Source organism: Ursus arctos, unplaced genomic scaffold, assembly GCF_023065955.2.
Source record: "Ursus arctos isolate Adak ecotype North America unplaced genomic scaffold, UrsArc2.0 scaffold_10, whole genome shotgun sequence".
NCBI classification, from domain to species: Eukaryota; Metazoa; Chordata; class Mammalia; order Carnivora; family Ursidae; genus Ursus; species Ursus arctos.
Window position 1 is genome coordinate 76,327,081 of NW_026622764.1, and position 208,809 is coordinate 76,535,889.

Here is a 208,809-nt window from a genome sequence, read left to right on the forward strand (position 1 = left end):
CCACTCAGAAATTCCATACAGTACTAATAGCAGCATTCTGTCTCACCTCCTGTTGACTTCTTTCCAGGTAAATTATTTTTAACATCTAGCATGACAGTGAGCAGAGGTAAGTCACTGATGATTCCTGGAGTTGAAGAATGAAAAAACTGAAGTGAAGACCGCTTAAATAGAGATGTGCTAAATATTCTTATTTCCACAATAGTTAGCGATTTTAAGTTTTGGTGGTGTTCACTTCAGTTTACTTTGCCAGGTGAGTCTTCAAATATTCCTGTTAGTAAGCCTGAGATCTTAGGCTGCAATACTCATTTGTACACCTGCTTATAACTGCATTGCCCTAGATGGTCCTTTCTGAGGACTGACCTGGTAAAGCCGTTTGAACTGGTACAGTACAGGGGAGAGGCAGAGAGACCTAGATTCAATTCCTAACTAAGCTATTTAGGGTTCATGTTAATTTCCATCTATATCATGGGACCATAAATGTTAATTCTTCCCAAAGGAAGAATTTTAAACATGGTAATGGATATAATCATGGTTGTTCAATAGATTCTACTATATTTAAATAAAGATTATTTCTAAGAACACATTTTGATCAATAAACATGTCCTAATACAAAGTCTAATACCTGATAGTCATTAATTACTTTTAAATACTGTGATAACCTTCACATCATTAAAATGTGACCTACTAGCCCTAGCCACAACCACCATGTTAGTATTGGGATAGAGTTCACCATATTATTTACTGTTTCTTCTTTTCTATATGAGAAAATTGATCAATTTAAGTTGGTGGTTTCAATTTCTGTTGAATATTCAGCTCCTATTCCTACAACAATCCTAAAGTGATTCCTAAAGAAAGTTTCCCGAATCACTAATTCTATATAACTTAGCTGTTACAAATATATTGGAGAAATAAAACAAGTGGGGGTTTTGGTTGATTTTTTGTTTTTACCATGTGAAAGTTAAAGCTTTACTACACTAACACATTTTGGAAGCTCTACAATATCTTAATGGGATTTCCATCAGCTTTTTAAATGGTTTCTTCTCAAAGCATCTTACGTGACTAGAATTCTAGGGAACATCCTTTACAACATACTTAGGTTGAATAATCTGGTGATACAGTACTTGACAAATGGAAGAAAAAGAAAACACCAGAATCTGTGTTCTTGTAATTATAGGTAATTACTAGTTACTTTTTAGGGAAAACCAGGTGTAAGTTCATCTTAAGAGACCTTTTCAAAGTAGTCTTAATTCCTTTTATGCACCATCTCTCTCTCTCTCTCTCTCTCTCTTTTTTTAAGATTGTATTTATTTGACAGAGACAGCGAGAGAGGGAACACAAGGGGAGTGTGAGAGGGAGAAGCAGGCTTCCTGCGGAGCAGGGACCCTGCCCGATGCGGGGCTCAATCCCAGAACCCTGGGATCATGACCCGAGCTGAAGGCAGACGCTTAACAGCTGAGCCACCCAGGCATCCCTTATGCACCATTTCTGAAAAGTAACAAGATGAACAAAAATAATTTCTGAATACACAAAGGTGTAATTTGAATTGAAATTGATTTGAAAGCATCTTTCAACTCTAGTTTAATTTGACAAATAATCTTCAATAATAAATTGCCTTCGATGTTTTACATTTCTTTATGATTTTCAAAAACTATTGAATTACAGTGCAAACGTTTCACCAGGAAAATTCTAATCTTCATGTAGTAATGAGACATGCTGTCTGGGCAGTCAGCACTCGGTGGAAGTACGATTACATGACTTTACTGACATCTAGGTCACTTTATAAAATTAACGTAGTCATACACATTACATGAAAGTAACTTGTGTCTCACATGTTAGGAAAGCAATTGAAACTTTGAAAGCTTAAAAAGATGTTTCAAACCAAAAATAATTTGCTTTAGCATAAACGTTTCTGTTAATTTATACGCCAAGGTAGTCTCGTATGTACGGAACACTACCTCTGTAAAAATGTACTGCCATAAAAGTTGGTTGTTTCTTGGTTCATGTTATTGATTTCTTTTAGTTTTACATATTTTCTTTCCAGCCCTTTTGCTGAACATCTGATTTTGAAATACTGTTTAATAGATTTGTCATCAGTTCAAAGCATTCGAAGTAAATAAAGCATGGGTTGTTGTAGACATGCAAGCAGTAGTTAAAACAAATTATGGTACTCACAAAGTTGTAAACCTCTTTTATGAGCTATTGAATCGCATCGTTTTGCAGCTGAGGAATTCATTTATATCCTCATCCCAAAAAGGATTTAAAGCTATTCAGAATGTATAAAATTTAGCAAGATCATAAAATTGATAAAGGAAATAAGAACATAACATAGATTGATTGCCTTGGGGAATGGAAAGGTATCTCAATTATGACCTGGTAATAGTGAAGGTGGAAGGAAACCCTTTCTTACGGTAAGTGCCCGTTATGTGTTAGGTACTGTGTGCTAGATGTCATCTATTGAACGCATTCAACACTCAAGGCTCTGAAAGACTCCTGGCAAGTCAGCTGACCAAAAACTATCCTCGTTTTCATGGAGAATGTTGTTGCCTCATAATTACATTGTTTGCCAAATTAGTAGTTGGTCTTATTTCAGCATGAAGATAGCTGTCTACGTCATCCGTTCACCAATCAGATCTTGCACTCGTTTATATCTCTTGCATTCTTTGCAGCTAACCCCCAAATGAAGAATGCATATGGCTAGACTTCTTTAACCACATCAAGTTTGGGTAGGTAGGCAAATCATACCGAGGAGGAAATCTAGCCAAAGTGCAGGGTTTGAGTTTTTCTAATTCCGTCAATATTACAAAGCCTCAATTTAATGCCTTAATTCCTCTATTTAAAAAAAAATTTTTTTTAATTCCTCTATTTAAGACTGGGTAAACTAGACAGAGGTTTGAGTTTAATGTTTGTGAAACGTACATCCAGTTTCAAGTGCAAAATAAGCTACTTGGAATACGTTTAATTTGAAGGGAATCTAAAACCTTAAATTTTGTCTATTGCCACCATGCTTGGAGGTAATTTATAAGAAAGAGAAACGAGAGGAGACGGTTCCCATCAAGAGTCAGCACTTGCGGACGCTTGGAGCGAGGCTTGAATGGCTCCAGGAAACTACATTACCGGGCCATCCGGAAGCGCCCTCGGGCGGGAGGGTGTGCGGCTGCGCGAACGCGGCGCGGGCTGGCCCCGCCCACTGTCCTACCTTGGGGTGACTGCGCACGCGTGGCTTGTGAGTAGACGATCCCGGGTGTCAAGGTGGGGTTGTTTCCGCGCTGCTCAGCGGCTGCTGAATCGGTTGCGGTTCTTTTTCTGTTTGTCACCGTTTCTCCAGTGCAGTAAAGGAGGAGTGGTTTCAATTAGTGGTGTCTGGGGATGGCAGGAGAGCTGCAGCCGAACCGAGAGGGGAACCCGGTTGCTGTTGTGTGAGACCCGGCCTCGTGTGTCGCGGCTCGGGTCAGCCCGGCGGGGGCTTAGGCAGTCCAGGTGCGGGGAAGAGTTAACTCCCAAGCCAGGACCGCAGGAGACCGCCTCTCCGATCAGAAACAGGACCGGGCCTAAATTTGCCCCGGAAGTTCTAGCCTCCACACCTGGGGCCGTAGGAGGCAGGTCCTCAGCTGGGCGCGGTGTGTAAAGTGAAGTAGACCAGGCCCCAGCTCCCCAGGGGCAGGCGAGGAGACGGGAAACTTGGAGGTGCGGAAGGGCTGTAGCGTCTTAATAGTACAGGAATCATAGTAAGGAACCTGGCTGGGGTGGGGGACTCTTTCCGGGGGAAAGGGGGGGGATGTGTAAGACCAGAAGGCTATCTTGATAAGGGTTGCGGTTACGTGGAGGTGTACAAAGTAGTTCACCGTATTGTACGTTCATGATCTGTATTAAACCGTAGGTAAATTTTACCTCACTTTTTTAAAGTTAATTTTTTAAAATAACAGGATAAATAGAATTCTAGAAAATGAGAGGGAAGAAAGCATTTTAGGTAGGGGTAACTACATATGCAAAAATGAAAATGGAAGATTATGGCCCTTTTTTGACAGTAAATGGGAATAATGGTAGAGTCGTAGGGCAGTATGCAAAACTAGGGAACATGTAGGCCGTTCTTACCCATTTGCAGAGGGAGCCTCACAAACTACCTCAGGTTTCCCTTCCCTTCCTCCACACCCCCCGCCCATTTACTCAGGAGTCTGGGATGAGTCAGTCCTAGGTTAATGCTCTTTCCACTGAATCATGCTGCGACCAAAATAACTTGCAGAAGGCAATATGATACTGTGTGAATTTATACAGTGGGGGAGGGAGTGGCTTGCTTTAGTAAATTTGATATATGGAAATTGAAGAATTTTATACATTGAAATGTGATTGGATTTACACATTACTTTTTAGGATTACATTAGTTACATTGAGTTAAGTACTATTTAAAGAAATAGAAAGTAACCACAGTCCATTAGGAGCCTGCTAATCCCTACTGATGCTGCACATTAATGTGTCCATCCTTTGCTCATGCTGTTCCTTCTGTAATCCTCACTCTTCATCTTTTCTTCTCCCTCAAGGCCAAGTTAAAATGCCACCTGCTGTTTCACTTCTATTCTCTGCCCACACATGCTCTTCATTCTGATCCTGTTGCACTAAATGGTGGTGAATGGTGCTTTTCTAATAAAGGGCTCACCACATTATCACAATCATTTGTCTTATTTCTCACCCGTGGCACTGTAGACATGGGGCCTGATAGTTCCTTGTTATGGAGGATTGTCTTGTAAATATATGGTATTTGCCAGCATTCCTGGTCTCTACCCACTAGATACCAGTAGCAGAACCTCCCCAGTTCTGACAACCAAAAATATCTCCAGACATTGCCAAATGTTCCCTTCTGGGGTGGGCGGGCAGGGTGGGGGTACAAAATCTATGAGAACCACTGATCTCATGTGTGAGCCATATAAGGCTCAGCATCAGTTTATTTTATTTATTTATTTTTTAAATATTTATTTATTTGACAGAGACAGTCAGTGAGAGAGGGAACACAAGCAGGGGGAGTGGGAGAGGAAGAAGCAGGCTCCCAGCAGAGGAGCCTGATGTGGGGGTCAATCCCAGATCGCCGGGATCACGCCCTGAGCCGAAGGCAGGAGCTTAGTGACTGTGCCACCCAGGCGCCCCCAGCAACAGTTTAATAATAATATGACATAGCACTTCCCAACTCTTTTGGACTTGAAAATCTCTTTCACATCAATTTCATAAACCCACTTAGAAAATTTTTAAACAATGCTCAAGATGTGATGAAGTAGTGACTTAAGTAAAAAGTTAATATATTGAAACTAAAGTTCATTTCGTTTAGTCTGTAGCAATGTTTATTATATAAGCAGATTTAAGTTTTTCCCACTTAACAAGTGATACAGTCTTGAACTCACTTTAATAAGGTAGGAAACAGTCTATGATTGCGAAAATTGCAGCCCCCTCCACTCTCCACGTGTTCCTCCATTGATCTTACCATCATCCAACACATTTTATTTCCATTGCTTATAGTCTGTGCCTCACTAGAATATATATAAGCTCTAAGAGGACTGGGACTTTGATTTCCATCACCAAGAACAGTGCTTAGTACAAGGCAGTACCTCAATAAATGATTACCAAATGAATGGATCTGCTCTGCTTTAAGATGAAATTTTATTTTGGGACAAAATTCATGCTAAAATATATATATTGAAGTGTAATTGCCTTTTACAGCCGTGAAAGTAGACAACTTTCTTAAACTGCTTTTTGGAATTCTTTAATTTATATTTAACATCAATTGGTTGCTTTTTATGGTTTTCAGATTTTATTTCAAGCTGTAGTTTGAAAGCCCTTCTCCACATTTGGAGCTGTCGAAAGTGCTTGGTACTAACAAGAATTCAAATTTTCCTGTGTATCAGAGATATATGTGTGTACGTGTGCCTATACGAATGTACTTGGACGTGCACACCCACGCATATGTACACACACACATTAACACACACATACTTTTCTTTGTCCTTTACCTCTCCTAGACAGTATTGTGGTGTAGCTTTGATCAAGAACTGGTTGTACACTTCAACTCTGCCAGCAGACGTTGGATTCTAATAGTTGCCTGATTCTTTTCCTGAATGAAAGGAACTCCTAATCCTGAAACACCAAACCAAAATGAGACCTTTTAGTAGGTTGCAGATCAGTTTGCCATATTTTCTTAGTCTTTCTCAGTTCAGCATGCACAACATGCTAATCTTTGGAACTTCCACCTGGAAATTCTCTAGCCGGATAGCTCCTGGTATGCTTGCCTAAAAATTTATTCTTTGTGCTTTCTGCATTAAACTAAAGTTGCTCATTTAAAGCCTTCATACCATTGCTCAGTGGGACTGCTGCAGACACCTCTGTGTTAATTTATTTTTATTCTAAATTATAACCTCAAAGGCAAATAATTCATCCTGCTTTTGATTCTTCCACAACTATAGAAGGTAACACATTCTCAAGTTAAATATAAACAAAACTATAAAACAATGAAATTCAAATTAGCAGTTTATTGTGAACATTGTTTTATTGCTGAATTAGGCAGTTCTTTTGAGATTATTCCTAATTTACTTGAAACTGTAATGCATCAGTTCTTTTACCAACCACTTGATGCAAAGGCTGTTTCCTCTACCTTCAATGCTCTTTTTCCTTTCTTTGACTATGGGAGATCCTAGCTTAAATAGCACTTCCTGGAAGCCTCTAATAACCAGAGCAGGACAACAATCTAATCTAATTACCTTAACAGTCCATTGATATCCACTCTAATAACATTTTCCCCAAATATTTTTATTGTGGTAATATACATGTAACATAAAATTTACCATCTTAACCATGTTTAAGTGTATAGTTCAGTAGTGTTAATACATTCACACTGTTGAGCGACAATCGCCACCATCCATTTCCAGAACTCTTCATCTTGTAAAACTGAAACTATCTACACATTAAACAACTTCCTATTCCTCTCATCCCCTAGCAACCACCATTCCACTTTCTGTCTTTATGAATTTGACGACTTTAGGCACCTTGTATTAGTGGAATCATAGAGTATTTGTCTTTTTGTGACTGACTTTTTTCACTTAGTATAATGTCCTCAAGGTTCATCCATATCGTAGCATGTGTCAGAACTTCCTTCCTTTTTAAGGCTGAATAATATTCCTTTGTATGTATATCCGTTCATCTGTTGATATAGACATTTGGGTATCGGTCTCTTAAATCATGTAGAAAATAAAAAGTAGAGTTACAGATTGACATTACAATAATACTAGCTTTTATGATTGCCCATATATTTACCTTTCTGAGATCTTTATTTCTACATATGGCTTTGAGTCACTGTCTAGTGTACTTTCATTTTAACTACAGGGCTCGCTTTACCAGTTTTTGCAGGGCAGGTCTAGTGGTAATGAACTCCCTCAGCTTTTGTTTATCTGTGAATGTCTTAATTTCTCCCTCACTTTTGAAAGACATTTTCACCAGATAAGGGGTCGTTGGTTGATTTTTTTCTTTTCAGCACTTTGTATCGTTCCACTCCTTTCTAGCCTCCAAAGTTTCTGATGAGAAATCTACTGATGATCTTTTTAGTGATCCCTCGTATGTGACAAGTACCCTCTCTTGGTGCTTTCAAGATTCTGTTTTTGGCTTTTGATAGTTTCATTATAATACGTGGGAGTTTTGAGTTTATTCTACTAAAGAGGTCATTAAGCTTCTTGGTTGTTTATAGTTCTTTCACCTAATTTGGGAAGTGTACAGCCATTTTTTCTTCAAATAATTGCTTTGTCCCTTTCTCTTCTCTTTATGAGACTCCTACAGTATGTATTTTGGTCTATTTGAGAGTATGCCCTTAGGTTCTGTTACTTTTCTTCCTCAAACTCAGTAATTCTAATTACCGTATCTTCAAGTTTGCTGATTCTTCTGCCTACTGTAATCTGCTTTTTAATTCCTCTGGTGATTTTTCATTTCAGTAATTGTAATTCTTAGCTCTGAATTCCCTTTTGGTTTCTTTTTACATTTTCTGTCTCTATTGATATTTCCATTTTGTTCATACATCATTTTCTTAATTTTTCCCACATCTTCCTTTAGTTCTTTTAGCATGTTTTATTTTTTTTATTTTTATTTTTTAAAGATTTTTTATTTATTTATTTGACAGAGATAGAGACAGCCAGTGAGAGAGAGGGAACACAGGCAGGGGGAGTGGGAGAGGAAGAAGCAGGCTCCCAGCAGAGGAGCCTGATGTGGGGCTCGATCCCATAACGCCGGGATCACGCCCTGAGCCGAAGGCAGACGCTTAACCGCTGTGTCACCCAGGCGCCCCTTTTAGCATGTTTTAAAGTCTTTGTCTAGTAGGTCCACCCTCCGATCTTTCTCAGGGATGGTTTCTGTTGATTTACTTTTTTTCTTTGAATGGGCTATACTTTACAGTTTCTTTGTATGCCTCGTGATTCTGTTGTTGTTGTTGTTGTTGTTGTAGAAAACGATATTTCAATCTAATAATGTGGTACTCTGGAAATCAGATTCTCCCCTTCCCAAGGATTTGCTAATTTTTATTATTGTTCTGTTTATTATTTTTGGGTTTTGGTGTTGTAGGGCTTTCTGTGCTGCATATCAGCCTAAGGTGTAAACTTAAGGTCTTCTCAGGTTTTTTTCTGAGCCTCCACCTCTTCCTGGGAAGACAGTAAGTGACTCTCTAAATTCCCCAGTATATTCAGTTGCTTTTTATAATGATCTAGTCCTTAAATGTTTGGCTCCCAAAAGGAGAAAAAGAGAAAAATGAAGCAAAGAAAGGACTGCTGGCCCTTTAAATCCTCTCAGAGTTTCTTCAGCTGGAGGTGGAAGTAATGACAACATTGGGAGCCTTGCCATAAGGGCTGCCTAGCTCTGTATCTGTGCCTCCACAAGCAGCAGCAGTTAGTGATCAGAACACAGATGCCCAATATTTGAAGGACAGAGCCCTTATTCTCTACCTTGTTTCCCACAAATTGCATACAGACTGCTCCTGGGACTTTTGAAATTGTGTGTTCTTAGGTTTTCTATTTGTTTATTTGGCATCAGCTAATTACAGGGCCAAACTAGTGGCCAGAGTTGTTTACATCTGCCCTGCAAACCAGCTTTCATGGGCACATCAAGGTCATATCGCAAACCTCCCAACCACAAACTGTAGAATGTGTGTTTTTACTTTGTGCCCAAACAGGGGACATCCCCAGCTAATTACCTCCCAACCGTCTTAGCAGTAGAGACAAGAGTTCCAGGTCTCTCTCTGCTTCCTTAACCCTGCATGTGACAAGTTTTGTGTGGCCCTTCATGGCACACTGTGCCATTCATTTCTAGGGGAACTGTGAATCATAAACACTTCTTCTAACAGCATTGATCTCTCCATGTCCTCACTCAGTCACCTCGATATGTTAAGACCAAACACAAAACAGAATCATGTGCACAGCTTCCTGACACAGGAGTAAGGAGTGGGGGATGAGCTAAGTGCCAAAACTGACTGAAATTAACTGTAACTTAGCCTTCCTTTGGAAGTTGCAAGCCTTTGAATAAACTCTAGAGTTGTAAAATAGTTACATCAGACAGACTGTGCCAGTACAGCTGTCTAGGTATGGAGACAGTCTTCCCAGAATCCTCTAATAACCTTTATACACAGCTTATTTCACTGTTCGTTCCCATGGATACCACTTAGACGTTGTCAACTCCCAGACAGTGTCACCTCTCTCTGACCACTTTATGTTGAGGCTATAAAACCTGGATTATAAAATCATCAGTGGATCTGCTGCATGGATGATTCACTGTGTTGCCTGCAGTTGTTACAGTGATAACTATTTTTCATCAAATCTGAGGTGCATGGGTTATAAGAATACCATCACTTTAAGAAAACATGCCCACAAGTAAACTTAACATTTTAAAATCACATCCTGATTCTAAGTTTTATAATGAGAAAAAAAAATAGGTGAAGGATACTTGGACCTCTGTGTATTAGTTTTGCAACTTCCTGTGAATCTGTAAACATTTCAAAATATAAAGTTTAGAAATGAGAATTGGGTCAGAAAGTAGGAATATTCTTATATCCAGAATATCTGATTCTTTCCAAAAGGAGATTATACCAAATTAAATTATTACCCAACTTAGAGTACCGATACCCTACATTCTCATCAGTATCTCCGTTCTTTCGATTTACTTGCTTTATCTGTCCACTCTTATTTTGTCTATTTGTTTCTCACACTGAGGATATAGAAGCTAATCAAAATATTGATAAATGGGTTAGTGCTGTAATTTGTTTATATAAACAAAGCTTTAGTCAGAAAAAAAATGTAAAACTGTACACAGATGTTCATAATTCATAATAGCCCAAAACTGGAGGCAGTCTTAATGTCCTTCAATGAGTGAATGTTTAAATAAATTTTAGAACCAGTATGTCAATTCTATTTTAAACTCACACTTGCACGAAGGTGTACACACACGCACACACACACACAAACACACACACACACATACCATGCTTGGATATATTGAATGTATGAATCAATTTGGGGAGAAATGACACTTTAAGAATACTAATTCTTCTAGTTCACAAGCATGGTATGTCTCTCCTTTTACTTAGGTCTTCTCTGATTTCTTTCAGCAATGCTTTGGAATTTTCACTGTCGAGGTCTTACAGTCTTTACGTTAAATATACTCATAAGTATTTTTTATGCTATTTTATGGGAAATTGTTTTTAAGTTTAATTTCCATTTATTTGCTGCTAGAATACAGAAATGCAATTTATTTTTCTGTATTGATCTTGTATTCTGAGACTTCGATAAACTCACTTGTTCTAGTAACTTTTGTTGTTGAAGTTGGTTATACTTCTATAAAATTTTCTAAAAATAAGCTTTATCTTAGGATAGTTTGAGGTTTACAGAAAAATTGTGAAGATCGTGCAGTGAGTTCCTATATACCTATACCCAGTTTCCCCTATTATTAACATCTTCTATTAATAGAGTACATTTGTCATAATCACTGAACAATATTGCTACCTTATTTTTAACCAAAGCCCATACTTTATTCTGATGTCCTTAGGTAATACTTAGGCTCCTCTTGGCAGTGACTGTTTATTGTGTTTTTCTTGTTCATGACAACCTGGCAGTTTTGACAAGTACTGCTCAGGTATTTTGTAGAATGTCTCTTAATTGGGGTTTGTCTGATTTTCGGTCATGCTTACACTGGGATTGTGTTTTTCGGGAGGAAGACCATGGAGGTAAAGTGCTGTTTTTATCACAAGGCATCAGGGCTGCATGCCATTGACGGTGAATCATCACCCTTGATGTTGACCTTGGTCACCTGGATGAGAGAACAGCGTTTCCTTAGGACTGTCTCTGTGAATAATCATGTCTACCCATAGGGACACTTCTTCCTTTCAGATCTTCATGCTTGCTTGTTTTTTGTTTTGTTTGTTTGCCTTCTTAAATTAACTGGAAAGGCCAGGATAATGTTAAATGAAAGTGGGTGACAGTGAATATCCTTCCCTCATTCTTGAGCGTAGAGAGAAAGCATTCAGTGTTTCAAGTAATTCAAGTGAGAAGTCTATGTGTTTTGTTGGTGCTCTTTTACAGAAGTTCCCTCTCATACCGTCTGCTCAGTTTTTACCATGAAGGGTGTCGAAGTTTGTCAGACGCGTTTGTAGCATCCATGCAAATGACCATATGGCTTTTCTCTTTTCAACCGTTACACCAGGGGTCAGTAAACTTCTGTAAGAGACCAGGTAGTAAATATTTTAGGCTTATCATAAAAACAACTGTAAGCCATATGTAAACAAAAGGGTGTGGCTGTTTTCCCAATAATTTGGTTTGCAAAAACAAGCCACAGGCCTCGTTTGGCCTGCAGGCCCTAGTTTCCTGTGGCTAAGATTGTTTGCTTGATCAGACTTGAGTAACGCTCCTGAACCCTCAAGGCCCATCTGTGCCCTTCTTTGTAAAATCTAGTTTTAGCAAAAAGCTTGCTAAATCAGTTTCACCAGAAACCACCACCCCTCTCCACCTCTGCTATCTGATCACCCTCAGTATCTGATCAGGAATTGAGCCTGGTTGTAACACTGACGCATTTTCATGTTAGATTTAATCTGGCTTCATTAAACAAGTTGGGAAGTATTCCTTTCTGCTCTGTTTTCTGTATGATAAAATTATCAACATTTCTTCTTTAAATGTTTGATAGAACTCATCAGTGAATTTGCTCAGCCTCAAGTCTTCTCTTTGGGAGGGTTTGGTAACAAAATTAGTCTATCTTTGATAAATATAGGTCTATGTGCTTCCTTAAACAAATCGTTTAACTTGTTTTTGAACTTTATATAAATCTGTCATCGTGTTTATACCTTGTGTTTTGGTCCTTCTCTTCCTAGAGGGGAAACTGCTTGTTCGTAGAGGGCTTATTTATATTTCGAGATTAATTTGTGCGATAGATGTTTTATCAACAAGCTTTTACAGGTGAGTCTTTGATGAGGAAAGGAAAGAAGGAATCAACAAGCTATTCGTACTTCATGAAAATAGATTGGTTTGTCAGTAGTTGGTACATACAAGGTTTTTGGTTTCGGTTTTGTTTTGATTTTTGGTTTTAGTTTTTGTTTTTTGGTAGTTTTCTGGATTATAGGTAGAATGCATAGCTCTTTGATTTTAAAAGGAGAACAAATGCAGCATCTAGCAGGCATTTCTCATTAAAAAAAAAAAAAATTAGAGCAGGAGCGGAAGGGGCAGAGGGAGAAAGAATCTCCAGCAGACTCTGTGCTGAGCATGGAGCCTGACAAGGGGCTGGATTCCGGGACCCGGAGATCATGACCTGAGCCGAAACCAGAAGTCAGACATTTAACTGACTGCACCACCCAGGCGCCCTGGCATTTCTCATTTTAAATGGCTGCTCAGCATCTTTTGAACCCTTTTCCTAGGCCTGGGGAATTTGCCATGTTTGAATGCCGTTTTACCAGCTGCCCTTGGCGGTGTAGGCGGGAGGCCAAGATTGTCAATCACACACACCCCCGCAGGCCTTGGAGGAGGAGGGAGCAACGTGACGAAGCTATTGAATAATCTTCGCTGGTTTTCAACAGATCACGTGCTGTACATTTTAGACATATTTCAAAAAGCAAATAGGGTGCTGTTTTTATGCTCTTAGATAACTTTTGACCTAAAAATATGTTTGGTACCTTGTAGTAAGGAATTTGACCTCAAAGAGAGGTTTGGCCTTCTCCGTGACTGTTGGGAGGTAACCTATAAACACTTAAACTTTCCCAAGTTGTGGGAAGGTCTTTGTTATTTTTGGAGGGCCGTCAGGCCGTATCAGCCCTACCTCCTGGTTGGAGACTGACTTCAGCCAGGTGGGCCATCATTCAGTCACTCATGCCAACGTAGTGAAGCCTAATCATGACACTGAAACTCTGTAGAGCTTCCCTGGTTGGTAGGACTGCATGCATATTGTCACATCTGTGTCAGGAGGGTGATGCATCCTGAGGGCGATGGGAGCTTCCTGTTTGGAACTCTTCTGGACTCTGACCTGTGCATCTCTTCCTTTGGCTGGCTCTGATTTGTATCCTTTCCCTGTGTTAAATGCAGCTGGGGTACGTTGCTGTCAGTAAGTTCTGTGAATCTTTCTAGCAAATTACTGAACATGAGGGTGATTTGGGGAACCCCCGGAACTTGGAGTGGTCGGGAGTCTTGGGCAGACTTTGTTGTCTGGACCAGGGCTGTGCCTTAACCTCTCAGTCTGGCTAACTCCGGTGGTACCACAAGAAGTGATTGGCCTGGCCGTCAGTTCCTGCAAAACACCTTCCTCTTCTCCCTCCCTGTGTTTTACTTCTTCCCCCCTTATCCTTGTCATTTCTTTAAATTTCCATACCTCTTTCTCTTCCCCTCCTTTATCTGTTCTTCACTTACCCTATCAATAACACCCCTGAACCTTAGATCACCTGAACAGTGACATTCAAACTTGGAATGATCTGTGCTGCAGGGTATCTACTGTGAAATGTCTGCGTATGGCTTTTGGGGTACCAGAAGAATGCAAAATGTCTTTAGGTATTTATGGTAAAAAAAAAATCATTCGGCCAGGAGTCTTAAAAATGCGAGCATATCATTTGTAAAAACTGAATACATGTAAAGGAAAAGCCTGCATTTGCTGAGCTGTAGTTCAACAGGAGACCTCTGTAGATGTTTGATCTCAGAAATTGAGATACGGGTTTCCCTTATAAAACTCACTTCCAGTTTGGATCCTATGTGAGATAAAAAATTTCCAAATTGTTGTTCGATGGGAAAGGGAAAAATACCCCCACAGCACCTTTGCTTATTTATTTGCAGGTTATAGACGATTTGTGAAATGAGTGACTCTGATGATGACGAGATCCCCCGGCTATCTTCCCACACCTTAGCAGCCCTCCAGGAATTTTATGCTGAGCAGAAGCAACAAAGCGACCCAGGTGGGGATGATAAATACAACATTGGAATAATAGAAGAGAACTGGGTAAGTAAATGCATTCCACATCTCTCAGGAGTTACGGCACTGATTGCATACCTCTCTATATCTGTCCGTACCTGTCCACACCTGTCTGACCTGCCCTGTATGTCTGCATCCCCCTTCACGTCCATGTCTGTCTCACCTGCCCCTCAGGAGCTGATAGCCTTTCTGGGGAGCTAAGACAGAAAGCAGCCCATGATCATTTAAGACAGTATAAAAGCAGATTTTCCTGGTTCTGACCATCAGGCTAGTTGGTGGTCAGACAAGGGGACTTTTCAGATAAGGGGACAGCATGTTCACTTATGACCAACACAAACTTGTGCTTCCTTCTTGTATACACACGGTTTCTGTTGATTTTTATGGAGCCCAGCATCCTTGTGGAAGGGGTAAAATATATCATTGCAGTAAATGGGGTAATTGAACTTAACACATGCAATGAAAAAAGATGAGAGGCAGTTCTAAAGAAGATACTAATGATTTCTGGTGCATAGAATGTATTTTAATTCCTATTTTTATGGTCTAAGTAAAAATAGGAATTAAAAGAGAAAAAAAATGAGTTGAGGGAAACCAACCTAAGCTGGAACCTAGAAATTTAAATTTTCGAAGAAGATAGTTGAGAAATAGATGAAGATTGAGTTTTCTGTCTGTGCCTACCCCTCAATAATGGACTTGTCTCTCTGTCACTTTGGAACTAGAAGGAAGATTTTGTGTGTCTTTTTTTTTTTTTTTTTAATAGCCTTTTACATTTTGTGTCGAGTTTGGATCGTAAGTTGTGTAAAATTCTCCTGTTTACCATCTGTTTGAAACTGACTGATAGAAAATATTTCTTTACATTTACACTAAATTTTCCACCTATGCAAAAGCCTCTTTCTCACAATTTCCATTCTTTATGTGTCTTTGTCTTCTGGTTTGATGCTTCTACATGTAGTAAATGTCAGAGACTTGAAGTACCTCATTATTCTTTTTCATTTCCCCCCTGCTTAATGTTTGAAGCACTGTGTGTTTTTTTCTGATTCTAAAAGTAATCCATGGTTGTTGTAGAAATGTATAAAAATATGAATACAAAAATAAGTTATTCCTAATTCCACTACTTAGAGTTAAGTATTTTTATAATTTTCACACTTTCTTTGGTTTGGTTTGTTTATCGGATTGAGAAAATTTCCTAGGAACCAAAAAAGAGAGCGAGAATGATACAAGTATTGGAAAGAAAACATTATAAAACTGGAGGATAAATCCAGGAGGCTCAATATTTAACTAATTGGAGATAGAAATATAGAACAGAAAACAAAGGGGGGAGGAAATCTTCAAAGATTAATATTAGAAAATTTTCCAGAGCTGCACATCCTTACTAAGACACATGGTTAGAAGACTGTGAAAATTCTGTATGCAGGTGACAGGATCTTAGAACCTTCCAGAGGAAAAGCAGGCCACCTACAAAGTCTCAGGATGAGTCACACTGCACTTCTTGATAGCTTTGTTAGAAACTAGAAAAAAGTAGAGCTTTTTTTTTTCAGTATTTGGAGTAAAATTTTGTTCAGCCTAGAATTCTGTACTCAGCTGAGCTATCAATCAAATGTGAAGATAAAATAAAAAACATTTTAGAAATGGCAAGTCTCATGGCATTGGCCTCCCATGCACTGCTTCTCCAAGGCTGCCAGAGGGTGTTGGGAGAATTAGAGTTTGGCTCAAAGAAACAAGCAAATGATAAACATATTAAGTCTAGGAAAAAGAAAAGGTAACATACTAGAAGGAAATGGAAGCATAATGTATTACTTGGCCCCACAGTGAACACTGACAATGATTTTAACCAAAACAGGTTACAATTATATGGGGAGGGGACGGGATAGGAGAGGGTGTGCATGACAGAGTGAAATCCTCATCTGTCATAACGTAAAGTGGATTAATCAAGAGCTAGTATTTAGGGGCACTTCGCTGGCTCCGTGGGAAAAGGATGGGACTCCTGGTCATGGGGTTGTGAGTTCGAGCCCCACATGGAGTGCAGAGATTACTTAAAAATAATAAACCTTTTTTTTTAAGGGAGCATTTAAAGCATAATATTTGGAAATATGGGAACAAATGATAGAAGAGCCAAGAGTTCAAAGATGCTTCTGAGGAGTGGGGCTCAATGGCAGGGAGATGTGGGGCAGGGACTGTTGTTCTTCTTCGTAAGCCTAGTGGTGTTTTTGTGCTCAGCGGAGAGTCTGCTTCTCCCTCTGCCCCTCCCCCCATCTGTGATCTCTCACGTGCGTACGTTCTCTCTCCCTGTCTCAAATCTTTAAAAAAAAAAAAATGTTGAAAGCAGACATTCTTGACTTCTTTCTTATCTTATGGGGGAAAAATAAATCTTTCATTTTTTAAGGCTGTTGGTTTTTTTCTAGATGCCCTTTATCAGTTTATAAAAGTTCCCTCCTATTCCTAATTTTCTAAGAGTTTTTTTTTTTAAGATTTTGTTTATTTATTTGATAGAGTGAACGAGAGAGAGCACAAGCCAGGGGGGGAGGCAGAGGGAGAAGCAGACTCCCTGGGAGCAGGGAGCCCGATGCGGAACTTGATCCCAGGACCCCAGGATCATGACCTGAGCCGAAGGCAGACACTTCACCGACTGAGCCACCCAGGCGCCCCATGAGTTTTTTTTAACCATGAAGCAGTGTTGAATTTTGTCAAATGCTTTTCTTTTTGCATTTATTGAAATGAGCATATGTTTTGGAGACATTTTTAAAGCTGGATTTGAGAGCCATCAGCATACACTGGCGGCACACCCTTCTACTCCCATCACTTGCGCCCCAGCCCTCCCCATTGCGGAGGGAGGCCTGTTGGAGAAATGGGCCTATTCCATTGCAGAAGAATCTACTTTTTCCATTAAAATTTTATCTCCTTCATTTATAAATTAAGTGGGTAATTAGGGATCACTAGAAAGTTAAAATAAAGTCATTAATCAGCATGAAGAGAAAGACCAAGATGACAAACAACTTACCCCGTGAGGAAAACCCAGTAACTTAGGAAACACTCACAGGGTAAAGACGGGGGCGGCAGTGGGCGGGGGGTCACAGAGGTTTTGCTGCCCTCATCCTTGGGGTGTTGGTTAACACTTCTTCTATCTTCCACATTTGATTCCGCTAACTGGTAGTTGAATCCAGAAGCTTAATCAGATTCAGGTTCTGTTTATTTGGGCAAGAGCTACACAAAGGTGGGAGGGAGTGTGTTCTTCCGTCGGCAGAAACACTGACTGGTTGTCTCCTCTTGTGATGTCAGCAACCCCTGATGCTCAGTGCCTAGATTCTAGTGATTAATTAGGGCCTTCTGTTAATTTAAAATAATTTCAAAAAATAATTAATTTTGAAAAGAAAAAGAAAAAAAAACTTGAAAAATATGTGCACCGATATGGTTGATATAAATTGAAAGGACAACAGTTATGGTGGTGCTAAAATGATCGACTCGTTGCTCTGTTCCAGCAATTGAGCCAGTTCTGGTACAGTCAGGAAACCGCTTTGCAACTTGCGAAGGAAGCCATTGCGGCTGCTGGAGAACGAGGCAGGTGAGATCCAGAGTTGGCCTCTCTTTTGTCTTCGGATCTGAAGTAAAATTTGAAATGTCCTTCCTAGTTGAGCAATGGTTTGTAAGAAGTCTGAACCCTATTCTGCAAAATCCCTGGTTTGCAGAACATGATGAGTTAAGAACTGCTTCAGGAGGGACACACAGAAATCCATCCGAAGGGTGTCCTACCTCTGTTCTTTATTTCAGCGTTTTCTAACCTGTTTCTTACCTTTATACCTCTAAAGTTTGCTTTAAAAGGAAAAAGTCTTAATCTTTGACTTTTGAAGTTTTAAGAATACAGGTTTTTGGGGCGCCTGGCTGCCTCAGTTGGTGGAGCACGTGACTCTTGATCTCAGGGTTGTGAGTTTGAGCCCCACATTGGGAGTAGAAATTACTTTTTAAAAAATTAAAAAGAAAAAGAATATAGGTTTTCTGGTTTTTTTTTTTAAGATTTTATTTATTAATTTGACAGAGAGAAACAGCCAGTGAGAGAGGGTACACAAGCAGGGGGAGTGGGAGAGGAAGAAGCAGGCTCCCAGTGGAGAAGCCTGATGTGGGGCTCGATGCCATAATGCCGGGATCACGCCCTGAGCCGAAGGCAGACGCTTAACCGCTGTGCCACCCAGGCGCCCCAAGGTTTTCTGTTTGTTACTTCAGTTTTTATTTTCATTGGAATTTTGTATGCATATAAAGTCAAATGGTGCCACAAGGCTTGTTCAAAAAAAAAAATCAATTGTTTGTTGCCCCCTTGTAGGCTTCACTCCCCTTTTCTGCTCCCTTTCAGTGGATACTTTTGGTATTTACAACCGTATTTCTAAATGCATGTTTATATTGGCACTTCCTGATCTATCGCTTGTAGACATTATTTCTTGACTTCTTACTATGGATTGTGAGGATTTAGCTCCGCACATGTGCATGCTTCTGTCTACACTCCTGATAGACTTCTGTCCTAATTTTGGTTAGGACAGGGTTTATATTATGCCAGCACAAATGTTCCTTACAGCGGAGCCTATGCTCTTCCTTTTCTATATGAGTTTTCATTTTCCTGAAGACAGTAGTTCTTATATTTTATGTGTGTCTATGTTCATATCATGAATTAACTCTCAAGGTCTCCTCCAGTTATATGAACCTACTGTTGGTTAATTCAGAAATGTTTCAGCTCCATGAGAAAAGTTACTCCTGAGGCTTTACAAGCTTCTCTTATCCACACTGGTGGATTTCTAGCTCTGCTACCAGCTTTACCTTGGTGTCGCCCTTCACCATCACACTGTGGAGCCCTTTTACCTCTCTTTTGTTCTGGATTCCCGTTTCCTGTACCCCAGCTCTTTTTTTTTTTTTTTTAAAGATTTTATTTATTTGAGAAAGAGAGAGAATGAGAGAGCATGAGAGGGGGGAGGGTCAGAGGGAGAAGCAGACGCCCACTGAGTAGGGAACCTGATGCGGGACTGATCATGACCTGAGCTGAAGGCAGTCGCTTAACCAACTGAGCCACCCAGGCGCCCCTCCTGTACCCCAGTTCTCAGTTTACAGTCTTGTTTTGGTTGGTACGTCCTTCAATAGCTTCCGCAGAAAAGGGAACCTTTTTTTTTTTTTTAATTTAAAGATTTTTATTTATTTATTCAACAGAGATAGAGACAGCCAGCGAGAGAGGGAACACAAGCAGGGGGAGTGGGAGAGGAAGAAGCAGGCTCACAGCGGGGGAGCCTGACGTGGGGCTCGATCCCATAACGCCGGGATCACGCCCTGAGCTGAAGGCAGACGCTCAACCACTGTGCCACCCAGGCGCCCCTAGAAAAGGGAACCTTTTATACCTTTCATATCTGCAAACACTTTTATTCTATCCTTCCTCTTGACTGCAGTCGTGCTGTGGGTATCTCTTCTAGGTTTTGAGGGCATTGCCTCACTGCCTCCAGTTTTCCATAGGTGCTGTGAGAAACCCAACGCCATTTTGATTTCTTGTAGGAAACTGTGTTTTCCCGCCCCTGCCCCCTGCAAGCTTCAGGTTTTCTCTTAATGCCAGTCCTCGGGGTGTCTTGCTGTGGCACTTTCATCTTCTGTACCGGGTAGAGAACCCTTTCATGCTCTTAACTCAGGCCCTTCAGTCTGGGGAAAGGTTTCTGCCACAGTTGTGGAGGCTCGGGAGAGGGAAGAGAATCCTGGGAACAAGTTTCTTCTTTATTAAATAGACCTTTCAGTGAATCCTCCTGTTTTTAGCCGCACCTTCACCCCCACTTCTTGAGTCACCTGGTTGTGCAGATACGTGAGCCTTTGGGGGAGCTTTTGGGGTCCTCTGATGTAAACGAGGCTGCTTCTCAGCTCACCTGGCTGCCAGGTGAGGAGTTGGTTTCCTGGGTCTGCTGAGCCAAATACCACCCATCCATTTGCTTTTCTACTTCTTAAGGGGATTTTTGGTTGGTTGGTTGGTTGGTTTTTGTAGTTTTGGGTCTCCTCTCGACTTCTCTTTGCTCTCGGCAGTTTATGCTTAAGCAACAAAACGAAACTGTGCTTATGTTTTATTTAATAGGCTTTCATGAGGGAGCAGATGTCAATGAGTGTGTTACATCTGCTATCTTTAACTGGAAGTCCTAAGTTTTTCATTTTGCTGCTCTTTTTCTTTTAAACTATATATAGATGTTTATTAGGTTTTTCTTAATGACAGTGTTTTTACACATACTTTCTTTTTTTCCATTAATATAGGGGCTTTGGAGGAAGTTTTTTATTTTTTTCTGAAAGGCATCTTCACTATCTTTGGGAGCTGTTGTCATAATATGCCAAATGAATAACAGTAGCATTTATCGAGCCCTTACTGTGTGCCCTGTCTGCTGTACACATGCTTTACAGGGGTCATCCCATTTGGTGCTCCATTATACTCTCCATGGGAAAGGGAGACTCCGAGGCCCCCCAGATGATGTCTCCTGCAGAAGGTCACCCACCGGTGAGTGGCAGAGCTGGGTCTGCTGCAGGATAAATGACACCATCTCCCCCAAGTTTACCGCCATTCCGCTCTCAGTCCCTCTTGCACTTCAGACCACTTTCCTTCTGCCCCTAAGTACAGCTTTGGAATTTCATGGTGGAGATCTGCTGGTGACAAACTCTCAGATTTTGTCTGAAACTACCTGTATCTCACCCTCTTTCTCAGGTGATACTTGCATTGTGCATCTAAGCCGGGGTTGCTGCTTGTTGTCTTTGAGCACAATGCGAACATCATTCCATCCTCTGCCTCTCTGCCCCCTGGAGCTCTGGCAGCAGCCTGGACTGGGGCTCTGGTGGCCCTTGTCTCTCAGGCTGGAACCTGTGTGTTTCTCACAGAAGCGTGTGTGACATCGCCAGGGTGTATCACATGCTTCAAGTGCACTCGGGCCAAGAAGCCTGTTTAGCTGGGCCTGGGAACCCAGCTGGTACGTGGAACACGGTCTCTGTTCAGAAATGCATCTCACAGTTTTAAGGCTCTGTCTAATTTTTAAAAGGAGTACTTTTTTGAATGATGATATAAATGATGAAAATCTAAAAGTTACAAAGAGGATTGAGGAAAAAGTCAATCTCCAGAGCCCCGGTTCCCCTCCATGAGGCAGTTGTCTCTGGCTCTGTGGATCTACCAGAGACCACTGGTGCATCTGTAAGCATATATTCTTACACCCATGCAAGCTTGATCTCTGTTGTTCAACACAGTAGTGGGGGTGGGGGGATGGGGTCACTGGGTGATGGACATTAAGGAGGGCACGTGATGTAATGAGCAGTGGGCGTTACATGCAACTGATGAATCACTAAATTCTGCCTCTGAAACTAATAATAATAATAATAAAAAAGCATGGTTTACACTTATTCCTTGAGTATCTTACAGAGTAATGACTACGTAGCATTCCATTTTAATAGATGTACCACAGTCAACTTAGTAATTCATATTTAGGTTACTTCTAGCTTTTTTAGTAGTTGGTTTTAAAGTTAAATGTTGGAGCACTACCCATTCGTAAACTAGGGACTGCTTATAATGAAACAGATTCTTTGATTTCCTTATACAGAAAAGCAGAAATTCAAAGTAGCTGGTCTGCACTGAGGTCAAATTTTAGGGTATCTTGACAGAAAACAAGTTATTGAGGCAATCATTTGGGGTTTTTCTTTCTAAATTATGAATATTACAAAGTAACTTCAAAATATTTAATTTGAGACTAAAAGTATTGGAAATAAATGTTAAAACGAGGACCAACGTGAAAATAATAAGCAAATTGAAGCCTTGGGCTATCTAACTTTTTTCCTAATGTGTTCCTAATGTTTTACATTTTTTGCTATAAAAAAGCACAGTTATTCTTTCTTATGAGTTGCAGGATTTTTAAACACCAGATTCCTTAAAAGTGAGGCAGTATAGTTTTCTCATGAGATCTACTGCCTTTACATTAGCTTGCACTCTGATTAAAATCTGAATGCAAGGACCTGTATTTTCTTGGAGAAGTAGTTGTTACTGAACACCCTAAGCTATCCATTAAAGATCTTTCATGAGTTTGTTCCTTTTGTTTTCTAGAATAGCCTGTGTGAGTGCCCCCAGTGTTTACCAGAAACTGAGAACTCTACACAGAGAAGACTTTTCGGTATACATCTTTGAATATGACAAAAGATTTGCCATATACGGAGAGGAGTTTATCTTCTATGATTACAATAATCCATTGGATTTACCTGAAAAAATTGCCGCACATAGTTTTGACATTGTAATAGCAGACCCCCCCTACCTTTCCAAGGAGTGTCTCGGAAAAATGTCGGAAACCATCAAGTATCTGACTCAGGGCAAGATTCTGCTGTGCACAGGTGGGTGCTGGGTTGTGCGTCTCGGGAACGTTGATGACGGGGTCTTCTAGCCTTAGGTTTCAGGAGTTGGAAGAGATCTCAGAACTCAAAGCCTGAATCCACCTACTGTGTGACCCTACACAAGTCGCATAACCTCTCTGTGCCCGGGTTTTCTTATCTGCAGATTGGGACTGGTAATACTACTGCCTTTCAGCATTACTGGAGTTAAGGGATATGATACACGTAAGGTGGGGTCTGGCCCTTGGTGAGTGTGCTGTGTTATTTTTACTCCTTCTCATCAGGAGTAGTAGCAGTATTTGATCCAGCCTCTACACTTGATGAGAGAGAAACGTGGACTCGATAACGTTGAAATGAATTGCCTAGGGTTACAGAGCTAGACACTGGATTAGATTTATTTTATCAGCGGAAGAGTTTTACTGGTGAGAGTGATGTACCTTCTGAAGGTGGATTTATAGAGGCTTGGTGGAGAACTGGCACATTAACTCCTGGCCAGCTCCGTTGGGGGGCTGCTGTTCAGGCCCTGGGTGCTGCCGAGGCCCCTACCCCTCAGGCTGGGCTGAGCAGGGAGCCGGAGCTGCAGGGAGTCTGTTCTCCATTGTGTAGAATTGTCAAGAAGGTGGCTCTGGTTCTCCCAGGTCATGTTTACTTAAGGCTTATTAAGCCAATAGTTGTTTGCTAGCCGTTTGTGCCGGCCGAGAGGCTGGCGCTCTGATCTCATGGAGCATACCTTTCAGTTTTAGGGGCTAGGTTAAAAACAGTAACAGACCCGACAGAAGAGATGAATGACCAATTCTGGTAAGTGTAGTGAAAGAATCAGAGAAGGGCGGAGTGGGCACTGAGATTGATGCGTGCTCTTAAGATGGGGCTGGGAGGGCTCCCGGAGGAGCAGCATTCTAGTGGAGACCTCAAGGGGTGGCCCCCCTGGGGTGGGGGGCAGGGAAGAGGTTGTAATTCCAGGAACCAGTGTCTGAGAGCCCCCTGGAGTTTTCCTCCTCTCCCTGGTCCTTGGAGGGATGAGGGGAGCGCAGCCCAGGGCTGCACAGGTACAGGGAGCATCACTGAAGCCAGGGGAGGGACGAGAGGGCTCCTACATTGATGGCCCGATTTGGGACTGTCCTTTAAAGGAGGCAGCCTCCAGCTGATGGGATCCAGTTTGCCTAAAGAAGTGTGCTTTCACTTGGTGCTGAAAGGGATTTAGGGTGGAAGTGAAAGCAGCCCCCCCCCCAGGGTGTGTCCAGCAGAGACCTGGTCCGCACAAGGTGTGGCAGTAGAAAGGAGGGCGGGGAAGTAAAGATACACTTCCAGATCAAGGTAGAAGAGCTTGCTATGCTCAGAATGTGGAGGAAAGGGATGAATCCGGGCGAGTCCTGGGTCTTCAGCCTCAACTGGCTGGAGAAGCGCTTCCTGCAATGGGATGTCCGGGAGAGGTGTTCCCCCGCCCCCAGAAGTGTGTCCGCAGCGCTGGCCATGTGCCAGGCAGTGGGTGAGACACGCGGAACACTCAGCCAAAACTTGTGCGAATGTATTCCCACGAGTTTGCAAGATCAGGTATTACTGAGAAAGGGGGGTGTTCTGACTCAAATTTGGAAAATACTAGCTCTTAGTAATTATTTTTACTTTCCTTATGTTACTTTGTGGAATATAACTTTATTTCTAAACTTGTCTAAGTGTCTCAGTTTTGCAGAGGTAGGAAAACCATTTATTAAATGAAAGAGTAGGTAATTTGCAAATGTGTTGAAGAAAGTAAAAAGGGATATAAAGAATTGACCTTCCCCCGTATTTGTTGAAGGATATCGTCAACTTATTACTGCATGTATTCTAGTCTAGAATCCCTCCACTGCTGGCAATGGCTGTGTGGTTGGGATTTCAGGCTTTGGGTTCACTGGGTTTGTTCCTTCAGGTGCCGTCATGGAAGAAGAGGCAGCAAAACTTCTTGGCGTGAAGATGTGCAAGTTTATTCCAAAACATACCCGAACCTTGGGAAACGAGTTTCGCTGTTACGTGAATTATGATTCTGGGCTAGACCGTGAAATCTAAATGCAGATAGTAATATAATATGGTAAAGGGTCTTGTGTGACATTTCTCTTATTATTTCCTTGGTGGATTGAAATTTATAACCTCCTCCCCTCCCCTGCAAAGTGGGGCTATCCCTGGCCTAATTTTCAAAATGAGGAATACAACATCTCATTATGAGTTCCTTATTGCAGGCACCTCTCTCGGATGCTCTTGCCAACTTGAATGCATGGAATTATGGTGGGAAGAAATCTTAGAACCTACCTAAAATCTGCTCTCCTCACCTGTACTTCGGTAAGAAACCGAAGTACGAACAGCTTAGTAGCTTGGCCAAGACCTGAATTAGGACCTGGGCCTCTGCCTCAGGCCATCCGCCCCCTTAAAACGGGCCTATTCTGACTCTACCCAACGGACCACTGATTCTTCACAGCAGCTTTCCCGGGGTGTCGCAGGACTTGTGCAGGGGCCTGCCATCTGCTCCAGCCCCTCAAGGAGACACAACTGGCCTCCATAAGAGAAGTTGATAATCCTTGGAACCTTGAAAGCGTCCTGGATCTTTCCTCTTCGCGCCGGTTCTTCGAGGGATGACAGGACGTAGCCCAGGTGCGCTCTGTGAGCTCAGGCCTCTGTATCCTCAGCTAAAGCCACAGCTAATGCTCCAAGCCCCCTGAGAAACTGACAGTGCCATCCGCAAACCAAACACTACAGCAAAAAGGAGATGAGAAGCATGCTGACTGCTCTATTTCAAAAATTATTCATCCTTCATCCACACCACAGATACCTGCAACTTGGATGGATTTCAAGGGCCTTGTGCTCAGTGAAAAAAACCAATCCCCAAAGGTTACATACTGTGTTTCATTTATGTAACCTTCTCGAATAGAGAGCAGATTGGTGGTTGGCAGAGGTCAAGATCGGGCTGGGGGAGGAGGATAGGTGGGACGAGTAAAGGGAGATCTTAGGGAAAATGGAACTCTTCTGCACCTGATCGTGCAGCGGGTACACACAGCTCCACGGATGGCGTGACACAGAACACGCATCGCGCTCGCACACAACGCTGGTGAACTCTGAGTGAGGTCTGGGCGGTGCGCAGTGTCCAGTTCCTGATGGGGAATCTGTGCTCGGTGAAGATGTTCTCATTGTGGGCAACTGGGTGAGAGATACACAAGACCTCTCTGTAGAATCTTTGCAATTTCCTGTGAATCTGGAATCATTTCAAAATAAAAACTTTAAAAAGAGGGAGTTAGGAATAACACTTCCCCACCTCAGATGACTTCCTTTGCTAACAAAACATGAAGTGCCAAGCAGAGCTTTATTTTCTCTCTGATGTGCTGCCAGCAGGTTTCCACAGAAGCGCTCTGGCTGCCCGGGTGCTAGCGGGCAGCAGTGGGCCTGCCGTGGACATGGAGGGGGAGCAGGATACTCGTGTCTGCTCTTGAAAATCACAGTCTGTGGGGTGGTTACTGCGGCGAAAACCCAGCCTGTCCTGGGGAGCCTCGTGCCCAAGCGCCAGTGCTCAGGAAATTGGGGGGCGGGGGAGCTTGCTCCTGTCTGTTCTTTCTTAGCTCTCGATGGTCCTACTTTGGGATAATTTTTAATTTACTTTAAAAATCACTAGGTACTTTTATGAGACATTTATATTTTTATCAGTATATCAGCACCTGGCACATATGACGTATTCAATAAATGTTTGTTCTTTAAAAAATACCCCTACCTTATTATTTCCTCGTGAGTCAGTTCACTAAAAATCACCTAGGCCAGTAACAAATTTTAGTAACAAATCATGTATGGAAATGTCAATGTAACTTAGGAACTGTGGGCAAGTCGCAGCCTAGAAATACAGAATGGTAGTCACCCTAGAAGTCTAGCGTTTACATGAGGAAGAGAAACCTTATTTCTTCGTGCAAGGTGGGGGAGGGAAGGCTCGGAGCTTGACTCATTAAACATTTAATTACATTGTTGTATAATAAGCAGCCCACATGTGTTTTATTGCTTTGGACCCCTTGTGATTTTAGCAAACCTGTGTTCACATGGGATCCGCTCCTGGATCTCATAAAAGGTCTGCCGCTCCGCCTCTGCGACCCTCAGGAACAGGAGTTGGCTGCCTGACAACACGCCGGGCTGCCGAGCGGACGGGGCGGGGGGTGGGGGGTGTGCACTGCACGGCACGCGTGGCACAAGCTTTCTGACTTCTTAGGAGGCAGCCTCACCTCTTACACCCAACCAAAGCACTTAAAACTCAGAAGAATATTGTAAGAGACACCTTTTTAAAGTCCTTGCTAATTCAAAGATTTGCGCTGAGACACAAAATAACCATAGCATGAGTGGAAAGAGAAAGGATAATAATTTCTGTGTTGCTGATAATTCAGAAGTCCATGCAATGACTTAGCGGGGTCGTTCGGGGGTGATGGGGAACCCCGACAGCTGGAACAAATGCCAGAGTCACTTGGAAAGCCCATTTCCCATGGGAACGACATGCTCTTCCCTTCCATTCCTCTCTCAAATGACCCTCTTCTCCCATTGCCTTGCTGAAAGACCTGCAGCAAACCGAGAAGTTTGGGTAACGTCGACCCCTGAGTGTGGAACTGTTGGCATTTGTGATGGGCTTTGACTGCTATTCCCAAATGATTTTGTTTTTATCAAACAAGCATACAGTGGAAATATTGTCAGTTAGCTGGAAAAAAGCTTCAGTAACCAGCAAGGTACGTCCATCCCCAGGGTTGCTCCGTAGCTCTCCCGAGAGGATTACTTGAAGGAAACATCAGCACCATGGCACTGGGGCAGGAGAAAGGAAGCCGTGAAATCCCCACTGGCGAAGTGTGCTGCTCTGGGAAGCCGGGTCGGAAGTGGCCAGGTCAGCGCTCACTTCACTGAGGAGGGGCTGCTCCTCAGCTTGGGCTGGCAGGATGTTCCCCCGATGGTTGAGGAGCACAATAATCACCTCTCTCTGCTCCAAAAAACCCCTGTAGTTTTAATGAGGGAACAAAACTCTGTCCCCAAAACTCTTATTATTCCCTGAAACAGTCTCTCCCCAGACTGCATCACCACCCTCTCCCTCCAGCATGTACCTTTTTTTTCATGTTTTTAATTCCTGTTAGTTAACATTCACTCCAACATATCCTATCTGGTCGCTGCTGCCTAGTGATAGATTTTTTAAACTTTTATACAAAAAGTCATCTTAATGATCTAGCCTCGCTAAAGCAATAAACCTAATATGAAGAAAGAATAGCTTGATACTTATTTTCAATGTAGCTCACAAATCATTGGGGCCAATATGTTCTCAGGCCTCCTGTGTGCAGGCGCTGTGCTTTGCAGGTGGTGCTCAGTCCTCACAGTGACGGGGGGACGGGCACCATCCGTTTACAAGGGCCAGAAGTGTGGCTCAGATTCTCGGGCAGCACTTCCCGTGAGGAGCGGCCCGCCATCGCTTCATTGTGCTCTCACAGCCAGGGCAGGGTCGACTCTCGGCTGAGACGGAGACTGCGCCTGCCTCACAGGTGGCTCCCAGGGGCTCGGTGCCTGGAACAGGGCAAGTGCTCAATAAATATTAAGTGGATGAATATTCCATTCAGAGAAAACACACAAAGAAAGGTTGCCTTTCTGGTTCCATAGAATGGAAAGCTAAATTTCTTCTGCGGGAAATGTGTTACCTTTTCACAAGCTAATTAGTTAAACTAATAAAAATAAAACCATGATATTTTCCCCAAGTGTCCACTCTCCTTAAGTCTATTCTCCTCTGATGTTTGCACTATTAATATCTGAGGAGTAGCTGGAAAATGTTACCCTGCAGTGGCGATGACTGGGACGATTACCCAAGCCACTGGTTTGAAAAGCAGTTTTTCTTTTTAATTTATGGATTTGATGTTATCTTCGAGCTAGCGATGAAAGACTGCTCTGGACAGGAATGTATTCCAGGTATGCTACCACTCGTGATACCTTTTTTCCTACACACACCACTCCCCCAGAGGTTGAATGCCGAAGTAAAATTTCCCAGATTGATTTTACAGAACCATCCACAGCTAGCACTTTCAATTTTGAATGTTTGAATATTTGGAAAACTGGATTTTGCTCGGCAATGTATTTTTCACGTACAACTTCTGTCAGTACAAGTGGAAAGTTCTCTCAGTGAACCTTCCATCTAGGTCAAACTAAGGCTGATACTTGGTAACTAGGGAGCTAAAGCTCTGTTACTGACAACTGAAGTTTGAGGGTGAAATACATATAAATAAGGGACACTTCTTGGCTTGGTTGGGGTGTCACACAGGAGAAGAGAGACTGACTTTGCAGGAGTTGACCTTTCAAAGACCAAATCAGATCTCAGTTTAAACTTCAACCATAAAATTAAGATAAAGTGAAGACGAAAATAGTTCCCTCTAAAAATGAGTTGAGCCCATCAAAGCCAAGTCCAGAGAGAAGTGCACACAGCCAACATGCCCTTCACCTACAACTGCTTTAATGATTTTAAAAAGAACTTCGCACTTTTACAAATAATTGTGTTCAAGGACAAACTTTCAGCCTACAGAAGAGAGTACGGTTTTAGCTCACATTGCAGGATGTAGAAAAAGAGGCCCCGATACTGATCTCTGGAGAGTGTAAGCTGGCCTGCTTCTCCTCATATTCGGCTGGTTCCTGAAGCCCTTGAAACTAAGCTAAGACTTGGATTCTTCTGAGAATTGGCAAAGAAAGATAGCACATTCCACCTCTCACCTTATCCCACCACCTCTTATTTGGCCCCACTTACTTTCAAAAGTGAAAAAAGCGTTTAATTGTATACATCTGTGGCCATTTATATCCTCATGAACAAACCATGTTTGAGGTTTCTGGAATCCCTGGCCCGTGTGGGGTGAGCTAGGCCTCCTGTGCTTCCCTTGTATTCACGTAGCAGCCTATGAAGATCTTCACTGGAGGTCACATTCAGCCCTGTCCATTTTGTTATGGTCAGCAACTGGGGACAGGCTGAATTCAGGGACTTGGGCCCCAGTGCCAGCTAAAAAGTTTGAGGATTCCAATTGTGCTTCTAAAAAGTCTTGCCAGAGGAAGTAAAAACAGAACGGTTATAAAATACTTATATGTCAAGTAAAAAAATTTTAATATACTCAAAATTCCTAATATAAAAATAGTTTCTGCCTCATTGAAAACATTGAACAAAAAAGTAGGTATTCTTTTTTAAAAATAACATTTCTTTTAGAAGCACCTATCTACTACCTATCTTGGGGAGGATCGCCCCTCTTCTCAGAGCGTCCTAACAGCACGCGGCACTGCGGCTGGGCGGTGGGGGAAGGGTCTGAGCCCGGAGGACCACGGAGGGAGGATCACGGAGGGAGGATCACGGAGGGAGGATCACGGAGGGAGGACCACGGAGGGAGGACCACGGAGGGAGGACCACGGAGGGAGGATCACGGAGCCACTTCTCCGCGTGCCAGGCTCCAGCCACCCTCGGTGGGCCCTGGCCCTACACTCCCTGCCCGCTGCCATGTACCCGGGCAACCTCCCGGCAGCCTTCACCGACCCTGCGCTTTTGCCTAAAAGAAAACCAGGGGATGGTGCTGTGTGTGAGTAAGCCGCCAACCAGGCTCGGTCGGAAGAGCTCTCCAGCTCAGCTGTTTCATGTACTCGTTCGCGTCTTCGTTTTCGCTCCCGGGACGCGGCTGAACCAGCCGAGCGCTCCAGGGACAGGGGCCTCGGACAGCCGCAGGGCTCAGGGCCGGCCCGGCTTGTCGCCGGGGCTGAGCAGGAGCTTGGCGCCCGGCTTGTCCATGCTGGAGTTGGGGCTGTCCGCCTCCTTCTCGGGCTCGGGGACGCAGGTGCAGCCCACCGGCACGGTGACGTACTCCTCCACGTACACCGAGCGGCCGCCCGCGCAGGCCGACGTCCGCCGCAGGATGACGGTGGGCATGTACACCGGGGCGCTCCGGAAACGCAGATCCTCCTCCCCGAACAGCCCGGTCAGGCAGCCTCTGCACAGGCAGTAGGCCTCGGGCAGGTACTTCGGGTACCTGGCGGGGTCGTAGGAAATTCTGCAGGGAAGAGAGCAGGCTTTAGTTCATGCGTTGGGGCAACAGGAACACATCGCGTGCCGAGTGACGGCAGCTTCTGTCATCAGAAAGTGTTGAGATCACTGATTAATGGAGCAGAAGAAAGGTGGGGCCCAGACAATTCTTCGCACGGTTAGCTTCCGTGCAAGATCCTAACTTAAACAGGGGCACCATGTGGCTTTGCTGTATGTTAAATGAGGACAGTTTATAGCTCTTGTTAGGCCATTCCCTAAAAATGCTTTCTGTGCTAATATACATAGAAAAGTAAAATGTATCTGTTCACGTTCATGACTGAAATTCATTGGCAAAGTGAAGAGATGTACAATGAAGTATGTTCAGACCCTCCAGTTACACCCTGGCAGAGGCGGTAGGAGACACGTGGGAGGTGGAACGGCGGGTCAGCGAGCCGCATGCGCACTGACGGGTGACCACACGCACCCACCAGAATATGAGACGCCGTCTCTGCTTCCGGCCACAACTCCAGCCCTGAGCCCCAGAGCCGTGGTTCCTAAGGCCCCAGATCTGCCTCCCCTCCAGACACTGGCCTCTGCAGCCCCAGATGGGGGCACATTCACCAGGGCGCTGCCCACACCAGTCCCCAGGAAGGGGCCACCTCCGCAAGAAGCTAGCTGGCCCAGGTGCCAGACGGTGCAGACGCCGGCCACCTGGCCTCTGACACAGCTATCAGCAAAGGCAGCTGCAAGACATCTGTCCAGAAGGTCACAAGGTGGGCCCTGTGTCTGTCAGGGCCTGCGTGCCTTCCGGGAAGGGGCCAAAGCCATGCTGGGGAGGGCAGGTTGGCCAGCCTGGGACATTTGAGAAGTGAATGCTGGTTTAAATGTGGTCATATCCATTCTCCTCCAAGACTCTCTATTTTCTAGTCAGATGCCAAGAACCAATGTCGACACCTACAAAACAGCTTGCTGCCACAATGCCAGGGGAGTCTAGGGCTTGGCTGGCCGGATGCCTCCCTGGGAGGAAAAAAAAAAAAAGCAACACCTTCAGACAGGACTCTGCCCTCTGCCACTATCCCCTGCAACCAGCCAAGAGGTCAAAGCTGTGTGTGGTCACTAATGGAGACCCAGGGCTCCTCCGTAATGTCCCCCTTAAACAAGAAGGGACTGTCCCCATTTCTCATGGGATTGCCATGACCCCAAATTCTCATTGCCATGAGTCTCCCCACTTAAAACACGTGCAATCCTCTTACAAATGTTTCTCTTTCTTCTGGAGCTGAGTCTTAGGGACCCTAAACTCTTGGAGTCAGAACTCAGGACTTCTAACCTCTCGAGCAACACACACACACTTATGGACCCACAATGTGCCAAGCCCAGGAGGGCCTCCAAAAGTGCTATGCCAATGGAAGCCTATGATATAAATTTTTAAAAATGATGTATGCCTAGAGGTTTTTACAGCCAAAAACTTGAGATGTGTATGATCTCTCATCCAGGTTTCTGGACAGCAGAGTGTGGCTCCACAGAGAGGGACAGTGGTCCAGGCTGGCCTTCACCCTCCATGGCTTGCGCAAGTTTTATGTCCTTCAGGAGGAAACCCCTCTCGACTAGTTCTTTCATATGTCCTCATCGCTAACATCTAAAATTCATCCACAAAGTTAAGAAATTTCCAGTTAAGAAGTATGTTTGGACCATCCAGTTAAAGAAGGGGGATTAGGGGGCTTGGAAAAAGTAAGTAGAGACCAGTGGGGTGTCCAAAAGAGCTGAGGATTTCTTGCAGAAAGGAGTTAACAGCTGATGGATGGGCAGTGCTGACTGGGGCCAACTGTGGGCATATCGGGTGGGGAGGCAGAAATGGACTTGAAGCATGGGAGGGACAGGGTTGTTACACTGTTTGGCCAAGAGGTTTCTCTGTTGAGGAGTTCATGTCAAGAGGCAAGTGTTAACTCTTAGTGGCAGGATGAGGGGGGGTGGCTCCAGATGTGTAAGGAGAGTACAAGGGTTTCTTTTTCTGTTTGGATCCAACATCTTTAGACATTGTGGACTGAAGCCTGATTGGGTGGGGAAGAGTCTAGAAATGGTTATCTTCAAGCAGCAACAAATGTACTCACTGCCAACTACATGCCATTTACACAGGACGAAAGAACTCAGGGAGCCATGCCTCCCAGAGCACAGAGCTGGGGTGCCCGCCCGGGCACAGCAGTGAGGGGACTGGGTAACACCTGCCACACACAGACAGAAAGGAGGCCAGTGAGGCCAGGAGTCAGCAGTTAAACTAGAGGACCCAGCCCAATCTGCCACTTGAGCTTTCTAAAGCCAAGAGGGATGTTTGCAAGTCCTTCGCCACTGTTTGATTGTGGGGGATGAGGTCAGAGGAAAAGTCAGCAGTGACTCCATGGCTTCCCGTCGGGGTGACCAGAAGAATGGGAGTAGCAATGGTGGTGGTGGGGAGCAAGGAGGCCTCAGGCCTGGGGTCCTACTGGTGGTTGAGTGCTCAGGCACAGACACCTTCACCTCCCTTCTTGCTGTTGTACGACAAGGGCAGAGTCAAGGGTGAAGGCTAATAAATGTTATGTGCAAACAGGAACAGGGCGGGGTGGGGACTGTCTACACAATGTAAGTCATCTCTGAAGCCAAAACATTGAAATTTATACTGATTTTGTCTGTTCATCCTTCCCTCCAACATGAGCACAAAAATAGTAGTTGAAAATATTTTTTAAGCTTCTCATCACTACTTTTTCCTCAGTTCTGCCGTCAGGAGCTTTCGGAACATAATGAGCTCTATTCTTGCAAGGACTGATAAAGCTGTCCACCCTTACCATTCCAACTTTTTCAACCTCCTCTGTAAAGCCTTGTTCCTACCCCCCATCTGGGGTATGTGGAGGCATAGTTGTGGGGGGACAAGTCAGGACAAATCCAAGCTCCTTTGCTTTGCCTTCAAAGGCCTCCACAGCGTGGTCCCTACTACATACCTTTCCAGCTTTCCCTCATGGTCTCCTCGCACATCCTAGCCTCAGGTCATCCCAACGTGGAATGTCCCTTGCACGTGCTGCAGCTAAGCTTTTGCTCAAGATGCCCTCTCCCCAAAACCAATATCAAATCTTGCCATATTTTAAGGTCCAATTCAAATCATTAAGAGTTTTCAAATTTCCTTAGCCAAATTCATCCTCTTTATCCCCCATATTCTCATAACACTTGGTGCCTGTGAGATAGGGCTACCCTTTTTCGATGTTTTCCCCTGGGAGGGAAGATTCAGGGCTGTATTTTTACTCATCCTTGTGCCCTAACATGAGAATAAGAGTTTGGTAGATGGTGAGCTGGTAATGGTGAGTCTGGACTCCACAGCTCCCTGTCCTTCATACCCTTAAGTCCATATAAAGCCCTAACTTAAAGTTTGAAGGAAAAGGAATTTATACTATTCCCAGTCACCTTCAATATTTATTCAGCAACATCTGAGTGCCAGTGACGTTTCAGGCAATGAGGATAGAGATAAAACACAGATCTACTATCCAAGGACTCACCATCTGGGGGATAAATGTACAGAGAGTTCATCCAGCCCTGGCAACTGGGAAGACTTCTGGCAAAGGTGGTTCCTGGGTGGATTCATCCAGATAAGGAAGGGAGAAAGGGCAGTTAGGACAGAGGGCAGGGCCGAGAGTCCAGGGACCATGTCAGTGTTAGGAACTGTGGCACAGGAGGGGAACTACAAGATGATGCTGGGGTCATCTGTGGAAGTTGGGTCGTAAGGGGCCTCAAATTCAACATGAGGAATTTGGATTTGACCCTGACGGCAATGGGGAGGACGTTAAAAATGGAAGTGACCCAATCAGATGGAATTTTAGACAGATCTTCCAGACTACAGAGTAGAAGATGGTCTGGAGCCCAAGAGACAGGTACTGGCTGAAGGTGGAGATTTTAAAAATTATTAGCATATCGATGGTGATTAAATAAGATCACTCAGGAAAGTGTATGGAGAAACACAAAATGAAAGACAGGGAAAACCAACTTTTCTTTTCTTTTTTTTTTTTTTTTAAAGATTTATTTATTTTAGAGAGAGCAAGGGGAGAGGCAGAGGGAGAGGGGGAGAGAGAGAATCTCATGCACACTCCCCACTGAGTGTGGAATCTGATGTGGGGTTTCATCCCACAACCCCGAGATCATGACCCAGGCTGAACTCAAAAGTTGGACACTTAACCATGCTTCCGGGAAAACCAACTTTTAAGAGAGAATATGTCTCATTGTGGAGACTGACAGAATCAGCAGTGGCACTCCCCGAGGCCAGGAAGGCAGACGCTTAAGAGCGGCTGGCCAAAAACTGGAACTGATTGGGCCAGTTTCCTGGAAATGCAGTGACAGAGGAACCCGTTAAATGGCACTATGAGGATATGACCAACAGCATACAGAATGCTGGAAGTTCAGCACGTGTTTGTTCCAAGGTGGAAAGGGAGGGAGGGAACCCAAAACAGCACTGAGTAGAGTGACACAAGTACTGGGCACATGTGGCATCGCTGACCTGCTTTACACCCACTGTCTCTGTGCAGTTGTGAATTTAGCAACTTTTTACTTGCATGTGTCTCCATTTGGATGAAAACTTATGGTTGCTTAAAAAAACATATCAAGCCCAAACTGAGGGATATTCCACAAAACAACTGACTGGTACTCTTCAAAAGTGTCACAGTCACAAAAAACAAAGAACTGAGAAACTGTTGCAGACTGAAGGCAGCTAACGGGCCTGACCACCAGAGGCCCCGTGTGAGCCCGGGGGAGGTCCTAGGACAGACAAGGGGCGTTAGTGGGCCTGCTCTGAGTAAGGTCTCCGGATTCTAGGGTTATTAGCAACAAACATTTCCTGATCTTGATAATTCTGCTGAGTTATGATGCTGCCATTTGGGGAATCTGGGTAAAGGGTACATGGGAATTCTTTGTACTAATTTCACAAAGGTTTTTGTTAGTTTGAAACTACTTCAAAATGTAGACTTAAATAATGTAACAGAAAAAATAGAGAAAAAAATTGCAAAGTTTTTTTTTTAAAGATTTTATTTATTTATTTGACAGAGAGAGAGACAGAGAGAGAGGGAACACAGGCAAGGGGAGTGGGAGAGGAAGAAGCAGGCTTCCCGCTGAGCAAGGAGCCCGATGCGGGGCTTGATCCCAGGACCCTGGGACGCTTAATGACTAAGCCACCCAGATGCCCCAAAATTTCAAAGTTTTAAAAAACCACTTATGAGATAATCAGGGAAATTTGGGAACCTGACTGAATATTTGAAGATATTAGGGAAGTATTAACTTCCAGGTGTATTAATGGTATTGCATCGTTTTATTTAACAGAGTCCTTCTCTTTTAGAGATACACACCAAATACATGAGTGTACATAGACTCACATATACACACAGACACACACGGACAGTGCTGAATGTTTGTGAAGTTACAAAGTGCCCTGGGAATCTGCCAACTGGAAGGTTAGTAGCGATCATTAATTCAGCAGAAATTTTAAGCTCCCAAGGCTGGCACCGGGCAAGGGTACGGCCCCTCCACGAACACTCAAGCCAGCCCATCAGGTCAAAGCAAAGCAAGGAGCCCAGACCACTGCAAACACGCTGGAGGCTACGGCCCCAGGGAAGTCTGAGGTGGGTTTAGAAAAGGAGGAGGGCTGAGCCGGAGGAAGGAGGGGGTGCTGAGCAACCCACACCCAGGCAGGAAAGCAGGAGACCATGTGGGTAGGAAACTACCAGCAGGTCACGGCAGCTGGAATGACCTGTGCACATGCCTATGTGTGCAGGGGGCAGAGATTTAGTAAGACATGTGGGAGGTGGACAGGAGCCTTGAAGACTGGAGGATTTTACCTTGCAGATCATGGGAAGCCACGTGAGGACTGTTAAGCATGTAGAGACATGATCAGTGGATGTTTAGAAACCATTCTGGTAGTGACATAGACCCAATTACAGGACAAAATTGGGTTTGGGGCAGGAAGGTCAGGCACAGCCTCTTCTGACTCAGTTTCCTCCTCTGTAATGCTAGTGTGACCTAGGGGCATTAAAGATCCCTTTCCATTCCAAGTAACTGGGATTTATCTTTTCTATGCACCACGGTCGCAGGTAGCAATCCGTGCAACAACCCCCATTCCATCTGTTAATGAGGCAGAACGGACAGTCACTTGGATGCTGTGATGGTCAGAAGGCTCATCATCTGACTAAAAATAGCTGCCCCATCCCCACCCCCATCAGCCGGCCCCCCAGGACCAAACTTTCCACGGTCACAGTGACACTTCTGGGCTGAGGTATTAGGACAAAGAGATACCTGCCTCCCCCCACCTCTGCCCGTATGTGGCACATAATAAGAAGGCACATGCATTGGTGGTTTTCACATTCTGGTTTTATGACCAGGAAGTTTCTCTTAAAATACAAACGTGCTACCAAGGGGAGGGGGGTAGACACAATGCATATCACACCCCTGACACCCAGTATGGTGGGTACTGATGCCAGCAAGTACCATGGAAGACAGAAAGCACAAGACAGACACATTCTGAAGGACACTAGTTGGGGGGAGGTGGAGAAGAGATCAGGAGGAAAGGTCTGGAAGCCTCAGGACAGCCAGGGGACAGAGACAAAGCTAAAGCCTGTCTCCCCAAACTCCTGCCTTAAGAGTCTGCGGAAATTATCAGGCTGGAGTGCTTTCTGGTTAAAGAAAGCTACCACAAAAATAAGACATCAAGAAACCCCAACAGGGATCCTTTTCTCTTACCAAACATGGAAATGCAATCGAGTAAGAATCCTGCACGTCTGTCTTGCTCCTTGTGAGCAATAATTCTTTTGTCTACATTTTCTGCATGCTGCTCTGTGGAAGCTTGGCACTGGAACATACTTGAAACAAATCAAGTTTTCCCCTCTGATGGGATCCAAAAGTGTCCCTGGGGCCACGTGTGAAGCTTGGCTTGAGTGAGTGACAGCTGGCCCAGCTTAATCCAAGAACAAAGGACAAGTCCTCCAGGGATGATTAGAGGTGATGGAAACTGAGCTTGAAGAGGAATGTGAGTGACAGCGGAGACAGAAAAGAGCACTGCCCCTGGGACCCTGAAGTTGGTAGGAAACAATTCGAAGCGGTTCCCCAAGGACTGCCACCTGGAGAACAATGAGTACATTCCAGCAGACAGAACCGCGGCCACCCGATGTGCTCTCGAGCTGATGCCCAAGTATAGCTGTGGTATTTACTGGCACAAGCTCATCGGCATGGCTCACCTTCCCGCTTTGCAAAACATAAAATTATTTTGATCTCAAGACAACAGAGGCTAAGTATGATTGTTTCACAGCCACTCCAAGACCCCAAACCAATGGAACAAAGTTAGGGAAAATGCCTTCTCCAGTTCAGACTGGAGACCCATAAGGACTGAAATGGTCTAAGTGGAAACAAAATTGCCTTAGTAGTCCTGGTTTGCCAGATCTTAAGGACAATGAGTTCAACTCATTGTCAATTACTTTTTTTTAAAAAGTCAGGATGAAAAGAAAAAGGTGGGGGGTGGCAGGATGGAGTCAATAAGAGTCTTGAACCTAAAATTTCAGTCCTATTTGGTTACCAACAAATGACATTGGGCAAATCATTGCCTCTGTCTGGTTCTTTGCGACGGAGGGGATGGGTGAGTGACCAGGCTACTTCCTCCAGCTTCTTGATGGCAGGACTGTTAATGTGATATTTTTTATCAATGTTTTCTGCTTAGAAAGGACAGCTGTAATGCATTGAGTTTCTGAGATTCTCTAAATTAAGCTATAAAGTGCAGTTCTAAGCAAAATCCCAGTAGAGTTTTTGTAGAACTTGGCAAGCTGATCCTAAAATTTGTAGAAAGAGAAAAAGTCCAAGTATACTCAAGACAGTTTTGAAAAGGAAGGAGGGGGACTCACTTTACCAGAACAAGACCTTCTGAAACCATGGTAATACACAGACATCTAGCAGCCCTCTGGGAAAACTGAGGAGAACCAGTTTCACCTTCCCCAGAGCTAGTCCTGTGCAGAATACCCGTCTTTCTGCCCAGGAGGTGGGCAATAAAAAGAAGGCATAAACAAGACTTCCCAGCTGTGGCTGTCAGACCACCTGTGTAAAAGCCATGTGGGAGTGCGTTAGAAACACAGCTTCTCACACTTGACCCCCTGAATCAGGAGCTCCGCATGCCAACAAGCTGCCCACGTTGCTGTCTTCCTCACTTGAAGTGGGGAACCACTGGCCATCAGCAGAAGCCCATTCCACAGCACAGTCAACAGTATCTACAAAGGTAAGTAGTCATATATTGACTGCGGTTAACAGCAAACAACTGGATGACTGCATTTTCCCAAATACACCCAAATTTCATGACCCTACCAGTGTAGGACCCCCTACGCTGAGAAATCTAACTAATGCATAAGGTCACTGTTAACCAAGCAAGCAACTGGCATTGTAGTGAGGATGATCTCAATTATACTTCACTGGAGGCCCACAAATGAGCTTTCAAAACTAGTGATCACTATCCCCCCCCCCCCCAGAGATTCAGAATTCATGGTTCTAGCATGGGGCCAGGGTGTTGGGATTTTTTTAAAGCTCCCCAGATAATTCTAACATGCGACCCTGGTAGAGGCCATTGGCCTCCAGATCTAAGAGAGATAATGAATCACTGAGATGGGGTTTGAGTAACCTTCCAACCTCTTTTTCCCTTTGGAACCAGCCCCGCAGCTGGGAGGGGGATGGTTATGAGACTATGGGGGAAGGAATGGTGCATGACAAGGCCCAGAGCTGCTATGGGAGGGCTCTGTTCGCAGGCCAGGGAGTAGCCAGGGTCATGAGGACCACAGTTTCCCTCTGCTGGAAAGCTGTGGCCAGCAGCCCCATCGGCTCCACCCTTTCTCCATTCCCTAAGGCCTAAGAGAGCCAAGATCTTCAATACATGCTGCCAAGGAGCTCTGAAAAATGCTCTTCTGGCCCCTACAAGAAAACATCAGTTGTGCATTTCTCCTGAAAGAGGACATGGAAAAATCAGCCTGGGAGAGCAAAGTCTGACCTGGCATGGATGCCCTGGAGTCAGAGCCCCAGCGGATTTCACCTGGCCCTCTTCAGCGGCCAAGGAGAGCTAGGGGTCAGCCCTACCCCCAAGTGGGGACTGAGGTTGACTTTGGTGTGATCCTGAACTTGGCATCAAGGTCAGCCCTGAAGCTGAGCCAGTGAGGCAGGCTCCAGAACTGACCAGGCTCTCCTGCCAACCGGGCTGGCTCTGGGCTACTGGGAACCTGGAAGGACTCAGCCTGTCTGTCCTCTCCCTTTACTGAGAAGGAAACCAAGACACCGAAGGGTGAGGGGCTTGTCCAAAGTCTTCCAGCTCAACTGGCTTAGTCCCATCCACTGCCCTGCCTGCACAGCCAAGCTGTGAGTCTGCTCTGCAATTTGGGGATATTTAGCAGTTAGTCATATGCCTCCTAAGTGCTAAATCTACAACCAGGAAATCCACTGATACCATGTAAAATCTGTTCATCTGAGAGATCAAGGAAGACTAGAGAGAGACTCATGGCTTGGAAAAGAATTTGGAAGATAACTTGGAAAAAAAAAAAAAAAAAGCTTTCCCAGAGGAAAAGAGAGAATGAGAAATTAGAATGAAGGCCAGAATTTCTCAAAGGGTTTTATTCTTTTGTCATGGCAAATGCCACACATTCAATGCAGCTGGGAAATATCTCTTCAAAGGAAAAACATAGCTCATGCCCATGGGGTGGGGTGGCTTAACTATCTTTCCAGGGGAAGCTGCAGAATTTGGGTTCAAAGTCATCTTTGATGTGCCTGTCCTTGGGGGAGGCCGGTGAAGCGCCTATGTGCAGAAAGGGTGGAGCCCACCTTGGTCTGAAATGAACCAGCTGTTGCCATACATTGGTTATGAGGAATAATTCATACCAAAACATTAGCCTAGACTATTTAATTCTGGAAGAGTCCTTGATAGATTATTTTCTCTTTGACCTCATTAATTTAGTGAGCAGTGCACTCATTACCATCCTTCAAAATCTTCATGTGTCATTTCTGGAAGACAGGCACCATAAGGAATTTCACTTCGTGGTATGTGTGTGTTCCTTCCAGGACTTGGCCCAATTCTTCTGTTGGTATTAAGAGTACAAACATTCTATTCAGGTGAGGAAATCTGGAAGAGGTGACGATGGAATGAAATACTATCATCATCCCTGGTTACTCTAAGAATGCCAAAGTAAAACCCAGGCAGTTGAAGAAAATAACTATCAAAGCAAAACGAACGTATCTATTTTCAGAAAGAGAGACTTTAGCCCCATGACAATGCTCCATGACAATGCTCTTATTTTTACTCTGTGAAACAGTGATAGGTGCAGTAGAGCCCGCTATGCTGAGTAGCTCAGAGAAAAAAAAATCCACGTAGTACTTTGGCCAATTAAAGGTCACTTATCCATAAAAAGATTTTTGGGGTTGGGGCGCCTCAGTGGCTCATTCGGTCAAGCACTTTAAGCATCTGACTTTGGCTCAGGTCATGATCCTGAATCCTGGGATCAATATCCCTTCCCCCCCCCCCCCCCCCCCCCCCCCGCCAGTTGGGCTCATCGGGGAGTCTGCTTCTCCCTCTCCCTCTGCACACCCCCCCCCCAGTGCACTCTCTCTCTCTCTCTCTCTCAAATAAATAAAATCTTTTTTTAAGTGTTTTTTTTTCGGGGGGGGGGGTGTTGCCAGCATTTCTTAAACAAGCTGCTTTGAACCCTGAGTGTCTGCTTTTCTACAACAGTGGGTTTGGTGAGCAGTGCCCCCACCCACCCTGCAAGCTGTAACTGGAGACTTGCAGGCAGGCATTGCTTCTGCTCTGTCCGCCCTCCCTGGTCCCCTTCCCCAACCCTTCTTCTCTTGAACAGAGCAGTACCAAGGTCAGACCACAAAGAAGCTGCTACACCAGATACAGATATTCCTTGAAGGCAGACAGACTTTCCTAGTTTGTTCTTTTTTTTTTTTTTTTTTTTTAAGATTTTTATTTATTCGACAGAGATAGAGACAGGCAATGGGAGAGGGAACACAAGCAGGGGGAGTGGGAGAGGAAGAAGCAGGCTCCCAGTGGAAGAGCCTGATGCGGGGCTCGATTCCATCACGCCGGGATCACGCCCTGAGCCGAAGGCAGACGCCTAACCGCTGTGCCACCCAGGCGCCCCTCCTAGTTTGTTCTTAAGCCATTCGAATAACCTGTGGATTTGAGGCAGGATCCAGGAAAGAGTGAACTTGCTAAAGAGAATTATGAACAGGAAAGGACGCCCCGCAGTTCCAAAGATCACACCGGCCCGGCCTTCCCAGGAAGAAGCCAGGTCCCGGGTGGTGGGGGAGAAGGCAGGTTGGCATGGTGCTGCCCCCTGTCGGTCACAGTGGACGCAGCGACCCCATCGAGGCCCCCACCCTGGGAGGGGGATTAGAGCCCGCGCAACCCCACAAGGCATCGGTGTGGGGACTGCTGTTCTTAGTGCTGGGACACAAACATACAAGCGCAAGCAGGGGAAAGGGAGCATTCGAAAGAAAGATAATATTTTAAAAGGGGGCTAAGTGCAGTGGAGATAACTTCAACATTATACTAACTTCTCTCACTTTCTCTAGTTAATGTTGTACTCCCTTCACAATTTTACAAACGACATGATGAGGGGAAAGTGATGTGAATGGTGCCCTGAGAATGTACGAGGACAGCGGCAGGTTTGTGACCTGAGCACTGCCCTGGCTCAGGCAGCAGCTGGGGAGTGGACGCAGCTGTTTCTGCAGTGGTAAAAGGGAATAGTGATGGACAGTCCCCGGGGGGAAACAGGATGTTTCGGTTAGCTGAACTGAAAGGTTAGAGGAGGGTGAAGCACAAATATCCTTTTTATTTCAACCTTTCCTGATGAAAACTTTTCTAAAGTGCAGTGTTCCTAAATATCTGATGATAGATTTATCGGAACACGTAGGTCGTCCCCATAAATGGGCATCGCTGGTCTGGCCCAGGGGACAGTGGTGACCTTGTCTGGCCCACACATGAGCTGGAAGCTGTTGCTGCTGTTGCGCCCCTCTTCTCAAAAAAAGTCACCTGCTGAAAGTTCTGGTAATAGGGAGTGGTGCCAACTTGGGTTCTGCATGGGAAAATATCAGCCTATCTGATCTGCTGCCTGTGCTGTTGGACCCTCCCCCAGCCGGCCCCTGCTGCCACAGCCCCCAACTGCAAGGCCCCTCTGCCTGCGGGAGGATTTGCCCAGCTGCGGGGTGTGTGTGTGTGTGTGTGTGTGTGTGTGTGTGTGTGTGTGTGTGTGTCTCACCACCTCTTCCAGTTCCCTGCTGGTGGTTGCCTCTATTTTTAAGTCACTCGCCCTCCCCATGCCCTTTCCTCTCTCTTCTCTCTTCTTCCCTGTCCTATTACTTCTTCTTTCCATTTATTCCCTTGCTCTTCTTGCTACCCACGGAGTTGTTTATTGCAAAATAAATTTAGGTGTAGTCTCTTAAATTCACGAGGAGAAGAGTTATATAGAAAAGTAGCAAAGCCTAAAATTAAATTGTTGTGCTTAGTCATATCCTAGAGAAAAGTTATCTTTAGACCATGACCCAAAATTGAAAAATACAAACAATTTAAAAATTAGAGTATTGGTAGTTGTTTATCTTTGAGGTTTCAAAATAAATGAGTGATGTGTACCTTTAAAGCTCAATGAACCTCAGTGTTCTTACAATATAATTCTTACTATGCCAATTCGGCTTTAAAAACTTGAGCAATTACATTGATTTTATTTTTTGGCATTTTTGTTTCTAAAGCTTAAGAGAAACAAACATGATGCCACAAAGTAAACGAGAAAATATTTTTATATTCTGGAAGCTGAATGCTGCTTTTCTACTAGCACATTGGTCAGGAGCATGGGCTAGATGGATTCACATATCTGGGATGAGGTCCTGGCTCTATCATTTAATGCCTGTCCCCTCGGCCCAATCCCTTCATGTCTCCTGGGCTCATCCCTAGCACAGCTCAGCTGTGGGGGCACAAAGGCCCCTGAAAAGTGCAGTGTCTCTGCTGTCAGCCCTACAGCCTGTAAAAACAAACAACTCTCTTCAGACCAATGCTCAGGGAAAATCATGTAGCTACCTGCTGAGTTGTTTCTTCACTCTGCTGTTTCCTATGGTTGCTGAGTTTCCCTTTCTGCTTTCAATTTAAAAGTGAAGATGTTTTTGAAATCAATACCAAGTGCACATGGCAGAAAATTCAAAAGATACGAAGGAGTGAAAAGTAAGTCTCCTTCCTCCTCCATCCCCAGCCTTCCAGTTACCCTCCTGACAGGCACCACAATAACCACGTTCTTAAGATGCCCCGAAGTGTGTGGGGTGGTGTGTGTGTACATTTAAAAATAACATATGCATATGTTATGTAATAGCTTCTCCTTAACACACAAATAACACTACTGCGCCCTGCCTTGTTGCCCTCTATGCTGGTGATGGACTGGTCTTCTTAGGCAGGCTGACAGCTGCCCCATTCCTCTTTCAAACCAGGACCTGGAACTGCTGGGTCAAAGAGCGTGTACATTTAAAATGTGGACAGCTAATATCTGGTTGTGTGGATTCATACCCTCTGCTGCATGAGAATGCCTTTTTCCTCATCCCCTTGCTAATAGAGCCTGGTGGGTGCCCCCAAAATAAAGAAAGGTTTCTCAGCATCATTTTAATATGCATTTCACCTTAGGATGCCTAACGCTAGGCACCTCCTTGCATTTCACATAACTGACTCATTTGACCCTCCTGCCCCAGGAACTACACACAACCTTTGTTTCTCCCTTTATTACATCTTTTTTAAATCGGTTTGTAGGAGCTCTTTAGGAAATGAGCCCTTTGTAACATGGGTTGCAAGTATTTTCTCCCAGTTTGCCCTTGTATTTCTCTAATTTTATTTTACTGTTTATTTTGCCACGAAGAAATGGCATATAATTGTGCAGCTGAATTTATCAGTCCCGTCTGTTATGGCTTTGGGGGTCTGTAGGCTATTATATAGGCCTCTCCACTCCAAGCCTGTAAATATAATTGACTGTATTTTTTATGTGTTTGTGGTTTTATTTTTACATTTCAATCTTTCAGTCATTTGGAATTTATTTGTATATCCAGCTGGTTACTCAGTTGTCCCAACACCATTTATTGAATGGTCCATCTCTCCCTTGAAAGTTTGAAAAGCCACCTTATAATCCAAATTTCTATTTTAAATCCTATCTTATCCACCTAAGTAGTCCTTTCTGTGGCTTTCAGTATTTCTGACTGGCAGTCTGTTTCCCCAACCATCTTCCTTAGGAGTTCTCTCTGTTTTTAGCCTTACATACTACTTCTAATTCCACACTTCAGTTGCACAGGTGAGCACACTCTTCCCCCCAGGCCACACAGGTCCCACGGTGACACCAGTAAGAAACCAGTCCTGTCCTTCTACACACCGCGTTTAGGAGAGGTTTTGAGCTTCTACGTGCAATGCTTTTTCCAGTCTTCCAATGACTCGGGAGACAGTGAGAAGTGGTCAGAGGTCAGGAGAGCAGAGAGGCTGTCTCCTGGTGGGAGAAGGCAGGGCCTGCTTTAGCACCCAGGAATCTGGAGTCCTGGCCCAGTACCCATCCCTAGAAGACCATCCTTCGTTCAGAGAGTGTAAGCCTCCATTTGCTCACAGAGGGAGCAATTTCATCAGTGTTGCTAAATAATAAGAAAAGTAGTGCAGATGAAACCACCATCAGCCCCCTGATACAGAGGGAGCTCCTGCTCCCCGGCTCCATGTAGCCCCAAGGCGCCATGGGCAGACCTGAGCAGCCTAGACCAGGGCTGCTCTATGCTGTGTGGTGTTCTCTTCCATGACCTCCCTTAGCCATTCCCTCCTCCCTGCAGCTCTTGGATCTTTCCTAGGAGACACAGGTAAGGTAGTAGGGGCAACTCAATTTAACTTACTATGAAGAATTCCAGGGCTGACAACTCCTGATCTGTGCTTCAGTCCCAATCTCGCTTCTGAGACCATACTTCCACGTCAAGTTGGACATTTACATCTGTGCTCCTCTTAGGCACATAAAACTCAACAGGTCTAGCACCGAATTTACTTCCCTCCAAAAAACTCTCCTCATTCAGTTTCTCCATTTTGCTTCAATACCATCTACAACCCAAGTCAGAAATGTGGGAGATGCCCAACAGGAGGTCTTAAAAATCACTGCTGTGTGTTACTCTTCTGCCTTTCGGGTCACGGCCTAGCCTGGGAGGCATCTATTTGCCAGGAGAGCTTAGAATTCGTTAAAGAAAAATGCTGACTTGGCAGCTTCTGTCTGGAGAAGCCACGCTGTTGTTTTGAGAGACCTTCCAAGTTTTTTTAATGCTATTTAGCATATCAAAGGTATAATATGAGGTTGGAGGAAAAAATAATATAAAAGCCCACCCTTTTGGACTGTGGGAATGATGGGAAGAAAGAGGAAGAGCAAGAGAATGGAGCCACCAAAATGAATGGCTCAACATGTGTGTCCTGAGGGCATCAGATGAATGAAGAGTCAATGAAGGCAGGAGGGAGTTCTGGGCCTGACTTCCATGGTGGGAGGGAGCTCAGCCACAGTGAACTTGGTCCTCTGCAGAGTAGCCAGGAGGAGGGAGGCCCCCTGACCAGCAGGTGGAGGCTTCGAGAACCCTGGATTGATTTTAGACAAAATCAACACATTTTCTCTGCACATCTTAATAGCAGTGTGGACTAAAGCCTTAAGCCATTACACATTTTACACCCACTCCTTCTCCCTCACTCCCACAATCATCATCCACCAAATCCTGCCACTTCAGCTTCTTTAAGTAATATCTTTCAAACCGGTCCTAGTCTCACTTTTTCCACTGCCACCGCCTGAATTCAGACCCTAACTACCTTTTGCCGGAAGTACTGCACTGCATTTTTCCTTTGTCTCTCTTTGGATAAATCCGTCCTCAGGGATGCCGTCCCAAAACACAAAGCGGTCACATGACTTGCTTCATCAAAAACCATCCTACGGGATACATTTCAAACTTGTAGCACTGCTTTTAAGGCCAAATCTAGTTTCTGCTCCCCTCTGCAGCCTCTTCTCTTGCCACTCCCAGCCACACAGAAGCACACCTGCACTTGCCATTCTTCAGTCTCTTCCCCCTTGTCATAAGCCACTCCTTCCCTCTGAACCATGCTTGTCCTTGCTCTTTCACTGAGGGCTTTTCCATGTCTGTGGCAGTGTGAGGGCTCCCTCCATGTATAGCAAACTGTGAGCCCCTTGAGGATGGTGGTACTCAGCAGTAACAGCAGGGAAGGGGACAGTTATAAATGTGTGTCGGGGATACTCCAGCCACACTATTTCCTACACAAGCCCCAGAACACCCCAGCCTCCCTGCTTTGCATGTTGTTCCTTTCTTCTGAGATGACCTCTTTACCAGGCCAATCTCAGACTTTATGTCCATTCTCCAAAATACATTTCAAATGCCATTTTGATCCCCCTCATCACTTTACACTATCACACACTTAAGCTTTCCTGTCAAATCATGTTCTGCCTTGTATTATGGTTTCTTTCCCAATTATCTCCACTCCTCCCTCAGGCTATAAGCTCAGAGGATGGGCTTCTGAGGGTTCAGTACTCAACAGTGTCTGGACCACCACCACAGGCACTCAAAAAATGTCTGTAGACTGCCACACTAGAACTTCACAGGTCTCCTGTACAAAATTCTATAAAAATTAATGAAGGATCACTCGGCTTGGTCCTCTGTGGAACCCACTGAACTACATACCTGGCACTAGGTACTCAAGAAACATCTGTTCCATATTAAATAGTGAAAGGGTAAATAACGGTAAGTAGGTTTCCCTCGAGGGAGATGATGAGACCTTTGTGGGAATAAATTACTCCCAACCCACTCTCTGCATTAACTTCGCCCCTTCCTACCTGCCCTTCCTCGCCCCATCTGCCCTGCCCCGTCCCTCTCCCCAACCCACCTAGCCTCTCCCGACGGCCCCGCCCCGCCGCACCTGCCCCACCCCACCTGCCCGCGCCGCTCGCGCCCTGCTTGCCACGCCCGGCCCCGCCCTCCTCACCACCCACCTCACTTTCCCCGGCCCCACCCGCCGCACCCCACCTGCCTCGTCCGGCCCCGCCCTGCCCGCCCCACCACGGCCCCGCGGCTCACCTGTAGGCCCACGGCGACACGCTGCGCAGGTTGGTGGGCGGCCGGAAGCGCCGGTCGCCGGGCCTGCCCCCTGCCGGGCAGCTCGCGTTACGCGCCTGCTCGCGCGGCCCCAGCTGCAGCGTGTGGTGGAAGGCGCCGAGCACGCCCGCCGCCAGCCGCCCGTACAGCTGCTCCAGGAGCTCCTCGGGCCGGTCGGCGCAGCCCCGCGGCCGCGCCGGGCGTCTGCTCGCCCTCAGGGCGCCTGCGGCCCGGCCCGGCGCCAACGCCAGCAGGACGCCGACCACCAGCATCCAGACCTGCGAGACAGGCCGCGCTCAACGTCCGCGCGCGGCGGAGGAGCCCGCGCCCGCCCGCGCCCGGCCCGCCGCGGTCTGGGAGCCGGTGGGCGCCCCCCGTCGCTCCGCGGACCGTGAGGCGGGCCCGGAGGATGGGTGCTGACCAGACGGGCCCCCGAGCGCCGCCCCCGCCCGCCCGCCGCCCCCGGGGGCCCCGGGACCCTGCCCTGCGCCGGCCCGCGCGCCCCGTGCCGCCGCCGCCGCCGCCGCCCCGAGCCGGGGGCCGCACGGGGGGCGGCTGCGGGGTGCGCGTGTGCGTATGCCTGCCGGGCTGCTGCGCCCTGGGCTGCGAGTGCCTGTGACGGCCGTCCGCGTCGCTTACCCCCGCACGCGCCATCCCCCTGCGGCGGCGACCTCGACGCTCCGCGCGCCGCGCCCGGCCGGTCAGCGACGGAGCCTGCGGAGCCAGCGCCCGCGCCTGCGACGCCGGAGCCCGCCGCCCTCAGACTCACGCCCCCACACCCTCGTCATCCGCCCGCCTCCCTCCCGCGGGGGCCGCGCGGCCGAGGAGGGGCCGGCGCGGGGTCCCGGCGCGTCAGCTCTGGGTGCCGGTCGTCTTAGAACCGGACTTGGGTCGAGTAAGTTCCTTCGGGCGCTTCCTCCTCTGCGTCGGCGGGCGCGCACGGACGAGCCGGCGGCACGAGGTCGTCGCTCGGGTTCACGGGAACGGGCCGGGGCTGCACCCTGCGCCTCTGGGAGTGGAGCTCGCTTGCCCTCTGACGAAATGCACTCACCAGAGACCCCGGCATCCCACCCGGTTGTCAGGAGAGAGCCGCACCACCCGAGGCTGGCCGGCCGCCCTGATTAGCACCCGGCGAAAGTGGCGGCTGCCGAGGCGCGGAAGAGCGGGCTCCCGACTGCGTGCTGCGCGGCGGACTAGGAGGACGAGCCGAGGTGGCGGGGCCCTGTACTGGCGCTGGCCCGCCTGGCTGAAGAAGGCCTGGAAGGAACTGGCCTGCCGATCTCCAGAGCTCAAAAGTGGGGTCAACTCTGTGAAGTTAGGGGAGACAGATTTTGGCTCAGGGCAAAAAGATTCTTCTAGTAATTAAAGCTCTCCGAGAATAGAACAGGCCATCTGGAAAACGAATGAGCTAAAACCTAGAAGGATTCTGTTCTTTAGGACGACTTCCTTTTCTGAGACTCCATAGTTCAAAGAAATAAAGTTATTAGAGATTTAAAAATCTCTTTTTAATAGGGTGAGAGACGGCCGTTTCTCCTTTACCCTCAACACTCATGAAATGAACCTTCTGTGCCTCTTCTAGCAACTCAAAGTACTAAAATCCCCCAACTTGTATTTTTACGTGTGAGTGGGCATCACTTGGTCTATCACAGTGTTGGAGAATTCCTACTCCATGATATCTGTAAGTGCAAGCAGTCTTGTAAAATAATATTCTGTGAATAAATTAAAAGAAATATATTTAAATGAAGGAACTCTATATTATACTTCAAGAGCACAAAAAAACTTTCTCATTTGTTCTACAAATTAATGCTTCTTAGGTGGCAGGCTAATGAGTATGGCCATTTTACAGCAGTCATTCTTTGAAAATGGTAACAAAAGACTGATAACCAGCTGAAAGTGTAGAAAATAGGTGATTTATGCCCCCTGAATGGTTTGAAGCTTTGGTATTTGACTACCTTGGTTGTCTACAAGGTATCTGTCTACTTGATTAAGCAACATTTCAGTTGTGCTGTGTAGAAAAACAACATTTTACATGCCTTGAACATTGTGTAACTAAAGAACTGCTAAAAATCCCACTGAAATCTCCAGTTTAAGCAATTTACAGCTCTTGGTGAGTAAACATTTGTTTTGAGGTTATAAGACACTTTTTCCCGACTAATAGATAAAATGTTCATGTTCTCTGTTATCTTTCTGGTAAAATGGGAATAAAGATCTGTACTCTAAATACTGCTTATTTTGTATTTGATAAAAAGTGTGGGAGTCCCCTAGGAGAATGAGACTATCATCATAATAGTTTTCCTAGGACGATTCAATATGTCTCATTACAACATCTTTTAATACGTAAGGTGATACAACTTAATTGTGACAGGCTGTTAATTATGTTTTTCAACAAAATACCTGCTACTGTCTGATAACATGGCAGTTTCTCTCTTCTTTGATTATCTTGGAAATAGAAAATATTTACTTCCCAACAGTTTCACCTGAAAATGCTCACCTATTTGATAGAATATAGAATTCATCTTTGTGAGACTAGACAGAGTTGAGAAAATTTCTTAGGAACAGGTACGAAAGGATGGCTGGGAGGCTCAGTCAGTTAAGCGTTTGTCTTTGGCTCAGGCCATGACCGAGGGTCCTAGGATTGAGTCCCACATCAGGCTCCTTGCTCAGCGGGGAGCCTGCCTCTCTCTCTGCCTGCTGCTTCCCCTGCTTTGTGCGCGCGCTCTCTCTCTCATGAATAAATAAATTATTTAAAAACAAAAACAGGTGCAAAATGTTTGATTTTTCATCATCTGAATGTATGTATGCACATAGGAAATAAACATGTTAATAATTAAATCCAAATTTAAGAAAAGTGAGAAAAAGGCAACCAAGTTCCTCATGTTCCCTTAGAAATTAATGCCTCTCTGGTGCTCTTTACTGAAGATGTCACCATTCTTGTAGTCACAAAAGTTTGATCTCAAGTCATCTTCAGTGCCTCCCTCTCAACACCTCGTTCACTCAAACACTCTAGTACCAGACACAACTTATAATAGATCAAGCTGTTGGGAAAAATCTTTTTGGCACCATAACTCCAAAAGCCAACGTGAGGTCGGCCACTTCCATAGTTAGCTTCTTGGGTTACCGATGTACCTATCTATCCAAGCTTCCTTCCCTCCTTTAAAGGACTGTCACATTTTTCCACCAGTAGTTCTCTTTATTGCTACCATCTTCTTGGTTATCACCTGGATCTACCGCCGCTCCTGCTCACCATTCCTGGCGCCTCTAACATCCACACAGATAATTCATTCAATACCCGGGTTTCTAAATGATGACCTTCACTCCAATTGTCTTTCCTCCCATTGTGTCTGAACTATCAAATCATATGGTTGTACTCCAGATAGTATCATTAGCAATAACTTCACCACATGCAAATATATGATTTCAAATACCTACCCCCTGATACAATCACTTTCTATTTTTATCCACTCCTATAATTCTCCGATTTCATCAGGTCTTCTAATCCTACCACTTTTCTACTAAGCATCCCATTCTTGAGTCCTTATTTCCTTCTTTGTCTACTTTAGAGTTCATTGTTCAGCACTGTTACCACACCCTTGCAAACACCCTTAATTTCTTTTTCCTCTTAATAGTTGCCCACAATAATCCCAACTCCATTAAAATCATACAACTGGGTTGACTGGACTCAATTCTAATTTCTGACCACAAATCTCAGATGAGCATTCAACACACACACATCTATTACATTTTCCCAGTTCTATTCCCTTTTACCAAGGTCAATTTACATTTCCTCTCTCTCATATCTCTACTACTCATTTCCCTCCTCACCAAATGTTCCATACGCACAGATGAGAGCTCTGTTTTTTCTACCACTGAGTATACGAACCTACTTGCATTTGCTTTCACATATCCTGCCTTCTTTCCTGATACATTTGATAAACCCTTGACCCCGTCTCCACTCTATCAACCATCTAATTCACTTCCTTTTAAAAAACACTTTATTTATTTATTTGACAGCACAAGCAGGGGGAGAAGCAGGCTCCCTGCTGAGCAGAGAGCCCAATGTGGGGCTCGATCCCAAGATCCTGGAATCATGACCTAATCTGAAGGCAGATGCCTAACCGACTGAGCCACCCAGGTGCCCCTAATTTGCTTCCTTTTATAACAAAATGTTCTGAGCCATCTTCATTCTCTGGCTTCAAAGCCTCTTTTCCTATTTTCTGCTCAACCTACTCCAGTTGGGTATTTATCCCCAACACTTCACTGCAATAACTTTTAACAAGGTTTAAATGATATAATTATTGCCAAAGTCAATTGTTTTTATCTAATTATTAGGTTTTTTGCACCCTTTGACTTTTTTTTTTTTTAAGATTTTTATTTATTTGACAGACAGGCAGTGAGAGAGGGAACACAAGCAGGGGGAGTGGGAGAGGAAGAAGTAGGCTCCCAGCAGAGCAGCCTGATGCGGGGCTCCATCCCAGAACGCCGGGATCACTCCCTGAGCTGAAGGCAGACGCTTAACGACTGAGCCACCCAGGCGCCCCCACCCTTTGACATTCTCGACCACACCCTTAGTCCTTATTCCTTTTGATTAATGTTTGTACAGTGTATCTTTTCCCATATTTTCATTTTTAACCTACCTGTGCCCTTATACATAAAATGTGTCTCTTGGGGTGCCTGGGTGGCTTAGTCAGTTAAACATCTGACTCTTCGTCTCAGCTCAGATCTTGATCTCAGGGTTGGAAGTTCAAGTTCCACACTGGTCTCCACACCCAGCACGGAGGCTACTTAAAAAAAAATGTGTCTCTTCTAGGTAACATATAGTTTGATTTAATTTTTAAGCCAGTCTAATAAACTTTGTCATTTAACTGAAATATTTAATCTTCTTACATTTACTGTACTTAATAATATAACATAATACCTAATATAATTACTATTTAGTAATTATATAATTGTTAATATAATTTGGTTTACTTTTTTATACTTACTAATGTGTAAATACTAATATCATTGGGTTTAAGTCCTATCATCCTGTTACTTGTTTTCTATTTGTCCATCTCTTCTTTTTTCCTTTCCTGAATTTTTTGGATGAATCAAGTACTTCTGTTATATTTTATCCTTCGTTAGCTTAAACTTCTGTTTTGAAATAATTTCAGATTTATAGAAAAGTTGTAAGAATAGAACAAATAACTGTATTCAACCTTCACTCAAATCCATTAATTGTTAACATTTTTCCACATTTATCATTGTAATTTTTTTCTGACATCAGGGCCCTTTGTTGCAAAATACTTTAGTATGTATTTCTAAGGAAGAAGGGCATTCAGTTATGTAACCACAGTGTAATGATCAAAATTAGGAAATTTTACAGTTAATAGTCATATTGTCTAATAGACCTATTTGTATATAACCAGCTGTCCCTACAGTGCCCTTTAGAGCAAATTTCCCCAAGTCCAGGATCTGAATGAGGATCATGTGCTGCATTTCATTGACGTGTCTCTTTGTTTCCTTTAATCTGGAGAAGTTCCTCCGACATTTTTTGTCTTTCATAATCTTAACAGTTTTGGAAAGTTCCAGCCAGTGATTTTGTAGGACGTTCCTCAATTTGGGATTCTTCTCACAAGTAGGAATCAGGTTAGGTGTTTTTGGCAGGAATATCAACTCAGAAATCTCTCAGTGCATCACATCAGAAGGCACATGGTTTTAGTTTGTCCCATTATTGGTCGTGTTAATTTTGGTCACGACTTAAGGTTGGGTCCACCAAATTTATCCCAAATTAGGAATTTCCCTCTTGTAATTAATAAGTAGTTTGTGGGGGAAATACTCTGAGGCTGTGTAAATATGCTATTCTCATCAAACTTTCCTCCACTTGCTTTAGAACAATTGATTCTTGAATCAGTTACTGTTGTGGTGGTTGCAAGATGCTGATGTTCTAAGTCTTTCTATGTTAGTTATTCTATTAGATTTTTAATCCTATATTCTTTTATTTCAGTTGTTACTCTAGAGACTTCAATACGCATCTTTGACATCACAGTCTGCCACTATCTGAACGATACAGTAACCTTAGATCAATTTAATACTTCCTCCTAATCTTTGGGCTAATATTCTTATATATTTTATTTCTATGTATGTTAAAAGCCCACAAATCATTACCATTGTTGTTTTAAGTAGTAACTATTCTTTTATATATCCGCCTACCTCTGGTTCTTTTCACCCTTTCTGTCTTTCATGCTTTCTAGGATGATTTTCTTTTAGTCTGTAGAAATACTTTTAGTATTTTCTATAGAGCTAGTCTATGGTAATTCATTTTCTCAAATTTTGTTTGTCTGAGAAGTCTTTAACCTTGATATAGTGAAAAGATATTTTGAAAGATATATTCACTGGAATAGAATTCTAGGTTGGCAGAGTTTTTTTTTTTTTTTTCTTTCAGCACTTTTAAAGATGTCATTGTCTTCTGGTTCCATAATTTCTATGGAAAAGTCAGTCTTAAGTCATATTTTTGTTGCTCTGAAAGAACTGTGTCCTTTTTATTCTATTTTAAAGCAGTTGTCTTTGTTTTTCAACATTTAAGCCTATCTCTAGGGTGCAGTTTTCTTTGAATCTACTCTCATTGTGTTCACTGAGCTTCCTGCATCTGTGGGTTGATGGCTTTCATCAATTTGGAGCAATTTAGACACTATCTCTTCAAATGTTACTTTTACTCTATTCTCTTTCCTTTCTGAGATTCCTATTTGTTTAAAATTTAGACCATATCCCAAATGTCTCTTATCATCTGCTTTTTTAAAACAATATTTTATTTATTTTTTTGACAGAGAGCACAAGTGAGGAGGACCAGAGGGAGAGGGAGAAGCAGATTCCCCACTGAGCAGGGAGCCTGATGTGGGTCTTGATCCCAGGACCCTGAGATCATAACCTGAGCCAAAGGCAAATGCTTAACCGACTGAACCACCCAGGTGCCCCACTTATCATCTGCTTTATTCTTTTTTAAAAATTTTATTTTATTAACATATAGTATATAATTAGTTTCAGAAGTAGAGTTCAGTGCTTCATCAGTTGCATATAAAGTGCTCATTATATCACATGCCCTCCTTAGTGCCCATCACCCAGTTACCCCCTCCCCCCACCTCCCACCCCTCCAGCAACCCTCATTTTGTTTCTTATAGTTAAGAGTCTCTTATGGTTTCATCTTATTTTATTTCATCTCTCTGATTTTGTCTTATTTTATTTGTCCCTCGCTTCCCCTGTGATCCTGTTTTGTTTCTTAAATTACACATGAGTGAAATCACATGGTATTTGTCTTTCTCTGATTGACTTAGCATGATACCCTCTAGTTCCATCCATGTCATTGCAAATGGTAAGATTTCATTTTTTTAATGGCTAATATATTCCATTTGTATATATACCACATCTTCTTTATCCATCCGTTGATGGACATCTGGGCTCTTTCCATAGTTTGGTTATTATGGACATTGCTGCTATAAACATTGGGGTGTAGGTGCCCCTTTGGATCATTCCATTTGTATCTTTGGGTAAATACCTAGCAGTGCAATTGCTGGGTCATAGGGTAGCTTATTATTATTTTTTTTAAAGATTTATTTATTTATTTATCTATTTATTTCTTTGACAGAGAGAGAACAAGCAGGGGGAGCGGCAGGCAGAAGAAGAGGGAGAAGCAGGCTCTTTGCTGAGCAGAAAGCCTGATGTGGGTCTTGATTCCAGGACCATGGAATCATGACCTGAGCTGAAGGCAGACACTTAACCAACTGAGCCACTCAGGCACCCTGGGTAGCCCTATTTTTAACTTTAACAGAACTTCCATACTGTTTTCCAGAGTGGCTGTACCAGCTTGCATTCCCACCAGCAGTGTAAGAGGGTTCCCCTTTCTCCACATCTCCAACATTTATTGTTTCCTCCTATTATTATTAATAATAAAATTATTATTAATTTTAGTCATTCTGACTGGTGTGAAGTGGTATCTCATTGTGATTTTGATTTGTATTTCACTGATTCTGAGTGATGTTGAGCATTTTTTCATGTGTCTGTTGGCCATTTGTATGTCTCCTTTGGAGAAATGTCTGTTCATGTCTTCTGCCCATTTCTTGACTGGATTATTTGTTTATCTGCTTTATTCTTTCCATTCTTATTTCATTTGTGCTTCAATTTTGATATCTTCTAATGACAGCTTCACTAATCCTGACTTTTGTTGTATCCATCCAAATAAGTTAATTTTAAATATTATATCTTCCAGTTCTAGCTTATTCATTTGATTCTTGTTCATAGATTCCAATATCCTGTTGAAATTCTCTTTTCATCCATTTTGTCCATCTTTCTCTATTTTATATAATATACTAATCATAGTTATTTTAAAGCCTATCTGTTAGATCCATTATCTGGATTATCTAAGGGTCTGCTTCTATTTATGTTTTCTTTTGTTTGTTGGCCATTTTCTTGCTCTTTATTTTTTACTGTATGCCTAATGTTATATATATAAGAACCATAGAAACTACAAATGATATTGTTACCAGAGAAAGTTCTTCTTTCTTCTGCTAGTCAGAGATGATTTGGGACTCATGATGTCAGTCCAATCAGGGATTGAGCTGGGCTGGGACTGGGTTGCAGTTATTGTAAGTCAGTCTACCACTGGTTCGTGTCTGTCCTTCCAGACTTTTGATTGAGAGCCTGGCAGATCTATCTCCTTAGGTGTGAAAGACTGCAAGAGAGTCAAGTCAGCCCCCGGAGGTTTTGAATTTAGATCATTAGCCTCCTACCCCACACAGGTCACAAAATAGCAAATGTCTTGAGGGTAGACAAATTAGACAAATTGTGTATTTGTGGAAAGCCCTTCCCTGTAGCAGGACTTTGTCCCCTAAGGACCATAAGATTGTGGGAGATTTAACTTTAAATCTCCTTCTTAGGCTTTTAAAACTTTAAAAGCCTATAGCCCAGTTCCCCAGTCTTCAGTACCATCATAAAGCTCAGCAAATGCCCATGGTGGAAAACTGGTCAGAAATTTGGGACTTCTTGAAGTTTTTAGTGTGTTATGGCATCACAACCGCGTAACTACCAAAAGTTCTGCTAGTTTCTCTTTTCCCTAGAAGACTCCCTTTTTCTAGCCAACCCCAATTTTTACCCCATGCTCAAAACTGATAAATGTCTCCAGAGAAGAAGACAGCCAGGATCATCAACTCATCTAGAAAGAGCTCTTTCCAGTCTGAAATTTTAGTTTAATCTTATTGCTCCCACAGCTGTCCAGTGACTTTAAACATGATTTTTGCAATGATTTGTTGTCCCCCCCCCTCCAGTTGTTACAGTAGGAGCATTGGCCTAGTATGACCTATTGCGTCTTCCTTAGAACTGGAAGTCCCACTCCTCTCAAATGTGGAACTTCCCACATCATTTACTGCTCCTTTCAGTTTTTGTTTGTTTTTTTCCTGACCTCCTCTTTCCTGACCTCCAGGGCTGGTTGCTTAGACTTCTCTATCCTCACTTTCCGTAAGTGGCCTCATTCAATTGCAGTGGTATTGAATACTATCTCTACACTGAGACTTCCCCACCTTGCAGCTCCAACCCTTACCTCGTCTAATTTCCAAGTTTGTAAATCTAACTGCTTTGTTTATATCTCCAGTTGGATGCTAAAGAGACACCTCGAATTTAGGAAGGTTAAATCATGGCTGATCCCCCCTCAGTCACAATTCCTCATTCTTTCCTCTCTTTTCCTTACAACCCATATCCAATCCATTAGTAAATATTTCTGATGTCTGCCTCCAAAATGGATGCTGAATCGATCAATTCTCATGTCTGTTGCAGAAAACCTGGTCTCCGGGGTGTCTGGCTGGCTCAGTTGGTTAAGCATCTGCATTCGGCTCAGGTCATCATCCCGGAATCCCAGGATAGAGCCCCGCATGGGGCTCCCTGCTCAGCTGGGGAGTCTGCTTTTCCCTCTGCCTTTGCCCCTCCCCCTGCTTGTGTTCTTTCTCTTTCAAATAAAAATCTTAAAAAAATAAAATATAGGGGACGCCTGGGTGGCTCAGTTGGTTAATCATCTGCCTTTGGCTCAGGTCATGATCCTAGGGTCCTGGGATCGAGTCCCACATCAGGCTCCTTGCTCAGCACAGAGCCTGCTTCTCCCTCTGCCTGCCGCCCCCTCTGCTTGTGCTCTCTCTTGCTGGCAAATAAATAAAATCTTTAAAATAAATAAATAAAAGTAAAAAATAAAAAAAAAACCTGGTCTCAGTCAGCTTCATCTCTTGCCCAGGCCTCTAGTAGTTTCAACCCTTTCCTTCACCTCCAATCTGCCCACCCGTCAATTGATCTTCATGGCAACTGGTGTGATTGCTAGTTTCTAAAGTTACATCACTCTCCTTCCTTGCACAAAACCTTCTAAGGGCTTCTCTATTGTTGCTAGAATAAGACCCAAACTCTATTTATAGGTTCTATGTGATTTGGCCCCTGCCTATCTGTTGGACCTTACCTCCTTTCACTCTCCTGCATATCTTGTATACCACAAACCCTGGTGGGCCCCAAGCCCTCTATCACTCTTAACTCAATAACCTCTAACATACACAAATCATTCCGATTTCAGTGTTCTTCATTTCATTGTTCTGGTGTTAATACAAATGTCACCTCCTAGAGAGGTCTTCACTGACTCTTTCATCCAAATGAGACCCTCCCTCCACCACCATCACTCCCACTTACATCACTCCATTTAATTAACTGCACTTAGCAACATCTGAAGTCCTTTAAAAAAATACATATTTATTGTCTGTCTTCCCCACCAGAATTTAAGCTCTTTGAGGACAGGGTCTTGTTCTGTTTTGTCCACTGCCGTATCCACAGAACCTTGCACATGGTAGATATTTAGTGCTCTTGTTGAATGCCTTCCCCATGAGATCATAACCATCTTAGGAGCAGGGACTGTCGTCTAATTTTGGCTTTCCTCTTCCTGCACCTAACAGTAGTGTGCACATTGTGGAGACAATGTTAGTAAAATGGGCGGGCCCACCCGCTCTAGTGAAGTGTTAAAGATAAGCCTCTTCTGATTGTCCCACCATTGCAATTGGACATTACTGATCAGCCAAACACATTGCTAAAGAAAAACTTAGGCAGCCCATACCCCAAGTCAGGAATGGGAAAAGCATTCTTAGAGCTGTCATTGCTCAGTGCTATTGATACATGCCACTGGACCGAAGGTAGAATGGAAATACAGAAAAGAGCAATAGCGTTATGGTTTGGAATTTTCTCTTACTATACTATCCAAAACATGATTGTTTTAATAGTACTGTAATCCCTGTGAGGCAAACAGTTTCTAAAGTCTAAGTAATTAAGCTTAACTACAGATCCAGTGATATGTCCTAGCACCATATTTTACAAGCTGTGAACCATGAAGTCAATGTAGTGTTTTCATTGCTAAAACTTTGTTTTAATGAAATGACAGAAAATATCAGCCTACAGTAGTAGGGTAACTTTTCGTGAGCACGCCTACATACTTACACATATGTGTAGGTACCAGGTGGTGCTACAAAATGTATTTCTTGCCATGGTCAATGTTTTCAAGAGTAAGGAAGTCACTAAAGTAGTAGTTTCGCATATCTTTATTCCATACAGAACAAAACAGACCCATCTCATAGAAGAGAATACACTTATTTAAGGTTTTGACAGTTTACAAAATTAAAATTTGGGTGTTTAATCCAAAGTTTCACATAAGTATTATCTTGTAAGACAATTTCTTTCCTTTAGTAAGTAAAACTTTAGAGTGTATATTATTCAGGAAGCAAATCATCTCCTAATTCTTCGTCAGCAAAATCATCCTCGTCGATTCTTTTTTTGGCTGCAGTTTTTGGTCTTTCTGCTTGAGGGCCAAGTGGATCCACATAGGAGGCATCTAGGTTTTAAAATAGATTGTTATATTAGAATAATAAAGAAAAACAACAAATGTGAAACCAGTTTGTCTCATAAGCTAAAAGGAACAACTGAGCGAACAGAAAAGCTCTCCCAAGTCATTTAAAATTTTGTCTGTATATAAAAAATTCCTAATGCCCAATTATACATTTTTGCCATCTCACCAAATCTTTTCCAGACCTGTTATGCCTGTAGAACTGGGTGGGGAACACCAGCACTTGCCTATTTCTTTGTTACTGCTACTTTCATAAGGTTCATTTGTCCCGGGTAAAGCTCTGAGTTTGGCACTTAGTCGTTCACCTTTACTACTGGCAGTACAGTTCTGGCCACTGTCTGAAAACACAAAGATAAAAAATGCATTTGTTTAACATGTTGAGAAAACATAACACTACATTATGAATCTTAAAGTATACTTATTTGCCAAGAAACAGGTTGTTTCATTTGGAAGCCAACTTCTGAGGGATACAATTCTTGTTTCCTGGAACTTAAAAGAAACCTCTCGTTGGGAATCTATAACATAGATAAAACATCACTTAAAAGTAGTCTTTATATGTAGTCTTTCACGTTTGCTTAGTTACAGGTTTCAATTTTATAGATTCGCTGGTGAGAAGTCGGAGACCATGTTGATGAATAAAACCTAGCAAAGAGCAACCAGAGGAAGGACCAACAGGAAGTCAGAAGATCAGCACGAGCTGTATCATCCACCTCATTATCAAGGCGGGCGAGTGGCCCTAAAATCACATCAAATTAAAAACAACAGAAGAGGGAGGCAAGGACCCAGACCATATAACTACTTTCTTTAAGCATTTGGAAAATGTTCCTGTAGGAGAGGATTAGATCTGCCCTCTATAGAATAGATTTTGGCTCAGTATGAAGAAAAACTTTAAAAGGACTGTAGCATCCAAATATTGACTGGCTGCCACGGGAAATACTGCAATCCATATCACTGAAGATTTTCAGACACTCACATTAGCAGGAAACAGTAGTAGTACTTCTCAACCTTAAATTTCCATTATATTTTTCTAAAGAAACACTCCTCTAGCCCCACAGTTTTTATTTCTTTCCCTTAAAATTCCCACAATGTCATTTTTTCCTATTATGGGAGCTTCACTTTTAATGAGAGCTGTCTATCAACATATACTAATCATTTCTTTTCTGAGTATACTTTATATTTTAGTCTATTGATATTGTCTCTGGGAATAAAACAAAACAGGATGGTCTTTAAAATCCCCACATCTTAATGGTTGCCAACTGAACAAAAATTGTAAGTCTTCTCTGAGCTCTTATAAAAAACATTACCATTTCCCTCCATTGCTATTATTGGAAAATAATATCCTTAGTTTTAGGCACTGAATGGGTCTACAGCATTTTGGTATTTTTTTATTATTTTGCTCCTAAGTTTTTGTTACAATTAGGTCCATCTTTTCCATCTGTAAGTGTAAATGTGTATCTTTCAAAGGGCTTGAGTGAGTTCAGGTCAAAAAGTTTGAAAACCATTGCTCTAGGCAATATTTCCTTTTTCACTTTTCATTTAGATATAGGTTACCTATATGAATAAAACAGAACTCCGACATCTGCCTCAGGCAACCATAGCCCTCCAAAAACCTAACATACTGAAGGATTATACTGCTGTGGAAAGAGCAAAGTTTAAAAAATAAAAACTGACCTTAGAAAAACTGCAAATGTCCAATTGAAAAGCCATGAATATAGTTTTTAAACATTTCCTATTATAAACACTAGTGAGGGTATATTGTGAATATCCTCATTTCATCATTTTCAATCAACTTTCATGGAGTAACAGTGCCATACACGGGCAGGTGTAAATGGGTCAATAAGCATTTGTAAGTCTGGGTGAGTTTTATGCCTAAATAATGAAACAAGTTATTATATTCATATCATTATAGCAACAAACAACAATTACTATTTCCTAGAGAAAAGTTAAAATATCAAGTAGCTTCCAAAAACAAAAATCTGGAGATCAATTTATCTGAATTATCAATCAACACTAAAACTTACAAATGATACTTTTATAAGAGAAAAATCTTAGAATCATAGAATTTAGAGTAATAAGGATTCTTGAAACTTACCTATACCATAAAAAAAAGAACACCCTTATGAAATGGACAGTGTAAATATACAATTCCCAAAGTAAACCATACAATTGGTCAATAAATATATAAAAATATTTAAACTTACTTAGCCTTATATTAAGTGAAAAAAAGCAAGTCAGAACACTACATACTGAGTGATACCATATTTAGAAAGCTTAAAAACAAGCAAAATTAAAAACAGTGTTTGCATACATGGTAAAATTGTATATGAAGAGGCGAGAAACTAAAAAAATACAAACCTGAATATATATAAAACGAAAAAAGAAATCTCACAGTGTTTACCTGTAGGGGAAGGCAGGAGATGGAGTGGGAAAAAACACATAGGTAGGCATAGCAGTAATGTTCTGGTTCTAATGTTTTGTGATGGCTTCATTAATTTTAATTTTATATGCTTTGTAACTTAAGAGTGCTACATTGATTCTTTTGTAGGTATCAAGTTTTACATAATTTAAACCTTCACATAATTCGAAATGTAAGATTCAACACTGCCTATATGGCCAAGAGTTTTAAAACATCAGGTCAGTAAGTGAAATGAACAAACTTTCTGAGATTAATGTGGTAGGATATATCTACACTTAATTTTGTCGTTACCAAGAGAGCAGAATAGGAAGCCCCAGACCTTTTTTTCTCACAAAGACACAAACCTGACAATACACAGTCCGAAAAACTTTTATGAGAACTCTAGAAACCAGTTAGGAAGTTGCAGGACCCCAGATAAACTCAAATCTAAGAACAACTGCATTGAAACAGGTAAGAAAAGCCATTTGATTTCAACTGTGTCAGCCCCTATCACAAGCCAGCATAACTCACAATTGGGAGAGAAAGCCCAACATGCAGATTCTCTCTTGGGAAGAAAAAAGAGTGGAACATACATCCCACATTTCTTGTAAACTGTGAACAGAGATAGAAACTAAAAAAGGACCGAATAGAAATTCTGAGTGCTGGAAGAAATCTCCGCCAACCCAGAATACTATATTTGGCAAAACTGTCCTTCAAAAAGGATGAAGAAGTAGACTTTGCTAGATAAACAAAAGCTGGGAAAGTTTAGCACCAGTAGACCTGCCCTGCATGAATTGCTAAACGGAATCCTTCAGGTTGAAACAAAAGGACACTAGACTGTAAGAGAAAATCATATGAAAATATAAAGCTCTCTGTAAAGGTAAATATAGAGATAAACACAGAATCCAGTAATACTGTCATGGTAATAAATCACTTTTAATTCAGGTATAGAATATAAAAGATAAAAGCATAAAAATAACTATATAAAATTATGTTAATACAAATGATAAAAAGATGTAATTTGTAACATTGATAACATCGTGTTGGGGCAATGTAAAGGAGTAAAGTTTTTGTATGTGATTTATATTGTTATTAGTTTAAAATAGATTGTTTTAACTATAGGATCTTTAATGTAATTCCCATGGTAACCACAAAGAAAATACCTACAGAAGATGCACAGAAGAAAATGAGAAAGGATTCAAAGTATGCCACTACAAAAAAAAAAAAAAAAGAAAAACAAACAAACAAACAAAAAAACTAGTAACACACAAAAGACAGCAAGAGAGGAAGAGGACAAAATAAGGGCATAGAAAAAATTAACATAATAGCAATAGTAAATACTTCCCTAGCTGCAATTTTTAAAAATATGAATGGATGAAACTCCCCAGTAAAAAGACCTAGAGTGGCTGATGGGTTAAAAAAAAAAATCTGGCTATATGCAATCTATAAGAGACTAACTTTAGATATAATGACATACATAGGCTGAAAGTGTAATGATGAAAAAAGATATTCCATGTAAATGGTAACAGGAAGAGAACAGGAATGCCCATACTTATTTCAAACAAAATAGACTTAAGTAAAAAACTGTCACAGAGACAAAGAAGGACATTATATAATGATCAAAGGGCCAACTTACCAGGAAGATATAACAATTATATATGCACCTTAACAGCAGAGCAAACACCCAATATATGAAGCAAATATTGACAGAACTGAAAGAAGAAAAGATAGTAACATAGTAACAGTAAGAGGTTTTAATATCTCACTTTCCATAATAGATCAACCAGCCAGAAAATCAAAAGGAAACAGAGGACTTGAACAACACTATAGATCAATTAGACTGAATGGGTATTTACAGAACACATCACCCAACAACTGCAGAATAAATGCACATGGAACAATTAATTCTCCAGGATAAATCATACATTAGCCATAAAACAAGTTTTAACAAATTTAATAAGATTGAAATCATACCTATCACACTCTTGAACATTCAATGAACCAAAGAAGGAATCATAAGGGAAATTTAAAAGTGTCTTGAAGCAAATGAAAATGAAAACAAAACATACCAGAACTTATTGGATGTGGCAAAGTCAGTGCTAAGAGTAGTTATAAATACATACATTAAAAAAGGAGAAATATCTCAAATTAATAACCTAAATAAATACCTCAAGGAATTAAAAAGAGAAAACAAACTAAACTTGACTTAGCAGAAGGAAGGAAATTTTAAATCTGTGAACAGAAATAAACACAATATAGCAAAGAAAAACATAGAAAAAATAAAACTAGGAGTTCGTTTCTTGAAAAGTTCCAGAAAATTGACAAACCCTTAGTTAGCTAGACTGAGAAAAAGAGAAAAGACAAATAACAAATGAAGAAATGAAGACAAATAATCAAATCAGAAATGAAAGGAGACATTACATCTGATGCCATAGAAATAAAAAGGATCGTAGGAGACTACTATGAACAATTTTATGTGAAAAAAATGGGTAACACAGAAGAAATAAATAAGTTTCTAGAAACATACAATGTACTAAGACTGAATCTTGAAGAAATAAAAAATGTGAATAGATCAATAACAAGGGGAATTAATTAGGAATCAAATACCTCCCAACAAAGAAAAATCTTGGACCAGATGGCTTTACTGGAGAATTCTACCAAATATTTATTAATTTTTTAAAAGATTTTATTTGTTTGTCAGAGAGAGAGAGAGAGAGAGATGGAGTGAGCGAGCACAAGCAGGGGAGCAGCAGGCAGAGGGAGAAGCAGGCTCCCCGCTGGGCAGGGAGCCTGATGCGGGGCTCAATCCCAGGACCCTGGGATCATGATATGAGCTGAAGGCAGATGCTTAACTGACTGAGCTACCCAGGCGTCTCTCTACCAAATATTTAAACAAGAAACAACACCAATACTTCTCAAAATTTCCAAAAAAACTGAAGAGGAGGGAATACTTCCAAACTCATTCTATGAGGAAAGCACTAGACTGATACCAAAATCATACAAAGATACTATAAAGAAAACTACAGATCTATACCCCTGACGACTATTGATGCAAAAATCCTCAGCAAAATGCTAGCAAATTTAACTTAACAACATATTAAAATAATCATACATCATGTAGACCAGGTGAAATTTATTCTTGGAATGCAAGGATGGGTTCAACAAATGAAAACCAATTAGTATAATACACCACATTAATAGAGTGAAGAAGCAAAACCCATATGATCATTTCAATTATGGAGAAAAAGCATTTGACAAAACTCAACATTCTTTCAAGATGAAACACTAAACAAACTAGAATTAAAAGGAAATGATCTCAACATAATAAAGGCCATATATCAAAAGCCCACAATGAACATAATACTAAACGGTGAAAGACTGAAAGCTTTCCCTCCAAGATTAGGAACAAGGCAAGGATGGCCATGCTCACCACTCTTATTCTACCTAGTACTGAAATTTCTAGCCAGGGCAGTTATCAAGAAAAAGGAATAAAAGGTATTCAAATACAAAGGGCAGAAGCTAAATTATGTCTGTTCATAAATGACATGATCTTATTACACATAGAAAACCCTAGATTCCATAAAAAAATCATTAGAAAATCTTCAGAAAAATTGCAGAATCAAAATTAACACAAAAATCAACTGTATTTCTGTACACTAACAATGAACAATCTGAAAAAGAAATTAAGAATTAAGAAAGCAATTCCATTTAGGATATCATCAAAAAGAATAAAATACTTAGGAATATATATAACCAAGGAGGTGAAAGAGATATACACTGAAAACTACAAGACACTGCTGAAAGACATTAGAGAAGAGACAGTACAAAGACAACCTGTGCTCATGGACTGGAAGACTTAATATTATTAAAATATCCATATTACCCAAAGAAATCTATAGATTCAATGCAATTCCTATGAAAATTCCAATGGCATTTTTTGCAGGAATAGAAAAAACATTCTAAAATTTATACGGAATTTCAAAGGACTCTGAATAGTCTAGGCAATGTTAAGAAAGAAAAATAAAGCTGGAGGCCTCACATTTTCTAATTTCAAAACATACTGCAAAGCTCCAGTAATCAAAACAGTATGGCACTGGTATAAAGACAGATATACAGACCAATGGGGCAGAATAAACAGTCACAAAATAAAGCCTGATGTATATGGTCAAATGATCTTCAACAAGAGTGCCATGGCTACACAATGGAGAAAGAATCTTGGACAGTATTGCTAAAAGTGGATATCCACATACAAGATAGTGACTTTGGACCCTTACCTCACCCAATATCAAAACATTAATTCAAAATGAATTAACGATCTAAATGTGAGACCTGAAACTATAAAACTCCTAGAAGAAAACAGGGGAAAAGCTTCATGACATTGGATTTGGCATGATTTCTTGGGTATGACACCAAAAGTACAGGCAACAAAAGGAAGAAAAGACAAATGGGATTACATTAAACTTTAAAAACTATGCAGCAAAACAAACAATCAACAGGGTGACAGACAACCTGAGTAATGAGAAAAAATATTTGCAAACCATATATTTGATGTAGGTTAATATCCACACTATATTAAAAAATTCTACAACTCAACAACTAAAACATGAACAATCCAATTAAAAAATTGGGAGTGGATTTGCATAGACATTTCTCTAAAGATATTCAAATGGCCAAGTATAGGAAAGGATGCTTAACATCATTAAACACCAGGGAAATAAAAATCAAAGCCTTGAGATATCACCTCATACCCATTAGGTGGCCAACATCAAGTAACAGAAAATAACAAGTGTTGGCAAGTATTTGTGGGGAAAGTGGAACCCCTATACACTGTTGGTGGAAATGTAAATGGTGCAGTGCTATGTAAAATAGTATGAAGGTTTCTCAAAATATTAAAAATAGGATTGTCATATGATCCAGCAATTCTGCTTCTGGGTACTATATTCAAAAGGATCTTGGAGAGATATCTGCACACCTCCTGTTCATAGCAGCATTACTTACAATAGCCAAGAGATGGAAGCAATCTAAATGCCCATTAATAGATGAATGGTAAAGAAAATGTGGTATATACATACAATAGAATATTATTCACCCTTAAAAAGGAAGAAAATCTTGTCATATGCTACATCATGGATGAACCTTGAGGACATTATACTAAGTGAAACACAAGCCAGTCACAAAAAACCCCCCAGATACAGCATGATTTCACTTACACGAGATATGTAAAGTAGCCATATTCATAGAGACACAAAGTAGAAAGGTGGATGCCAGGGGCTAGGGGAGGAGGACTGTTGTTCAATGGTTATAGTTTTAGTTTTTCAAGAAACAGTAGAATGGTGGTTGCCAGTGGTGGGGAGAGGGGAGAGGAAAAAGGGCAGTAGTTGTTCACTGGGTATAGAGTTTCAGGTTCACAAGATGAAAAAGTTCTAGAGACCTGTTGCACGCCAATATGCACATAGTTAATACTGGACACTTAAAATGTTAATTAAGATGCTAAGTTTGTTTTGACCATGATTTTTTTTTAAAAAGGCAAAATTTTGCACGTTTTTATTAACAAAATCATAACCATATTTGGTGACAGAGGAAAACGCACATGATATGATGGTAAATAAAGGAAGTGTGGTACAACATTTTGGAGCATTATCATCTGGGTAAGTTTAGATTTTTCCTTTATCTTTGTCTGGAAGTCTACATTTTCTGTAGTAGATAGTATTTTAGGAAACTTTATTATCTTTTTAAAGTTAAGAGAGTACACTGAAGAGAGCAATGTGATGCTTTAATGTCCTAGCAAAGGAATAGCTTCAATCCACGTTTCTCTCACAAAAACCTCCTCTTTACACCGTGAAGCATAAGGGAGATTACCCTAGTCCCTGCCCCAGTTATATGGTGTTACAATGGACATACAAGAAACGGCACATACTTAAAGTGTAGATTGAGGAGTTTCATAAACCATCACTATAATCAGGATTACGAACAAATCACCCTCCAAAGTTTCCTCCTGCCCCTTTGAAATTCCTCATTCCCACCCTCTGCCCCATTCATCCACCTCAATCTTCAAGTAACTACTGATGTTTTCCATCACTGTGTATTAGCATGTGCTCCTTTAAAAAAAAACCTGGCTTCTTTCACTCAGCAGAGATTCAGCTATGTCGTTGCAGGTGTTCTTCCATTTAATTGCTGAGTAGTTGTATGGATATGCCACAATTTATCTATTCTCTTGTTGATGACTTTTGTGTTGTTAAAAACCTGGCTTCTTTCACTCAGCAGAGATTCAGCTATGTCGTTGCAGGTGTTCTTCCATTTAATTGCTGAATAGTTGTATGGAAATGCCACAATTTATCTATTCTCTTGTTGATGACTTTTGTGTTGTTTCCAGTTTGGGGTATTTGAAATTAAGCTGCTATGAATATTTTTGTACAAGTCTTTGTGTGGACACATATTTTCACTTCTCTTGAGTAAATTCCTGGGAGTAGAATAGCTAGGTTGTATAGTAAGTATATATCTAACTTTAAAAGAAACTGTCAAACTACTTTCTAAGATAGTTGTACCACTTTATATTCCCATCAATAGTGAATGAGAGTAACAAGTGCTCCACATCCTCACCATCACTTGGTATGGTCAGTCTTTCTTAGTTGTTCTACTGGGTATCTAATTGTGGCTTTAATTTGCATTTCCCCAATGAATAATAAGCGACCATATTTTCATGTGCTTTTCATTTGTATACCTTTATTTAAATTTTTTGATGACTTATAGTTTAGTTTAAATAAGAAATATGGTGTATTGTTCCAAGAAGGTTGAGGACACATGTTTACCTTTCCTAAATTCCTGTAAATAACAGTAAATCTATATAAAATCTATGGCAGTACAGAGAGTGAGTGTATGTTTCTATACTGTGGGGGTAACGGCAGGGGAGATACCAACATTAACAGGTTTTGGAGAATTACTCCTCCCACCCCAACTTTACTGAGATGTAACTGACATCCAGTGTACAGCGTTGTGTAAGTTTATGGTGTACAATGTGATGATTTGATACAATCTATATTACAATATGATCATTACCATAGTACTAGTTAACACCTCCATCATGTCACATAATTACTTTTTGTGTGATGAGAACATTTAAGTTCTTAGCAACTTTCAAATATATAATACAGTATTGTTAACTATAATCACAATGCTGTACATTGGATCTCCAAAACTCATTTACCTTCTACCTTCACCCCCCGTACCATGGTAACCATGATTCTCCTCTCTGTTCCCTCAAGTTTGGCTTTTATATTTCCATATGTAAGTGATATTAAACAGTATTTGTCTTTTTCTGTCGGACTTATCTCATTTACATAATGTCCTCAAGGTCCATTCATGTTGTTGCAAATGGTGGGATTTCCTTATTTCTCATGGCTGATTAATACTCTATTGCATATATACACCACATCTTCTTTGTATTTTCATCTGTTGGCAGGCACTTGGGCGCCTTGGCTATTGTGAATAATGCTGCGATAAGAGTGCAGATATCTCTTTAATATCCTGTTTTCATTTCCTCTCGATACAATCCCAGAAGTGGGACCGTTAGATCATATGATATTTCTATTTTTAATATTTTGAAGAGTCTCCATTCTGTTTTCCATGGTGGCTGCACCAATTTATATTTCCATCAACAGTGCACGAGGATTTCCTTTTTTCCACATCCATGCCAATACTTGTTACCTCTTGTCATTCAGAGGACAGTCATTCCTACAGGTGTGAGGTGGTAGGTCATTGTGATTTTAATTTGCATTTCCCTGATGATTAGTGATGCTGAACATCTTTTCCTGTGTCTGTTAACCATCTGGATGCATCCTTTGGAAAATGTCTGTTCAGTTGTTCCTCTGCCTATTTGAAAATCTATTTTTTTATTATTGAGTTATAGGCATTCTTTATACATTTTGGATATTAACCCTTATCAGATATGTGCTCATTCATATACCTTCCTCCATGAAGTGCCTGTTCAAATATTTTCCTGATTAAAAAAAAGGACAACAAACAATTGTGTTGTTTTCCTACTTACTACTGAGTTGTAAGAGCTCTTTTTATATTCTAGATACAAGTCCTTTATCAGATTAAGTGTTTTGCAAGTATTTTCTCCTATTTTGGCTTGCCTTTTCACTTTTATAGCAGTGTCTTTTGAGAAGAAGTTAATTTTGATGAAGTTCAATTTATCCATTTTTAAAAAATTTTATGGGTCATAGCTTTTAATGTCATAACTAAGAAATCTCTGGCTAACCAAAGTCACAAAGATTTTCTCCTGTGTTTTCTTCTGCAAGTTTATAGTTTTCAGTTTTATATTTAGGAATATGATCCATTTTGTTTTTTGCAATTAATTAATATGTAGTGCATTAGTTTCGGAAGTAGAGTTCAGTGATTCATCAGTCTTATTTAATAGCCAGTGCTCATTACAGCACGTGCCCTCCTTAATGATCCATTTTGAGTTAATTTTTGTGTATGGTGTAAGGTGTAGATCAATGTTAATTTTTTTTGCATGTGGATGTCCAATTATTGCCGACTATCCTCTTCATAAAATTGCTTTTTGCACTTTCGTTAAAGGTTAATTGACTACGTATGTTTGGGGCTATTTCCAGACACTGTATTTTGTTCCATTGCTACATATGTATCAAAAGAAAAACTTTTGATGTTCACATTTCTGGAGTCACATATAATATCTGTTTTACCTGTTCATTTGAATATTTACCCTCTACTAGTTTGGAAGTTATACATCTCATTTCAATTATTTTTATATTTACTAGATATTTTAGGCATTTAATATGTACTTTTAACAGAGTCTAAAGTTAATCGGTATCTTTACCTTCTTCCCAAACAAAGATCTTTGAATGCTTTATTCTATTATAACTTACATCCCTGCCTTAGATGTTACTTCAGTCTAGGAATTTAGTTTTATCTTGATTTTTAAAAATTCTACAACATAGAGTATTGCCATTATTTTAAATATTTAACATATATTTAGATTTAATAGTCTATTTGCCATCATATTTGCTTTTTTCTTTTTTTTTTTCTGTACATCTGGCTTTTTCCCCTCAGCCCGAAGTACCCTCTTTGCAATTTCTTTTAATGAGAACCTGTTGGTTAAAAATGCTCTAAAATGACTTTATATTGTATTCATTCTTGAAATATAGACTCAATGACATACAATTCCAAGTTGATAGTTCTTTTGTCTGCACACATTGAATATGTTCCAGTATTTCTGGTTTTCTTTTTAGACTTTGAGAAATCAGCAAGTTTTTCTACCTTTCATATATTGTAACTTGGCTATGATATATGTATTATTTATCCCATTTAAGAGTTATTTAATCTTGATAATCTGAGGATCTCATTAATTCTTGAAAATTCTTGGCCATTATTTATTTCCTTTTCTTCATTCTGTCTTTCTAACCCAATTATATGTAGGCTAGACCTTTTTTACTACATCCTTCATGTCCCTCAATCTCTCCTATTCTCCATCACCATAACCCTCTCTCCTTCATTCTGGGTAACTTCCTCAGCTCCATCTTCCAAGTCATGCATTCTTTCTTCATCTGATCTAATCTGCTATTCAGGACCAGCAAACTTTTTCTGTAAAGGGCCAGACAGTAAATATTTTAGGCTTTGTGTGCCATACGGTTTCTGCTGCAGCATGAAGACAGATTGAGCATGGCTGTGCTCCAGGAGAACTTTACTGACAAAAACAGGTGGTAGCTCCAGCCAGATCTGATCTGTAAACTGTAGTTTTTCAACCCCTGGTTTAAACCATAACTTTTCCAGTAGGTGAGTTTCTAATTTCAATTATATTTTTCATTTTTGGAAGTTGTATTTAGTTCTCTTCAATCTGCCTAGTAGCTATTATATTCTTTTGTCCCTTTGTCATACTTAAAATACACAAGTATTGCCCACTATCCTGATCTGGTTCCTGGGTTTGTATAGTGAGAATTTGGACAGTGAGGGATTCTGTGCTATCTGATTCTTAAATTTTAGATAGCAAGTGTTTAAGAGCTCAGGTACCAAAGGATGACTACCACATTATTAAAATAATAATAATTATCTGAATCTATTCAGTTCTTGAGTTCAGATAACAAGAAATATTTATATTCTCACTTTTGTTTTTTAAGATTTTTAACTTATTTGTTGGAGTGCACAAGCACGGGAAGCAGCAGGCAGAGGGAGAAGTAGGCTCCCCATGGAGCAGGGAGCCCGATGCGGGCTCATCCCAGGACCCCAGGATCATGGCCTGAGCTGAAGGCAGACACTTAACCAACTGAGCCACCCAGGCATCCCTCTATATTCTCACTTTTAAAATACATTTTTACCTGATAATTAAAACATCTGTAGTCTTTTGAAAATTGGATTCTGCGGTTTCTGTTGGTGCTCATTCATAGTGCTTTTTCCTCATGTGTTCAGACTTTTTCAAATTGTACATTCCTGTTCTTTGTAACTTTTGAAGGAAGTATTTGAGGCTTATTCACAGTATATTCTTCAGGACTGATTTAAACTTGTTTCTCCTAGGTACCTGGGAGCAGCACCAACTCAGTGCTACTTTATGCCAAATTTTCAGTTTGGGGTTCCTTCAGGTCACACAGGTAATATATATTCTAGCTCCAAAACTCTGTGATTGAGGGTTTATGGTTAGCAGTTTTCCAAGGAGCTTTTCCTGTTTTTTACATTCCAGTAGTACCAATGTAGAAACCCATCCTTTGTGGGGGGATTCTTTTCTAGTTGACCCACTACCAGTATTTCCTATTAAGGGTCCTGGCTTTATAAAGGGATTCTTTGAACTGACCTCTGACATTTTGGGGGCCCCCACGGTATCTCTTGTTCCCCATGAATGGCCTATAAACCTAGGCTCTAGGCCACCAGGGATTAGCTAGGACAAACACCAGCTTCTGCACTTATTCCTTCGGACTTAAATTTTCATTCTTCCTTTTTTTTTTTTTTTTTTTAAATAGGCTCCACACCCAAGTGGACCCCAATGCAGGGCTTGAACTCATGACCTGAGATCAAGACCTGAGCTGAGATCAAGAGTCAGACACTTAACTGACTGGGTCACCCAGGTGCTCCCTACTCATTTTTATTTTTATTTATTTATTTTTTAAAAGATTTTATCTATTTATTTGACACAGAGACAGCCAGTGAGAGAGAGACAAGCAGGGGGAGTGGAAGAGGAAGAAGCAGGCTCCCAGCAGAGAAGCCTGATGTGGGGCTCGATCCCAGAATGCAGGGATCACACCCTGAGCTGAAGGCAGACACTTAAGACTGAGCCACCCAGGCGCCCCTCTCTACTCATTTTTAATCTCCAAAGAATTTCCCTTTTTCTTGCCAACTCATGAATTTAACATTTTTTTTCGTTTTCTTATTTTCTTTTTTCGTTCCTCTCTGCCCCCCTCCCCCAAATTCAATTCACCATTTTTAGGAGTGCTATTCCTGGAGGAGTTTCCCTGAATATTCAGTCCATCTTACTGTCAGAAATAGAAGTAATAATTTCATAGTCAGCAGGAACACACATAAATGTTACTAAAAAGGTTAAGTCTAACCTCTTTATTTTTCAGATGAGGAAACAAGCCTAAGGAGGTAAAGTGACTTGTTCGAATTCACGGTTAGTGGCAATTCCATCAGCAAAACCGAGGTTTCCTGATTGCCAACCTAGTCCTTGCCCATTCTACAATTATGCTTTTTTGGCAAAGGACCTAGGTAAAGTGTAGCACTTTCCATACAGTTGTGAAAAGTTTATATGAGTAAGTATGGCCTTATTCATACACACAATCCTACCATATGCTCTTCCAAGCTTAGCAGCACAGAATGTGGCTGTCTTAATATTATCCAGACAAAGTAAATTCACAATCTCTTTTCACAGCTCTATGTTTTAGACCCTTTTCCCATCCCCAGAATTGCCTAGACCCTCGTCTTATAAAGCAGCTTGCAATCTTGACATTTGGGGAAAATCTCACAATACTTTTGCTGGAGGAGAGACTAGATCCTCCCTTGACCAATATTTTTACAAGGCAACTCATACTAAGAAGGCAGACTGTTTGAAACATTTTAGAAAGTTAAGGTTTTAAAATATTAGTTCCTTTTTTGGTGAGAAAGTGAGTTTTATAACATATGTTCTATTCATGGAACAAATTAAGTAAAGTTAAGAGGCTAACTACATAAACTCTCTCCATTCTCTTCAAATGAAAATGAATTCTCTTTCCAAGGGAAGACAGTCTTTACTTATTTATAAAGAAAATGGTTAAGAGTATGACAAGATTTATAGTTGTAGATAAAATGAAGGCAGGAAAAAAACCATAAAGAGAAGATGAAAAACAATATACTTCATTTTTCTTAATTCTTTAAACAGAATTAGATTATGGCAAGGATTTTACAAAACTCAGTCCATACTACATTTACAGGAATAATGTAAAAATAAGACAAGTATACAGATTTATCTTTCGTACCGTCAAAATATTTTAAAATTCTGATGAGTATTAATTATGTTCCTACTCAGTACCTCGAGGTTTCCAGATGCGGCAGAGGAAGAAGACATGGCCACTACCTTCAAGTCCTTTACTGTCTGTGGGTACTTTTACCTTAAACGGTCATTATAAATAGCATTTCTATGATGTTACACCTTTAACACATTAAAAAAGTCTGACAAAAGATCTGATTTTTTTTTGCTTTTTTCCTGTTTTATTGATTTCAGTATGCTCTTAACACTATTGTATAAATTACAGACAAGTAAAAAGGAAAGCACATTGTATAATTACTGTTATTCACTACATTCTAGTTGTAAATAATATTCTTTTTCAAAAGTTCTATCACCTCTGGAAGCCATTCTATATTAAATGTTTGAAGGCTTTGTGGTTTCTAATGGCAACATAACTCTCTTAAAGATTAGGCAAGGAAGCATGATGTCGTGTTACAACTGTAAAGAATAGAATTAAACTTGGAATTATTTCCAGTTGAACATTTAGCTCATTCTCATGTTTTCTATCACAAATAATGTGATCGATATGTGTGTATATAATTCTTTGTCCAAATCTAGGGTATGGACATTTAAAGGTCTTAATGAATACTATCAAATGTTCCCAACAAGGTATACCACTTAGAGCTCCTACCAGCAGCATTTAATTTATAAAGAATGCCCATCTCATCTCATCCTTCCTATCCCAGAGAATTATCCTTTTAAAAAAATCACTGATAATTTTATAGGTTAATTTACATTTCTTTAATTCTTGGTGATGCTGCCTACTTGCCACCATACATGAGAGAACAGTTTATATTCTCTTCTCCAACTTCCTGCATCCATACACTCCTTAAATCATTGGTATCTGATTTTTTGCCCAACAGTGTACTGAGACCACTTTCTTTAGGGTTACCAACACTATCTTAATTGAAAAATCTAATAGCCATTTTTAGTTTTCAAGGTCCAATTAACCAATATTCGATAAGTCTCCAACATCGACCCCTTTCTCTTAAGCTAGGAAGCCTATCGACTGTCCCGGATTTCTTATTTTTTGAAAGTGCTATCCAAAATGAAACCTTCTAAAAAATTCTTCCTATTCCTCTATGTTACAAACTCAGTGCCCCTTACTCTGTTCAATCTCTTCTTAAATGATTCTCTTCTGGGGAGCTACAGACTCTGATTTCACTATCCATTAGACATTAAAAAATATTTTTGGTCTCTCTCCTCCATCTCCAAGATGATACTCACTTTGGCACCTACAAAGATGCAGTCACTATGGAAGATCTTCTCTCATTCCATAAGTATAAGTAAATTTTTGTTTATATCTAGAAATACTGAAGAACATCAGACAGCACTTTTGAGACCTTCAGCATGAATCTATTCTCTAACTTACGTCTATGTACTTTGTAGCCCAACTTACAAATTATCTATCCTCTCGATATGAGGAAGCTGATCTTCCTTTGCCTCTGCCCCTTTTGAAAGTTAAGGGGCAGCATACCATAGGTATGGATCCAAAGTACCCTCCTCAGCCCTACTATCTCAGAAAGTAATGACATCATCAACTCAGATGATATGATCCTCGTGTAATTTTACAAGACCCATTGTTTGGACCTAATTTTACTGTGAAAACTCCAGCCATTTTTATATTGTTACAGCTGCAATTCTCAGTTTAACTTCACCCCTTACTCCCTACACCTACTGATCTAATTATATTATTACCCAACAAAACAGCTAACAGGGATATATCAAAATTGGAAAAGTTGACTGTGATAGCTACTATAACAGGCAACACTCAGTTGAAGGCGGCTGTGGACAGAATCAGTAAAGATGTATAAAGTAGATAATTGATTTGTTACTTTTTTTTTTAAAGTTCATTTGGGCTGAGTGTGGAGCCCAATGCAGGGCTTGAACTCATGACTGTGAGATCAAGACCTGAGCTGAGATCAAGAGTTGGACACTTAACCCACTGAGCCACCCAGGCACTCTGATTTATTACAGTTTTTGAGTTATATTTTGCATGTCTTAAATGCTTAACTTAGTACCTGGTATATAAAAAATGTATGGAAGAAGGAGGAGCTGAAAGGAAACTGATATTTACTGAATATCTGCTATGGTCAGGAACGTGACAAATGCTTATTTATTGATAAACAGAAACACAGGAAAGGAAAAAAATTGATGGGATGTGTGTGTATGCTCATGTGTATATATAAAATGTGTATATATATTTTACAGATATATGTAATATATATGCGTTTATGTATTTCATCAGATTTAAATACATATATTACATATATCTGTAAAATAGATCGGATTTCCTGTGCTTTTTGTAATTTGCCTCTAATGGAAATCCCAAAAGAGGAGTTTCACGAATGTTTTGACTAACAGCATTATTGGAATAAATATTCAGCTTTCCAAATTGGTAACTTCAAAATACAACACTCACTTACATATACAATTTCTAGAATTTTTGTTTTTTAAAAAAACCCTTTTATAAACTCTGTACTCTGTAGTAAGAGAGAGGTACACTTGACATTTACCTTCATGCATTGATAAATGTGACCCTCTGGTGGTAGGAAAAACTCTGAGAATAACAAACTCCAAGGTCACACATCCAGGAGAGGTAAAGACATGGACCTTCACTATACACAGATGTGTACACCAGAATGTCAGGTACTGCCCCCTTCTCCTTGGTCAAATAGGAATCGCCCTTATCAGGTACTTGCCTGTGTCCGACACAGAGATGTATTAACGCATCTCTCCCTCTGAACAACCCTATTAGGTAGGTCCTATTTTCACTCCCATTTGACTGACAAGGAAACTGTGACAAAGATTAAATAACTTGCCTAAGGTCGTGTAAGATATGGTGACTTAGAAAAAGAGGTCCAGGGGCGCCTGGGTGGCACAGCGGTTAAGCGTCTGCCTTCGGCTCAGGGCGTGGTCCCGGTGTTATGGGATCAAGCCCCACATCAGGCTCCTCCGCTATGAGCCTGCTTCTTCCTCTCCCACTCCCCCTGCTTGTGGTCCCTCTCTCGCTGGCTGTCTCTATCTCTGTCGAATAAATAAATAAAATCTTTAAAAAAAAAAAAAGAAAAAAGAAAAAGAGGTCCAGAGATGTTGGACGAATACCAGGACTGAGGAATTAATTATAATGACCTCAAATGCAGGGCAATAAGCTAATGGCTGGAGGAAAGGAGCATGTTTTGTTGAAGAAACAAAACCTCATACACTCTGTTATTATGTGTTTGACATATCTGGACGTGGCTGGGACGTAAACAGCTAGGACAGTTTTAAGGGGAAAAGGTCAGCGATAAAGAATCTGACTGCACAAGCTGTGTGCAGTGTATTAGATAGCTGAAATCAGTGCTTTGAAAGAGGATAACCTGAGGGCCCCCATCTGTCACACCCAGGAACATTCTTGGGGAGTCCAGCCTAGAGCAGGAATTAGCAAACTACAGTCTGGGGCCCTATTTTGAACATCTAGTGAGCTAAGAATGGTTCAGACATTTTTGAAGCCTGGAAAGAAAGCAAAAGAATAACAATATTTTGTGACACATGAAATTTATAGGACATTCAAATTGCAGTGTCCAAAGATGAAGTTTCAGAGAGCTCAGCTACAGCCGTTCACTTACATGTTGTCCACGCCTGCCTTCGTGACACAGCAAGCATGGGTATGACCCCGGAGCCTCAACTGTCTCCTACCTGGCTCTTTACAGAAAAAGCGTGCCAACCCCCTGGCTTAGAGAAAACACGTGACACATTAGCAGATGAGACCAGCAAGGTAGACTGACACAGAGAAATTTCTTCAGAATCTGTGACACAGACAATACTTTGGTGCCGCAGTGTGTGCTATCAACTCTCTTCTAATATTTATTGCTACTAAAGTTCCCTTTGTGTTACATACCAGCTTCCAAATACTTAGATACCAGGGCATTCATCACAATTACTCTTTGGCTTTCTGAGGTGAAGAGGGCACTTACTCTGGAACCGAAGCTGACAGGAGTGACACTCTTGTGAAATAAGAGTCCTCAGTCCCTCTGGCTTCCCCAAGTTTTTTTTTGCCCCATACATGTTCACTCCCTTTCTTCCTAGAGATTAGCTACATTTTGTTGATGTGATTCTTTGAATTTAGATATATTTACATGTGCTTTTCCTATCCTACCTCCTTAGGCTGTAATCTTTTGTTTGTCCACAGGTGGTGGTCACTAAGCATGAGTTGTTCACTCTGCTTGGGACAACTGAGGTCCACAAAACTGTGAGAATGTATTCTAGTAAAAAAAACTTACCCTTGGACTAAAATCTTAAAACAAAACTTCAAATTTTAAAAATAAAGTATGGCTACAATGTATTTTATAACAGACATGTTTCTCAAAAAGTGTCCATAAAGTTAATTTCTGTTCACTGAGTCATACTACCCTACTCACTTTCATTATAAAATTATTTTTAGTGTAAAACTAAGTGATACATTGTCACGGGAAAAGTTCACACCCAAGACATAATAAAAACTAAAAAATGTAGCAAACTATTAAGTAGTACACAGAGTGAATAAAAACAATTTTTAAATGAAGCCTTAATAACACAGTGCTCAAGTCACAAAATGCAACCATCACGCTAAAATGTAAGATGTAAGATGCTTTACAAGAAGGCACTCTTGTTTCCTGAGGACAGATACACATGAGAGGCAGATGTGCTCTGCAAATTTCTTGGTCTTTTAATGCAAGCCAACACACTACGCAGGAATGTGATTACTCCCCTCCCCTGGCTTACCCATGTAGACCGTACAAATGCTGACTATGGAGACCTGGAACTTGTTGAATACAGCTCTCCTTGTGGACACTGACCTTCAGTGTGACTTAACTCTTTTCTGAATTGTTTGATGTTTTGGCACTGAGCAGCTGAAACCTTAACCCCAAATTTGGCATTCATTCATTCATTCATTCATTCATTTTTTTTAAAAAAGATTATTTACTTGAGAGAGATAGCAAGAGAGAGCATGAGTGGGGGTGGGGAGAAGGGAGAGAGAGAAGCAGACTCCCCAGGTCATGCAGATTCTCCCCAAATTTGGCATTTAAAAGAGTAATGCATTTCTACTTTAAGGAGTTAAAACAAGTTCATTTCATTTTTTTTTAAAAGATTTTATTTATTTGACAGAGAGAGAGACAGCGAGAGAGGGAACACAAGCAGGGGGAGTGGGAGGGGGAGAAGCAGGCTTCCCGCTGAGCAGGGAGCCTGATGTGGGGCTCGATCCCAGGACTCTGGGATCATGACCTGAGCCGTAGGCAGATGCTTAATGACTGAGCCACCCAGGCACCCCAAGTTCATTTCATTTTAAGCTAATTCTACAAAAACAAACTAAAGTACTGAAAATCCTGGAATGCATATTCAATATTCTAAAGCAAACATTATTGCTTTTCAACGCAGTTTGTATCAAATAATAATAATAGTTACTCAGCATCGAGTATGTGCCAGGCACTGCGCTGAGCCCCCTTCCATGAACTGTCCGTGTAATTTTAAGTTAGTTTCAAGCTCACACCACCTCCGAGGGTAATACACTTGGGAGTGACAGAACTAAGGCATTAGGCCAAAGGCTGGATGAGTGCCACTACTGTGAATTTCAATTTGGTGGTAATAGTAGCAGCAACTTTCTATACACACTATATCACATTTACTCTTATAATACCTCATTTAAGATCCATCGGCATCAGCATCAGCTGGGGCCTTGTGAAAATGCAAATTCCTGGGCATGGCCCAGACTGGTTCAGATTCTGGACTAGGGGCGCCTGGGTGGCTCAGTCGGTGAAGCGTCTGCCTTCAGCTCTGGTCATGATCCCGGGTCCTGGGATCATCCCTGCCTCGTCGTAATCGGGCTCCCTGCTCAGCGGGAAGCCTGCTTCTCCCTTTCTTGCTCCCTCTGCTTATGCTCGCCCTCACTTGCTCTCTTTCTGTCAAATAAATAAATAAAATCTAAAAAAAAAAGGAAAAGAAATGCTGGACTAGGAGTTCAGCAGGCTGTTTTCACAAGCCTTCCAGGAGACTCTGCCACATGCTAAAATTGGAAGAACCACTGAAGAGGACAGGAACTGAGGTTTATTAAACAGACTAACAGCAAAAATAAGGCTGTAGTAGGACTAGCCTGACCCACAAAAAAAGGGACAATTTTCAAGGGCCCTCAAGCATTTCATAAGTCTGTTATTTAAGTTCCCTTGGTCCTTGCTCCCGGGCAATACTTTAAAAATCTAGTTGTAGGCATTCATTTATTTTAACAGCTTAAGGCTGGTCTCTTTTGGATGCATTTAGAAAATCATCCCTTTCCACTATCTGACCTGTGGATCAGACAGGAGTGCCAAATATTTCCGTGTAAAGACGTAAATGTGCATCTCTAGGTTTCACAGGTAGAGGTGGACGATGGGTAAGATTGGGGGCTGTCACGTGTGGGTTTGTACTGGGAAGTCCTAACTGAGGTATGGCCACTATGCGCACAGTGACTGGTGCTGGCGGAGTGGGAGGGAGACGGCTGGTGAGGAGGGGGCACACCCGCAGTGTGCTGCGGGTGTTCTGAGAGGGCCCCATGAGGTGAAAGGGAAGAGAAAGTGAGAGAGGCATCCACAGCATGGTTTATTCAGACTTCAAAGCTGGGACAGTCTGCCCTGTGGCCTGTGCCAAGAGCTGGAGAAAAAAAGGCAGAAAATATGATTCTTGAGAAAGTGTCAGGGTGGAACCAGCAAGGCTACCGAAAGAGGCATTCCAACTTGGGGGGCAGGAGGAAATGAAGTCTGGGATGCCATGTAACTCATCCAACCCCAGAGGGTTAAGTGAACACACGAAAGCAGGCGTGAGGCCAGGGTAACAGAACTGAGGTGACATCTGATGGTTAGGGGGCACTATGGAGATGTGAACGCCCATCATGACCACAGAGGGCGGACCAGAGAGGAAATGGCTACTCCCTGAGGTGGCAGACTGCCCTTGGCACCCCTGGGACTCAAGCTGCAAGCTGCTTCTACTAATTTCTGAAGCTCTGAGTAACGACTCCTGTGACCTAAGGGTAAACAGGCGAGGATTGTGAGGTTCAGCTGGAGAAGCTGGACTGATCCTTAGAGAATCAAACTGTCTTGCTGGAACTAGATGTCACTGATGGCTGTAACTGCTTAAACCTAGCTGGCAAAGCAGAGCTTACAACTCAGGAAAGAATCTTTGTCCAGCTGCAGCTTCTAGGGAAGTGAGAGCACACCTGAGCACTCTGCAGCACAGCAGCAGTCTTGGCGGCACCTGAAACTTGTGTGTCTTTCCGCCCAGCTGTTCATTTCCCCAGGCACAGGGACCATGTCTTACTCACCCCCATGTCCTTGGCACTTCGCACAGTATTTATCTGGCGCCTGGCATGCATCTAATGCATGTTTATGAATGAATGAAAGAAGACCTACCTGAACTAAGGGTCCCATTTGTCTTTGTCCTGACTCCTAGATCACAAAGAGATGGGAGACTGAAGTTGGGCAGTTGGCGGACTTGGATCACGTATGCATGAGAGCGCTAAGTATGGATATGAGAGAATATATGTGTATTTCTAGATTCCAATTTAGCATTTATTTTTCCAATTAGTTTCTTTAAAACCACCAAATTTCTATGAAGTTTAACTTATACTACTCCCTGATGTAGACAGAGAAGGTAGATTTTGTTGATGAGGAAAGAGGGAAGGAAAACTTAACAATCTTCTTAAGTAATGGTGTGACGAGCAATCAAAGTCGAGGAACTGAGAGATGCAGACAAACTCAGAAATCACCTACAGCCTACAGCATTTACACGGTTGGTCTAAAGACAGAAGGCTGTCGTGATCAAGACAGGAACTAGAACTATGTCTCCTCATTTCAGACCGGCACTATCTCTACAAGAAAAGTGTAAAGACTCAGGACTGCCAGCATTCTATAAGATCATCTTACTTCTCATGGTACTGCCTTAAGTGTAAATTTAAAAAATGTAACACAGTAAAACCTCATTGGCATAGACACCTATGTTCATCTATCCAGCATGAACTTATTTAATAATCACTTAGCAGAAACAGGTATGGTTATTTAAGAAGTAAAATCCGCTAGCGTTTACAGTCATGGACATAGCAGACTGCTTACAAAATTGATTAGAATAAGTGAGGTTTTACTGTGTATAGATCAAGCAAACAAAGGACATTTTTTTGGATTATTCATGATGTTTCTAGAAGCCCATGGACTACCCGCCTGTCAAATCCAGTATTTCAAGGAAATGGGAAATACTCACCACTGCCGGCACTCCCCTCTCTTCTGCCGCGGGAGCCCCCACTGCTGTCTCTGCCAGACTTTATGCGCTAGAACAAGATGATGAATTTAAAAGAATAAATTATAATTCCTCAAAGTTGAATATAACTAAATGTTTATTTTTAAAAAATAACATTATCGTGTAGCCCTAAAGATTCACTGCTCCTAGGCCCTTAAAAGCTGGGTTCGAATTGCTCCATACTTGAGAGTTGACTCTACAAGAGAAAAGATGAGGCTGTTCTCTAAGTGAAGGGTTCACAGCCTGCCTGCTACCAGGGTCCTCAGTCCTTATGAAATACTCAAGTGGCACGTCCACTTACAGGTGCAGCGTGTATTACAAACCGAATATTCTCCTGATATGAAAGTTCACGTCTTAAACCTGGGGGGTGGCAGGGGACAAGGGAATCCACAGAAGGGCTATTTCCTGAGCTAGTCCAACTCTGTAATGGCTGAACCTGAACTATTTTGGGGAAAGAAAAGGTAAACTGGCTTTTGAAATTCAACTTCTACAATAAAAGTGCAATTAAAATCTCACAAAATGCCTATGATCTGTTCAGTAGTCCACTTTCTTAGGTACAAGCTCATCCTTAAAACATAAGAAATATCTCCAACCTGTGACATTCTTAAGTTTCTTGAAACAATTTATGGTTACTTTGTTTTGCTTACGTGTTAGACTTTTTGTATTGCCACGGAATCTGCCTCAAATCACACTGCCAGATTCTCATATGTCTAATGCTGTGTTTAGAGACAGGGCAGTCAGTAACCAGAATCAGAGAGCTTTTGAGATTTACTCTACAACTGACTTAAAAATTTGAAACAAAGGTTAGTACCTTATTTTGATCTTCAATAATATAAACACAATGTCATATTTAATTCAAAGGACAAACTATTCCCTCAACCCCGACGACTCCCCCAGTATTTATAAATTATCAGGTCTTGGAGGGGGTTACTGACATTGTGGTCTGCTAGGAAGAAAAAAATTTCCTTTCAATAATTCAAGACTCGTTTCTGTAAAATGGAACACTGTCCTAAAACCCAGGACTTTCAAATGCATGTAAACATGCTCACATTTTTTTCTGTTAAGAAACTTCCCTTGAAACCCCATCTCTCTCCTTTGCCCCTTCTCTTTTGAAAATCTAAAAATGATATAACAAAATAAAAATGTTAACATCCTTAATCAGATTTTATTTCAAAACTTGCTTTTCATCTCTCCACAGATTATTTCTAGCATAGCTAAAAGACCTATACAATGCTAAAATAAACTCATAAAGACAAATGCCCATGTAACTTGAAATTTTTTCAAATCAAATGTGAGACCAGATCTTACATCCTGCTTTAGTAGCCATATGTTTATAATAGGACAATTTAGGAAAGTGAGCACTTTCCACCGTCACCACACTCTTCACCCCATTCCACCTATTCCTTACTCTCATCTAAAACTTCCCAATTCTTCGGCTCTCAGCCATCTTTTCCTAATTAATTCCCTTAAATCTTCACTTTATTTCCAGCCTAGGATCACCCCACCTTTAAGCACATCTCCATCAGGACCTCCAGGCCCCTTGCTTGCCCACTTGTCTTTCCGCTCCACGCACCAAGAAACCTACAACCTGGCTTGATTCAATGACTTCTCTTCTTCCTCTCCTATTCCCAGGACACCGTGCCCTGCTGGACACATATCACGTAAGCACATGACAGTCTCCAGGGGCCTCCCCACTGCTGGCTCAGTGTCCGTCCCCACGCCCCACAGAACAACCATGTTTTTAATACACCACATGCTGTCCTTTTGACCTTTGGAAACGGACTGCCCCTCCTACTTTGTGAATAAAGGGCAGCCTGCACTGCTTGGATGTGCCAGCTTCCTGCCTCCATGGACCCTCTGTCTGTCATGCCCTTCTTCATCTTCTTCCTAGCTCCCTCTCGTCCCTTAAGCTCCACTCTCATCTTAGGGAAACGCCCCTGTAACCCAGGTGGCTGCTCATTCAGTGTGCTCACCAACACCCATACCCTCCTCACACTCACGGTCCTGCCCTGCTTGTCTTTTTCCTTCACCACTCTCCTGTGGGCAGAGAATGTGGGGTTTTGGTTTGGTTTGGGTTTTTTTGGGGGGGTTGGAGAGGAGTGGGAGAGGGAGGAGGTGCAGAGGGAGAATCTTGAGAGAGAGAGAATCTTAAGCAGGCACCACACCCAGTGTGGAGCGGGATGCGGGGGGGCTTAATCTCACAACCCTGAGATCATGACCTGAGCCAAAATCAAGAGTCAGATACGCACCTGACTGAGCCATCCAGGCTCATGGAGAATGAGGGTTTTTATTATCCCCTTCCAACTGGACACCTATTTGCTGCTGAAAATCAACAAATTTCACCATACTGAATCTTGTATACTTTGTTCTCTAATCCTCTTTCTCGCATTTCGGCTGATATTTTTCTCTTCCTTTTCATATTTAGATTACTCAGTATTTAATTCCTGCTCTTCCCATTTTGTTCTTTTACAGACTATGGTCAAGCGTGACACAATGCCTTGCAGCTAACTTTTTTGTGTTGAGTGAAGAAGAAACATAAAACATCTCTTTAAAAATGTTTCTAAGAGGCTTACAGCGCCGGGGGCCAGTTCACATTGCTCCAGGCCCATAGTAGCCAGACATGGCAGAGAAGGTCTTTCTTGCCTGGCCTAACGGCCTATGCCTGGAACTGCTTATTGATGGCACTAATGAATACACATGTGTAAAAGTTTTCTTCTTACTCAGGAATGTAGATCCCCCCAAGCATAAAGGGGAGAACAGTCTTCTTTTTCCATTATAGTTCCAGGAAGAGAAACAGATTCTCTGAAAAATCAGTCTAAATAAATTTCTGGCTTTAACATTTTAAAGTAGGAGTTAGGGGTTCAGGGAGAAACACTATCCTGACTCACTTAAACCTGAATCAATTTATCTTTCTTAGGTCTACATAAATCCTTTTCCATTTTTAAACAATTGTTAAAAATCCATGGACTGATTTATTTTACATCTACTTTCTGCCCCCCACTCCCCAAATCAGATTCCATATCCTGAGCTGGCATTTGATCATTTGCATGATGACCCTGTAGGAGCATAAACTCTAGACAAGTGTTTTTCAAACTTTAGTAAAAAGAAAAATACCTGGAGAACTTGTTTAAAAAAACACATACACAGGGGCATCTGGGTAGCTCAGCTGGTTGGGCATCTGCCTTCAACTCAGGTCAGGATCCCAGGACCCTGGGATCCAGCCCCTCATCAGGCTCCCTGATGAGCAGGGAGCCTGCATCTACCTCTCTCTCTGCCTCTCCCCTCCACTGGTGCATGCACTCTCTCTCTCAAATAAATAAATTCTAAAAACAAAAACAAAAACAAAAAAAAAACACATAGACAGATTCTTGAATTTAACTCTGGGGTAGGGTTTGGGTAGGTCTGGGGTGGGGCCCAAGACTTTGTAATTCTAAGATGTGCCCAGGTGATTCTGAGGCTCTACTGGTCCACAGAGCATGCTTGAATAGAACCATTCTGAGACCCTAATGGCTAATCAAATTTTGGTGAGTTGATGGCAAGATACATTTTAGTTTAATTCATGGTATGAGTTACCAACTTTTCTGAGTGCAGAATAAGTAAGGACTATACATCAACTAAAAATAATTATTGGCATCATCCTTTTCCCCTACTATTCAAAAGGTAGTAAGGCACAGTAATTAGGAACCTGGGGTTGGGAGCCAGCCTGCCTGGATTTGAAGCCTAGGTCTGCCCCCAATAAATGTGTGACCTGGAGGAAGTTACTTAGCCACCATGGATATCAGTTTTCTCATCTATTAAAAAAAATAATAAGACCATACCCAACATTGTAGGACTATTGTGATGTTTAAATTAGTTAATAAAGTGCTTACTTAGAACAGTGCCTGTACCTATCATACACTCAGTAAATGCTAGCTGTTGCTATTATTAATGTCTAATTAGCAGATGTAATCAAGTGGAATTAAAGGGAAAACTGTTACCAGAACCATGAAGAGTGCTAACATCATTCACGAACATTCATCTAGTGTCTTCACTTCTTTTCCTTCCTGCTGCCAAACTTCCACCGTTACTAGCACTTCCAGAGGAGAGGAAGGGATAAAGACTGAGAGTAAACTCTGCATTCCTTTAACAGCTCTAGGTAAAAGTTTGATGTGATTATCTATGATATCCCTGCTATCAATTACATGTCCATTTCACAAACGGTCTCAAGTTCACAATATGGAAGTGTTCTTCAGCAAGAAACACCAAAATTAGACTGATTGTAGAGAGTTACAAACTCTAAAAAAGGTATTTGGCTGTCTAACTGTGAAAATGCTTAAAGAAATCAAGACATATCTGTACAATAGAGTATCATGCAGGCATTAACAAATGAAGAAATTTTAATTACACAGAAAAATGTTAAGTTTCTGCAGTAGGACAGATTCTAAACAAGAAACGCACAGAAATAGTCACAAGTTTTAAGTTCTAATTTAGAAAAGGAGAGCGTCCTTAATTCAGAAGTTTATTTATTATACTTTGTTCCATAACTAATAGTGCTTTATGCACTATGCAAGCCAAGAAATAGAATGCTCTGCCCCAATGGCTCACAATCTCAGAAACACGTACTGAAATGGGACATGCAACAATTAAAAGATAAATAAGCTCTCGGATAGTGAGAATTCTTTCTCTTTAAGTCTCTTCTTTCTAGGACCCTTCTTTTTCACAATTTTTTCTCCTCCACTTTGTATTTATAAGCAAAATGTAAAGTGAGAAAACATCAAATGTTTCTTTTGTTTAAGATTTAATGAGGAATACCAAAGAATAGAGAAATTGATTTCAAGGGCGCTGTAGAGAGAGTGCTTTGCGGATGAGGACTGTGACTTTGACTCTAATGAAAGATTAAGCAGTAACATTTGAGGGAAGATATTAAGGAGAAGCTACAATGAGAGAAGGTATAAATGTATAAAATGTATAAATGTAATGACCTTATGTTTTATACAGATTACAATGAGGGCAGTGATAAAATACTGCCAAAAGAGGCACTACTCAAGCACTGTGAGACATTAATAATTGCAGTGAATAAGTAAGAGAACCACTGGAAAATCTAAATGCATCAACGGTAACTTGTATGAGTTTACTAAAGTATTCTTAATTAAGTTATTAGGGAATTATTTTAGTGAAGACAATGGAACGATGTCAGGTCTATGAGAGAAACAGATAAAAATTGACTATATTCAATGTATATATAACTATTTTGATGGAAGAGGAATCAAAAGGCTGAGTACTACCTAGAAAAGAAAAGCAGTCTCAATGACATTTACATATTCATTTTTTAAAAAAGATTTTATTTATTTATTTGAGAGAAAGAGAGAGAGTGCGAGCACAAACAGGGGAGAGGGGCAGAGGGAGAGACAGAAGCGGACTCCCCACTGAGCAGGGAGTCTGACAGGAGGGGTGGGGTGAGGCTGGATCCCAGGACCCTGAGATCATGACCTGAGCCGGAAGGCAGATAGATGCTCAATTGACTGAGCCAACCACGCACCCCTACATATTCATTCTTAACAGTAAGACCTGACAGTCCACAAAATTATTAACCTGTAGCAGTCAGCCAGAGGAAGAAAGAGTTTAACATCACAGGGAGAGAATGGATAAAGGAAAAAGGATGAGGGAAGAGGAAAGGCAAAGAGATAGAGAAAGCCAGTGTAAACATGAAGTACTGTAAAGACCAGAACCAGAGCACAGTATCTACAATGGCTCAACCCAGATACAACTAAACATGCGGAAATCAAGTGATAAGAAAATTGTGCAAAAGCAACTCTGCATCTCTTTAAAGGGGGCATATTTGGTCTTTGCCCTTAAAATTCATTTCCGAGGGACTCCTCAGAATCAGGGTTTCCTACCGCTGGAATTCCCTTGTGGGCTGGCTGCAAGGCAAGTCCCAGGGAGTCAGAAGGGCTGCTACTTATTGTGTAAAAGGGGGTCCCAGTGGAAGTCTACTAAATCAGAGATGGTAGTGCATATGCCAGTTTTCCTGTTTAAGGCTGTAAGTTGCGAGAACTATACTATGCATGATCCATAATTTGTATTAGTTGTGTTCTCTGTTCAGTATAAACTTAAACTACTAATGACAACAACTAATTTTAAGCTCCAAACCATGTTCTTAGTTTGAAATATATAATTATTTTTGATTCTTCTTAATGAAACACATTTAATAGTGATTATGAGGACAATTATGATCACTTGAACTTTGATTTATACCCATTTAATTTTACAAAGCTTTCACATAGGTTACCTAATTTAGCAATTGGTACATGGTAGTAAATTGGTCTTCACAGCAAGTTTTAAACTATATACCTTACCATGGCGTTTTAATACCAACTTATGTTTTACAGGATTTTTAAGGTAAAAATCTATGTCATGCTCATAATCCTTAAACAACTGATACTTGAAAAAAGAGAATAAAACAATCAGATCACATCTTCAAAGCAAAGACAAGATAACCACACTTTGAAAGCAAATATGGAATTTAGATTTAATTATCCAAGATAATTAATTTCTTGAAAAGTCTAACCTTAAAGAATGTTTTCTTTCTATGAAAGACAGACACTCAAAAATCATGTTAAATTTTTAAATATTCTAGGCTCAAACTTAGGAGAGATTATTCTCTTAAGTAAAAATAAGAACACTGTTATTCCACATGTTGCATGAAACACAGAAATAAAATGCTTCCATGTATATTAATATTATTCACAGAGCTATGTTCTACTACATAATGAAACAGCTTAAAGAAAAGTACTATTATTATATAGTCCTTAGCTTAGCTTCCACGGGCCACAGGACACTCCAACTGAAATGAATTGCATAAATTAACCTGTGAGTTATTTTGTATTAGGGAAAGTTAGTGATTTGTCTGTGAGTACCCATCCATGAAAGTATGTTGATTCTGATGCACTTTCTCCTATTAAGAATCGGTTCTTGATAGAATTTTATCCTCAAACTAGAATTTTAGTTATTCTTCCTTTTGTACCACAGCAGAAAAAAATTTCAACTTTATTTTACTGAGAGAAGCCCTCAGAATCACTCAGTTGAGCTACAGAAGGCTGACATTTTGAAAATTAACAGACAGCAGTTTTTGGCCCATATGAGATACCTGTTCCCTTATTTCTTTCATTTTTTCCAATCTCTTGAGTTTTGTTGCATATTCTTGAACTTCTTTTAATCCAATATCTGTGCAGAGACGAACCAAGAAACGCAAACCTAAGTTGTAAGAGATAGTTTTAGAAAAATATTAATGCACAATGTTGAAAATGAACTCAGTCTTTTGGGACACAAGTAGGAATGATACTCACAAATAGTGTTTGTTTCTATTAAAAATTAACTACAGTTTGTATTCTCTGGCCCTATGAAAATGGATTTCCTTGGAAGGGGACCTAAAGGGACAGACTCTCCACCTGCCCTGCCCTCAGGCAAGACCACGCCATCTACTTAGAGCGCTCCTCAAATTCTTTATGCCCTTATTTGCTTTTCCTTTATACCACTTATGACTACTGACCTATATATTTGTTTGTTGTCTTTCTCTTCCCAGGGGTTTTCATCTGTTTTACTTTCCGCCACACCTACAGTGCTTGACCAGTGCTGTATACCAACACTGCAGCATTACTCCACAAAAATCTGTATGTCAGCAATTCATGACCACTAACGTATTGTAAAAGTAATGTTCTAAAATAATTTAAAATGGGGGCGCCTGGGTGGCACAGCGGTTAAAGCGTCTGCCTTCGGCTCAGGGCGTGATCCCGGCGTTGTGGGATCGAGCCCCACATCAGGCTCCTCTGCTATGAGCCTGCTTCTTCCTCTCCCACTCCCCCTGCTTGTGTTCCCTCTCTCGCTGGCTGTCTCTATCTCTGTCAGATAAATAAATAAAATCTTTAAAAAAAAAAATAATTTAAAATGTCACTATATAAATTGCCTATGTATACATTTATCTTAATAATTCACAGTAAGAAGGTAATTTACATATATTGTACAAATAATACTTAACTATTTCTCTTACTACCTAGCCTTAGAAAGAGTGGCTTAGGAATAGTTAATGTAAAATAAAAATCATTGCTTTTGGTAGATGTTCTCTGACATTTAGTATGTCATCTGAACTCTATAGAGCAGGTCAATTTTTGCTAACTGAAGAATATATTTTAAGAATGAATTATCTTGTTGGGTTTATCAGAAAACTACTCTGCTCAAAGCGAGATACTACACGGGTGCAAATGTTTTTTCTATAGCTATAGTTAAGGTAGACAAATTATAATTTGTTTTGAAAATTATCCAGGCCAAAGTCATCCTGAATATTCCCTATGGCACAGATAATCATTCACTTAATTCTTAGAATGAATCTTTTTTTAAAAAATATTTTATTTATAAGTAATCTCTACACCCAACATAGGGCTCAAACTCACACCTCTGAGATCAAGAGTCACATGCTCCACCGACTGAGCTGGCCAGGTGCCCCTTAGAGTGAATCTTAGACTCTCAATAAAGAAATTTGTACTTGCTTGGAGACTCTCCCTTTACTGCTCCAGTGCAGAGGTCCCAAAGCCATGGCAAGGTTCTCAATCAGCAGCAATTCTGTCAATGCAATTTGGCAATGTCTGGGGACATTTCTGTTTTCTATAACAAGGGGGTAGAAGTACTAGGAGCCTCTGGTGGGTAGAGGCCAGGGATGCTGCTAAAACATTCTATAATCCATAGGATGGCCACCCACAATACAGAATTATCTGATCTCAAATGTCAATGGTGCCAAGGTGGGGAAACATTTGCCTAGCAGACTTTTCGGTTGCTTCATTTTTACAAAAGATATTATTGCTAGCTCTCATTTAATTTCTAAATCACCAGTTTCCTAAAGTGACTGAGATTAAGAATCACATAAAAAATTTTTAAAAAAATAAATAGGAGGGGAGCCTGGGTGGCTCAGTTGGTTAAGCATCTGACTTCTGGCTCGGGTCATGATCCAGGGTCCTGGGATTGGGCCAGCATCGGGCTCTCCACTCAGCCTGGGAGTCTGCTTCTCCCTCTGCCCCTTCCCTCCACTTGTGCGCTCTTGCTCTCTCTCTCTCCCTCTCTCAAATAAATAAGTAAAAATCTTAAAAAAAAAAAAAAAAGAAATAGGAAATGAAAGATATCTGCAGCCACTGCAAACCTAAATGAGAATCTCTGTAGGTTGGGCTAGAAATTTGTGCTTTTTAAAGTTTTACAAGTAATTCCCACATAGATGGTTTCCTTATGGCATTTGCAAACTATTGTTGTAAATTAACAAATCAGCTTCTAATAAGCATTAGAAAAGTTCCTGCTCCTAAGCTGCTACCAAAGGCCATAATTCTGAGCTCTCTGCTGTTGACCTTTCACAAAAGCCAAATGGAGAAAAATATTAATGAAGGAACGTGCAGTACACCTCATTCCTGGATCAGGCTGGGCCACCGGAAAACGGCATGGAAAAGATTTGTCTTACTGAACTGAAACGCATTGTTTAGTGTTCATTGTCACTGAAGCGCAAAATTAAAAACTCTTTCAAACATTTTATTTGCTGTGGAGATGTCATGAAAGCAAGGAGCTGCTATAACTTTAATTGATCTTATCTAATATATCTCTTGGTTTCGCAACATAAGTGAACAGTTAGAAATGTTTTCTTCTTCCCAAGTAATTACTTTGTTTCCTCATAAATAGAAAAGATTATATAACTGATTACATTTTTTCTCTTTCCCTTAGCTGCAAGGCTATTCAGGGCCAAATACACAGTTTAATGGGAGTCTGTGGCATGTGAATATGGTTATTTTGTATTTTTCTTGATCATGATTTTGTTTTTGGTACTCCTATAATACTTCACATTATTACTTTAAGTTACATCAAACCCATTGTGCAACAAGATGGGGAATAAATGAGTATTTTCTACAAAGCTAACTTCACAAAAGGGAAATAGCCCAATACCATGTAACATAATGTTTTAAACTTAAAACGTTTGCTATCCATATGAGCAAGATGATTGTTCTATTTTCATAAACTGTAAAAGTTGCATAAACCTCAGAAAATTACATACTAAGTGGAGAGTTAAAAATGCCTTTTCTGGGGTGCCTGGGTGACTCAGTTGGTTGGGTGTCTGCCTTTGGCTCAGGTCATGATCTGGGGACCCTGGGATCCAGACCCACATTGGGAGCCTGCTTCTCCCTTTCCCTCTGCCCCTTCCCCTGCTCGCTCCCTCTCTCAAATAAATAATACATAAATTTTTAAAAATTTTTAAAAATGCATTTTCCATAAAATATCACAATTTATGAACTTTAAAAAGCAATAAACCAAAATTTGTTCTTCAGATTTCACAAAACTTTGATATATAGATCTGTTTATTACTAAAGAGAACCCAATGTATACTTAAATCCATCAAAAATTAAATTCTATACAATGTACTTGCATAGTCAAATTTTCTGATCCTATAACCACATGTGTAATCATGTATCACAAATTATAGACTGGTAGCTATATATGCAATTACTGTAGCAAATGTAGTTATCATACTTAAGGACATAAAATGCGAGAACTTATAGCTTCAAAGTTACGAGATGTAAACTCACATTCAACATTTTCTGGAAACTTTCTGTGAATTTCCTTATAAGTATCTAATGCTTTTTGGTAGTTACCTATAAATAAAAAAAGAGAAAAAAACCACATTAGCAGATTATAAAAATTAATAAGATTCAGCAAAGTAGTAATTTTAATTCAAGACACTGACACCATTTATTGGTTTAGTAAGAAGACTTACATGTTTGCCACAAGCATATATAAACCATTCTTAATATAACTTCTGGAAGAAAATGTACAGATAAAAGAAGTTTGAGAAAGGGGCAGAGCAGAAGTAAATGGGTGATGACTGAAACTTAGTTTAGTTCTTAAAATAAATACGTTCGTGTCAAAAATTAAGATCTATTCAATGTCTAAAAATTAAAGATTTCAGAAGAACAAATTCAAAAGTAATTTAAGTGGTAAGCTAACATTAATTTCAATGTCATTTACTTAGTTGGAAAAGATGAAAAATAACCTTTTCCGGTAGTTTTTATTTTGAAACATTAAAAAGTTTACAGAAAGCATTTTGTTTTAAAATATAATACTTTAACTTCATAGCAGCAAAGAAGAGGAAAAATGAATTTTGGATCTTTGCTAAAATCTCAGTAAACAAGTAATGAATCTCCCTGGGCCCCACTCTACACAAGGGCCAGCCATGCTGACCCTCCAAGAGCTGCGGTGAGAATTGGAAGTACCCAGCATCCAGCAGCTCTCAATAAACATCAGCTTCTCTTCCAATCTGTACTTCAGTAAGGCAAGGGAGGTTCTGTCTTAAATCACTCAGAATACCTCATATGTATATACACTTTACATATGACTGACACTGTAATGAACCCTGGGAGCTCAGAACCCACTGTGATATAAATAACATGTATATACAGTACAGTGATGTTATAGATCTCATAGGAAATACAGTAACAGCAAAGATCAATGATCTAAATGATTTGAGCACTCCTGTGTATATATTCTGTGCCATTCTGAAGGAGCTCACAGAGGTAAAGAAGGAAATCCACAAAACAGGATGAGAACAGTGTTAACACTGCCACATCTGTGCTCCTCTTGGATTAAGGAATTTCTTTTCCTGGATCATTTGTAGGCTTTAAAAGAGGGATTACAAATCTATTAACATTTATCTCCTTGCTTAATCTCTGATGAGAGTCTTAATAGTTTCATTCACTGCAAGGTTAGTCCAACACTACTAATATCTCTATGCTCCAGGAGAAGTGTCAGCAGTACAGGATGTAAAAAAAAGTTACTGAAAACATAAACAAAGACACCTAGTGGTATTTGGTTTGGAAAACACAGCCCCAGTTGTTCTGGTTCAGGGCCTTCTTCAGGCTTCTCAAGTGTGAGACAGTCTCATAAGTTTGGCAGAGCATACAAGGATGTTTAGAATTAGGTGAACAGAAACGTTTATTTTTCTGTGACTAACTTGTCAAAATGATTACACGTTAACTTTGAAAAATAATGAATCTGTTCTTAATAGTGGTGATGGAAAATACGATTTAGACCCACTTTGTAAGCATAACTTTTTTCTGTATGTAGTAATTATTATGTTTCTCATATAGTGCTTCAATATGTGTGATAATCAAAAGCTAATGTTTTAATAAACAAATATGCAGCTGGAACACAGTTATATGAATAATTACCTAAAAGACATAAAGAAGTAAAATATATAAAAAAATGAATAAAATTAAAGCATTTACCACTTCTTCTAAAACAACTAGCTACCATCAGCTGCCATTTCACTTGTGTAGGCCTATAAAAGAAATAAATTATATAAAATCAGAGATGAAATATAAATATTCTGCAATGGTCAGTTTTATAAAGCTATATACTATAGTATCTTTCAAGCTTTTTTCAAATACTTTTTGACCTTTGATTAGATCTTTATTATTGACAATAGCATATATATAATTTCCTTCATTACCGATCATATGTGTATTAGAAAATTTAAATTTAAGAGTCCTTCAATCTAGTTCATGCCTTATTTAGATTTTATGTGAACCACTTAACCTGTTTGGCTAAAGACCACTGCATTCTATTTTAAACACTATCATTATCTCTGCCATAATTTTATATTTTCGCTTAGTACCCTAAGGATTAGAAATTTAGGCTTATGAATTTAGTACCCATGAGGCAATTTTTGACCTTGTGTGTGAACAATTAGGCTCCAACTAAAGATGGAGTAAAAAAGAATTGTATTCATCCTTTTTTTCCTCTTCAAAAGAAATGAATTTTCTTTTCCAAAATAAGTAATTAAGGGGGTTAAGATGGTGGAGGAGTAGGGGACCCCTTTTTCAGCCGGTCCCCTGAGTCGAGCTGGATAGGTACCACACCAGCCTGAACATCCACAGAATCAGCCTGAGACGCAGGAAGATACATCTGGATCTCTACAAATGAACATCTCCCGCGCTGAGTATTGAGGTACAAAGCGGGGAGCCCTGAAACCGCACAGATATCGGAAGATAAACGGAAGGGGAAGGGAGCCGCCGCATTCGGGCGCCGGGAAGCGGTAGCCACCTGCACGGGGGAGCGGGCGGACTCACCGATGGCACCGGCGGCGAGAGAGAGCAGACTGAGACTGTGAGCAGGGAGTGTGCGCCACCAGACTTCTCACGGAACTCCGGTGTGCTCACTGGACCAGACTGAGACCGGGAGCTCCGGGAGCGCGCGGGGTGGCTGGCGGCTGGCAGCGTTAGAAACACAAAGGACAGAGACGCACCGGCCCTGGAAGTGAGGACTGGGACACCAGGTGTGGGGCGCACATCCCGGGACGCTGCAGGGTTGAGCAGCACCAACAGAAACAGAGTTAAATTGGCCAGAACATCAGTGGAGAATGGGCTGCAATCCCCTCTGTTCTGAGACAGAGGCTAGGATTCGGCCACTGCTGCTCTCTCAGAAAAGGCACAGCAAACCGCCAGGGAAAGCCGCCAGAGAACAAAAGCCTGGAAATACCAGCTCACAGTGTGCCCATCCCCATCCCCCTTCCCAGGGGACACGGAGACTCTACCCAAACAGGGTTGCCTGAGTATTGGCGCGGCAGACCCCTCCCCCAGAAGGCAGGCTGAAAAATCAAGAAGCCCACGTCCCTGAGAACCCTATAAAACAAGGGTGCACTGCCTGGGTCCCGGTCAATAATCTGGGCTCTGGACAACCCCGCAACCTGAATGACGAGAAGGAGAAATCCCCCCCAGCAAAGAAAGGGCAATGAGTCTGTGGCCTCTGCCACAGAACTAATGGATATGGATGTAACCAAATTATCAGAAATGGAATTCAGAGTAACAATGGTCAAGATGATGTGTAGACTTGAAAAAAGTATTAACGAAAATGTTAATGAGAATATAGAATCTCTACGGGCGGAAATGGGAGCGAATCTGGCAGAAATTAAAAATTCTATGAGCCAAATGCAGTCAAAACTAGAGGATCTGATGGCCAGGGTGAATGAGGCAAAGGAACGTATCAGCGAACTGGAGGATGGGTTAGTAGAAGAGAAAGCTAAAATAGAATCTGGACTCAAAAAAATCCACGTTCAAGAATGTAGGTTACAGGAGATTACTGACTCAATGAAACGTTCCAACGTCAGAATCATCGGCATCCCCAAGGGGGTGGAGAAAAACAGAGGTCTAGAAGAGATATTTGAACAAATTGTAGCTGAAAAATTCCCTAATCTAGCAAGGGAAACAAACATTCATGTCCAAGAGGCAGAGAGGACCCCTCCCAAGCTCAACCACGACAAACCTACACCACGTCACGTCATAGTGCATTTCGCAAGTATTAGATCCAAGGATACAGTATTGAAAGCGGCCAGGGCAAAGAAATTTCTCATGTACCAAGGCAAAGGTATCAGAGTTACGTCAGACCTGTCTACACAGACCTGGAATGAGAGAAAGAGGTGAGGGGGGCATTTTTAAAGCTCTTTCAGAGAAAAACATGCTGCCAAGGATCCTCTATCCAGCAAGGATGTCATTCAGAATTGATGGAGAGATAAAGACCTTCCAGAATTGCCAGTCACTGACCAATTTCATAACCATGAAACCAGCCCTACAGGAGATATTAAGGGGGGTTCTATAAAGGTAAAAAGGCCCAAGAGTGATACAGAACAGAAAGTCACAACCGATACAAAGACTTTACTGTCAACATGGCATCATTAAAATCATATTTCTCAGTATTCAGTCTCAATGTAAATGGCCTAAATGCTCCCATAAAGCGCCACAGGGTTGCAGATTGGATAAAAAGACATGACCCATCCATTTGCTGTCTACAAGAGACTAATTTTGAACCCAAATATAAATTCAGGCTGAAAGTAAAGGGATGGAGTACCATCTTTCACGCAAATGGACCTCAAAAGAAAGCTGGGGTAGAAATTCTCATATCAGACAGATTGGATTTTAAACTAAACACTATAGTTAGAGATACAGAAGGCAACTATATTATTCTTAAAGGAGGTATCCAACAAGTGCATATGACAATTATAAATATATATGCCCCCAACAGGGGAGCAGCAAGATACACAAGCCAACTCTTAACCACAATAAAGAGACATATAGATAACAATACATTAATAGTAGGGGACCGCAACACCCCACTATCAGAAATAGACAGAACACACATGCAAAAAAATCGACAAAGAAACAAGGGCTTTGAATGCCATACTTGACGAGTTGGACCTCATAGATATATATAGAACACTACACCCCAGAACCAAAGAATACTCATTCTATTCTAATGCCCATGGAACATTCTCAAGAATAGACCATGTTCTGGGTCACAAAACAGGTCTCAACTGATACCAAAAGACTGAAATTATTCCCTGCATATTCTCAGACCACAACGCTTTGAAAGTGGAACTCAACCACAAGGAAAAATTTGGAAGAAACTCAAACACTTGGAGACTAAGAACCATCCTACTCAGGAATGACTCGATAAACCAGGAAACCAAAAATCAAATTAAACAATTTATGGAGACCAACGAGAAAGAAAACACAACGGTCCAAAACCTATGGGATACTGCAAAGGCAGTCCTAAGGGGGAAATACATAGCCATCCAAGCCTCACTCAAAAGAATAGAAAAATCTAAAATGCAGTTTTTATATTCTCACCTCTAGAAGCTGGAACAGCAACAGAGGGACAGACCTAATCCACGCATGAGGAAGCAGTTCACCAAAATTAGAGCAGAAATCAATGAATTAGAAACCAGGAGTACAGTAGAGCAGATCAACAGAACTAGAAGCTGGTTCTTTGAAGGAATCAATAAAATTGACAGACCACTGGCAAGACTTATCCAAAAGAATAGAGAAAGGACCCAAATTAATAAAATTATGAATGAAAAAGGAGAGGTCACAACCAACAACAATGAAATTGGAAGGATTATTAGAAACTTTTATCAACAGGTTTATGCCAATAAATTAAGCAATCTGGAAGAGATGGAGGCCTTCCTGGAAGCCTATAAACTACCAAGACTGAAACAGGAAGAAACTGATTTTTTAAACAGGCCAATTAATTATGAAGAGATTGAGTCAGTGATAAACAACCTTCCAATAAGAAAACTCCAGGCCCGGACGGTTTTCCTGGGGAATTCTACCAAACATTCAAAGAAGAAATAATACCTATTCTCCTAAAGCTATTTCAAAAAATAGAAACAGAAGGAAAGCTACCAAACTCATTCTATGAGGCCAATATTACCTTGATCCCCAAACCAGGCAAAGACCCCATCAAAAAGGAGAATTACAGACCGATTTCTCTAATGAATATGGACACCAAAATCCTCAACAAGATCCTGGCTAATAGAATCCAACAGTACATTAAAAGGATTATCCATCATGACCAAGTGGGATTCATCCCTGGGACGCAAGCGTGGTTCAACATTCGCAAATCAATCAGTGTCATAGATTTTATCCAGAAAGAAAAATTCAAAAATCATATGATTCTCTCAATAGATGCAGAAAAAGCATTTGACAAAATACAGCATCCTTTTCTGATTAAAACCCTTCAGAGTGTAGGAATAGAGGGTTCATTTCTCACACTCATAAAAGCCATCTATGAAAAGCCTACAGCAAATATCATTCTCAATGGGGAAAAGCTGGAAGCCTTTCCCTTAAGATCAGGAACACAACAAGGATGCCCACTCTCGCCACTATTATTCAACATAGTACTAGAAGTCCTTGCAAGAGCAATCAGACGACAAAAAGGGATCAAAGGTATTCAAATCGGCAAAGAAGAAGTCAAAATGTCTCTCTTCGCAGATGACATGATACTCTATATGGAAAACCCAAAAGAAGCCACTCCCAAACTATTAGAAGTTATAGAGCAATTCAGTAATGTGGCGGGATACAAAATCAATGCTCAGAAATCAGTTGCATTTCTGTACACGAATAACGAGACCGAAGAAAGAGAAATTAGGGAATCCATCCCATTTACAATAGCACCAAAAACCATACGTTACCTTGGAATTAACTTAACCAGAGACGTAAAGGACCTATATTCTAGAAACTATAAATCACTCTTGAAAGACAGTGAGGAAGACACAAAAAGATGGAAAAATAGTCCATGCTCATGGAGTGGAAGAATTAACATAGTTAAAATGTCCATGCTACCCAGAGCAATCTACACTTTCAATGCTATCCCGATCAAAATACCGGGGACAATTTTCAAAGAACTGGAACAAATAGTCTTTAAATTTGTATGGAACCAGAAAAGGCCCCGAATCGCCAAGGAACTGTTGAAAAGGAAAAACAAAGCTGGGGGCATCACAATGCCAGATTTTGAGCTGTACTACAAAGCTGTGATCACAAAGACAGCATGGTACCAGCACAAAAACAGACACATAGACCAATGGAACAGAATAGAGAACCCAGAAATGGACCCTCGGCTCTTTGGGCAACTAATCATTGGCAAAGCAGGAAAAAATATCCAGTGGAAAAAAGACAGTCTCTTCAATAAATGGTGCTGGGAAAATTGGACAGCTACATGCAAAAGAATGAAACTTGACCACTCTCTCACACCATACACAAAGATAAACTCCAAATGGATGAAAGACCTCGATGTGAGACAGGAATCCATCAAAATCCTAGAGGAGAACATAGGCAGCAACCTCTACGACACCGGCCAAAGGAACCTTTTTCATGACACATCTCCAAAGGCAAGAGAAACAATAGATAAAATGAACTTGTGGGACTTCCTCAAGATAAAAAGCTTCTGCACAGCCAAGGAAACAGTCAAAAATACTAAGAGGCAGCCCACGGAATGGGAGAAGATATTTGCAAATGACACTACAGATAAAAGACTGGTATCCAAGATCTACAAAGAACTTCTCAAACTCAATACGCAAGAAACAAATAAACAAATCAAAAAATGGGCAGAAGATATGAACAGACACTTTTCCAATGATGACATACAAATGGCTAACAGACACATGAAAAAATGTTCAAAATCACTAGCCATCAGGGAAATTCAAATCAAAACCACACTAAGATACCACCTTATGCCAGTTAGAATGACAAAAATTGACACGGTAAGAAACAACAATTGCTGGAGAGGATGTGGAGAAAGGGAATCCCTTCTCCATTGTTGGTGGGAATGCAAGTTGGTACAGCCACTCTGGAAAACAGTGTGGAGGTCCCTTAAAAAGTTAAAAATTGAGCTACCCTATGATCCAGCAATTGCACTACTGGGTATTTACCCGACAGATACAGACGTAGTGAAGAGAAGGGCCATATGAACCCCAATGTTCATAGCAGCACTGTCCACAATAGCCAAAGCGTGGAAGGAACCGAGATGCCCTTCAACAGATGACTGGATTAAGAAGTTGTGGTCCATATATACAATGGAATATTACTCAGCTATCAGAAAGAACGAGTTCTCAACATTTGCTGCAACATGTCTGGCACTGGCACTGGAGGAGATAATGCTAAGTGAAATAAGTCAAGCAGAGAAAGACAATTATCATATGGTTTCTCTCATCTATGGAACATAAGAACTAGGAAGATTGGTAAGGGAAGAAAGGGATAAAGAAAGGAGGGGTAATCAGAAGGGGGAATGAAACATGAGAGACTATGGACTCTGAGAAACAAACTGAGGGCTTCAGAGCGGAGAGGGGTGGGGGAATGGGATAGGCTGGTGATGGGTAGTAAGGAGGGCATGCATTGCATGGTGCACTGGGTGTTAAACGCAACTAATGAATCATCGAACTTTACACCAAAAACCAGGGATGTACTGTATAATGACTTACATAAAGTAATAAAAAAAATTTTAAAAAAAACCCACAGCTCATTCTCAATGGGGAAAACCTGAGAGCTATTCCCCTAAGGTCAGGAACACGGCAGGGATGTCCACTATCAGCACTGCTGTTCAACATAGTACTGGAAGTCCTAGCCTCTGCAATCAGACAACAAAAAGAAATAAAAGGCATCCAAATCGGTGAAGAAGAAGTCAAACTCTCATTCTTTGCAGATGACATACTTTTTTTTTTTAATTTTATTTATTTAACAGAGATAGAGACAGCCAGCGAGAGAGGGAACACAAGTAGGGGGAGTGGGAGAGGAAGAAGCAGGCTCATAGCGGAGGAGCCTGATGTGGGGCTCGATCCCATAACACCGGGATCACGCCGTGAGCCGAAGGCAGACGCTTAACCGCTGTGCCACCCAGGTGCCGCAGATGACATGATACTTTATGTGGAAATCCCAAAAAACTCTACCCCAAAACTACTAGAACTCATACAGGAATTCAGCAAAGTGGCAGGATATAATGTCAATGCACAGAAATCAGTTGGATTTCTATGCACTTACAATGAGACAGAAGAAAGAGAATTTAAGTAGTCAATCCCATTTACAATTGCCCCACAAACCATAAAATACCTAGGAATAAACCTAACCAAAGAGGCAAAGTATCTGTACTCAGAACACTATAGAACACTCCTGAAAGAAACTGAGGAGTCCACATAAATAAATGGAAAAACGTTCCATGTGCATGAATGGGAAGAACAAATATTGTGAAAATGTCTATGCCACCTGGAACAATCTACACATTCAATGCAATCCCTATCAAAATACCATCTACTTATTTCACAGAGCTGGAACAAACAATCCTAAAATTTGTATGGAACCAGAAAGACCCCGAATTGCCACAGGAAAGTTGAAAAAGAAAACCAAAGGTGGTGGCATCACAATACCAGACTTCAAGCTCTATTACAAAGCTGTAATCATCAAGACAGCATGGTACTGGCATAAAAACAGACACGTAGATCAATGGAACAGAAGAGAGAACCCAGAAATGGACCCTCAACTCTATGGTCAACAAATCTTCGACAAAGCAGGAAAGAATATCTAATGGAAAAAAGATGGTCTCTTCAACAAATGGTGTTGGGAAAATTGGGCAGCCACATGCAGAAGAATGAAACTGGACCATTTTTTTTATACTATACAGAAAAATAGACTGAAAATTGAAGAAGACCTAAACATGAGACAGGAATCCATCAAAATCCTAGAGGAGAACAGAGGCAGTAACCTCTTTGACCTCAGCCGCAGCAACTTCTTGCTAGATATGTCTCCGAACGCAAGGGAAGCAAGGGCAAAAATGAACTACTGGGACTTCATCAAGATAAAAAGCTTTTGCACAGCAAAGGAAACAGTTGACAAAACCAGAAGACAAACAACACGATGGGACAAGATACTTGTAAATGACATATCAGATAAAGGGCTAGTATCCAAAATCTATGAAGAACTTATCTAACTCAATGCCCAAAGAACAAATAAGAAATGGGCAGAAGACATGAATAGCCATTTCTCCAAAGAACACATACAAATGGCCGACAGACACATGAAAAAATGTTCAACGTTACTTGGCATCAGGGAAATACAAATCAAAACCACAATGAGATAGCACCCTCACAGCAATCAGAATGGCTAAAATTAACAAGTCAGGAAACAACAGATGTTGAAGGATGTGAAGAAAGGGGAACCCTCTTACACTGTTTGTGGGAATGCTGGTACAGTCACTCTAGAAAACAGTATGGAGCTTCCTCAAAAAGTTGAAAATAGAGCCGCCCTACAATCCAACAATTGCACTACTAGGTATTTACCCTAAACATACAAATGTAGTTATCCAAAGGGGCACCTACACCCCAAGTGTTCATAGCAGCAATGTCCACAATAGCCAAACTGTGGAAAGAGCCCAAATGTCCATTGACAGATGAATGGATAAAGAAGATGTGGTACATATATAAAATGGAATTTTACTCAGCCATCAAAAGAATGAAATCTTGCCATTTGCAATGACATGGGTGGAACTAGAGGGGGTTATGCTAAGTGAAATAAGTCAATCAGAGAAAAACAATTATGATATGATCTTACTGATATGTGGAATTTAAGAAAGAAAACAGAGGATCATGGGGAAGAGAGGAAAAAATAAAACAATACAAAATCAGAGAGGGAGACAAACCGTAAGAGACTCTTAATCGTAGGAAACTGAGGGTTGCTGGAGGGGAGGGGTGTGGGGGATAGGGTGACTGGGTGATGGACATTAATGAGGGCATGTGATGTAATGAGCACTGGATATTACATAAGACTGATGAATCACTGATCTCTACCTTTGAAACCAATAATACATTATATGTTAATTAATTGAATTTAAATTAAAAACAAATTTTTAAAAAGAACAAAAAAAATCGTCTAACACAAATTCCACACAGATATCAAATTATTAAGCATTCCTTTATCATTCAAATGATTCAAAGTCACATTTAAGGTTAAAGTTCAATTTGGCCAAATACAAAACAGACCTGAATTTTTCAATTATTTCTGAATCAGGCATGTACAAAACATTCAGATATGAACTTAAAGACAGCTTTAAAATTTTTAGTATACAATGTAAATTGATTATAAATTAAAACCAACACAACTTATTTCTAGTAGGACACTTTCAGAAATGAAACCTTGTCCTAGGACCAAGTCAGTCATTTTGTAATTGATAATGAGATACTTCTTTGCGAAATAGGAATAAGAAAAATACACGAAGAAGAGTACCTTAAGGAAGGTATTTTTAAAAATTTTTACATAATAAAGTAATATAGTTATCACAATAAAGATGAAGTAAAATGGAATATCATTCAAGAAAATAGAAATAATGATGAATTAAATTCTATTTCTAGGGATAAAATCAAATCCCAACACAAGGCATTTGAGTAAACATGAAATCAGTATAGTTACTTACTGTATAAGAGAAGCTCTTTCGAAGTATTGAATAGCTTTTTCACAAAACTGGGTGTCAATGTAATAGGCTCCAAGCCACTCAATGACTTCAATGTTAGAGGGGAAATACCTGTACGACTGGGAAAAATATGGAATGTGACAATACAACATCAGTGACAACGTATAATTTACACCTCAACATTTTACCTACTGAATGGATTAATTTATCCAATGTGAAGTGTCTTAGTAAAAAATCTGAGCTGTCATAAGTACTTTATAAGTTTTGAAACTACAAGATTTAGAAAACTTAACATTTGACATATTTTTAAATTACCTATCAGTAGCTTTTTGATGTACCGATAGACGATCTGAGTCAAATTAAATAACAGAATTTAAAAAAGGATGAAAATCATGCTTCAAGGGAACAATGAATTTGTACTTTTAATTCTTTTATTAAATTAATCAAAAACTGACTTTATATTCCACAAATGCTTTATTTTATTTTATATCATTATTCATTTAGAAACTAGTAACCATTTCTAAATTTTAAAAAATAAAAGGCCTGCTGACTGTTTTATAACAATTTGTAAAAAGCTAAAAACAAGAAGGAAAGTAAGATTATACCTACCTCATAGTAATATTGAAATGCTTGGGATTTATCTCCTTCACTATCATATAATTCTCCTAGTTTCGACAAAGCTCTAGAATCCGTTGGAACAACACTGATCAATTGCATTAACCATTCAATAGCTTGATTGGGATCCTCCATTAATTCATATCTTGGACAATTTTAGTTAAGGGTAATACAATTTTTCTAAGTTCATTGATCAATAAGGAAATCTAAAAACAACATTACAGTAAAAATATTTCTTAGTCTATAGTAATGTGCTATTTAATACTGTTTACTCTGAATTTCTTCAGGGATGAGGATGAAAAATGGAGCACTGTAACACTCATGTTCCATATATACCTTGCTTTTCCTTTTGCTTCATTACGATCCGCTAAGATCAACTTGCAAATTTCTAGCAGAATTAACAGTTTGCTCTTTGGTTCAAAGCACTATCCAAAATTTGTCCTTAATAAAAATGCCTGAAAGTTGTGTTCAATTATTCTACCTCTCAACATATTAAGGGAAGAGTTTCCATGTATCTTCCTGTGAGTGTTCCCTAATTAGATTATAAACCCCAAATAGGGAGTTCTTTTTCTGTAGCTTTTGTGCCTAGTAAATCCTCTGCATACACTCAAATAATTTAGTCCCACCAATACTTACTGAGTACTATTTATTTTTATATTAAATGTCTCAGTGAAATGAAAATATTCCAATCCAAAGTTTTATTGAAAAAGAAGAATCTTCTGAGTTGTTTTTTTTTTTTTTTAAAGATTTTATTTATTTATTTGAGAGAGAAAGAGGGAGAGCATGAGCAGGGGGAGGGACAGAGGGAGAGGGAGAAGCAGACTCCCCACTGAACTGGGAGAGCCTGACGCAGGGCTCAATCCCAGAACCCTGCGATCATGACTTAAGCCGAAGGCAGACACTTAACCAACTGAGCCACCCAGGTGCCCCAGGAATCTTGTTTTTAATGATGACAAATGTGATACCATAAGAGAAATATAAAAATAAGAAAATGTATTCAAACTGCCTTAAACATATCAATTGCTTAACTGAATCCAAACTGATCGTGAACTGGCACATCGTGATAGTGGCAATTTCAAAGAGATCAAATGGACAAAACAAAAAAGCTAAAAGGAATAAACATGAAACCATCTGCTCTAAAAATAATTTTTTCTTTAAAAAATGTTTTATGTACTCTAACAAAAGTAGAGCAGATAGTATTTAAAATTATTAATGGTATACCTTATAACATACTTTTTCCCAACATATTTCTATAAAATTTATATCAAGATAATGCTATCTTAAAAACCTACATAAGATTTTAACCTTGGGGTGCCTGGGTGGCTCAGTCAGGCGACCAATTCTTGATTTCAGCTCAGGTCTGATTTCAGGGTCACAGGATCAAGCCCCCTCTTGAGCTCAGCAGGAAGTCTGCTTCTCTCCCTCTTCCTCTGCCCACCTCCCTCTCTAAAGATAAATAAGTAGAATCTTTTTTTAAAAAAGAGAGATTTTAACCTTTGGCACCTGGGTGGCACGGTCAATTAAGCATCTGACTCTTGGTTTTGGCTCAAGGCATGATCTGAGGATGGTGAGACTGAGCCCTGTGATAGGCTCTGTGCTGAGCATGGAATCTGCCTGAGTTTCTCTTTCCCTCTCCCTGTGCCCTTCCCCCCATGCATTCATGCACACTCTCTCACTGTCTCTCTCTCTCACAAATAAATAAAATCTTAAAAAAAAAAATCTTAACCCTTCCCAAATATTGTTGAGAAAGCTTATTATTTTTAAAATAAGTAGAAAAATTAAAATGTTTTTCAAATACTGTCAAAGGCATTAAAACCATTTACAAATTTCTGCTTCTTCAACCAAAGGCAAGGAAAAAAAAGCCCAAACTAAAGAAAGCCAGGAGTTGTAGAAGAAATTGACACGGGAGGAATGTTTTCTATTTCAACATTCCCCAGAGTTCTAAACATAATACTGGCACATACGGCACACAGTCAATAAGTAACTACTGAATGAATGGAATGAATGAGTGAATTCATATAAGCTACTGGCTAATTTTGTAGGGTAAAGGCCTTTGAAGAGTTATACTCATTAAACCTATAGGTCAGCTAAAATAATTAAGACAAGTCTTGTTAACCAAACTCAATCAATAGTACTAATCGGTAATAAACTATATTTTCCTTTTAAATAGTAAGTTACTGCTTCAAAAATACCCTACAAGACTCAGAGTTAATACATTCTAAAGTATCTAATCTACAATGACTAGCTTACATGTATTAAATATGTTATACACAATTATTTCAATTGTTACTTCCCAAATTAAGAAATAATAGTTTTGAGCTTTAAATAATTCCTTTTATAATGCAAGTGATCTTTTAAAACAGGATCACCCAAAAACCAGACTCTTAACTATAGAGAACAAACAGATGGCTACCAGAGGGCAGGTGGGTGGGGGGATGGCAGAAACAGGTGATGGGGATTAAGGAGGGGACTTATCATGATGAGCACCGAGTAATGTATAGAATTATTGAATCACTATGCTATACCTCTGGAACTAATATAACACTTGTGTATTAACACTAGTATTAACTAAACTGGAATTAAAAATAGAAAAAAATAAAACAGGATCACTCAAATATTTTTATCTCATATTAATCGGATAGGTTTTAAAATATTACCCTCACCAATTAACTAATTAGTTAAGGTTATTTAATGATTGGTACTCAATCACCAAATGAATTAACAACTGTCCTCAAGTTTTTCACATAAGATACACATTTGCTATCTGGTAAAGAACTTGGGCACTGTTTCTCAAGATTGCATGAAGTTTCAGGAAACAATCCAAAGCTTCATCGAGCCGGTTTAGCCTCTTATAGGTAAGGCCTTAGAAAGAAGAAAGAAAAAAGCTATAAGCATTATTACTGGTAGTAATTTTCTCAAAGTCACAGAATAAATCCTTATATATATGTAATATTCATCCAGAAGAGAAAATAAAGATGAATAGGTTTTTTTTTTTTTTAAAGAACAAGGTAGGGGAGGGGATTTCCCACTAACATTTGGCAGACACCAAAACATGCTATAATGCTTTAGTGATTGTAAAGTGTGGGAGGGGACCAGGAATAGAGAGATACATCAGCAGAATACATAGTTCAGAAACTGACTCAGTTACAGAATTTAAACTCTGTGGGGTCTAAGGGACTAGTAACAAAAGGTGCCAGGGCAATTGACTATACATGAAACAAAAAATGTACTTTCCTATTTTGAATACATTCAAAACTGATGGGTATTAAGGAGGGCATGTATTGCATGGTGCACTGGGTGTTATACGCAAGTAACAAATCATGGAAATTTACATCAAAAATTAGGGATGTACAGTATGGTGACTAACATAATAAAAAATATTATTAAAAAAATCAAAACTTATTTTAAAACTAAACAGAAAAACAAAGATGTAAAAGTATGAAAAGAAAATACAGGAAAATGATTTATAATCTTGGGGAAGTATAGGGCTTCATAAAACAATAAATGAAGCCACACATTTTCAAAAAGCAAAATTTGACTATATAAAAATAGAAAAATTGTTTGACAAAAGAAATTACTAAGTTCAAAGTCAAGCAATGGCCTAAGAAAGGTATTTAAAACTTATAAAGAGGATAAGTAAATATATACCTAGGCAAGAAATCTGCATTAAGGCTTTTACTAATTCACTTCCCTCTGTCAGTAATGCCCTTTTCCAACTTACCCAAATGGTCACACCCTCCCTTCCTCCAATACGACTTTAAACTCTCCTTGACTCTGTCTAAAATGGCCAATATCTCCCTGCCTCCTCTCCTCCCAACCCAGCCAGGTCTTCTTTTCGCTTCTGGCAGGAGATTAAAGCCTCTTCTGGGGGAGGAAGGATCCAATTGGCTAGCAGGCAGTTCCCCAACTACACAGATCAGACAGATGGCTCTGTGGCAGGGTGCCAGTGCATCAATTTCACTTGTGGACTCAGAGATTCCACTCAGCTTTTAGCTGCAAACTCCTAAATGCGAGAAGACAGGCCTGGATCATCAGACATCTGAGGAGAGTTTGTGGCATGAAATATAGAGGATAAAATAAACAAGCAAACCCAAAAAAGCAAAACACACCTATGCAGGGAGAAGAAAACTTCAAAAGAAACTTCATTAATAACCCGAGATAAGACACAGTATTGCATCAACATGTTTGGCACACTGCAAACTCATGAACAGGAAGAAATCATATCCATGTCAGGTGACCTCTGACAGGCAGGGAAGGGAATGAGATGGTGGTACACCTCCAGGTCTTACAACATTTTGTTTAAAAACAATACCTGATATGAATATGACAAAATGTTAAAATGTGTTAAATATAGATGGTAGGAACATGGGTATTTATTCTTCTGTAAAATTTCTTTATGTTTGAAATTGATCATAAATAAAAAGGAAGAAAATGGTTTTTTCCCACCCATCAGTTTGGCAAAAGTTAAATAACCAATATTAACAGGAATTTGGGAAGTCAGTATCATACACTATGGTGGCACATAAATTGGAAAAGTCTTTTTAGAGGGCAAGAGACAACATCTATCCAAATTTTACATGTGTATAACTTTGGAATCATGAATACCATTAAAAATAATCTACAATCCAAGAAACTTTTCAATTTTTTGTTACAAGGAAGTCAACTCCTCCCTTTAATGAATTGGAGCTCTTTAAACCAACTTAAAAAAAAAGAAAAGAGAAAAAAATTTAAAGGAGAAAATGAAAAAAAGCAATTTTGCCCGTTTTACTCACCGATATTATAAAGTGCTTCAGTACAAGAAGAATCATTTCTTAGAGCCTCTTTATAGAATTCAGCTGCTTTCTCATAATCACCATTTGCAAAAACTGTATTCCCTTTATTAGTCAGAGCTGAGGGATTATATCTATCAGAGTTTACAGCTAAATCTGCATAGCTGCTGGCTTGTGCAAATTCATTTTCCTAAATAAAGTACAAAACGTACACAAAATATTTGGAGTTCATCATATATCTTCCTGACTGTTCTGGATTATAGACATGATAAATAGATTTTCTGAGATTACAAATATGATAAACAGAAATATTTTACATATCTTGGTCTTGACAGGCTTATTTTGCAAAAGATTTTTAATCAGCAGCCTCCTTCAACTACCCAAGTTTCTTACGACTGACTTCTTCACAGACTCATGGTTCGAATAACAACACTATTCACATGTAAGTGGCTCCATTTTGAATGCCCAAATTTCACATCAAAATTGGATCCAGCACTATGCTTCCCAAACCTAAAGCACTGAAATAGCTATAAAGGCATCACTATCCTTTCTACTCCTCAATCAAACTGGTTGCATCACATTCTAGGACTTGCATTTCTAGCAATGAATTGTCTTCTCTGTCTCCTCTGCCAACTGCTCCATCAGGACCTTGCCATCATTCACTTAAACTGCATGGACCTTTCAATTCTTAAATAGTGCAGCGTTTTGCCATGTCAGCTTGCTTAAGCTAGGAACCAGATTTCCTAGAATCCCCTTCCCCATATGGTTCTTGTCTAGAGTTGCCTGAAAGAAACTTGTGGGACATGTGGAATGCAGACATGAAGCAGCAGCTTTTACTCTCTGAAGGTCTTTTTCTGGTCATCAGTGGCAGGACCGATGCAGAAATGCCTATGGATTCCAGCCTGTCCTCATTCACTTTGACTCCACATCTGGCTCTTCCCAACTGTCCTATCCCTCCTGATCACAGCGACCCAGATCTCTGGTGGGGCTGGGCTCTAGACCCGTAGAGGAGGCAGTCATGCAGAGGCAACAGCTTTCCATAGGCCTCTCTCCATGAAGGCCCCCTTTGGGTGGCTGCTAGGGATGCTTGGACACTCACGCACTGATTGGTGATCCCTGTTCAGATCCCCTGACCCTCCTTCTGCACCTTCACCTCCACAGCTCCTCCACCACTGTGTAAATTCTAGTTCCCAGATCTCTTCTCCCGTAACATTCACAGTGACTGCTTCCCTGATTGAGCTTTTAAAAAACTGAGATACAATTCACATTTCTAAAAATGGACAATTCTGTGGCATTTAATACATTCGCAAAAAGTTGTACCACCATTACCAATATCTATTTCCAGAATTTTTTATCACCTCCAAAAGATATCCTCTACCCATGAGCAGTCACTCCCCATTCTCCCTCTGGCTCTGGCCCCTGGCAACCACTAATCTGCCCTCCATCTCCATGGATTTGCCTATTCTGGACACTTCATAATAGGTAGCTTTTTATGTCTGGCTTCCTTCACTTAGCATAATGTTTTCAAGGTTCATCCATGTTGTAATACGCATCAGTACTTCATTCCTGTTTACAGCTGAATAATATCCATTGAATGAAGAGGCCACATTTTGTTTACCCATTTATTGTTGATGGATACCTGGGTTGTGCCCACCTACTTTTGTTTATTATGAATAAAGCTGTTATGAACATTCACGTATTTGAATAAAAATTGGTACCTAAAAGTACGGTGCTGCTGTCATAAAAAATAAAACATATAACCTTGTCTTTTGGACTAGGCAGCACGCAAAATTTAAAGAAGCATTAGAACCATATTAGTGGAGGCTGGAGAGGCAGTAAGGAATTGTTAGCAGAGGCTGGCTAAAAGGAAAGTCATGTTTTACAGTTGAGAAACAACTGGGAAAACTGGCATCTACACTGACCTGGAAGACAGAAAGTGTACTTAGTAAATGTGTGCATGTGGCCGAGAAGGTTTCCAGGCAGGAGGTTAAAAGTACCAACTAACTTACTTTAACTGGGTATGATAAAGTACACAAAGAGAAAGGAGCTTAGGAGAGAACTGTTCAGATGTTTCAACAAGAATTTAGAATAAATATAGAAAATCCAGGACTTGTTGGGTTGGAAAATAAAATTATTTCATGTCTCTAGTTTCTCTTAGCAGCAAGAGTCTCAAAGTAAGAACCGGTTTCAGGGTAGAGATCACATCAAGGGTGTGGCTGGAATACCCTTTGGGAACCTCTCAGAAAGATTTAAGGTAGTGCCTAGCAAAGCAGACCTTCTCTCTCAGGTAGAAAAAAGCTTCCGAGTATCTTTGGAAGTATCTATTCCACAAAAGCCTTGTACACCTAAGTGGAAAGGGCTGTGCCTTGAAAAGAACTGTGGATGTGGCTTTTGGGGCATGTGGGCACCCCCAATAAGATTTATAGAAAACCTGCCAAGTTTTTAAGGGAATTGTACCACCTTAAGTGTTGCCAGCTTGGATTAAAGGGACAGACACATTCCAAAATGAAAGAAGGCCTCTGGGTCCCCAATTTCTGGGCAGAAAGCAAGCTAAGAAAGTTAATCAGCTGCAAGTATAGGTTATTTCTTCTGTAAAAGGAAGGTGCCCTCTGAAAGGAAAGCCAAGAGCCACGGAGTCCAAAGGATTGGGGGTACCACTCCCAGGGATCAGAGATGGGCCCTAACTGAGGAACATTCCCTTTTCCCACTTTAGGGGGCACTGGCCACATGTACTTAGCTGGATTTCTGACCCATTAAGGACTGGAGACCGCTAGGTACCTCCATCTCATTTGAACAGGAGTATCTATTACAGTTACCCTATTCTTACTGCACCACAGGATGTTAAGTCTATGGGGGAGATGGTGGGTTTTTCTGTTCCCAGACCTTTGGGTCAAGAGGCCCTGTGCCTGAGAAAGCCCTATCTCTATCTTGACCTGATGCCGTGACTGGTGAGACTATGAGCATCCTTGGAGGGGTAATCATTTTGCATATGGAAAGGATGCACTGAATGCAGGCAGTGACAGACTTAAAATAAAAGCCCTAAAGAGTCACACCTCCCAGTATTCAGAGCCTTATATGGTTCTCTCCCATGTTTGTTTTGCCCAGAAGACTAACAACAAATTCAATGCACACAGGAGCCTGGTAAGCACCTGAGTCTATTGGGGTCTCCTCCTGTGGACCCTATCCCACGTAAGAAGTCTGGGCTCCCCTGCCAGAGAAGGAGGAAGAATGAAATGCTGGTCAGCAGCTCAGCTGTTGACGTGAGGGAAGCATTGGGACCATGCAGCCTCAGTCCAGGCTCAGAAGATGGCAGCAGGATGAGTGGCCCCAGGCCAGGCCAGCAGAAGGATCACCCAAGTGAACGCAGCCTTTTCAGGTAGAATATAAGCAAATACATGGTTATTTTAAGGCATGATGTTTTGGGGCAGCTTATTACAGAACAATAGAAACTGATTCAACTACATACTGGATACCAACAATATATATCCAATTATATATCATATATATAACTATGTACCAGACTCATAATTTTGCCTCAAAATAACTATTTTCCTCAGAACTATGCACAACAAATTATTGATCAGATATTGTGATGACTCTGCTAAGCTGACTAAATCTGGTTTTTTTCCTTTTTAAAAAATCTTGGTCTCCTCCCATATATTCAACAAACTTGGTAAAGATTTGGTCACTAAACCATTTTCACAAAAATCACAAATGATTTTCTAAATTCAAATGTAATGGCTGTAATGGAGACTGTGCTTCAGCCACTCATACCTGTCCTTCAGAAGTGCTGGGAATGTTGCTGGCCACCAGCCTCGGTGTCAGCCCTCTCTGAATCACTCTAGCCCAAAGAGAAAGAGGCGCCTTGCTCAAAGCTGCACCCCCTTCCTGGTGAGCAGGCTGTATCCAATGACTGGTTGATGCACAGGTACAATGGCCCAGCCCCCTCACCCCAGTAGGAGAGGGTGCTAAGCAGCCATCTCAATCCGGGGGGGGGGGGTCCAGCAGGGTTGGCTAAGGCCTGTGGTGGCTGCGTCACAGCCCAACCTCCTTCTCTAATCAATGCTGCTTCCAATCCTTCTCCCTGAGGTGCTAATCCAAAGAGATCTGGCCAGTAAACTTCATGTAAGCTGATCTCCAGCTCAGAGTTTGCGGCGGTCACACCAGCAAAAGTGGCCTTTTCTGACCCTTCATTCTTGTGTACTACCTCTCTAATTTCAATGTTATAAACTTCCTCTTGGTGCTTTCCTTTACTTTAGACATCATACTATAGTTCTTTTCCTGTCTTCTTGATCAGAATCTTATTCTTGCATCTTTAATGTATGTGAATCCCAAAGTTAGTTCTCGGTTCTGTGCTATACTCTCTCACTTGGAAATACCCTCTATTCTCTTAGTCAGTTCAGGCTGCTATAGCGAAATACCACAGACTGGCTTAAACAGCAAACATTTATTTCTCATAGTTACTGAGGCTGGGAGGTCCAAGATCAAGGTGCCAGCAAATGTGGTGTCTGGTGAAAGCCACTTCCTGGTTTGCAGATGGCTTTCTTGCTGTGTCCTCACATGGCAGAGAGAGGGCTCTGATTCCTCCTTTTCTAATAAGGGCCCAAATCCCATCAGGGGACTCTCATGACTTTATCCCTCTCATGACTTCATCTAACTCTTAATTTCTCTCCAAGTCCTTACCTCCAAATACAGTCACATTGGGGGGTTGGGCTTCAATATAAGACTTTGGTTGGGGGAAGGGGACACAAAAAATTAGCCCATAGCATCTATTATCAAAGCTTTAATCTCTATAGAGATCATCATCAAATTTTTTGTTTAATCCTAACTTCCCATCTGAGATCAGTTCCACATGTTCCTGGACATTTCTATTGAAATATATCACCATCGCTACAAAATTTTTTAAAAAATATATTTAAAAACAAACTCAGCATCTCTCCCCCTAATCTGCAGCCTCCTCTGAACCTGCACCTAGCCTAGCACCACTCTCCTGCCAGACTTAAAATACTGGAGGCATTCTTCACCAGTGGTTTCGAGCTCTTTTCCATCGCAACACATGCAGGAAATGACATCTTTCCACTGTAACAGTTCGGCACAGCAGTAATTCTCAGTGGGGCACAAATCAGAAGCTTGAAGAGGGACTAGATATATAGTTTAACTAAATATAGTGATCCTTATGTACGCACCCCCTCCCAGCTTTCCAGCCTCTGTGCTTTTGTTCATTCCTTTAGTCTCCCAAAATGTTATTTGCCTCCACTGAATTTCTGAAGCACTTATTACCTACATTAATTTGTTGTTCTCTACTTTCAACCAACCGTCCTTTCTTCCCTCCTAGGCTACCTGCATGCCTCCTTTATTTCAAATGAGAAAGCATCCTTTAAGTGAGCTTCTAGGCTTTTGGAATTCCCCATGGTTGGGACCCAGCAGATGCTCAAAGTGCACTTCTTATGGATGACACTGTACCTTACATAAGTCATTGAACCCAAGGCATCACTTTCTTTACTACTAACACGGTGTTGAAATAGGGGGCACCTGGGTGGCTTAGTCGGTCAGGCGTCGGACTCTTGATCTTGGCTTACGTCATGATCTCGGAGTCATGATATCAGGCCCTGTGTTGGACTTCACACTGGGTGGGAAGCCTGCTCAAGATTCTCTCTCTCCCTCTGCCCCTCCCCTACCTCTCTCTTTCTTGCTCTAAAAAAATAAAAAGATCTCTAGCTCATCTCCCAGATCTACATTCTAAAATTCCCTGAGTGATGCTTTACCACCAAATTTTTCTTCCTCCCTTCTACTTCTGAGATGGTCCTCTCGCTCATGTCTACAGACTTGACCCTTGGCCCAGAATTTGTCATGATCAGACCCTCTAGACACCCAATTCTGCTAACATTCTCCACCAGTCTACTTTGGAGCCTCTCTAGGCATGTTCTTCAGGCAGAAATTCAGCAACATAAAAATACCACATTATCAACTTTTAGTTATTAAAATAACAAAACTTACCAAATAATAAAGAAATGAGAGGTTGGTTGCAGCTGCACTTTTCACTCTACTGTCCTTTTTTTCAAACATTTTTAAGGTCTCTACAGCCTAGGAATGAAATATCTGGAAGTTACTACCATTGTAATATGACAGTATTCAGGCTTAAGGTTGGGGGTAAAAATCAGTGTATCTAGAGTATAAGGCCAGGGAAGGACACAAAGGGGGTGGATGAGTATGTTTAAGAAACAGATGACAAGATGAGAATTTCATTTGAGAATTAAAATTTATAAAAAAGAATTTAAAAAACCCTAAAAATACAATAACTAAAAATTAAGAACAGAATAGATAGTTTTAACAGCAGATTAGATAAAGCTGGAGATGGTGGTAAATATTGGGCCATGTGAGTCTTATGACAGCTTAGTTTCTATCTTGCATAAGGGGGTGTAAGCGAGGTTTTACCTAAGAGACACGATCAAAAATTTGCTCTTTACAAAATAATTCTAGAATTTCTTCTTCTGGCTATTGGAGACCAGCCTACAGAACACCATTCTACAGAGAACAATCAAAGTTATATTAAAATATTACAAATATCTTTTGAAGGCACCAGAGAACTACTGAGGCAACCAGAATCTGAATGTTAAGATCCCAGAAAATGTTCAGACTAAATAAGCAAAGCAAATGAAGAGGCTAAGAAAAAGTCTCAGGAAAGAACATAGACATAAGGGAACGCAGTGAAAAGGTCTAACAGAAATGTAACTGGAGTTCCAAAAAGGGAAGAAAGACTAATGGTCAAGAATTTTCCAAAACTGATGACAGAAACTAATTCTGGAAGTATTACAAAAAATTATCTTAAGTAGATCCAAATATAATTATATTCTCCAGCCATGAGAAATGAAAGTGCATTTTTAACCTCTTGGCCAGTCTGAGACAATCCTAACCGAACAGGATATTTGGAATGGTCAAACACCTTGCATGAAAGGTGAGTACTCAACCTAGAAATGCCTGAGAAATAACAGAAAAAAAAGTGGAGGAAGGCAATGGGTTTTCCTTCCTTCTTTCAAAATATATTTACTGAATAAAAAAATGCTTGGCTTCTTGGCACCTTCTGCCCTTGGAGAGTTGAGTCCAACCAAAATCCTACTTTAGCTTTTATGATGGTCAAGAGCTGCTAATATTGAAAATATCTGACAAATCTGTGTCATGCAAGTGTTTGACCTCACACAAGGGACCTCAAATGAAGTACCATTAAATGTACTGACTCAATTTTTTTTAAGGATAAAAGATTTTAAAATACTACATTCTACGTATATTGGTTATAATATAGGTAATTATTCTTTTCAAGGGTTTTTGATTATTTTAAAGAAAACCACTGGAGGTTTCTAGGCTAGCAGTTTATAATTCCACAAAGTAAACCCTGGAAGAAAAAAAGACCCCAACATCATGTGCTCACTTTCGAGATTCTCTTTCTCACTTTCTTGGAAGGAGCTTTGACAGAATTGCCAAGAAGTTCCTAAAATACACCTCAGAAATTATTGCTGCTTGCATTGTTCATCCTGTAGAAGTTACCTCATTGACTCTTCACACAACCTCCATAGCTGTTAATGTCAAAGTCACTGCTATTTTGAATCTCTAAGTTTTATAAGCTGCGTTTCACTTTGAATAAGAATTGACATGTTTTAATCTTTAACTTTAGAGTGTGTCACAATAAATGTATGTGTTAATTTAAAATATAAGGCATATGAATAGGTATAACTCACACATCTATTAAATTCTCTGAAGTAAAGTGGAGAGAAAGAAATTGTTTTCTGGTATTTACGACATCCAAAAAGCAGATTAGCAAAAGCAAACTAACAATGACAATAATTTTTAAAAAACCAGATTGCTATATAGTAGTTTACATCATTCCTTTTAGAAACAACTATTCATATTATAGTCAAGAAAATGTCTTAGATTTTTAAATTTTCATCTTTTTTAACTTGTGGCTCATTATTAACAAGATTTTTAAGACTACATATAACACCAAATTTTTCTCCCCCAAAAAGGTTACTATGAATTCAAACAATATATAAAAAACAACGCACTCCTAAGCCACTACTTAAGAGGAATAACAGGAGTATTTTGAACTTTACAACATTCATTTAAAGATTTATTTAGTATTTATTTATTTATTTATTTATTTGAGAGAGAGAGAGAGAGAGAGAGAGACCGTGCGTGCATGACAGCATGAGTGGGGGCAAGGGCAGAGGAAGAAGGAGAGAGAAAAAATCCTCAAGCAGACTCTCCGCTGAGTGCGGAGACAGAGATCATGACCTGAGTCAAAACCAAAAGTCGGCCACCCAACTGAGTGGGCCACCCAACCGAGTGAGCCATCCAACTGCCCCAAAACTTCACAATGTTCATTAAAAAATATCTGAGAGAATAAAAACATATTTCATATTTTAAATTTCTAAACTATAAATTACTCTTAAAAAGCTATACAATTATTCTAATAAAAGGAATATTCCCAGGATATCTGGTTTGAAATGGGCTGTTTTCATAACTGTTCTTTATATGTTCAATGAATGCATAGCCAATATTTCTGTTTTTATTTATTTATTTATTTTTTGTTTTTGTTTTTAAAAATAAAATATTATACATCAATTCATTTACAAGTGAAACTGATAAAAGTACACCTAATAAAATTAAATTTAATTATAAAAAGCAAAACAAATAATGAAAATAAATGTTGTTAGTTTGGGTTGTGTTTCTTTTTTCCACCCACGAACGATTAGGAAAATAGATATATCTCCATTTTGGGTTTCTTTCCTGACTGATGCCATCTACCTGCCTACTGGTTTCTGCATTCCACTGCATCGGTCCATACATTATCACTGGCCTTCAGACCAACCTACTTCATTTCATCCACCTTTGGCTTTTTAGTGGATTCCTTCTCTATTACAAAGGTGACTACCAAACAGCACTATCATCACAAAGAACCACACTCTGAGATTTCAGCATCTTTACTTAGCTATAGAATTATAACCTCATATAAGGTGTACATTTTTCTCTTATTTTGAATTGTAAATAAAGTAGTTCTCATCAAATGATCATTATGTCAACGCAAACCCTTTTAACCTAACAGTGTTCCTTTCAACTAAGTTTGTATTATACCCACCTCATCATACTTACAATATACAAATAAAAGAAACACAAAGTCAAAGCAGCAATGTTGAGAAGAAAGCAGAAATTACATTTTTGAAACACAGGTAAACTAATTAAAATCTTGCAAATGCAAATGGAACATAAGGTATTTTAAATGAGGATAGCTAGGAAAGCAGCAAACAATGTCATTTGGGTTAAATGAATTTTAAAATGAAAAAATTAGAGTTTATCCTTTAATGGACAGTTTTAAAACATAAATGGTAATACATTGTTAAATATTTCTAAAAAGACCATTTAAAAATAAAGTATCAAGAGAAAACTGGCAAACACTGTTTTCTCTATTTTGTCACCTATAACAGTACTTGTCACACACATAAAAATTATTTTTTTAGTGCACAGATGACTTTGGCAAGATAATAAAGACGAATTTGTCTGACTTCACTTCCACTGGAAAAGCATTATTAACACTTACAGAGAGTTATCACTGGCATTTTTAATGACCATGAGTGTGATGTTCAAATGACACAACACACATAAAGGTACTTTGAAAGTCTTTTTGGTGCTTTACAAATGCAAAAAAAAGGTGAAGCATACTAAATGCACATATACAATGGAACCAGTCCATGGGACTGCATTATATTAATCATATAATGATTGTATGAACCCTGGGGCTATATCTCTCCCCTCCTCTAGAAAGGAGTTTGTCATTTATGTTGTCTCCTAGACAAAAGGAAGGCTCTTAGGTAGGAAGAAAAACTGAAAACACAGGCTTGGGATAGGATGCAGGAAAGATATTGTGGTTTCCTCTGGCCCTGCCTCTCTGGGTCTAAAATTGGGAGGAGCTGAGCTTTCTAGTTGGGGGCACACATGACACTAATCATTGGTTTTATGAACCAGGATATCAAGTTTCATTCTGTTTATTCTCTTCTGTTATTGCCACCCCCATCCTTCCTTTTTAAAGCTGTCTATTCCTCTAGGTCTTGTCACAACTAGGTCTCATTTGAGAGAGACTGCTGAAGGTGGGTATCCATTCCATCTTGACCTAAGGTAGCAAGGTAGCAGTGGTACCAGCAAGAGATCCTGGAGGATTATGAAACTGTGCTTAGCAATGGGACCCTTTTATGCCCAATGCAATGTTAATGAGTAAACCAAATATACAAAACAGGCAACAGGAAAGCTGCTCTGGTGAGAACAGTAGATGGAAGCATCAGGCTACTAGCTGGCCTCCTGGACTTCCCTAATTCTAAAAAACCTTAGTGCTTTAGGGAACAGTTTGAAAACTCCTAGAGGAAAGTTAATCTCTGGACTAGACTATGGTTTAGTAATTTAGGAACCATGCTTTACATGGAAAGTATTTGGATGGGGACAAACAGGACAAACAGGTCAAAATTAAAGTAATACTGTATTATTGGAAATGATGTTAAGACAAGTAAAAATATTACTAAACTTCAGAATAATCACAGACAACAATATTCTGGAAAAAGTTTTGCAAGATTATTGTTTTCACCAGTTAACATATAAAAGTTCATCTAAAACTTTTAAAAACTTACTTGGTTGAAGTCCTTTTGTCTCAAGTATGTAATTGCTTTGTTTATTTCCAGATCATTTGCTAACTCTACATATTGAGAAGCTTTCACAACTTCAACACACCTATAATGCAAAGCATTAAAAAAGTTATTTTGTTTTGGCATATTTATGTTGTTGGTGGGGTCCTTATGACTTTTCAAAACAATGTTAAAGTGCCCCTTGTGCTAAGGCTAAGTACCTGATTTCTTCCAAAGCATGCAGTAAGATACTGAATTCTAGTTCTACACTAATCTTCTTATCTAACTCTCCTTTAGTTTATTGTCACTTCTAATTATTTATTGTATCTTAAATAAAATTGAATTGATATATATAGTCTCATTTTTTAATTAACCACTAAAACAATTTCAATTTGTAACAGGTAAAAATATTTCTATATATTTTTTCATCTTAAATGTTCTGATGGTGAAAAAAATTCTATAGAACTTGTAGAATATGCTTAAGTTTTATGTCCAACTTCAACGGACTATCATAGATCTGAGATCACACATCTAGAAAACTGTCAAGGAAGAATTTGAACACGATTTTTATTGATACCAAAATCTACCACACCAAGACTGTTCTTCAAATTGAGGTCGACTGAAATCAGTTTAGTTGATCATGACCCTTATTTAAAAAAAACAGAACATGTAAAATATCAAAGGGCATCACACATAAGGACAAGGACTGTTCCATACAACTTTTTTCAGTAAACAATATAAAATAAATTTCTTACTGGGGTTCTGGTTCAAAAATATTTCAAATCCAATGGCATGGACAAGGAATTTTTTAAAAGATTTATTTATTTATTTATTTATTTATTTGAGAGAGAGAGAGAGAGACCATGAACATGGTGGGGAGGGGCAGGGGGGAGAGGGAGAGAGAGAATCTCAAGAAGACTCCCCGCTGAGTGTGGAGTCAATGTGGGGCTCAATCTCACTACCCTGAGATCATGACCTGAGCTGAAATCAAGAGTCAGATGCTTAACTGACTGAGCCACTCAGGCACTCCTGGCTTGGACAAATACTTTTAAAACATTGTAGCAGAAGATCCCTTTCTTCAGATAGAATCTTTTATTTTATTCTCGACTTACCAAAGAGCCTCTCTGCTTGCAGTGGGGATAGAGGATGTGAAGACTTGCCTGCACAGTACCCCTCTGAATGGCCCTCTGTCCCCAGCCCCACCCCAACAAAGTAGCCTATAAACATTAGAGACTGCAAGGGCTCCAAGAGAATGATCTGGAAACCACCGATACACCAATGCATTCAGCAAACATTTGTTGAATGTCTACTAGATGTCAGACATTATTATTTGGTACAGGGGCTAAAACAATAAAATATGGTTCATGCCTTTACAGGGGAAGCAGACCAGTAAAGTAAGTTCTGTGTAAGAGCTATTATAAAGGAATACAAGAATGTAGGGGTAGAAACTCTAAACCCGACTGGGGAAAGGTATTCCAGAGATATCTGCCACTCAGTTTGAATCTCAACTTTTTATTACTTATAAGAGACACACCTTAAATTAAGAATATAGAATCATCAAAAGTAAAGTGAAAAAAAGAAATACCACTAACCAAAAGAAAGCAGACAACGCAAACTTCAAGGCAAGAGACATTATGAGAAGTAATAAAGGACACTGTTTAATAAAAAGGGCTTAATAATCCACCAGGGATATACCCTTATTCTAAATCTTCAGGCACCCAATAACCTAACTTCAAAATAATATAAAACAAAAGTTAATAAACCTAAAGAAATGCAGAAATCTACAACTATAGTAAAAAACTTTTTTTTTAAAAAAGATTTTATTTATTTATTTGACAGAGAAAGAGACAGCCAGCGAGACAGTGAACACAGTCAGGGGGAGTGGGAGAGGAAGAAGCAGGCTACCAGTGGAGGAGCCTGATGTGGGGCTCGATCCCAGAACGCCGGGATCACGCCCTGAGCCGAAGGCAGACGTGTAACAACTGAGCCACCCAGGCGCCCCTATAGTAAAAGACTTTTAACATACCTCTCTCAATAGCTAAAAGAACAAGCAAACAAAAATCACTAAGGATAAAATGACAGATTCCTTAAAAAATACACCTTATCAAAAGTGACACAAGAAGAAAATCAGAAGTCTTGTATTTATTAAAACTCTTCTTATAAAGAAAACCTCAAATGCAGATGATTTTACTAGTGAATTCCTCCAACTGTTTAATAAAAAAATAATACCAATCCCATAAACTCCTTCAGAGGGGGGGAATATATCTGAACTTGTGATAAAAAGTCAGCTTACCCTTGTTAACAAAGTCAAAGACATTATTTTTAAAATTTTCAAACTTCAGGGGCACCTGCGTGGCTCAGTCAGTCTCCCTCCTTCTCCCTCTGCCCCCCCACCAGCACCGGCTTTCTCTCTCTCTCTCTTCTCCTCAAATAATAAATTCTTAAAATTATAAAGTTCATCCTTCTCATTAATATGGATGCAAAAATCCTCAGCTAAAGATTAGTAAGTCAAATCTAGTGATATTTTAAAAGGATAATACATCACAAACAAGTAGAGTTCATTCCAGATAATTTAACATTCAAAAAACAATCTTACAATTATTTGATAGATGGATTTTCATAAAAACTCTTAGCTAACCAGAAACAAAAGGAAACATTCTTTAATATGATAAAGAGTATTTACGAGAATCCTATAGCAAGCATCATATTTAATGGCACGTTGTGGAAAGCTTTGCCCCATTAGATCAGGAACAAAACAAAAATGATTCTATCACCACTTCTATTCAGCACTGAACTGGACATCAAAGCCAGTGCAATGAAGCAAGGAAACAAAAAGAAGCATAAAGATTGAGCAGAAAGAAAGAAAACTGTCATTATCTGTAGATGGCATAAATGTGTATGTAGATAACCCCAAAACATCTAGAGATGACTATCTGAATTCATAAGTAAATGAATTAAGGTCAGTGGATAAAGATCAATATCTAAAATTCAACTATATATCTACATACTAGAAAAGCACAAGTAGAAAATGAAATTTTAAAACTATGCCCTACACCATCAAAAACATTAAACATGTAGGAATAAATGTAACAAAAGACATGCCGATCTCTAGACTTAAAACTAAAAAGTATTTGAAAGAAATTACGGAGACCTAAATGGAGGAATGTATTGTACTTACAGATTTGAAAAGTAAACATTTTAAAGATGTTCTCTCCGGCCTGATCTATAGATTTGAATGAAATTCCAATTAATTTCCCAGTAGGTCAAGAGAAATGGAAGACAAGCCATAGACTAGGAGAAAATATTTGAAAAACAATGCCCAGACTTTCACTAAGCTACTGCACGGTACTGCTGTCCCGCTGTCCATCTTGTTTGGCCAAGTGGCCTGCAGGGACCAAAAATTGACGCTAGCCCCTAATGCAAGTGCATGTCCCAGACAGCAGCCTGCAGAGCCCAAGCAAATCTAAGTTCCTAATATGATTTCCCCCAAAGTCCTTGCGATGAACATTCTCCCCCACCTCCCAGGGCCTTCCCCTTGTGTACCCTACACAGGCCCTCATGGAGCTTACCCAAGCTCCTTCTCTTTTTGGTTTGAATTGACCAATCTGGCCTTATCCCATGAGCCCCAAAACATTTCACCCACAGACCCTAAGAAGGCATGTGCCCCAGGTCTTGCCTCTCTCTCTGCCTGTACCCTGTCTTGTCTTCCCTGTGTGGGGCCTCCAATTGTGCTGTGTACTTCCTCCAGGACCTGTGAGTAATAAGCTTCTCTATCTCAATTTCTCATGGTCAAGAATAATATTCCATTGTACGGCTATACCACTACACAGCAATGAAAATGAACAAACCAGAGCTACACGCAACAACACTGACAACTGCCACAGAAAGTAAAAGACGCCATACACGAAACAATATGCATAGAATGAGTCCATCTATGTGATGTTTAAAAAAAGTAAAACTATAGTTTAGGGATGCCTGGTTAGGTGGTTAAAGTCTGTAGAAAAGCTAGGAAATGATTACCATAGAAGTCAAGATATCCATCACACTTCAGAGTGGGAGGGACAGTGTCTGGGATGGGCACAGCAGAACTTCTAAGGTGCTGACTATGTTCTATTCTTTAAACGTTATAAATCTATATAGGGGTTACAGGGGTGTTTGCTTTGTGATAAATCATTGAGGTTGTATTACTGTTTTATACAATTCTTATGTGCTTTATATTTATCCACAAAAAGATTAAAAATAATTTTAACCCTATACAAATGAGTTAACAAAAATATAGTAAGAATGACAGAATAATTTGTAATGAAAAATCCAAATAATGCCAGGGCTGACTTTTTCCTTTTGGTTTTCAATACATAGTTGTATTACACTAATGAGTTTCCAAATCTGGCTGCACATCAGAACCACACGCAAACAATGAAAAAATATAGATTCTTCCGTTCCATCTAACACCTACTATCTACTTTCAACAAGTTCCTAGGTTAGCGGCAGTTGAGAAGTACTGGCATAGCACAGGGCAATGGTTCTGTATGTTGGGTATAGTTAATGGGACCCTGTACGGGGCTTTAAAAAATGTTGATGCCTGAGCCCAAACCCCAGAAATTCTGACCTAAATAGTCACAGTTCTGCCTGGACACTGGGATTTTTAAAAATTCCCTGATGATTTTACTATGCAGCCAAGGGTGATAATCACTGGTAAAGAGTTACAGAATGGTATGCATGAGAATAATGTTGGGGGGGGGTTGAAAAAATACAAACGCTTGCTCTCTACCTCGAACCCTAACTCAGATATATTGGAGGTGGGGGAGGGGGAGGGGGGGGAAACTAGTCATTGTTCTTTTAATAAGCTCACAGTATAATTCCAATGCATACATTGTTTAAAAGTCACTGGCATAGTAAATATTCTGACCTTAACTATGTATTTGTCCTTAGTGAAGCCAATACAGTTTTTACCACTCATTTCTCTCAGCTATAAAAAGGCAATGATTTCATGCCTATCTCACTGAGATAAAGTATACAACAGCATTAATCAATAATCCAAAGTAGCTGTGCTCAATAAATTGAAGGTGAAGTAAAAAAAATTTTGCCACAATTTAGGTTGTGAATGACACCATACCAGGCCTCAGCTATACATTCACTGAAAACTGCCCCAGAGAGAAGGAAACAAAATTAATGACCCTCTCTTTAGTAAAAATATATAAAATTTCTGGCTTTATAATTAACTTACTAGTAATATTAGTCAGCTTTGAGAACTAAATATTGGCATATTCCAGATTTCAAACAGGCTGAAATATTTAACACTGAACAAGACTGGCAACCACTTTTTAAAAATAGTCCCATTAATACCATTTTAAAAAACTTTTTTTTAAAAATGTAAATCAGCCTCAAAAAGCTAGGTCTGAGCGAATAGAAAAATAATAGTCTTTAAAATTCAAAACTGCTTCCTTTTACTGATTTAAAAAAATAAATACATATATACATAGAACTGCCAGTAGGTCTAAGTGAAACAGAAGACTCTATTATCGATTTGTCTTGATGAAGTATTTTAAATATTACTGAAATGGAACAGAAATCAGGTAGGCTTAGTTTAAATGTTTTTTGTTTGTTTTATTTCAAGTCCTAAACATTCTCTAGGGGCGCCTGGGTGGCTCAGTCGTTAAGCGTCTGCCTTCGGCTCAGGGCGTGATCCCTGCGTTCTGGGATCGAGCCCCACATCGGGCTCCTCTGCTGGGAGCCTGCTTCTTCCTCTCCCACTCCCCCTGCCTGTGTTCCCTCTCTCGCTGGCTGTCTCCCCCTCTATGTCAAATAAATAAAATAAAAATCTTAAAAAAACACAACATTCTCTAAACATTGAACAGATGTTATTTATATCTTATAAAGCAATCTTCTTTAATATTCTACAAAGAACAAGACATATGAAGAAATCAGACTTGAAGAAAGTATGACACCTCTAAGTAACCATTATGGAATGATCTCCTATATATAAAATATTTTCTAACTCCAGTCAGAAGCTCTGATGTTGACTCTAAAGATCACTGTCCTCCATCTAAAATATACATACACATATATATATACAGATATATACAAATGTACATAGTTTTTGTATGTATATAACCACATAAAATGTACACATATATGCATGTTTGTTCATATGCACATACACATATATACTGTAGTTTCTGAAATATATTATGTAAGCTTTCTGAATATCAAACCTCTTTCTTCAAAGTTATTAGAAACATGGGCTTTCATGTATCCGGAGATAAATTTTACGTAATTTCACGTAAGTTTTTAAAAAAACCTGCCTAGTTAACATATAAGGAAATAAGACTTACTACATTTTAGGTTACAAATGAAATCTTGAAAATACCCATGAATTATAACATAGTTATGATATCACTATGCACATTGCTATGCACATCACTATGCTCTTTGGCAAAAACTAATATTTATACTGGGTAACATTAAAAATACTGAGTTGGAGGAGTGATGTCAGCAAAATGGCAGTACAGGAATTCCTAGTACCTGTACCCTCCCCAAAAGATCAATTTTAAGGACTATCCATGCATGAAAATACTTTCACAAGAACTAAGGATTCTAGGTGAGGGATTATAGTACCTGGGTGAGGATTAGATATAAGACACATTAATGAGGACAGACAGATTCACAGACCCCCTTTATCTTTCCTCTGAGCCCAGACAGCTCAGCATGGAGAGAGAAAGCCTCTCTCTAAGAGAAGTTGAGTAAAGTAAGCATCTGACTTCACTGTAGACTCCAGTTTAGCCCACCCTAGCACCAGGCTCTCAATGCCCTTGCTGGCTCCCTAGAAGGCTCCTATGAACCCAGGCTCCTGTCCACCCTGGTACCTGTGGGATTCTACATCCTCAGGTGGCTCCTAGGCATCAGGCTCCACAGACAGTACCTGTGAACCCAGGCCACCAACTCACTCCAGTGCCTGCTGGCTCCAGTGGCCACAGGTGGTTCCTGCAAACCTAGGTCCATACAACCTCCAGGTTCCCAGCAAGCTCCCATGAACCCAGGCTCCTGACACATCCCAGCATCAGCCAGCTCCAAGGCAGCAACTTTGGCCCTATAATCCCAATCAGCCCCTACAAAAAAGTTAGGATGACTAGGCCCAGAGACAGGATGACTACTGTATACCCAAGTTTTTGCCCCACTTCAGCACCAGGCTAGCTACTATAGCCCCAAATCCCAAGTACCAACTCAGCCCCCAGGTTCAAGGCAAGCTCCCATGGACCCAGGTTCTTGGTCGACCCAAGTACCATAATGACCCCCGCAAATCCAACCTCCATGCCATCCCCTGAGGGCTCCAGGATACAAGCCAACTCCTGTAGCCCCAGACTCCAGGTTGACTCTCACAAAATCAGGCTTCCAGCCTGTCTCAGTACCAGACCAGCCTCTGTGGACCCAGATGCTAGGCCCACCCCAGTGGGCCCCAATGCCTGGTTGGTGCCTGGAAACCTAGGATCCAGATCTGCCCACACAGACCAAGGTCCCAAGCCCATCACCACAGATTCAAGTACCAAGCACACCCCAGTGAACCTAGGCTTCAGGTCCACCCTGTGGCCTAGGTGCCAGACTAGTCCCTGTGTGCTCAAGCACTAGGCCTGCCCAGCTACCAACCCAGGCACCAGACCTGTCCACTTGAGTATTCCACCAGATGGTCCACCCAGAATCTCTGGACAGGCTTATTGGTGAAGGGCTTTGCCTCATAAAGCCAGTCTGTAAATGCTGGAAGAGGTGCCTACTTCCTCAAATATATAGATACCAACACAAGGACACAAGGATCATGAATAATCAATAAAATATATAATCACCAAAGGAAACTAAAGAAATTCTAATGACTGACTCTAAAAAAATGGAAATCTATGAACTGTCTGACAAAGAATTTAGAATAATCCTCTTTAAAAAGTTTAGTCAACTTTGGAGGGAGTTAAGATGGCGGAGGAGTAGGGGACCCCTTTTTCAGCCGGTCCCCTGAGTCGAGCTGGATAGGTACCAGACCAGACTAAATAACCACGGAATCAGCCTGAGACGCAGGATGATGCATCTGGATCTCTACAAATGAACATCTCCAGCGCTGAGTATTGAGGTACGAAGAGGGGAGCTGTAAACCGTGCACAGATATCGGAAGATAAACGGAAGGGGGAGGGAGCCGCCGCGTTTGGGCGCCGGGAAGCGGCAGCCACCTGCACGGGGGAGCGGGCGGACTCACAGAGGGCACCCGCGAGAGAGCGGACTGAGACCGGTGAGCCGTGAACGCGCGTGCCACCAGGCATCTCCCGGAACACCGGAATCCCGGTGCGCTCACGGGATCCAGACTGAGACCGGGAACTCCCGGAGCGCGCGCGGGGCGGCTGGCGGCTGGCGGGCCACCTGCACGGGGGAGCGGGCGGACTCGCGGTCGGCACCCGCGAAACAGCAGACTGTGACCCTGAACCGGGTGCGCGCGCCACCAGGCTTCTCCCGAAACTCCGGAATCGAGGTGTGCTCACCGGGCATAGACTGAGACCGGGAGACCCGGGAGCGTGCGGGGCGGCCGGTGGCTGGCGGCATTAGAAACACAAAGGACAGAGACGCGCCGGCCCTGGAAGTGAGGGCAGGGACGCCGAGTTGGTGCGCACATCCCGGGAAGCTGCAGGGTTGAGCAGCACCAACAGTAATAGAGTTAAAGTGGCCAGAACATCAGTGGAGAACGGGCCGCAAGCCCTCTGTTCTGTGACAATGCAGCCTCTGCTGCTCTGACCCTCAGAAGAGGCATAGCCGGCCGCCAGGGAAAGCCGCCAGAGAACAAAAGCCTGGAAATACCGGCCGAGAGAGCGCCCATCCCCATCCTCCCTCGCAGGGGACACGGAGACTCTAACCAAACAGGGTTGCCTGAGTATCGGTGCGGCAGGCCCCTCCCCCAGAAGGCAGGCTGAAAAATCAAGAAGCCCACAACCGGAGGCGCCTTGGTGGCGCAGTCATTGAGCACCTGTCTCCGGCTTAGGGCGTGATCCCAGCATTCCGGAAAGGAGTCCCTCATCGGGCTCCTCCGCTGGGAGCCTGCTTCTTCCTCTCTCACTCCCCTGCTTCTGTTCCATTCTTGCTGACTGTCTATCTCCCTCTCTCAGATAAGTAAATAAATAAAATCTTTAAAGAAGAAGCCCACATCTCTAAGATCCCTATAAAACAAGGGGCACGGCCTGGGACCCAGTCAATAATTTTGGGCTCTGGACAACCCCGCAACCTCCCCTCATCAGAATGACAAGAAGGAGAAGCCCCCCCCAGCAAAGAAAAGACAGTGAGTCAGTGGCCTCTGCCACAGAAGTAACGGATATGGATGTAACCAAATTATCAGAAATGGAATTCAGAGTAACAATGGTCAAGATAATGAGTAGACTTGAAAAAAGTATTCAGGAAAATGTTACTGAGAATATAGAATCCCTAAGGGCGGAAATGAGAGCGAATTTGACAGAAATTAAAAATTCTATGAGCCAAATGCAGGCAAAACTAGAGGCTCTGACGGCTAGGGTCACGGAAGCGGAGGAAAGGGTTAGTGAATTGGAGGATGGGTTAATAGAGGAAAAAATAAAAATAGAAGATGGTCTTAAAAAAATCCACGCCCACGAATGTTGGCTACGGGAGATTACTGACTCAACGAAACGATCCAATGTTAGAATCATCGGCATCCCCGAGGGGGTGGAGAAAAACAGAGGTCTAGAAGAGATATTTGAACAAATTGTAGCTGAAAACTTCCCTAATCTAGCAAGGGAAACAAAAATTCGTGTCCAAGAGGCAGAGAGGACCCCTCCCAAGCTCAACCATGACAGACCTACACCACGTCACGTCATAGTGCAACTCGCAAATATGAGATCCAAGGATACAGTATTGAAAGCGGCCAGGGCAAAGAAATTTCTCACGTACCAAGGCAAAGGCATCAGAATTACGTCAGACCTGTCTACACAGACCTGGAATGAGAGAAAGGGTTGGGGGAGCATTTTTAAAGCTCTTTCAGAGAAAAACATGCAGCCAAGGATCCTTTAACCAGCAAGGCTGTCATTCAGAATTGATGGAGAAATAAAGACATTTCAGAATCGACAGTCACTAGCCAATTTTGTAACCACGACACCAGCCCTACAGGAGGTATTACGGGGGGTTCTATAAAAGTAAAAAGGCCCCAAGAGTGATACAGAACAGAAAGTCACAGCCAATACAAACAAAGACTTTACTGACAACATGGCAGAATTAAAAGCATATCTCTCAGTACTCAGCCTTAACATTAATGGCTTAAATTCTTCCTTAAAACGCCACAGGGTTGCAGATTGGATAAAAAGAAATGACCCATCCATTTGCTGTCTACAAGAGACTCATTTCGAACCCCAAGATGCATTCAGACTGAGAGTAGGGGGATGGAGTACCATCTTTCACGCAAATGGACCTCAAAAGAAAGCTGGGGTAGCAATTCTCATATCAGATAAACTGGATTTTAAACTACAGACTATAGTTAGAGACGCAGAAGGGCACTATATTATTCTTAAAGGAAGTATTCAACAAGTGGATATGACAATTATAAATATATATGCCCCCAACAGGGGAGCAGCAAGATACACAAGCCAACTCTTAACCAGAATAAAGAGACATATAAATAAAAATACATTAATAGTAGGGGACCTCAACACTCCACTCTCAGAAATAGACAGAACACCCTGGCAAAAACTAAGCAAAGAATCAAACGCTTTGAATGCCATACTCGACGAGTTGGACCTCTTAGATATATATATAGAACACTACACCCCAGAACCAAAGAATACTCATTCTATTCTAATGCCCATGGAACATTTTCAAGAATGGACCATGTTCTGGGACACAAAACAGGTCTCAGCCGATACCAAAAGATTGAAATTATCCCCTGCATATTCTCAGACCACAACGCTCTGAAATTGGAACTCAACCACAAGAAAAAATTTGGAAGAAACTCAAACACTTGGAGACTAAGAACCATCCTGCTCAGGAATGACTCGATAAACCAGGAAATCAAAAATCAAATTAAACAATTTATGGAGACCAATGAGAATGAAAATACAACAGTCCAAAACCTATGGGATACTGCAAAGGCAGTCCTAAGGGAGAAATACATAGCCATCCAAGCCTCACTCAAAAGAATAGAAAAATCTAAAATGCAGTTTTTATATTCTCACCTCAAGAAGCTGGAACACCAACAGAGGGACAGGCCTAATCCACGCACAAGGAAGCAGTTGACCAAAATTAAAGCTGAAATCAATCAAGCAGAAACCAGAAGTACAGTAGAGCAGATCAACAGGACTAGAAGCTGGTTCTTGGAGAGAATCAATAAAATTGACAGACCACTGGCAAGACTTATCCAAAAGAAAAGAGAAAGGACCCAGATTATTAAAATTATGAATGAAAAAGGAGAGGTCATGACGAACACCATTGAAATTGGAAGGATTATTAGAAATTTTTATCAACAGCTATATGCCAATAAGCTAAGCAATCTGGAAGAGATGGAATCCTTCCTGGAAACCTATAAACTACCAAGATTGAAACAGGAAGAAATTGATTTCTTAAACAGCGCAATTAATTATGAAGAAATTGAGTCAGTGATAAACAACCTTCCAAATAACAAAACTCCAGGCCCGGACAGTTTTCCTGGGGAATTCTACCAAACATTCAAAGAAGAAATAATACCTATCCTCCTAAAGCTATTTCAAAAAATAGAAACAGAAGGAAAGCTACCAAACTCATTCTATGAGGCCAATATTACCTTGATCCCCAAACCAGGCAAAGACCCCCTCAAAAAGGAGAATTACAGACCGATTTCCCTAATGAATATGGACGCCAAAATCCTCAACAAGATACTTGCTAATAGAATCCAACAGTTCATTAAAACGATTATCCACCACGATCAAGTGGGATTCATACCTGGGATGCAAGCGTGGTTCAATATTCGCAAATCAATCAGCGTGATACATCATATCAACAAGAAAAGACTCAAGAACCATATGATCCTCTCAATCGATGCCGAAAAAGCATTTGACAAAATACAGCATCCTTTCCTGATTAAAACCCTTCAGAGTGTAGGAATAGAAGGTACATTTCTCAATCTCATAAAAGCCATCTATGAAAAGCCTACTGCAAATATTATTCTCAATGGGGAAAAGCTGGAAGCCTTTCCCTTAAGATCAGGAACACGACAAGGATGCCCACTCTCGCCACTATTATTCAACATAGTACTAGAAGTCCTTGCAACAGCAATCAGACAACAAAAAGGGATCAAAGGTATTCAAATCGGCAAAGAAGAAGTCAAAATGTCTCTCTTCGCAGATGACATGATACTCTATATGGAAAACCCAAAAGAAGCCACTCCCAAACTATTAGAAGTTATAGAGCAATTCAGTAACGTGGCGGGATACAAAATCAATGCTCAGAAATCAGTTGCATTTCTGTACACGAATAACAAGACCGAAGAAAGAGAAATTAGGGAATCCATCCCATTTACAATAGCACCAAAAACCATACGTTACCTTGGAATTAACTTAACCAGAGACGTAAAGGACCTTTATTCTAGAAACTATAAATCACTCTTAAAAGACATTGAGGAAGACATAAAAAGATGGAAAGATATTCCATGCTCATGGATCGGAAGAATTAACATAGTTAAAATGTCCACGCTACCCAGAGCAATCTACACTTTCAATGCTATCCCGATCAAAATACCAATGACATTTTTCAAAGAACTGGAACAAATAGTCCTTAAATTTGTATGGAACCAGAAAAGACCCCGAATCTCCAAGGAACTGTTGAAAAGGAAAAACAAAGCTGGGGGCATCACAATGCCGGATTTCGAGCTGTACTACAAAGCTGTGATCACAAAGACAGCATGGTACTGGCACAAAAACAGACACATAGACCAATGGAACAGAATAGAGAGCCCAGAAATGGACCCTCAGCTCTTTGGGCAACTAATCTTTGATAAAGCAGGAAAAAACATCCGGTGGGAAAAAGACAGTCTCTTCAATAAATGGTGCTGGGAAAATTGGACAGCTACATGCAAAAGAATGAAACTTGACCACTCTCTCACACCATACACAAAAATAAACTCCAAATGGATGAAAGACCTCGATGTGAGACAGGAATCCATCAGAATTCTAGAGGAGAACATAGGCAGCAACCTCTACGACATCGGCCAAAGCAACCTTTTTCATGATACATCCCCAAAGGCAAGAGAAACAAAAGATAAAATGAATTTATGGGACTTCATCAAGATTAAAAGTTTCTGCACAGCCAAGGAAACAGTCAGAAAAACTAAGAGGCAGCCCACGGAATGGGAGAAGATATTTGCAAATGACACTACAGATAAAGGACTGGTATCCAAGATCTACAAAGAACTTCTCAAACTCAATACACGAGAAACAAATAAACAAATCAAAAAATGGGCAGAAGATATGAACAGACACTTTTCCAATGAAGACATACAAATGGCTAACAGACACATGAAAAAATGTTCAAAATCATTAGCCATCAAGGAAATTCAAATCAAAACCACACTGAGATACCACCTTACGCCAGTTAGAATGGCAAAAATAGACAAGGCAAGAAACAACAATTGTTGGAGAGGATGTGGAGAAAGGGGATCCCTCCTACATTGTTGGTGGGAATGCAAGTTGGTACAGCCACTCTGGAAAGCAGTGTGGAGGTCCCTTAAAAAGTTAAAAATTGAGCTACCCTATGATCCAGCCATTGCACTACTGGGTGTTTACCCCAAAGATACAGACGTAGTGAAAAGAAGGGCCATATGCACCCCAATGTTCATAGCAGCAATGTCCACAATAGCTAAATCGTGGAAGGAGCCGAGATGCCCTTCAACAGATGACTGGATTAAGAAGTTGTGGTCCATATATACAATGGAATATTACTCAGCAATCAGAAAGAACGAGTTCTCAACATTTGCTACAACATGGACAGCACTGGAGGAGATAATGCTTAGTGAAATAAGTCAAGTAGAGAAAGACAACTATCATATGATTTCTCTCATCTATGGAACATAAGAACTAGAATGATCAGTAGGGGAAGAAAGGGATAAAGAAAGGGGGGGTAATCAGAAGGGGGAATGAAACATGAGAGACTATGGACTATGAGAAACAAACTGAGGGCTACAGAGGGGAGGGGGGTGGGGGAATGGGATAGACCGGTGATGGGTAGTAAGGAGGGCACATATTGCATGGTGCACTGGGTGTTATACACAACTAATGAATCATCGAGCCTTACATCGAAAACCGGGGATGTACTGTATGGTGACTAACATAATATAATAAAAAATCATTATTAAAAAAAAAAAAAGTTTAGTCAACTTTAAGAAAACAGACAACTAAATGAAATTAGGAAAACAAAAAGTACCTCAAGGAACTAAAAAAAGAAGAACTAAGTTCAAAATTAGTAGAAAGAAAGAAGTAACAAAGATCAGAGCAGAAATAAATGAAAGAGACAAGAAAAACAATAGAAAAGATCAATAAAACTAAGACCTTATTTTTTTTAAGAGAAAAAAATGACAAATCTTTACCTGGACTACCTAAGGAAGAAAGAAAGAAAATGCAAATAAATAAATTCAGATACGGAAACTGGAGAACTAGAAGAAAATAGGTGAAAAGTTCCTTGACATGGATCTTGGCACTGATTTTTTTCATATGACACCTAAAGCCAAACCAGCAAAATAAAAAATAAACAAGTGGGACTACAACAAACTAACAAGCTTCTGCACAGCAAAAGAAACTACAAAAGAAAAAAAGAAAGAAAGAAAGAGAGAAAGAAAGAAAGAAAGAAAAAGAAATGAAAAGACAACTACAGAATGGGAGAAAATATTTGCAATTCATATAGGACATATCTTGGAAATACTGTCGGTTCAGTTCCAGACTGCTGCAATAAAGTGAATATTGAAATAAAGTAAGTCTAGTGAATTTTTGGTTTCCTAGCGCATATAAAAGTTCTTTACACTATACCATAGTCTATGAAGTGTGAAACAGCATTACGTCTAAAAAACAATGTATGTAGCTTAATTAAAAAATACTTTGTTGCTAAAAAATGCTAATCGTCATCTGAGCTTTCAGCAGGTTGTAATCACTGGTCACAGATCACCATAATGAATATAATAATGTAGGACTTCCAGGGAAGATAGTAAAGTAGGAAGACCCTAGGTTCATATCATCCCATGGATACATAACACCCTATCAGTGTAAATAACCCAGAAAACTCAGAATGTGTTACAAAGGGACAGAAATCCCTGGGGAACTCCTCCAGGAATAAAGGAACTGGCAGGTGCTATATTCCTCCCTTGCCCCTCAGCATAAACACATGCCCACCTATGGGACTTTCTATTTAATTTGCCAACACTGCTGCCCCCATCGTCGCATGTTGTGCTTCTTCCAATCCACCCCTCCATATAGCCTGCCTTAGTCTGGACACATCAGGATCTCTCCTGCAGAGGACCTGCAGCACACAAAGCTTGACAGTACTGCAGCCCTACCGCCCCGCGCTGTCCTTCAGCAGATCTGCCCTTTCCAACACACTCTTGGCCAGAGCCCATATAGGGCAGTGCCACAGGCCTGGCAGTGTGCAAGCAGCCCTTAGAGTAGCCAACATCACTCCAAAGTGACTCCTGTCCTGGAGAGAGGGAAACACAACCACACCAGTGAGATGGAGCGCCCAGCAGTGGGTTGGAGGCAGACAACTGGTCTGACCATAGGCCCTGCAAACCAATGGAAGCTTCTCAGGGGACAATACAGGGAAAGCACCTGTAGTTTGGTGCTACTGACTCAACTGAAGCCCAAGGCATCTGCAGACTGGCCCACTAAACCACAGGGACAAAAACTGTCCACAACATAAAGAGAGCCCCTGCAGATGACTGGACTGAAGGAAAAAGCAGCTCATCCGCAACAGCAGGGTGCACACATCACACACAGGAGACATCTCTGAAGTGCCAGGTTCTGGTGAACAAGGGATACTTCATGGAAAGGCTCTACAGACCTCTTCTTCATAAGGCCAGTATACGAAAGAGCAGGAGATGTAGCTGACTTTCCCTACACAGAGAAAGAGACACTGACAGTTAGATAAACTGAGGAAACAGAGGAGTAGGTCCCAAATAAAAGAACAGGGCAAAACCACAGCAAGAAATCTAAGAGATATGTAATACGCCTTCTAGAGAATTTAAAGTAATGATCATAAAGATACTCACTGGACTTAAGAGAAGAGTGGAGGACATAAGTGAGACCATAAACAATGAGAAGAAAAACGACCAATCAGAGATGAGGAACACAGTAAATGAAATTAAAAATAAACTAGAAGGAATAAATAAAAGTCTAGAGGAAGCAGAAGAATGAAGCAGCAGCCTGGAGGACAGCGTAATTGGAAGTAATCAAGCTGAGAAGATGACAGATAAAAACTTATGCAAAATGAGAATAGACTTAAGGAATTCAATGACATCATCAAATGTAATAACACTGGCATTATAAGGATCCCCAAAGGACTAGAGAGAGAAAAGGGGGCAGAAATTTAAAGAAATAATGGCTGAAAACTTCCTGAATTTGGGGAAGGAAACAGAAATTCAGACCCAGGAGGCACAAAGGTTCGCCAACAAAATCATTCCAAGGAGGTCCACACCAAGGTACGTAATAATTAAAATTGGCAAAAAGTACTAACAGAAAAAAAATTTTTTTTTTTTTTAAAGATTTTATTTATTTATTTGACAGAGATAGAGACAGCCAGCGAGAGAGGGAACACAAGCAGGGGGAGTGGGAGAGGAAGAAGCAGGCTCATAGCGGAGGAGCCTGATGTGGGGCTCGATCCCGGAACGCCAGGATCACGCCCTGAGCCGAAGGCAGGCGCTTAACCGCTGTGCCACCCAGGCGCCCCAACTAACAGAAAAAATTTAAAAGCAACAAGAGAAAAGAAGACAGTTACATACAATGGAAAGCCTGTAAGGCTATTAGCTGATTTTTCAACAGAAACTTGACAGGCCAGAAGAGAATGGCATGATATATTCAAAGTGCTGAAAGGGAAAAATCGGCAGACAAGAATACTCTATCCATCAAGGTTATCAATCAGAACAGGAGGGATAAAGAGTTTCCCAAAAAAAAACAAAAGTTAAAGGAATTCATGACCACTAACTAGCCCTACAAGAAATGTAAAAGGGCACTCTTTGAGTGAAAAGACCACAAGCAAGAATAAGGAAAGTAGGAATCACAAAAGCAGTAAACATAAGTCTATCTGTAAATATCACTCAAGGGATTCACAAAATAAAGGTATGTAAAGTATGACACCATATACCTAAAACATGGGGAGGAGAGGAGTAAAGAATGGGTTCAAACTTAAGCCACCATCAACTTAACTTGTATTACTGTATGCAGAAGAGGTTATATACAAACCTAATGGTAGCCACAAATAAAAAACCAGTAATAGATACAGAGGAAATAAAGAGAAAGGAATCCAAGTATGTGACTAAAGAAAGCCAACTAATCATGAGAGAAGAAAGCTCTGGAGAAAAACTCCAAAAACAAACATAAAACAAGTAACAAAATGGCAATAACTACATACATATCAATAATTACTTTGAATGTAAATAGACTAAACACTCCAATCAAAAGACAGCATGATGAAATGGACAAAAAAAAAAAAAAAAAAAACAAGACATAAAAATAAGAGACTCATTTCAGACGTAAAGACACCTGCAGATTGAAAGTGATGTGATGGAAAAGCACTCAAAAGGATGTGAAAAGAAAGCCAGGTAGCAATACTTATATTGGACAAAACAGACTTTAAAACAAAGACTGTAACAAGAGACAAAGGACACTACATAATCATTAAGGAGACAATCCAACAAAAAGATATAACAATTGTAAATATTTATGTATGCAACACGGGGGCACCTAAATACTTAAAGCAGTAATAACAAACATAAAGGAAGTAATTGATAGTAATAACAAACATAAAGGAAGTAACTGATAGTAATAACAAACATAAAGGAAGTAATTGATAGGTCAATGGACAGATCACCCAACCAGAAAATCAACAAGGAAATAAGAGCTTTGAATGACATCCTGGACCAGATGGATTTAACAGATATGTTCAGAACATTCTATCCTAAAACAGCAAAATACACATTCATTTCAAGTGACATAGAACATTTTCCACAAGAGATCACATATTAGGCCACAAAGCTTCAAGAAATTCAAAAAGATCAAAGTCATTCCATGCATCTTGCTGACCACAGCACTCTAAGACTAGAAATCAACCACAAGAAAAAATCTGGAAAAACCACAAATACATGGAGGTTAAATAACATGCTACTAAAGAGTGGATGGGTCAATCAAGAAATCAAAGTGGTAATAAAAAAATACACAGAAACAAATAATAATGAAAATACAATGATCCAAAATCTTTGGGATGCAGCAAAAGTGGTTCTAAGAGGGAAGTTTATAGCAATATAGGCCTGTCTCAAGAAGCAAGAAAAAAATCTCAAATAAACAACTTAACTTTACACCTAAACAAGCTAGAAAAAGAAGAACAACAAAACCCAGAACCAGTAGTAGGAAGGAAATAATAAAGATTAGAGCAGAAATAAATGAAACAGAAGCCAAAAAAACCCAATAGAACAGTTCAAAGAAACCAGAAGCTGGTTCTTTGAAAAGATCAATAAAATTGATAAACCTCTAGTCAGACTCATAAAAAAAAAAGTACTCAAACAAAATTAGAAATGAAAGAGGAGAAATAACAACTGACACTACAGAAATACAAAGGATTACAAGAGAATATTATGAAAAATTATATGCAAACAAATTGGACAGCCTAGAAATCAATAAATTTCTAGAAACATATAACCTCCCAAAACTGAATCAGGAAGAAAAAGAAAAGTTGAACAGCCCAGAATCTTATATATGGTTTCACTGATAAATTCTAAACCAATCCTTCTCAAATTCTCCAAAAAACTGAAGTGGGAAACTCTCAAACTCATTTTATGAGGCCAACATTACCGAATAAGCTAGGTAAAAACATTACAACAAAAGAAAACTACAGGCTAATATCCTTGATGAATATTTATATGCAAACATCCTCAACAAAACACAAGCAAACTGAACATACATTTAAAGGATCATACACCACAACCAAGTGAGATTTAACCCTGGAATGCAAAAATGGTTCAATACATGCAAATCACTAACTGTGGTACATCACATCAATAGAATGAAAGATACAAAATCACACAAATTTAACAACTATTCATGAGAAAAAGTCTCAACAAAAAGAAGACATGAATATTGGAGAAAAGGGTACCCTTGTGTACTGTAAGTGAAAACGTAAACTGGTGCAGCCACTATGGAAAACAGTATGGAAATTCCTAAAAAATTAAAAAGATAACTACCATAAGATCCAGCAATTCCACTTCTGGGTTTATAGCCACAGGAAATGAAATCTCTAACTCAAAGAGATATTTGTACTCCACATTCATTATAGCATTATTCACAAAAACCAAGAAATGTAAACAACCTAAGTGTCCAGAACAGATGAATGGATAAAAAAATGTGACACACACACACAGAGACACACACATGCACACGCACAGAGGAATATCATTTAGCCATAAAACAAAGGAAATCCTCGGTCCTAAGGGGAAAATACAGAGCCATCTAAGCCTCACTCAAAGGAACAGAACAATCTAAAATGCAGTCTTTATATTCTCACCTTAAGAAGCTGGAGTTGGAACAGAAGAACAGGCCTAACCCATGCACGAGAAGGCAGTTGATCAAGATTAGAGCAGAGATCAATGAATTAGAAACCAGGAGCACAGTAAAGCAGATCAACAAAACTAGAAGCTGGTTCTTTGAAGAATAAATAAGATCGATAAGCACTGGCCAGACTTATTCCAAAGAATAGAGAAAGGACCCAAATTAATAAATTATGAATGAAAGGGGAGAGATCACAACCAACACCAATGAAATAGGAAGGATCATTAGAAACTCTTATCAACAACTTTATGCCAATAAATTAAACAACCTGGAAGAAATGGATGCTTTCCTGGAAACCTATAAACTACCACGACTAAACAGGAAGAAATTGATTATTTAAACATACCGATTAATTATGAAGAGATTGAAGCAGTGATCAAAAACCTCCCCAAAAACAAGAGTCCAGGGCCTGACGGATTCCCCAGGGAATTCTACCAAACATTCAGAGAAGAAATAATACTTATTCTCCTGAAGCTGTTTCCAAAAATGGAAACAGAAGGAAAACTACCAAACTCATTCTATGAGTCCCCAAACCAGGCAAAGACCCCATCAAAAAGGAGAATTACAGACCGATATCCCTGATGAATATGGATGCCAAAATTCTCAACAAGATCCTAGCTAACAGGACCCAGGATTATCCATCATGACCAAGTGGGATTCATCCCTGGGATGCAAGGGTGGATCAATATTTGCAAATCAATCAGCGTGATACATCATATCAACAAGAAAAGAGTCAAGAACCATATGATCCTCTCAATTGATGCAGAAAAAGCATTTGACAAAATACAGCATCCTTTCCTGATTAAAACCCTTCAGAGTGTAGGGATAGAGGGTACATTCCTCAATCTCATAAAAACCATCTATGAAAAGCCTACAGTGAATATCATTCTCAATGGGGAAAAGCTGGAAGCCTTTCCCTTAAGATCAGGAACACGACAAGGATGTCCACTCTCGCCACTATTATTCAACATAGTACTAGAAGTCCTTGCAACAGCAATCAGACAACAAAAAGGGATCAAAGGTATCCAAATCGGCAAAGAAGAAGTCAAAATGTCTCTCTTTGCAGATGACATGATACTCTATATGGAAAACCCAAAAGAATCCACTCCTAAACTATTAGAAGTTATAGAGCAATTCAGTAATGTGGCGGGATACAAAATCAATGCTCAGAAATCAGATGCATTTCTATACACGAAAAATGAGACTGAAGAAAGAGAAATTAGGGAATCCATACCATTTACAATAGCACCAAAAATCATACGTTATCTCGGAATTAACTTAACCAGAGATGTAAAGGATCTATATTGTAGAAACTACAAATCACTCTTGAAAGACATTGAAGACACACAAAAGATGGAAAAATATTCCATGCTCATGGATCGGAAGGATAAACATAGTTAAAATGTCTATGATACACAGAGCAATATACACTTTCAATGCCATCCCGATCAAAATACCAATGACATTTTTCAAAGAGCTAGAACAAACAGCCCTTAAATTTGTGTGGAACCAGAAAAGGCCCCGAATCGCCAAGGAACTGTTGAAAAGGAAAAACAAAGCTGGGGGCATCACATTACCGGATTTCAAGCTATACTACAAAGCTGTGATCACAAAGACAGCATGGTACTGGCACAAAAACAGACACATAGACCAATGGGACAGAATAGAGAACCCAGAAATGGACCCTCGGCTCTTTGGGCAACTAATCATTGGCAAAGCAGGAAAAAACCACCAGTGGAAAAAAGACAGTCTCTTCAATAAATGGTGCTGGGAACATTGGACAGCTATATGCAAAAGAATGCAACTTGACCACTCTATCACACCATACACAAAGATAAACTCCAAATGGATGAAAGACCTCGATGTGAGACAGGAATCGATCAAAATCCTAGAGGAGAACATAGGCAGCAACCTCTACGACATCGGCCAAAGCAACTTTTTTCATGACACATCTCTGAAGGCAAGAGAAACAAAAGAAAAAATGAACTTGTGGGACTTCATCAAGATTAAGAGCTTCTGCACAGCCAAGGAAACAGTCAAAAATACTAAGAGGCAGCCCACGGAATGGGAGAAGATATTTGCAAATGACACTACAGATAAAAGAGTAGCATCCAAGATCTACAAAGACCTTCTCAAACTCAATACACAGGAAATACATAATCAAATCAAAAAAAGGGCAGAAGATATGAACAGACACTTTTCCAATGAAGACATACAAATGGCTAACAGACACATGAAAAAATGTTCAAAATCATTAGCCATCAGGGAAATTCAAATCAAAACCACACTGAGATACCACCTCACACCAGTTAGAATGGCAAAAATTGACAAGGCAGGAAACAACAAATGTTGGAGAGGATGCGGAGAAAGGGGATCCCTCCCACACTGTTGGTGGGAATGTAAGTTGGTACAGCCACTTTGGAAAACAGTGTGGTGGTCCCTTGAAAAGTTAAAAATAGAGTTACCCTATGACCCAGCAATTGCACTGGGTCCATATATACAATGGAATATTATTCAGTCATCAGAAAGAACGATTACCCAACATTTGCAGCAAAATGGATGGGAATGGAGGAGATTATGCTAAGTGAAATAAGTCAAGCAGAGAAAGACAATTATCATATGGTTTCACTCATTTATGGAACATAAGGAATAGCAGGGAGATCAGTAGGAGAAGGAAGGGAAGAATGAAGGGGGGGTAAACAGAAAGGGGAATGAATCTCAAGAGACTATGGACTCTGGGAAATAAACTGAGGGTTTTAGAGGGGAGGAGGGTGGGGGATTGGGCCAGGCCGGTGATGGGTATTAAGGAGAGCACATATTGCATGGAGCACTGGGTGTTATATGCAAACAATGAATCATGGAACACTGCATCAAAAACTAATGTTGTACTGTATGGTGACTAACATAACATAATAAAAAATTTAAAAGAAACAAAAACAAAGGAAATCCTGCCTTTTGAAGTCCTTCAAGGGCCTTATGCTATGTGAAATCCTGCCTTTTGAAGTCCTTCAAGGGCCTTATGCTATGTGAAATAAGTCAGACACAGAAAGACAAACACTGAATATTCTCCCTCATATGTAGAACCTAAAATAAAAAGAGAGAGTAGAATGGTGATACCAGGGGTGGGAGGCAGGGGAGACAGGGAGATGTTGGTTAAAGGGCACAAATTTTCAGGAATAAGATAAATAAGTTTTGGGATGTAATACAAAATGCTAACTATAATTAACAATTCTGTATTATATACTTCCAAGTTGTTAAACAAGTAAATCTTAAATCTTACAAGCAGAATTTTAAAAAGGTAATTATGTGAGGGTGAAGGTGTTAACTAATGTTACTGTGGTAACTGTTTTGAAAAATGCATGAACCACTCTGTACACCTTAAATCTGCATATATTATATGTCAATAATGTCTCAATAAACCTGGAAAAAATACAGGGGAAAAATGCTGAGCTTGGATAAAACAATATGTGAGGGTAAATCTGGAACCTCAGTTAAAGAATGGGTCTTCTCAGATTTCTTCTTTCATTATATCAGTATTCAAACCAAAAATCTCTTGAAATCTGTCTTTAACAAAAACATGAATACATTCACTTTTATATTTCATGGTAGCTGCTTGTGAACATTTCTTAAGTGAATCTATCATTTTTTTAAAAGATTTTATTTATTTGACAGAGAGAGACAGGCAGTGAGAGAGGGAACACAAGCCAGGGGAGTGGGAGAGGAAGAAGCAGGCTCTTAGTGGAGGAGCCTGATGTGGGGCTCGATCCCAGAACGCGGGGATCACGCCCTAAGCCGAAGGCAGATGCTTAACGACTGTGCCACCCAGGTGCCCCGAACCTATCATTTTTCTAATACAAGGCTATCATTTAACAAGAGAAACATATTCAAGTAAAAACATATACCTAGGTAAAAGTGAAATGATACATGAGTAGAACCATCTAGGCTGGCTTGATCTTCAGTCTCATATGACAAAAGCAACGCCTTTTGATAAGTCAAAGCATTAATTTAGTGGAAAATGTCAGTCAAACTGGTTGGTATTTGATAAATGTTCAGAATTTCACTCAACTGCTAGGTTGCAAAGACACAATTATAATAATATTTTTGAAAAGGTAAAAACATTAAAAATTAATATGTATGCCTAGTAAACATTAAGAGAATTCAGGTTAGATTTAGTAATGGTAAAACAAATAACATATACTGTTCAGCATAATTAAAGATAAACAGTTCATTTATTGTGAGGTGATTGCCCCCCAGATCAAGGAAATCTTTGGTTGCAACCACAGTTTGGTGCCCACAAAAAGGGATACGGTGATTCTGTTGTAGTATAACACTGGTCAAAACACAAGTGAAGTACTGTGTATACCTAAAGGGGCACATTTTAAGGGACCCACTTATAAACAAGGCAGGCAGCTAGTCAGGTAGAAAACCAGTCATTCTAGAAAAACACACTATATCTGAAATGAGGAAAGAAACTGAACTGTTTATCTGAAAAAAGAAAAAAACTCTGAAGAAAGTCCTTCCATCACTATTGGTACTAACTGGCAAAACTTCTGATTCAAAACAGCAGCAGACATATGCATTTATCTCCCATTCCTATCTCCATGAGCAAATACAACTTCTGGAAGAATGAGAAAGTGCTGGCTTATAAAGCAGAGAAAAGGAAGTGACACTAAGAAAGCAGCAACAGAGGAGAGAGCTTCCTGCACTCACTGAATCCAGTGAGGCTGGGTTTCAGGGATGGCAAGTAAGGGGTGAGCTGAGAAGGCAGCTGAATCAGGGTGCCTGCCTCCAGGGCTCTTACGGAACCACTGAGCACCCCAACTGTGTGTGCAGCAAAGCCCACAGACTCCCCTTATCCAGACAACCAGAGACAATAAAAGTGCTCTTGTAAATATAAAATAAAAATGCATGAACAAAATAATTAAATGGAAGGATTGGATGAGAAAGTCAAAAAGTTTCCCAGAAAGCAAAGCAAAGCCAGAGATGGAAAACAGAGAAAGATAAATGACAAGAAAGTCCCAAACCCAATTAATAGAAATTTATAAGTAGAGAAGGAGGAAGTAAATTATCAAGGAAATAATATACCACTATTTCCCCAAATTGAAAGAAAACAATCGAGTACAAATTGAGGGGTCTATTGAGTGCTTAGGAGGAAGACAGGAAAAAAGACAAACTTAAACATACCATTATGAAATTCAGAATAACACAGCTACAGAGGAAATTCTAAAAATCATCAGAAAGAAAACACAGGTCACCTACAAATAACAAAGATGAGACTAGTATTAGACTTCTAATCTGCAACAACGCTAGCTAACAATGAAGAAATGCTTTTAAACTTCTAAAAGAAAGTTAAAAGAAATACAACTTAGAATTTTAAATTTTTTACCTCATAAAATAAATGACCAATCAGGAAGGAGAACAGAATTACATGTTTACAGACATGCACAGACAGATCTTAAATGGGTTAATTAAGGATGAAATCAAGGAAAACATAAAGTGTTAAACAAACCAGGAGAGAAATGACAGTAATCCCCAAGATGACATTTAACACCAGGCCAAGACGGTAACCATCATATATATAAAAACTGAAGCAGAGAGAGAGATTTTGTAAGGGAGAACTCCAAGAAAAACCTGAGTCTGCAACAGAAGCAAAGAATGCAAAAAAAGAGAGCCAGGCAACTGGAAATACCAATAAAAACAAAACATCATGGATCCACTGTGAAGCCTCCAGTACAAATTAAACCAGGGAGACAATGTATTCCAAGGAATAGAATGGACTCCAAGGAATAAACAGAATGGGTAAGCATCAGAAAGATAGTAAGAATATGGTTAAGAAAACAGAAGTTATGTCTAGAAAGAAGAAACATGAAAGGTACCTAGAAAACAAGAAAACAAAATAAAACCCAAGCTCATAGCTACAGAGAACAGACTTTGTTGCCAAGAGCAGGGGCAGGGAGGGGTAAAATGGATGAAGGGGATCAAAAGGCACAAACTTGTTATAAAATAAATAAAAAATGGGATGTAATGTACAGCATACTGATCATGATTAATAATACAGCATTGCACGTTTGAAAGTTGCTTAGATCTTAAAAGTTTTCTTAAAAGAAAAAAAATTTTTTTTGAAAGATTTTATTTATTTATTTGACAGAGAGACAGCCAGCAAGAGAGGGAACACAGGCAGGCAAGTGGGAGAGGAAGAAGCAGGCTCCCAGCAGAGGAGCCTGATGTGGGGCTCGATCCCAGGACTCTGGGATCACGCCCTGAGCCGAAGGCAGACGCTTAACGACTGAGCCACCCAGGTGCCCCAAGAAAAAAATTTTAACTGTGTATGGTGACAAATGTTAACTAGACTTATTGTGATCATTTTGCAATATATACAAATATTGAATCATTATGTTGTTTACCTGAAACTGATATAATGTAAATTATATCTCAATAAAAAACAAGGAAGGAAGGAAGGGAGAAAGCAAGCAAGCAAGTGAAGATAGTAACTCTTCTGTACTTGACTTTGCTATGTACATGTACGTACATGTACCCTGGATTTTTTGAAATTCTGTAAGGTATCATATTGAATAGGTCATAGACTCAGTCTGTTTGCTTGAAAGACCACAGAAAAAAGTTCCATGAGGGGCAATTTTGGATTCAATACAAAGAAGATTTTTCTAACCCTTAAAGATGTTTAGAAATAAAACAAATGAGTTGAACCAGAAGACACCAAGCAGAAATTAAATGGCCACCTATATGGGATGCCACAAAGGGGATTCCTGTACTGGGTGGAAGTAAGAAACAAATTCACTACTCATTCAACAAAAGATCTAAGAGTTTCCAACTCTAATAAAACTCTTCACTTCTATTTAGAAAGTACATTACATCAGGAGAAAATAGCCCCTTTACGTGTAAAAGCTATTCCACAGGATAGAAAGTTTTAGTACTACTGACAAACTTAAGGTAGAAAAGGAAAAAATGAGAAAAGATACAGTAAAATGAAAAAGGATACAGGTTGGATTTATACAGTGGAATTATGTATCCTTATATCGAATGGTAGCACACTTGCCTTAGTATTTAAGAAATGACATAAGCAATAAGAAAAATACAGAACTTTTAGAATGTCCTATATTGATTTTTACCATATAATATTATATGCCCGATAAATAGAAATCAATATTCATAATTACCTTTCTAATAAAAGGTTAAACCAAATAAAAGTATAAATTATGAAAACAACATGTCCATCAAGTTATACTGAATTTCTCTCTTACCAATCATAACCTACAGCAAAAGATGTTTCAATTACAGGAGCAATGAGTTTTGCAGCTGTCATGATGTATTTTTCTGCCATGGCTTTCCTATACCAAACAAACAAAAAAGTTTCATTCAGAAACTTGGCATAAAGAGTTTGGATTTTTTTTAAATATAAACATTACCTATCAAAGCTAACATACCATGAACGTCTACTAAATGGTGGACAGCTACACTAGAAATCTGTCCATAAGTCAGGGTGACAACCATGGCTAGGAAATGGGATTAGCAAGCCATAACTGCCTTCTGGATCAACAGCTCATCTCTTTCTTTTCAATGCAGGTTGACAAATGGAAGAAGAAAGAAACTGCAGAAACAAACACAAGGCTCTGCAGCTCAAGTTACATAACCTGCACTGTCTGTGGACATGAAAGGAAAGGGTAAAAATGACCATTGAAGAATAGTGTGCAGCAAACAGTAAAACTGAATTACTATTTGTCTCCATAGATGTGGCTAATCTGTACCTTTCCTATAAATGGAATCACAGAATATGTAGTCTTTTGTAACTGACTTCTTTCACTTATCATCATAATGCTTTCAGGGTTTGTATGTTCCATAGCATATAGCTGTCATTTCTTTTTATGGCTAAATAATATTCCATTATATGGACAGACCACATATTATTTATCCATTCATCAGCTGTGGGTATCTGGGTTATTTCCACTTTTTGGATATTATGAATGCTGCTGTTATGAACATTTGTGTATAAACTATTGTGTGGACATATGCTCTAATTTCTCTGGGATATAAACCTAGGAAAGAAACTGCTGGGTTAAGTATGAGGAACCTGTGTTGAGGAACCTTTGGAGGAACTTTCAAACTGGTTTCCAAAGTGGCTATACCATTTTACATTCCTGCCACCAGCATACAAGATTTCAATTTCTCCACATCCTCACCAACATTTGTTATTATCTGCCTTCTTGATTACAGTCATACAAAGGGGTATGAAGTGGTATTTCATTGCGGTTCTGAGTTGCATTTTCCAAGAATTTAACTTAAGCATCTTTTCATGTGCTTATTGGGCACTTACCTATTTTGAAGAAATGTCTATTCAGATCCTTTGTATGCTTTTAATTCGCATTTTATTAACCGGGTTTTTTATTACTGAATTGGAAGAGTTCTTTATATATTGGAGAAATAAGTCCCATTTTGGATACATGGTTTGCAAATATTTTCTCCCATTCAGTGGATTGTCTTTTCACTTTCTTGATAGTGTCTCTTGAAGAATGAAAGTTTTTAATTGTGTTGAAGTCCACATCACAATTTTTTTTGCTTTTGGTGGGCTTTTGGTGTCATATCTAAGAAGTCAGTGCCTAATACAAGATCCCCCCCTTTTTTTCCCCCCTAAGAATCTATAGTTCTAAGCTCTTACAGTTAGGTCATGATCCATTTTGAAGCAATTTTTGTGTGTGGTGTGAGAGAGGCCCAACTTCATTCTTTTGCATGAGGATACCCAATTGTCCCAGAACCATTTGTTGAAAAGACTATTTTTTCTCCATCAAATTATCCTGGCACTTTCATTAATTATAAATTATAAATGCAAAAGTTTATTTCTGGACCCTCAATCCCATTCCAATGATTTCTATATCTATCCTTATGTTACTAGCGTAAAGTACTACCACATTTAGTGTAGTTTTGTAGTGTGAGTCCTCCAATTTTGCTCTTCTTTTTCAACATTGTTTTGGCTATTTTGAATCCCTTGGATTTCTGTATGAATTTTAGGATCAACTTGTCACTTTCTAAAAAACCACTACTGGGATTTTGATATGGATTACATTGTGTCTATAAAATAATTTGGGAAGCACTGTCATCTTAACATTAAGTGCCTATCCATAAAAATGTGATGTCTTCCCATTTACTTAGCATATCCTTTAGGAATGTTTTATACCTTTCAGAGTATAAGCTTTACATTTCATTTGTTAAACTTATTCCTAATTATTTTTATGCTTTTGTAAATGTAATTATGAATTTCATTTTGGATAGTACGTTGGTTGTGTATAGTATATGTCTATAGTATTGATTCTTAATATATCGATCTCTTACTCTGCAAGCTTGCTGAACTTATTAGTTGTGATTGCTTTTTAGTGGATTCTAAAATTTTATGTAGGATAGTTCACGTACAAGACTATATGATCTGTAAAGAGATAATTTTGCTTCTTCCTTTCCAATCTGGATGTCTCTTCCTTTTCTTGCCTAATTTCCATGGGTAGGACCACAAGTGCAATGTTGAATTAGTGACAGAGAATATCCTCATATTGTTCCTGTTCTAAGGGGAAAGCATTCAGTCCTTTGCCACTAAGTATGTCAAATTGGGTTTTTCATATATGTCCTTTATCAGATTGAGGAAGTTCCTTTCTATTCATAGCCCGTTGAGGTTTTTTTGTTTACCATGAAAGCATATTGGATTTTGTCAAAAAAATTTTCTCTGTTTTATACTGAGATGATGATGTGGTTTTGTCCTGCATTCTATTGATATCCTCTATTATTACTCATTGGATTTTACACGAAACCAATTTTGCATTCCTAGGATAAATCCCACTTAGTCATGGCACACAATTCCTTTTATATTTTGTTTGTAGTTTTGGTTTACTAGTATTTTCTGTAGGATTTTTGCATCTGTATTTATAAGATATTGATCTATTATCCCCACTCCCCCTTTTTTTGTACTGTCCTTGTTTTGTTTTGGTATCAGGGGAATACCAGCCTTGTAAAATGAACTATTTTCTGGAAGAAGTTGTGGAGAATTGATGTTAATTCTTTTTTAAAGATCTGCTAGAATTCTCTAGTAAAACCATATGGGCCTGGAGATTTCTTTTTTGGGAGGTTTAAAATTACAAGTTAAATATCTTTAATATTTACAGTGCTACTCAAATGATCTATTTCACACTGGGTGAGTTGTGGTCATTTGTGTTTTTCAAGAAAGAGGTCCATTTTGTCGAAGTTATCAACTTTGTGGTGTAAGGTTGTTTGTAGTGTTCCCTTATTATCCCTCTGATGTCTGCCAAGTCTGTAGTGATAGCTCCTGTTTTGTTCCTGATATTGGCGATCTGTGTCTTCTTTCTTCTTTGTCAGTTTTGCTGTAAGTTTATTCATTTTATTCATCTATTTAAAAAATAAGCTCTATGTTTCACTGATGTTTCTTTCTTTTCAATGTCAATGATTTCTGTTCTTTATTATTTCTTCCTTTGGCTGATTTTGCTTTTCTTTTTCTAGTTTATTAATCTGGCAGCTTAGGTTATTAAGACTTTTCCACTATCATTCTGAAAAAATTGCTTTCCCTTAAGGTTGTTTTTCACTGCCTCCTTTCAAGACTTTGTCTATAATTTTCAGAAGTTTAATCATGATGTATCTTCACATGGATTTCCTTGGGTTTATTCACTTTGGTATTTATTTAGTTTCTTGTATTGTATATTTATTTCTCTTGCCAAATTTGGGGAGTTACCAGCCATTATTTCTTTAGTCCAATCTCTTTCTCCTTAGACACTGATGACACAAATTATAGATTTTTTGTTATTGTCCCAGACGTCACTTAGGCTTTGTTCATTTCTATTTTTACTCTATTTTCTCTCTGTTGTTCAGATTGGGTAATTTCCATTTTCCACATTCCAGTTCACTGAATCTTTCCATATCCCCTTTATTCTTCTGTTGAGCCCATCCACTAATGTTCATAATCACTTGTTGAAGCATTTTTTATCATGGTTGCTTTAAAATTTGTCAGATAATTCTGACATCTCTGTCATGTCAGTGTTGGCGTCTATTGACTGGATTTTTCATTTGGTTTGAAATCATCCTGGTTCTTGGTATGATGAGTATTCTTGATCAAAACTTGGGACATTTCTGTATTATAATACTCCAAATTTTTATTTAAATCTTCTATTCAGCTGGCTTTTTTGACACTGCTCCAGCAGGCGAAGAAGAGATAGCACCTCATTATCATCAAATAATAGATGTTTAGCTTCCCCACACGACCTCCTTTGACAATAACCAAGGTGGGAAGAAGTCCTTATTTCTGCTGGATGGGGCAGGAGTTCCTGCTTCTGCCATGGTCCCTACTGACATCACAGTGGGGTGGCCTTGTTACCACTGAATGATGATGAAAAAGTTCTGACTCTCCATTGTTTTCTCTGACACTAGGAGAGAGGGGGAGTGCCTCATTACTGCCACGTGGAGTGGAATTCCAGGCTCCGCATGTGCTGTCTGTTGATACCACAGAATGGTGGGACTCATCAAGGGCCTGTCAGATTAAAGTCCTGATTCCCTACTTGGACTTTTGGGGTATGGGTGTCTCTTTATAGCTTATCAGGGTGGAAAGCTAGGCTCCCACTTGACTTTTGCTGGCATGCATGGGAGTGGGGCCATAGTGTGTGTGTGTGTGTGTGTGTGTGTGTGTGTGTGTGTGGTATTTGTCTCAAAGTTTTCAGTCTTGCTAGCCTACTCCCTTCTTTGTCCTTTGGCTAGAGAAAGGGTTTTTTTTTTTTTTTTTTTAGTACAACCATTGTCATTTTCTGATTGCCAGATTCTTCAGCTCCAAGTTTGGGAAACACGAGGGGAGCTCACTGCCATGTTGTTCCTCAGGTCCTGAGGTCCCTTGCTGATCTGCCCTTTTCTCTCCACGTTTCTTCTTATATTTGTTTTATATATAACTTCCAGGGTTTTTATTTGTACTTAGTGGGAAGAACAGGGAAAACTATGTCTACTCCATCTTCCCAGAAGTATTTTTAATATTAAACTAATTTCTAAAAATTAAGGGCCTTCTATTCATATAATGGAATATTATTCAGCCTTAAAAAGGAAGGAAATCCTGTCACATGCCACAACAAGGATGAACCTTGAGGACATTATGATAAATGTAATAAGCCAGTCACAAATACTGTAATTCCATTTACCCAAGGTAAATAAAGTCATTTCATAGCGACAGAAAGTGGAATGGTGGTTGCCAGGTATTGGGGGCAGGGCCTAGAGAGTTTTTCAATGGGTAGAATTGCAGTTTGAGAAGATATAGAGTTCTGGGGTTAAACAGGTGAAGAGGATTAAGAATAAACTTATCATGACTAATGTACAGGATTGCACACCTGTAATTAATATAATCTTAATGACACTGGAATTAAAAATGAATAAAGAAATAGAATTAGCATATGACCCAACACTTTTACACACTCATACACATGGCTTCTGAAGACTGATTATAAAACAATGTGAATGCACATAACATTACCAAACCATTAAGTCTTATGCACCATAATGAAGATGGCAAATTTTATGTTACGTGTATTTTACCACAATTAAAATAATTAAGGGCCCTCTACCATGTGATATACTCCTAATACATATACAGTAAATATTAGAACTTTCAGACAATACTTGGCAGAGACTAGGTACCATATTGGAGGAAGGAAGAAATAAGTACAATTTTGTCTTTGGGAGATGAAATTTAATTGGGAAGCTGGGCAAAAATACATAAAAATATAATTTTTTAAATAAAAGTAATATAAGCAGTTTTAATAGTGCACCAAATGCAGAGGGAAAGCAAATTACAAGAAAAGAGCAAGAGTTATTAAGTAAGAATAATTGGGGTCAGCCTGAGGATGGTGATTATCTTCAAGGCAAAAAGAGAATCTAGTAATGTATAGAAATGGTGAAATAATAGCCTTATTGGAGAAATATACTGAACATAACAAGTTTTGAGAGAAGTAATCAGAACATACGTTCAACTCTCTTACAAAAATTAAACCTATGTTACTAAGGCACAAAATGTTACCTTTCACGTTCCATTTGCCTTAGATGATCATTTTTTATAGCTTCAATCACTAAGTTAGTGTGTGGATCATCCTGGGAAAATAAAATTGAAGAAAAAATGATAAATTAAGAAGTAAATACCAAGAACTTGGATTTCTAATCAACCTCACCACTAAGTAGTTACATAAAATGGAGAATAAATTAATCTTTCTAAACTATTTTCCCTTACATAAAGTAGAACTTTTCTTCTCATTTCTAATTACCAATGACATTCTCCTTGAACAAAGAGATTCTGAGCAACCGATAAAATGTCAGACTGGATAGAATAGGACTAAGTACCCAGAGCTGTGTGATATTATAAACTCTAAACTCAAATATAAATGCTTTAATGATCATCAAATTCCTTAATAATATCTCTACTCTCTATTAAAAATATAGATTTTTTCATAATATATTTTTCTCAATATGAAAATAATATATAGTAATTAATATTTACATAACACTTACTATGTTCCAGGTATTGTTTTAAGCATTTCACATGCATTACCTCATTTAATCCTCACAACCCTATAAGGTAGGTTTTATAATTAGAGTCATATTATGTATAAAGGAACTAAAGCATAAGAAGAGTAAGTACTGAGTGATGGAGCCAACCACTATGCTGTAATACCCTTATAATCTATTAAGTAAATGTATTAAGTTCAATTTATGAAATTGGCATTATTATACCATTTTTTAAAAAAGATTTTATTATTTATTTGACAGAGAGAGAGACAGCCAGTGAGAGGGAACACAAGCAGGGGGAGTGGGAGAGGAAGAAGCAGGCTCCCAGCAGAGGAGTCTGATGCGGGCCTTGATCCCAGAACGCCGGGATCACACCCTGAGCCAAAGGCAGACGCTTAACGACTGAACCACCCAGGCGCCCCTATTATACCATTTTGATCTATAAATATAGGCAATTTCATATGGTTTGGCTTAATATGAAATAATATAACAGTATACCAATACTTTATATGTAAACACCCGAAAAATATTTTAAAAGTATTAAGAAAAATTATCTCACTGCCTGGAAACTATTTCTATTTTGGTGTATTTCCTTTCAGTTTATGTTCATGTATGGGTGTGTGTGTATCTTTTTTTTTTCACTTGATTTTTCACTTGACATTGTATAATATTTCATCCTCAGGTCTCTGAAAATATGACTTTTGCATTTTGCTCCACTCTATGCATAAGGATAGGAATTCTTTTCATTTTTGATCTATTTAGTATACACAGTTTTAGTTTCCTCTGTCCAAAAATGACTGAAAAAAAACCAGTGGGGAAAAAATGTTTTAGGGGTTCCTTGGTCAAGATATTATTCTTAAAGAATGGCATATAATCTTCTATTTTGTAAGATTTTCTCTTTTTTCACTAAAATTGTAAAGTTAGTCTTTTAACTATAATCTCTAGCCCTATTTCAACAGAGTCCCATTCTCAACATAATTTAAACAAATGAAACTGATAAAAGCACATTAATTAAATTTAATTAAAACATTAATATAGGGCTAGGAGAAACATAAAAAGTCATCCATCCCAACTTTTTCATTTTTTTTTTTAAGATTTTTATTTATTTATTTGACAGAGAGAGAGACAGCCAGCGAGAGAGGGAACACAAGCAGGGGGAGTGGGAGAGGAAGAAGCAGGCTTTCAGCGGAGGAGCCTGATGTGGGGCTTGATCCCACAACACCGGGATCATACCCTGAGCCGAAGGCAGATGCTTAAAGACTGAGCCACCCAGGCGCCCCCAACTTTTTCATTTCTAGAAACAGAAAAGCATGGATAACTAGTAGCTGGATACACAGCAGTCTTCTTCATACTCACACTTGGTGAAATATATTTATCATCTTCATCAATTTCTAATGGAACAGCAATCAATTTTTGAAATGCCTTCTTCATTTTGTCTCGATCTCCAACAGCAAAGTAACTAAGAATTAGGTTGAAACCTGCCTTCAGATTTGGTGCCATACTCATGATGTGCTCAAATGAATTAATGGCATCTGAATACTGACCAGTTTTTATAAATGTAACACCAATGTTCTGCATGATTTTAATCCTAAAGACAAACAAACATGGATAGCTTTAAAAGTCTCAATTCTTTAGTATAGTAGTCAAGACATTCCACAGAGTTTCCTTCTTTTCTTCCCACTTTTTATTTTGTTTTGTTAAAGCTTTATTGAGGTTTAACTTAAATATCATAAAATTCACTTGTTTTAAATATACAATTCAGTGAGCACTGCCATATCTATACAGCTGTGAAACTATAACCACATTTCTATTTTAAGCCATCTCCATTACCCTAAAAAGAAAACCTGTGCCCATTGACAGTCACTCCCTATTCTCATCTTCTGCCCTAGGCAATCATTAACCTACTTTCTGTCTCTCTGGATTTGCTTTTTCTAGACATTGCATGTAAATGCAGTCATATATATTTCATATCTGCTTTCTTTCAAGTAGCATAATCTTTTGAAGGCTCCTCCATACTACAGCATATATCAGTACTCCATTCCTTTTATATTTCCAAATAGTATTCCACAGTATGAATATACCATATTTTATTTATTCATTTCCTACGCGACAGACATTTGATTGTTTCCACTTTGGGGCTATTATGAATAATGCTATGAACATTCACACATAATCCTTTGTGACAGCATGTTTTCATTTCTCTTGGGTATATACCTGGGAGTGGAATTGCTGGTCCACTGGTAAATGCGTTTAACTTTTTAAAAAACTGCCAAATTATTTACCAAACTGGCTGTACCATTTTATATGCCCAATGTATGAGGTTTCCAATTTCTCTACATGTTCTTCAATACTTATTTTCAGTCATTTGATTATGGCCAGTATCATAGATGTGATCCCATCTTATTTCTAACCACTCCTCAACATACCTGTTTCAACTAAATTCGTTTATTCATAATTCTCTGATCAGATCATGAATACTGTTATTTCCTTGACTCTTCTCAATTTTCTCTTTGTCTGGAATATTACCCCTTCTCCCTTTGTCACATAAGTGACCTATCGCAAGTACACTTCCTTCATAAAGCCTTTCTTGACTATTCTTATTCTTAATAACCAGTCCCTCGACTTAGTTACTACAGCACCTCTTCATTATTGGTAATTAAGCACTTGACATAAACTATCTAATATTATTATCTTTTTCTACAATGCTCAAAATCTTGGCCTCAACTGAGTTAAAAGTACCTGAGGGTATTGTGTCCTACAAGCTAGATATTTCCCAAAGATAATGATACATTATTCAAAAACAAATGATCACTAAAGGTGGCATTCACAAACAAATTAACTTTCACAGAGGCATTGTACTAAGCCTAGGGAAAAGTATAATCAGTAAATATCCTGGAAATCTTCTATGATATCAAGGCCATTACCGACCATAAGGTAATTTACTGTTTCTGCTCTTGAAATATTGTATGAATAGAAAATATTCCAGCTTCTTCCTCCTCTCCCCTCTTCTAAGATTCAAATGCAAACTCTTCCTTAATTATTTCATTCTTAATCTACAGCAAGATATAAGATGGTCTTAATTTCTAGCCTATAGGAATTAAGACATTCTAAAGTCTGTTAAGTTCTAAAGGACTGCTGTTTTGATTTTATCTTAGCAGTGACTTTTATTTGCTGCTAATGGCCTGCTAGGTTATCCCTTATACAGGCCAAATAGCTTTGTTTTATTTCAATTGATTACATATTTTGTCTCTAACCTTTAATTTGCCATTATATAAATGTGTGCAAGTAGTCAACAGGGGGAAAACCCCAAAATACTACAGATACGACATAAATCTAACACCTCACATGTACAAACGCCTCAAAACATTCAACCCACTGATGACAGGCCAGAAGAGTTATCTTGTTTCTGAAAAACAACACTTAGATTTCATCAAGTTATCATTATGTAAACTTACCTCATTTCTTTATGGACGCTTGGAATTTGATCTAGTGCCATTCGGTAGAATTTAATGGCTTTGGAATAATTTCTTTGCTTTAAATAAATATTTCCCATATTCACTTTCAATCTCCCTAATAAAAAAATAATTAATATATAATATTCTATTTTCGTCACTTTTTCTGTATTTTAGATGACCTTAATTCATATTCTTTGAAACTTTTCTCAAGGTAGGATGCTTCAGACACTACCTAAAATTCTCACTTTAAATGAGTTATACTATTTTCATGTATCTACACACTGATCTTGTGTAAGGAAATGGAACTTAAGACAGATGGGGTCCTGAAAATATGGCTAGAAAACAAGTGATTTATATTATAAAACTGGAATTGTGTTATTCTAAAAAAACATGGGATTTAAAAATTAGATTCAATAATGCTACACACATTTTAATATATTAAAGAAAATGATATTCTAATAAACTTTAATACTACTAGCAAAAAATTACACAATATAAATGATACATATAAACTATAGTCTCTTGGGGATAAGTTTATAAGGGAAAGCATTTTTTTAAAGACTTTATTTACTCAGGAGAGAGAGCACATAAGTAAAAGATAGCATGAGAGAGGGGTGGGGCAGAGTAAGACAGAGAAGCAGACTCCCCGTTGAACAGGGAGCCCTAAACCAGGCTCAATCCCAGGACACCCGGATCATGACCTGAGCCGAAGGCAGCTGCTTAACCAACTGTGCCACCCAGGCGCCCCTTGGGAAAGCATGTTTGATGGGATTGCAAAGGCTCATTCTACTTGTAACGACAGAATACATTTTTTGTTTACTGTTAGGTAATATACCTCACACCAACTGTATTTCTTCATTTGTATTCTGTGGATTTTCATATAGACAGTATCTTTAAGCAGGACACTTCCATATAAACATAAATTTGTTTAAAGCATAGATTATTATAAGGAAACATAAAGTGGGGAAATGTAAATTAACACTACAAAAGAACTATACTAAGGGTGCCTGGCTGGCTCGGTCAGAAAAGCATGAGACTCATGATAAGTTTTGATCTTGGGATTGTGAGCCTGGGCCCCACATTGGAGATTACTTAAATATATAAACTTTAGGGGGAAAAAAAGAAGTACACTTACTGGGAAAATTGACTATATATACCCACCTGCATTGCTAAACATCTTATTTTTCACTATAACTTGGTATGTGTTTAGTGCTTCAGCATACATTTCATTAGCTGAATATTGACTAGCCAAGTTGAAAAGAACCTAAGGAATAAACATTGCAAAAACACATGTAATGACCATTTTGGCCCTTTTTTGACTATAATCTTTTCAGAGATTAACATCCTATAACAAAGCTAGATGCCTAAACCAAGATACCCAACCAATTAGGAAGTAAAGCATGCACAGAAATACCTTGCATTCAAAATGAACCTGAACATTAAGATAAGTATAGCTAAGCCTCTAAATTGTACCTTAATTTTCTAGGTATTCTTTCTAATTTAGGTAGTTATTTGCCATCCATTAATCTCAGAAAGACCTACAAAGAATAAACTTGTATTGTTAATGTTGCTAGTAATAAAAGGAGTAAGTAAGAGAGTGGGCCAAATTTTCTTTGTAAATAAAAATTAAACATTATGTGGAAATACCTTAAGGCTTCATTTGTGTACTTCTTTATATGCAAAACTGTAAAAAGTATTTCTCCATATGCAAAATTATAATTTAAGTCACTACGTTATAGAAACTTATCTTCCTACAGGTAAAAAAAAAAATAATTAGAAATTATTCCCTAAAGATTCCATGGAATTTAAAGATATTAGCTACCCAGAGTGAACACCTAAAAATTCCTATTCAAAGTTTCAAATGCCCTTTTTTTCCCATTTATTTGGCAGATGAACACTTTTCCCACTAAAAATACACCCTTTTAAAACACCAGTATAAACATCAAGTGTCTTTTCAGAATAAAAACATTTCTGTAAGAAATTAGCTTTTGTTTTTTTCACTACCCTCACAGAACACTGTATTATTTACCTAGTTGAAGTTCTTGAAAATCACAGACCAAAAGTCCACATTAGGATCTCATTAAAGTAACCACACTAAAAACAGAGTGTAAATGTTAGCCATCTTCCAGAAATAGTCATTGGGTGGTGGGTTTGCAGGTATTTCCTAAGTTATTAAAAACTAATTAAGTAAAAAAAAATCTTTGCACAGAACAAAGCGTACCTCATGAACTTCATAAAGATTTCTCTTAATTGAATTCTGAGCACCTAAGGTCCAATAAGATTTACAATGGCCAATTGAATTTAAAAAAAAAAAGAAAAAGAAAAAAAATAGTCTTTTTAAAAATGAAAAAAAAAAAAAACCAGAAAAAAAGAAAAAAGAAAAAAAAACTTTGGGAATCTACAAATCCTAGCCAAAATAATTTTACTCAACAGGTATTTTACACTTACTGAGTAAGTTAAATCCAAATTGATATTTTCTGGAGTTGTAACTTGTTCTCGTTGTCTCACCAAGACTCTCTCTTTTCTTCCCGCATCTTTTGCCTTTTCTAAGGCCTGAAATCAAGTTTATACTTTGTAAATTCCTTTAAGCATTCATTATGAGCATTTTATGCATTTGGGAGATATTTGCATGAAGCTTAGTTGGATGCCTTATACTTTCTTGGATTCCCAGGATGCCCTCCAGTGCTCTTACAATAAACTCTCCTTGAAAACAAAAGAACCCCGAGTATTTGTTTCAAGTGGAACTCACCATCATAAATGTCATGTGTTTCCCCCACTGCTCTCCAGAAAGAAGAGGAAGTATGAGTGATAAAATGGAGAATATATTAGCCCCAAGTCGAGTTTCTTTATCACTACACCTTCCACCACCATTTAGATTTGACCCTACATATTTTCTTCTTTTTCCCATCCAATCCTGAGTCTTTGGGTATTTTAATTCCAACTCATCTGATAGAAATTTAGATGGATTTCTTTGGTTTCTGGGATGCTCCACAGAAAAGTCAAAGGATAACTGCTATCCAATAGTACAACAAATGCTTACTTAGTCTGGCTCTTACAACCCACTCAGAATGCCAAGAACCTTTTGTTGATTTCCACCAAGAGAATAACCATAGACAGATTAATTTAACATGGGAGTTTTTTTTTTAAAGCTAGATAAAAAAGCACCTGTTCTGTGAGCAATAAAAGTAGCTTTTATACTGAACAATTCTAATGCTATTCATTAATGTGTTAACTAAGCCATAGAAATTACATTTATACAGTATGACAATCAAAGTAATGAGAACAAAGCAAATTAAGAGAAAATATTTATTTTTAAAAGATTTTATTTATTTATTTGAGAGAGAGAGTGGGAGAGATCACAGAGGGAGAGTGTGAGGGAGAAGCAGACTTGCCACTAAGTGGAGAGCCCTATGCCGGGCTCAATCCCAGGACCCTGAGATCATGACCTGAGCTGAAGGCAGACGCTTAACCTACTGAGCCACCCAGGCATCCCGAAAATATTTAATTTTTTTTAAAAAAAGCACGAGGGATGCCTGGGTGGCTCAGGCGGTTAAGCGTCTGCTTTCGGCTCAGGTCATGATCCTGGGGTCCTGGGGTGGAGTCCTGCATCGGGCTCCTTGTTCAGCGGGGAGCCTGCTTCTCCCTCTGCCTGCCGCTCCCCTGCTTGTGCTTTCTCTCTCTGACACATAAATAGATAAAATCTTTAAAAAAAAAAAAAAGCACAAAAACCAGAGGTGGACTCCCAAAAAGCAAACCATGATTTTGCAGTTTACTTAGGAAAGAATATTTTGGGGTAGCGAGGCTTAAATAAGAAAGCAGCCCTTAGTACTGCATGTGGACTATGGTAGCTATGCCTTTCAGCAGGCTATGAGTCTAATCAAATAGTCAACCAGGCTGCAAAATTTAATCAACTGTTCCACTCGAATTTGTTTTCCTACTGAAATGACTGATGTCAAAAATTACAAAATCAGTCAACTATTTTGACATGAGAGCTTTTATGAAGCAGATGCCTATGTTTTCAAAAAACTGCTTTAGTGAAAACTCTAAGGCCTGTCAACAGCAAAAAAAAAAAACCCTATGTTTTTTCCTATTCAGGTATCCCTCACTTTTTGAAAGTTCATATAACACCACTCTGCTTTAATGAAAGACCTACATTAGCACCTGTTTTTGCTAACTGAAAGAAATGTGAAGAGGATTTTTGCTTTCACCAAAAAAGGCAAGAAGTGAAATAGTGTGCAACATTTGTTTTGTAGCAAACCCTTCCAGAGGCAGGGCACACCCCCAGCATCGAGAGTAGCACCGCCACACTCAGCATCTCCGCATCAAGTCAGCAGAGCTCTGAGCTGTCTGTGAGCATCTGTGCTTTATTTTGATTTATTCTGTGCATCCATTGGCAAGATGTATCCCAAGATATCAGAAAAGCCTAAGAAAGGTTAGGTTTTGGGTCTAGGAACGCTCAAAAAATTTTCAATATAAATTCATGATAACTGATGCCACGTCGGCTTATGAAAGGTTTTGCTCTACTTCTGGATAGTGGGGAATACCTGGAGATGTGCTTTGTATTTGTGCAGATACATATGACACACACTTCACCATCCTGAATCCTATAAGTTTATGAACTTACCAATTTTAAGTCTCCACAACTGTTGGCAATACAGCTTTCTTCTACCAATTCATTTACTTTCTTCTCTAATTGTCTAATCTTTTCTTCTGGACTATTAAAGAAAAATCAGGTTTACTTTGACTCATTCAAGAACTAGTAATACATACTAAAATTTAATTTACCTGTAACATTGTCCATTTTGTGCTTTTATAAGAATAGGTTACACATAAGACAAATGTATAAATGGCATTAAAGAGAAAGTGTACTACTGTTTTTAATAATTATATAACACTTTTTGGTTAATAAAAGTAAAGATTTACTTAGCACAAGTGTAATTTAACACTGAGCCAAATGCTTTACCCTAACTATGTCATTTAATCCTCCCAATAATATGTGACATAAATACTACCATTATTTTCATTTTACTGATAGGGAAACTGAGGTTTAGAAAGTTAATTATTAAGCCCAAGATCATACAACTAGTTAAGTTATAGAGCCAGGATTTAAACATAAGTAATCAAAAACCCATGCTATTACATTATCATCCCCAAAAGAAAGTAGATCCTTTCTTCAGAGCCTATGACAAATGAAAACTTTACTTTATGGTGAAGAAAACTGAAGCCCCCATAAAAGAGTGAAAATTATTATTACTTACTACCAATGGGTACTCTAGAGAATACTTCCAGCAATGTGAAGAAGTTAAAAAATCCTGATTCCATTAGTAGCAAACATAGTACTCCCAAATCAGTCCCATTTCAAAAATAGCATTAATGTCATTTTGCTACCACTTTCTTCCAGCAAAATATCACAATACTCTGAATATACATCAGTTTCTAAATAAAATTTTACTAGGAATATTTCAGAATACACAGCAGTTCTCTTAACTCTCTTCAAACGGACTTTTAAAAAAATACAGGAATAAATTTAATAGTCTAGCTTTGTCTATAGAGTCATATTTTTTGGTAGATTTGACTACAAATTTAGTCAGGTGGGATACAAATTTTATTAGTTTACTTAAAACTTGCAAAATTCTAACTGAGCAATGAGCATAATAAATGCTGTTTTATATAGGTTACAACAAAGTACAGAATTCTATTTTATAGTCCAAAACACTCTAATAAATGTCTTCAAGTATTGCTTACAGATAATTAAACCTAAAATATGAATATGAAATTTTAAAGTTATAAATGTTATAAACACACTAGAAGTAATTACCCTGTCCCTATCAAATGCCAGGAAAATGAACTCTATATGCAGACACTGTTGGACACCTACCCACACAAGAATGTGTGAGCATTCTTCCTCTTTGCATATAGGATCTAAGCTAGTCAAGAGTCTCATTCTCTTTTTCTTATTTTTTTAATGATTTTTTATTATATTATGCTAGTCACCATACAGTACATCCCCGGTTCCTGATGTAAGGCTCGATGATTCATTAGTTGTGTATAACACCCAGTGCACCATGCAATACGTGCCCTCCTTACTACCCATCACCGGTCTATCCCATTCCCCCACCCCCCTCCCCTCTGAGGCCCTCAGTCTGTTTCTCATAGTCCATAGTCTCTCATGTTTCATTCCCCCTTCTGATTACCCCCCCTTTCTTTATCCCTTTCTTCTCCTACCGATCTTCCTAGTTTTTATGTTCCATAGATGAGAGAAATCATATGATAGTTGTCTTTCTCTGCTTGCCTTATTTCACTTAGCATTATCTCCTCCAGTGCCATCCATGTTGTAGCAAATGTTGAGAACTCGTTCTTTCTGATAGCTGAGTAATATTCCGTTGTATATATGGACCACAACTTCTTAATCCAGTCATCTGTTGAAGGGCATCTCGGCTCCTTCCACGATTTAGCTATTGTGGACATTGCTGCTATGAACATTGGTGTGCATATGGCCCTTCTCTTCACTACGTCTGTATCTTTGGGGTAAACACCCAGTAGTGCAATGGCTGGATCATAGGGTAGCTCAATTTTTAACTTTTTAAGGGACCCCCACACTGCTTTCCAGAGTGGCTGTACCAACTTGCATTCCCACCAACAATGTAGGAGGGATCACCTTTCTCCACATCCTCTCCAACAATTGTTGTTTCTTGCCTTGTCTATTTTTGCCATTCTAACTGGCGTAAGGTGGTATCTCAGTGCGGTTTTGATTTGAATTTCCTTGATGGCTAATGATTTTGAACATTTTTTCATGTGTCTGTTAGCCATTTGTATGTCTTCATTGGAAAAGTGTCTGTTCATATCTTCTGCCCATTTTTTGATTTGTTTATTTGTTTCTCGTGTATTGAGTTTGAGAAGTTCTTTGTAGATCTTGGATACCAGTCCTTTATCTGTAGTGTCATTTGCAAATATATTCTCCCATTCCGTGGGCTGCCTCTTAGTTTTTCTGACTGTTTCCTTAGCTGTGCAGAAACTTTTAATCTTGATGAAGTCCCATAAATTCATTTTATCTTTTGTTTCTCTTGCCTTTGGGGATGTATCATGAAAAAGGTTGCTTTGGCCGATGTCTTAGAGGTTGCTGCCTCTAGAATTTTGATGGATTCCTGTCTCATATCGAGGTCTTTCATCCATTTGGAGTTTATTTTTGTGTATGGTGTGAGAGAGTGGTCAAGTTTCATTCTTTTGCATGTAGCTGTCCAATTTTCCCAGCACCATTTATTGAAGAGACTGTCTTTTTCCCACCGGATGTTTTTTCCTGCTTTATCAAAGATTAGTTGCCCAAAGAGCTGAGGGTCCATTTCTGGGCTCTCTATTCTGTTCCATTGGTCTATGTGTCTGTTTTTGTGCCAGTACCATGCTGTCTTTGTGATCACAGCTTTGTAGTACAGCTCGAAATCCGGCATTGTGATGCCCCCAGCTTTGTTTTTCCTTTTCAACAGTTCCTTGGAGATTCGGGGCCTTTTCTGTTTCCATACAAATTTAAGGACTATTTGTTCCAGTTCTGAAAAATGTCATCGGTATTTTGATCGGGATAGCACTGAAAGAGTAGATTGCTCTGGGTAGCATGGACATTTTAACTATGTTAATTCTTCCGATCCATGAGCATGGAATATCTTTCCATCTTTTTATGTCTTCCTCAGTGTCTTTCAAGAGTGATTTATAGTTTCTAGAATATAGGTCCTTTACGTCTCCGGTTAAGTTAATTCCAAGGTAACGTATGGTTTTTGGTGCTATTGTAAATGGGATGGATTCCCTAATTTCTCTTTCTTCGGTCTCGTTATTCGTGTATAGAAATGCAACTGATTTCTGAGCATTGATTTTGTATCCCGCCACGTTACTGAATTGCTCTATAACTTCTAATAGTTTGGGAGTGGCTTCTTTTGGGTTTTCCATATAGAGTATCATGTCGTCTGCGAAGAGAGACATTTTGACTTCTTCTTTGCCGATTTGAATACCTTTGATCCCTTTTTGTTGTCTGATTGCTGTTGCAAGAACTTCTAGTACTATGTTGAATAATAGTGGCGAGAGTGGGCATCCTTGTCGAGTTCCTGATCTTAAGGGAAAGGCTTCCAGCTTTTCCCCATTGAGAATAATATTTGCTGTAGGCTTTTCATAGATGGCTTTTATGAGATTGAGAAATGTACCCTCTATTCCTACACTCCGAAGGGTTTTAATCAGGAAAGGATGCTGTATTTTGTCAAATGCTTTTTCAGCAACGATTGAGAGGATCATATGGTTCCTGAGTCTTTTCTTGTTGATATGATGTATCACGCTGATTGATTTGCGAATATTGAACCACGCTTGCATCCCAGGTATGAATCCCACTTGATCGTGGTGGATAATCCTTTTAATGTACTGTTGGATTCTATTAGCAAGTATCTTGTTGAGGATTTTGGCGTCCATATTCATTAGAGAAAACAGTCTGTAATTCTCCTTTTTGAGGGGGTCTTTCCCTGGTTTGGGGATCAAGGTAATATTGGCCTCATAGAATGAGTTTGGTAGCTTTCCTTCTGTTTCTATTTTTTGAAATAGCTTTAGGAGAATAGGTATTATTTCTTCTTTGAATGTTTGGTAGAATTCCCCGGGAAAACCGTCCGGGCCTGGAGTTTTGTTATTTGGAAGGTTGTTTATCACTGACTCAATTTCTTCATAATTAATTGCGCTGTTTAAGAAATCAATTTCTTCCTGTTTCAATCTTGGTAATTTATAGGTTTCCAGGAAGGATTCCATCCCTTCCAGATTGCTTAGTTTATTGGCATATAGCTGTTGATAAAAATTTCTAATAATCCTTCCAATTTCAATGGTGTTCGTCGTGACCTCTCCTTTTTCATTCATAATTTTAATAATCTGGGTCCTTTCTCTTTTCTTTTGGATAAGTCTTGCCAGTGGTCTGTCAATTTTATTGATTCTCTCCAAGAACCAGCTTCTAGTCCTGTTGATCTGCTCTACTGTACTTCCAGTTTCTGATTGATTGATTTCTGCTCTTATCTTGGTGAACTGCTTCCTCGTGCGTGGATTAGGCCTGTCCCTCTTTTGGTGTTCCAGCTTCTTGAGGTGAGAATATAAAAACTGCATTTTAGATTTTTCTATTCTTTTGAGTGAGGCTTGGATGGCTATGTATTTCTCCCTTAGGACTGCCTTTGCAGTATCCCATAGGTTTTGGACTGTTGTATTTTCATTCTCATTGGTCTCCATAAATTGTTTAATTTGATTTTTGATTTCCTGGTTTATCGAGTCATTCCTGAGCAGGATGGTTCTTAGTCTCCAAGTGTTCAGTTTCTTCCAAATTTTTCCTTGTGGTTGAGTTCCAATTTCAGAGCGTTGTGGTCTGAGAATATGCAGGGGATAATTTCAATCTTTTGGTATCGGCTGAGACCTGTTTTGTGTCCCAGAACATGGTCTATTCTTGAGAATGTTCCATGGGCATTAGAATAGAATGAGTATTCTTTGGTTCTGGGGTGTAGTGTTCTATATATATATCTATGAGGTCCAATTCATCGAGTATGGCATTCAAAGCGTTTGATTCTTTGCTTAGTTTTTGCCAGGGTGTTCTGTCTATTTCTGAGAGTGGAGTGTTGAGATCCCCTACTATTAATGTATTTTTATTTATATGTCTCTTTATTCTGGTTAAGAGTTGGCTTGTGTATCTTGCTGCTCCCCTGTTGGGGGCATATATATTTATAATTGTCACATCCACTTGTTGAAACTTCCTTTAAGAATAATATAGTGCCCTTCTGCATCTCTAACTATAGTCTGTAGTTTAAAATCCAATTTATCTGATATGAGAATTGCTACCCCAGCTTTCTTTTGAGGTCCATTTGCGTGAAAGATGGTACTCCATCCCCTTACTCTCAGTCTGAAAGCATCTTTGGGTTCGAAATGAGTCTCTTGTAGACAGCAAATGGATGGGTCATTTCTTTTTATCCAGTCTGCAACCCTGTGGCGTTAAAGCAAGAATTTAAGCCATTAATATTAAGACTGAGTACTGAGAGATATGCTTTTAATGCTGCCATGTTGACAGTAAAGTCTTTGTTTGTATTGGCTGTGACTTTCTGTTCTGTATCACTCTTGGGGCCTTTTTACTTTTATAGAACCCCCCGTAATATCTCCTGTAGGGCTGGTGTCGTGGTTACGAAATTGGTTAGTGACTGTCGATTCTGAAATGTCTTTATTTCTCCATCAATTCTGAATGACAGCCTTGCTGGATAAAGGATCCTTGGCTGCATGTTTTTCTCTGAAAGAGCTTTAAATATGCTCCCCCAACCCTTTCTCTCATTCCAGGTCTGTGTAGACAGGTCTGACGTAATTCTGATGCCTTTGCCTTGGTACGTGAGAAATTTCTTTGCCCTGGCCGCTTTCAATACTGTATCCTTGGATCTAATATTTGCGAATTGCACTATCACGTGACGTGGCGTAGGTTTGTCGTGGTTGAGCTTGGGAGGGGTCCTCTCTGCCTCTTGGACACGAATTTTTGTTTCCCTCGCTAGATTAGGGAAGTTTTCAGCTACAATTTGTTCAAATATCTCTTCTAGACCTCTGTTTTTCTCCACCCCCTCAGGGATGCCGATGATTCTAACATTGGATCGTTTCGTTGAGTCAGTAATCTCCCGTAACCTACATTCGTGGGCTTGGATTTTTTTAAGAGCAGCTTCTATTTTGGTTTTTTCCTCTATTAACCCATCCTCCAATTCACTAACCCATTCCTCTGCTTCTGTGACCCTGGCCATCAGAGCCTCTAGTTTTGCCTGCATTTGGCTCATAGAATTTTTAATTTCTGTCAGTTTTGCTCTCATTTCTGTTCTTAGAGATTCTATATTCTCAGTAACCTTTTCGTTAATATTTTTTTCAATTCTACTCATCATTTTGACCATCGTTACTCCAAATTCCATTTCTGATACTTTGGTTACATCCATATCCATTATTTCTGTGGCAGAGGCCACAGACTCACTGTCTTTTCTTTGCTGGGGGGGGGGGCTTCTCCTTCTTGTCATTGTGATGAGGAGAGGTTGCGGGGTTGTCCAGAGCCCAAATTATTGACTGGGTCCCAGGCCGTGCCCCTTGTTTTATAGGGATCTTAGGGATGTGGGCTTCTTCTTTAAAGATTTTATTTATTTATTTATGTGGCAGCCAACCAGCGAGAGAGGGAACAGAAGCAGGGGAGTGGGAGAGGAAGAAGCAGGCTCCCATCGGAGGAGCCCGGTGAGGGACTCCTTTCCAGAATGCCGGGATCATGCCCTAAGCTGAAGACAGGCGCTCAATGACTGCACCACTCAGGCGCCCGGGTTGTGAGCTTCTTGATTTTTCAGCCTGCCTTCTGGGGGAGGGGCCTGCCGCGCCAATACTCTGGCAACCCTGTTTGGGTAGAGTCTCCGTGTCCCCTGCGAGGGGGGATGGGGATGGGTACTCTCTGAGCCGGTATTTCCAGGCTTTTGTTCTCTGGCGGCTTTCCCTGGCGGTTTGCTGTGCCTCTTCTGAGAGTCAGAGCAGCAGCGGCCGAATTTCAGCCTCTGTCACAGAACAGAGGGACTGCGGCCCGTTCTCTACTAGTGTTCTGGCCACTTTAACTCTGTTTCTGTTGGTGCTGCTCAACCCTGCAGTGTCCCGGGATGTGCGCCCCACACCCGGCGTCCCAGCCCTCACTTCCAGGGCCGGCGCGTCTCTGTCCTTTGTGTTTCTAACGCTGCCAGCTGCCCGCCGCCCCGCGCTCTCCGGAAGCTCCCGGTCTCAGTCTGGTTCCAACGAGCGCACCCGGATTATGGTGTTCTGTGAGATGCCTGGTGGCACGCGCACCCGGCTCACGGTCTCAGTCTGCTGTTTTGCGGGTGCTGTCCGCGAGCCCCGCCCGCTCTCCCGTGCAAGTGGCTACCGCTTCCCGGCGCCCGAACGCGGCGGCTCCCTCCCCCTTCCGTTTATCTTCCGATATCTGTGCGAGGTTTCACGGCTCCCCGCTTTGTACCTCAATACTCAGCGCTGGAGATGTTCATTTGTAGAGATCCAGATGCATCTTCCTGCGTCTCAGGCTGGTTCCGTGGTTGTTTAGGCTGGTCTGGTACCTATCCAGCTCGACTCGGGGGACTGGCTGAAAAAGTGTCTCCTACTCCTCCGCCATCTTTGACCTCTCGGTTCAGAGTCTCATTCTCTTGCCAAATGTTTGGCTCAGTCATGCAGATGTGATTCACTTCTGGCCAGTGAGAAATGAAGACAGGTTTGCTTGGGGTAGAGGGTTCCTGGTAAGATTTTCTTTGCTTTTTGAAAGGAACCCAAGACTGGGAACTTTCTGGCTCTAGGCTTTATTAAATACATGGAGATTTTGAACTCTCAGGGCTCTTTTGGCATGATAGGATGGCAGGCGATTAAGAAAGGCCAAGGTAGGGGAGGGGAGTTAAGATGGCGGAGGAGTACGGGACCCCTTTTTCAGCCGGTCCCCTGAGTTGAGCTGGATAGGTAACAGACCAGCCTAAATAACCACGGAATCAGCCTGAGACGCAGGAAGATACATCTGGATCTCTACAAATGAACATCTCCAGCGCTGAGCATTGAGGTACCAAGAGGGGAGCCGTAAAACCATGCACAGATATCGGAAGATAAACGGAAGGGGGAGGGAGCCGCCGCGTTTGGGCGCCGGGAAGCGGCAGCCACCTGCACGGGGGAGCGGGCGGACTCACAAGAGGGCACCCGCGAGAGAGCGGACTGAGACCGGTGAGCCGTGAATGCGCGCCACCAGGCATCTCCCGGAACACCGGAATCCCGGTGTGCTCACGGGATCCAGACTGAGACCGGGAGCTCCCGGAGCGTGCGCGGGGCGGCTGGCGGGCCACCTGCACGGGGGAGCGGGCGGACTCGCGGTCGGCACCCGCGAAACAGCAGACTGAGACCCTGAACCGGGTGCGCGCGCCACCAGGCTTCTCCCGAAACTCCGGAATCGAGGTGTGCTCACCGGGCATAGACTGAGACCGGGAGACCCGGGAGCGCACGGGGCAGCCGGTGGCTGGCGGCATTAGAAACACAAAGGACAGAGACGCGCCGGCCCTGGAAGTGAGGGCAGGGACGCCGGGTGTGGGGCGCATATCCCAGGAAGCTGCAGGGTTGAGCAGCACCAACAGTCACAGAGTTAAAGTGGCCAGAACATCAGCGGAGAACGGGCCGCAATCCCTCTGTTCTGTGACAGTGCGGCCGCTGCTGCTCTGACTCTCAGAAGAGGCATAGCCGACCGCCAGGGAAAGCCGCCAGAGAACAAAAGCCTGGAAATACCGGCTCACAGCGTGCCCATCCCCATCCCCCCTCGCAGGGGACACAGAGACTCTACCCAAACAGGGTTGCCTGAGTATCGGCGCAGCAGGCCCCTCCCCCAGAACACAGAAGGCAGGCTGAAAAATCAAGAAGCCCACAACCCGGGGCGCCTGGGTGGCGCAGTCATTGAGCGCCTGTTTCCGGTTTAGGGCGTAATCCCAGCGTTCCGGAAAGGAGTCCCACATCGGGCTCCTCCACTGGGAGCCTGCTTCTTCCTCTCTCACTCCCCTGCTTCTGTTCCGTTCTTGCTGACTGTCTGTCTCCCTCTCTCAGATAAATAAATAAATAAAATCTTTAAAGAAGAAGCCCACATCTCTAAGATCCCTATAAAACAAGGGGCACGGCCCGGGACCCAGTCAACAATTTGGGCTCTGGACAACCCCGCAACCTCTCCTCATCAGAATGACAAGAAGGAGAAGCCCCCCCCCCCCCCAGCAAAGAAAAGACAGTGAGTCTGTGGCCTCTGCCACAGATGTAACGGATATGGATGTAACCAAATTATCAGAAATGGAATTCAGAGTAACAATGGTCAAGATGATGAGTAGACTTGAAAAAAGTATTAAGGAAAATGTTACTGAGAATATAGAATCTCTAAGGGTGGAAATGAGAGCAAATCTGACAGAAATTAAAAATTCTATGAGCCAAATGCAGGCAAAACTAGAGGCTCTGACGGCCAGGGTCACAGAAGCATAGGAAAGGGTTAGTGAATTGGAGGATGGGTTAATAGAGGAAAAAATGAAAATAGAAGATGGTCTTAAAAAAATCCACGCCCACGAATGTGGGCTACGGGAGATTACTGACTCAACGAAACGATCCAATGTTAGAATCATCGGCATCCCTGAGGGGGTGGAGAAAAACAGAGGTCTAGAAGAGATATTTGAACAAATTGTAGCTGAAAACTTCCCTAATCTAGCGAGGGAAACAAAAATTCGTGTCCAAGAGGCAGAGAGGACCCCTCCCAAGCTCAACCACGACAAACCTACGCCACGTCACGTGATAGTGCAATTCGCAAATATTAGATCCAAGGATACAGTATTGAAAGCGGCCAGGGCAAAGAAATTTCTCACGTACCAAGGCAAAGGCATCAGAATTACGTCAGACCTGTCTACACAGACCTGGAATGAGAGAAAGGGTTGGGGAAGCATTTTTAAAGCTCTTTCAGAGAAAAACATGCAGCCAAGGATCCTTTATCCAGCAAGGCTGTCATTCAGAATTGATGGAGAAATAAAGACATTTCAGAATCGACAGTCACTAACCAATTTCGTAACCACGACACCAGCCCTACAGGAGATATTACGGGGGGTTCTATAAAAGTAAAAAGGCCCCAAGAGTGATACAGAACAGAAAGTCACAGCCAATACAAACAAAGACTTTACTGTCAACATGGCAGCATTAAAAGCATATCTCTCAGTACTCAGTCTTAATATTAATGGCTTAAATTCTTGCTTTAACGCCACAGGGTTGCAGATTGGATAAAAAGAAATGACCCATCCATTTGCTGTCTACAAGAGACTCATTTCGAACCCAAAGATGCTTTCAGACTGAGAGTAAGGGGATGGAGTACCATCTTTCACGCAAATGGACCTCAAAAGAAAGCTGGGGTAGCAATTCTCATATCAGATAAACTGGATTTTAAACTACAGACTATAGTTAGAGACACAGAAGGGCACTATATTATTCTTTTTTTTTTTTTTAAAGATTTTATTTATTTATTCGACAGAGATAGAGACAGCCAGCGAGAGAGGGAACACAAGCAGGGGGAGTGGGAGAGGAAGAAGCAGGCTAATAGCAGAGGAGCCTGATGTGGGGCTCGATCCCATAACGCCGGGATCACGCCCTGAGCCGAAGGCAGACACTTAACCGCTGTGCCACCCAGGCGCCCCGGGCACTATATTATTCTTAAAGGAAGTATTCAACAAGTGGATATGACAATTATAAATATATATGCCCCCAACAGGGGAGCAGCAAGATACACAAGCCAACTCTTAACCAGAATAAAGAGACATATAAATAAAAATACATTAATAGTAGGGGACCTCAACACTCCACTCTCAGAAATAGACAGAACACCCTGGCAAAAACTAAGCAAAGAATCAAAGGCTTTGAATGCCATACTCGACGAATTGGACCTCATAGATATATATAGAACACTACACCCCAGAACCAAAGAATACTCATTCTATTCTTTTTTTTTTTTTTTTTAATATTTTTTATTTATTTATTTGACAGAGATAGAGACAGCCAGCGAGAGAGGGAACACAAGCAGGGGGAGTGGGAGAGGAAGAAGCAGGCTCATAGCAGAGGAGCCTGACGTGGGGCTCGATCCCATAACGCTGGGATCATGCCCTGAGCCGAAGGCAGACGCTTAACCGCTGTGCCACCCAGGCGCCCCTACTCATTCTATTCTAATGCCCATGGAACATTCTCAAGAATAGACCATGTTCTGGGACACAAAACAGGTCTCAGCCGATACCAAAAGATTGAAATTATCCCCTGCATATTCTCAGACCACAACGCTCTGAAATTGGAACTCAACCACAAGGAAAAATTTGGAAGAAACTCAAACACTTGGAGACTAAGAACCATCCTGCTCAGGAATGACTCGATAAACCAGGAAATCAAAAATCAAATTAAACAATTTATGGAGACCAATGAGAATGAAAATACAACAGTCCAAAACCTATGGGATACTGCAAAGGCAGTCCTAAGGGGGAAATACATAGCCATCCAAGCCTCACTCAAAAGAATAGAAAAATCTAAAATGCAGTTTTTATATTCTCACCTCAAGAAGCTGGAACACCAACAGAGGGACAGGCCTAATCCACGCACGAGGAAGCAGTTGACCAAAATTAGAGCTGAAATCAATCAAGCAGAAACCAGAAGTACAGTAGAGCAGATCAACAGGACTAGAAGCTGGTTCTTTGAGAGAATCAATAAAATAGACAGACCAGTGGCAAGACTTATCCAAAAGAAAAGAGAAAGGACCCAGATTATTAAAATTATGAATGAAAAAGGAGAGGTCACGACGAACACCATTGAAATTGGAAGGATTATTAGAAATTTTTATCAACAGCTATATGCCAATAAACTAAGCAATCTGGAAGAGATGGAATCCTTCCTGGAAACCTATAAACTACCAAGATTGAAACCGGAAGAAATTGGTTTCTTAACCAGGGCAATTAATTATGAAGAAATTGAGTCAGTGATAAACAACCTTCCAAATAACAAAACTCCAGGCCCGGACGGTTTTCCTGGGGAATTCTACCAAACATTCAAAGAAGAAATAATACCTATTCTCCTAAAGCTATTTCAAAAAATAGAAACAGAAGGAAAGCTACCAAACTCATTCTATGAGGCCAATATTACCTTGATCCCCAAACCAGGCAAAGACCCCCTCAAAAAGGAGAATTACAGACCGATTTCTCTAATGAATATGGACGCCAAAATCCTCAACAAGATACTTGCTAATAGAATCCAACAGTTCATTAAAAGGATTATCCACCACGATCAAGTGGGATTTATACCTGGGATGTAAGCGTGGTTCAATATTCACAAATCAATCAGCGTGATACATCATATCAACAAGAAAAGACTCAGGGGGGCGCCTGGGTGGCACAGCGGTTAAGCGTCTGCCTTCGGCTCAGGGTGTGATCCTGGCGTTATGGGATCGAGCCCCACATCAGGCTCTTCTGCTATGAGCCTGCCTCTTCGTCTTCCACTCGCCCTGCTTGTGTTCCCTCTCTCTCTGGCTGTCTCTCTGTCTCTGTCAAATAAATAAATAAAATCTTAGAAAAAAAAACAAAAAACAAGAAAAGACTCAGGAACCATATGATCTTCTCAATCGATGGCGAAAAAGCATTTGACAAAATACAGCATCCTTTCCTGATTAAAACCCTTCAGAGTGTAGGAATAGAAGGTACATTTCTCAATCTCATAAAAGCCATCTATGAAAAGCCTACTGCAAATATTATTCTCAATGGGGAAAAGCTGGAAGCCTTTCCCTTAAGATCAGGAACACGACAAGGATGCCCACTCTCGCCACTATTATTCAACATAGTACTAGAAGTCCTTGCAACAGCAATCATACAACAAAAAGGGATCAAAGGTATTCAAATCGGCAAAGAAGAAGTCAAAATGTCTCTCTTCGCAGACGACATGATACTCTATATGGAAAACCCAAAAGAAGCCACTCCCAAACTATTAGAAGTTATAGAGCAATTCAGTAACGTGGCGGGATACAAAATCAATGCTCAGAAATCAGTTGCATTTCTGTACACGAATAACGAGACCGAAGAAAGAGAAATTAGGGAATCCATCCCATTTACAATAGCACCAAAAACCATACGTTACCTTGGAATTAACTTAACCAGAGACCCAAAGACCTTTATTCTAGAAACTATAAATCACTTTTTTTTTAAATTTTTTTTATTTTTTATTTTTTCGACAGAGATAGAGACAGCCAGTGAGAGAGGGAACACAAGTAGGGGAAGTGGGAGAGGAAGAAGCAGGCTCATAGGGGAGGAGCCTGATGTGGGGCTCGATCCCATAACGCCAGGATCACGCCCTGAGCCGAAGGCAGGCGCTTAACCGCTGTGCCACCCAGGCGCCCCTATAAATCACTCTTAAAAGACATTGGGGAAGACATAAAAAGATGGAAAGATATTCCATGCTCATGGATCGGAAGAATTAACATAGTTAAAATGTCCACGCTACCCAGAGCAACCGACACTTTCAATGCTATCCCGATCAAAATACCAATGACATTTTTCAAAGAACTGGAACAAATAGTCCTTAAATTTGTATGGAACCAGAAAAGACCCTGAATCTCCAAGGAACTGTTGAAAAGGAAAAACAAAGCTGGGGGCATCACAATGCCGGATTTGGAGCTGTACTACAAAGCTGTGATCACAAAGACAGCATGGTACTGGCACAAAAACAGACACATAGACCAATGGAACAGAATAGAGAGCCCAGAAATGGACCCTCAGCTCTTTGGGCAACTAATATTTGATAAAGCAGGAAAAAACATCCGGTGGGAAAAAGACAGTCTCTTCAATAAATGGTGCTGGGAAAATTGGACAGCTACATGCAAAAGAATGAAACTTGACCACTCTCTCACACCATACACAAAAATAAACTCCAAATGGATGAAAGACCTCGATATGAGACAGGAATCCATCAAAATTCTAGAGGCAGCAACCTCTAAGACATCGGCCAAAGCAACCTTTTTCATGATACATCCCCAAAGGCAAGAGAAACAAAAGATAAAATGAATTTATGGGACTTCATCAAGATTAAAAGTTTCTGCACAGCTAAGGAAACAGTCAGAAAAACTAAGAGGCAGCCCACGGAATGGGAGAATATATTTGCAAATGACACTACAGATAAAGGACTGGTATCCAAGATCTACAAAGAACTTCTCAAACTCAATACACGAGAAACAAATAAACAAATCAAAAAATGGGCAGAAGATATGAACAGATATTTTTCCAATGAAGACATACAAATGGCTAACAGACACATGAAAAAATGTTCAAAATCATTAGCCATCAAGGAAATTCAAATCAAAACCACACTGAGATACTACCTTACGCCAGTTAGAATGGCAAAAATAGACAAGGCAAGAAACAACAATTGTTGGAGAGGATGTGGAGAAAGGGGATCCCTCCTACATTGTTGGTGGGAATGCAAGTTGGTACAGCCACTCTGGAAAGCAGTGTGGGGGTCCCTTAAAAAGTTAAAAATTGAGCTACCCTATGATCCAGCCATTGCACTACTGGGTGTTTACCCCAAAGATACAGACGTAGTGAAGAGAAGGGCCATATGCACACCAATGTTCATAGCAGCAATGTCCACAATAGCTAAATCGTGGAAGGAGCCGAGATGCCCTTCAACAGATGACTGGATTAAGAAGTTGTGGTCCATATATACAACGGAATATTACTCAGCTATCAGAAAGAACGAGTTCTCAACATTTGCTACAACATGGACGGCACTGGAGGAGATAATGCTAAGTGAAATAAGGCAAGCAGAGAAAGACAACTATCATATGATTTCTCTCATCTATGGAACATAAGAACTAGAATGATCAGTAGGGGAAGAAAGGGATAAAGAAAGGGGGGGTAATCAGAAGGGGGAATGAAACATGAGAGACTATGGACTATGAGAAACAAACTGAGGGCTACAGAGGGGAGGGGGGTGGGGGAATGGGATAGGCCGGTGATGGGTAGTAAGGAGGGCACGTATTGCATGGTGCACTGGGTGTTATACGCAGCTAATGAATCATCAAGCCTTACATCGGAAACCGGGGATGTACTGTATGGTGACTAACATAATAAAAAATCATTATTAAAAAAAAAAAAGGCCAAGGGAATCACAGAAAAGCTGAACCAGGGATAATGTTATTGAGCAGTTCAATTAACCATCTCTAGAAGTGCCCTTCCTCCAGACTTCCTATTATATAAGATCATAAATGTTCTTATTGTATGTGGTTTTTCTCACGTGTCTTCTGTTATTGGCAGCTGATAGGATTCTAAATGATAAGGTATTTAAATAAAGTAACATAATTTTATTAGCAAACATGCTGTCACTAACTAGGACACAAAATAAACAGATTTTCTATAGAGTATCCTTGTGAGTGAAAAAGAGAAATTATGTAATTTATACAATAGCCCAAATATTGGGTTTAAGAACTACAATTTAAAAACCTCTATTATACAGAAAAAAAATAGTGTTTAATAACATGAGGCTCTGGAAACAGCTGGGGTTCAAAGTTCGGTCCGCGCATTTAGGGTTACCAAGTGAAGATCTCCGTGTTTACTTTCTCCCTCTATGAACTAATGATAAAAACAGCTGTCTTCATTTACATATAGCACTTGCACAGCAGCACACAGTGAATACTCAGCAATGTTGGCTTATGTTACTACTCGTAAAATGTTTATATCAGTGGTACTTAGATCCCAGTAAGTACATACACCTGAATTTATACCACAGCTTTTGGCTACTCTTTAGTGACTAGCACAAAACTAAGTTAATTTCCTAGAAAATTAAATTTCTCGGTATTGATATGACTGACTTCCTGTATGTTCTCTTAATTTTTTCATTGAAATATTCTTTTAAAATAAGCATATCCTATTCCATTTTCAACTCCATTTGGCCTCTAAGAGAATCAATATTGTCATCTGTAAACATTACACATAACTTCACATCAAGTAATACTACAATAAAACTGCACAGAACACACATGGCTGTTTTTTAGACTTGATTCTTTTTGACATCCCTCTGCATGAAAAAAGTTTCTCCGTCCCCTCACTTTCAATCTGCAGGTGGCTTTAGGTCTAAAATAAAGTCTCTTGTAGGCAGCATACAGACAGACCTTGTTTTTTAATCCATTTTGTTACCCTATGTCTTTTGATTGTTTAGTGCATTTACATTAAAAGTAATTACTGATATGTATTTATTGCTATTTTATTACTGTTTTATGGTTGTTTCTGAAGATTCTTCTCTGATCCTTTTTCTGTCTTTCTCTGTTTCATGGCTTGCCGATTTTTTTTTTTTTTAAAGATTTTATTTATTTATTCGACAGGACAGAGACAGCCAGCGAGAGAGGGAACACAAGCAGGGGGAGTGGGAGAGGAAGAAGCAGGCTCCCAGCAGAGGAGCCCGATGTGGGGCTCGATCCCACAACGCTGGGATCACGCCCTGAGCCGAAGGCAGACGCTTAACCGCTGTGCCACCCAGGCGCCCCATCTTGCCGATTTTCTTTAGTGATATATTTGTATTTCTTTCTCTTTGTTCTTTCCGTATTTATTAGTTTTTGATTTGTGGTTACCATTAGGTTTGTCCATAGCATCTTCTGCATATAGCCATCTATATTAAGTTGATGGTTGTTTGAGTTTGAACCCATTCTTCACTCCTGTCCTCCCCATGTTTTAGGTATATGATGTCATATTTTATATCCTTTTATTTTGTGAGTTCCTTGACTGATTTTTTTTTATATAAAATAATCATTTTCACTGCTTTTGTTTCCTACTTTCTTACTTGTTACTTTCGGTCTTTCCTTTCCACTCAAAGAATCCCCTTTAATATTTCTTGCAGGGCTGGTTTAGTGGTCATGGACTCCTTAGTTTTTGTTTGTCTGGGAAACTCTTTATCTCTCCTCCTATTCTGAATGATAGCCTGGCTGGATAGAGTAATCTTGTCTGAAAATTTTTCCCACTCAGCACTTTGAATGTATCATGTCACTCCCTTCTGGCTTGGAAAGTGTCTGCTGAAAAATCTCTGGCTAGCCTAATGGATTTTCCCTCATAAATTGCTATCTCCTTTTGTCTTGCTGCTTTTAATATTTTCTTCTTTATCACTATATTTTGCCATCTTAATTACAGTATATCTTGGTATGGATCTGCTTTTGTCAATTTTGATGGGGGTTCTGTGTGCCTCCTGGATCTGGATATCTGTCTTCTTCTCCAGATTAGGGAAGCTTTCAGCTATTATTTCTTCAAATAAATGTTCTGCCCCCTTTTCTCTCTCTTTTCTTCTGGGACTTCTATAATATGGATGTTACTACATTTGGTGGAGTCACTGAGTTCCCTAAGTCTAGTCTCCTTTTGCATAATTCTTGTTTCCTCTTTTGTTCAGCTTGGTTACTCTCCACTACTCTGTTTTCTAGGTCATTAATTTGTTCCTCTCCTTCTTCCAGTCGTCCCTTCCACCATGCATGTTTCTCATTTCATTTATTATACTTTTACCTCTGCTTTGTTATACCTTACCTGTGTATTCAGGGTCTCATTCATGTCTTTCACTCTTTCCTCCAGTCGGGTGAATATCATTATGATCACTACTTTAAATTCTCTATCAGGCCTGTTACTCATCTGTTTCGCTTAGATCTCCTGCCATGGCCTTGTCCTGTTCTTTCATCTGGGGCAAATTCTTCTGTCTCCTCATTCTGTCTAAGCCTCTCTGCTTGTTTCTGTGTGTTAGGAAAGTCAGCTATGTCTCCTGTTCTTGAGGGTAATGGCCTTATAAAGAAGAGGTCCTGGAGCGCCCTGCTGTGTAGCGTCCCCTGTTCCCCAGGGCCTGGTGCTTCCAGGAGCGTCTCCACTGTGTACTATGTGCACTTGCTGTTGTGTCCTGGCTGCTTTATCCTTCAGGCCAGTCATCTGCAGAGGCTCTCTTTGTCTGCTGTGGGCAGTTTCTGGTCCCTAGCCTGAATGTGGCAAGTTTCAACTAGGTGAGCTGTGGCCTGCTTGTGAAATGAGACTTGTTGCCACTGCCACCGGAACCAAGACCTCACAAAATTCCTGAATCAGGACACAGGTTGGGGGGGGGGGGTTTGGGCCAGTCTTCTGCGGGAGGGGTCCTGCCACACTGGGACTGAGGTAAGCCTGACTGGGCACGGCGGTTCCACCAGAGCATGTGGGTGTGTGGCCTGGTGTAAGCAAGTTAGGAACTAAGAGTTGGTGCTGCACTTGTTCCTGCAAGTGGCTCTGTGTTTATGCTGAGGAGCAGGGGAGGGAAATAGTGCATGCCAGCTCCTTTGTTCTCCAAAGGGTCTCTCCATAAACAATGCCTCTTTGGGACACCCTCTGACTTGAGCAAATAACCTCCCCACTGTGTGCCCCAAGCACTCTCCAGATCACTGTTTCCATGCCATATCTGTGGGCTGTTTTTCCTGCCTTTTCTCTAAGAGCAACTCAAATGTCCTCTAAGCTCCCCTGGAGTGAAACACTCTGACCTTGAAAACTCCAGGCTTCATGTGCTGGTGGTTGCACAAACTCATCAAATTCAGGCCCACTCACCTTCCAAGCCAATGGCTATAGGGATTCATTTTACCTATGCACTCCACTGTGTGCTAGTTTGTCTCTTGCCCTTCTCCACAACCATGGCTACCTCCCCACCACAGCAGCTACAGTCCCTTTGTCTTCCAAGCATGTCTCCACACTTTCTACCTTCTTCAATGTGGCCTCTTCTCTACCTTTAGTTGTGGATTGTGTTCTGTTAGTCTTCAGATTGATTTCTGGAGTATTCAGAATGATTTGATAGTCATCTAGTTATATTTGTGGGATGAGGTTGAGCCTCATGAGGTGGGAATAGGGTCCTACTCTGCCATCTTCCCCTCCCTGTTTTGTTTCTTAAATTTCACATCTGAGTAAAATCATATGGCATTTGCCTTCCTCTGACTGACTTATTTCACTTAGTAGTATACTCTCTAGTTCCTTCCATGTCATTGCAAATGACAAGATTTCATTCTTTTTAATGGCTGAATAATATTCCATTACACACACACACACACACACACACACACACACACACACACAAATATATATATACGACATCTTCTTTATCCATTCATTGATTGATGGACACTTGGGCTGCTTCCATATCTTGGCTATTATAAATAATGCTGCCATAAAGATAAGGGTACTGCTGACATGAACTTTTAAAATACCTGAGAATTACGTATTTGGAAAATAAAAATTAAAAATATACTACAACACTAAAACAACAACATGAGAACTTACATACCTATCTTCATTTTTGGCTTCCAAAGGAGGAGCAGGGCCCCTTGACTGACCAAGGGGGTCAAATGCAGAGCCTGAGACACAATTCAAGAGTTTATATTGTATTTGTGATACAGCATAATCAAAGAAAATATAAAACCTTGCACAAGTTATTTAATTTGCCTATTTATTAAATGGTTTACATTACCTATTTATTAAATGGCCAGGACATTTGTTATGTCTATATAAACATTTTTTATATCAAGAAATTGGTAAGATTTTAACATACATCAAAGTATATAAATGAAATGTGAAAACAAAAATGAGTACTCTCTCAGTGTTTACTTCTCCTCCACAGTAACCTATCCTAACTCTAGGAACTCTAAATTATCAATCACATGAGTAATGACCTGGTATTGAGTTTTTAACTTTTTTTATTGGTATAGTATACATTAGGTTTTGTCATAATAATTTTATTTTTACATTATGACCTAACTTACATATTTAAATACTATTTTCACTTATAAATTTTAAATTGGGCTCTAACTTATATAAATAAATTGTAGTTTCTAGTTTTTTTAAAATGCACACATTTTTAATGTACAAGTTAGCACACTTTTACAAATTACATGCCAGTATAACCACCATTCCAATTGAGATACAGAACGTTTTCATTAATGGTATCTAAAATAATGACATACTTTATAATCAACAGCATGTTAGGTTTTATTTAAAATGGTAACATTTTACATCTATACATAGAAACACTATAACAACGTTAAAACATCTGAAAAAATTATTAGAAGAGATAATATAACAAACCTCTCAAAGCTGCTTTGGTAAAACCAGCTGCTCTCACTGCTGTCATTGGTCTAGTAACTCCATCCTTGAAAGAAAAAGAATCATGTAAAAGGTATTCTTAAATAAGATTTATTTCTTATCTATAGTTCTGTACATGGCACATACATTAACATAATCCCATTTTTTTTAGTCCCAATTTTTCTGATTTTTTAAAAAGATTTATTCATTTATTTGAGAGAGAGACAGAGAGAAAGAGAGAACATGTGGTGGGAAGGGGCAGAAGGAGAGGAAGAGAGAAACTCTAAGCAGACTCTGAGCTGAGTACAGAGCCCCACTCTGGGCTCAATCTCACAATCCTGAGATCATGAGCCAAAGCCAAGAGTTGGACATTTAACCGACTGTGCCACCCCGGCACCCCTTTAATACTGATTTTTAACCACTCTCTGCTTATTCCTTACCCCTGCCTCCTCAAATGTCAGTCATGTCTCTACTTTCCCTTTCCCCTATAAAATTTCAATTCCTTGCTTGAACTGGGCTTACTCCTAGTTTGAAAAGAAAAACTCAAAAGATTTTTATATAGCACCTTATATAAGTTATATAGGTTATTAGCTGGCTACTCCTCTACTTTTTTGGTCTCCTATATGCCTATGAGAGAAACTACAGAAATTGTTGCAAGTGATAGCATAGGAAAAATGGGACCCAGAGTTCACTACACAACCAAACTATCTTCTATGTCCACTGCTCAATGGGATTTCATTTGAGACCTGAGTAAATCCAATGAGATTTTGCCTCCAAAGATTCTTAACAGTCCAACCTTTAGCCCACAATTTAAAGAATCAGGGTCATTATATAAGAAAACACCTTCTTTAACATTTTAAAATAATATAATAAAAAAGGTTGGCAATAATATTCTAAGTCACAAGAGAGGCCCAAAATGAACAACCACATGACAGAGATACCTGAATAGCCCCTGTCATTGGTCTTCCCATCGATGATGCCAGGGATGTCTTGGACTAGTAAACAGAAAACTAAATTAAAATGATTCCAAAAAACATCTACATTTAGTTTTATAAAAACCAAGTTATAAAAGTTTTCTTTGTAATTTTTTTCTTCATTCTATTGGGAAGTAAACCTATTTATAACCTGAGGATGCAAGATTAAACAATAAAACTCTAAAACAAGCTTCAGCAAACTACAACCTTCAGCCTTTGTCAATAACATTTTATTGGAAAACAGCCATACCCCACTGGTCTGCACATGGTCTATGGCAGCTTCTGTACTACAAATGCAGTTTGGTAGCTACAACAGAGACTATGACCTGCAAAGCCTAAATTGCCTGGCTCTTCACAGAAAATGTTTGCTGTTTCTTGTTCTGAAATACTACCAAAAATCAAATTAATGAATAATACATGCTTAGGCTGATTAACGAAACCATGTTTCATTTAACACACAATTACATCATGTATATGACTACTTTTCTTATTCATATAAAGAAACTGTATGAAGTCAAGTGTCCTGGACCTCTACATACTAAAATCATTTCTCTGACCCCTATGGAATATTATAATGAGGACTAGAAAATGCTATTCCACCACATTCTTCCATTTTTCTCCCATTGCCCTTTTATTTCTGTATGCTAAGACATCCAAATTTGGGCAAGACTTAAAAATTTTCCTTTATGGATTTTTACATAGTATCTTTCCTCCAAAGATCTGAAATAAAAGCAAGACCCAAATATATGCCTCTGAAATTTTCCTCAAATTTTATTTTTTCATGTATTAATTGGTAATTTTAAAATATTATAAACATCATTACTTTTATATAACATTTAACTCCACATAAAATATGAATGGAATACACAAGAGACTTGGTAATAGTACACAAAAAATGAAAGGAACTCAATCAACAAACACAAGGTTTACAAATAGAAATGATAATAAAATATTTTCTGATAAATTTACAATCAAAATGACTAGTATATAAAAGCTATTAATCAAATTAGACTTTTATAAGGTTTGTAACTATCCAAAATGAAAAATATATCTGGGTCACGGACTGAAAGATACCCAAAATTATTATAGAGCTGCCTAAAGTGAACTTAAGGATAAGAAAAAGCACCTTCATATCTTTAGCTTAAGTAAACCTACCCCATATCCAGTAGCTACAGGTCTAGTAACTGCTGTGCTTGGTATTTTAGCAGTTATCTTAGGGAGGAAAAAAAACATAGTTAATAGAATTCAAATTAAGCTATACAATAGAAAACTAGAAAAACAATGGGAAATATAGACTCATCAATAGAGAAATATTTATATAATATTTAGGATAACTTCTCTTAAATTACTCTAAATATTAAGGATCCCAGATATTTTAAAGTATTAAGAAGGAGACTTACTCTGGAATTCATTTTAAAGAAGAAGAGAAACTTTAGAATTACCTGAGGTACCAATGAGAAAGATTAGTTTTCATGGCTGCATCTATCATTCATTATTCATACTGACTACTGCCAGCCACTAGGCTTAACAATAGACACAGGCATTGCCATCAGAGAATCTGGGTTTGAATCTCAGCTCTCCTTCTACCAGCTGTTTTTATTCACACTTTTTTGAACCTAAATTTTCTCATCTTTGAAATAAGGATATCCTGATCACAAAATTGTAGTTGGAATCAAATAGGACCATGCAGGTGGAAATGTCCTATACATGTTAGTTATTAGGCATATTTGCTTGAAATATTTGATTAAAACATCATTAGAATAGCTCTACTTCTGGCTATGATGGACTGCTGTTTTATATGACTCTCCCCCTAAGAATAACTAAAAAAGCTAAGGACAAAAATATTTTTATAAAAAAATCAATTTGAATATATTAGAGAACCAAGAAGACAATGAAGAATTAAGATAATGAAGGGGAAAGGTTTCAAGATAATGAAAAGGGAAAGCTAGAGAGGTATGCCTGCATTTGAGCCTGCTTTTCTCAAAGAGGCAAGGCTAAGAAGCTGAACACAGCTCTCTACAGACTCACAGGTCTTATGAGACAAAATGTTGGAGTTGGGGGGGCTGCCAAGGTGGCAGCCCTGGTAATCCTGCAGGCTTTGACTGTGATCTCAAAAGGCTACACTCTACAACTGAAAAGTAAATAAGTATACTAGCCCTCATAAAAACTGAAGCCCAATTTAGAACCATCTCAAACTCAACTGGATTAAGGTGAGCCAGGACTCCTTGTGCCTCTAAGGGCCATAAGCAGAAGTAAATTCTCTAGTGAAAGATAAGATCATCTAGAATTGTGCTATCCAGTAGAACTTTTCTGCAGTGATGAAAATGTTCTATATCTGCCCTGATAAGATAGCTATTAGCCACATGTGACTATTGAGCATTTGAAATGTGATTGGTGTAATAAGGATCTGAATTTTTATATTTTACTTTATTTTAAATAATTTAAATGTACATAGCCACATGTAGTAGTTGTTATAATACTGGACAACTCAGACAATAGCCTTAAATTAACTCTAAAAGTTTTCACTTACAATGCCTGGCATTGAATCAAAAACAACCAGACATATAGGAGGCAAGACTACCTAACCAAAAGCCAAGAGAAACAAAAGACTAGAAAGACACTCAGAAAAGGATACATATAATGGAAATGTCAGACACAGACTTTAACATAACTATGCTTAATATGATCAATGAATTAAAAGACAAGATTGACAATTTCAGCAGAGAACTGGAAAGTATAAAAAAGGAATAGAAATGACAGAACTGAAAAATAGCTGAAAATGTAAAATTCTGGCATTGTTCAGGAAGCAGTAAAATACTAGACTTTAATAATTGAAAGATGAGCATTGTAATCTTTAGGAAAACACTAAAAGAATAGTTAAAGTAAACTCATAAGATAACATTGGGGAGAAATGGAATAATAAAAAAGAAACAAAAGAAGGCAAGAAATAAGAGAAAATAATACATAAAAAAGTCAGGAAAAAACAAAAAGCAAAGTTAAGACAAATTAAAACCGGAACAGTAATTTCATTAAATGTAAATGGACTAAATACTTCACTAAAGAATAAGATTATCAGACCACATTTTAAAAAGAGAACTCAGTTACGTTCTGCTAATGAGAAATACATCTTAAATATATGGATACGGAGAAGTTGGAAGTAAACAGATGGGAAAGGTATATCATGCAAATCCTAGACGAAAGAGAGCTTCTGTAGCCCTATCGATATATTAATATCTGACAAAATAGACAAACAGCATGACTAGAGATAGGACATTTCAAAAATAATAAAAGGCTCAATTTATGCTGAAAATATAATAATGCAAAATATTTTTGCTCCAAATATATAAAAGAAAAACTCTAAAAGAGAAATAAATCCACACAATGTAACTTTTGACATCTTTCTAACAGAACTAGTAGCCACCCAACCCAAAAAAATCAGTAAAAATATAGAACTCTTGAACAAAACCATTAACACACTTGATCTGACAGATCTTAGAAAAAGCTGAAAAGGAAGGATATGGGTCTTAGCAATTTTTTCCATGAGAACAGACTGAAGGAAAGAGACCATTATTCTTTTAACTACTTACTAATGACCAAATCAGTGTTTCAGTTTTTTACTTTTAGCATGGGATTGATCTCTTTAGATAGAGTGGATTCTACACTGGCTCTTCCTTTATTCACCTTACACCCTCATCTGCAATGCCTTTCCTCCAACATCTCAAGGTCAGTCTTAATTGTACGTACCCTTTAATATTCAACTGTAAATTTATCTTCTAAGCAGCCTTGCTGATTGTCCTAACTAGTGATAAATAACCTCTTTTTGTGGTCCCATAGCAATTTGTACTCTTTTCTTTACAACACTTATATTACGCTTTGAATATAGGTATCCAGTCTACGGCCATACCACCCTGAATGCACCCAATCTCGTCTGAATACAGGTATCCATTTTATTTTTCTAAGATTATAAAGTCCTTTGGAACTAGCTAGAATTTTATCCCTTGAGTAAACCTAGCACCTTTCACATAGAAGCTACATAATTTCTTCTTGTTTAACACAATAAGTAGGTTGTGGTGAAAATATTCAATATGGGGTCAAGAGACTCAAGCTCTGCCCCAGTTACGGATACCTGTGAAATCTCTAGGCTTCAGTTTTCTCATATATAAAATGAGGATCTCTAAAGTTACTTCACAATATCACTGAAGGGCCAGCATGGTAAAATGATCACCTGATGTGTGATACCTGAAATCACTAAATTGAAGACAAAGTTTCCTTATTTACTAAGTCACAGAATAAAGACTTATGAAGCACCTACAGTAGGCAAAGAACACTGAATAAGACAAAATAACACTGCCTTTTGAAAAAGCTTATAGTCTAGTCATTAGCTTAGTGAAAGAACTCAAACTACGATTTTTCTTTACATGATGAAGGTAACCTTAAAATTAAAATACAGATTGTGAAATGTGTAGTCAAGAATTAATTTTACCAAAGAAAGGTGTGGCTTTGCTCTTGGCTACTGGGAATAATCTCTAGGACTTTGGAATGTCCTCCCTGATATGCATATCTTTGTTTGCCAGGGGCTTTGGCCACCGGACAATTGAACAAAGTGATTTATGATGGGAGCTTTGGGACACATAATATCAGTTCAACTTCCAAAGGTATTAGTCTAAACCCCCAGGAGGGGCTGGAGACTAAACATCAGCCATGCAAACAGTATGTGATAGAGCCCCAGTAAAAACTCTGGATACCAAAGTTCTAACTGGTCTTCCCTAGTTGGCAATACTATGTAAGTAATGTCATCACACACAGTGGCCAGGAGAAGTTAATGTCACGCATGATGCCACAGGAAAAGAATGACCAGATGTTCCACATTTAGGCCCCCCAGACTCTGTCTTATGTGTCTCTTCCCTTTGCAGATTTTAACCATATCCTTCCCCTGTAATAAGCCATGAGTGTAATATCTTTCAGTGAGTTCTGTGAGCCCTTTCAAAGAACTACTGAACCAGAAGGTGATCTTGGGAATCCCCTAAACTTATAATTGGTGTCAAAAGTAAGAACAGTTTTGTGGAGGACTATGTATAGCTGACTAAACTCATTGTAGGGAACCACACTAAATTCATTTACATAAATATGTTGGGAAAGCTATTTACAAGATTCTTTCCATTGTAAGTGGTTTAATACTAATAACTTATTTTTGCTAAATAATACATAATGGCAGGGAGGAAAGAGAGAAAGTAACAAAGTGAGAGAAGATGAAAGCAAAAGGACACTTCATCTAAAGCAGAGGAGTTGCTATATTTCAGTTTCTCAACTTTGGCACCATTGACCTTTTACCACATAACTCTTGGGGGGGGGGGCCTCTGCATTGTATGATGTTTAGCAGCATCTCTGCCTGCTACCCACTAGATGCCAGTGGCACTCACCCATGTTGTGACAACCAAAAATATCGCAAGGCCAAATGTACCTTGGGACAGTTGTGGAGGAGAACTGAGAATCACTGCTATATAGTAATGAACAAGTGGGGAAAAACAGTTAAAAAAAAAGGAATATCAGACATAGAACATTATGGATAGAACTTTCTATTCTTTGCTATTTTACTTAGTGCCAACCTTGTTTATTTTCAACTACAAAAAAAGTTTGACAAATTTTATGCACTGCACAAGGCAGATGCCTATGTTTTGCATGACACATATAAAAATTTTAATACTAATATTGAAAAAAATCACTCTAGCAATTTACACATTGGTAGAATGCATAATTAATAGATTAACAGAAACTAGAAAGCTAGAAAGTCAAATAATTTTAAAGCAATGAGAATTTTAGGTAAATATACCCCAATGCTTTACATGATAATATTTATATTCTCAAGACTATAACGAAACTTTTGGTTCTAAAATACTTTCAAACTCACTTACTGGACACACTAAAAGCTACAAAACATTGTAGAAAGAAATTAAAGACACAAATAAATAAAAAGTTATCCCATGTTGAAGGACTGGAAAACTTAGTATTGTTAAGATGTTGATACTACTCAAAGCAATCTACAGACTCAGAGCAATCTCTACCAAAATCCCAATTTCATTTTTTGAAGAAATAGAAAAATTCATCTTAAAATTCATTTGATTACAAAGCCACTATATGTAAACAGTGTGGTACTCGCATAAACAAAGACAAACAGACAAATGGAATAGAATAAAAAGTGCAGAGAAAACTTTCCTGTATATGGTCAAATGGTCTTCAACAAAGGTCAGTCTCTCCAACAAATGGTGCTAGGAAAGCTGGATATCTACTTGCAAAAGAATGAAATTAGAGCCTAACCATACACCGACACACAAAATGTTAACTCAGTGGACTGAAGGCATAAGCATAAAACCTAAAACTCCTGGAGGAAAACATAGTGGAAAAGTTTTGTGACATTGGATGCAGCAATGATTTCTTGGATTTTATATCAAAAGCACAGGCAACAAAGTGAAAACAGAAAAGTGGGGCTACATCAAACTTAAAACTTTGTGCATTAAAGGACACAATCGACAGAATGAAAAGTCAACCTATGAAATGGGAGAAAATATATGCAAATCATATATCTGATAAAGGGTTTATCCAGAATATATAAACACCTACAACTGAACAACAAAAAGTATCAGATAACCTAGTGAAAAAAATGGGCAAAGGAAATGGCCAACAAGCATACAAAAAGATATCCAACATTACTAATCATCAGAGAAATGCAAATCAAAATTACAGGAACAATCACTGCATACCCATTAATTGCTACTATCAAAAAAATAGAAAGTAAATGTCAGTGAGGTTATAGAGAAAATGGAACCCTATTACAGTTAGTGGGATTGTGAAATGGTGCAACTATTATGGAAAACAATATGGAGGTTCCTCAAAAAATTCAAAATAGAATATTCTGATGTAAGATGTAGCAATCTTACTTCTGGGCATACATCCAAAGAACTGAAAACAGGGTTGCAGAGAGACATCTGCACACCTCTGTTCATAGCAGCACTATTCATAATAGTCAAGAGGTAGGAGTACCCCAAGTATCCATGGAATACAACATGATATATACAAACAATGAATTATTAGTCTTAAAAATGAAGGAAATCCTGTTACATCCTACAACACAGATGAACCTTGAAGACATTATGCTAAGTGAACTAAGCCAGTCACAAAAAGACAAGGACTGCATAATTGCACTTATATGAGGTACCTAAAGTAGTCAAATTCATAGAGGCAGAAGGTAGAAAGACGGTTGCTAGGAGCTGGAGGGAGAATGCATAGTTTTGTTTAATGGGTATAGAGTTTCAGTTTGGGAAGATGAAAAAGTTCTGGAGATCTGTTTCACAAGAATGAGAATATATTTAATGTACTGAACCATGCATTTAAAACTGGTTACAATGAGGGGTGACTGGAGAAAATGGTAGTGGAGCAGGAGGACCTAGGCTCACCTCATTCCACAAATACAACTAGATAACTATCAAATCATTCTAAATACTCCAGAAATAGGACTGAAGGCTGGCAGAACAAACTCCACAACTAAAGGTAGAGAAGAGGCCACATTGAAGAAGGTAGAAAGTACGCAGACAAGGTTTAGGACAGAAACATGGCTGCTGTGGTGGTGGGGAAGGGTGAGAGACAGACTAACAAGAGAGAGCACAAGGAAAACCAATTCTCATAGAAATTGGCTTAGAAAGCAAAAAGGGCCAAATTTCATGGATTCTGGCAAGCAGGGGGGCTTAAGGCCTAGAGTTTTAAAGGTTAGTAGGTGTTGCTAGGATACAGCCTGGAGGGCATTGCACTGCTCCTGGAGAGAAGGCAGAAAAACAACCTGTGGACACAAGGCATGGAAACAGTGATCTGAAGAGTGCCTGGGGCACACAGTGGGGAGGTTATTTGCTCAAGTCAGAGGGTGTCCCAGAGAGACAGTGCTCATGAATAGGCTCTGCCCAGAACAAATAAATTGGCTATTGCCATTCCCACCATTGCCCTTCATCATAAGCATAGGGCCACCTGTAGGAACCAGCCCAGTGCAGACATTTGTAACCTAACTTGTTTACACCAACCCCCAGCCCCCATACTCCAATGAAAAGGCACTTTGCAGTCAGGATTGTGTAAGTCCCAGTACTACAAACCCCTCCCTCCAGAAGACCAGCCCAAACCCCTACCAACACCATGCCTTCCAAACAGGGAATTTTGCAGACTCTCAGTTCTGGTGGCAGTGGCAACAAGTCTCATTTTACAAGCAGGCCACAGCTCACCTAGTTGAAACTTGCCACATTCAGGCTAGGGACCAGAAACTGCCCACAGCAGACAAAGAGAGCCTCTGCAGATGACTGGCCTGAAGGATAAAGCAGCCAGGACACAACAGCAAGTGCACATAGTACACAGTGGAGACGCTCCTGGAAGCACCAGGCCCTGGGGAACAGGGGACGCTACACAGCAGGGCGCTCCAGGACCTCTTCTTTATAAGGCCATTACCCTCAAGAACAGGAGACATAGCTGACTTTCCTAACACACAGAAACAAGCAGAGAGGCTTAGACAGAATGAGGAGACAGAAGAATTTGCCCCAGATGAAAGAACAGGACAAGGCCATGGCAGGAGATCTAAGCGAAACAGATGAGTAACAGGCCTGATAGAGAATTTAAAGTAGTGATCATAATGATATTCACCCGACTGGAGGAAAGAGTGAAAGACATGAATGAGACCCTGAATACACAGGTAAGGTATAACAAAGCAGAGGTAAAAGTATAATAAATGAAATGAGAAACATGCATGGTGGAAGGGACGACAGGCTGGAAGAAGGAGAGGAACAAATTAATGACCTAGAAAACAGAGTAGTGGAGAGTAACCAAGCTGAACAAAAGAGGAAACAAGAATTATGCAAAAGGAGACTAGACTTAGGGAACTCAGTGACTCCACCAAATGTAGTAACATCCATATTATAGAAGTCCCAGAAGAAAAGAGAGAGAAAAGGGGGCAGAACATTTATTTGAAGAAATAATAGCTGAAAGCTTCCCTAATCTGGAGAAGAAGACAGATATCCAGATCCAGGAGGCACACAGAACCCCCATCAAAATTGACAAAAGCAGATCCATACCAAGATATACTGTAATTAAGATGGCAAAATATAGTGATAAAGAAGAAAATATTAAAAGCAGCAAGACAAAAGGAGATAGCAATTTATGAGGGAAAATCCATTAGGCTAGCCAGAGATTTTTCAGCAGACACTTTCCAAGCCAGAAGGGAGTGACATGATACATTCAAAGTGCTGAGTGGGAAAAATTTTCAGACAAGATTACTCTATCCAGCCAGGCTATCATTCAGAATAGGAGGAGAGATAAAGAGTTTCCCAGACAAACAAAAACTAAGGAGTCCATGACCACTAAACCAGCCCTGCAAGAAATGTTAAAGGGGATTCTTTGAGTGGAAAGGAAAGACCGAAAGTAACAAGTAAGAAAGTAGGAAACAAAAGCAGTGAAAATGATTATTTTATATAAAAAAAAATCAGTCAAGGAACTCACAAAATAAAAGGATATAAAATATGACATCATATACCTAAAACATGGGGAGGACAGGAGTGAAGAATGGGTTCAAACTCAAACAACCATCAACTTAATATAGATGGCTATATGCAGAAGATGCTATGGACAAACCTAATGGTAACCACAAATCAAAAACTAATAAATACGGAAAGAACAAAGAGAAAGAAATACAAATATATCACTAAAGAAAATCGGCAAGATGGGGCGCCTGGGTGGCACAGCGGTTAAGCGTCTGCCTTCGGCTCAGGGCGTGATCCCAGCGTTGTGGGATCGAGCCCCACATCGGGCTCCTCTGCTGGGAGCCTGCTTCTTCCTCTCCCACTCCCCCTGCTTGTGTTCCCTCTCTCGCTGGCTGTCTCTGTCCTGTCGAATAAATAAATAAAATCTTTAAAAAAAAAAAAAAATCGGCAAGCCATGAAACAGAGAAAGACAGAAAAAGGATCAGAGAAGAATCTTCAGAAACAACCATAAAACAGTAATAAAATAGCAATAAATACATATCAGTAATTACTTTTAATGTAAATGCACTAAACAATCAAAAGACATAGGGTAACAAAATGGATTAAAAAACAAGGCCTGTCTGTATGCTGCCTACAAGAGACTTTATTTTAGACCTAAAGCCACCTGCAGATTGAAAGTGAGGGGACGGAGAAACTTTTTTCATTCAGAGGGATGTCAAAAGAAAGCCAGAGTAGCAATACTTATATCAGACAAACTAGATTTTAAAACAAAGACTGTAACAAGAGACAGAGAAGGGACAGTATGTAATAATAAAGGGGACAATCCAACAAGAAGATGTAACAGTTATAAGTATTTCTACACCCAACGTGGGAGAACCCAAATACATAATAACAAATGTAAAGGAACTAACCTGTAATAATACAATAACAGTAGGTGACTGTAACACCCTACTTACATCAATGGATAGGTCATCTAAACATAAAATCAACAAGGAAACAATGGTATTGCATGACACATTTGAACAGATGATTTAACAGGTATATTTAGGACATTCGATCCTAAAAGAGCAGAATACACATTCTTTTCAAGTGCACACAGAACATTCTTCAAAACAGATCACATATTAGGCCACAAAACAGGCGTCAATCAATTCAAGAAGACTGAAGTCATACCATGTGCCTTTTCGGACTGCAGTGCTATAAAACTAGAAGTCAACAAGAAAAACTCTGGAAAGACCATGAATACATGGAGGTTAAATAACATGCTACTAAACAGTGAATGGGTCAAAGGACATAAAAGAAGAAATTTAAAAAGTACATACAAACAAATGGAAATGGAAATGAAAATACAAGGGTCCAAAACCTTTGGGATACAGCAAAAGCAGTTCTAAAACAGAAGTATATAGCAATAAAGGCCTACCTCAAGAAGCAAGAAAAAAATCTCAAATAAACAACCTATTATTACACTGAAAGGAGCTAGAAAAAGAAAAATAAACAAAGAATAAACCAGCAGAAGGAAGGAAGTAATAAAGATCAGAGCATAAATAAATGATATAGAAACTAAAAAAACAATACAACAGATCAATGAAGCCAATGCTGGTTCTTTGAAAAAATTAATAAAATTGATAAACCTCTAGCCAAGCTTATCAAGAAAAAAAGAGAAAGGACTCAAATCAATAAAGTCACAAATGAGAGAGGAGAAATAACAATCAACAGAAATACAGTTATAAGAGAATGTTATGAAAAACTATATACCAACAAATTGGACAACCTAGAAGAAATGGATAAATTCCTAAAAACATGTAAGTTACCAAAACTGAAACAGGAAGAAATAGAAAATTTGAAAAGACCAATAGCCAGCCAAGAGATTGAATCAGTAATCAAAAAACTCCCTATGAATAAAACTCCAGGACCAGATGGCTTCACAGGCAAATTCTACCAAACACGTAAAGCTCAAACTATTCCTAAAAATGGAAAATGAAGGAAAACTTCCAAATTCATTCTACAGGTCAGCATTATCTTGATACCAAAACCAGATAAAGGCAACACTAACAAAGAGAACTACAAGCCAGTATATCTGAGGAACATAGATGCAAAAGTTCTCAACAAAATACTAGCAGACTGAATCCAATAATACATTAAAAATACCATTCACCACAATCAAGTGGGATTTATTCCTGGGTTGCCAGGGTGGTTCAATATTTCAAATCAATCGACATGATACACTACAATAAGACAAAGGATAAAAATCATGTGACCATTCCAATAGATGAAGAAAAAGCATTTGACAAAGTGTAACATCCATTCCTGATAAAAACCCTCAACAGAGTATGCTTAGATGAAACATACCTCAACATAGTAAAGGCTGTATATGGCAAACCCACAGCTAACATCATCCTGAAATGGTAAAAACTGAGAGCTTTTCATCTACAGTCAGAAATAAGACAGGGATTTCCACTCTCACACTTTTATTAAACACTTCTGGAAGTCTTAGTCACAGGAATGAAACAACAAAAAGAAATAAAAGTCATCCAAATTGGCTAGGAAGAAGTGAAACTTTCACTATTCACAGATGACACAATATTCTATATAGAAAACCCAAAAGACTCCATAAAAAAACTGGTAAAACTGATAAATGAATTCAGTAAAGTCACAGGACACAAAATCAACATATAGAAATCTGTAACATTTCTATAATGAAGCAGCATAAAGAGAAAATTAAGGAATTAATTCCATTTACAATCCCACCAAAAATAATAAGATACCTAGTAATAAACCTAACCAAAGTGGTGAAAAACCTGTACTCTGAAAACTATCAAACACTGATGAAAGAAACTGAAGAGGATACAAAGAAATGGAAAGATATTCATGCTCATGGACTGGAAGAACAAATATCGTTGAAATGTTGATACTACCCAAAGCAATCTACACATTTAATGCAATCCCCATTAAAACCAACAGCATTTTTCACAGAACAAGAACAATCCCAAAATTTGTATGGAAGCACAAAAGACCCTGAACAGCCAAAGCAATCTTGAAAAAGAAAAGCAGAGGTGGAGGCATCACAATTCCAGACTTCAGATTATGTTACAGAGCTCTAGTAAGCAAAACAATATGGTCCTGGCACAAAAATAGACATGTACATCAATGGAACAGAATAGAAAACCCAGAAGTGAGCTTACAACTATACGGTCAATTAATCTTCAACAAAGCAGGAAAAGAATATCTAATGGGAAAAAGACTGCCTCTTCAATAAATGGTGCTGGGAAAACTGGACAGACACATGCAAAAGGATAAAAGTGGACCATTCTCTTTCACCATACATGAAATAAACTCAAAATGGATTAAAAACCTAAATGTGACATCTGAAACCACAGAAGTCCTTGAAGAAAGCACAAGCAGTAATTTCTCTGGCATTGGCCATAATAACTTTTTTCTAGATTGGTCCCCTGAGGCAAGGGAAATTAAAGCAAAAATAAACTATTGGGACTACATCAAAATAAAAAGCTTCTACACAGCAAAGGAAACAATCTAAAAAATTAAAAGGCAGCCTATGGAAGGGGAGAAGATATCTGCAAATGACCTATCCAATAAAGGTTTACTATCCAAAGTATATAAAGAACTTATAAAACTCAACACCCAAAAAACAAATAATCCAGTTTAAAAAATGGACAGAAGACATGAACAGACATTTCTCCAGAGAAGACCTCCAGATGGCCAACAGACACATGAAAAGATGCTCATCATCACTTACCATCAGGGAAAGGCAAATCAAAACTACAATGAGCTACCACCTCACACCTGTCAGAGTGGCTAAAATCAACAACACAAGAAATAACAGGTGTTGGCGAGGATGTGGAGAAAAAGAAACACTCCTGCACTGTTAGTGGGAATGCAAACTGGTACAACTGTGGAAAACAGTATGAAGTTAATAACAGAACTACCCTATGATCCAGCAATTACACTACTGAGTATTTACCCAAAAAATACAAAAACACTAATTCAAAGGGATTCATGTTTACAATAGCATCATTTACAATAGCCAAATTATGGAAGCAGCCCAAGTGTCCATCGATTGATATCCATGAATGGATAAAGAAGAGGTGATACACACATACACACACACACACACACACAATGGAAAATTATTCATCCATAAAAAGGAATGAAATCTTGCCATTTGCAAGGAAATGGATGGAGCTAGGGAGTATAATGCTAAGCAAAGTAAGAAAGGGAAAGATAAATGTCATTTGATTTCACTCATATGTGGAATTTATGAAACAAAACAAACAAGCAAAAGGAAAAAAAAAGAAAGACAAATCAAGAAACAGACTCTTAGCTATAGAGAACAAACTGATGGTTACCAGAAGGGAGGTGGGTGGAGGGACAGGTGAAATAGGTGATGGGGATTAATGGGGGCACTTGCTGTGATGAGCACCGGGTGATAAATGGAATTGTTGATTCACTACATGCTACACCTGAAACTAATATAACACTGTACTAACAACTGGAATTAAAAAATAAAATAAATAAAAAATGATTAAGATGGCAAATTTTATGTTATGTGTTTTTTTACCACAACAACAAAAAAATTCACTTACTGGAGGTCTTCTGCCATGACTAGTTCTCACTGCTTGCTGAAAAGCTGTGTCATTCTCTAATTCCTAAAATGAAAAGGCAAATTTAACATTCAACATGAAGTGAGAATTAAAAAAAACAAGTTTAATGTCTTCTGTTTGGTATTCATGATCCTCTATAATTCATCTTACCCCATCTGTTGATATCCAGGTAGTGGCTCAAGGATTCCTGCCCTCAAAGTTCCCCCCTCACACTACCAAATATCAAGGTTCCTTCCTTGTCTAAGAAGAAGAGTACTGGTAATGTCAATCAACTGTAAGGGTATTTTATTAGCCACTGTTTAAATGCGTGGTATCATTCTGCCTGGTTAAAAGATCAAGTACACAGGATATGGCCTTTCTTCTGTTTCCTTCTTCCAAATAACTAGAGCAGTAAGAGCAGAGAACCACATCTCCTTCTCTTCCTCTTTCTCTTTGTCCTCTCTCCCTCCCTTCCCTCCACATATGCTGGGACCATGGTTACTAGCCCCATCTTGAAAAAGCCTTAGGACATTTCATTTCACTGCAAAAGTAAAGTCTGGAATTCAGACTGGAGGTGAGCAAACAGAAGGCTCCACAGTGTTCAACCTGCTGTCCCATTTGGAACCAAAGCCTCAGTTGAAATAAAATGTTATTATGCATTGCTGATTCCTGCATGTCCTCAAATTCTTCATCAGGAAAGGTGAGGAAAGCAGTATTAGTCAAGAGCAAGACAGAAATGTTCCTGGGTTTCCAGAACAAATGCCATTTTTAGACTCACTCAAAAGCACCCAGGCTTGCCAACCACCAACCTTCTAACCAGCCTTTATTTCTTACTCCTTCACCAACACAAACTCTGGCTCTAACCCTTCATACAGATGTTATGGGCAACTGTCAGACTCTCCTCTGATTTATTTCAGTATACTTCCCACAAAAATGTACTTGCTGAATGTTAAAAATTTTTAAAAAGTCACTATTTTTAAAAAGTTACTATCAATTAACTTTTAAAACCATTGCAATTAAAGTAAAATGTTTATATAACCAGGATGTTAATAAAATGCACTTTAAATGTAATTTTATTATGTCCAAGCATTCTTTACTTTTTACCTTAAATAATCTTTAGAACATTATCTTCCATATCAACTACAGAAAATTAATAAGTAGACAATTCTCTGTTAGTTATGGAAACTAGGCAACTTTCATATGAAGTATAAAGCCAAAGGCAACCTTCAGCATAATTAATTATACTACTTTGGCAGATCCCTTAGGAAAAGGAAGTTTTCTAATATTCCTAAATGATAAATAAAATTTTATTCATCAACCCAGTGAATTATTTATTTTTTTTCTTAAAGATTTCATTTATTTGACAGAGAGAGACACAGAGAGAGAGGAACACAAGCAGGGGGAGTCAGAGTGGGAGAAGCAGGCTTCCTGCTGAGCAGGGAGCCCAATGCGGGGCTCAATCCCAGGACCCTGGGATCATGACCTGAGCCAAGGTAGTTGCTTAACGACTGAGCCACCCAGGTGCCCCTCAACTCAGTGAATTCTAACTAAATGACAAACTAAAAAATGCCAACAAACTCTGCAATTATAAATACCAAACTAACACAACTTTTGTAATTTTTCTTTGTTCGTGATTTTATTACCAACTTGCATAATCTATGAACATCTTTGAAACTTTCAATTAATTCATTTACATATGAAGCTTATTATTCCAATTAATTAAGATATAAGAAAACTTGGTTTGGGCAAACCAAACATCATTTTTATTTTACTACTGAATTTATTTTTGTGTCTGGCATTCTCAATATTCTCTTTGAATTAAACAATGAAGCCACACTATGATGATCTGAGAAGTTAGGAAGTTTCTTCTGGTGCTTTATTTATTTATTTATTTATTTATTAAGATTTTATTTATTTATTTGACAGAGATAGAGACAGCCAGAGAGAGAGGGAACACAAGCAGGGGGAGTGGGAGAGGAAGAAGCAGGCTCCAGCGGAGCAGGGAGCCCAATGCAGGGCTTGATCACACCCTGAGCCGAAGGCAGACGCTTAAGGACTGAGATACCCAGGTGCCCCTCTCTGGTGCTTTAAAAGTGATCATATTCATGAACTATTAATGCCACTTCTGGGACTCTAGCCAAGGAAATGTTTGCTCAAACTACAGAAAATCATTTCTGCATAAAATTGTTCACTGTATAGTTGTTATTTACAATAGCAGAAAACTGGAAATAAATATCCTATGATATGAAAATAGTTCCAATCATCTATACATATTCAATAAAATGCATGTAAAATTATACATCTGACCTTGAACAACACAGGTTTGAACTGTGTGGGTCTACTTATACGTGGATTTTTTCCCAATAAATACACTGGGAAATTTTTTGGAGACTTGTGACAATTTGAAATAACTTGTAAACCATCCAACCTAAAAATACTGAAAGTTTTAAGAAAAAGATATTATTGTATGTATACAGTATATGACATATATATACCATACAAAATGTGTTAATTGATGATGTTATCAGTAAGCCTTCTGGTCAACAGTGAGCTATTATTAGTTATGTTTTGGGGGAGTCAAAAGTTATATGTGGATTTTTGACTGCATGGGGGGAAGGAGGTGAGTCAGTGTCCCTAAACTCTGTGTTGTTCAAGGGTCACTGTATTTAAATTCTTAGTATCATGAGACATTGCTTATGATGTAGTTGAATGTAAAAAAGCAAACAGAAAAGTAAATGCTGGTTCAATTTCAAACATGCCAAAAGAAAACTGTATATGTATGCATGAAGGAAAGAAAAAGCAACAAAATGTTATAGCAGTTATTTTGAAGTGATGGGATTATGGGTAATTTTGTTTCCAACGATGAGCATGTACATTCTTTACACATATAAATTTTAAAATTGGGGAAAAGGGGGAGAGTTCATTAGTTTTCAAAATCTATGCAAAATGAGGAAAACACCTTTGTTTTAATATGAATCTATATAATCATATCTATGTGTATACACAGTGTACACAAGGAGGGAAACACTTGCGTATATTAAAAGACGGGTATACAGCAAATGTCAAGTGATATACTTAATATCTTCGGGTGACAGGATTTACATTGTTTTATTTTTCTCCAAAGTCCTGTATTTTTCGAATTTTCCACAAATGATCATATCTCAGATTTTTATTTCATATAGAGTAAGTGAATGGATTTCTATTTTTCTTCCTTGTTTTCTTTCCAGGTCTCACATTCACAGACTACCATTTTTCTCCAGAGGAAAAAACAATTGAAAAATTACTAAGAGCTATATGAAAAAACTCCAGAACAAGATTTCTTAAATTCATATAAAGTCCTATAAATGCTAGTATTTGACTATTATATACTAGCAAAAAAATTAACAACCATATCCGTCACCCTTACTTTTTTCATGCACTAATTCAAGGTAACTTTATAAAAAAGTTTTGTTTTGTTTTACAGTTTGTAAATTCTAACTCTCACAATATAAGATTTAAAATATTCAAATATTTTTTTAAAAATTCAAATATTTGGGGGCACCTGGGTGGCTCAGTCGTTAAGCGTCTGCCTTTGGCTCAGGGCGTGATCCCAGGGTCCTGGGATCGAGCCCCCCTTCAGGCTCCTCCACTGGGAGCCTGCTTCTTCCTCTCCCACTCCCCCTGCCTGTGTTCCCTCTCGCTGGCTGTCTCTCTCTCTGTCAAATAAATAAATAAAATCTTAAAAAAAAAATTCAAATATTTGTCTTAATAACAGTTTCATCTTTTAGTTTAAGTAGATATAGATTTGTTGACATAAATGGATGATAAATGATACCATTTTATCCAAAAATATATAGAGATACACATAAATTTACATAGGGAAATGTTTAGTGAGATAAGCATTATATGTTAGTTAACATTTATTTCTAGATGGTGACTTTCTGTGATTTTAATTTTTCTTTACACTTGTTTCTATTTCCTAAGTTTTCTATAAAAATACTCATACAATTTAATTAAAAGAAAAAATCACTATACATTTCAAATTTATAGCATTTAAAAAAATGGTTTTAGATAGGTCAAGTGATTTAAATCTTTTTACTTACACATTCAGATAGCTAGTGCTGGAAAACACAAGTATATAATTGATCCCAATTTGTTTATATAACCTTTCTCATGATTTTCTCTTTTGCTAAAATTAGTATTATTAGAAGTTAATACAGACTTCAGTAATAGCACTTTTCTAGGCTTTTAACCAGTTTATTTAATCTAAAGCATAATAAAGCATAACATTCAAATCCAAAGTTTTCATGAACCAGCTGGTTAGCAAAGACCAACATAAAAAACTAGATTTTTCTTTTTTACCTCAGTATCATAGGTTGGATTGTAGTCATTATAACCAGAATAAAGATCATCTTCATCTGTCTCTGGGGCCAGGTGTACATTTTGCATCATTTGTACCTATGAAAAATTGGCAGTATAAATATGTTCTCGGTATATGAAAGAATTCTTAATTGAAATAAAATATAACTACTTAACAACCTTTCTGGTCCAATTTACTGCTATATATTTTTATGACTTAAAATTTTTTTCATATCAAATTCTCAAAACTAGGTGTCAAAACACTGATTTATTATTCTCATCTCAAATTTATTCCACACCTATTACATTAAAAGGACAGTGACAGGCACTCGGGAGTACAGTTGGTTGCTCTTAACTTTTCAAAGAGCTCAGTATCAAGTGCAGAAGGAAGTATGTCGAGTACAATGCGATGCAGAAACCACCACAGTGGTTAAATTCAAAAACCAACAACACAAAAGGTCAGCAAGAATATGGAGTAATCTAGTCATGCACTATTTTGGGGGTGTAATATGGTACAATTTTGGAAACAAAGTCTGGCAGTTTTATAAAATGAATATTTATTTCTTATGACCCAGCAATTCCACTCCAACTTTTACCTGAGAGTAATAAAAACATTGATCCACAGAAGTATATAAGAATGTTCACAGGAGCTTTATTCTTTATAGTCAAAAACTAGAAACAGACCAGGTGCCTATCAACAGAATGGACAAGCAAATATGGCATATTTATGCAATCAAGTATTATTCAGCAATAAAAAATAATGCACTGATGACACATATTATATGGAAATCTTCCATAAAATATGGAAGAATTATGTTGAGTGAAATAAGCTTCACAAAACTGTACCTTATGTGTTGTTTTATTGATTTAAAATTCTAGGGCAGGCAAAACTATTGTGGAAAACAATCAGAACAGTGTTTGCTTTTTAGGCCTTGGGACTAGAGACTGAATGGAAAAGTGCATGATTATAGAATTTTCTACGGTGATAAATATTCTATATCCTGAGAGGGGTTTGGGGTATACAGGTATACACACTTGCAAAAACTCAACAAATGCATACTTGAAAATTTTCTTTCCATCGTACATTTTTTTCTTGAAAAAAAAATATCAATAAATAAATATCAAACTAAATTAATATGCATACCTAAGTATTTAAGGGAAAGCCTAATATCTGTAATTTAGTTTGATGTGCATAAAAATAACATGGATAAGTGAATAGGTTTGTGATAAGACAAGTATAGAAAAATGTTAATGATAGAATCTATGTAGCAAGTATGATGTTCACTATAAAATTCTTTAAGCTTTCCTGTACATTTGAAAATTTCCATAATAAAATGTTGAGGAAAAAATGCAAGACAGAATAAAACAGATGTCAGAGCAAAGTAAAATAGAAGTGTGGGGAAAATATAATTACTGTATACATACACTGTAAGTAAATGCAGTAATTACTAGAGAATTCAGGAAGAATTCTCAGACAAGTAATCATTCAAACTGAGAAATATTTTAGGCAATTTCAAGGAGGGGGCAGGCTAGCTACCCAAGAAATGTAGTACTGAACTACTTTATCTTAAAATACATATTTTCTTTAAATCTTGTACAATTTCAAGTGTCCCATAAAATTCCAACAAAAATTTCAGCTTAATCTTATTGCTCAGTATAATGCCAAACCTATATGGCTACTTGTAACCTTTAAAAATGTTTTATGTGAAATACAAAATTAATTAATATTAATTATTAATTTTTATATAATTGACATACCATAAAATTTACCTTTTTAAGGTGTACAATTCAGTGGTTTTTAGTATATTCGCGAGGTGGTGCAACCACCACTATCCAGAACACTTTAATCACCCCATAAAGAAATCTGGGACCCTTTTAGCAGTTACTCTCCATTCCTCCCTCCACCCAGCCTATGGCTCTGATCTACTTTGTCTCTATGGATTTGCCAATTCTGGACATTCCATATGGAATCATCAAATATGTAGCCTTTTATGTCTGGCTTCTTCCACGTAGCATAATGTTTTCAAGGTTCATCTATATTGTAGCATGCATGAGTACGTCATTCCTTTTTATGGTTGAGTAATATTTTATCTATTTATTAGTTAACGGACATTTGGATTATTTCACTTTATAGTTATTATGAATAATACTACTATGAACATTTGTGTACATTTAGTGTGAACATAAATTTTCAATTCTATTGTGTGTATACCTAGGAATGGCATTGTTGGGTCATATGGCAACTCTACGCTTAATTTTTGGAGAAGCTGATAGACTCCAAAGTGGATGCACATTTTACATTCCACCAGCAATGTATGAAGGTTCCAATTTCTCCAGGTCCTAGCCAACACTTGTTATTGCCCGTCTTTTTGATTATGGCCATTCTAATGGGTATATAATGGTATTTTTGTGGTTTTGATTTGTATTTCCTTAATGACTAATGACGTTGAGCATCTTTCCGTACACTTATTGACCACTGTAGATCTCTTTGGTGAAATGTCTGCTCAGATGCCGTGCCCATTTTTAAAAATTGGGTTATTTGTCTTACCTGAGTTATAAAAATCTTTTATATAGTCTGGATACTAGACCTTATCACATTGATTTGCAAATATTTTTATCCCATTCTATGTGCTGTCCTTTCATTTTCTTGATAGTAACCTTTGAGGTGTTCTTTGAATTTTGATCATGTACAATTTCTCCACTTTTTCCTTGGTTGCTTGTGCTTTTAGTGTCACATCTAAAAAAAAAAAAAAAAACCCACTGCCTAATCCCAGATCAAAAAGATTTACACCTGTTTTCTTTTAAGAGCTTTATGGTTTTAGCTCCTACACTTAGATCTTTTGAATTAATATTTCATTACTTTTTAGAGATGAAAACTCACTACTATGAGACACAATGTCAATCAGATAGAAATCTTCACTCCAAATACCACCAAAAGTATTAAAAATCACCAGTATACAAATTCCCAGTTATAAACTAAGTCATGGGGATGTAAATTACAGCATAGAGACCATAGTCATGATATTGTAATAACTTTGGTGACAGATGGTAACTAGATTTATTGTGAACATTCTGTAATGTATATAAATTTCAAATCACTAGGTTGCACATCTGAAACTAACATGATATGCATGTCACCTACACTTCAAGAAATAAAAATTAAAAAAAAAAGTTATTGGTATAAGATATAGAAAATATTTTAACTTCCAAGCTTTAGTTCAGAGAATGCTAAACCAGTGGTTCTCAAACTTTAGTATGCTTGAGAAGCCTAAGGGCTTGTTAAAATTCAGATTGTTACTCCCCCACCAGCAGAGTTTGCGATTCACTAAGTCCCGGGTGGGAGTCATCACCACCCCCTCTATTCCTTACATTGTGCATTCCTAACAAGTTCCCAAGTGGTGTTAATGATGCTGGCCTGAGAACCACACTTTGAGAACTTGCTGATTATGAGCCCTATTTCGGTCAGTTCAACTTACATGCATGTCATGAAAAAAAGCAACTTTTAGAACTCTTGCAGGGTTGCAACCACAATGGAATTAGTTTACATCTGAGACTTTTGCTGAACAGACATCTAATGAGCAAATTAATCTTAAAGATGTAGAAAGTGAGGCCAGGAAAGGTGAAGTGAAGTATGGGTGGCAGAGCAAATACTACAACTTCGGTTTTCTGGATTCCCCTAGGTTTCAAAAGCAGTTCATACACATAACAACCCACTCGTGTTGAAACAATTTGGGGATAACACTACTTCAATATAAATTAAATGCCAGTAACATCTTTTTTAAAAATGTGAGTTATTTTATTTTTTATGATACTCTGCCACTATGTTGGATAGTCTACATCCAAGATGCCTACTGTAGTTCCGCAAAAAGTCACGAGCAGAAAACCCACTTGGTAAAAGGAAACGTGGGATTTTAGCCCTAGAAAGAATCTTGGGAAAACAATACTTCAAGTCTTTGGAATTTTGTTTCATCTTTGTGAGGCTGAGTACACGTTTATGTCTTCTCTTGTGTTCCCTTGTATTTCATGACTTAAACGTTTTATTAGAAAATTTCAAAAGCTTTACGTAACACACAAAAATAAAGATGAATGTTCAGTGTGTATGCTATGATATTCAAGAGCTGGTGTAAAGGTCTCATCTGGGTTCGAATTGCCCGGCTGCAGTGATTTGGAACAGCCATCCCGTGAGGAGCAGCACTGCCCGCCCCACCTAAAGGAGTTAACACAAACTAGCCAGCTACAGGGATCAACGCCGGCGAACCAACGCCCGCGTTTCAGTGTGGACAGACGTGGGGCCTGCAGGCCGCGTCCAGCCGCAGACGGGCGGAAGGAAGTGCCGGTGGGCAGGCAGAGCCCCTCCGCAAACCAAACCCCCGCCCCGCGGCGCGGCGCCTCTGGGACCTGCGCGGGGGCGTGCCGCCAAGGGCCCTGCCTGGGGACGACCACCCGCCGCGGGGCCGCCACCTCGCCGCCCGCGCCGGCCCGAGGCGCTCCTTGCCCCAGGCCCTTCTCCTACCTCGCGGCGAGGGGGAGCAGGGCGACCGCGAGTCTAGAGGGGGTACGACACGGCTTTCTCCAGAAATCTACCAAGAGCCCGCGTAGGCCAGAGCGCGGCGCCCAAGTCGTTGCCACGCGAGGAATCCAAGGAAGCGGCTCCCACAATCCTCCGCGCCAGAGCGGAGTTGGCGGGGGAGATGGGGGGGCTGGAGAGGAGTGTGGCCGGGCGGGGGCGTGGCCGGGCGTGGTCGGGCGTGGCCGGACCAGAGCTGAACGCGAGTGGAGGCGGGCGCAGCCTGTGTGTGTCCGGGGCAGGTAGGGGTACCAAGTGCGCGGTCTCTATTTGGAGTGCGAAGGAAAGTAACTTGACAGTTTATAAATCCTGATGAGCTCAGCCAGAAAGATTGCCCGGGGATGATACTAGGTTACTATGAAATATCTCTGGTAGCCATCACACTGATGTGAGCTTGAGAGCCCGAGTTTCCTGTCATCACTGACTCCCTTCGGTCAGATCACCCTATAAAGTTACTCAGATGAGATGTCTGTTTCGGAGGCACCGGCTCCTTCTTCCCTCCTTCCTCATGTCCAGGTGTTCCCACAGCACTATGCGTACACCTTATCCAAGCTTTTAATGTATACTTGTCTTGTCTGGTGAGTGCCTTAAAGTCAGGAACTGAAACTTTGTGTCCCAAGCACCTAGAACCAGGTTCATACCAAAAATAAATGCACAATATGAATGAGAAATTCATAATTGTTTAATATCATTAAAGTTTATTTTAAATTTTGAAGATTAATGAGAGTCATGCAGGGGAAGTCTAGACCAGTATTTAATGAGTTTCAAACATTAAGTACATGTTGGGAGGCAATTTTTAAAATACATTATATGTATGTCAATATAGTATTTTAATTATTATTCACAAGGCTATCTTGAGGGAAAAAATGATATATGGTAAGAGGGGACAATTTTTTATGAACTCTCTGGACTACTGTGGTGGTTAATTTAATGAGCCAACTGGACTAATCCCTAGTACTTAGGTTTTTTGTCAAACACTAGTACAGATGTTGCTGTGAGGATTTTTAAAGACACGATTAAGAATTCAAGCAGCAGACTTCGAGTATAGCAGGTTACCCTCCATAATGTAGGTGGGCCTCATCCAATCAGTTAAAAGACTTATGAGAAAAGACTGATGTCCCTGGAGGAGGAGAGAATCCTGCCTCATTGCAGTCAGACCCCAGCTGCCACATCAACTCTTCCCTGGGTCTCCAGCCTGCTGACCTGCCCTGCAGATTTTGGACTTGGCAGTCCCACAATTGCGGAGCCAATTCCTTAAAATAAATCTTAATATATGCATTCTTTTGGTTCTCTTTCTGTGGAGAACTCTGACCAATAGGACTATTTCTTCAAGGATGTTTGTGTAGGGAACAGCTTTGTCTCCCTCCAGTGCAAAAGGCAGGTTTGTTGCTACCCAGTATATTAAAGATAATGTCTCCCCCTTTGGCAAAACCTGGGCACTGTGGCCTGCAGCCCCTTATAAAAGATTCAAGCTTCCTGTGTTCAGGGTTCCTCAGCTGCGACACAAACCACTGCATGTGCAGCACCCACCAGGCCTACCATCTTGGGCCTTGGGGAGGCAAGGAGAACTGAAAGGAACAGGAAACTCAGGCTGCTCGCTGTGCTGTGAAGAATAAAGTCCTTTGGCTCTGATCCAGGTACTTTCTGCCAGCATTTATGAAACTGTGTTAGACTGTTAGCTTGGAAAGAGGGTCAACTCTTATACAATTTTTGATGGTATCTAGCTACAATGCCAGCTGAAAGCATACATTTATTACATATCTGTTGAATTACTTAGGGAACACTGTACAGCTCTTCTCTCAAGTTGTTGCACTTCAATATATTAGACAATTTTTGTTATCTTGTTAGGTCTCCAGGCCTAAATTTCTATAAATTTCTAGCTCTATAATTCCATAGAATTATCTACAGCTCTAAAATTCTAGCTCTCTCAAAAAAATTTTTATTGGAAACAAATTCAAGTTCCTTTATACTTGATTGCTCTTTAAGCATGATACAGTTACCTACCCAGAGAGTGGTCAATCATCTCCTTCATTTTAAATACTGTAATATAGCTACCACTTATTGAACATACACTCATATTGCTGGACAAAATGTTGGGGTCACATAGCTTTGTATTTCTCCAATAAAAGCTCCACAGAGAACAGAAATTTTTATCTTTTTTTTGTTGTAGACTATCCCCTAGTACCTAGTGTCTGAAATTAGTTGGCTCTCAATAATTATTTATTGAAGAACTTGCCAGGGCTTATAAATAATTACATACAGAGGCAGGGGTGAATGAGAAGCAAGCAACAAGCATGAATCTTACATTTAGCATAAGCAATGGGGGAAAAGCTCTAGTGCCACTAATTAACACGGAGAACACTATGGGAGAAGCAGATTTGAGAGAAAATAAGTTTAATTTTGAACATGAATATATTGAATTTCAGATGTCTGTAAAATGTGCAAATAGAGATGTTTGAGTAGGCAACTGTATGTAAAGATGTTAAGCTCAGAGAAGAGATTCCATCTGGAATTATACATTTGGAATTCACAGGCTCCCCAAAATTGATGGAGTTGAAACCTGGGAGTGCATGAGATTGT

General features: G+C 39.7%; 3 protein-coding genes across 13 annotated transcripts; 1 reads left to right on the top strand and 2 right to left on the bottom strand.

The window, feature by feature from the left end:
• The first annotated feature begins 2,570 nt into the window (after window positions 1-2,570).
• Window positions 2,571-26,506, top strand: EEF1AKMT1 (EEF1A lysine methyltransferase 1). Of its 6 annotated transcripts, none has more exons than XM_044381687.3 (5): window positions 2,571-2,723; window positions 14,304-14,466; window positions 17,913-17,995; window positions 22,511-22,791; window positions 24,692-26,506. In XM_044381687.3, exons 2-5 carry the CDS (start codon window positions 14,323-14,325, stop codon window positions 24,826-24,828), a joined length of 645 nt encoding a protein of 214 aa, XP_044237622.1. In that variant the 5' UTR covers window positions 2,571-2,723; window positions 14,304-14,322; the 3' UTR covers window positions 24,829-26,506. The 6 variants fall into 6 exon arrangements, with proteins under 6 accessions (XP_044237622.1, XP_026348755.1, XP_026348751.1 ...); XM_026492970.4 differs by lacking the exon at window positions 2,571-2,723 and adding an exon at window positions 3,136-3,223; XM_026492966.4 differs by lacking the exon at window positions 2,571-2,723 and adding an exon at window positions 3,169-3,249.
• IL17D (interleukin 17D) lies at window positions 24,725-50,151 on the bottom strand. Its single transcript, XM_026492972.4, has 3 exons — window positions 48,575-50,151; window positions 47,918-48,213; window positions 24,725-30,818 (listed from the first exon to the last, which is right to left on the bottom strand). Exons 1-3 carry the CDS (start codon window positions 48,587-48,589, stop codon window positions 30,500-30,502), a joined length of 630 nt encoding a protein of 209 aa, XP_026348757.1. The 5' UTR covers window positions 48,590-50,151; the 3' UTR covers window positions 24,725-30,499.
• A 9,351-nt stretch (window positions 50,152-59,502) lies between these two features.
• IFT88 (intraflagellar transport 88) lies at window positions 59,503-206,344 on the bottom strand. Of its 6 annotated transcripts, XM_057309765.1 has the most exons (27): window positions 206,176-206,344; window positions 204,211-204,399; window positions 201,666-201,761; window positions 197,328-197,390; window positions 184,376-184,432; window positions 183,188-183,241; window positions 182,250-182,313; window positions 181,453-181,522; window positions 162,221-162,311; window positions 160,045-160,149; window positions 158,758-158,860; window positions 157,597-157,711; window positions 155,498-155,729; window positions 153,660-153,730; window positions 147,862-147,948; window positions 120,813-120,912; window positions 116,143-116,229; window positions 110,149-110,335; window positions 108,130-108,238; window positions 105,371-105,521; window positions 104,765-104,880; window positions 95,263-95,315; window positions 93,568-93,633; window positions 90,105-90,211; window positions 82,943-83,009; window positions 60,047-60,157; window positions 59,503-59,807 (listed from the first exon to the last, which is right to left on the bottom strand). In XM_057309765.1, exons 3-27 carry the CDS (start codon window positions 201,753-201,755, stop codon window positions 59,686-59,688), a joined length of 2,478 nt encoding a protein of 825 aa, XP_057165748.1. In that variant the 5' UTR covers window positions 201,756-201,761; window positions 204,211-204,399; window positions 206,176-206,344; the 3' UTR covers window positions 59,503-59,685. The 6 variants fall into 6 exon arrangements, with proteins under 6 accessions (XP_057165748.1, XP_026348746.2, XP_026348741.2 ...); XM_026492961.4 differs by lacking the exon at window positions 204,211-204,399 and having other exon boundaries at window positions 155,498-155,600; XM_026492956.4 differs by lacking the exon at window positions 204,211-204,399.
• Between the last annotated feature and the right edge of the window lie 2,465 nt (window positions 206,345-208,809).

Coding starts and splice junctions, on each gene's coding strand:
- EEF1AKMT1 (XM_044381687.3), top strand. CDS start 14,323: ATGAGTGACTCTGATGATGACGAGATCCCCCGGCTATCTTCCCACACC. Junction 14,467..17,912: donor GAATAATAGAAGAGAACTGG/GTAAGTAAATGC, acceptor GCTCTGTTCCAG/CAATTGAGCCAGTTCTGGTA. Junction 17,996..22,510: donor GCTGCTGGAGAACGAGGCAG/GTGAGATCCAGA, acceptor TTTGTTTTCTAG/AATAGCCTGTGTGAGTGCCC.
- IFT88 (XM_026492956.4), bottom strand. CDS start 201,755: ATGATGCAAAATGTACACCTGGCCCCAGAGACAGATGAAGATGATCTT. Junction 184,433..197,327: donor GTCATGGCAGAAGACCTCCA/GTAAGTGAATTT, acceptor TTCCTCCCTAAG/ATAACTGCTAAAATACCAAG. Junction 93,634..95,262: donor TAGTTGTTTTAGAAGAAGTG/GTAAATGCTTTA, acceptor TTTTATTTATAG/GTAACTACCAAAAAGCATTA.
- IL17D (XM_026492972.4), bottom strand. Junction 30,819..47,917: donor GTGTCGCCGTGGGCCTACAG/GTGAGCCGCGGG, acceptor TCTTCCCTGCAG/AATTTCCTACGACCCCGCCA.